The sequence below is a fragment of the Vulpes lagopus genome, chromosome 6 (genome assembly GCF_018345385.1).
Source record: "Vulpes lagopus strain Blue_001 chromosome 6, ASM1834538v1, whole genome shotgun sequence".
Classification (NCBI taxonomy): domain Eukaryota; kingdom Metazoa; phylum Chordata; class Mammalia; order Carnivora; family Canidae; genus Vulpes; species Vulpes lagopus.
In genome coordinates this window covers 52,440,495-52,728,852 of record NC_054829.1, presented here as the reverse complement: position 1 = coordinate 52,728,852, position 288,358 = coordinate 52,440,495, and the positions used below count along the sequence as shown (strand labels likewise).

The following is a 288,358-nucleotide window of genomic DNA, read 5'->3' as shown; positions in this document are numbered from 1 at the left end:
TCTTCCCCAATGTCAGAAAGCAATTGTTTTTATATTTTGTCCAGGTTTTTAGTCTTTTAAATGGTGAGAAGTTAAGTAACTTCTAGTTGTTCATTCATGTACATAAGTAGAATTCCTTATTTACTCTTTTTTAAAAAAATGTTTACAGATGTAGTGTTTTTATCTTATTTCTCATATTAAGAATTTCAATTTTTTTAATCTTCTCCTGCTCAGTCTTACAAGGAGTCATAAAGCTTGTGTTTTTGAGGAACCCACTTTTAACTTTGCTGATTTTCCATATCAATCAACGGTTTCCTAATTACATTAATTTATTCTCTTTATTATTTCTTTCCTTCTCTTTCCTTTGGTTTGACATTATTCCATTATCATGATATTATCATTTTATCATTAATGATAAGTTTTATTTTCTCTAACATATGCATTGGAAGCTATGAAATGTCTTCTAAACTTTGTTCTGCCTGTACCTTAAAGGTTTAATATTCTGTATATTATATTTCAACACATTTAAAAATACATTTTTATAATTTTTATTGTGACATTTTGAGCCATTAATTAGAAGTGTAATATCCTTTTACAAATAATTGGGAAATTTTCTAGTTTAGTTTATGTTATTGACTACTATCTTAGTAACATTATAAAATGAAAAACAGACATTTCTATTGCTGTTTGGAGGAAGGCAGTAAAGCTTTCACCTTCATTTATTTTTCACATATTATTTCACATCATTTTTTGTTTCTGTCTAGGATCAATTTTATGTTCTTGTCTGGAATTATTTTCCTTCTCTAAAATTAATGCCCTTAAAGACTTGTTTTGGAGATTTTTGCATGCAAAATATTTAAGTATTTATTGAAAATCTCTTAATTTTAATGATAGGATACTGTCTTAGGGAATAGAATTGTAGATACTACATTTGATTTTAGCCAAAAGATTGAGAAATCAATGGGAATAGAATTGGAGAATGGTAGTTATTTCTTTTCAGCACTTTAAAGGTGTCATTTTTTTGCTTAGTAACATTCATCACTTATGTTGAGAAACAGTAGGCTTTGCTTTGCTGTCGCTTTTCCAAAGTAATGTTTTTATTTTTTTGTCTTGTCCTATCTGGCTGTTCATAAGATTTTCTGGTTGTCTTTGGTTTTCAGCAATTGAACTTTAATGTCCCTGAATGTTATTTTCTGTGAATTTATCTTGATCATTGCTTGCATAGTCTCTTAAATATCTGGCTTCTGGTGTTGCTTTTTCCCCATTTCTCTTTACTTTCTCTTGAGGAGGACTTCATTTATACTGAGGTGTTTGTTTTTCACCTTATTCTTAAATCTACTGTATTTCCTTGTTCTTTTTTTTTTTTCTTTTTATTCTTTAGGCTCTAACTTGTTTATGTGTCAATCTGTTTTCTTACTTAGTAGTCTTAACTTTTGTGGGGTGAATCTTCATTTAAATCCATGTAGAATATTACAAATTCAGGTAACCTTTTTTTTTTTTTGGATTTCTATGGAAGTTCTACACATTGATGCAGTGTTCTTCATCAGCTATTTTGTCTGTTTTATATATTACCATATGTAAAATCTTAGTCATTAGACCTTTCAAATGTCTATCAGTGAGTCATATGTTTGGGGGATGATTGCCAATGCGTTTCTTGAGGATTTTAGAGATAAAGGAATTTCTAAAGGAATTTTTATATGTTAAAATAGACTTATGGGACCCTCGGGGTCAGGTCAGGCTAAGACTGCCTTTTGCCTTTAGCAAAGTGTCAACAGAGACAGTTGAGTCCCTAGAGGAATGTCACTTTGCCTGTTTCAAAGACTTGTGAGTGGGCTGTGAGTAGTAGGGAAATTTAATAATTTTTCTTCTGCCTTTGTTTCCCGTATCAATATGGCTGTATTCCTATTTCTTCTGTTTTCTCCTGCTTTTCAGTATTGTGTTGCTTAGCATGTTTGGTCTATATTGATAGAATATTGCTGATTGTGAATTAAAATAAAAATATCTATATGATATTTTCTTCTATTACAATAGCTCTCCTTCCTGAGACAATAAAATAATGGCTGGTCATATTAATGAAGTAGAGATTTAATTCTGGGTTGGTGCTCAGCTGACATTCAGGGGGCCTTTGGTTCATCTCTGTACTATTATTTTCAAATGAGAAAATTTCATATTTTCTGGGAATCGTTCTAAACTCCAACACTTAGATCTCAAGATTGCTAAAACTTCTCCTTTGTTTAACAGAAATGTTCTGCTAGGTTATGCTAAATGAATTAAATAAGCAGGGCATTAGACCTAGATAGGTCTAGTGCCTGGCTAAGTAAGTAAACCAAAACCTAAGCCTATAAATGCTTCAAGATTATAAAATCAAAAGGTTAAGGATAGCCAATCACAAACAACCAACTGGGCTTTAAGCTATAGCCAATGAAATCATTTCGTGTCTTTGCTTCTGTACTTTCTGTTTAATTTCCCCCCCTGGTTCCTGTCAGCAGAATCCTAACTACTTGCAGTTTGTAGCTGCCATATTCAAGCAGATTTTTGCTCAAACTCTTAAATTTTTTACTAGACCATAGGTGATCTAACAGTTCTTAGCTTCTTAGCCTGCAAAGTCACAGATGTCTTCAGGATAAAAATACAGTATTTGAGGTTCTCCCGAGTTTCCAAAAGCTTTGCTGCCAAAAACTCCAAAAGATTTTAATCCAAAAGCTTTCTTTTTGAGTAAGAGTCTTTCTCAGATGTAATGCCCATATCTCTAGCTTTTTACCATTCCAGAAAATGAGAACTGTCACCAAAATAAAAACAGCAGCAGATGTAAATTCACTTTTCTGAGACTGCCTTTTCTCTGAAGTTTTAGCACCTCTAGTTCTCATTTTTTTCAAGTTTCCACCGCCATCACACAGATGAGTTACATATTTTATCTCGATTTTTCCAGTTGTTCTCAGAAAAGCCTAGTTTCTCTACTCACCCTTCTCCAGTTTAAAAATGTGAAATGATTTTCCCACAAATAGCAAGAGAAAAGTCTTAACACTAATTGAACACTGATATTTATCTTATGAGGCCTATAGAAAGTTGGGGTCACTTACTACTTTCCAGAAAATGTAGAGCCAAGATAGTATATGCTTAATTTCTTCCTTTCTTTTTTATCATTTTAAGGTATGCATTTCAAGTATAATACAAAACTAACATCTGTCTTCTTCCTGAATATAAAAATTCAGAATAGAAAAAAAATTTTTTACTTCTCACTTTCTGACATATATAAAGGATAATTAATTTTTGCTAATTAGTATGTGCTCTGGTTTATATGGCACACCTGTTTTCAGAATTAAAGCAGGTAATTAATTTTTTTTCATTCTAAGAATGCCCCTTGGTATATTAGATTTATACATTGTTCTAGAAAAAAATTTCCCTCATGGTCAAAAAAATTTTTTAAGATTTTATTTATTTATTTATTTGAGAGAGAGAGAGTGAGCGGGAAGAAAAGAGAGAGAGAAAATGAAGCAGACTCTCCACTGAGCTCAGAGCCAGACAAAGGACTTAATCTCCTGACCAGGGGATCATGACCTCGATTGAACCAAGAGTTGGACACTTAAAAGACTGAGCCACTCAGGTGCCCCTCATAGTCAAAATTTTTAAGGCATATACAATTTGCGGGTATTTAGTCATTTATCAATTAATAGGTATTACAAGTACACTACTAGTTATTGGCTATACAATAGTGAACCAAATAATCTTAGTCTAGCTCATTTGAAGTCTGATAAACAAAATGGGGACAGATTTTGAACAAAACAAACTTGCAGATATAAACTAAAAATCAAGCTAAGAAAAATAAAAGACACTATGGTATATGGGGAGGGGATGTAATTTTATTTTAGGGATAGAAAAGACCATGCTAAGGATATGACACACCAACTGATGAATAAAAGATGATTAAGAAGTAATCACTTGATTTTTTTTTTCCTTAGGAAAGGGTATGGATAGGAAAAAATGGCATAAGTCAACATCCATATACAAACAAAAGTTTGGCATTTTAAAGCAACCCAAATATGGCCTAAATGAAGTAGCATAGAATGGAATAACTGGCATATGAAAAAATTAAAGAATCTACTAGCTATCTTACTAGAAACTAATACATTTGAAGGTAAATAATTTGTATTTAGAAAATGATTTGACTTAGATCTAATTTTTTTAAATCAAGTCTAAGAATATCCCAAGAATGTAGTGCTCATCCAAATGTAGTCTACAAAGTGTTTTTATAATTGCACCTTGCGGAAGTTATAAACAATAGAAAAATAAATATTTGTAAGTCCTTAAACATTAAATTATTAGGTGTCATGCATACAATGAAGTCTATATTATACAAATTGCTTGATTTGGACTGTATTTGATGAAATGTCACATAAAAGTTTAGCTTTTATAAGAATATAGTTATGTTTTGATAATGAAAATAATGGATAAAAATGTTTCCAAAAATCCTGCTAAGTTGTCATAAAACACTTTGAGTATAAATTAATTGGTGAAAGAGTATCTTTCTAAATCAGCATTATTCAGGGAAATATCCTATAAATTTTGTGAAATAAAAACTGCAGAGGCATTTTCTCAAAAAATCTCCAAAAGCATTTTCTAGATAAAAAGCATTTATTTTCATTTTAGGAAAATATTTCACATTTTGTGTTCTTGATAAAAAGCTTTGAAATTTCACATATGAATTAATTAATAATGTATTCATAAAACATTTTCCAAATGATTTTTCCATTCACCTTAGTGTATTAACTGTATCAAATATTATAAAAGGAAGTAGCAGTTTCTTGTCATATAGTAATTTCCTTGTGTTCTCATGTTAAGAGAAAATGAAGATTTCTTTTGAAATAAATCAAAAGTAGTACTGCAGAGATGAAACATAGTGATAATGAAGAATATTTTACCATGACGCATTTTTTTAGATCTTTACATTATATAATACTAAAACATTACTTCTTATAGTACAGATTCTTTTTTTTTTAAGATTTTATTTATTTATTCATGAGAGACACACACAGAGAGAGAGAGAGAGAGAGAGAGAGGCACAGGCACAGGCAGAGGGAGAAGCAGGCTCCATGCAGGAAGCCTGATGTGGGTCTTGATCCCGGAACTCCAGGATCATGCTCTGAGCATGATCAAAGGCAGACACTCAACCACTGAGCCACCCAGGAGTCCCTCATAGTACAGATTCTTAATATCAAACTTCAGTAAATAAAAATTTTAAAACTTTTATTCATGTTTTTCATATTTTCCCAATATGAGAATAAATTTGAAAGATCAATTACTACAAGGAAACAAGTGACATAAAACAAGAAAAATGGGGAGATGAATATCCCAGGCTGGAGCTATATTTGACTATGAAATGTTTGTGTTTGGTTTTACTATTAATGGATTAGTAGAATTAATGACCCATGATTAACACATACTTGCAGACACATATGCACACCATCCATGTATAACTACCAACTTTAAATTACCTAGGATCTTTGCTTTGCTCTGCTTAGCTTGTTGATAGTATTTGTATTCTGACCTACTAGATTATGGATATTGCAAAAAATTGAATTTTAAAAATTAAACAGACATGGTTTTAAAATTCTAATGCTGTTACTTGATAGTTTTGGCTTCCAAATACTTCAAATATTTCATTTGTATGGTAAGAAAAAAAAGCATTTTTCTCATAAACTTTTGAGCATAAGCAAGATAGAAAACCAATAATAATATTAGTTTGTACTAAAGTAATGCCTATATAGCAGGAATTATTCTACTTATTTAATAACTAAACAGTTTAATAAGATAATACAATTATCTATAAGATAATACAATTATCTTATAGATAAGTAAGATAATACAATTATCTATATGAAAACTATAATAATATTAGTTTGTACTAAAGTAATGCCTATATAATAGGAATTATTCTACTTATTTAATAACTAAACAGTTTAGGGATCCCTGGGTGGCGCAGCGGTTTGGCGCCTGCCTTTGACCCAGGGCGCGATCCTGGAGACCCAGGATCGAATCCCACGTCGGGCTCCCGGTGCATGGAGCCTGCTTCTCCCTCTGCCTATGTCTCTGCCTCTCTCTCTCTCTCTCTCTCTGTGTGACTATAATAAATAAATAAAAAATTAAAAATAAAATAAAATTTAAAAAAATCTGTTAAAAAAAAGATTTTAATAACTAAACAGTTTAGTAAGATAATTGTATTATTACTATGTTATACATAAACAAACTAAGAATTTGCTAAAGGTGTCTTAGTAAATGCTTAATGAAGACAGTCTTTCAGGTTCAAGTTCTTAATAACATACATTTACCTTTACTAAACACAGGATTATCGATGCAGAGGTAAATCCTATAGATTCTAGAGGTAGGGAATGATGATTATACATAAAAGATATATTTGTGCCCGTACGTTTTTGCTACAATGTCACACAGTTGCCTGAACATTTCCTTCCACTCTTTTCCTTACTTGGTAGGCCCAGTTAGATAGCCACTGATTCTCTTTCATAAATATGGATTTTGAGCTAATTATAGGCCTAAAATAAGCATAATTCTGGTTTTATTTCTAGCAAGCTGCAGATTTCCTTTATATAGTTTTGTTTATTTTTGTATATATATATATTTATATATATATTATATAAATATAATCAATATTTACTGATATATAAAATGCAGTCAATTAAATAAACATAGAAAAAATCCTCACAACTAATACCTCTTTCCAAATACAATACTCTCCTTTTTTCCTAATTTTTACAGCGAATGGAGTTGTCTGCATAGTCTGAAGCTCTGTCTCCAACTGTCAATCTACTATAATATGCTTATTGGCTTTATTATTTTCTGAAAAGATCCTTAGATAAATAATGAACAAAATTCTATACAGACCCTTACTTCTTGTCTTGCTCTTTTCCTTCACAGCATTTGAAACTATTCAGCTAGATATGAGCAAATTTAACTAGGAAAAAAGGGGGCATATGGAAAGGTACAGGGCCAACATTAGGGAATTATAGGAGCTCTAGACCACAGTGCATGCTTAGTCTGAAGTAACCATAGGTAAGCTGATCCAATTCATTACATCTTTAATTTCCATACATGTGAGCCTACAGCAGTATTTTGCAGAAGAGCTATAGCAGCAATTTGTCTAAACTAGTGGTTTCTAAGCCTGACAAATCACATCTAGATACTTAGCTGTAATAGCTTTTTAGCCTCTGCCGACCAGGAATGGGCTTAGAATAAGTGTTGAACAAGACAATTAGCAGCATCAGCCAAAGGAGAAAATCAAGAAAGACACTTAATTATTTGGCAGAAGCATCTGGATGGATAGATAGAAGCACCATTAATTCTAATCAGGAAGACAAAAAATGTAATAAAGTACATACACACACACACACACAAATAGTATTCATTTTGAACTTGTTAAAGATATGATTCCTATAAGACAACTAAATTGGAATTTTGACACATGGCATACAACATGACTTAGACAATTGGACATATTAATTTAGTTTTGAGAAATAGATATTGGCAAGAGAAATAAACTTTAGATATGTGAATAAAGGCGTTGTATGGCAAAATATCACTGCAATAAAGTGTCTATACAGAGACAGGAGAGTATATAAGGGATATATACATGTTAATCCAGTATATACCCAAAGTAACTACAGTTATAAAGAGAAAAACAAGCATTATGAAACATGGTGGAAATCTAGACAAAAAAAAAAACTTATTTTTTGTTTTGTTTTTTTTTAACAACTTGTTTTTTTAATTGACAAGCTAATTGAAAAATTTATATGGAAATACAAATTACCAAGAATAACAAAAATATTGGAAATAAGGAACAAACAGTACTTGATTTCAAGTCTTATCAAAAGACAACCAATAAAGACAATGACATATTGGTATAAAAAATGACGTATAGAGATAATGGGGAAAAAAGAGAAAGGCAATATACAAACCTTCAAACATTTGGTTTTAAACAAATATGCAAAAGGAATAATACAAAAACAAAAGGAAACATTGCAACTAGTGATGCTAGAAAACTGAATATCCATCTATAAGAAAAATGAAGCTCCACCTTTGCCTAACATCACATATAAAAATTTAACTAAAAATAAAAAATAAAAATTTAACTAAAATAACTCACAGACCTAGTTGTGAGCACTAAACTTATAAAACTTTTAGAACAAAATCTGAGAGAAGTCTTCAAGAACTTGAGTTTCACAAAGATTTCTTAAATAGTACACACCAGTAATATAGTATAAATATAAAAAATAAACTGGTCTTCATCAAAATTCAAAAAGAATTCAAAACATACTCATTGGAAAATAAAAATATGACACAAAATAATAAAAATATTTGTTAAACATATATTTGATAAAGAATTTTATGCAAAATGTTTTAAAATGTTACAGTAACAAGATAACCTAATAAACATAATATCTAATTTAAGAAAGGGCAAAAGTGTTAATTAGATACCTAACAAAAGAATGTGTACAAATGAAAAGAATATCAACCTAGTCACCAGAGTAACAAAAAGAAAGACTACTGCACAGCTACTCAATAGGTAAAATTTATGAAGCTAACAAAGCATCAGTGCAGAACATGCACTGCGTTGGTACAGTCCTCATTCATTGTTTGTGGAAATGCAAAGTGATAAAAAAAAAAGTTTGGAATGCAATTTTTCAGTTTTTTATACAGTGAAACGTGAAGTTGCCATTGACCCAACAATTTCGCTTTTAGATGCTAACCCAAGAAAAGTGAAATACACGTTCCAGGTGAAGAGATTGTTCTCAGATGCATTAGCTATAATTTCAAAAAAAGTGGAAATAGCAGGGAATATATGAAAAATCTCTGTACCACTCTCTAAATATTGTTTTAAACCCAAAACTCCTCTAAAAATAATCTTTAAAAGAGAGTAGAATCCTGAAGTAAAGATAAGCTATTTATTATTAGGCTGGTCTCTCGTGATATTATTGAAAGTGTAACTTAAAGTATCAAAACTTGAAGACACTGGTAATCTAAAAGTCATTCTTTTGACTTATTAGTAATAATGATGTATTTAAATTTGCCCATGAGGCTTTAAATATTCATAATTCTTATGGGATATACACTTTAGTCACTCTACAATGCAAATGAGGCAATGGTAACAGAATCTCTCTGCCCCCCTTTTTGAAAAAAATCCTAATTAGAATTATACAGTTATGAGTAGGAGAAAAAAACAGATAAAACCAAGAATATTTAAGAGTTTAGAACCACTAAAATGATGATTTGGCAGGTGGATGATTTTATTCATTTTTACTACATTTAAAAAGGTAAAGGGCTTTAACTGAATGATTTCAAATTATCTTGTTCAAATTCTTGGTTATTATAAAATATTCAACATAATTGAATTTTCCAGGTCGTTAAAAGTCAAATCTTAAAACAGAAAAAAAAAGTCAGGAAAATTTATTTCAGAACTTCTAGGCACTTTTGAAAATGTGAAATGACATTTGGGTCAACAGACACATGCTGCTTTTCTGAGATACTTAATATAAATCCTTTCTAGTTCCCATAGGCTTTAAAATGCTCTAATTTAAAATTGAATAAAACTAACAGTGTTCTAAAAAGAAGTGGAAACAACACAAATGTTAGTGCATTAACAAATAATAGAATACCATTCAATAATAAAAAGGAATTACGGATACAAGCAGTGCATTACTAATTATAATAGCAAAATGTTTAGCAAAAAACCCACAAAATATGGCATATTATACAAGTATATTTATGAAAGTATCACTAATCATCAGTTAATAAAAATTAGTGTCACTAATCATCAGGTAAAAAAATAATATCTCATTACAGTGAGGTATTACTTCCCACTTGTTGGGATGGCTATTATTTAAAAAAAAAGATAACAAGTGTTGGCAAGGATGTGAAGAAATTAATACTATTTATACTAGTGGGAATGTTAAATGGTATGGCTATTATGGAAAACAGTACAGAGATTCCTTAAAAAATAAAAAAAAATAGAAATAACATATGATCCAGCAATCCCATGTTTGGATTTATATCCAAAAGGGTTGAAGTCAGGCTCTTGAAGAGGTATCTTCACTCTGATGTTTATTGCAGCATTATTCACAATAGCCAAGATATAGAAACAATCTAAGTATTCATCAATAGATGAATGGATAAAGAAAATGTGGTATTTACATACAATGGAATATTATTCAGCAGTAAAAAATAAAAAAATATTGCCATTTGCGATAACATGGATGAACCTGGAGGACTTATGCCATGCAAAATAAGCCAGATACAAAAAGACAAATATTCTATGACCTCACTTACATGTAGAATCTAAAATAGCCAAACTCATAGAAACAGAGACCAGAAGTTTTGTTAGTAGGGCTTGGAGGAGGGCAAAATGGAGGGGAGTGATGGTTAAATGGTACAAAGTTTCAGTTATGTATGATAAATAAGTTCTGGCAATCTACTATACAACAGATACAGTATACAGTATGACTAACAATACTGTATTTTACACTGAAAGTTTGCTAAGAGGGCAAATCTCAAGTGTTCTTATCATTACTAATACTACTAATAATGACAGAGGTTAGGGGCTCCTGAGTGGCTCAGGTGGTTAAGAGTCTAATGCTCGAATTTGGCTCAAGTCATAATCTCAGGTTTGTGAGGCTGTGCCCCAATTTGGCCTCTGCCCTGAGTGTGGAGTCTGCTTAAGACTCTCTCTCTCCATCTCTCACTGCCCTTCCTCTGTCTCTTAAAAAAAAATAATAATAATACTAATGGAAGTGGAAGGAAACTTTGGGAGATAATAGATAAGTTTATGGCCTTGATGGAAGTGATGGTTTCACAGGTGTACACTTAACACCAAACTCACTGAGCTGTAAATCTTAAATATGTACAGGTTTTTGTATGTCAATTTTACCTCAATGCAGTTGTTAAAATAAAAAAAGAAATGATATAAAATGGAAACTGCAGCAACAAAAACCATATCAGTATTTGCCATGGGTCATGTAGCAAGAAGAGCTATCTGTGAAGAGGCAAAAGAGAAGTTTGGAAGTGCATGAAAATTAGCTATGTAATGATTATATTGTGGTTATATGTTTTAATATTTCTGTTAAAACCCATCAAATTGGGCAGCACAGGTGGCTCAGTGGTTTAGTGCCGCCTTCAGTCCAGGGTGTAATCCCAGAGACTGGGGATTGAGTTCCATATTGGGCTCCCTGCATGGAGTCTGCTTCTCCCTCTGCCTGTGTCTCTACCTCTCTTTCTGTGTCTTTATGAATAAATAAATAAAATCTTAAAAAAAACTCATCAAATTGTACACATAATATTTTTGACAAAACTAAGAATAAAAGATATATGTAAAGAATTGGTGAAACCATTAATGACAACATATACTGGAAACTATATAAAATCAATCAAAATATATAGCATCAACTGGAAAAACTAATAAAAAACTATTTTAATAAATAGAAATGCAAACCTAATCCTAGTGAATAAGTACTTTGCTTAGGATAATAAAATGATTTTTGGTAAGATTACTGAAATAACATCCATTTAATTGTTCTCTGGATCATTCAGAGACAATTATTACATTAAACAACACAATACTCCACAATGAGCAAAAAGACAACACTGAGGAAATAAATTTCATAAAATTCATGACTATTACAACAAATTTTGTCTTGAAAAACCATAGAATGTCACTTATAAAACTATTAATCAGTGTGTACTCGAAGCCTTGAATAGAGAATTTTTAACTGTTAAAAGCTTCCCAAAAAGGATTTTCAACTTTTCTCTTAAACTCTGCTGTAAACAGTATTTAAAAAGTTACACCATTGGGGCACCTAGGTGAGTCAGTCATTTCAGCATCCAACTGTTGATTTTGACTCAGGTCATGATCTCAGGGTTGTGGGATCAAGCCCTGTATTGGACTCCAAGCTCAGCCCTAAGTCTGCCTAAGGTTCTCCCCTCTGGCCCACCCCATGCTCTAGCTCTTTCTCTCTCTCTCCCTCCTCCCTCCCTCCCTCCCTTCCTCCCTCCCTCCCTCTCTCTCTCATAAATAAATAAATAAATAAATAAACGATAGATAAAAATTTTTTTTTAAGTTACAGCATCTGTTTAGAAGGCAATCTGAAACACTGAGGTCAAAAGAATTTGGAATTCTAAATTTTTGATCTGAAAAATGTATTATATGTATATACCATCTATTATGGAACCCTCCCCACATGATCTAGGAGAGCTATCTATAATTAAACAGACTATTATTTTCTGTATCAAAGTTTAGGAATATTCACCTTAAATGGATAAATAAAGGTTACAAGTGGTATCTTGGCAGGTGAAATTATATTTAGTCACCAAAAAATAAAAAACATGGAAAAATATAATTTTTCAGAGGTTTTGTATTTCTGAAGTTTGGACAAGATAACATAGAATAGTGGAAGACACATTTATCTTTATTTCAAGCATAGAGCAAGATACTTTAAATTATGTTGAATTAAAAAAATAAAAAATAAGTAAATAAATTATGTTGAATTAGCATGATCTGTATGTAAAGTGATTTCATGATTGAATGATGTGATGTGATTATAATTGTATGTAAATCAGAAAAAAATATTCCAAGAAATAAATCTGAGAGTATATGGTCTAAATAGGATATCACATGTGCTTACTTCATTATAATGTTTATCTTAGTGTTTTCTTTTTTCACTATTTAATGCTGGAAAATATTTGACTAGATTTATTTACTCAGCCAATTTAGAGACTATTTAATGAAGAAAATATCTCTAAGATAAAAACTTTATGAGGTGATTTTAACCATTATAAATCAGTGACCTTTTCAATATTCTTTGTCTTGATTGAGTAGCCATTCAGTTCATTCCCTTAATGCTAGTATAAACATGAAGAATGAGTTAATTTAGAATATATTGATTCAAAGGTCACCAAGCATTTTTTAACATATTACTTTATACAATTAAAAAATACATAAAAATAAAATGCTAATACCTGTCCTGCTTCGATATAAGAGTAGCAAGGAAATGTATATATACATATATATACCATAGACTAGCTAATTATTGACAGATTCTACTGCTAAGAAAAAGCTTCCAAAATATAAACTGTTTTAATTGGCTGGTTTTATTTCATAATAATCTACATGGTCTGTATTATTAATGTTTCATCAAGTACATGTTAATTTATTGATTATTTTATATTACAGATTTTCCATATTTACATTCATACTGAATCCAGGTTACAACCAAGAAAATTAAAATATATCACAAAGAAAAATTCTAGCAGTAGTATATTTTTTTAAATGTCATGTAATTGTAATGATCTGTTTGTTATCATTGTGCTATATAAGGAATGTTAATGTTTTGGATATTTAAATTACACAAATATTTCATGTGTTTACAAGAGGTTATTTGAATATTTATACATTCTTTATATATCTATTGTTTTCCTTCAGGAGTTTTAAAGTCTAATAAAACTGTCAGAGAATTTTCAGCTGAAATGAATAAATAAGGGGTAGTTGGGTTCTTTTTCATTCTATAAATAAGTTAAAAGCATTATAACTTAAAAATATATTTTCTTCACAACAAAACAAACTGAAATTAATTGTAACCCTAATATTATGATCCAGTTCGCTATGTCAAACTCATTAAGACCTATCTCAGAACTATATGCCCATAATTTGTTTTATGTAAGAGAAAAAATAAATGGGTAAATTAACCCCTTATGCTTTTCCTTCTGCTTAAATATAAGATATTGAAATGAATTCAGTATTTTCATCTCTTCTTAACACCTTAAATATATCCAAACATACTCAACTGAGAATCACTTTGGGAATGGAAGAGTGAAAACTTCTGAAAATCTGTTCTTTCACAAAAGCAAGAACACAGGGGAAATCTGTCAAAATTAACATATTCAGAAATCAAAAAAAATATCTGAAATCTGAAATTTGATCAAAGCTTGCAACAATCCAAGAATTATTTTACTGCAAGAAGCTACTGATTCTCAGACCAGTGAGCTTGGTAGTATTAAATGAGCCCTATCTCTTATCCACCCTGTCCCCAAGTACACAATAGTGTATAATCAGCAACATACACTGGAGTAGGGATGATATTTTGGAACTTCCCCCAAAACTCCAACTCCAGAGTACTGTCAATCTATGATAGGTCTTGAAACTTTCTGGAAAAACCTCATTCACTGGGTTTATTATTATTTGATCTCAGAGTTACATTTGATAGCAAATATCTATCCTTAGAACATTTATTAACAACCATCAGTGGCAGATGTTTACCATTGCAGCTGCCTAAGAAAACAATACCAATTAGGAAAAACAAGAGGGTGATCAAGAAGCTTAAAAGAAAATTGAGAAATAAGACATCAATAGAGTCCTTAAAAAAGCTCTGATATATTCTTTAGACTTTGGAAGAGTTGCAATTGCCACTCTATCAACAGAAGGGTAATTTATCATCCTTGTAAGTACAGAGAAAAAACCCAAGCTGTTTTGACTTTCACGTTCAAATTGACTAAGTAATGCTATAATTACAAGAAGACTTAGTAATAATTGAATTTGAATGCTCAATAACCAAATGAAATTTCTTGAGAAATTACTACTTCATGAAATTAAAAAAAAAAATCACCTGCTGCTCAGAGATATAGGAAATCATTTATTGGTAGTCTTTCAATCTCCAGTACTTTCCATGACTGTCCAGTATTTAATAACATTCTTTAACATCTAACAATCTGGAAACTCTCAGAAAAAAACATGGGGGAAAAGTTCCATGACACTAGCCTTAGCAATGATTTCATGGACAAGACACCAAAAGAATAGACAAGAAATGAAAAATAGACAAGTGGAACTATAGCAAATGAAAAATTTCTGACAGCAAAGAAACATTAAATGAAACATAATAGCAACCTATGGGATGGAAGAAAATACTTGTAAACCATATATTTGATAAGAGGTTACTATCTAAAATATGTAAAGAATTCCAACTCAAAAATAATTTAAAAAATAATCCAATTAAAAATGGACAAAATACTTGCATGGACTCTCTCCAAAGACACACAAATGGTGAACAAGTACATGAAAAGATATTCAACATCACCAATCATCAAGGAAATCAGGGAAATGGAAATCAAAGCCACAATGAGATGTTATCTTAAATCTGTTAGGGTAGTTATAAAAAAAAGAAAAAGGTAAGTGCTGGCAAGGATGTGGAGAAATTAGAACCTTTGTACACTGTTGCTAGGAATGGTAAATGGTACAGTTATTATGGAAAACAGATGCAAGTTCCTGAAAAAAAGGAAAAATAGAAATACCATATGATCCAGCCATCCCATTTCTGGTTATTTACTCATGGGGATTGAAAATAGAATCTTGAGGAGATGTCTATAGTCTTATGTTCACTGTAGCATTATTCCATAATAGCTAAGATGTGGAAACAACTCAAATGTCCATCATGGGATAAATGGATAAAGAAAATGTGATATATATGTGGAAGACTTTATATATATATATATATATGATATTATATTTTATATATAAGATATTATATATAATTTAATATATTATCTCTTATTGTCTATATCTTATAGGTTATATTATATCTTAATTATTAAATTATATATAATACAGAAAATTATTATAATAATATGGGATATTATTTAGCCTTTAAAAGAAGGGGAATAATGTTATTTGTAACAACATGGATGAACTTGGAGGGCATTATAGTAAGTGAAATAAGTCAGACCCACAAAGATAAATATTGCATGATCTCACTTACACAATATGTTAAATCTAAAATAATAATAAGCAATAGAATTGGAGAATAGTATGGTGGTCAGGGGCTAGGGAAAGGAGAGGAGGGGCTAATGTTGACCAAAGTGTACAAAGTTTCAGTTACACAAGATGAATGAATTTTGAGATACAATGTATGACTGTGGCTTCTACAGCTAACAATATTGTATTCTATACTTGAAATATGCTGAGAGGGTAGATATTGTATTAAGTTTTTTTCATCACAAAATAAGGAGATAAAAAGAAAATGGAATCTATGTGGTTAAGGTAGATATATTAATTAGCTTAATTATGTGATCATTTCACAATGTATACGATATCAAAACATCAAGTGGTATAACATTTAAACTTTTTTAAAATTTTACTATTTAGTTGACAACTTCATTACAGGTTACTCTCTGGATGAGGCATATGTGAATGCTTGATGACTCCATATATTGTTTTTCTTATGCTTTATTTATTATCTTTAAATATATAATTAGAAATACTATAGAAAAGTAAATGTTATCATTAATATGGAATTCACAGATATTTTAGAAATTATCCCAACACTATGGATATCCTCCTTTTTCTAATATAAAATTTAGCTGGTAACCCAGAAAATCAAAGCTCAAACTGAAATTTTAATTAGTTTAACTCTGAGAACTTTAAGGGTATCATTTAGTGCCACCTAATAATAAATTCATAAATTATGTGTGCTGGATAATAGTTTTATTTTTATGAAAGAAAATAAGTTTAAGTTACTTATGTTTAATTAAGTTAGAAGAAAAAAATCACTTTAAAACAGCAAATGGGGAGGTGGGGCAAGATGGTAGAAGAGTAGGGTCCCCCTGTCACCTGTCCCCACCAACTTACCCAGGTAACATTCAAATCATCCTGAAAACCTACGAATTTGGTCTGAGATTTAAAGACAGAACAGCTGGAATGCTACAGTGAGAAGAATTTGCGCTTTTATCAAGTACAACTTGTTTTTGGCCACTCTGCATTGAGCAAAATGATTAGAAGGAAAAACTCACCACAACAGAAAGAATCAGAAGCAGTACTGTTTCCCACAGAGTTACAAAATTTGGATTACAATTCAATGTCAGAAAGCCAATTCAGAAGCACAATTATATAGCTACTGTGGCTCTAGAAAAAAGCATAAAGGATTCAAGAGATTTCATGACTGAAGAATTTAGATCTAATCAGGCCAAAATTAAAAACCAATTAAATGAGATGCAATCCAAACTGGAGGTCCTAACAACGAGGGTTAACAAGGAAGAAGAACAACTGAGTGACATAGAGGACAAGTTGATGGCAAGGAAGGAAACAGGAAAAAAGAAAAACAATTAAAGATCATGAGGATAGGTTAAGGGAAATAAATTACAGCCTCAGAAGGAAAAAATCTAAGTTTAATTGGGATTCCAGAGGGCACCAAAGGGTACAGAGGTCCAGAAAATATATTTGAACATATCATAGCTGAGAACTCCCCTAACTGGGAGGGGAAACAGGCATTCAGATCCAGGAGATAGAAAGATCCACCCCCTAAAATCAATAAAACCCACTCAACACCTCGACGTTTAATAGTGAAACTTGCTAATTCCAAAGATAAAGAGAGAAGATCCTTAAAGCGGCAAGAGACAAGAGATCCCTAACCTTTATGGGGATAAATTTTAGGTTAACAGCAGACCTCACTACACAGACCTGGCAGGCCAGAAAGGGTGGGCAGGATATATTCAGGGCCCTACATGAGAAGAACCTGTAGCCAAGAATACTTTATCCAGCAAGGCTCTCATTCAGAATGGAAGGAGAGATAAAGAGCTTCCAAGATAGGCAGAAACTGAAAGAATATGTGACCACCAAACCAGCTCTGCCAGAAATATTAAGGGGGATTCTGTAAAAGAAAGAGAAGTCCAAAGAAACAATCCACAAAAACAGGGACTGAATAGGTATTATGATGGCACTAAATTCATATATGTCAATAGTAACTCTGAACGTGAATGGGCTTAATTATCCCATCAAAAGGCACAGGGTTTCAGACTGGATAAAAAGTAAGTCCCATCTATTTGCTGTCTACAAGAGACTAATTTTAAACATAAGAACACCTACAGCCTGAAAATAAAAGGTTGGAGAACCATTTACCATTCAAATGGTCATCAAAAGAAAGCAGGGGTAGCCATCCTTATATCAGATAAATTAAAGTTTATCCCAAAGACTGTAGTAAGAGATGAAGAGGGACACTATATCATACTTAAAGGATCTATCCAAGAAGAGGACCTAACAATCATCAATATTTATGCCCCTAATGTGGGAGCTGCCAAGTATATCAATCAATTAATAACCAAAGTTAAGACATACTTAGATAATACAGTTATACTTGCTGACTTGAACACATCGCTTTCTACAATTGACAGATTTCCTAAGCACAACATCTCAAAAGAAACAGGAGCTTTAAATGATACTCTGGAACAGATGAATTTCACAGATACTTACAGAACTTTACATCCAAATGCAACTGAATACACATTCTTCTCAACTGCACATGGAACTTTCTTCAGAATAGACCACATACTGGGTCACAAATCAGGTCTTAACCTATATCAAAAGATAGGGATCATCCCCTGCATATTTTCAGACCATAATGCTTTGAAACTAGAACTAAATTACAAGAAGAAGTTTGGAAGGAGTTCAAACATGTGGAGGTTAAGGACCATCCTGCTAAAAGATGAAAGGGTCAAAAAAAAAAAAAAAGATGAAAGGGTCAACCAGGAAACTAGAGAATAATTAAAAAGATTCATGGAAACTAATGAGAATGAAGATACAACCATTCAAAATCTTTGGAATACAGCAAAAGCAGTCCTGAGGGGGGAAATACATCAAAATACAAGCATCCATTCAAAAACTGGAAAGAACCCAAATACTAAAGCTAACCTTGCACCTAAAGGAGCTGGAGAAAAAACAGCAAATAGATCCTACACCCAGCAGAAGAAGAAAGTTAATAAGATTCGAGCAGATCTCAATGAAATAGATGCCAGAAGAACTGTGGCAGATCAACAAAGCCAGGAGTTGGTTCTTTGAAAAAAATAATTAATAAACCATTAGCCAGCCTTATTAAAAAGGAGAAAAGACTCAAATTAATAAAATCATGAATGAGAAAGGAGGGATCACCACCAATACCAAGGAAATACAAACGATCTTAAAAACTTATTATGAGCTCTATACACCAATAAATTAGACAACCTAGAAGAAATGGATGCATTTCTGGAAAGCCCCAAACAACCAAAACTGGAACAGGAAAAAAACAGAAAACCTGAACAGGCCGATAACCAGGGAGGAAACTGAAGCAGTCATCAAAAACCTCCCAAGACACAAAAGTTCAGGGCCAGAAGGCTTCCCAGGAGAATTCTATCAAAAGTTAAAAGAAGAAACAATACTGATTCTACTAAAGCTGTTTGGAAAGATAGAAAGAGGTGGAATATTTCCAAACTCATTCTATGAAGCCAGTATCACCTTAATTCCAAAACCAGACAAAGACCCCACCAAAAAGGAGAATGATAGACCAATATCCCTGATGAACATGGATGCAAAAATTCTCAACAAGATACTAGCCAATAGGATCCAACAACACATTAAGAAGATTATTCACCATGACCAAGTGGGATTTATCCCCAGGATGCAAGGCTGGTTCAACACTCATAAAGCAATCTATGTGATTGATCATATCAGCAAGAGAAAAACCAAGAACCATATGATCCTCTCAATGCATGCAGAGAAAACATTTGACAAAATACAGCATCCATTCCTGATCAAAACTCTTCAGAGTGTAGGGATAGAGGGAACATTGCTCAGCATCTTAAAAGCCATCTAGGAAAACAACAAATATCATTCTCAATGGGGAAACACTGGGAGCCTTTCCCCTGAGATCAGGAACACCACAGGGATGTCCACTTTCACCACTGCTATTCAACATAGTACTAGAAGTCCTAGACTCAGCAATCAGGCAACAAAATAAATAAATAAATAAATAAAAGGCATTCAAATTGGCAAAGAAGAGGTCAAACTCTCCCTCTTGTCAGATGACATGATACTGTACCTAGAAAGCCCAAAAGCCTCCACCCCAAGATTGCTAGAACTCATACAGCAATTTGGTAGCATGGCAGGATACAAAATCAATGCCCAGAAATCAGTGGCATTTCTATACACTAATAATGAGACTGAAGAAAGAAATTAAGGATTCAGTCCCAGTTAGAATTGCACCCAAAAGCATAAGATACCTAGGAATAAACTTAACCAAAGAGGTAAAGGATCTAGACCCTAAAAACTACAGAAGACTTCTGAAAGAAATTGAGGAAGACACAAATAAATGGAAAAATATTCCATGCTCATGGGTTGAAAGAACTAATATTGTGAAAATGTCAATGCTACCCAGGGCAATTTGCACATTTAATGCAATCCCTATCAAAATACCATGGACTTTCTTCAGAGAGTTGGAACAAATCATCTTAGGATTTGTGTGGAATCAGAAAGACCCTGAATAGCCAGGGGAATATTAAAAAAAAGAAAACCATAGCTGGGGGCATCACAATGCCAGATTTCAGGTTGTACTACAAAGCTGTGGTCATCAAGACAGTGTGGTACTGGCACAAAAACAGACACATAGATCAATGGAACAGAATAGAGAATCCAGAAGTGGATCCTCAACTTTATGGTCAACTAATATTCAACAAAGCAGGAAAGACTCTCCATTGGAAAAAAGACAGTCTCTTCAATAAATGGTGCTGGGAAAATTGGACATCTACATGCAGAAGAATGAAACTAGACCATTCTCTTACACCAGACATAAAGATAAACTCAAAATGGATGAAAATCTAAATGTGAGACAACATTCCATCAAAACCCTGGAGAGAAACACAGGCAACACCCTTTTTGAACTCGGCCACAGCAACTTCTTGCAAGATACATCATGAAGGCAAGGCAAACAAAAGCAAAAATTAATTATTGGGACTTAATCAAGGAAAGAAGCTTCTGCACAGCAAAAGAAACAGTCAATAAAACTAAAAGACAACCTACAGAATGGGAGAAGATATTTGCAAATGACCTATCAGATAAAGGGCTAGTATCTAAGATCTATAAAGAACTCAACAACAAAGAAACAAACAATCCAATCATGAAATAGGCAAAAGAAATGAATAGAAATTTCACAGATGAAGACACAGACATGGCCAACAAGCACATGAGAAAATGCTCCGCATCACTGGCCATCAGTGCAATAAAAATCAAAACCACAATGAGATACCACCTCACACCAGTGAGAATGGGGAAAATTAACAAGGCAGGAATCAACAAATGTTGGAGAGGATGCGGAGAAAAGGGAACCCTCTTGCACTGTTGGTGGGAATGTAAACTGGTGCAGCCACTCTGGAAAACTGTGTGGAGGTTCCTCAAAGAGTTAAAAATAGACCTGCCCTATGACCCAGCAATTGGACTGATGGGGATTTACCCCAAGGATACAGATGCAGTGAAACGCCAGGACACCTGCACCCCGATGTTTCTAGCAGCAATGTCCACAATAGCCAAACTGTGGAAGGAGCCTCGGTGTCCATCGAAAGATGAATGGATAAAGAAGATGTGGTCTATGTATACAATGGAATATTACTCAGCCATTAGAAACGACAAATACCCACCATTTGCTTCGACATGGAGGGACTTGGAGGGTATTATGCTGAGTGAAATAAGCCAGTCGGAAAGGATAAACATTATATGGTCTCATTCATTTGGGGAATATAAAAATTAGTGAAAGGGAATAAAGGGAAAGGAGAGAAAATGAGTGAAAATATCAGTGAGGTTGACAACATGAGAGACACCTAACTCTGGGAAATGAACAAGGCGTAGTGGAAGGGGAAGTGGGCGGGGGTTTGGAGTGACTGGGTGATGGGTACTGAGGGGGGCACTTGGCAGGATGAGCCCTGGGTGTTATGCTATATGCTGGCAAATTGAACTCCAATAAAAAAATTGAAAAATAAAATAAAATAAAATCTAAAAAAAAACCCCAGCACATTAATGAAATTAAGAATTTTTTTTTTTAAGATTTTATATACTCATTTGAGAGAGAGAGACACAAGAGGAAGAGTGGGAGGGAGTGGAAGGAGAGGCAAAGGGGAAACAGACTCCCTGCTGAGTGGCAAATCCAGGTAGGATGTGATCCCAGGATCCCAGGATCATGATCTGAGGTAAAGTCAGACCTTAACTAAAACACTCAGGAACCCCAATAACTGTTTTTAAAGTTTTTTAAGATTGTGAAAAGAGAAGAGAAAAAAATCCATAGGTGCTTCATTCTCCGCATGTACAGAAAAAATAAATTATATCATAGAGCTAAATTTTTGATGATTTGGGATATGTAGTCAAATAATGACAGCCACTGAAACCAAAAGTATACATCACTGAAACCAAAGCAAAGACAACATGTTGACAAACACAGCAGTGTTTTTATGTCTATCCCAGAAAGAACCACTTTATCTTTGTTATCTTTTTTTTTTTTTTTTTAAGTAATCTTTCCATCCAACCTGGGGCTCGAACTCAAGACCAAGAATTGCATGCTACACTGACCCTGTTTCCTTAATCAAACCTATGCTTATAAAAGTTTTCTTATAAATCAAATATTTTTGAGGGAAGAAAAAAAGTGGTTTATTAAATGTAACCTAGGTATTGAACTCAAAATTTGCAAACTGAATGTATGCACAATTTCATTATTTCATTTATACTGTTTAAATAAAAGTGAAAATAGGTTATAACTATAATTTATAGTTAAACTATAACCCACATCAGAATCTTAGTGTATTTTATATTATTCCATTATAAATAAAATTTTGCATTAAATTTTCCAAAGAAGTTATTTTTTAAATTATTAATCAGAACAAACCTCTAAATTTGCTCTTTCGGCTTTGTGTTATATTTTAGATAATATATATTGTAGACTATACTATTTCTGCATAGTATGCTGCATTTATACAGCCATCCAATGAAATGAATATTTTATAATAGTTTAATACTATTTGCGAAAGCAATGATGCTGAAGAGGCATTTCATTGATTCAATTTCATATCTTATTTTTAAAACTCTAAAAAGATACACATTAGGGGCACCTGTGTGGTGCAAACACCGACTCTTGATTTCTACTCAGATCATGATCTCAGACTCAAGATATCCAGCCCAGCATGGGCTCCATGCTCAGCAGGGAGTCTGCTTGAGATTCTTTCTCTTCCTGTCCCTCTGCCCCTCCCACTTGTACATACTGTTTCTCTCTCTCTCTCTCAAATAAATAAATAAATCTTTAAAAGACACACTAATAAAAATCCATTAAATGATAAAGCAAAAGACAGTACCATATTTAATATTCCCTTTAGAGAATGAGAAAAGAGTGTCTCCATTATCAAAACAATTTAACAGATTTTTGGGCCTTCTGTTCAATGTATAGGTTTTGAACAACTACTGAAGCAACATTTAAGTGTACATAAATAGTTGACAAAATATTTGGGTAAAATAAACAGTCATAAAAAAGCAACCATTTTCCTTTGAGGACTGTACAATCATTAAAAGTGCATTGAAGGAGGCACCCAAGTGGCTCAGTGGTTGAGCATCTGCCTTTGGCTCCTGGGATCCAGTCCCAGATCATATGCCCAGCAGGGAGTCTATTTCTCCCTCTGCCTATGTCTCTGTGTCTCTGTATCTCAAATAAATAAATAAATAAATAAATAAATAAATAAATAAATAAATAACTTTTTTTAAAAGGTGCATTGAAATAGATTGTTTAAATGTAAAGCATAACATTGCAATGCTAATCAACAGAGTAACAGTTGGATATTTAGTGATGATGGTTTATTAAAATATATACATATACACATACATATATCTATAGTTATTTAGATATATTGGAAACTTGATTATTAAATTATTAAAGAGAACGAACCTCTATATCTACAGCTGTTTTTACTCCATACGTTGGAGGCAACGATGTCTCATTTTTAGGTATCGTTACTACTATGATAAATTCTAACAGAAATTAGTATCCAGATTCAAACTGAAAGCCCAACCACTGATGAGCTTTTACGGATGTGTTCAATTAACCACCAGATTAGTATTTTGATAGCAGAATAGCAAAAGTGCTCAAAGCATGTCCACCGCACTGCCTAGCTATCCTCCAGCAAAGACAACCTGTCCTGTTCCGAAGTATACCCTAGAAGGATGCATACTCCGACCTGCTCGGAGTTCGCAGCTCATTACGCAGGGGAAGGAAACACAGGTATGAAAGCCGAAGGCGGAAAGACGTGCGGAAGCACAGGTGCGAGCCCACGCACGCCGGCCCTCCGCGGGGAGCTGAAAGGACTCAGGCAGGAGAAATGCCAGGAGGCCCGCAGCCCAGGGCGTCCGGGCCACTGGTGGCCGCTGCGTTCCACACGGGGCCAGCGACCGGCCCTGCCCCCCCACCCTCGGCAACCAGGGCTCTTGGGAGGCGCCGCGGCGCTGGGCCGGCCGCTGGGCTGCGGCAGCGTGGGTGACCCGGCGCCCCTGGCACCCCCACCTGCCGACAGCCGCAGAGCCTCACACGCGCGAGCTCACCCGCAGGCCCACGCGCCGGCCGCGACTCCCCACGTCCCGCCAGAGCCTAGAGCCTCGCTCGCAGTACCCGTGCACCTGGACGTGCTGCCCCCCCGCCCCCCGCCCCCCGCCCCCCGAGGGTGGGAGCAGTGCCCGAGCGAGCGCCGGGGGCAGCTCAGGGAAAGGGTGGGGGAGCCGGGCTCGGCTTCACACCCTTCTGTCGGGGAGTTCCTACGCTTTGGGCAATGAGGGCTTCTGTATTATCCAGGATCTATGCCCAGCAGTTGCATTTTGGAAAATCATTTTAAAGAAATGATTTTTAAATGAACCAGTATTTATGTAAGAAGGCATGAACACGGAGCCTTACCTGGGACTGCTCTTATAAATACGGAATAGTCAAATATTGCGCTGCTACTGTCTTAATAAAAAGTCACGCTTGTGAACTGTGATTAATACAATGGAATTATGTTAAAAATGTTTAAAATATATATATTTACATGGAACTTGTAATGCCATCAGAATATTCTAATTTTATAGTGTTCCTTGGGAAAATTAGAACAGGAATTTATAAATACGATGAGACAGCAAAAAAATGGCACATATTTATACACATGAATACATGATCAAATATATTACATATTCTCCATTTAATATTATCAAAAAAGTTAATAAGTTATCATTAAGATGCTCTAGTGCATAGAGAACATACTATTTCTCAAATGACACCAAAGAACTTGCATAAGAAATGTTAATATTTGGGGCAGCCCGGGTGGCTCAACGGTTTAGCACTGCCTTCAGCCCAGGGCCTGATCCTGGAGACCCGGGATCGAGTCTAACGTCAGGCTTCCTGCATGGAGCCTGCTTCTCCCTCTGCCTGTGTCTCTGCCTCTAGCTCTCTGTCTCTCATGAATAAATAAAATCTTAAAAAAAAAAAAAAAAGGAATGTTAATATTTAAACTGATCTCCCTACGAATGAAATCAATAAACTTTTAACAAACAATAAAGTATATAAAGTAAAATATGTGAAAACAATTTAGAGTGACAGGAAGCTGAAAAAATGTTACTTCAATCATTTATTCCAATTGATGTTATGATTTCAACAATTCAATGCTAAGTATTTACTTAGAGATATACACACATGCACACAAATATATAATTTTTAAATAAACACAAAGCTATTTCTTCATTTATTATATGACAATTTCTTCTTAGAAACAAAGCATGATTTCCATTTCTTTCTGTTCTGAACAGGTGAAAATGACAGCAAAATCAATAAAGAGAATTGTAAGGTCAGGATAAAGAACATTCTCAGTTCAGATCTTAATTTCAGGAACAATTTGCCATGACATCTGTGTAGTCTCTTCATGAAAGTTTAGCAGATCTGACAGCTAATTAATTATAAAGCAAGATTGGAGACTGGACAGAAGTGCTGGCAGAGGAGAATTCATCTTTTGTGTCAACATGTTTCAGTATATTCATTTTCTTAGGCCTGAAACACATACCCTTAGTAAATCATTGTTTATCTTTAAGCTCAAAAAGGAAATTGAACATGACATGAACGATTGCTAAGATATTCTCAGAAAACTGCATTTTCAAAAAGAAAAAAGAAAACAAATTAGAATTATGTGACATCTGAGATTTCCCTTTGTTTTTTGTTTAAATTATATGCAATGCACAAATTTACTTGATTTTAAAATCATAACAGACAGAAATATGGAACTATCAATAGAAACAAAGTACATATAAAAGATCACAAATTAAACATAGTTACAGAAATTATAGATTGTGATTTAAGAATACAGAGTTCAAGGTAACAATATTAGTTCAAGGTAATAAGTTAAATAAGAAAACTTTGCTGGTAGGAAAATAATATTCTCCATTGTCAGTAATTCAGAAATATGTATGGAGCTAATCAAAATCCTACTTTTATATTTCACTGAGTATTTTAAAACAAGCAAAAAAAAAAAAAAAAAAAAAAAAAACTTGTTACTCCCCTGTGAAGTCTTTTCAACATTATATTCTATTAAAACTAAATTCAGAGACTTCTGGTTTCCAGTTCAGTATGTAAGAGCTTGAAGGTTGCCACTCTGTCCTAACTACAAATAAACACTTACAGAAACTGAAAAATCAATGCTTCTTAGATCTGGAGTGAAGTTAGGTCATAAGACAAACAGCTGCCTCCAAAATTGAAGGGACAAACAAAAAGTCACAACTAGTAGGCAGAAACCCACTAGAAGAAACCTTAGCAGGAACCAGTGTCATGCTAAAAAAATCTAATCTTTAATTAATGAATTGCAAGAAGCTCAAGGTACAAGAAACTGAGAGTTAAAAATTCTGGGCAATATAAAAAATAGTGAAAGGAGGATTATAGGGGAAAGGAGGGAAAATGAGTGGGAAAAATTAGAGAGTGTGACAGAACATGAGAGACTTTTAACTGGGAAAGGAACAAGGGGTAGTGGAAGGGGAGGCAGGCGGGGGGGATGGGGTGACTGGGTGATGGGCACTGAGGAGGGCATCTGACGAGATGAGCACTGGGTATCATACTATATGATGCAAAAATCGAACTTCAATAAAAAATATTTTTAAAAATTCCTAGCAGACCCAGTCATAGGAGGACCCCGTGCTTTAGTGAGTTTAAAAACACCAATAATTCAACCAGATTATAGAGTAAGTAGCAGAAAAAAAAAATCCTCTTAGGCTTCCATGCTTTATCAGGAAAAGGAACCATTTTGAAAATGCCAGACCCCTCTATTCTTAATAATATCTACTTTCAGAAGAAACAATTGACCCAGAATCTAACCTAATGTAGTTTAATTAGAGTCTAACTGACCTAGGGAAATGGAAAGACCCAACTCTTACTGGCTCTAGCTTTTCGTGTGCAGAAAGGAAATACCCAACTCTAGTCAACTTCGGCCATACTGTCCCACCTAAGGAGGTAGGGACTGAGAAGCATTTGTGAAGTACATACTACAGAGGCACCGTCTCATTAAAAGACTGAGACCAGGGGCAGCCTTGGTGGCTCAGTGGTTTAGCACTGCCTTTAGCCCAGGGCCTGATCCTGGAGACCTGGAATCGAGTCCCATGTGAGGCTCCCTGCATGGAGCCTGCTTCGCCCTCTGCCTGTGTCTCTGGCTCTCTCTCTCTCTCTCTCTCTCACGAATAAATAAAATCTTGAAAAAAAAAAAAAAAAGACTGAGACCTAATCATAGGACTGTAAAACACTTTTTATGTCCCAACATCTTATTACCACGTTACTAAAGGCCTATTTAAGCAGTTCCTTTTACCTACACAAAACATCTGGCTATCAAGAAAAAAGTTCAAGACCTACTTAAAGACTGAAAATAGTAGAAAGAAACAGAGTAAGCATCAGAACAAGAATCACAAATGGCAGAGAGATTGATGTTATCAGATGGAATTCAAAACAGCTATTACTAATATACTAAGAACTGTAATAGGTAACATAGAAGCATGAAAGAACATTTAGGCAAAAACAGAGACTGTAAATGCTAAGAGAAAGTCAAAAAGAAATACTAGAGATCAAAAGCACTTAACAAAAATGAAAAATGCCTTTGATGAGCTTACTAGTAAGGCTAATTGGACAGGTTAAGAAAGAATCTTTGTACTTGGGAATATCTAAATATAAACTGTTAAAAGTGAAAAGCAAAAAGAAGAAAGACTGGTTGTAGGGCTTGGGGGAGAGGAAAAATCCAGAACACTATTAAGAATACTGGGACATGGGCAGCCCCAGTGGCTCAGGGGTTTAGTGCCGCCTTCAGCCCAAGGCATGATCCTGGAGACTCGGGATTGAGTCCCACGTCGGGCTCCCTGCATGGAGCCTACTTCTCACTCTGCCTATCTCTCTCTCTCTCTCTCTCTCTCTCTCTCTCTATGTCTCTCATGAATAAATAAATAAAATCTTAAAAAAAAAAAAAACACAGTGGGGCAGTCACAAAGGATGTGACATCTGTCTAATGGCAATGCCAGAGAAGGAAGAGGGACTAAAAGAAATACTTAAAGCAATAATGATTGAGAATTCCTTATGTTAACATCAGACACCATATCATAGATCCAGGAAGCTCAAGAACACTAGTAGGATAAATGCCCCCAAAATCTAAATCGGTCTATATATATATATTTTAAAGTGTAATCTTTTGATAACCGACTGAAAAATCACCAGGCCAACATTGGTTCACTGAGAATTCTACGAAACAAGAAGGAAAGTAATTGTACTAATTATTTATAGTCTACTTGGAAAGGAAGTAGCCAGAAGAAATATTTCCTAACTCATTCTATCAGGTCAGCATTACTGTAATACCAAACCCAGACAAAGACATTACAAGAAAAGAAACTACAGGCAATATGGTTCATGAACACAGATGCAAAAATCTTCATCAAGGTAGTCTCAAATCCAGAAATGTATAAATTATTTACCATGATCAAAAGGTATTTATCTCAAATATGCAGACTTCTTCAAAATTCCAAAATCAGTAGGGTAAATACATCACATCAACAGGATAAAGAAGAAAAAAACACATAATCATAACAATAGATGCATAAAAAAGTATTGTCAAATTCAACACCCATTCATAAGAAAAACTCTCAGCAAACTAGGAATAGAAGAGAGATTCTTCACCTTGATAAAGAACATCTATAGGGCAGCCTGGGTGGCTCAGCGGTTTAGCGCTGCCTTCAGCCCAGGACCTGATTCTGGAGACGTGGGATCGAGTCCCACGTCGGGCTCCCTGCATGGAGCCTGCTTCTCCCTCTGCCTGTGCCTCTGCCTTTCTCTCTCTGTGTCTCTCATGAATAAATAAATAAAATCTTTTAAAAAAAAGAACGTCTACAATAAACCTACAGCTAACATATTAATGGTAAGAAGCTTGTAGTTTTCCCATTAAAATCAAGAATAAAGCAAAGATGTCCTTTATTACCATTCTTTAGCAACATTGCACTAGAAGTCTGACCTAATTCAATAAGAAAAGGAAATAAGGAGTACACAAATTGGGAAGGAAGAATTAATACTGCCGTTTTAATCAGATAGTATAATTGGGTAGAAAATCTGAAATAATACACACACACAAACAGGGAAAACAAACAAAAAACAAACAAAACCTTGAAACTAATAAGTCATTATAATAAGGATGAAGTATACAAGGTTGGTATACAGAAGTCTACAGACCAACAATGAACAAGTAGAATTTGAAATTAAAAACAAAAAAACATTTACATGAGGAAACAACAGAAAAATGAAATAATTAGGTAAAAACCTAAACCTAATAAAATACATGCAGGATATATATTAAGCAAACTACAAAACTCTGATGAAATAAGTAAATAAAGGAAGAGATATTCCAGGACTCCTGGGTTGCTCAGTGGTTGAGTGAGCATCTGCCTTCTGCTCAGGGTGTGATCCGGGGTCCCAGGATTGAGTCCTGCATTGACCTCCCCTCAGGGAGTCCACTTCTCCTTCTGCCTATGTCTCTGCCTCTCTCTCTCTGTGTCTCTCATGAATAAATAAATAAATAAATAAATAAATAAATAAATAAATAATTTTTTTTTAAAAAAGAGATTCAATTTTCAGAGATAAGAAGACTCAATATTGTGTTAGGTCTTTGCACTCTGATCTATAAATTCAGTGCCATACCAACAAAAATCCTGGCTGGTTAATTTATTATAGCTACTAACAGATTGTATACTATCTGTGGAGAAGCAAAAGACCCAAAAAACAGCCATTTTGATATTTTACTGTGTGTTTTAATTTCAATGGTGGTTACCATCTTATCACTATCAAACATAAAATTATATTTCGTATGTCTTATAAATTCTCATTTATTCATTTTTCTAGTTTTATTGATATATAATTGACACATAACATTGTATTAGTTTAAGGGGTACAACATGATATATACATTACATTTATATAGAGAGGAATGATTACTGTAAGATATTTAATTAACACCCATTACCCCACATAGTTGCAATATTTTTTCTATCGATAAATTACAACTCACACATAATTAAATACATTTTAACATAAAATTTAATAGGCATGCACCATCATCAGAAGAAAATTTAGAATGTTTTTACTGAAAACCGTTTCCCCCAAATTATATTTTCATGAGTTAGAATCAACGTTGCTGTTGTTGTTGTTATATTTCAATAATAAACAAAAATTTCACACAAACTTCCAGGCACAATAAAATCCATTTCAACTTGAATAAACATGTCAAATTAATTTCTTTTTGTTTTCTATTCTTTTAATCTTTTCTGTGTCTTTCATGACTCCTTTTTCTCTGATTAAATTGCCATTTGGTCAGGTACATTGCTACAGGTGGTTTCATTTTTTTTTTCTCCTTCAGATATTATTTACAGAACTGTCTAGTGCCTTTTATAAAACTGTAAAATAAAAGAAAACTATTTATTTTTCCCTAAGAAAAAGACAACACAACTGTTATGTGGTTGGTCAGAGAGTTCTTAAGGATATTTCTTTTCTCAGCAAAGCACATAGGTGCTGCTCTTCTGTGTGTTGTGTGTGTTGACCTCCTGTTGCACATGATAGGCCTGAACCTTTGACCTATAAGTAAACTGTACTTTCCCACTGGAAGCGTGTACCCTTATACACTGTTGGTAGGAATATAAATTGGGAGAGCCAGTATGGAGGTTCAAAGAAAAATTTAAAAAGTTTGCACTTCCATGTTTATTGCAGCATTATTTACAATAGCCAAGATATGGAAACAACCTAAATGTCTGTCAATGGATGAATGGATAAAGAAGATAGGACATACATATACATACACTCTGGAATATTATTAATCTATGAGAAAGACAGAAATTCTGCCATTTGCAACAACATGGATGGACATTGAGAACATTGTGCTAAGTGTAATAAATCACACAGAGAAAGGCAAATATTGTTTAATATCACTTGTATGTAGAAACTAAAAAAGCCAAATTTGTAGAGCAGAGTAGAATCATAGTTTACAGGGGCTGAGGGGAGTGAGGGGGAAGGATGAGTAGATGTTGATCAAAGAGTACAAATTTCCAGTTAGAAGATGGTTAAGTTCTGGGGATCTAATGTATATTATAGTGATTATTGTTAATAATACTTCATTATATATGTGAGCGTTCCTAAGATTAATTAAATATTCTCATCATAAGAAAGGGTAATTATGTGACTTGATGGAGGTGTCAGTTAACTCTATGATGGTAATCATTTTGCAATAAATAAGTATATCAAATTAATATGTTGTACAATTTAAACTTACACAATGTTATATATCATATCTCAATATAGCAGAAAAAACATATGGAAAGATAACAAAGAAAAATATATATTATTTATTATCTATATTTATCTATTATCTGGGTGTTAATCATGAATAGCTAGGGTAAAAAGTAGTTTTGGGTTTTTTTAATATAAAAAGTAGTTTTCATTTTTTTTAAGATTTTATTTATTTATTCATGACAGACACAGAGACAGAGAGAGGCAGAGACACAGGCAGAGGGAGAAGCAGGCTCCATGCAGGGAGCTCGACGTGGGACTCGATCCCGGGTCTCCAGGATCACACCCTGGGCTGAAGGTGCTAAACTGCTGAGCCACCCAGGCTGCCCAGTTTTCATTTCTTTATCTGTATTCATAAATTAACTTTTAAAAAATATTTTTATCCAAGTATAATTAACAGTGTTATGTTGGTGTTGAGCAATATATAGAATTGTTCATTATATTGTATACATGAAAGTAACATAAACCTGTTAATCTCATTTATCTATTTCACGCATTGCCCCACTAACCTTCCCTCTGGTAACCACAAGTTTGCTCTCTGTGTTTAAGTGTTTTTGCTTATCTAATTTTTTCTCTATTTTCTTTCTTAAATTCCACATCCGAGTGAAATTATATGCTATTTGTCTTTATCTGACTTATTTCCTTTAGCATTATACCCTCTAGGTCCATCCATATTATTACAAATTATAAGATCTCATTATCTTTTATGGCTGAGGAATATTCCTGTATGTGGTGGTGGTGTGTGTGTGTGTATCACTTCTTTATCCATTCAACTATTGATAGATAGACACTTGGATTGCTTCCATATCTTCACTATCATAAATAATGCTGCAAAAACCATAGGTGTATGTATCCTTTTAAATCATTTTTGTTTTGTAAGGGTAAATACCCAGTGATGGAATTATTGGATCATGTGATAATTCCATTTTTAATTTTTTAAGGAAACTCTATACTGCTTTCTTTAGTGGCTGCACCAAATTGCATTCCTACAAACAGTGCACAAGTGTTCCTTTTTCTCCATATCTTCATCAACCTTATTATGCCTTGTCTTACTGATTCTAGCCATTCTGACAGCTGTAAGATGATATCTTACTATGTTTTTGATTTGCATTTCCATAATGATTAGTGATGTTCAGTATCTTTTCATGTGTCTTTTGGCCATCTTTATGTCTTTTTTGGAAAAAAAAATCTATTCAGGTCTTCTGTTCATTTTTAATCAGATTATTTGCTTTTTTGCATGTTGATTTATACAAGTTCTTTATATATTTGGAAGCTAACCCATTTTTAGGCATATCATTTGCAAATATTCTTTCATTGAGTAGTTTGCCTTTTTGTTTTGTTGATGGTTCCTTTATTGTACAAAGTTTTTTTTTTTTTTTTTTTTTGGTATAGGTATAATAGTTTATTTTTGTTTTTGTTTCCCTTGCCTGGGAGACATATATAGAAAAATGTTTCTACAGCCAGTGTCAAAGAAATTACTGCCTATATTTTCTTCTAGGAGTTTTACAGTTTTAGGTCTCACATTTGGGTCATTAATATATTTGTTAAATTAACTTTGTGAGTAATTGTAATAACAAACATAACCAACACAAAGCTTTTAAATAATTCATGTAAAGTAAAATATCATTGTAATCAAAATGGTTGACTGGAAAAGCACTTAAGAAATTAAGATATTTTTTTTAAATTAATTTTTATTGGTGTTCAATTTACCAACATACAGAAAAACACCCAGTGCTCATCCCGTCAACTGTCCACCTCAGTGCCCGTCACCCATTCCCCTCCAACACCCGCCCTCCTCCCCTTCCACCACCCCTAGTTCGTTTCCCCAAATTAGGCGTCTTTATGTTCTGTCTCCCTTCCTGATATTTCCCAACATTTCTTTTCCCTTCCTTTATATTCCCTTTCACTATTATTTATATTCCCCAAATGAATGAGAACATACACTGTTTGTCCTTCTCCGATTGACTTACTTCACTCAGCATAATACCCTCCAGTTCCATCCACGTTGAAGCAAATGGTGGGTATTTGTCGTTTCTAATGGCTGAGGAATATTCCATTGTATACATAAACCACATCTTCTTTATCCATTCATCTTTCGATGGACACCGAGGCTCCTTCCCAGTTTGGCTATTGTGGCCATTGCTGATAGAAACATCGGGGTGCAGGTGTCCCGACGTTTCATTGCATCTGAATCTTTGGGGTAAATCCCCAACAGTGCAATTGCTGGGTCGTAGGGCAGATCTATTTTTAACTCTTTGAGGAACCTCCACACAGTTTTCCAGAGTGGCTGCACCAGTTCACATTCCCACCAACAGTGTAAGAGGGTTCCCTTTTCTCCGCATCCTCTCCAACATTTGTGGTTTCCTGCCTTGTTAATTTTCCCCATTCTCACTGGTGTGAGGTGGTATCTCATTGTGGTTTTGATTTGTATTTCCTGATGGCAAGTGATGCAGAGCATTTTCTCATGTGCATGTTGGCCATGTCCATGTCTTCCTCTGTGAGATTTCTCTTCATGTCTTTTGCCCATTTCATGATTGGATTGTTTGCTTCTTTGTTGTTGAGTTTAATAAGTTCTTTATAGATCTTGGAAACTAGCCCTTTATCTGATAGGTCATTTGCAAATATCTTCTCCCATTCTGTAGGTTGTCTTTTAGTTTTGTTGACTGTATCCTTTGCTGTGCAAAAGCTTCTTATCTTGATGAAGTCCCAATAGTTCATTTTTGCTTTTGTTTCTTTTGCCTTTGTGGATGTATCTTGCAAGAAGTTACTGTGGCCGAGCTCACTCTCTTTAAATCTCAGGCCGAATTCATAGATTTTCAGGATGATTGGATGGTTTTCTAGGTAATTTGTTGAGGACAGGTGACTTGGAGACCCTACTCTGCCGCCATCTTGCTCCTCCCCCAAGAAATTAAGATCTTATTTGTGATTCAATTAAAATATTCACTTTGAAGCAACAGGCTTTTTTTATATTTGGGATATTTAATTTGATTATTGTTTTTGTTGTTATTTACTAATCTTGGTTTCTTTTCTATATTTTTTCTTCATTCCAAAAAGGTCCATTTTTTCATATTGTAGGTTATAAAGATTATTTGACCCAAACTTTAGTCCTGCTTTCCTGAGCCATTCTTTGAGCTAGATCTAGGTCTTAGCCCCTTTTGCTCAGCTTATTTTGCCCAGATGCAATACAAATATTGTTAATTCAGTTTAGGGAGAATACCCCTGTCCTTGGTATATAGTCACCCTGGCCTGCCTTCATCAGGAATCCTGTTCAACTGGTTTGGCAAAAATCTCCTAACTTTTATGTCTTCTCTTAGCAACTTCCTGTCACTTATCCTCTTAATTCTTTTTTTTTTTTTTTTTTTTTTTTATGATAGTCATACAGAGAGAAAGAGAGAGGCAGAGACACAGACAGTGAGAAAAGCAGGCTCCATGCAGGGAGCCTGATGTGGGACTTGATCCTGGGTCGCCAGGATCACGCCTTGGGCGGAAGGCAGGCACTAAATCATTGAGCAACCCAGGGATCCCCTCAATAATCCTTAATAAGGCCTTCTTCACCATTTTAACGGATGTAAAAATATTTTTTAAAGATTTGTTTATTTATTTTTATTTATGATAGACAGAGAGAGAGAGAGAGAGAGAGAGAGAAAGAGGCAGAGACACAGGAGGAGGAGAAGCAGGCTCCATGCAGGGAGCCCGACGTGGGACTCAATCCCGGGTCTCCAGGATCGCGCCCTGGGCCAAAGGCAGGCGCCAAACCGCTGAGCCACCAAGGGATCCACGGATGTAAAAATATTTTATTTCTTTATTATAAGATTCCTTTGTCTTCCATGTGTCTTACTCTGTCACTTATATTTACCATCAGTTTCTTTATAACCTTCGTGTATGAAATTTTCATTTGGTCTTCTAGAACTTAAGTATTGATCATATTATCTTTTGTTGATCTGTTGTCATTTTTAATTATATTATTTTTAAATGGTACATTTATAATTCAGAAAGTTTTCTATTGCATTCATGATGTCTCCAGAAGATTGTCACTTTTTTCAAATTTCTCTTCTAAGTTTTAATTTAATTAAGAAAGGGTTTTTTAGGTTGCTAGATTTACGTAAAAATAATTGCAACTTTTCTTTCATATTCATAGTCGTCAATTCTCTCAGTAGTAACCATTAGCAGAATATTAGTTTCTTTTGAATAACAGGAAGACAAAAACTATTTGAGAGTCTTATATATCTGTATCGAGGGGAAAGAACATGGCACACAATTACAAGCCTAGTGAATTGTTGAAATACCTAGAGCAGGCGTGGCAGGAATGGTTCTCTATTCCAGATCTCTCCAGTTACAAGAAGCAATTTTCTACGATTTGTAATGACTAGGAGAAATTCACCTTGTACTGCAAATACCTGGATACTTTCAATATCTGAAAAATGTGGAAGGCTCTGCCAAGGCTCACTGACAAAAGCGATGGGTGCCTCAATGCTCGTTTTAAGTGAGAAATATATGTAAAGCTATTAGAACTATATCTGGCATTCAACAAATGTTAGCTACTATTTGTTATTAGGAGAATCCATAGTCATGCTTCCCCTGGGAGTTGGATAACCATCTGTCTTCCACACAGCTGATTAGAAGTTCATTTCCTCCAAAAGACTTAAGAATTTATATGTTAAAGACACCCACCAGGAAGAATCGGCATGTTCTTTATTTCTGTATTACTTAGGACTAGGAGTAGTTAAGGGAAGGGCATGTAACTTCCCAGAATTTCCCTTCTTTTTTTGTCTTCCTTTTTAAGAATTTCTAAAGCGAATATTGCACATAAACAAAAAGCTGTTAAGCATTACCTTAAGAGTCTTCCTCAACCTTCCTAGTTAATACATCTCCCCAAAGATTAGCATTACTCTCACTTCTATCCCCAAAGATGGTGTGTCTTTTGTTTTTAACTCTATATGAATAAAATCAGTGTGATTTTTGTCTGGATTTTTTGTTGTAGTTGTTAACATTGCATATGTGATATTCTTTATCCACATTGTTTTGTTTATCCAGACATCATTTATTTTTATTTCTGTGCAATCTTACCTTTTTAATGAATATGCCACAATGTATTTTCTGTGTCCATGTCAAATTACTTTCAATGTAAATTACTATAGATTATATTGCTATGAATACACTTGTCTCTTTAGTGCAAATATATGTATTTTGTTGATTATACTTTTTGTTTGGTGATAGGGCATGCATATGTTCAACTTAGTAGATTTCAATAATTTTGCAAAGTACCAGTTTAACTTCCCCCACCTCACAGGACTATTCAAGGACTATCATTGTTTTACATCCTTGTCAAACTTTAGTAAGTTTATTATTTTTCATGAGATTTATTCCAGTGGATATATAGTTACCTCACATTGTTATTGAAGGAGTTTAGAACATGCTATCCCAAAATATGCCATTCTGGCACATTAACTATTTTGATAAAGGCACTTGAAAAACAGCAGATGCAAGAAATACACTCTGGCCTTGTTCCTTTTTCTTGTAAGCAGGAGATGAAATTCCCATGTGAAAGATACTCTCCTATACCAGACGGAAAGTGACATTCTTGTCACTGACTGGGAAGTTGAGATGGAGAGAATTTTGTACGGACTCTGTTGAAATAATTCTTATTTTCCTTTAGCCTCCTCACATAGTTTAGTTACTTTTCCACAATTGTCTCTCTTTATTCAACCGGGTATAAAAGCATTTAGGTTTTGCCCCTTCTTTTGTTCTTCATTCTCTACGAAGTCTCCCATTTCACATAAAACTTATATGAAATAATTTCAATGCCTTTTTTCCTGTTGATCTGTCTTATTTTAATAAAGCCCAATGGGGGGAAAAAAAACTAACAGCATAGAGATTAAATTTTGGCTCCCTATACTATTTTAATGTGTTTCCCCTATCATTAGGGAAGGTGAGTCATGTTTTCGTGTTTTACCAGTCAATTGCATATCTTTTATGTCCATTTTAAGTTGACTTTTTTCCATTAATTTTAGGAGTTATTTATATTGTCAATAGGTAAGGAAAAACAATGTTCCAATAAGATTCTAAAATCAAGCCTAACTTATCATTGCCTGGCAAGTACAGTGCCATTGACATGTGAATTCAGGGGCCTTCAAGCAGCAATTTGAAAGGGCAATGGAGTGAGGTGGTATCTCATTGTGGTTTTGATTTGTATTTCCCTGATGGCAAGTGATGCAGAGCATTTTCTCATGTGCATGTTGGCCATGTCCATGTCTTCCTCTGTGAGATTTCTCTTCATGTCTTTTGCCCATTTCACGATTGGATTGTTTGTTTCTTTGGTGTTGAGTTTAATAAGTTCTTTATAGATCTTGGAAACTAGCCCTTTATCTGATATGTCGTTTGCAAATATCTTCTCCCATTCTGTAGGTTGTCTTTTAGTTTTGTTGACTGTATCCTTTGCTGTGCAAAAGCTTCTTATCTTGATGAAGTCCCAATAGTTCATTTTTGCTTTTGTTTCTTTTGCCTTTGTGGATGTATCTTGCAAGAAGTTACTGTGGCCAAGTTCAAAAAGGGTGTTGCCTGTGTTCTCCTCTAGGATTTTGATGGAATCTTGTCTCACATTTAGATCTCTCATCCATTTTGAGTTTATCTTTGTGTATGGTGAAAGAGAGTGGTCCAGTTTCATTCTTCTGCAAGTGGATGTCCAATTTTCCCAACACCATTTATTAAAGAGACTGTCTTGGGATCCCTGGGTGGCGCAGCGGTTTGGCGCCTGCCTTTGGCCCAGGGCGCGATCCTGGAGACCCGGGATCGAATCCCACATCAGGCTCCCGGTGCATGGAGCCTGCTTCTCCCTCTGCCTGTGTCTCTGCCTCTCTCTCTCTCTCTGTATGACTATCATAAATAAATAAAAATTAAAAAAAAAATTAAAGAGACTGTCTTTCTTCCAATGGATAGTCTTTCCTCCTTTATCGAATATTAGATGACCGTACATTTCAGGGTCTACTTCTGGGTTCTCTATTCTGTTCCACTGATCTATGTGTCTGTTTTTGTGCCAGTACCACACTGTCTTGATGACCACAGCTTTGTAGTACAACCTGAAATCTGGCATTGTGATGCCCCCAGCTATGGTTTTCTTTTTTAAAATTCCCCTGGCTATTCGGGGTCTTTTCTGATTCCACACAAATCTTAAAATAATTTGTTCTAACTCTCTGAAGAAAGTCCATGGTATTTTGATAGGGATTGCATTAAACGTATAAATTGCCCTGGGTAACATTGACATTTTTACAATATTAATTCTGCCAATCCATGAGCATGGAATAGTGAGAATGGGGAAAATTAACAAGGCAGGAAACAACAAATGTTGGAGAGGATGCGGAGAAAAGGGAACCCTCTTACACTGTTGGTGGGAATGTGAACTGGTGCAGCCACTCTGGAAAACTGTGTGGAGGTTCCTCAAAGAGTTAAAAATAGACCTGCCCTACGACCCAGCAATTGCACTGTTGGGGATTTACCCCAAAGATTCAGATGCAATGAAACGTCGGGACACCTGCACCCCGATGTTTCTATCAGCAATGGCCACAATAGCCAAACTGTGGAAGGAGCCTCGGTGTCCATCGAAAGATGAATGGATAAAGAAGATGTGGTCTATGTATACAATGGAATATTACTCAGCAATTAGAAACGACAAATACCCACCATTTGCTTCAACGTGGATGGAACTGGAGGGTATTATGCTGAGTGAAATAAGTCAATCGGAGAAGGACAAACAGTGTATGTTCTCATTCATTTGGGGAATATGAATAATAGTGAAAGGGAACATAAAGGAAGGGAAAAGAAATGTTGGGAAATATCAGGAAGGGAGACAGAACATAAAGACTCCTAACTCGGGGAAACGAACTAGGGGTGGTGGAAGGGGAGGAGGGCGGGTGTTGGAGGGGAATGGGTGACGGGCACTGAGGTGGACACTTGACGGGATGAGCACTGGGTGTTTTTCTGTATGTTGGTAAATTGAACACCAATAAAAGTTAATTAAAAAAAAAAAAAAGAAAGGGCAATGGAAAACATATTTTTCCAAATGAGGCAAGATTATAAATGCAAATCTCTGCTCACAAGGTGGACTGCGGTAAATTCTTTGTAATTGATTGGACATGTTCAGTTTTCATATCACAGATGCTGGGAAATCTGGTTTTAAAATAAGCCTGATATAAGTTACATAAGAGCCAACAGGCCTGAGATTCCTTAGGGAGATATACATTGCTGAAGCATAACAGAATAACAGAGTTTTTGTTATCAATATGCTTTGGATACAGGAACTTTGCCAGTTATGAGTATTGCTATTATATCACCATTCTGATATGCCTTTACACACAGTTAAATATGTGGGGCTTTTCTGTTGTTTTAACTAACAAAACCCTCTAACTTTAAGGTAGCCCAAATTCATTAACAGCCTTTTTCTGAATGATTAGGGCTTTCTTGTTTTGTTTGTTTGTTTGTTTTGGTACTGATGAAAAAATACTTACTTAACCCAAAGTTAAGAAAATTTTATATGGGGGCACCTGGGTGGCTTAGTGGTTGAGCGGCTTTGACTCAGGTCATGATCCCAGTGTCTGGGGATCAAGACCCACATCGGGTTCCCTGTAGGGAGCCTGCTTCTCCCTCTGCCTGTTTCTCTGCCTCTTTCTCTGTGTTTCTCATGAATAAATAAATAAAATCTTTTAAAAAATGTATATGTTTCATTTTCTCATTAGATTGGCAGTTTACCTAGAGTTGAATTTTATATAAAGGGCGAGGTAGAATAACATTACCCTTATCCATTTGGATATTTACTGGACCTAGCACCTTTTGTTGAAAAATTCCTCAGTGTTCTGCAGTGCCACATTTGTCAAAAATCAAGTATCCTTTCATTCATTAGTCTTGCTCTGAAGTTTTTAAGTCTATTTTTATTATTTATTATTGCTTCAAAATCAAATGTTTTCCGCACCTTAGCTTTATATTTCCCTATGATACAATTATGAAGATCCTAATGGGTTAGCAGACTTTATAAAGGACTGTAAATGTGTTGGATTGGATTAAAAAACCCTAAATTAGGGCAGCCTGGGTGACTCAGCGATTTAAGCGCCTGCCTTCAGCCCAGGCGTGGACCTGGAGTCCGGATCGAGTCCTGTGTTCGGCATCCTGCATGGAGCCTGCTTCTCCCTCTGCCTGTGTCTCTGCCTTTCTCTCTCTATGTGTGTCTATCATGAATAAATAAATAAAATCTTTTAAAAAACCACCCTAAATTAGTATAATGCCACCTAAATTCCAAAGCATTTGGGCAGACATCATTTTATTTTTGTTTTATTTGATACAGAAGCGTTCTGATCTAGTCTGACCTACATCCCTATCCATTGTTCACAGTGATTATAAACCTGTGACCGCTAATAATGGTCACCCAGCGGGTTTTCCCCGATCCTTGTCTGAGTACCTTAGTTGTAATCAGAAGTATAATCTGTAGGAAGGAAAAGTTTTTTGAAACAAGGATTTAGCCAAATTTTAAATATGCATAGAGAGATTTCATGAAATTTCTGTTTTAGTATTACCTTAAATTCTCTGAGAAAGCCAGAGAATTTATAAATTTGTGTATCATTTATCTAATTTTGTTTTTGACTCTTAGTTTCATTTTATTTGTTTTGTTTTGCCTAAATTGGGGAAGTTAAAGTATGTACACACATGGTTTTCTGATACTAGAAATACCTGTATTCAGATCTCAACTCAATAATCAGTAGATATGTAACACTGAGCAAACTGAAACTACATTTATTAAACGGGAACAAAATACCATGGTTATCTCTGAATTCCCAGAAACAAAGATGCTTTCTTCATATGGTGGAAACTCAACAAATGTTTGACAAGGATTAAGTTATTATAGAATTCTCATTAAAGAGCCATGAGACAGCTTTTGTTAAATTCCTCTAAGGGGCAGTTTAGGGGTTACCTTTTCAAGAGCAGACTGTAACAAAGCTTAGAAAATATTTAAAGAATACCCAAAATATCAGAGATGCACTTTTAAGCATAACCTGAAATGAACTTGATCTCACTAATTTATTCCCAGTTTACAAATAAAATTGAGTAATGGAAATGCTTAGATATTCAGAATGATTTATTTGTGTTAACTTCATTAATTTATAGGTAGATTTTTGCAGTCTTCCTGTAGATAAATTGAGCACCATTTAACACAAACACTGGGAAAAGAAGTATAGACTCTGATCTTCCCAAGGCAACAATTTTTATTCTGGTGTTTGGTTAAAGACTCTCAGCACGTATATCCTTAGAATGGAAGGCTTGTGGTACTTAGATTTAACTCTTATCCTGGACCATAGGTGCATATGGCTCCATCTCTCTAGTCCTAGGAGAGCTCTAGCAACAAGGTTAGGACTTAGAATATTGTTAATAGAGCGCATTTAATGCCAGTGCAGCAATCCAAATTCGGAGACTAGACACAGGCATTTGAATAACTGTCCATGTTGCTCAAACTGCTTTTAGTCTGTCTTCCTAAGTTGTACACATTTTTCACTAATGTTCTTGTTTTTTCCCTGAGAATATGGGTCAGAGGAATAGTTCTTCTCCTTGTCTTATTTGCTTTCAAGAATTCAGGGGAAGAGGGACAGATCTAAGTATGTGTAGCCCCACTATTTAATATTACTCGGGGAGATCAGTTTTACAAATAAAAAGCATTCCTCTATCTGGGTCATCTTGACTAGCATAAAATTATTTTTAATTTGTGATACATATTGAGCTAAAATATACTTGCCATGAAAATGATAAACATGAAAATGACCTTGACTCTTCTCTTACTAAGGAAACCATCTGTAGAGGAAAATTGCCATATGCAGACTGAAACTTCGACACCTTTTCCTTTCCCAAAACAAATTTAGATAATCACAAATAAGCTTTACAGAAAAATATTTTATACTCCCAAAGTTCCTTAAAAATACCATTCACTCGAGGCATCTTTAAGTTGTTTCTATGTGCCAGCCTAAATATTTTCCACAGAGCATTAAGCCATTTTGTTTTATTTCAAATTTTATTGAATATGAAGAACCAAAGAAAAAAAAATGCCCAAATAGCAAAATAGATAGAGTCCATTTGTACATTAGCTAAATTAACTTTGGTTAGGAATAACTTCCCAGTGTGAAAGACTATAAGCCTTAAATGAGCATGGTATGTTAATTTGAGTTTAACATAGCCATGAAAATATTGCTATCAAATCCTAGAGCCCCTGGCTTCTTTCCTCATAATCCCTTTGATTCTTACAGTGAGATTCTTGTGTAAAATTCTAGCAAATGGCTCAGAGGCAGTCAAATACATGTTATGCTTATGGTTTCCTGCTGAATGTTTTGGAAAACAATAGTGTATTTTGCAATGTGAGACCATATGTAGGTATGATATAAGGTATAGTTGCAAAAATGTGGATGAATCTTTTTTATTCTCAAACGGGGAAGCATATCTCCTAGTTTTAAGTAACACTTTGAAAAACCATTTATACTCTAACACATACCTCTTGTTAAAATATTGAAAATGTAAGGGAATCTTGAAGAAAAATACTGAAATATGTCTAAAATACAATTTTTTTCTTAGCAAGAGATTCAAAATGATTTAAAGAATTGTCAGATATCATTTGGTCTTATAATTAAGCTAATTCTAAGGAATTATGCTGCAGTAGTTAGTATGATTGCTTTGAGACTAAGTTTTCACAATGACTTTTATTTTATTTATTTATTTATTTATTTATTTATTTATTTATTTATTTATTTTTCACAATGACTTTTAATAGAAGCTGTACCAGTCAGGATCCAATGAGTTTTTGGTTTTGTTTTGTTTTGTTTTTAAGATTTTATTCACTTACTTGAGAGGGAACATGCAAGCAAGAGAGCTCAGAGGGAAGAGAAGTAGACTGCCTACTGAGCAGGGAATTTCCAATTTGGCACTCAATCTCAGGATCATGACCTGAGCTGAAGTCAGAGCCTTTACTGACTGAACCACCCAGGCACACCCAACCTCTTTTTAATGTCACCATCTTAATTCACTTCATGCAGTAGTTTTGGGGGGTTTTCCTCCCTAATCTTTGCACCCAAAATAGGGATCAAACTCATGATCTTGAGATCAAGAGTTTAATACTCTACCAACTGAGCCAGCCAGGTTCCCCCCATCCCCCCACCCCCCACACTGAACTTTTTTGAAGACATCCTTCATCATATTGAGGAATTTATCTGCTATTCTTAATTTAGCGAAACTTAGGAATGGTTGTTAGAATTTGTGCAGTAGTTTTTCTGCAACAATAGGGATGATCATACATTTCTACTTTTTCAGTCTGTTAATATAGTGAGTTACTTCTATTGATTTCAAAACGTTAAATCATCATTGCATTCTTGTAATAAACCCAGCCTGGCTGTATTTACAGTTACATTATTGGATTCAATTTGGTGAAATTCATTAAGAATTTTGAATCTAGACTCAAGGTCTATCAGTTTTCTTTTCATAAAAATACAGTGAGTTGGATTGTTTAGTCCCTTTGCATCTACTTTCAATGCATATGTTAATATATTTCATTTTAGATATGTCATCTCAATAATTGTCTTCCTGTTTGTTTCATCTGTTCTTTTATTTTCCTCTTCTGTATTGAGCTCATTGTATTATTTTATTTTAAATCTTTATTTTAAATCTTTATTGGCTTCTTGAATATAGCTGTTTGTTATTTATTGATTGTCATAAGGTTCATATGATACATTCTTAACACCAGGTATTTTTAAAATTGTTTTAGTGTTTCTCATGTATTATAAGAACTTTCTTGCTACCCTTTACTGTTATATATTAGTTTTCTTGGTTCTTATTTCGGAACAATGGTGGAATCATAAGATAAATTGGATAGTATTCATGTCTCTTCAGTTTTCTAGAAAAATCTATAAATAGCATTGATAAAATCTCTCCTGCAAATTGATCTGTATCTGAAGTTTTCTCTGTAGGAGGATTTTTACTGTGAATTTAATTACTTTAATAAATAAAGGAATATATATATATATTCTTGAGTGAATTTTTTTTTTTTATTCATGAGAGACAAAGAGAGAGAGAGAGACAGAGACACAGGCAGGTTCTATGCAGGGAGCCTGCCGTGGGACTCGATCCCAGGTCTCCAGGATCAGGCCCTGGGCTGAAGGTGGTGCTAAACCACTGAGCCACCCAGGCTGCCCTCTTGAGTGAATCTTGATGGCTTGTGTCTTTCAAGGAATTTATCCATTTCATCTATGTTGTTCAACTATTTGACATTACATTATTAGTGATATTGACATATTATCATTTCACTATCTGTTGATAGTCTATCGAGACTTTATTATGGTATATATTCATATATTTATTATGGTGTATATATTATGGCACATATTTAATTGTGGTAAATATTCAATATATTTTCTGTCTTGATAAAGGTTCATGTGCACTTGAAAAGAATATACATATTGCCACCCTACCTAATATATATTCTTTTTATAGTGTATGTTCTAGAAATGTCAATTACATTTATTTGGTTGGTAATATTCTTTTTTTTAACATTTTTAATTTTTTATTATTATTATTCATGACAGAGAGAGAGTAGCAGAGACACAGGCAGAGGGAGAAGCAGGCTCCATGCCGGGTGCCAAATGTGGGACTCGAACCTGGGAATCCAGGATCACGCCCTGAGCCAAAGACAGGTGCTCAACCACTGTCTCTGGTTGGTAATATTCAAATCTTCCGTATCCTTAAAGATTTTCTATCTGTTCTATCAATTATTGAGAAAAGGGAATTTAATTCTATAACCATAATCGTGGATTGTGAATTTGTCTTTTTTTCATTGTATTCCTACCAGTTTTTGCTTTATGTGTATTGAAGCACAGAGGATTGTTATGCCCTCCTAATAATTGACACCTTTATCACTAATGAATGAACCTCTTTTCCTGTTAATAGTCTTTGTTCTGATCTACTTCGTTATCAGTTCAGCTAATGCAGCTTTCTTTTGGTTAGTATTCACATGATCTGTCTTTTTTCTTTCTTTGAGTTACAGTTACTTTGTGCTTTTATATTAAAATGAGGTTTCTTTTATATATCATACAGTTGGATTTTGCATTTTTATCTATTTTGACAAAATCTATCTTTTAATTGAGTACTTAAAACATTTAGGATTTATGTGATTTTTCTTACACGTTTAGATTTGGTGGGTTAAGCTCCATCTTATATCATGAAGATAAAGGCCAAACTTCAGTGTGAAGGGGAAAGCCAGAAGCAGTGTGGAACAAAGACACAGTTTAACTGCCATATCTGCCCTGGACTTCTATGTGAGTGTGATTTTTTTTTTAATTTTACTTCTTTTATTATATTTACCTGTTACAACTGAGTATAAATATATATATATATATTTGTATTCATATAAAATTAGATGTATATTTATATCTATATCTATATCTATCTATCTATCTATCATCTATCTATCTATCATCTATCTAATCTGTCATCTATCATCTATCTATCTATATAGCATTAACTCCTAGACTCTGGAGCTAAGGAAAATTTCTCTATTTTATGTCTTAGAATTTTAGTAAAAATTAAGTTGGAGAGAGTCAGACAGAACTATCATAAATTATCAAAAATGTAATATAAAAATAGAAAGTAGATATCATAGACCTTTTTCTGTAAGTCAGGTACTGAAAGCAATTTATTTAAACACATACTATGTATGCTACTTAGGGAATTCTATGTTGTTTTTATATAAATAGGCAATGGATATTACCTATAAGAAGTATATTAACATTAGTCATCTTGTACTAAGATTTAAGATTAGAAATATAATTTATAAGTCGTTTTCTCTAAGGTAATTTCCATGCATTTTTGGACACATTCTTAAATTTCAGCCTTACACTTTATAGAATACTGCCATTTGAATGAAAAATACGACTTTTTTTTAAAGATTTTTTATTTATTTATTCATGAGAGACAGAGAGAGAGAGAGAGAGAGAGAGAGAGAGAGAGAGAGGCAGAGAGAGAAGCAGGCTCCATGCAGGGAGCTGGACATGGGACTCGATCCTGGGTCTCCAGGATCAGGCCCTGGGCTGAAGGCTGTGCTGAACTGCTGAGCCACCCGGGCTGCCCCCCAAATTAGACTTTTAATTACAAAACAAGATATTATTACTCAATTTGTAGTTTTTAGTAATATCCATATATCACTTAAGTGATGCCACAATAAGGCATTTCTGATTTTAAATAAATATATAATTTAAGACTTGCCTTTTTTTCACTTTTCATTTTTGGCTGCATTATTTTTAAAATCTCGGTAATTCAAAATACTACTTACATCTTCAAATATATTTTTTAAATACTTGAGGGAACTTCAATGGATACTAACTAAAAATGCCAAAATAATAGCAAATAAGTTTTACTATCTTTCCAAGATAGAACACTCCCAAAATGAGCACACCATTACTTATTACTTATTAAATTCTTTTTTAAAATAACATCTCTAATACATTGGACAAATTTTGTCCATCTTTGAGTATAAATTTATATTATGTATATTGTATTATTAACAATAGCAGTGAACATTAAAAACATATTTGAACTCTATTTTATTACAGTATGTGTGTTACAGTATGTGTGTTAATCTACTTGGTTGTAAATTAACATAGTATTACATTCAAAGTGTTATTTAGGATATTTCCCACATGTTTCATGAAGTCAGCTTTCTGAACACGTGTGCTAAAGGAAATATTATTAGGCATTTAGTACATTGGTAAAGATGTGAAAAACTAAAAGTTGAGTTAATTTCAATAGGACAAACTTATTTAATTCTATTAATTTCAATAATAACACTATTTCCAACATGGATTTGAGCATACAGATATATATGCAGCTTATATAACTTTAAATAAAATATAAACTTGAAAAATGAGCTTTGAAATACAAAACTGTACCATCTGTATTCTCTGACATTATTATACGACCTTAACCTCACGGCCATATAGGATATGTTTTTATAAGATTAAATACTGATAGTAAAAAGGAGGAAAATAGAATTCTGAGTTCACAGAGTCTTATGTTGAAATAGATTAAGCATTATTCTTATATTTGTTTAGCACAACACATATCTTTGATATGAAATCAAATACTCCTTGTGCTTGCTTAGAGATTATTTAAGTAGTTTATTCTTTGTTGGCATGCTTTATTTTACCCTATATTTCTTTTTTTTTTACCTACACACTTAGATTTCCAACATCTTTTCTTACAGAAATAAACCAAATATGTTAAATATGTCCCTTAAAAATATTTTTGCTTGTTTCTTTGCAATGACCTCGCTCATAAATAAATAATTGCTGACTTCACTATTTTAGTTTTGACAGCCAAAGTATGAATCTTTCTGAGAATATTTGCTTTATGAGGGAACAAAATCTGCTGTTTTAGGATATTCTCTGTTGGTAAGATTCATGTTGTTTCTCCCTTTGTGACCTTTTTATAGTTGATCACATCTTTCAAGTTACCTCTTTTTTTGAAGGTTTGCTTTTCTGAAATATTCTCTGTTTTCTAAGACATAATTCATTATAGATACCTCAGGTGAAGTTGAAATTACGTAACTAAGTGTATTGGAAAACTTGTTTTTCTGCTGCCTTTTATCACCATCTGCATGGTTACTTTTTCTGTGGCTTTACTTTACATAAAACTTACACAGAAAAATTCATGTCATGTTTACTTTCATTTTGGATATCTGTTTTTCTGAAAATAGCACATGAAAAAACATCATCTTTTAGCTTTCTTACATCTAACCACAGTATGAATGGTTCTGCCTTGGCCTTTCTGGAACTCAGTGTATTATTCACACTATAAAATGAATTTTATTTGGAAAGGTTGTATTAATTCAATTACTGATGACTTACTCAGTTTACTCAGTCATGTTTCCCTGTAGTTTATAATGTTAAGTACATTATCACTGGCATTGAGGTATGTCTAACTTTGCTCTGGACTCTCATATCCCTTTGCACTATTATTGTAAGAATAATCTTTATTGTATGTCTTTTTAATGGACATCATATTCTTAATTATAAACTTAAATGTATTTAAAATGTAAATGCTTTTATAGTACTGTCATGTTTGAAACAGTCATCAGTGAGATGTCTTTATTTCCATATTCAGTGAGTGTTTGTTAAAGATTGATATTTCATGAAGCTACTTGGGAAGTTACATTGTCTCATTTATATGTTTTTTCACACTCTTATTATGATATTAATTCATGAAATTTAAAAAAATAATTTATGAAATTATTTTTTATTTAAAATACATATTTTGAGAACTGTGATAGGCAATAGGAAAACATCATTCTCTTAACATAACTGATAGTCTGTTCTTTTCTGAAGACACCAATATCTCTGAAGTCATCAACTGTAGGATCATAACATAATAACTATATTTCTCCAGAAATATAGAAAAACTGGATTTCTTTTCTATAACATCTTTTACATAATTATTGCAAACTCTAAAATGATGTGATTTTCACAAGTGTTGGTTTCATATTTATTTTAGTTGGCAATAGCATCTTGGCAATTATTCAATTAATTTTGCTTCTAAAAGCCTGAGACAATTATGCTTGGAGCAACCATATATTCCAGACAATTGTCAGTGAGAGAAACTTTTATGTCATATCCCTATAGTAGAAGACAAATTTATCATATTGTCCTCTTTCCTCATCTTTGTAAACCTTGAAATAATTTTGTTCTTCCCTTTAAACTTCAAATGTAGGGATCCCTGGGTGGCGCAGCGGTTTGGCGCCTGCCTTTGGCCCAGGGCGCGATCCTGGAGACCCGGGATCGAATCCCACGTCGGGCTCCCGGTGCATGGAGCCTGCTTCTCCCTCTGCCTATGTCTCTGCCTCTCTCTCTCTCTCTGTATGACTATCATAAATAAATAATAAAAAAAAATTAAAAAAAATAAATAAACTTCAAATGTATCTAAAATACCGTGTTTTCAGGAAAAAAAAATGAAAAAATATTGAAGAAAATTTTCAGCAATTCTCAAAAGTTATGATATGTCATGTTAGATAAATGTGTATAAAGTAAGTCTACAAAGGAGAAGAAAGAAATTTAACAAGCATTTATTGAAAGCCTACTGGAATCTTATATAATGTAATTTAATTGTATTTAATTTGATCCTCAAAATCCTATGAAGCAAGTTGATATCTTATTCATTGGATGTTCTAATGTCTAGAATGTTCTTCTCTTCAGACCTCAGTTAGTTAATTTCTTTTCATCTTTCACATCTCACCTCAAGTTAAAATAAAAATATGAAAGTGGTCTTCTTCATTGATCTCACAAGCTAAATAAAGTAACTTTCTGTCCTGCTTTTCGGAACCTATTTTGTCCTTCCCATGAAATAGTAGATTTTTAAAAAAATATCTTCGTATTCTAAGGAATAATGAAGATACCTAGAATAAATACTTTGATTTCCCCATTCCTGCCATAATAGTCAATCAGAGCAATCAGACAATGCTAGACTCTTTCCTTCAATAGGTATCTCATTCCAGGTGAATTTAAGAACTCATTAAGTAACTACATTGTCACGATGTGACATAGATTAATAGCATTCCATTTTCCTTTGGCCATCTGATTTGATTATTCTTGGCTTCCAATCCTACAGTTTACACAATTAAACTCAGATTTTATTAGTATCTTTTACCAATATTAGTATCTTTTGATACTACTTCCAATATCAAATACTGAATCAGTTTTTATTTATCATAAAGATAAAGTTTTTATCTGGGTATTTTAACAAAATAAAGTTTATTCAATATGGAAAATCAATGCTTACAGAAAATTTTAGTGAGTTGAAAGAATAGTTTCGAGGCCAGATCTCCAGAAATTTCTCCTCAAATTGACATTGGTGTTCTCTCCTCTGAAGTCTCTACTGGAACTAATGAGAACAAAAGCATACCCATTACACCACTGCTACTGTGACTGACCTCTTTATCCCATGAACAGGTGGAGTGAGTCTTTCTGACATTTTCATAAAAGGTCTCAAAACACTCACAAAACTGAAGAACAGACACTGCAACATGGAGTATAACCCATTTGACTCCAATTGTCTCTGCACACCAAGAAACATGGAGAATATGCAATAAAATGTTGCTGCAGAAAAGCCTTACATCTCCATAATTTTTCTAGCCGACAAATAACTACTGAAATGTAGGACATTAGCCTTGGCTCTTTAGGCTCATTTCTCCCTTCTAAACCATATGTCACTTGGTAGTACTTGTATTTTAACATTTATTTTAAAGGTTTACTTGGCGTAACATATTTTATCTACTGGTAAAAGGAGAAACTAGATGCACTCTTTCACGATTACTTCTCACAATTAGAAAATATAATATTCAATGTCAACAAACATTCTAAAGCACTTAGGAATAAATTTAAGAACCATTTTATAATGTTATTTTGGAAAAATGCATTACATAAAAGAAGATATATATATATATATAATTGGAATAACATATTAGAGCATGAAAAATATAAAGAGGTAAATTCTATATGTACATTTTTAAATAGTAATCATCAAAACTCACAGTTTTTAATATAATCTAGAAAAAATTAAGACTCATATAAAAGTATAAAAATTAAAGAATAACTAAGAGTGTTTTACCAAGAAAAAGAAGGAGGAAGAATTGCCATAGCAACATTTATGGCAAAGCCTAGCAAATCAAACATTGTATATTTATTTACTCAGGGGTAAAAATGAATTTATGATTGGAACAAAGAATCCAGAAACTGATGCATGATGATAAAGATATTTATTATATTATAGAGATGATATTGCAAATCAGTATGTAAAGCTCTACTATTCCAAATAAAACAAAAACAAACATTTTTTAAAACTAAGAATGACTAGACTTCCATAATAAAAATAATAAGATTAGATACTAATCTCACATTGTACACAAAATGAAATCCCACCTGAATAAAAACCTAAGATAAAAACATGTTGATACGTTTTCATTTTATTTATGAATATTGATTCATTAAACAAGATATCAAAAGCTCAAAATATAAAAAAGATTGTGTGTAGTTAATAGAAAATTATATATATATATATATATATATATATATATATATATATATATAGAGAGAGAGAGAGAGAGAGAGAGAGAGAGATGGATGTATCCCAATATTTATTTTACCTCTGCTTGGGGGTTTGTGTTGCCTTCCCCACCCTCTGACTCCTCTTCCAAAGCCAGTGTCCTCTTGAACAATTTCCAGATTTTTGTAGCCATACCAAAGCTAGGATGTTTTCATTCATTTGAATACCAGTATTTACGGATATCTAACTACCTAACTGAATTTTTTTTTAAACTTTGAACTGGGGCCAGTGTAAGATCCCAGAGGCTGATCTGCAAATGAAGCTACTTGTATTTGTGTGTGAGACCCTGTGTTCAGGATTGGGTGACTTTTCTAGGAGAAATATTGGGGATGGGTTGGGGTTGGTTGCATTTTTTTTTTCTTAACCTAACTTGGGGGTGAGGGAAAATCCTATTTTTTACAGTATTTTTTTTTTCTATTAACATTTCCTTTTAAGGCCTTGAATTTTTACTAAATTTCCTCCTGACTTAAAAATCTTCTAATCTGGGAATTTGAAATCTCGGTACTTAATGTTACACCAATTTTTCCAAAGAGTTCAAACCACTTTAATACCAGTACATGGTAAAAATTTGAAGCCATTTCAAGCAGCTGGTGGGCTTTTTATATAACATCATTAACTGGTATCATTAAATGTTCTGAGAGGTGAATGTAAAATGTAAAAAGTATAGGGTTGTTTTTTTTTAATAACAATAAACTTTCAAAGAGAAAACGAAACAACAACAACAAGTATATATATATATATATATATATATATATATATATATATAGAGAGAGAGAGAGAGAGAGAGAGAGAGAGAGAGAGAGAGCATGGGTGGCTCGGTTGAGTCAGTCTCTTGATTTTCAGCTTAGGTCATGATCCCAGGATTGTTAGGTAGAGACTCATGTTGGGCTCCACACCTAGTGTGCTTAAGATTATCACGTTTTCTGGGGCACCTGGGCGGCTCAGTTGGTTGATTTCAGTTCAGGTCATGATCTCAGGTCTTGGGATCAGGCACGACTTGAAGCCCACCTAGGGCTCCTCTGTGCTCAGAAGGGAGACTGTTTGAGGATTCTCGCTCTCCCTCTGCCCCTCCCTTCCTTTTTATTTATTTTTTAAGATTTTGTTTATTTATTCATGAGACACAGAGAGAGAGAGAGGCAGAGACACAGGCAGAGGTAGAAGCAGGCTCCATACAGGAAGCCCAACACGGGACTCGATCCTGGGTCCCCAGGATCACACCTCAGGCTGCCGGCGGCACCAAACCGCTGCGCCACTGGGGCTGCCCTGCCCCTCCCTTCCTAATAAAAAGACACTATATATATTTTTTAAAAGACAAAAGGCATATTAATGGAGGACATGTACAATATACATATAACTATTTGTTACAATAGAGATGTTTTTAGTTTAACAGTTAAGTGCCAAATGTGCTCACATCCCAAACTGAGAGTCTAGACTATCTATATGAAAAAGGCTAAGAACTGTTTTTTTCCCCCCATGGTTCATTGGTTAACCTATGTTATATGAAGAGCCATGCTTTTCTGAAGGTATTGTCCTAGTTCTCATAAGAGAGGAACATAGGTGGCTCCCCATGACCTTGAATCTAGGGAGAGATCATTGGAAAGTGTAAAAATTTCCTCCTAGACTTTGAGAAACACAATATACTGGGAATCTGGCTTATACCTGAAAGAAAAAATGGAAAAATGGATAGTCAACTGAATTACCCTACCACCACAGAACAACCTGGAATTTTAGGAGACTGCATACAAATGGATGATGGATGAGAAATATTTTCTGAAGACCAGGAGTATGGTAATAAGCTTTGGAGAACCCAGAACAAACTGAATTCATAAATGGTCAGCAAGAGTCAGAAAATTCCAGTTCAGAAATCCTTAATGGGAGGAAATCTATGAAAAACTTACAGAGCACACCAAAAGAGAGTCAGTTTTAGACATCTACAAAGGATGAAAGAACCAAAAACATTCATACTGATGTCAGCAGAGAAAGACACTTCCATTTTTTTTTTATGCTTCTCTTTTCCTCTCTTCAGCATTAAAGTTGCTAGAAGTATTCTAGTGAGTAGTAAAAGTGCTAGTCCAAGACATAGGGAGAAAAAGTGTATAGCCTGGACTAAATTCAGGAAAGAGAGGAACTCTAAATAATTTAGAGTTTTTAATATTTTATGAAACCACACATATTAATAAGTAGTCTAAGACTATTTAGGGGAGCTAAATGATCAGAGAATTTACAATTCACTTATTTTTATCATCAGAAAATGAACAAAGAAGTAATAGAACTCATTTTAGATTTGATTGAAGGAGAGTGAAAAAATAAGACCTCACTTATGTAGATGATTTGAATGGTTATCGTGGGTAAAATATAGTGTGGAATACTATAAGTCCCACTTTTTCAGTTGATTGGTTCAGTTATATTATTCATTTGCCAAAGATTACTATTCAGATGAGGTAAATAACATACCCATTAATGATAACAAAGCAAACAATATAATAGAATTAAACAAATGAATAACAGTATGCTAATGAAATTTACTAAACTGGGAAGGAAAGGGACTTTAATATATATAAATGTGTCAAAGAAGTAAGCATGGTGGGTTGAGTTACCTCTTTTGTTCATAGCTACCATATTTTCAGACTCATAATAAATTTTGAACCATAAAAATTTTCCAGAAGACAATAGTGATGAATTTCTATATAATTTTAACATAAGAATGGATTTTTCTTTTGTACATGGATTTCAGAAATGTCATCAAGAAGGTTTCAAAAACATTGATTCAACAGGATTTTATTCAGCATCTACTATGCTGAAGGAACTGTGCTACGTACTTGAATAAAACGGTGAATAAAAAGACATCTTTTCTGTACTCATGGAAAAGAATAGCCTGTTAAAAAAAAAAATGATCCAAGAAAAAATCACACAAGGAGATGGCTGTAAAAGATCTGGTCTCTATGGGATGGTACTTGGAACAATGTAGCAATAATGAGATTTAACCTAAATAAGAAATTCAGAGATGGATTTCTTTATAAAATGATGCTTGAGCTGAGAGGAAGGAGGAATATAGGAGAAGAGGGAAAAGCAAAAGAGCTTATATAAAAGTGAAAAGGAAGGAAAAAGTGAGTTAAGAATGAGGTAATTGAGAGCAGTGTGCAGAGTTTAAGAGGTCTGATATGAAATGAAATGAAAAACTGGGTAATGACTTAATATGGAGGCTTTTCCAGGCCATGTTAATGAGTGTTAACTTTATGCTACATGTGGCAGGAAGTTGGCGAAGGGGTTAAAGTTTGATTTGGATGACAATTTGATGTTTATATACACAATTTTAAAATATCACTCTGGTTATTGTATGAATAATATAAGATGTATTTGGGGGGGTGATTTTACATTATCGCTAATAGACTTTCATGGGCAGGCAGTCTCTGATACACTGTTGATGGTGGCTAGGGAAGAGATTAGGAAATATGCACGACTTTGAGAGTCCTGCAAAGAAATGAGGAAATAAGGTAATAAACTTTTAGTCAGAAAAGACAATCAGACTTTGCCCCTTTTGTAGCAGCTGTGATTTTTATTGCCAAAGTAAACAAAAATACAAGATGTCAGAGGCCCCCGAGCTGTGGAAAGGCAGAACCTAAACTATTGACCTAAGGCTAACAAGAGAATCTAGATATAGAATAAGAAACTGGCTTAAACAGAGCCGGTGATTAAAACTGGCAGCCTCTCCACAATCAGAGGAATGGTTCAGAAGGGCAGTTAACTGTAGTTAACTATAGTTAAACTGTAGCCTTCAGAGACAAATCCATTTTCAAAAAGAGAATCATTGTAGAGGAAAAGAAAGAAATCTCTAACTGTGTAGGACATATTTTCAGTTTAGTTCCTGTGTAGGACAGCACCTGAATCAATAGCAGTGCGAACAGTTTGGTTTTTGTTTGTTTTTAAAAATTTATTTTTTTATTTGAGAGAAAGCAAGCACAAGCAGGTGGTGGGGAGGGGCAGAGGGAGAGAATCTTCAAGCAAACTTTCTGCTGAGCCAGGGAGCCTGAGAATGCTCATCTCACAACATGAGCATGAGATTAAGTCCCTGAGCCTATGCTTAACCATCTGAGCCACCCAGGCACCCTTGTTTGTTTTTACATGTAAACTGTTGAAACCCTTTTAGATTGTCTTTGCCTATTTTGGATACAGGACTGATAAATTTAGATTAGGTTGGCATAATTTAAGATTATGGGGTCAGATGTCTTAACAATGGAGAAGAGAAAACTCAAGTCTAAAATACTGAAGTATTCACTAATTTGTTCATTTGATGATGTGAGTTATTAAATTAAAAATATATTTAAAAAAACTTTAATATATAATTAACTCCATGGTAACAGAGCGGATACATTTTCATAGTGAATAGGTCAGTGTGATTTAATTTTAGGTGCTTTCAATTTCATTTTTATATACCTATAGTTTCTTTTTTTAGCTTCTAAAATTTTTATAATAAATGTATATTACTGGCTTTTGTTAAATATATAATCATTGATTCTCCTTCAGACAACAACTGCTTATGTTGCTTGAAGCTAATCTCCTTCTGAGAACAACCAGAAAACCTGGGGGAATAAGTAGAAACATCTGTCTGAAGGCATTGGAGAGCTACCAAGGCAGTGAGGTTTCCTAGAATGAGATAAAGAGGCAAACCAAGAGAGTTAAATCCAATAGTTAGATGTTTTTCTCCTTGAGGCTATTATCAATTCTAAAGTAAAAGTGTCAGTGTAAAGGCTAAGAGGCAAGCTGACTTGCATAAACTATAGAAAAAATGGAATTTACAGGACACCAAAGAGAGGGGTCCGATAAATATACAAGGCTCTAGTTGGGGCACTCCACTATTGCTGTATCCTAGAAGGAAGGAAGGAGAGGAAAGAATCAGACTTCAAAAGGAAGGAAGCCTCACTTTGACTCAGTTCTGCCTCTAGCAAAATTATCTGCCAAAAGTTAAACAAATTACTTCTGGAGGAAGATAAAATTACCCAGAGCATTATTTTCAACAAAATTTGATACTGTGGTTGTCACCTTATAAAAGTTAGCTAAATATAAAAATAGCTAGGCATTAAAAAAAGAAAAGAATTGTCCAAAGAACTATGAAAGACAAAATATAAATAGACGCACGGAAGATCCAGATTGAGAAGTTGCCAATACAAAATTTAAAGTAATTTGAAATATATTCAAGAAATTAAATGTCATGGTGGAAAAATGACAGAGAAGTGGGGATTGTAGAAAAATAAAATTGAAGTTTTAGAATTGTAGAATAAAATAACTGCACTTATTAACTTAAGTAATATATTTAATGATTCATTAGAAATTGCTGAAGAATTAATATGCTAACTAAAATACAGGTTTAAAAATGTGCAAAGTAAAAAAAAAATAAAAAAAAATGTGCAAAGTGAAACATGAAGGAAATATGATGAAAAGTACTGAAAAGAATTCAAGACAAATTCAAAAAATATGTTTAAGGAATTGAATATATCTTTAGTTGAAGTAGCAGAAAGGACAAAAACAAATAAAGCCACATGTAAATTTAAAAGAAGAAAATGACTGAAAACTAAAAACTGCAAAGTAAAATAAAAAAATAAAAACTGCAGAGTAGAATCTTAAAAATAACCAGAGAAAAGTCAAGATCACCTTTGAAGGAGTAGCAATGAGACTGGAAGTTGACTTCTCAAAAGAATTTGGAATGACATCTCTAAAGAAAGGAAATAGCATTATACATATATAATTTCCTAATAAAAATTCTGTTCAATTCACTTGAACCTTGCTTTCTTTTCTAATAAAAATATTTACAGTTGCCTGCAGTTCATTTTTCAGAAAGTATGGTGTTTAAAAAAATTATATTCTGAACTTAATTTCTACTTTAACACTTTTTTTTTTACATTGTCATTTCACACTTGTTCATGGATACTAAGAATGGGCATATACTAAGATATAGTTGGCATACTGTCCACTTTTTTATGCCAGTACCTCATAAGGTTTGTCAGTGTTAGGTAGATTCTAAATATAGTGCTCACTCATTTAGGAAAAGCTAAAAGAAAACCTCAATCAGCAACCGCCCCTTGTCACTCATGTCCTAGTTGGCGATGGGGAGATAATATACGTACGGAAGATTTTATGCATAATTGGGCATTTGAAGTCAGCCAATACAAAAATATTACATTTTAAATCTATAAAAAATGTGTATGCATGATTTAAAAAGTTATAAAAAGGAAATATCTTCTCCCCCAACACATACATTAATAATACTATCCTATTCAATTTAGGACCAATGTAACCCGCAGTAGACAAAATGGCTTCCCCCAAAACATCCATGCTCTAATTTCTAGAAGGTGTGAACATCTTATGTTACATGGAAAAGATGTATCAGGTCACAGACACAATTAGGCTACTAGTCAGCTGACCTTGAGAAGATAAACTTATTTTTGAAATATTCTTAAAATGATGAGATTATTTAGGTGTTCTCAATATAATCACAACAGCTCTTACATGTAGAAGAAGGAGGCAAAGAGAGAACCAGAGGGATGGTAGCATAGGAAGGACTTGATCTACTGTTACTAGCTTTAAATATGAACGGAAAAGGCTATAAGCTAAAAAAAAAAAAAAAAAAATAGAGGCTGGAAAAGGCAGGGAAATGGCTCTCTCATAGAGACTCCAGAAGCACTGCAATTTAGCCCACTAAGACTGATTTACAATTCTCACCTCCACAACTATAAGGTACTAAACATGTGTTGTTTTAAGCCACTGTTTTTTTTTTTTTTTTGTAATTTTTGGCAATTTGTTATAGCAGCAATAGGACAGTAATCCAATATGTTAATAAAAGTGTATTTTATTTACACAGAGAGAACTCCATGCAGGAACAATGCCACTTACATGGAGTACCCTGTACCCTGTACAGTATACAACCTGAGAAACTACATGTGCTGATACCCATGGTTCTGTACTTCACTATCTTTGCTTACGTGATAGAGATTTCTGTATCAGCATATACAGAACTTTCTTCATTAATGATTATGCATGATACTCTGTTTTATGACACCATAATTTAACTATACTTTAGCCATAAATTAAAACCATTGAATTAGAAAGCCAATCATCTATATTTATAATTAATGAAACCATAATTTAATACATATTGAAGATATTTAAATTGTTCCCAGTATTAGTTACTGCAAATAATACAGTTACTCTCTAATACAATTACTCTCTGTAATATGTTGGCTTACTTTTAAAAGTATATCTGTAGGCTACATTCCTAAGGTACAGGCTTCAGTCTTCATTTCATAGATAGCCAAATGAACCTGTGCCAGATATTGTAAAAATCATCCCACATATGTGTGTGTGTGTGTGTTTAATTTAATCCCAAGAGTAGCCCATGAAATCTACATACTTTTTTCATTTTACATCAAGAGAAGCTAAAACTAAAATACTTTAATATGTCCTAAGAGTTTGAACAAAGTTAATTGCTCTTAAACACAGTGCCCTCTAATGATGTGGCACTTTTGCAACCAAGTTTTCAATTTTGAAAACTCAGTTAAATGTCAAAGCAAGTTGAACAAATAATTTGATTGATAACTGGTTATAACTTAGCTTGTTTAAAATATTTTCAGGTCATTATGGGCAAATTTAAAAAAACAGCAAAGGTCATTTAACATAGTGGTAAAACAATTTTAATGCTATTTTTCTTAATGCAAATAAAAAAACAAAAATGGTTTTCAATAAAGATAGCTACGGCTAGATATATACTGTATATTAAATATATATGCATATATATATACACTTTAACTCAAGGAATATTAAAAGGAATAACATAAATTTATTATGTATACAATAACAGTTTTTTCAGACAAAAAAGTTGGGTGCTGATACTACCACAAACTCATTAAATAATTTCCTCTGTACTTTTGTTTATGTCAGTGCAATTAAGGTGACTTTTATGTCTCTGCATAGATTTACATGATTCCATGTTTTAGTTTTCCTACATTAGGACCAAACACTAAACCATTCTCTTCAAAACCATTTTAGACTTGTTTTTAATGTACATTTCATTTTTTAACACAAAAAGAGAAATGCATATATTAAAAATGTGGATAATGTTACTGTTTTATAATGGATCAAATTTCAGTGGCACAGTTATAGTTTCTGTTTTCTATTTATAGTTTTAAGTCAATACTAGTTTTTCAGATTTAATTTTAATCTTAGTTGAAAATTTGGCTTATAAGCAATTTACATCTAAATGAATCATTAGCTATAAACATTAATATCTACCTTCTTTATATGTAAAGCATATCAGATATATTGGAAATTCACAATAAGGAAAGTCAATACATTGGTGGGAGATGGTGGAAGACGAAGGAATAGCAGAGACTACAATTCTAAGGGATAAAGCAGAAATAAATGAGTGTGAAATGACGTAGAAAATAATTGGAAATAGGAATAAAAAGGAGGATGAACATCAGAGATAAAGGAGAAGAAGAAAAGAATTACAAGAACCAAACCTTTCTTCTCGATTTGTAAATATGCTAATATAATATCCACAATTCTTAATTTAAATTTTTGGACCAAAATACCTTATGTTTCATATATTGGCTTTATGCAAATCTTCTAGTTACTTCTTAATTCCATTCAGCTTTATATGCATGTAACCTCATTTAAATATGTTCAGAAAAAAAGAAAAGTTTCCTTCTTCCACCTGGAGCAGATTTTCTTTTCTTTCCTCTTGTTTCATTTCTTTCTTTCTTTCTTTCTCCCTTTCTTTTCTTTCTTTCTTTCTTTCTCTTCTTTCTTTCTTTCTCTCTTCTTTCTTTCTTTCTCTCTTTCTTTCTTTCTTTCCTTTAACTTCCTTCCTTCTCTCTCTCTCTCTCTCTCTCTCTCTTTTTGGCTGTGCTATAAGTTATACTGAGAGACTTAGTTTTATTCTATTTGTTTCCCTTATTCCATTCTGATCAACTCAGCTTTGGGCTCTGGCTTGTCTTCAGAGTTCTTCATATTTTTTAAAAGATTTTATTTATTTATTTGAGACAGAGTGGGGGAGAGAGACAGCACAGTTTGGGGGAAGAGCAGAGGGAGAAAGAGAAGCAAACTCCTTGCTGAGCAAGGAGCCAGATGCAGATGCTAGGCTCCATTCCAGGACCCAGGGATCATGACCAGAGCCAAAGGTAGAGGTTCAACTGACTGAGTCACCAGGTGCTCCCCCAGAATTCTCCATATGTTTTTTTTTCTATATGTTTTATATAACCTAGCCCTAGGACATAAAAAGTGTATAGCTACACAGAAAGAATTTTTCTTTATTTATTTTTTAGGATTTTATTTGTTTGACAGAGAGAAAGAGAGCACAAGCAGAGGGAGTGTCAGAGGGAGAGAGAGAAGCAGGCTCTCCCTAGAACAGGGAGCCCAACATGGGCCTGCGGTGATTTGAGCCCAAGGCAGATGCCTAACCTGACTGAGCCACCCAGATGCCCCAGAAAGAATGTTTTAAATATATATTATATAATAATAGTTCTAATATATAAAAAATTCAAACTTGTTATGTTTAAATTAGTTATTAAAATTCAGTTATACTAGTAAGACATTTCAGTCTGAAAGATTCTCCCTCACTGGATTCACACTGTCACTATAAATGTTAAGGTGAAACTGATCCTTTATGTGAGTAAATAGCCCCTTTGTTGTTTTCCTTTCTCTCAGGAATAAAACAGCTTTTGGAATTATTCTTTATTGATGTGAATGAACACAAGATGGGAAAATCACATGTATTTACAGATAATGAGACTCTTGTAATCCTCAGGGAGATTGATCTGTCAATTTAAATAAAGGGACCCTGAGAAAGATTCTAGTGCAAAGCCAAACGAGGCATAGGATGACACTAAACTCAAATCCAAGGAGACAGTTGCCATTCTGAGAATGATACTGCAGTGGGGAAACTTGGGCTTCAGTATCTAAAATACTGATATTCTGGCCATTTGTTGAAATTTCAGTTTCAAAACAGTACGAACAGCACAAAAACATTAAATCTTGGAAATGATAGATGTCACAGATTAAGTAATTTATTTGGGGGGAATTTCAATAAATTGTTAATTTCCTGCTAAGAAGTAGATTTACTAAAGAAAATAGTTTTGTATTGTATTACGATCATTCTGATTTTATTACACATTTATCATTGTGTTTTTGAAATACACCATGTAGAGGCTCCCAGATGGCTCAGTTGATTAAGCATGGGACTCTTAGTTTCAGCTCAGGTCATGTCTCAGCATCCTGAGATCATTGGGCTCCCTGCTGGGTATAGCCTGCTTAAGATTCTCTGTCTCCCTATGCTCCTCCCCTACCCCACTTATGCATGCTCTCTCTCTGAAAAATATATAATGTAAATGCATAATCCCATAAAATCACATGATGAATTTTGAGTTTAAAAATTATTTGTGACTAAATGAAATGAATCATTTATTCGACAACACTGTGATCTGGAACCTCAAAGGCACCTAAGATATATATATTTACAGATCAATGATAGGTAAGGTGGATATAGGTGTAAGTAAAATGGTTCTTAGACTCACTGAACTTGAATTAACAATTTTTCCCAAAGCAAAAGAACAATTCTGTATTTATAATCCCTCTCAAATGTATAAGAAAAGTGAAATGTAACAAAAGGTAACAAGGCACAATTACACATGAAGAATCTGAAATATCAATAACATGAAAGTCTTGATTAAAGCATGTTTTGAGGAAGTAAGGACTTGTTAAAAGAACTTTCCAAATTTTTGAGCAGTGTACAACTTAGTTTTATTAGTCTAAACTTTTGTATGACTTTTGTTTGAACATTTGAGGTCTTACTCCTTACTAAAATCTCTTCTATATCATTAACTTTGAGTTGCCAAGAATTTTTAAAAATATTTTAAAAATGATTGCAGTTAGTAAATATCAATGCAGTTAACTTTACTATGATAGCATTGAAGCCTCTTAAATGATTTTCCTTTAAATCTTAAGTCCTCTTAATTGTTTCTATGTCCATTCTATTTATTCACTAGATTGTTATTCTAATGTTTTGATATCTTTTCCTATTTTTGATAACCTGACATTGCTAAACTTGAGAGTGAATTTCTTTTGTCTTTGGCATAGGCTAGAGGAAGCCTATGCCAAAGGTATTTTTTTTATTCCAATAAAGTATTTTGAAGAGATTCACTGTTTAAATAGATTTTAATTACCTTTCCAGGTATTTATTATTTTTTACAGTTAATGGCATTTTGTGATAATTTATTTTTGAGCTCTTAAGATAATTATAATTCTGATATTGTTTGCAATTATTTTATTCCACTTAGAGATTAAACTCCAAGAGTAAAGACTTGGTCTTTTCTTTATTTGTCATTATACCCCAAATACCTACCATATTCCTTGTCACTTAATAACATATATGGAAGAAATGTACTGATTAAGAATTCTTTACTAATATTGTCACAGTGTGAGCAAGAAATTGCATGACTTTCATATCCTCCATGATGCCCTCATATCCTCAACTTAGATAAGCAGCATTGCATAACAGTTGAGAACAAGGACTCTGGAGCTAGACAATCTCATTCTGCACTCAAGCTATTCTGTGTGACAAATTAAAACACTATGTACTGGGATCCCTGGGTGGCGCAGCGGTTCGGCGCCTGCCTTTGGCCCAGGGCGCGATCCTGGAGACCCGGGATCGAATCCCACGTCGGGCTCCCGGTGCATGGAGCCTGCTTCTCCCTCTGCCTGTGTCTCTGCCTCTCTCTCTCTGTGTGACTATCATAAATGAATTTAAAAAAAAATTAAAAAAAAATTTAAAAAAAAAAAAAAGATAAAACACTATGTACTTTGGTTCATCATATGTAAAATAGAGATGATAATAGTACTTACTTTCTAAAGTTGTTCTAAGAATTTTATATGTTAATATTTGTTAAACGTACAATAGTACCTAACACCTAATAAGTACTATGTAAGTGCTTACTTAATAAATTAATTTTCTCCAACTTATTTTATTAATGTTATGGATGAATTATATCTCTCCTAAAATTCATATGTTGAAATCTGTTGCACAGAAACACCATACACCAGTTATCTATGTCAGAAGAGAACAACATTACATAAAGGCTAGCAAAGATCATCATTATGCCAGCCACCAAGCGGCCCGCTGCATCTTGGTATCAGAGTTGCTAAGGGACATACAAAACAAGTAAGCAGTGGATAAAACAATACTCAGAGAAGAGACAGAACAAAGTCAATTCCAGTAGTGTACATAGGTTTTCATGGCTAGCAGACACTCCTAGCAGCTGTCACAGAGCAGTTGGCCTATAACATCCCTCTTGTGCTATAGTAGAAAGATCCCACTCCTTCCCCCATGGAGTCAGAAATACTAAATGCTGGGAATGAATCAGAACAAAACAGAATAAAGAAATGTATGCTGAATCTGAATTAGGGAAAGATAGTCTCACACAAGGTGATAAGCCCAGATAGGCTTTGTAAGCTCTTTTTTTCTTAGCAAGGGAAGTATTATGGACTCAGGGCAGCTTCATAGGTGGCTTAATAAGTGTTCTCTTTCCCAACAAAGCCCTAACCTCCAAAGTGACTGTCTGGAGACAGAACCTTCAGGAAGATAATTAGGTTTAATTGAGATTGTAGAGGTGGGTCCTAACACACTAGCACTGACATCTGTGTAAGAAGCAGAAACACCAGGGATGGAAATGCACAATGAAACTGACATAGCAAGCAAGCGGCCATCTGTTAGCCAAGGAAGAGAAGTTTATGGAGTTATCAAAGCTGCCAACAACTTGATTTTGGACTTCCAGCTTCTAGAACTGAGAAAATAAATTTCTGTTGTTTAAGCCTCCAAGTCTGTGATATTTTGCTATAGTGGCCCCAGCCAATTAAGACACTCAACAAGTGAATATTCATGAAAAAGTGTCCCCTTCCCACCATTTCCACATATATAAGGTATTATGGTACTTTATGTGTTTTATTCCAACTCACAAACAGGGGACATTATTTTTTTTTCTTTTAAAGAATGTGAAGATATGTGACATTTTCGTTATCTTTCCATTTGAAAATAAACTTACAATAAGAAATGCAGAAATAGATTAGATTATGCTGTTTTGGATAAGACTGTCATAAATTTTGGCCTGTAATATCTTTTAACTCAGAGACTACAATTTTCTAATTTTGACATCTCACAAATTAGCACAATTACTAACATACATCAACTGCACAAAGACATATTTGGTGAAACTCCAAACAAAGATAATTGGGAAGGAAAAAAGATGGTCAATGTTTTGTAAAAAGAGATTCCATATCCATGGTATTTTGATAGCCTAACTCTCCAAAATGTCTCTGAACAAAGTGTATGATTATAATTAACGTAAAAGAAAAACTATTGAGTGATATTCATTAAAAGAAATCTAAATGATTCAAGACAAAAGCAAAATAATAAAATAGTAATTTTAAAGTTATAACTGCACATTAAATAAGTAAATTGGTGTACCATTGATATATTTAACATCTAAACAAGTCTAAGTTTCCTAAACTTGGCAAATTGGTCAAATTTTATAAATGTAATAAAATAAATTTTAAGAAGAACTAATATTTTGAGGATTAACTTTTTTTTAAAAGATTTTATTTATTTATTTGCGAAAGAGAGAGAGAGAGAGAGAGAGAGAGAGAATGAAGGGGGAAGGGCAGAGGGAGAAGCAAACTCTAGGCCAAGCAGGGAGCCAGACTTGGTATTCAATCTCAGAACTGTGGGATCATGATCCGAGCCAAAGAGCAAAAGGCAGACCACTCAACCAACTAAGCCACTCAGGCACCCTGGAGATAAATTGCTACAGAGCTACAAAACAAAGTAACTGAGCCCATAAGTGAACTATTCTGAAATATTGCTACTTACATTAGAGCACAAAGGAATTTTTTAAGCTCCAAAGGGCATTTAAAGTAGGAATGTTTAATGCATTTTGATTCTAATTATTTCTTGGGTAAAATATTGTGGGACCCAAATAAATCTTTTTTTTTTTTAAGTAAAGGTGTTGTTGTTTTTTTTTTTTTTTAATAAAATATGTTCCATATATAGCTACTTCATCAGTGTCACACTCTATTTTTTTCTTTTTTTTTTAATTTTTATTTATTTATGATAGTCACAGAGAGATAGAGAGAGAGGCAGAGACACAGGCAGAGGGAGAAGCAGGCTCCATGCACCGGGAGCCCGATGTGGGATTCGATCCCGGGTCTCCAGGATCGCGCCCTGGGCCAAAGGCAGGCGCCAAACCGCTGCGCCACCCAGGGATCCCTTTTTTTTCTTTTTTCTTTTTTTTTTTTTTTAATTTTTATTTATTTATGATAGTCACAGAGAGAGAGAGAGAGGCAGAGACACAGGCAGAGGGAGAAGCAAGTGTCACACTCTAAATCAATATTGTACCAATGTTTGAAGCATGGATGAGTGGTAGATATTTTATAATTTTAAAATTTTAAAAATAATTTAAGGTTATTTGATTATCCAATTAATGTAACAATGCATTTGCATGTTTTCACTACTTATGCTAAGTAAACAGTCTGAGGATAAAGAAGAAAATCAAAATTCCTTACATTTGTTACTCACTGTTTAGAATTTCTTTAGTATTGATTGACACATGAAAATGTTGAAATGTCTGAAATTTTGCTGTTATTATTTTAGATATGTTCAGAAGAAATTCTATTCCTGACACTGACTTATTTCAAGACAAAATCATCTTTTTTTTCTGATATATTGAAGATTTGTAGCTGGTTCCACTTTTATGGCTCTGTAGAGACTATAAATGCCATACAAGAAATAATCTGCATCATTTCAGGAAAAAATTTTAAAAATATAAAAAATGAATATTTAAAGTTTAGTATAATGACAAGAAATAATAAGAGAGGAAGATACCATATTCATGAATGAAGGGAACCAAGGGGAAAATGACAAATTTGTTGACCAGTAAGAAGTAAGAGAGAAAGTAGAAAAAAGTCACAGTAATTTTTCATATTTTAAGCTTCTATAACCATATTTTAGTTTTAAAAAAATGTAGCTGACATACGTTTTGTAGGCTTTCTGTCCTAAAGAAAAGATAGAATCCTTAAGACCAGTCTTTTTGAAGTAATGTTCTACTTATAAGCATTTAAGGTAGACTCTGATTTTTGTTGAATATATCATAAATATACCTAAAATCATCTAAATATTTATACAAAATATTCTTAATAGTGGTTGCTTATCTCTTTATATCCCATATGGTAGAATTTTAAGTGATTTCAATTTCTTTGCTTGTATACACATTTTTTTTTTCTGTCAGATTCTTCAAAAGGACCACATTTAATTTTTCAGTCATGGATCAAAGCAGAAAATCAACACTTTTAAAAAAGAAACTTTTTTTTAACTCCCTAAATGCATAAAATCTTTACAAGGGCAGAGAGAACAGGTTTTCAATTGGAATTTCAGAAATATTCCTTTCAGCAACAGAAAAATTGACACGTCAAGACACATACTACTTCTTAGGCAACTGACATAATTGTGTGCCCCAATCTCATAGCTATGAGAAAATAATTAGAAAATGGGAATGAAGAAACTTCAAAACAACTCTCACTGAAAGATACTAGAGAATTTCAGTAATAGATTAGTTGTGCTCATTTATGTTCTACGCCTATCACAGTCTAGTACAATCTGATTTCCTGTAACCCAGGAACTAAATATTCACAATCACTACTACCACCAACACCTACAAAATAAGAAGGGTATGCATGTGTGTGTGTGTCATACATACAAAAAGACAGGCAACAATATGAGTAACATCTTGTTCTTGGGTAGCCATAACAAAATACCATAATTTAGTTGGTTTAAAAAACAGAATTATTTTTTTTCTCACAGTTCTCAAGTCTTCAAGTGTGAAATCAGGGAAGCCAGCTTGGTCAGTTTCTGGTCATAGCTCCCTTCCTGGCTTATAAATCCTTGCCTTCTTGCTGTGGACTCACATGGCAAAGGAAGAGAGCAAGCTAGCTCCGGCATCTGTCTGTTTATTTTAAAGGCCCTGAATGTATCATGAGGACCCCACCCTCATGACTCTTCTAAGTTTAATTATCCTCCAAAAGCCAATCTCCAAATGCCATCAAATTAGGGCTTAGAGTTTCAGCATGAATTTTGGGGAGACACAATCCAGTTCACCACATCTGGAAACTAAAACTCCTAATTAAAAAAAAAAATTGAGGGACCTCCAAATTATTTTCCATAGCTACTATGCCATTTTGCATTATTACCAACATTATCCAAGAATATAAGTTTCTTCACATCCTCAACAAAACTTGTGATTTTTTTTTTTTTTGGTAATAGTCATCATAACTGATGTGAGGTGATATCTCATAGTAGTTTTGATTAGCATTTTCTTGATAATGATGCTTGAGTATCTTTTCATATACCTGTTATGATTCAGCAATCCCACTTCTTTGCATATATACAAGATAATTAAAATCAAGATCTTGAAGATATACCTGTACTCCCATGTTCATTGTAGTATTATTTACAATAGCCAAGATATATAACTTTCAAGTGTTCATCAACTTGAATAGAGAAAAAGTATTATATATATACCATGGAATATTATTCAGCCTTTAGAAAGGGAGAAATGCTGTCATTTGAAGATAGATTGGATTAACTTGGAGGACTTTATGCTAACTGAAAAGCTGATCATAGAAGGACAAATAATTATGATTCCATTTATATGAGATACCTAAAATAGCAAAACCACTGGAAGAAAATACAGTTGTGGTTGCCATGAGCTGAGCTAGAGGCAAGGGTTGGGGGAACAAGTGGAGCCATTGTTCAAAGGGTATAAATCTTCATTTATACTGAATAAATTCTGGAAATCTGCTGTACAACATAGTGTTTATAATTAATACAGTATTGTGCATCTTAAAATTTGTAAATAGAGGGTAGATCTCATGTTAGGTGTTATTACCACATACACAAAAGATAACTAAGGAAACTGGGTAGTGTTGGATATGTCTATTACCTTAATTGTGGTTATAGTGTCATGGGTGTTTGCATATGTCCAAACTTATCAACTTGTACACATTAAATATGTGCAATTATTTTTATATCAATTATACCTCAGTAAAGCTGTTAACAAAATAAAAGAAAGACTTCTAAACTGTGTCCAATGTCTTCCAGAAGGGAATAAAAGCAGTTTATAAATTGGTCGGTATGAAAAAAATGTCATGCCTATCTCTGTTTCCTTGTTACCTGGACCCTGCATTTTTTAGAAGTCATCCTAACATTTCAAAAATCCAGATGCTACTGATAACTGGGAAACAGAGTAAATGGAATAAAAAGCCATACCCATTAGCCCATTGCTTCTCCTTTCTCACTAAAAATTTACTTATTTACACTCATAAACAAGATATAAATTCTATAGAGTTCCACCTCCAGCTGGTGCCAGCTTATTACGCAGAATCATCAGTAAAGCAGATTGTAGCAAACTCCTCATTGAAACAATGGTGATAGATTGAGGGTATGAGGCAATGCAGCAGAAATTAGGTGTTTGCGAACTTGATCTACAAGTTTGGGCAATTTACTTGTGCTTTCAGACAGACTGGAGGCCATTGTCCTATATAATATGTTCACTTGTCAGTACAAGGATGCTGCTCACACATTTACAACTTGGATTAGCTAATATCCATTTATTTTGCATGCTCACTTGTTTGGTCTGTTCTAAAGACCAAAAGGGGTTTCCTTCCAATGCTAAAGGCCTACACTGCAATTTTCCTTGAGGACTTCCAACAAACTCCGTGTATTTCCTGTGTTACAGGAAATTCAAGTGTCATTAGCCCTGCTAAATCATGTGATAGAGATTCATTCACTCCAACTTGGGCTGGCGTTAGAGCCTTTGAAAGGTCTACCCCCCCAATTCAAAATCTTGTAGCCTTAAAAATTTGTTGGCAAAAGAGAGCACATTCAATTTGTCATATGTTATCTCTCAAGGAAAAAGAGGCCAAATGAGTCTTGTGCCCCTTTCTCAGTCCTAGAGAAATGCAGAGGGAATCAGTTTCACTCTTCACTTTGAAGGAGGAATCCTTATATGATCCTGACCAGGAACGGCAAAAATTGTGAAGGAGAAATTTGATAGGATTTATTTCCCTTTAGTAAGCATGTTTCTTGCCAAATGTTGGAGGGTATCAACTATATCTGTCCTGTTGACATGTAGACATCTGTGTGTGGTGGAACAACATAATGTCTTTTGAGATGTTGAGTTAATCTAGATTTCTCAAACTAAATTATGAGAGTGAACTATATAAAGAGAAAGACAATAGAGATTTACTACTGTCATTACAAGTTGAAATGTACTGCTGCTGGTGTTTTCTATTTATTGGTAAAGAGCAAAATCTTTTGGCAATTTGATAGCTGCATAATAGGTGCCATGGGTGATGTTAATTGCTTCTATAAAGAGACTACATCTGGAACAACAATTGGAGTCTTCATCAGATTTTATTGGTCATCTCTCATCCCTGCCATCTTTCATCTGCACAGGCCAAACAGACATGTTAAATAGAGTTGTGATAGGAATAACCACCCTGAACTGTGCTTTCCCCAGGAATATAGCATTGGTTTTATTATTCTCTTTTGGTAGGGAGAGGCAAGTTTCAGGGCTAATCTTTGGCTCCTCCTACCTACTGAATTCATTCTGAAAATGACTCAGGCCAAAACTCTCTTTATCACCCAATCATAAGTCCTAACTTTGGTTGAATCCAGTGGTATTCTAGATCTGCAAGGATAAGTGTGATTTCAGAGCTAGTGACCAGTTACACCTGTAAATTATACCAATAAATGTTGGTGTTTCATATTAGTGTGGGCTACCTGTAAGAATGAGTTTTGATCAAACAACTAAAATGTTTGAACTCCTCCTGACTGCTCTGGGTAGCACATTACAAAACATATCAATTATGTTGCCCTAATCCAATCTATTATTTCCTTCCCTTTCTGGCTGGCATATTGAGAATATATTTCCACATCAATTGCTCACGTTGGGGAATATAAAAAATAGTGAAAGGGAATAAAGAGGAAAAGAGAGAAAATGAGTGAAAATATCAGTAAGGGTGACAGAACATGAGAGACTCCTAACTCTGGGAAACAAACAAGGGGTAGTGGAAAGGGAGGTGGGCGGGGGGTTGGGGTGACTGGGTGATGGGCACTTGATGGGATGAGCACTGGGTGATATGCTATATGTTGGCAAATTTAACTCCAATAAAATAATTAATTAATTAATTGCTCAGGTTTAGCCAATATAAAAGGTAAAAATAATGCAGTATTCGTCATCTAATATATTTATATTGATCTTACTTTTACTTCACCCCTGGAACAAACTGCTGTCAGAATGTACTTATCTGGGGATGCCTGGCAGGCTCAGTCAGAAAAGTATGTGACTCTTGATCTTAGAATCATGAGTTCAAGCCCCGTGTGGGGTGTAAAGATTATTTAAATAAATAAAACTTTTTTAAAGATTTATTTATTTTATTCATAGAGACACACACACACACAGAGGAGAGAGAGAGAGAGAGAGAGAGAGAGAGGCAGAAACACAGGCAGAGGGAGAAGCAGGCTCCATGCAGGGAGCCCAACGTGGGACTCGATCCAGAGTCTCCAGGATTAGGCCCTGGGCTAAAGCTGGCGCTAAACCACTGAGCCACCTGGGCTGCCCTAAATAAGTAAAACTTTTTAAAAAATTACTTATCCTCCTGGAGACTATATGGTAGTAGGAATGATGACTATATAGAGACTATAATGGTAGTAGGAATAGTAAGAGGAATCGATACTCCATTCCAAAGCAGGTATCTCAGGTGAATGATTAAAAAGTCTCCATCAAAGCATGAACAACAATCAGGAAAGACTTGGATTAGAGATACACAAAACTCATATCCAGATAAATCCACCTACATGACCTCATTACAATTCTCAATCTCCACTTTTTACCAGTCAATGCCCCAGCGTTCACATAAGAGACCAACAGATTTATTAATCCAATAACAGAATAAAACTCTTCATCTGATTTTGGCCTTTATTAGCCCCGATACTAATAAAATGGAAAGTCTACTCTGAGCTTTCAATGGTCTTTCTTTAAACTTTCCAGTGTTGTCAGAAGCAGCCCAGCCCATCTCCCAGATCATATATTCTTCATCTTCACTGTAATACTCTATTGTAGCAGTCACTGTACTCATTGAAGCCATTTCTTACTTTCTTACTTTTTTCACCATTGTTTTTCATGGACTATAGAACTGTCATCCTCCACTTGTAACTACTGGACCATTTCATATCAAAGCAGGCTAGGTTAAAAAAAAATCCAGATTCCCATCATTGTGCATCTGATCTTTCAGCCACTTCTGGTACCAATCAAGTACAGGAAACACAAACAACTCTACCCAGGTGATTTTAAGTAGATACTATCACAAATCATAAGCACTGAAGGTTCTTGATACCAGCAAGGAATAATTCTCAGATACTGCAGTATTTTCTTACTACCACTGAAAACAGGAGCCATGACATCAAGCACTGATGCCACTGCTGATTTTCAACACTCTGGAAGCTGGTTGAGGAGATGTGAATGGTGGCTACAAAAAATCTTCAAATATCTGCAACCTTGTTGCCACCAGAAACCCCCAAAATAACTAGGATATTAGCCTCTGATTCATTTTTGTCATTCAAAACCCATGCATGGGTTCCTAACTTGTGATTGGTTTGTTTCTATATATGTATTTATTTATGCACCCAGAATCAATGCTCCAAGGGAATATGGAAAGTAAAGTTGTAACTTTCCAACCTAAGAAAGAAGAAGGGAATAGAAATATAGAAATTGAGAAGGACAATCCACATTTATCTGCTTCACAGTTCAATAATAAAAACTTCATATTAAATGTAAACAAGTAAATAAGCAAAAATGCAGAGGTACATTTTCTATATTAAAATTAAAACTTAAAATTCAACTATTTTAATAGAGTTTTCAAGATAATTGAATAAATTTTCTACAATAATATCTTAGAGATTTATTTTTCTATTTGTTTAACTTGTGCTGGAAGAAACTAATCCAATTAATAATGTTGTTAGACTTTGAATTTAGAATTATATGCTACAATGGGGATTCTGGTATACATTTCCATGTCTTGTTCTCTGCATCATCTGTTTACATTCTTCATTACTGTTCTTGAGCTCTGAGCATAAACTTATAAACAGCTTATACACAGTGTCAGAAATCAAATCCTATCCTGATGTTTTCAAATAAGTGTTTTCCCACTAGACTGAAAATAGTTACTTAATTATAGCCTTAAGTTGTAATTTTACAGTACTATTTTAGTATGCTTTAGTTGGGTCTTCTACCATATACTTTCCTTCCCCTAGATATGTTTTTCCCTTTTGCCTTACTATTCATACTTTTAATCATAATACAGACTGCTTATTGAAAAGAGTATAGACTTTAAAGTTAGATGTAACTCGGTTTTAAACCCAGATCCACCCTTCTGGATATTCTGAGCTTAGTGAAGTGATTTCTTCTCTCTAAGTCTGCTTCTACAGTCTGCTAAAAAAAGAATAGAACCATTGTGAGAAGTAAATGAGAGGGATAATGTCTGTAACTTACTCAGAATATTGTCTGTCTTGGAACAAATGCTTAATCTGGAAGTTATTTATATTAGTCATTATTAATTGAAATAGTGCTTCTCAAATTTTGTACAGTCTCATTTATATTAATTGGGTATTCACTTATCTCCCTACAAATTACATGAATGGAAAACATTTTTAGTCATTCATGAATTCCAAAACTTAGCAAAGATGTATTGACTACATAATACCTGTTACTGTGTACCAGGAATTGTGTGAAATTAATGAAAAACATAGTTAGAGAAGTTTTCTCTGATAATAATATCTAAGATAGACCTCCTTCTAAACAATATAACTGTTCAATTGCCTTCTAAACAATATCACTATCTGAAAATATCTTCTGTTGCTTCCTTTTTTTTTCTCTTTTTTATAAAATGTAAAGCTTCTGAGATCAAGAACATTATGACCCTATCTCATCATTTATATTTGAGGCTGAGAAAGGTCCCTAGTAAACCAGGAGTGCCCAATAAATATATGCTAAATGAATAAACTGAACAAAGAAAGCACTTTACTTGTGGATTTAGATACTTGTGAGTCATACCTAGAGATGGAAAGCATCTCTAGAGATGAAACCATCTTAGAGATGAAACCTCTGAAATACAATGGAATAAGTACCATTAGAGTTGAAGTATAGGCCACTGAGAGCACATGGAGTAAGTACCAACTATACAGAGAAAAATTGCATTCCTATCTAAAAACTAAATAATGATTGTCACAAGCCTTGAACCAGCAGAAAGAGAACATGATGAGTTGGAAATGGAAAGCAGTTCAATGTGACTAGATTGCAAACTTTATGATTTGAGATAGAGAATGCTGCAAGTATAAGCCAAGCAAAAAAGATTTCATGCTATAAATTTTAAGAAACATTTTAATTAGGAGGCTTATAAAATAAGCTTTTAATTTTGGAGGAAAGAAAACTACTCAGTCTGAAATGCTGAGAATGAATTGGAATGAGGACAATAGTAGATTTAGGAAGAATATATAAGGGGCTATTGCAATAACCCAGTGTGATATTATAATGATAGATTGGAGTAATATAATGACGGTAGCAATGGAGAATACTTGATAGATCTAATGGATGTTTAGGAGGTACAGTTCATAATCCTCAATGACTGACTGGAGATTAGGATAGGAGAAAATTAGTCAAACATGATGCTTCTTGTTTGGATACTTAGGTCAGTAGTAATTGCAATAAAAGAGACCAAAAGCAGTTTGGACATATTTGATGTCATGTTTGCATTTGCACATGTTAGGTTTAAGGTGTTTGTGGGACATATAATGAAGATATCTAATGACAACTCATGCCTAGGAAAAGAGATATATGTCATCTTGATAAGATAGCCACTGTTCCTTGTTTTATACCTGACACTTTATAAAATTTTGTTTGTCATATATGTATTTCAAACATAGTATACTTAAGTATGGCATTAATTTGCCATATATTCAGTAGATTTGTACACACTAATGTAAAGCTTATAGAAAGTATTGGAGAGGGCCCAATACTGGGCCACTGCCCAGGTGGCTCAGTGGGGTATCTGCCTTCAGCTGAGATCATGATCCCAGGGTCCTGGGACAAGCCCAGCATTTGGTTCACTGTTCATTGAAGAGACTGCTTCTCCCTCTACTCTCTGCTCCTGCTTTCTGTTGCTATCTCTGTCTCTCTCTCAAATAAAATCTTTAAAAAAATAAAATTGAAAGTATTGCAGAAAAAGTAAAAACAATTACCTCCTTCCAACCCGGTAAACCTCTCCAAAAAAATAGTAGAAAAAGAAAATAGTATTATTACTGAAGAAGCATTCTACCAGAAGATGATGAGTATCACAGACATATATGTAGCTCAATATATTATATATATATATGTAAATTAGAGTGTGAAACCAGCCTTGATTTCCTGGGATAAATCCCAACAGTCATGGTATGTAATCATTTTTACATGTTGTTATATTTGTCTTGGTAATATTTTGTTAAGGATTTTGTATCTTATGTCCACAATGGGTATTAGTCCTTACTTTTCTTAACATGAATTTATCTGATATTAGTATCAGGGTAATCCTGGCCTCATAAAATAGTTAAGAAGTGTTCCTCTTTTATATTCTAAAAGAGTAAGTGGTATTATATTTCTTGTTAATTCAGTTTCAGTATTTTGCTTCTTTCTGAAAACTCTGCATGTCATCTACAGTGACTATTTTATTGGCAAAAAGTGTTTATATAACATTCCCTTTAATTCTTTACATTTTTATAATTCTTAATGATTCTACTTTTATTCTTGATTTTGTCAATATATATTTTCTCTTTAATTTTCTTTTCTTGATCATTCTGGGTAAAGTTTGTCAACTGCATTGGTATTTTCAAAGAAACAACTTTTATTTCTATTGATTTCCGTATTGTATTTGTATTGTATTTGTTATCTATTTCGTTGATTTCTCCTTCAGTCTTTATTATTTTCTTCTTTTGATTGATTTGGTTTACTTTGCTCTTCCCCTTTCAGTTTCTTAAGATGAAACTTAGGTTTAAATCAATAAACAAAATTTTTTATAAAGGCATTGAAAGCTATACATTTTCTATTTGCAGCCTTAGGTAGAATGTTTATAAAAATGGCTGCAATAATGCTTCTTTCCCTAGTTGCATGTGCCCTTGTAATGTGGCCCTACAGTGAGGTATGTTTTCTGTTATGTATGGATTTTCACTTTGATTTGCTTTGAACAATAGAATACAGAGTGTGTGGTGTTGCTCAAGTTGTAGAGCCTAGGCCTTAAGAAGACTTGTAGTTCTTTTTCTCATTCTCTAGAAACACTTCCATGAGACCACCTTGGAAAAAAGATAGAGCTAGCTTGCTAGGGATGAGTGCTCTGCAGAGAACAAAGGAGCTGCAGCTGATAGTCACGATCAATCGACAGTTATGTATGTGTAACCATCTGAGACCATCCAGCTCCAGTAGAGTTGCCAGGTGTCTGAAGTTGCATAAGTGACCCCAGATGAAACCAACAGAAGAACTAACTACCCCATTGAACTCAGACAAAAGTGCTAATCCACAGGATTATAGACAAACAGTTGTCTTTTTTTTTTTAATCTCCGTTTTTTTATTTTATTTATTTATTCATAGACACAGAGAGGGAGAGAAAGAGAGGCAGAGGGAGAAACAGGCTACATGCAGGGAGCCCAATGTGGGACTGATCCCTGGTCTCCAGGATCACACCCCAGGCTGCAGGCGGCGCCAAACCGCTGCGCCACAGGGGCTGCCCAACAGTTGTCTTTTTAAAGTTTTGGGGGGTCTATTATGCAGCAATAGATTACTGAAAAAGACAGATTAAACTTAAACTCTCTAACACTTAGTTATCTGTAATATTGGAGAAATAAATTGTTCTTGAGTCATAATTACAAAATGCTTTGATCAATGCCTGATAGCATATATTCTATACATAAATAAAACAGAGAGCAATGGGAAAATTTAAACAAAATAGAAAACCGTTGTCCCACATCAAAGACTGAGTGCATCAGAAGCTAAGAGATAGATAGACACAAAAAAACTAAAGCCTCCATGACTCCCTCTATTTCCTATATCTGCTTCTTGGCATCATATTCCCCCAACAGCTTGTTTTACATAGCTACAAATATGGTTGCCAGCATGATTTGAATGGAACAGAAATTTCAGCTATGTAAAGAAGGTATTTCTTGAGTATTCCCTTCATCTAGCATCTTAAGGCACTACAAATCATTTTAGAAACTATGAATAAACAAAAGATCAAATGTCAGTCTTCAAGAATGATCAACAGTGTATATCAATGCATTATTTTAGTGCTTTATATACAACATGAGATATTTTATAATCAATATACTTAGATAAATCTTAGTTATAAGCTTTGTGTTTAGTCAAAGTTTAATTCAAATATATAACCATCAAATTATTATATTGGATTTCTAACTAGAATGGTTACATAAGGCAAGAACACAGTTCAAAACCACAAAACAAAGATTTGAATATGACTATACAGCACAGAAATAATTTATAATTTTCTTGTTTTTAGTCTTCTTTCTCTTTCTGGATAAAATCCTATCAAGAAAAACCTATGCGAGGAAATCTTGATCAAATACTTCACAAAGGAAGGTGCTCAAATGGCCAATAAACATGTAAGAAATTATAAACATCATTAGTTACCAAAAATGAAAAGAAAACCCATGATAATTTAATACTATGCATACACTAGAATTGTAATTCAAAAAGATTGACATGAGATGATGATAAGTTTGTAGAGCAACTGAGACTCATAAATTGTCAACAGAAGCATACAACTACTTTAAAAAACATTTTTACACTTTCTTAAAACTGTGACTCATAAATTTCACTTCTAGTTATTTATCCAAAAAAGAAAAAAAAAGCCTTAGACAAGACTTTTTGTAGAAGTTTTATTTGCAATAGGCAAAATTCTGGAAATAACCAACAGTAGGTATTTATCAACTGTAATAGTTTTATCTTTAATAGTCAAAATCTAGAAATAGCCAGCAGTAGGTATTCATCAACAGAAGAATGGGGAAAACAAACTGGCATATATATTCATAAAATAGAATACTTCTCAGCAAAAAAAGGACCAAACTATTGATATATGCAACAAGATAGTCCCAGAAATGTTGCTGAAAGCCATTTTAGTGAAAAATAGAAGTGGAACACAAGGAAGTAAAAGACTGTCTGATCCCATTTATGAAGCTTTAGTGTAGACAATACAAATCTGATATAAATTATATCTGGGAGTCAGAGGTATGGACGATTGACTAGAAGGGACAGACAGGTACAAGAGAGTCTACATTTTGATAAGGGTATGTGTTACATGACTGTGTGCATTTTCCAAAACTCATTGAACTGTAGATTTATCTATGTATTTGATCCTTTTTATACCTTATGAAAATTATTGAGGATAAAACAAGGCAACAGCATCAAAACCTATGAAAATAAACTAATAGAACTAGTACTAGATTAATTTGCCTCTAAATTGTTAATTTTTGGAGACTTTATTGGCCTTTGTCAAAATAACTAGCATGACCATAAACATGAATTGTGATGCATTGCCTCCTCATTCCTGTTAGGTACAAACCTAACCATTCCTGTTAGGTTTTTTTGTTTTGTTTTTTTTGTTTTTGTTTTTTTTCTGTTTCTGCAGCATCTTTATGATGGAAGGGACACAGGTCTCACCGGGGGACGCAGGCAGCCGTACCAGGACAGCGTGGAGGCCGGGCCAACCCCCTCCCACTCAGAAGAGTTCCAGGGCCGCAGCCACCGTGCTCTGCCCGAAGATGAAGGTGAAGAAGGAACTGATGCCCCCGATGATGCAGTTATTAGATGGAAGTCCTCAAGAAAGGATAAGAGAGTAGACACTTTCCATGTCTACAAATAAATCAATACCAATGCTAGTTCACTGGCATTATGCTTTTCTATATTCAGAATGTTCATACAATTAAATATTGGAAAGACTTATAAATGATTATTTAAATCATTACAATGGAAGAATTATCTAGAAAAACTATGAGGTGACCTTTGCAATTAAGGCTTATCTATGATGTTATAAAATTATATACTCATCAGTTTGCTCTACTTAGTGTGTCACTTAGTCACTATAATTGGTAATTTATAATACTTCTCATAATTTATCTTATCATTGCATTTCATTGGTTTTCAATTTTATATGGTAATTATATTATCCCATAAAATGTTAAGCTTCTAAATATCTCATAGCATTGATCAAATGTTATCAATATAAGGATATTCAGTAATTATTGAATTATTAGTTTGCATGTAATTGATTGGTCCACAGACATAGATGTGTGACAGCTGACTACCGAAAGAGATGCAATTAATATACTTTATATACATTGCTTGAAATGTTGAAATATGTTTTGCTTATGATACCTGGGAACCAGCCATAAGGTTTTAGACTTCGTTATGTGGGAGATAAACTTACAGATGATAATCTGCTGTATTTTAAGTGGTTCATTAAGCCCACCACTAGACTGCAAATTGAAAATAGCATCAGTGAGCAACCCCCTGAAGTAAAATAATCTTAAATCCATGATAGCAAAGATAACAGGTTTCTGTCATCAATAAATGTGCAACAAAGAGATATAAAAATAAACCCACAGCAGCAGAGGTAAACTACAAGAAAATTTGTTCTTGTAGGTACTTGATTTAACATTATATCATTTTACAAAGAGCATGATTCAAAGTGATCATATTTCACATTCTAGAAGAGTCCATAAGACACTACTTTTGTTTCTTAAAATGTACAGTTATATAAGTTGTTTCTTTGTCATTATTATTTTTATTTCTGTCTATAAATAGAGTACTTGTATCCAAAAGAGTGCTATCAGTACAGAACAGGAAAAATAAAACTCTTGCTTTTATCTGCTCTCCAAGTTTTTCCTGTTGGCAGTTGTATTTTAATATGTTTTCAGGGGATCCCTGGGTGGTGCAGCAGTTTAGCGCCTGCCTTTGGCCCAGGGTGTGATCCTGGAGACCCGGGATCGAGTCCCACGTCAGGCTCCCAGTGCATGGGGCCTGCTTCTCCCTCTGCCTATGTCTCTGCCTCTGTGTGTGTGTGTGACTATCATAAATAAATTTTAAAAAACATTAATATGTTTTCAGTTTATACCTAGAATTTTTAAAGAAGGATGTGGTACGAAAAACAACTATACACACACACATGCTCACACACTAATTCAGGTACACTTCCATATGAATGTTTTCAGATAGGTATCAGTTTGTCTGCTGAGGAGGGGCTTATTTTTTTTCCACATGAAAAATATATTCACATACTTAGTGATTGCTAATGAGCAGAGGAGACAAGTATTTATAAAGAGCCAAGGTGCCTTCCTAGACCACAAGAACAAAAACTTCATTACCTTTATCCTAAAATGTATAGTTCTTTCAATATGCAGGGGTGAACCACACTGCTTAATAGAGCAATGAGTCCCTGATATAAAAATTATGATATGAAAGTAAAAGAAATGAAATCTGTGAACTTGATCTTGCAGAAACAGACTAGCAGTTGTGAATATGAATCTACATTTACAACACAGTTGACACTGGAATCTAGGATGGTCCACGCTTCCTGTGGGGATTTAAACTTAAATAGCAATGAGGGTGAAATGATTGGCTAGGTTATATATGAAATATTCTCACCTAATCATAGCACTATATGGCTGATGAGAAAAGTATTTTTCTTTCCCTTACACTTTGGAAGACTGTAGAAGTGGTGATCATTTATAGCAGTTGTTTGTAAGCAAAAGAGACTGCTGCAATAGCCTCATTGCCTGGAAGAGAAGTAGTGTGTCCAAGAGGTGACAGAGGTGGCACAAGCCACCAGTGAAGAATTTCTTGAGACCTCTGGTCAGCTGTTTCCAAGTCAGGTGACATAGCACAACCGATAATTGTAAAATACTCCAGGTTCAAACAGAGGAGCCGGTCTGACTAATTTTTTGAAGAGGAATCAAAATTCAGGTGTTTTATTGAATTGGTATAGGAAGAGGAAACCAGGCAGGAGAAGAGAACATTATAGGATAAGTAAGACAAAACCATTTGTAAACATGCTTTGGAGCTCAAACTGGTATTGTAGAATACATCCATTAATGGTAAGTTAATAGAAGCTTCCTATGTTCCTACAGTATATATTCGATGCATGTGAACTATCTTCTCTAACAACTGGCTAGAAAGACTTGTCTGATTTTTTCATAATTCAAAAAATCTACTGATTAGAGAGCACGGTAAACATTGTACATTCAACAAAGCACTTAGTTTAATGAAGATCAAGCCATAACCAAAGATAAGCTAGTTGCCTCTCTAGATCAAAACAGTTTCTGTGGTATAGAGTGGTAATAATATTTACCACTAGGGCCATAGGGCCAATTGGGTGCCTCAGTCAGCTAAGTGTCTGACTATTTTGGTTCAAGTTCATGATCTCAGACTCTTGAAACTGAGCACCGGGCCAGGCTCTGCCCTGAGATTCATTCTCTCTGTCTGTCTGTCTCTGTCTGTCTGTCTCTGTCTCTCTCTCTCTCTCTCTCTTTAAAAAATAAAATAATATTTACCACGAGTCACAGCTAAAATCACAGAAGTCTATGTCCTACAACTAAGAAAAATGATGAAGGAGTTAAAATGATTTTTAAAAGTTAACCTCAAAGTCATTGGAAATGAATAAGCTGTTATACTTAATTAGGAGAAAAACCTTGCCATAAAATGCCTATCTTCTTTTAGCTACATGATATGTGTGCTAATTAATAATCAAAGTACTGCCTGAAGGAAGTTTGGTACAGTAATTTGTTAAAGTAAAAGTGGAATTTGAAATGTGCTGTCAGTTCTAATTGAGTTATGACAAAATCCCCAGGATGAAGATTTTTTGAAAATAATAGTTCAAATTTAAAGGAAATCTTTAAACAAGAAAGTAAAACTGACTGGAGAAAAGTGTTGTAAAATATATTCTAGAACTTTATTTTTTTAAGTCATTGCTATCAACAGAAGATGATTCTTTTCAGGAAAATCATCACGAATTAATGGCAGATAATCGAACAAGGTAAAGCCACAGCAGCAGTAGTCACTCATCAGAAGAGTCTCTCTCTCTCTCTCTCTCTCTCTCTCTCTCTCAAGGGGCAGATAAGCTGAAGTATTTCTGGCACTTTTCTGAGTATTGTCTGAGATGCTGTCAACAGGTATCTTTGTATAGATAATTCAACTGCATAAATATTATTTGTGCTTAGGATTATCCTGAGTGATATAAGGAATTTTTAAAAAGTATAAAATGTTATTCATTGAAGAAAATTGTATTCTTTTTGAGAAAAACACCTCACAAATATAAATATATAAACCATTTGCTGATGATTAAAAAAAATGTCACATGTCCGAATTGTTGGTTAGAATTGTTAGAGTAGGTTACAATTCGTGGTGGTCTCATAGTCAATAAGGTAAAATATTAATGAGACCTCGAGAGATGGAAATTACTTGAATATTGAAACAGTGGAGCATATGCAAAATATTGGACAAAAACATTCACCATAAAAAGAAAATCAGTAGAATGTGTGAGATAACTCTCTTGACCTGATGAACACTTTTAAAATTAGGAAAAATTAAAAATAACATTTGAAAAGTTATTTTGAAATTCTTTAAAAGCCATTCTCAGCAACTTCCTAATGGTAGAGCTTCAAAAAAAATACATATATATAAAATAGCAATCTTATTTCCAACCTTCCTCGTTATTAGTTTAAAACTAAATAGTGAGCACAGTCTCTAATATGGACCTTGAAGAAACTCATCTCCTGGTATTCATATTCCTCTATAATCCTCTCCCACATCAAATACAGCTGACCTGTGTAATCAACAAGAGTATTGCAAAAATGACAATGTATGACTCTGAGACTGCATAATCAAGACATTATGGTCATTTTGTGGTCAAAGAAATCACTCACTCTGGGGGATATCATGAGGACACTCAAGCATCCCTATGGATAGGCCTATGTATTGTGCAACTGTGACTATGTGCTAAGAGCCACTGAGGAATTGAGGCTTGCTCTTGTTGTTGTTTTTTTTTTCTCTTTCTTTCTTTGTTTCTTTCTTTTTTAGAGAGCATGTGCACACGATAGTGGGGGTGAGATAGCAGAGGGGCAGAGGGAGAAAGAGAGAATTTATTTTTTTAAATCTTGAGCAGGTTCCATGCTGGGCATGGACATGGGACTCAGTGTGGGGCTCAATTTCAAGACCCTGGAATCATGACCTGAGCAAAAGTCAGATGCTCAACCAACTGAGCCACCCAGGCACCCCAAAGCTTAATCCTAACAGCCATATATGAAAGTTCTCTTGCAAATGGATTTCCCAGCCCAGTCAAGCCAAGTGCAAACCAAGTGACATGGAGACTGCAACTTAAGAGATCCCGAGATAGAATCACCCAGCTAAACCACTCTGAAACACTTGATCCACAGAAATGGTAAGATAATAAATGTTGCTTAATCTGCTAAATTTGGAGTAATTTGTTACACAGGAATAGGTAACAAATGAAAAAGCCTTTATCTTAAACATTAGTGGCAAATGAATGTAAAAAGGAAATAAGGAAAGGTCAACTCTCTATGTTTAGTGTACTAAATATTCTGCTTTCTGGAAATCAATTACCTTTTCCTCATTAAAATATTTATTCTGAGGGCTAATTAATTTAGTTAAGTACATATGTACATAAGAGTACATATGTTAAATTATACATCTTCTCTGGATTAGCACAAATGTTCCTGTTGTATAGATTGAAGAGAAGAAATTAAAGGGGTTATTAAGAAAAGTTATCTAATATCAAAATCAGAGATACTAATAATCCATTATTAACATGGTCAACGTATTCCCAGAGCACCTGAGCCACTCCTTTATGTTATCTTGGCTATATTGGCTAAGTTAAGGTTGGTTGATCTTAGGCAAATGCTAACCTCATGCTTTAAATAACTCTAATACTGAATTAGCTTAATTCTCACCTTTGGAGAAATATATTCTTTATTCTGAGACAGAATAATGTGCTGCTTGAGCAGGTGGCAAAATTCTGGAGGGGATGAAAATATGCTTAACTCAGAAACTATTTTACTTATTAAAATTCTCCTTCACTGACATTTATTGTAATTTCATCAGAATAACTGCAGTGCTGACAAGTTTTAAATAGCATAGAATCCACTATTAAAGGTTTTGAAATTCTGAATAGAAAATTAAAACATTGCAAGTTTTACAGGAGTTTTCATGTTTTACTTCAAAGTCTTATTCATTTAATCAACCTGATTCTTAGTTGTGAGGGAGGAGAGCTGCTTTCAATTATACATTAGTTTTGATTATGTGCTTTCACATAGAAGAATGATAAGAAAAGAAGTAAAATAATCTCTCTCCAAATTTAGAGAACAGCCATTCTTCATGACCTGCAGAGAAAAAAAAAAAAAATTTTCCCCAGGAGAAATTAAGAGTGCCATCGCATGCCTTTTTCTACTTCACAGCTTCTCACATTCCATATCAAAATAAGTGTTTTGCTACTGTTATTGTTTGAGTAGGCTCAATAATATTCCGTTATTTCATATCATTTGTATAAGTAAAGCTAGAAGTTTTATAGAAGCTAGTATTTTAGGGATCCCTGGGTAGCAAAGCGGCTCAGCGCCTGCCTTTGGCCCAGGGCGCGATCCTGGAGACGCGGGATCGAATCCCACGTCGGGCTCCCGGTGCATGGAGCCTGCTTCTCCCTCTGCCTATGTCTCTGCCTCTCGCTCTCTCTGTGTGACTATCATAAATAAATAATAAAAAATTAAAAATTAAAAAAAAAAGAAGCTAGTATTTTAGACTCCACAATATTCCATCTTCCAAGTGTAAGAATGAAATTTGGTGATAGGAAATGACTCCTAGTCCATCCTTTTCTAATCTGAAAGCATTTACTTCAAGAGGTTCTGAGTTATGTGCCTGGTTGCATGAAGGTATATAAATTTAACAATTAATGCTCAAGTAGAAACGGACATATTTATGCTTATAACCAGTTCATGAAAAACAACTGGTTTATGCATATTTATGCATGTTTAGCATAACTTTGAGTGAGATATTTTTGTGAATAGATGAGTTAGTATATACACATCCCATTTGGAATTCAGTACACATTTCAAATTTTTCATTCAATTTATGTGTATTATAGGTAAATGCACTAAAATAAGAGTCCATAATATCTTTTATAAAAAATTAAGGAATATAAGCAACATTAAATTAATAATTGAATATGTTCAAATTTTCTCTTAGCAAGTATCTTGGATGATGCAAACAACAATGGATTGGACTAAGAGAATATAGAACTTATATATGCACTAAATAATAGTCTTATAAAAACAGCTAATTGAATCAAGTCACTGTCCTGCTGACAAGACAAGGAGAGAATGCCTTTGAAAAGAAAATGTAGAAATACCTGGGTGGCTCAGCAGTTTAGGGCCTGCCTTCATTGAGCCACATCAGGCTCCCTGCATGGAGCCTGCTTCTCCCTCTGCCTGTGTCTCTGCCTCTCTCTCTGTGTCTCTCATGGATAAATAAATGAAATCTCTAAAAAAAAAAAAAGAAAGAAAAGAAAATATAAGTTATACTAGAAAACAACAGAATTTATTAATCAGAAATATTATGAAAATCCCATCATCATTATACATTTTAGGTTATTCTGCATTCTTGCTCAACATATCTTTATTTTTAGTAAATCATTACTGTAATTGTAATTTAATGTAATCATATCTTACAACAATTAGAAAATATGTGCAAATTTCTTAAATTTTTGTGTATTAAGTACATGCATTTGTATTTTTAAACAAGAAATTGTAAGCTGGCATCAATAGTAATTAAATATTCTGAGCTCCCCAAAATGAATACAAATACCATCTATTTGACTATACCTTAAAAAGAAGAAGAAATACATGAGGGAGCAATATAAGTGATATATTTTAAAAGCAAATAATCACAGGGGGTAGTAAATTGCTTTATTGGTTACACTTACACTAAATCCTGAGATAGATGCCATATCACTTATTTAAATTGGTCAGTTCACAGAATATTTAGATAAATGTGTGTATATTATTAAAAAATTAACGTGGAGAGTACTAAACTTTTTATAATGGAAATAAACTCAGTCATTATTTAAAGGCAATTTCATTTCATAAAGCCAATTGGGATCACAAAAGGACACAGAGAAGAAAGAATGCTATTATTAAATAAATAACAATATTGTAGTAGGTTCCAAACTCACAGATTATCTTAAATATTTGGGACTATCATTCAGTTATATGATATGCTAGCTATACAAAAAAGTAACCTATTACTATTGCATTTATTCCAAAGCCAAATTTCACTTGAGGCAAGAAAGTCGAAAACTAAAATTTTGGGCTGAGAGTTCAGGAAATTGGTATTTATTACATATAATTGGCGTAAAGTGATAAATTGTTAGACATTTTTCATCTATGATACTTCTAGAAATTAAAAGAAAAGGGTTACCACATAAAATGTTATTAAAGTTTATTTGTTATCTACTCAATTAGGAAGCAAATACATATTAGGTTATTTCAGTTATAAGAGGTGAAATATAATTGCTGATATATCCATAAGGCACATATTTTTTCATAAGCAATTTTTATTTAGAAGTACTTTTAAGTTGCTAACTCATTTTTACAGAAAGAAGATAAAGCAAAGAACAATAAAAATTATAATTTCACTGATTCACAATATTGCTTATTTTTCAGTTAAAAAGATGAAACATTCTTTGATACAAACAATCCTTGTATCATATTTCAAGAATGGCAAGTTTCTTTGAAGTAAATTATTTTTAAGTTATATAGTTTCATGAAAAACTTAGGAATATTCATTATTTGACCAAAACTAACCTCTGAGATTACATCTGGAAAATAATTATGTGAGCAATTCAACCTTTGATTTATAATATTTGTCGAGGAAAACCATATAACTGTAAAATTTTTCATTTAGATTCCACCCTAATAGAGGATTTCTATTCTATTTAATGTCACAACATAAAGAATATTCCCTACCCTACAATTGGGAAGAGGGCCATCTACCTATTTAGTCTTAATTATTCTTTCTAGAACAATATTAAGTCTACTACCTTCTCTGTACACCATTTCTTTTAGTTGTTGAGTATACCTATCTTTCTTCATTAAATTACCTAGCTCATGAATTATTTTTAAAAGAACTTCTGACTGCCCTCACTTGTTCTTATGTTTAAATTTATTCTAGGGGCTTGGGTGGCTCAGCAGTTGAGCATCTGCCTTTAGCTCAGGGCGTGATCTCGGAGTCCCAGGATAGAGGCTTCCTGCATGGAGCCTTCTTCTCCATCTGCCTTGTCTGCCTCTCTCTCTGTGTCTCTCATGAATAAATAAATAATAATCTTTAAAAAATAAAATAAATAATAAATTTATTCTAGTTTGTAAATGTATTTTTAAGTGAGATATTTTAAAATATTTATTTCACCTAAGAAGATTTTAATATATTACTATGCTTTACAAGAGGATATTATATCTCAGATATTGCAACCCAAACTTGTCTTAAATTTTATTCAATTTTTTAACAATTATTAATAACTAGAAAGGCATAGATTTATTAAGTAACACAATAATTCAAATCTTCAAAATTGCCACCACACAATTAAAGTATTATTATAATACTTGTGTAATGCTTGATTCTATTATGGAATGGCAAAACTTGAAATTGTTGGTATTTAATAATTTCTCATTGTTATCAGTTCATGAGGATACATTCTAAGAAATATAAATTTAAGTCTGGTGACATGAGCAAAATGGATGAATAAGACTTCCTTTGCAGCTATCCCGATACCCCACAATAATAATTTGGCATTCATTTATGTACAAAAGTACATAAATGGGAGCTTTGGGATCCAGGTAGGACTGTGAAAAACCCTGGTGCAATCCCAGATGGAGAGGTGTTTTGAGAAGTTAGGCTTGCAGCCAAATGGCTAACATACCCACTGTGGTCCCAGCTGCAGAAATAGAAAGAGCTCTGTACCCTTGAGAACTCTGCTACAGCTCTGGCTTTGTCTGTCACCAGCATCATATGCCAAGGGACCTAGAAGAAATCATGCTCACCAGTGCTTTGAGTAATAAACATGCAGAACTCAATCCTGGCTATGGACCTGGAAGTGTCCCTTAAGCTGGCTCTAGCCCCTCAGCCTCTGTCCAGAGCTCCTGGCTTACCGCCTGCCAAACTTGCCAGACTGTAGATTCTGAAAGGATCCTATAACTGAACCAGGTCATCCCATTTGTAGTCATGGATAGTCCTGCTGGCACAGGGACCTAGGAAGAAGGACCTCCATCTGTGCCCCTTAGAGATTCTAAAAGGGCCCTAGACTATGCATTAGCCTCCTCTGGCCACAGTTTGTCAGTAGGACTACTGGCATAGGGACCAGGCAAGAGAAACTTCTGTCTGTACCTCCAGATGCTGAAAGAGCCCTAGGGCTCCATCTTCCATACAGCCAGAGTTTGTCTGTCTGCTGGCAGTTCTGAGGTTCTGGGATCTCCGGGGGAGCCACTCCTGTCTGCAGTCCCAGATATCTTGAAAAGGCCCTATTCTCAGGCCCAGCCTCTCCCAGTCACACTCCACAAGAAGTCCTGTTGGCACAGGTGCCACGTAAAAAACACATCTGCACCTCAGAAGACCTTGAAAGTGCCCTACCCTCAATTCCAACACCTCTAGCCAGTCAGGGAGTAGTCTAGCCTACCGAGGGACTGAGCTACCCAGGGAGATACTCTGTGTCACCAATGCCAGGTCTACAGACCTCAGTCTTGGTTGTAGAACCTAAGACAGCCCTGAAGCTTGATTCCAACCCCTCCCAGCTGTGGTCCAGGTCCAGTCCTGCCCACTTAGGAATTCCTCCAGTGACCAGACAATAGCCTTCCCAGGGACCTGGTCAGAGCCACACCTGCCTCATATGTGATGACAGGCCCACTGTCTGAGAACCTAAATGAAGACCCTGAGGTGGACCCTTGTCCCAGCGCCACTTGCAGAACATGGTATTTGAGGCTGTGCCATCTAGGAATCAGACAAGATCCACAACTGCCTGAGCCCCTAGACACAAGCCTGTAAAGATCCTATTGCTCACCCAGCCACTATAGTGTCTGGCTCTAACTCAGCAGGATTGCAATTCCACAGGTAATCTCATCAGCTTGGGAAATAGACACGAAAAGGCCTAAACCTGCTAAAACCAGTCTGTAAAGACTGAAAGAGATACTTGCTAATTCAAATACACAAATACCAGAAGGCTACACAGAGCACAAAGAATCAGGCAAAAATGATACCATTAAAGGAACTAATTAAGTTCTAGTAATTGAAGCAAAAAAATGGAGATCTCCAATTTGCCTGACAAAAATTCAAAATAATAATCTCAAAGAACCTGAATAAAATACAAGTGAACAGAGACAACTAAATGGAATCAGGAAAACAATTCATGAACAAAAGGAGTTTAATTGAAACCATAAGAAAACAAAAAAATCCTGGAGCTGAAGGATGGAACTGAAAAATCCAATAGAGAACTTCAAGAACAGACCTGATTATTTAGAAGAATCAACAAACTTGAAGACAAATTATTTGAAATTAACCAATTAGAAGAACAAAAAAGAAAAAGAAAAAAGGCTATGTGAATTACGGAACAATATCAAGTGAATGAATAATAATTCAGGTAGATTCTTTAGTCACATTCTGCATTCCATCCTGAAATCCCCAAACTCCTAAATGATTTTTTTAAATTGCATATGTTAGGGTTGTATCTTTGTAAAGTTCTATGAGTCCCAGACACATGCTTAGTGCCTTTTATTCACCATTATACTGTTGTATGGAATAGTTTTGTTGTGCTCCTTCCATCCAATTCTCTACATCACTCCCACCCAAATCCTTGGTAAATGTCAATCTTTTTTTTTTTTTTTTTTTGCATTGGTGTAGATTTGCCTTTTACAGAATACCATGCAATTGGAAGCATACAATATATAGCCTTTTAGGACTGCCTTCTCACACTTGCCGATATATGCATTTTAAGATTCATCCATTTCTTCTGTAGCTTGTCAGCATTTTTTTAAAATTATAGAAACGTATTCCATTGAATAAATGTATCACTGTTTGTATTTATAGTCACCTATTTTTTTTAGAGGTGGGGGGCAGAAGGAGAGGGAGAGAGAGAATCCTAAGCAGGCTCCATGCCCAGTGCTGAAACCAACACAAAGCTTGATCTCAAGACTCTGAGATCATGACCTGAGCTGAAATTGGGTGCTTAACTAAGCCACCCAGACACCCCATGTAGTCACCTATTGAAGGGTTGATTCCAATTTGGATGATTATGAATAAAGCTGCTATGGGCATTTTCATATATATTTTATGTGGTTACAAGTTAGAATCAATTGAGTATATACTTTGATGTGTAATTGTAAATCATATGGTGACTGGTTTTTGTTTTGTTTTGTTTTGTTTTAAGATTTTATTAGAGAGAAAGAGAAAAACAGAGAGAGTAGGAGAGTGAGGGGCAGAAGGAGAAAGAGAAGCAGACACCCGCTGAGCAAGGAGCCTGATGTGGGGCTAGATCCCAGGACCCCGAGAGATCATGACCTGAGCCAAAGGCAGACCCTTAACCGACTGAGCCACCTAAGTCCCCCTATTCTAAAATCTTTCTTAGATCTTCATCCCATGTTCAAAATACATTCACTCCATCCTAATATCCCCCAAATTCCCAAAATGTCACATTAACTCTAAGTTGAAAATCTTGTATAAATAGCATCACTTCAAAAAGCCTAAATCTCAACTCTTAAGTTATCTTAAATAATATAAATGAAGTGCAGATGAAACTCTGGATATGATCCATCCTGAGGCAAAATTTCTTTTCTCATCTGTGGAAACCAAAAAACTAATAAGGTTACTTTCTCTCAAAATACAATAATGGGGCAGGCACAACATGCTAAACCTTCTTATTCCAAGAGGGACACGGTGCACATATTGTTTCTAGTGTGGAAGAGGCACGAAACAAAGATTGAAAGTAAAGTAATTGAGGGAAAGAATAAAAGAGTAAAGGAGGGACTCAGGAAAGTAAGACAGCAACAACAGAACAGGCAACCAGATGAAAATGGGACAAGGAGTTTATTGTGGTGAATAATCGTAACTTACAACAAAATAAAACTCAAAACAATCTACACATAAGCCAGTATAGATAAAATCAAATATACTTGGTTATATTTCCCAGTGGTAAGTTGTTCAGAAAGATTATATCAGTGTAAGTCTAACTTCAGTACATGTAGTAGCACAAGCAGGTCTGAAGGCATTCAATTTAATTGTAGCTTGTGCGTAAATTTCAGTGTCTACTTACTGAAAGATGTCATTTTTTTAAAGATTTTATTTATTTATTCATGAGACACACACACAGAGAGAGAGAGAGAGAGAGAGGCAGAGACACAGGCAGAGGGAGAAGCAGACTCCAAGCAGGGAGCCCAATGTGGGACTCGATCCTGGTCTCCAGGATCACACCCTGGGCTGAAGGCGGCGCTATACTGCTGAGCCACCCGGGCTACCCAAAGATGCCAATTTTAACTAACAATTGCCATGGATTTTTTTTTTAATGCTAAATCTTCCCACAGAGAAAAGTTGAACAGGTGCCTATGTGATGTACACATTGCTATGTCTTTTTTAGGTGAACATCTTTTTCTTCATGATGAAATTTTAAACAGTCTCAATATTATGGATTAAGAGTAGAGGTTCTGGCTGCTTAAAATGGAGAAAAATCTCAGAAGAAATTAGGGCTGTCATTTGGTTTTTATATATTGGAAGAGTGGGAAAGAAACCAGGTGCTTATGTGATAAGAATATCTTACCCATCAAGCAAGAACAGTTGTCTTCTGAAATTAGTAGAGTACAACATGCCCATGTGACATTCAAACACATTTTCCTAAAACTGGGAGCTAAATTGTGTGATAGTCTTAATAATGTTATATAAGAAGCACTTATTTTCTTTATTCCTTTTTATCCTTGTACCTTTTTGGTAGTAGTTTCTTTTTTTATATATAAACTGTATCAGAATTATTAGGAAATAAGCAACTTATTCTCTATCAAAGGATGAATAATCACTAACAATCAACACAGTTGGTATCTATGTTATTTTTATATAGCTTTGCCAATGAAATTTGCTTTAATGTCTCGTAATACAACAAATATGATACTCTGGCACTGCTGATATGCTTCTGCACATAGGTACCTGATGATGCATGTTTTAGAACATAAAGAAGGAGCAAATGTATGAAAAGCAAACTGTTTTGTACCTTGTTTAAAATACTCTCAAAATATGTAGAATTGAAGTTTGAAGTATATATTAACATGTCTTCCTATAAATTTCAACAAGAGAAGAAAAAACACAATATTCTGGTTTAAAGCAATCAAAACAAAACAATAACAGACAAATTGCTCACAATATTTCTACATATGAATGCTTTTTACAAAGAAAATATTGAAATACCCAGATTAAAATTATCTTGATTTAAATTGGGTAAAAAGGTAAGCAAATTTTTGATATATTTTGATACCCTGATTATTGCTTCTCCTTTCTAAGTTCTTCTAACTCTAATGCTTTGAGTTTGGTTTTACTCCTCCCTCTGCTACTTGTACAGGGAGAGAATAGTAGCTTTTCATAATTTTGTCACAGCAGAGGAGAGAAGCATCCACGATGGATGTTTTTATGCACTGGTCCTTTATACTATCCTCTGTGGAGTGGCTAGTTTGAGCTGTTCCCAGGATAGAAAAAGCTGAAGCGAGACTGAGCTTTTCCTGGATGAGAGCCTGGAACTGCTGCTGAGCCTTTGGCTCCTTTTCTCATGAACTGGCCATTCACTTGATTTGCTTAGGGCCCAATAGCCTTTCATAAAGGTTTGTGTAACATTTTACATCTCCTTTTCCCCAAGCCCTGGAAGCCTCCTTTATATTCCCTCTGTAGCTCCTGGCCCAGAATTTCTATGCCACATTCTCAGCCATAGAATCACCTCCTCTCCTGCTAGGATTGGTGTTGGTGACTTAAGGACTTTTTCATCTTACTCTGACAGGCTTTTGATAAAGCTGACCTCTGTAGCCATCAAAGAGCTGTAAGAAATCATGCATGCTGATACTACAAGCAAATTTAGTGAAATTTGGTGATATTGAATAATCCCTCTCTGTGCATATTCACTCTGTTCCACCCTCTTTCCTTGCTGAGACCACGTCATGTCAGTGCAATGCCTCCCCATTGAGAGGTTTCCTCCCATGGTCCCAAATGGAAGGCAAGGCAGTAAGAGCTTGTTCTGGCATATCCCTCCACTTATCAATATACCAAACACCTTCCTGGGTTTATCAGCATAAGGAGGTTTCCATATTAATCAATTCTTTCCTTTCCCACCTCAGAGGTTGTTGGGGTTATTCTTCCTTCCACCAGCCCTGGGTCAGCAAAATTCTTAATTTACTATGAATCTATGAATATCTTCTTACACAATGAAGTAGTTTGTAATCTGGTAATCCAAGTCTTACTCTTGATTTTGTTAATACATAGTAAATGATAAATTTATATTTTTCTTATAAAAAAACTGACCAGGCTCTCCAAACTATTGTGTTGCTGCAAAATTAAGGAATCCAAATTTTATATTATTCTTTACGTATTTTGCTATAGGAATTCTGATTTTTTGCCATGTCTGCCCCATCCCTAAAAGAGCATATTCCATTGTCAAGAGAGATAGAAACTTAACCAAATAGAACCTCACTCTCTTTGAATCTTCAAATAGAATGTTATGAACAAAAAGCTGCAAAAAGAGAGAATATATTAAGATACTTCACATCTTACCTCTTTTATACATATGTCTACACAGATAGAATGATCTTGCCAAGAGGATTACTAATGTTAAGAATGACAATATAGGTCACAACTAGTTTTCCAGGAAACCAAAATGAATCTGGAAGGTTATTTCTATTATGCATTTGAAATAGCTAGCTTATAGTTCAGTGAATTTCAGAGAAAAGAGTAGTCCCTCTTTTTTTTTTCTAACATTTTTTTAAGATACAAGACACAAAACATTAAATATGTGGAAGTTAAGGTGCTAAAACTCACTCTTGCCACTAATATTCCTCTAGGGTCATTTGTTTTTCATATCAGAAAAGTTATTATGACTTTCTTTTTTTCTGAGCATCTTCAACCATTGTTCTTTTGACATCTTTACAAGTATTCACCCACACAGTACACATTTCTCTGTGTGTACTGAAATTCTCTAAATGTCCTACAAAAGTATTAAACAATCATAAATAATACAATTCGGCTTTGTCCAAGTATGTGACACAAAAACAGTTAGTTTTTCTAAAAAGTTGTTATTGCTTAGCAGGCTTATATGACATAGATTCAAATATTTGTTCTAATACTATCTATTTGACTTTGAACCACAAAAGTTAACCTCCTGGGTCCTCAGTTACTTTACAATAAAATAACAATAATTATACTGCTATATCTTATATGCAGTTGTTTAAAAATTGTATAAAATGGTAGTTGCAGAGGACATTTTACTGTAACTGAGGATGTTTTGATAATCTGTTGAATGGGACTTTCTTACCTTTCACTGTTAGTAACTGTCACTTGGATGGAAAACAATGTAGGACATTCCAGTTAAATTTATTTTTGTTACCTTACACTTATCCTTTTCTGTCTAGATATTTTGTGGTACAAATTTGGCATAGATATGCTAGAATAATTTCTTGTTTACTTACACTTGGCAAATATTATCAGCATTTACCCATGTAATTAATGGCACTGCAGAGTATTATTAAAGAGAGGATTGTGTGACTAAAGACCTTCCTATAGTTTGATGATAATACATTTCTGGTAGCACTACTGATAATAAATTTGGTTTTCTTGATCATATTTAATTGACTTTTTGCACAGGCATTATTATTTAAACCAGAGAAATAGAAAGGTGAGTAATATGAAAGAAGAAAGAGAAACAAGAAAATTAATTTATTCTTGTTTTTCTTCAATCCTGCAACAGTAGAAAAGTTAAAGTTGGAATGGAAAGTATAATCAATCTGTAATTTACAGAAACCATTGGGGGAATGATAATATTTAATAATTTGTAAGGATTAAGATACTATTTTTTTTAATTGTGTGTGGGGAGGTGTGCAGGGAAGTTTCTGGTTTTCAGCTCCAAAATGTGAAGAGTTTAGAAGTTATCACGTTTATCTTAACAATTAGAAAAAGCTAGAAACATTTAAAAATCAATGACTTTTCTTATATCCTTCAAGTACTGAGATTGCAGGGCAAACTGTCACCTAAAATTGAGAGATATAGTTGAACATAGAAAATTAAAGCTGAAATCTTCTTAGTAAATTAATTTAAAGAAACAAAGTATAAAAAGTGTCATATAACACAAGAAAGTAAGATCTATTCCATTAATGCAATTGCTTCAACATTAAAATGTAAGAAATGTAACCTATGATATCAACTGGCTAAAAAATAAAACCTATATGAATATACTAACTGAGGCAGAAAAGCATTTGACAAAATCTAATCTTGATTCATGATAAACACTCTCTGCAAAGTAAGAATAGAGATTAACTTCCTCAGTTTGACAAAGTCCATTTACCATAATGCTACAGATACTGTTATAGTTTGAGTTGACATACTGGAAAATTTTTATTAAATTCAGAAAAAAATGCAAGTATGCTTTCTCTAACCAATCCTTATCAACATCATACTGAAAGTTCTAGGAATTACACAGATTAGAAAAATAAATAATTGTTTTGGAGATGACATGATTGTCTATGTAGAAAACTCCCAAAGAATCTACCCACCACCGAAAGAAAGACAGACGAAAGAAAGAAAGAAAGAAAGAAAGAAAGAAAGAAAGAAAGAAAGAAAGAAAGAAAGAAAGAAATCCTGAAACTAAGAAGTCAGTATAGTAAATTACAGCACACAAAATCAACGTATAAAGTCATTACTTCTTATATATATCAATATTGAACAATAGAAAATTTAAAACGTCATATGAAATGCTAATAAAATACTGAGGCATAAATCTGAAAGAGATATGTACATAATATATATGAACAAATCTTCAAAACACATGAAAGTATTAAAGAATTCTAAATAAATTGAGAAATAGCCCATGTTCATGCATTAGGACTCAATATTGTAAAATATTGGTCTTACCTAATTTGATTAGTACATTGAACGCTATACCAATCAAGTCCAAGTGATTTATTTTGTAGACCTCTACAAATTCAATCTAAAACATACATAGAGGGCTCAGTATGGGTGGCTCAGTCAGTTAAGCAACTGACTCTTGATTTTTGCTTAGCTCATGATCTCAGGGTAGTGCAATTGAGCCTTGCCTTGGCTCTGCATGGAGTGTGGAGTTCTCTCCCCCTCTCCCTCTTGCCCCTACCCCCTCAAGAAAAAGACCTAAGATAGCTAAGATAATAGTAAACAACAAAATTGAAGAACTCATGATACCAGATTTCAATATTTACTATAAAGCTACAACATACAATGTGGTATTAGCAAAATAAGAGACACCTAGAGCAATGGAACAGAATAGAAAGCCAAGAAATAAGATTGTAATAACAGACAAGTGACACTATGAAATTATCACAATTCATAAGATGGTACAGTACAAAGAATGAACATTAATATATGCGAATTTAAACATTTATTTAGGAGACTGAGATATCACAGGATGAAATGCATTCTTAACAAATGAGCCAAACAATTTTACAAATGGATGAAACCACTTCATTGAAGGCATGATAGAAGAAGATGTTGATCTAAGTAACTTTGGAAATGAAGAGTCTGTAGGACTAAAGGAAACATGAACTGAATATAAGCACTGTACTGTAGTTGGCAAAATTGCTTCCCATAGGGATATTGATTAACAATTCTGAAAACACTGTTCATGTATACTGGAATTGAACGATTAAGTAAAAGAGTCATAGATAAGGAAGGCCATTTTTTTCCTATTGGAGTCTGAGGTTACAAATAAGGGGATAATCCACAGATGATCCATGTGCTAAAGGATTAGAAGTCAAGACATCATTATGAATCTATGTTTAATTTATTATCAATACAGGTAAAGACAAATGCACATGTTTCATATATATATATGTGTGTGTGTATATATACCTACTCATGGGTTAGTGTACACATATATATTTCTTTTACTTGTCAATTGAGAGGACCTAGAACCATGGTCCCTAGTAGTAATGAACATATCTGTTTTGCAGACTTTGGTTTCTAATAATTGTTTTCAATTAAAAGAGTCACAGCCATTTGAAGAAATATCTGATTCTCATAATAAAATAATAAATATGCCAGATAAGCCTGAGGCACCTTGTAGTATCAAAAAATAATAACACAATGAAAAACAAAATACACACGCACAATGATGAGGTCATATAAAAGATACCAATTAAACTCCCAATTACCAAAACTAAAACAATCATTAAAACAGGTATTATGTGGCTATAACCTAAAATAATAAATCGATATCTATAGGCTGAGAAAACATCAGACAATAGGAAACCAAAGACATACAACTAAATGTAAAAAGGTATCCTGCATGGTATTGGGATCTTAGAACAAAAACAAACAAACAAACAAATAAAAAGAACATTAGGTTAAAAATTAAGGAAATCTGATTAAAGAATGGACTTTAGTTAATAATAATGTATCGATACTGATTCATTTTTTGTGTCAGATATACTAAACAAATATAAAACGTTAACAGGAAGGAGAAACTGGGTATGGGTATGTGAGAACTTTCTGTATGTCTTCATTACTTTCCTAGAAATATAAATCTATTCTAAGTAAGATATTTACTTAAAACTTAAATTAAAAAAAAAAAAAACATTTCAACTTCTCCTTTCAGGGAGAGATACTGGACACATACAACTTTCACTCCTAAAAACATCAAAACAAAAATGTAAAAATAGACAAGAATTGTGTATAACAATAAATTCCTTCAAATGATAAATTAGCTGGAGAATATTTATTGGATGGAATTTATAGAAAACTACTGTTTCATGTAAATGATGAGAGTGTGTAATAGAAGTTGTAATGCAGTCCTCACCTCTACCCTAAAGTTCTCCTGGCTCTGATTCAGCAAGTGTAAAATGGTTTAAGGGTAAAAGTTAGGATTGAAAACAGCTCACCCCTAATTCCTTTCTTCCATTGATTCATTTTGAAGAATTGAGGCAAAAATAGCAACCTATTTTTCTTTAATAAAATTGTCTAAAGTGTCTGGAGAAATCTAACCAAGCTGGTGTCTATTTTGTATCCTAGGAAAAAACCTTTCCCTTTCTTGCCCACTTCCTTACAGAAGCTTCTCAACTAAGGCGTCACAAATTGAAGTCTAGGAATGAACATATCCCATTCTATCATGCATTGAGATCCCTGGCAAATTCTTACCTATAATAATTAATGACTATTGTAAATTTCTGTCTTTATTCTCCAATTTTCTTTTTTTTTTTAGATTTTATTTATTTATTTATTTAACAGAGAGAGAGAGAGAGAGCACAAATAGGCAGAGCTCCAGGCAGAGGGAAAGAAAGAAGCAGGCTCCCCCCTGAGCAGAAAGCCCAATGCAGGGCTTGATCCCAGGACCCCAAGATCATGACCTGAGCCAAAAGGAGACACTTAACCAACTGAGCCACTCAGGTGCCCCTATTCTCCAGTTTTTCCAGAACCAAATGATGAGACTGCAATTTGTCAACTTCCTTTGGTTGAATGTCCTACCTTTAACTAGTTGTAGACAATGAGCAGCCACTTCCAGGTTAGGGCATTTAATTGTTGAAAGAAGAGTCTTCAGTACTCTTTTTGCCATAAGGACTAATAAAAATCCAAATAGTGACTGCTGTGGCAATATAGGTCCCAAAGTGGGGGTAATTATAACACAGCATAGGCCTAAATCCTAGATGGAAATTCAAAACATGAGACAGAAATAAACCTGTGTGTCAAGCCATTATAATTAAAGGGTTGTTTGTTAGCACAGAATAATTTAGCTTATTTCTTGAAGCAACATCTACTGGAAAAATATATCAAGAAACAAATCTACTGATCAGACAGAACAGGAAACCCAACCAATTATTCATTCATCTTTTCTTTTCTTTTTTTTTTTAAGATTTATTTGTTTGAGAGAGTGCGAGACTGTGCACATTAGAGAAGGGGCAGAAGGAGAGAGGCTCAAGCAGATTCCCTAGTGAGCACGGAACCCAGACTCTGGGCTCCATCTTGCAACCCTGAGATCATGACCTGTACTGAAATCAAGATTTGGACACTCAACTGATTAAGCCACCTGGTTCCCTCATTCCTTCTTTCTTAAATATAAATTGTCAATGACAATAATTTGGCATATGTAAGAAAATTAAAAAAAAAAAACATCTAAAGGAAGATAATTATAGGACGCCTGGGTGGCTCAGTGGTTGAGCATCTGCCTTTGGCTCAGAGGATGATTCTGGGATCTGGGTTCGAGTCCCACACTGGGATCCTTGCAGGGAGACTGCTTCTCCATCTGCTGCCTCTGCCTCTGTGTGTGTGTGTGTGTGTGTCTCATGAATAAATAAATAAATAAAAGGTTTAGAAAAAGGAAGATAATTTCAACAGTTAATAAAGAACACAAATAATTAATAAGCATTGAAAGAAATGGAGAAAAAACAATACAAATAAAAACCCCTAAAATATACTAAAAATAGAGAACTTGCATCTTTAAAATAATAAAAATACTATTAAAAAGAACATAAAAAATATGAAAGAGCTCTTTGAGGTTAAAACTATAATCACCACCCCTCACCACCTACAAAAAATATTGGAAGCTTTAAAAATCTGTTCAGATCATCTTACAGCTTATCTAGCAAACACAGCAAAGGAATTAAAAATATGAGATAGGTTAAGAGGCAAAGATGTTCAATCTACATTTGATCATTATAATAATATTCAGAAGTCTCAGAGTCTATTTTTACATTAAAATTGCATTTCAAATCTAAGTGTTTGACTCTCTTCAACTTTAATAACTCTTACTTTGCTCAGTACTATTTTTTGACATTGGGAGATTTTTCTTTCTTTTTTTATTTTTAATAATACATGTCCACTTGGTTTGAAAAAGATGTTTATAAACATGGGCAAATATGTCCTCCATGTAATGCAACATAACAACACCCCAAGTTTCTTTCTTTCTTTCTTTCTTTCTTTCTTTCTTTCTTTCTTTCTTTCTTTCTTTCTTTCCTTTCTTTCTTTCTTTCTTTCTTTCTTTCTTTCTTTCTTCTTTCTTTCTTTTCTTTCTTTCTTTTCTTTCTTTCTTCTTTCTTCTTTCTTCTTTCTTTCTCTTTCTTTTTCACCAGTTTGAAAATAATGCCAAATTTTAAAAAATAGTAAAAGGTAAAGAAAAACGAAGGACACGTGAAATAAAAATCCTGTTCTCCTTAAATTACAATATTACAACTACATGAAACTTACTTGACTAATAAAATTTACCAAATACATTGAGTTGGAAAATTCAGAACAAACACTATTTATAGGAAGGAATATGTATATATACCTGAACAATGGGCCCCAAACAATTACATCTTTATTACCTTTATCTAAATTAAGTCCTTTATGCTCAAATGTGTGGTTGTAACTCCAAATTTATTTTCCGCATATGAATCTTCTCTGAGAATGTTATGCCTGATCTAAATTCTACTTCTAGGAATCAGGAAAATGGTGACATAATTGTAACAATAGTGGCCATAATATGGATGTTATACTGTACACATTTTAATATTGAAAGAGATATTTACCTGCCATTTGTTGCCATGCTAACTTTCCATCCTTCTGTTTCTTTAATACTAGTCTTGGCAGGTACTAGAAGGTTTATTGAGATTTCCTGTGGTTTATGACCCAAGCTGACAACTCTGACTTCTTCTTTGTGGTGTTCTGATGGTTCTGTCATATAAGAATCACCTTATATCATTTGAGGAGATGCTGACACAGAGCACCGGTATGATGGATGACCTGAGCTGCCGCTGTTCCCTCAGACGTAAGCAGCAAGTTTTACAGGAAATTATTGGAGGAAGATAGAACAAGGGAGAGAAAGAGAAAGTCATGTGCATTACATGAAGACTGACAAAATGATTTGCTTACAGTTCCAAGCTAGCATAGCTAAGAACAGCAGTGAGAAAAAAAGTCTCATCAATATGTAAATAACTGATCATATAACCAGCCTGACACCATTTGCAAGTACAAATTATAAAACAGAACTGTAAGCTATGGGGGCCATTCTGACCTAACTTACACTATTCATGTTTTAGATTTACATAAATACAAAATAAAGGGAGAAAAATCACACAGCTCTTTCTTTATGGCAGTGATTCTCCAAGCGTGGTCCCCAGAAGTGGCATTAGTGTAGTGTGAACTTGCTAGAAGTGCAAATTTTCAGGCCCCACTCAAGACTTACTGAATCAGAAACTAGGGTGGGCCTAGAATTTGTGTTTTAGATTAAAGCCCTTAGAGTGGTTTTCATTCTTATCCATTCTCCTAAACCACAGTTTTATGACATCATACTTCTGCCTTTAAAGAGGTTATTATGCCTCTTACAAATGAAGACACATTCACCTTTTCCCCAGAAAGAATGGCACATAGTTTTTTATTAATCCCCCCAGGTGATTGTGATGCAAGTTTGCTATCCTGAAATTCCCAAACATGTAATAGCTGCGTGTACACATCTTAATTTCTGTTAAAGGATTTGTATAACATAATTAATTTATAAGGAGAAAAAATAACACTGGCAAGATTAAATTAATCCAGCTCTACTGTATGTATATGCACCAGCATATACATGATATACAATGCTGCTAGTAATTGTTTTAGCAATATAGTTATCACATTGGAAATATGATCATAGAGCCACAGATTGGAAAATTACTTAGAAAACACATACTGTGTTTAGAGTAGATTAATTTCTCCATAATCAAGATGATAATCCATTCAATAAAATACCTTTCATGTATTTATCCAATTTGCAATTTCGCATTCCAGTAATAGAAAGTTCACTGCTTTGTAAGACAACTCAGTTGATTGTTAGCCAATGCTCCAGTGGCAGGGAAAACAAGTCAGCTACATTACAAAATACAGACAGAGCTTTAAAGGCATCTGAGAACTACGGAAGGAATGGGAACCAGATAAATAAAAATTCCAGAAGCAGAACCATTCTTAGGTGAGCAAAGAATTACCAGCGAAAACTTTCCTTTAGGGCATTTGCTGATTCAGGTGAAGAATTCTGGGCCTCTGGTAGAGAAAAGAAAGAGCAGTAGAGCTTTCAGTAGTTCTAGACTGAAAAACTGGAAAGTGCCTGAAATGTATGGCCGGTTTTCCCACAGAATAATTCTAAGTTCTGAGCAATGTAGAGAATGGACAACTAGGCCAGAAGCTTCTACAAGGCCAGGTAAACTTTTCTGCAGTCTTTCAGTGTCCAGTAAACAAAATTTGGTGGAGGTGGGAGATAGTAGAGGGGAACAGAATAGGCAGGAAGTTGTCCTCAAGCATTATACTGGCTTTCCAGTATTACTGTGTTTTCTTCAGGAAAACAGAAAATAATTCAGGAATAATGAGGAGAAGGAGATTTCATTTAGTGAATTAGAGGCTCATAAAATTGTTAAGAGCTGGAGGAATAAAGGTTAGATACACACTCATTAGTGTTTAGGAAGTCAAAAGTATGGAATTGCTGGGAGCTGCCTCTAGTGATCCCAGTGGCCTATAGCACAATAATGTGTGATTCACGGGAAGATGATACAGAGGCTGCTGGCAAAACCTTACTTCTCTCACATGCCAAAACTCCATTACCAGAGTGCCACTGCTAGAGCTATAATGGCTTCTCTTTATCCAATATATTCCACATCCAACATATGCTTCTTTTTGGTAAGTCCTTGTAAATACACTGGCAAAACTGGCAAAGAGGGCTTGAAAATTAGTTTCTAATCTTCCAGCCACTATGATACTGGAGAGGGCCAAGAAAGGAACAAGAATTGTGTTGGATGTAAAGAGACTTTCTAGTACTATCCACCTTTTAAACTGGTTTTCATTCTTATCCACAATTAGATAGCATCATACTTCTGCCTTAGAAGATGTGAGTATCCCTTTTGCAAGTGAAGACACACTCACCTTTTCCCAAAGAGGAAAAGGTACATAGCTCCACCCACCGATGTTTTGCCTCGCTATCCCTGTAACTTGTACCCATTTTGGGATGGTGTAATTTCTCTTCTATTGCAGCCATAATTTTACTGGAATATTATGTAATCTACTGACCAAATAAACACAATAAAATGAATTATAGATAGTATTATTTTTATTATAGCATAATATATAGTAAGATATAAATGCAACTGTAACCGATAACCTTTATATAAGATAGTAGAGATAAAAGATAGAGGAAAAACAGTTGATGAATTCAAACATATATATAACCAAGCAAGGAAAATGATGTTTATTTGCTATAGTCCTCATTTCTATAGTTCATAGGATATTTATATCTTCTACTATTTTTACTACCCATTCCATATTCTCTTTCTCCTCAACCAGAAATGCCTGGGTGTGTTTCTAACTTAGCAGGACATTCCAAGGTCATCTTTGAATAGTATGAATAAGACCTTAGTGCTCCTGCTTGTGTTTTTGGTTTTTGTTTTTACCAATGGACAGAGATATAGCTATTGAGAATGGATACATGGCAAGTGAAATTTTGGAACTTCTCCATTATCCTGGTCCTTGATATCACCTGCTCTCCAGGAAGCTGAGAGGCTTCTGAAATATCAAGAAGCCAATGATCTCTCAATTATATAATCAAACTGCTTCAACTCTAGCAAGATCTACCCGTTGTTGGATGAGGACTGACCAGGTGTGTTGTAGGGATCTGGAAGCAATATTCCTCCCTGCCCCCATCCATGATTGTGCCCTCATTGTGCTCTTGTCTGAACACCTAGCTAAAGGTACTGAAAGTCTTAAAAATCCAATTATTTGGAATCTTGCATGTCTGCAAATGTTGTTCAGATGTAATTGTTGGAGAACCTGGAAAAGTCATAACTGTTCTATGATCAGTCTCTTTTTGAAGCATCTAGAAACTTACCCCCTGATTCTTTGTGACTTTGCAACCTCACCAACATTGAAAACTCAGTCCACCTATCCATTTACTTCTTAACTTTGGTGACGCGGAATTATAGACACACTCAAGAAAGAACAATGCAGGTTTCACAATAGTTAGTATTTACATATTTTAAGTCCAGATTCTTTAAAACTAGTTTCCAGATTGACCCTATCCTTTAGGAAGCTATCCCCATACTCCTATTTCCACCTGGATTTCATCAGGTCACGCAGCTTTGTTTGGACCGTATATAATGTGCCCAGCTGCTGGTTGGGTCAGTAGTGGTTGGTTAACTGGAGGCAGTAGTGGATGGTAAGAAGATCACATTGATGTGGACATTGTCCTAAAACTTCTTATTGTAATGAAGTCAGATTTCTATATGTTTTAAATATTTGTTAAAAATAAAATTATATGCATGTAATTGACTACCTAAAAAGTGTTTCAAATAATTCAGTGAGAAAACAAGCCATGCAGTGATTTTAAAAAATAATAATATCTTAATTAATTCAAAATATTGTTTAGCTGACATATACTGGGATTTTAAAACTTTATAAATCCTTATAGTAATAACTAAATTTAACTTCCTTAACTAAGGACAATTATGTTCTATGTCTTTTTCTTATTGTGAATTTCAAAATAAGCTATTATAAAATATATTGATAGATATACATCCAAATTCTATGTTTCACTCCATTGTAATTCTTTTATTCTACAATAAACAAGTAGTATCGGGCAGCCCGGGTGGCTCAGCAGTTTAGCGCCTCCTTCAGCCCAGGGCCTGATCCTGGAGACCCGGGATCGAGTCCCACATGGGCTCCCTGCATAGAGCCTGCTTCTCCCTCTGCCTGTGTCTCTGTCTCTGTCTCTCTCTCTCTCTCTCTGTGTCTCTGATGAATAAATAAATAAAAATCTTTAAAAAATAAATAAATAAACAAGTAGTATCTTAAAAATCAAGACATTTAAATCTTAGCATAAATGCAAACTTCAAAATTAAATATATTGGTCTAGTGAATAAAATAATGGTTGGAAACTAAGAAAAACTAAACTTCAAGAATGACAGTATGATTGCTGTATTTCCATTTAAATGTTAATGCACATTATTAAACTGAAAAGTGCTTAGTATTAAAATGATAGTTACTCTGATTATGGGACAAATTTTACAATTATATATTTCATTGCTATTGATGCTATGTTATCTTCTTAGTGAATGGAAGAACATATCTTTGTAAAAAGAGATGTGCCTTTACTGAAGCTCATTTTTTTTCTTTCTTTTCCTCCTTCAAAATATTGCTGTTTGATAAAAAAAAAGACTTCTCCTCTGTATGTGGAGTGAAGCACTGGTTCTCAGTGGAAATAACATCAATTGGGATGCCTGGGTGGCTCAATACCTGTCTTTGGCTCAGGGCGTGATCCCAGATTCCCAGGACGGAGTCCCACATTGGACTCCTTGCATGGAGCCTGCTTCTCCAGCCTCTGCCGTATCTCTGCCTCTCTTTCTGTGTCTCTCATGAATAAATAAATAAAATCTTAAAAAAGAAAAAAGAAATAGCATCAATTCTGCTTGCTAAAGAAGTCATAAGAAGCCAAAGGTGTATGGTAGGTAGAAATGAAAAGGGGGGGGAAAAAGTAATGCCTAGTAGTTTGGAAGGAGATTTGGAACCTGCAATTACCATTTTCTGCTGAAACGTTTGTTGCATGTAATAAGACTTCTCCTATGAATCATCATCCTTAATCTTCTAAATTTCTTCCTAAAGTATGGCTTTCAGTTTGTATTTCTTTTGGAAAATGATGTTGAGGCTGTTTTCTATCAAGTTTGCATTAGATTTTACAAAGGCTACATACTGTATATCGAGTCACAAATTTGTTTTTTTAGCAAAGTGAAAAATTACATTTCAAAATAAATAATAAATAAGCAAGAAAACAAACAAATATAAATAGACTTTTGATATATAAGAAACACAGAGAAAAGATAGAGCATTAGCACAAATATATGATGGTCAATTTAATAATGAGAATCAATACATTTGTCAAAATAAGCACGTTACACCTATCTGATGATAGAAAATAACTGACAGTTGTGAAAATTTAATTTTTCTTGATATTAAAGGTTCTGGGTTCAAATTCTGAACACAGACTAGCTCTGTGATGTGGGCCTACAGCACATTTCTAAGTTTCTTCACAAAATTGCAATAATTATACAAACTGTATATTCCTGTCAAGGTTGTTTTGAGAAATAAATGATAAAATGATATCTGAAATTACTTGGCAAAACTAAAAACACCTTTGGTATGAAATTCTTAGAGCGAGTGATATTGTATAGCATATGTGATATGTAACAATTAGGAAATATTACACTATGCTTTAGACTATGCTTATTACACTATGCTTTATAAACCCTCTGTTCCATTTTTTTCTTATAATTTTTGTTTTATATGTTTTACAGGCCATGTTATTGGATATACACAAATTTAGAACTACTTGTTGACAAAATCAATCTTCTTTCTAGCTTTGTTTCTTGCCTTATTGTCTATTTTGTTTGATAGTAATTTAACCATACCAACTTTGTTATGATCAGTATTTGTCTGGCATGCTTTTTACTGTTATTCATCCTTTTACTGCTAACCTTTTTTTTTTTTTTTTTGGTCTGATGTTTAAAATATGTATCTTGGGATCCCTGGGTGGCACAGCAGTTTAGCGCCTGCCTTTGGCCCAGGGCGCGATCCTGGAGACCCGGGATTGAATCCCACGTCGGGCTCCCGGTGCGTGGAGCCTGCTTCTCCCTCTGCCTGTGTCTCTGCCTCTCTCTCTCTCTGTGTTTCTGACTATCATAAATAAATAAAATTTTTAAAAAAATAAAAAAATAAAAATAAAATAAAATAAAATATGTATCTTGGAGATAGCATACAGCATAGGTTTCTAAAAACATTTAATTGCTTAGTCTTTGCCCTTTTCCTGTTTACTTTTGTCCACTAATGTTTATTGTGATTGCTCTGTGTTTGGATTTTTGTAAACATTTTGTGCCTTTGTCATTTTTTTCTTTAAAAAATCCCTCCCTTTTTTACCTTCTTTTGAAAAAAATTAAATGATTTTTCCATATTTTTTGTGCTTTTTATTTAGAAGAGACTAATGAGGTACAAGAGAAGGGAGAATTTAAGGTAGTGATTCTCAATCTTGACTGCATATTTAATTCATCTAGAAACATTAAAAAATATGAATGCCTTGGCTCTTCCCCCCAGAAATTCAAATTAATTGGTCTGAGATATAACCTGGCATGGGGAATTTTTAAGGCTTACCAGGTGCTGTCAATATTGAAAGTTCCTGCTTCTGGAGAAACTCTTAAATATATGACACTAAATGTAGACATAAGCTTAAAAAGCTAGGTGATTATGACCAACGTCCTTTTCTCCCCCTAGCTCTTTTGCCTCTACCAACTAGGAGAATTCATTAGCTAGTTCATTTTTTTCCTGTTATGTTCTACTATGCACATATTTACATTGTGTCACGTGTTGAGAATTACTTATTAAAATTTGTTTTTTAAATTAAAATGAGCTGAGAAGCACCTGGCTGGCTCAGTGGAGCATGTGACTCTTGCCCAATCTTGGGATCAAGCCCTACATTGGGTGTAGAGATTACTTAAAAATAAAATCTTAAGAAATAAAATTTAAAAAATCCATGTATTTTAGCTTCATTAGTAAAATTTGTGCTTTTTTATAAAGTGAAAAGTACCTGCCAATAAAAAATGGTGAAAAAATCCCATGGAATTTGAAATAGTTCTAGAATGGACATTTTTTCCTTAACAGTAATTTAATAGCTAAGCTTGCATTTTCTTATATGTGAAATATGAGGGGGAGGAGCACCTGAAACTCATGATGGATAGCATTAAAATGCATAAAGAACCAGTAGAACTTCGAGCCCATTGGATGGATTCAACAGATTTCAGTTATTATTATTTGCCTAGTGAATAAAATTTGTAAAGGCCATCCTAAGAAAATTAGTAATAAAAATAAGATCATGAAAAATGATACATAGCATTAAAATTATTATTGAGCGTCTTATAAATTAAAATTTATCTAACAAAAACTTGCCATGACAACTATATTTTGATCTAATTTTAAAAGAAATGTTAATAGAAACTTTATAGACATAGTAGTTACAAGTTCCATCAGTACTAGCAGTAATAAAATTCTCATTCAACAAAATTCATAAAAAAAAATATTTTTGTTCCTAATTCAGAGTGGTCTTTCTCTAAGGTAGTCTGATTTAGAGAATTGTCCTTTCTAAAGGATCAATCAGCATCTTCACTATGAAACTGTAAAACAAATACTCTCCAGTAGTCTAATTTTGTCAAACCTTAACTAGTTCTCAATTACATTTCTTGGCTATGATTACAACCTTAGGATCAAGCAACATGCCCCACCCTCTGCTACAATGTGCTTTCATTATCAAAGAAGGTTGTCGAGCAATTTGTTTGAAGTTCAAAGTGTCATAAAGTGCAGTGCCTTTCAGTTTTTTTCAAAAAATATTCCTGAAAAAAAATTCTTTCTTCTTATTCTCTTTTATCACCTTTTTGTTTAAAATGTGCTATTGAATATTGAGTAAATAGAGAAGAGTTTATAGAAGTTATGTGTAGAATGTAAAGAACAATGAGTGGAATGCATGCAAAATGTTTAGCACAGTGTTTACCAGTAATGTTTAGCACAGTTTAGCACAGTGAAAGCTGGGAAAAAGTGACTATTAGCAATTTTTCAGGCTTAAAAATATAGTATTTTCAGACTTAAAAAATAGATTATAAATATAGGATGATACAGATATATTCTTTTATCCTATTTAAGCTTGCCTATTCCAAGGAAACCGCTTTCCTGAAATAAGTATGATTTATCCATATGCAGGTTTGTATATTAAGGGAGTCAATTTTTAATTCCTGTGCATGCTTTATTAAACCTAGAATAAAAAAAAAATCTTAGTTCAGAAAAAAAGAGAATAATCTTGAGGCACAGATTCAGGATTTGATCATAGTACTCAATAGTAGTAAGTAATACTAGTAGAAATAACTAAGATCGCATTTGCCTGTGTGGCTGTGTTTGGATTACTTCTCTGTGCTTTGACACAACTCTGTGGCGGAAGTTCTATTATTGTACACATTTTACTGATACTGTAACACAAATCCCAAGATGTTGAATACTTCAGCCAAGGTTGTAGTCTTAACTGGAAACCTGAATCTAATATCAGAGCCCCTACTCCAGTCTATACTCTAGATTGCTTCTCAACAAACAAGTATATAGAAATGGTTTCTTCAGTTCATCTTCACTATTTTCTCCTCAATTCCATGTTCCATGATTCTGATGGAAAAATATTATAAAACAATGATTCCGAGATGCTCTCTGTTTGATGATAATTCATTACTACTATTTATCCCAAATTCTAACAGCTATCCTCAAGGACTGTCTGGCAGCTGTCAGAGGTTAGTTATGCATCCTGCTTCCCAAGAAACCGAGGCTTTCAGTTACAGATTCTGTCACCTTCTTTTCCAGAATTAATAACATTTTTAGTTTTCTCTATATTTTTCCCTTGGTTCTTATATGAAGTGGCCCTAGTTCTTGCCAAAAACAAAGTTTTAATTAGGATCAATGTATAATCACCTTCCAACTTTTAGTGGACGGCCATAGTCTTCTTTCTTTCATGAACTGTCTACTGTCTCACCCAGGTCTTTCTGCCTTTATACAGAATCGGCAGTAGTATTCCTAGATTAACCACTCCTTTCTTTTTTTCATAGCCAGATTCTTGGATAAAATGGATACTTGTTTTTTCTTTTGTTTATTAAATTGTTTTTGGCCATATAACTGCTTTAAACTCATTATGATAATATCTCAAATAATATATATGAATTATTAAATTAATAGCCATTTACACATTACCCATCTTGTTGATTTTACCTTATTTCTCAAACATCAATATCAGGTTGTTATGTCCTAAGCACTTTACAACTGTTAACTCATATAATCTTCATAAAACTTTATGAGGCAAAAAAAAAAAAACTTTATGAGGCATACAATACTACCATTCCCCTCTATAAATGAAGAAATAGCCACAGAGTATTTAAGTAACTTATCTAAGATCACACAGCCAGCAAGTGGCAAAGCCAGGACTGGAATGCAGTCAACTAATTCCAAAGGATGAACGTCTGCTTTCATTTGCTTCTTAAAGCTTAACATTTTATATTTGTTTCATAATATTTTAAATACAATCAAGAGGATATACAGATAAACTAAATATCTTCTTTACTCCTCCCCCATATCCCAGATATAAGTAGACACTCCCCTGAATATGGCATCAATCATTCCTTTCATGGTTTATATCGTTACCAATTATGTAAGTTTCTATAAAATGTACTTTATATGAATATTATTATATATTTTGTAATTTCTTTTTATTAACTTGTTTTCATGATTTACACATCATGACTCCTGTCTAATATATTCACTTTCATTGCTATATTTTTTCTTTAGTACCATAATTTATTTTTCTATTTTACTAATTTAAGTTGTGCCAATAGTTTTTATTGTTATCACAAGACAGTGCTACAATAAATATTCTTCTACATCTCTTCTTACACATATTCAAGTAATTATTTTAGGATGAATAGGGAGAAATGAAATTGTTGGATCAAATAGAATACATCATCTATTTAAAAGATATTGTTAAATTTATTTACAAATGTTGATACCAATTTATGCTATCATTAGTAGAGTCTGCATTACTTTTGCCAAGATTTGGCATTGCCAGACTTATAAATTTTTATGAGGCTATTGGGTATAAAATGTAAAATTTTAATGTGTTTTCACAATTATTTATAAGGTTGAGCATCTTTTCTATGGGTTTATGAGGCACATGCGACTCCTTTCCTGTAAAATGCTTATTCACCACTTTCGGCAATTTTTCCCTTGACCTCTTTGTCCTTTCACCAGTTGAAATGGTGGAGATGTTTATATATTTTGCATAAAAATGCATAATAACTTGTTTGTCTCACAATATCCTTTTGTGCCTTGTCCACTTTATCTTATGATGTTTTATTTTTATTTTTTTTTAATTTTTATTTATTTATGATAGTCACACAGAGAGAGAGAGGCAGAGACACAGGCAGAGGGAGGAGCAGGCTCCATGCACCGGGAGCCCGATGTGGGATTCGATCCTGGCAGGATCGGGCCCTGGGCCAAAGGCAGGCGCTAAACTGCTGCGCCACCCAGGGATCCCTCTTATGATGTTTTAAAATTAGTATGATAATTGTAATATTAATACTCTCAAAATCATTAACTTTTCTTTTGGTTTCTGATGCGACTCGGTTAAAAGTATTTTCCTACCCCACAATGGATAAATACAGCTTTCTATAAATTCTTCTAATGACTGAAGTTTGACTTTTCACAGTTTTATCTTTAAATCTTATTAACATTTTTTATAAGTAGTAAATTTATTTCCTATAGGTACAATAATTTGCCTCAGCACCATTTACTTGTCTGTACAGTGCCCAATTGTCTGAACAGGTTTAAGTAGTTTGTAAACTTTAGTAGGATAGATACTATAGACTTAGAAAAAAGTATTCGAAAGTTTATTTAAATGTATTTTCTGGCAGCCCAGGTGGCTCAGCGGTTTAGCGCCACCTTCAGCCCAGGGCCTGATCCTGGAGACCCAGGATGGAATCTCACATCAGTGTCCCTGCATGGAGCCTGCTTCTCACTCTGCCTATGTCTCTGCCTCTCTCTCTCTGTGTCTCTTATAAATAAATAGATAAAATCTTTTTTTAAAATGTATTTTCTAATACATTTAAATATAAATTTTGAATCAGAATTTAAAAAAATATTTTAATCTTAATCTGATTTATAGTTGCTGAATTTAGCATATAGAAATATAAGATGTTCAGATAAATTTGAATTTCAGATAAACAACGAACAGATCTACACCAAAAGCATGTCCCAAATACTGCATGGAACATACTTATACTAAAAAGCATTCATTGTTTATCTGAAATTCAAATTTACCTGAGTATTCTGTATTTTATCTAAAAATATTATCTGATTTAAGCAATAGCATGAAACTAAAAATTTAGTGCTTGTAAATGAAAGAAAAATAAAATTAGAAGTTAATTATAGAAAATTTCACAAAGCTAAAACTTTCTAAATAAATTGAAATAGTCAAACTTTCATATTTATTTTATTGTGTTTTATTTTATTTGTAGCATTTATTACTTACTTTTGCACTGTTCTTTTGAGATATCTTGTATAAATGCAGTTCTCTGTATGTTTAGTTTATTTCTGTTCTACAAAATCTTGATCTTGTATCTTAATTACATTTTAAATGATTAGTATCTTATGTCTAGTATTGCTGCACACTTGAAGCACAAGGGGTACAGTCATTCTTAAGCTTCTAAATATATTAACCATAAATTTACTCATGAATTTCTAATTGCCAGATCTAGTAACAATTTGACCCCCTATGTTTTTGTGTTTAGGGAAATATTTGATATTTTTGGACAATCCTATTCTATAAAGCACTCTCTTCCTTTTGCTTTCTTCTGTTTTCCAGTACCTTCCACTTTCTGTCCCTTTATCCATTTAGCATTTGTATTCTTTCCATTCAGACCTTCCAAATTTATGGTCTCAAGGATTTTGTCCATAAAAAATTTTTTCAAACGTATATTTTCCATCCTCTGTAAGTGAACTCATCCTAGATTTATAGTATAAACTATACTTCTACACTAGCACCTTAAATATATGGTTCAGTTCAGTTGTTTCTCTTAGTATAATCTTGACACACATAGCTCTAACAGCCTTCTGCACATCTTCTATTAGATTATACGTACTCAGCCTGTTATCAATGAGAGTGTACAGTTTCCCACTTCATTTTTTATTTGATTTTTCTGACTCCTGTATCTTAACGAAGAATAACCAGTGCTCCTAAAAGCCCAAGTCAAATATATGAAAGTTAAGTTCTTTGCTCTTTTGTCATTGCTGTCAACTTAGCTACAATTTCCTATCAATTCAGGCTCCTAATTATTTACCCAAACTATCATTTCCTTTCCAATGTTTCTTATATGATTTTATTTCAATATTCGTTTTTAAATTGTGTTACTTACTGTGATGATTCCTAACACACACCTTTGTTCCTAATCCTGCCTTTTATTAATAAGTTCTTCTGTGTCAGACTATTTTTAATAAAAACTAGATCAAACATATAATCCTTCAGTGAAACTTTATGGTGTGTCACACAAAACCTGTCATAGTTTGACCCATATTAACTTTTCCAAATACATCTACCACTTCCCAAATATATAGTATGTCCCAAGCCTAACAAATTTTATGTGCAACCATCAAAATACTCTGTGGTGTTAGCTGTCATTGTTCAAATTATTTGCTGTCCCTATCTTCCAAGGCTGCCTCTGTAACAAAATTATACTTCCTGGGACACCTGGGTGGCGTCCTTCAGCCCAGGGCATGATCCTGGAGACCCAGGATTGAGTCCCGTGTTAGGCTCTCTACATGGAGCCTTCTCTCTCTCTGCCTGTGTCTCTGCCTGTGTCTCTGCCTCTCTCTCTGTATTTATCATTAATAAAAAATAAATAAAATCTTTTAAAAAATTATACTTCCTTGCCCCAATGATATCTGACTTGGCCTGTGATCCCCTTTGAACACTAATAAATAGCAGATGTGATATATGCCACTTTAGAGCAAGAGCTATAAAAGAGCTAGGTCCTGAGGCTGCCATATGTATTTTTCTTTTGCCACAAGGTTGTTCCATTCACCATGAAAATAACTTTTGTTGTTATAAATTACTGAGATGGAAGGATCATTATTTAGCATAACAGCTCAATTTGATAAATTGTGCATGGTCTCTCATGACTTTGCCTTTGAATGAACTGTCTCCTTTGCTTAAAGGTTATATTTATGCTTGCTTTCTAATACTACTCATAATTGATATATCAAATAAGGCATTATATCTTGCAATCTAATTTGGTGGTTGTTCTTGTCTTCTTAGAGTAACCTTCTAATATAACTATTTTAGGACATATTAGAGTAGCTCATAGATTCTGGATTACTTATCTATGCTCCCCTTTTAAGTCCCTTCAGAGCAAGAATCTTTCATGTCTGTACATCAGTAATTATTGTTGTATTTAGCACAAGTGTATACTCAGTATGTATTTGTTGAAATGATATAGAACTAACAAAATAAAAGAATAATTCTTGCATATGTTGATCCTTGTTTAAGAGAGATTATCTAGCTTTCCTAAGGTTGTAAGAGAAGTGAGACAGGCAGAAACTTGAATCTTAATCTATTTTCAAATCTTGTGATTTTTTCCTCCATGCTCAAAGCTATATATTTGGCTCAACACTCAAAGAAATAATCTCCACAAACACCAAACTTCCTTCTGCAGAAACAATAGTCACTGAGGAGCATGCTAGAACTTGGGGTTGATTTCCATATTTATTGGAATATACAGATATGGAAAAGCTCCTATGGCCATAAATATATGAAAATAACTCTTAGTGATGAATTCAAACTCAGTACAGAATTATAGGTTTTCCCTGCTATTCAAAAGTAGAGTGTTTTTATGAAAACTTTTGTCAGACCAAAACAGTGTAAAGCAAAGAACCAATCACTATTAATTTATGTGGAAAATTTTTTAGTGTTCCAGGACACACCCCTGCCCCACCACCACCCCTAGAAAACCTTTCCTAGGGTTTTCTGATGCCATAGAACTCCTCTTCTAATGGATGCACAAAATAAATGAATATAAAGCAAAAATGCTCACAGACACAGTTCAATGCTATGGTGGCTTGATGTGAAATGTTGTGTGTAGTTCCAAGGGAAGGGGCTTGGCAGGGCCACTATCACTGCTGCTCATGTGCATATCTCCTTTATAAAGCCTTGCTGCAAAACAATGGCTAAGTGTTCTTTTCATTTTTCACCTTTTCTTATAAAAGCGAAAATCTCCATATTTCTTTTGGTTAGGGAAAACAGGCACTAATGTAGGTCTTTTGTGAAAACAAAGAAAGTGGAGAACAAAAATTTTTGAAAAGCAGATACCTGCAATTATCAGTAATGAAATCATGATGCAGTTTATATTTATTGTTTGGTGAACATAATTTAAGCTGAATCTTCTGCTGGGCAGCAAATAAAATGTACTGAATGTGGTCCATTAGAGTTTGTTTCCCATTGCCTTCTCTATTCTTTACATGTCAATAGCATCCATCCTGCTTAATCTAATTTAATTATTCTATTGCATATATCAAAATTTTAAGTCCCCAAACCATGCCATTTTTAATTTTAAGTAAATGATATAAATTTCCTTACCTTTATATTCTCACCAACATCATCTTAAGGCAAGACTTCCGCTTTGTCTATAAAAGTTGTCTCTGCTTCAAAGTTATCCATCTCTTTTCAGCAAATCAATGTTCTATAAATATCACTTTTACAAACTTTGCCATTTGCTACAACTTACTGAACACAAATTGCTGTGCACTATGTGTAGATAAAATACAATTTTTCTGGAGGACAGTTAGTAGAAATTGAATCAACCTGGTATACTTACCACATGATTCAGGATTCCATCTCCATCCCAGATTAGTAGAAGCTGAAGGAATAATATAGTAATAAAATATTAAGTGATGTAAATTAAAAGGAGTGACATGTTTGGATAGAGATCATAGATCTCATTCTTTGTAGTAGAATGGACCAGTATAGACTTCATCTTTACTTTCCTAAAGTAAATAAGTAAATTCAGGATTATCTACAGAATTGAAAATAAGAGTTGAATTTGTGCTTTCTAAAACGGGGAGGAAAGAGATAAAGAGAGAAACAACTTTGTGTATCATCAAAAACAAGGCAAATTAAAACAAGCATTATGGGTGTTCCAGTGTTGCCACGGTCTGTATGTCCCATCCTTACTCTTTGTTTTCAATGTTTTTGAGTATAGTTGATGCACAATGCTACATTAGTGTCAGGTATACAACACAGTGATTCAACCATCCAAATTTCAATCTTTGTCAACTACTGATCTCATATTTCTATAGATTTGCCTATTTTTTCAAATAAATGGAAACATATAATTTGTGGCCCTTGATGACTGGTTTCTTTCATACACCATAAATGTCTTCAAGGTTTACTCACATGACATGTACCAGTACTACAGTTTTGTTACTGATGAATGGCATTCTAGTGTATGGGAATATCATATTTGTAACCCATTTATCAATTGTTGGAAATTTGTGTTGTTTACATTTTTGGTCTATTATGAATTATGCTGCTATTAAAATTCAGGTACAAGTTTTTAAGTGCATGTGTTTTCATTTTTCTTGCATATATACCTAGGAGTGGAATTGCTAGATTATATGAAAACTGTACATGTAACCTTTGGAAGAATTTGCCAGATTATTTATTTATTTATTTATTTATTTATTTATTTATTTTTATTTCATTTATTTTTTTTACAGCAGCTGAACCATTTGACTTTCACGAGTAATGAAAGTAGTTTCAGTTCTCATATTTATGTCTATTGCCCACTTTTAAGTATTATTAGTAGATGTGAAATAGGAGTAGAATTTTATATTTTTATATGTGAATAATCAACCACAGCACTATTTGTTGAAAAAACTGTTTATATCCCACAAATTGATTTTAGGATTTTTTTTAGGATTATTTTGACTATTCTGGGTCACTTGCTTGCCATTCCATATGAATTTTAGAATCAGTTTGTCAATTTCTCCAAGGAAATTGGCTGGGATTCCAGTAGGGATTGCATTGAATCTGTAGATAAATTAGAGGAATATTGTCACTTTATCCATATTAAGCCTTTTAATCCATGACCATTTATTTAGGTCTTCTTTAATTTCTTTCAACAAAGTCTTCTAGTTTTCAGAGTATAGGTTTTGTATTTCTGTCGTTAAATGTATTCCTTAGTAGTTTATATTTTTTTTTATTTTTTAGTAGTTTATTATTTTTAATGCTACTACAAATTAAATAGTTTTTAAGTTCATTTTCAATTTGTTCATTGCACTGTATCCAACTTTATTTTCGTATATAATGTTCTTATATCCTGAAACCTTTCTGAACTAATATATTAGTTCTAAGTATTTCTTAGTGGATTCTTTATGATTTTCCATATATTATGCCATCTGTGAATAGGTGTAGTTTTAATTCTTCCTTTCCAATCCACATACATTTTATTCAATTTTCTTGCTGAATTTACCTGGCTAATATAATGTATAATGTTAAATACAACTTGAGAGTGACATACTTGTCTTTATCTTAGGGAGAAAACATTCAGTCCTTCTTCATTAAATATGATGTTAAAAGAGGGATTTTTATACATGTACTTTATAAGGTTGAGAGAGTGTAAAACCTGTGAAAATATTATAAGGTTGAGAGAGTGTAAAAACTGTGTAAATTTTTTTTTTAATAAATCTATTGAGATGATCATGTATTTTTGTCTTTAATTACATTAATTGATTTTTACATGTTAAACTTTGCATTTGTGTGGTAAATCCTGCTAGGTTGTGTTGTATAATTGATTCTTATATAGTGCCAGATTTCATTTCCTAAAATGTTTTCAAGAATTTTTGTGTATTCAATTATAAGAAATATTAGTCTGTAGTTCACATTTCTTGTGATGGCTTTCTCTGGTTACCTGGTAATTGACTTCTGTGATATATTTACATCTTAATCCTGATTAGATAGATGGATAGGAATATATAGACATACATACATACACATTGACTTTCAATATGTGTATGAATATATAATTTTCAGGAAATCAACACAAGTTACTTAATATAATTTTGGGTTTTAAGCATAAGCAATTATGATGAAAATAATTGATTTTAGAAATGCACAGATTAAACTTGCTATATCCATTGAAAGGTGGAAAAAGAGAATAAAAAGAAACATGAACATATACCGTAAGTGGCAACTATGAAGTATATCGGAAGTTAAGTGTGAATTAAACAGTCAGGCATTTGATTCGTTAAATCACTTTATGTAAGAACTTAACCCTCAGAATGGGGAGAACAAACAAATATCATGATGCTTACAGAAGAGTCAATCAATAAAAAAATACACAGAAATGTTACAAATAAAGTAATAGACAAAGTTATGCAGGGATCTCTGGGTGGCTCAGTGGTTTAGTACCTGCCTTCAGCCCAGGGCGTGATCCTGGAGTCCGGGATCGAGTCCCACATCAGGCTCCCTGCATGGAGCTTGCTTCTCCCTCTGTCTGGGTCTCTGTTTCTCTCTCTCTCTGTATCTCTCATGAATAAATAAATAAAATCTTTTAAAAAAAAGAGAGAGAGAGAGAGAAAGTTATGCAAATCAAAGATAAGTCAAAATAAAGTTAGGGTAGAAATTTCATATTTGACAAAATTGAATTCAAGACAAAAATAGGGAAAATATATATACTGTATATACTGTAGAAAAATATATATTTTTATATTTAATATATATACTATAGAAAAATATACTGTAGAAAATATATACTGTAGAAAAATAACAATAGAAAAGATATAACCATTAAGAAAATATATGTTTCTGACACTAAAACTTTGCATTATGTTAGCAATAATTGGCAAAAGTGAAAAAAAAAAGACATATAATTTTTAAAAATTTAGAGAGAAGAATTATAAACACTGGGTGAGGGGCAAAGGGAGAGGAAGAGAGAGAATCTCAAGCAGGCTCCACTGCCCAGCATGGAGCCCAACATGGGGCTGAATCTTATGACCTTGATATCATGACCTAAGATGAAATCAAGAGCCAGACACAACTAACTGAGTCACCCAGGTACCTCAATAAAAGAAAGATACGTAAAAAATTACTGCTTGAGATCTTTAACTCTACCATCTCACTGAGAGTTGAAAGATAGAAAAAGAATTAAGATATGAAGATTTAAATGCTTCTACTAATACTATTATAAAAATAAAATCTGTATAAAAAGATACAGTCCTAGAAAAGTATAAAATATTAGAATTTACTAAGAAGAAATTAAGAAGATTGAATATGGCAATTTTAAAAAAATTCTACAGAGCTTTTATCACAGTCTAAATAATTTCTCAGTTGATTACTGCCAAATTATGACATTTCCTTGATGCCCATAAAATACCTAGTTCCCACATCAAGATTCTCCAGAACTATGATTGTTTTTTTCTAAACTCCATCCTTCATCCATGAGAATTAATGTGCCTCTGGGGAAGATGGCAACTTTCATTTTCTCAGAGTCTTGATTAGTGAAAGTACAATAATCCCTTGCCAGTGACTAGTTTAGAAATGAGTATTTTAATCTGTATGTAAAAATATAACATGATGATTTGTTTGCTAGTAACTGTTAGGTAATGTTTCCTTTCTCTTAACAGAAAGCTTTCTCACAAATTGCATTGCTTGATATAAAGTACAGGCATGAATCTGGAACTACAGCAACTATTTCAGTAAGAGTGACTTTGAAGCAATCATATGAAAAAGAACTGAAATGAGATAATTCCAGGGACATAAGCAGGTCAAAATCAAGGCTTATTCATTCTCCTGTCTTGCACTAGTTGGAGACAGTATGTTTTCATACTATTTAAGTAATTTCAGTTGGAAAGTCTTAAGTACTTTCTCTTACTGTTTCTTTACAAATTCAAAATCAGTTGTTTCATGCTAACTTTACTAAAATGGTTCCCAAACTACATCCATGTTCTCTTCTACACCCTGGAAATGTCTGGCATTTTAATCAGGTACAGGAATATCACCCAACCACACTAGTTCTCAAAGTGGCTGTTTTTATTTTTATTTTTTTTATAATAAATTTATTTTTTATTGGTGTTCAATTTGCCAACATACAGAATAACACCCAGTGCTCATCCCATCAGGTGCCCCCCTCAGTGCCCATCACCCATTCACCCTCACCCCCCACCTTCCTCCCCTTCCACCACCCCTAGTTCAATTCCCAGAGTTAGGAGTCTTTATGTTCTGTCTCCCTTTCTGACATTTCCCACACATTTCCTCTCCCTTCCTTTATATTCCCTTTCACTATTATTTATATTCCCCAAATGAATGAGAACATACACTGTTTGTCCTTCTCCAATTGACTTACTTCACTCAGCATAACACCCTCCAGTTCCATCCACGTTGAAGCAAATGGTGGGTATTTGTCGTTTCTAATGGCTGAGTAATATTCCATTGTATACATAAACCACATCTTCTTTATCCATCATCTTTCGATGGACACCGAGGCTCCTTCCACAGTTTGGCTATTGTGGACATTGCTGCTACAAACATCGGGGTGCAGGTGTCCCGGCGTTTCATTGTATCTGAATCTTTGGGGTAAATCCCCAGCAGTGCAATTGCTGGGTCGTAGGGCAGATCTACTTTTAATTCTTTGAGGAACCTCCACACAGTTTTCCAGAGTGGCTGCACCAGTTCACATTCCCACCAACAGTGTAAGAGGGTTCCCTTTTCTCCACATCCTCTCCAAAATCTGTGGTTTCAAAGTGGCTGTTTTTAATACATTAAAGTACTCCCTCTCTTTGTCTTGTGGTCCATATGAACAGCCCTAATAGAACCAGGAATAAAGCACAAAATGACAATAACAACTTTCAAAGCCGGACTTAAATCCCTTTTCCTTGTTCAACATTTTAATTCAAAGTGACTTCTCTTTCCTCTCAATTATAGCACTTCACTAAAAAATACCATGTTGTTATGTCCTTTTTCTTTTCTTACATGTCTCTTTGACTTCCTAAACACTCTTCTGTTATATTGCTTATATTCCCAAACACACAACGAATAATAATATATTGTATTAATGAATACTGTGTTTACTGCTAAAATATTTGAGTTTCTAGGAAACTTGCAGTTCAGCATTATAAGAGTTGGTTATGTAAAATCAATTGGTGAAACTTTACTGCCAAAGTAATTGTCAAGTGAACACAAAGAGGGCAATTACGCTCTTGGTAGGCAACATAAATGAGACTCGAGTACTTATTGAAACACTTTTGTAAGCACAATACCATAGTGACATCCATGGCTAGCAGAAGATCAACAGATGTATCAACAGTGAGAATAGGCTGATGTCTTTGAATAAAACTAGTGCATGCAAGGAAGTTACAAGATACAAATACCATTAGACTATGTAGGCAGCTGACAATGAAGGCACTGTGGAAGAAATTACTAGTTAGATATCCGTCACTTCACCAACACATGTACACACGTAATCGGTATCTACTAATTCAAAGCGGATTGTAAAAAATGTTCAATAACATGGTCTTTTAGTGCTAGAAAGATAATATTCTGTTAAATTATAGAGATTTAACAGTGAACATCACCTGATTTCGACAGCTATTCTGTTATGTGATTTGCTCTAAACACAGAAATTAGAAACTCTCTTTTCTCTTGTTAAACTTGTACATTTTACTCTTACAATTTTTTGAGATGAGCAAAATAATAATGAACTTACTAAATGTAGAGATAAGAACTTATCTCTCAAGAATGGTTAGATAATAGTCTTCATCATAAAGCTTAATTAGAGGAAGCTGAGAAAATTTGTATCTAGATAATTCAGTGACTTGGCAATGACAGCATTAGCATTCCTTCACCAATACTCCCAATGAGGCTGACAAATTCTCAGAGATACCACCTTGCCACCATCTCTACTTTGTCCTTTACATATATCACTAATGAGAAAAACATGGTTTTCATTACACTCTATCAAGAATAATTTCTTTAAAAATTGGATAATCCTGATATCCTGTTAAACTATGATAAATATTATAGAATGAATTGTTCCTAGAATACAGCTATATCAGTAATTTAGATTAATCATCAATGTTTACTGATTGATTTATAGGACATGTGGATGAGATTATTCTATAATGGAAGAAAGAATAACACATAAAAATATAGTGTATATATATATATATATATATATATATATATATATATATACATTTAACTGTAACTAGCCCATCATAGGAAAGTTTCAAATCTTTATTGAGGGATGTAAAAACATAAATAATAAAAAAGGTTTCATCTTCTTGAATAAGAATCCTCTATGTTGAAAATCGTCATTCTTGGAGCACCTGAGTGGCTCAGTCAGTTAAGCATCTGCCTTGGGCTCAGGTTATGATCCCAGGGCCCTGGGGTTAAACCCCATATCAGGTTCTCTGCTTAGTGGGGAGCCTGCTTCTCCTTCTTCCTCTGCCTGCTGTCCAACCTGCTTGTGCTCTCTCTCTGTGTCAAATAAATAAATAAAATATTTTTAAAAAATTGGTCATTCTTTCCAACTTAAAATATACTGATGCAATTCAATCAAACTCTTGGTTTTGTGAAATATAACAAAATAATCATGATGTGTCTGATAAAATCAACTAAAATAATTTGCAAAGACAATGAATTAGATATTATAATACATATTAAGTTATATATTAGTCTAGTACAGTCAGTATAATTGATAGGCAGATCAAAGCAATTGACCATAGTCTTAAAACAGATCCAAGTATTTATAAAATTTGTATCTGATACATGTGACATTTCAAATACGTGGACAAAAGTTTGTTTCCACTATAAATTGTAGGATAAGAAATTGACAATACAGAAAGAGGGAGGGATCAGACATTCCCTCCTACTTCCTGCTCCTAGTTATTGTAAAACCAAAGTTCTAGGCCCTGAAAGATTGGCGATTGCTCAGGGCAGACTCCTGCTACAGTTCTGACTCACTTCTTTGGAACAAAGAAAAAAAATCTTTTTTTTTTTTTTTTTTTTTTTTTAGTCTTTTGAGTATTCTCCTTTTTTGTCAGCTTAAGCTATATGTTTAAATAATTTTATCCAACATTTTAAAGTGTCTTGTATCAGAAAATGGCTTTCAGGCTAGTAAACCACTAGATGATAAGAAACAAAAAATGTCAAACACATTTTCCTTCATATCCAAGAGGTCATTGGATAAAAAAGATACTCAAGAAGGTTTTTTTTTTTTTTTTAACTGCTACCTGTATCTTTTTTGTTTAAATCAGAAGTGGGGGAGGATGAAAAATAACCTAAAACTCAGCTCTGAGTTTCATCATTTATTGAAAATCCACAAGTTACATCATGGAGGCTGATTTGCAGGAATGAGAAAGGAAAACTAGAGAATGTAGTTTAAGGCTTCAGATAATTTACAGTTTTCTTATAGTGATAGAACAAACACCTAAATTTAATTGGTCTTCCCTATTCTGAAACAGATGTTTTACTTCACATATACTGTTTCTTTTAAAGCTAACTTAAAATACAACTAATCTTTGGCTTTTTTTCAATATCACGTAAACCTTAAATTCAATTTTGCAATAATAAAGACAAAATAAATAATCGAGCTTACAGTTCTTAAAGTTCTTAGAGTAGAATTTATTTTCTACTAATTGTGCATATAAAATAAAGATAATTATTTTATTTATTTATGTTATTAATGTTTAGTAATTTATTTAAAGACAATGAATAATAGATATTTTCAAATAATCCTGAGAAAGTATTGAAACAATTATTTTATCATTGAAAGTATTAAAGTATCAGACATTAAAATACAATCAATAAATATATCCATAACTATATCTTTATATTTTTACATGACAAAAAGACATATGTTTTTTATTTCTAGTTGTCCTACTGTTACCTAGATAAGATTCAGAGTGGTTAAATAACTTGTTAAAGATACTTGATTGAATTTATATTTAAACCTAGACTCCGGATGCTTGGTGGCTCAGCAGTTGAGCGCGCCTGCCTTCTGCTCAAGGTGTGATCCCGGAATTCTGGGATTGAGTCCCACATCTACCTCCTTGCATGAAGCCTGCTTCTCTCTCTGCCTATGTCTCTGCCTCTCTCTCTCTGTGTCTCTCATGAATAAATAAAATCTTTTTAAAAATAAATCAATAAATAAATCTAGACTCTAACTTCTCTAACTTAGGTTTTCCCAAAGCTATGCCCTTGCAACTATATATAATGATTAATAACATGCCTCAGAGACATCCTAAAGTAACACTTACATATTGAAGAGTATTATCTAAACACTAAGCAACTTAAGATGAAACTTCTGGAATGTTTATTTTCATGTTTTTGGCATATTATGATAGTTTAAATAAAAAATTCTATTTAAATTGTAAAAAACAAAAATCTAAGCCAGTTAAACTCACTATAAACAAAGCAAATGTGGAGACTTGCTAGCTTTTCATCCTTGGCAAAGAGATGTATGTATCTGCTCACCTGACTATGGAACTAAGTTTTATAATTTGATAATAGATTAAATTCTAGCCTGGGGAATAGTTAATAGTACTGGAATAGTGTTGTATGGTAACAGCGGCTACACTTCTGATGAGCATAGCATAATGTACACAGTTATCAAATCACTATGTTGTACACCTAAAACTAGTATAATATTGTGTGTCAACTATTCTTTATTAAAAAGAATAATTTAAAAAATTTTAAAGATAAAAATAAAAAAATCCCATAGACAGCAATAAAGTAACACACACATACACACACACACATTCTTAGAATGATTGTCATTAAATATAAATATAAACTATGTAATATTAATTCCATAAGTAATTAATGGAAGATAGTAGCAGAGTATATTTGGGTTTGAATGCTAGCTAGATATGCCTTTGCGCAAATTACACTCACACACACACACACACACACACACACACACACACACACTGGGATTAACAATGTCAGCCTGCATCTTAAGGAGATTATGACTAAATGTACAAAAAATACCAACATAATGTTTCTCATATTGTATAACCATAATTAATATTTTGTCTTGCCTCTAAATAAAATTTAAAAAGAAAAAAAACTAAGGAATTCACTTTAGATGTCTTTTATAATATTAATTGGCTTCTGTATGAAGGAAAAAAAGATTTATTTTGCCTTTCTTTGATATTTATTTGGTTTTATATAAAGCATATTTTGTTTTTTTTTCTTTCTTCACTCCTCCATCTGCAACATGTAGAAGCATATATAATGCCTATTACTTCCAGAAAATGTGAAAACTATTAGATTGACATGCTTAACTCCAAAATATTCAATAGTTGTTTTAAAAGCTACAGCTGAAAAATAGTAATGTTTTAAATTCCACTTGTGAATTATATCAATTCTGACAATTATTTACATGTGTATTTCTTCTAATGTTTTCAGGAACCATTAAGTTGATTATGTTTGGCCAAAATAAAATTAGTTTATAACATTATAAATCAGTATTTATGTAAATTGTGTGTGAAATAATTTTATTAAATATAAAAATTAAAAGATCATTTTAATAGACAAAGCAGTTTTTTATTTTTTTTTTATTTATTTTTTTTTTTGACAAAGCAGTTTTTTAAAAGACCACAGAAGATTAAAATAATGAATAATTTTTATTTATATCCTATATAAATTTTGATCATATACATTATATATTAAAATCATCAAAGAAATTAATATATTATCCTATTAATAATTAAATAGATGCTATTTCTAAAATAATAGGATATATAAATAGAATTCTAAAAAGTTAAGTGTGCAGTAATTTTAAAATAAATAAACATGGGTAAGCAGTTTGGAATGAAAAACATTTTAAAACACTGGGTTTTATGGGTATGTAGGGTATGCTATTTTTATCCTATGAGAAAAATACATCCAGTTTGCTTTCTTTTTAGTGCCCTCTTATGGACTTCTATTTTTCATGAATCAAGCCTATATGTCTACATTTCATAGATGATTTGATACAGCAGTTTTCAAATGACAAATACAGAACATATTTTTACATAGTAAACATTTTTCAAATAAATATAGAACATATTTTTATATATTAACTAGCATTTAGCTTTATAGTGTTACAATGGTTGACTGATTATAATATTGTGATTTATAAGAGATATATATTTGGTCAGCCAAATGGCTAAAATGTATTTCTCATATACATTTGGTCTTCCTTCACAGTTTCTGGTTCATAGCTTCCCAAACCCTGAGTATTTCCAGTTGTTGAGAGTGATCACGGTGTCTCTTGTTATGTTAATGAGGTAACCTTTGGAAAGCACCTGAAGATGGGGGCTGGTCACCAGGAGACCCAACCCTGTGATTAGAGAATTAGAACTTTCAGTTGGAACCCCAGAAGTCAGGGAGGGGAGAGGAGCTGGAAATTGAATCAATTGCTAAAGACCAATGATTTAACCAATCATGATTATGTAATGAAGCCGCTATAAAACAACCAAAAGAACTGGATTTAGAAAGCTTCTGGTTGGTGAACACATTGAGATTTAGGGATAATGGCATACTAGGAGAGGGCACAGAAGCTCCTTGCCCTTTCCCCATACCTTATCCAATGCATCTCTTCCATCTGGCTTTCTGAGTTATATTCTTTTATTATAAACCAGTAATCTAGTAAGTAATGTTTCTCTCAGTTCTGGAAACCACTCTAGAAAGTTAGTCAAACTCAAGGAGGGAGTCAAGGGATCCTCTGATTTACAGTTAGTTATTCAGTCAACGCACAGGTAAGAGCCAGGACTTGTGACTGGTGTCTACAACTGAGGGGCAGGTGTGCAGTAGAACTGGGCCCTCAACCTATGGAATCTGAATACTATCTCCAGATAGATAGTGTCAGAATTGAGTTGAACTCTCAGACTTACAACTGGTGTTTTGAAAATCTTTTTCGAGGTGGGAAACCCCTCTCCCATTTTGGCAATTGAGTCTCAGAACGCCATTTACTGATTAATTTGAACTTTCTTCAAGTATTATAATACATTTTGCATTGTAATTTAGAAATATGTCAATTTAGAATTCCTCATATAAACTAAATTAAGGCAAATACAAGTCACATTGCCATTATAGTGATAAAATAAAGCTATATAACATCATTTCCAGGAGATTTTTAAAGGAAAGTGGAATTGCTCACATAATGTAATGCTTGATGGCTGTCTGCAGAATATGAAGCTCTCTGTGGTACTGAAATATTCCATTTCCTTTCAAGCACTTGATATAAATGTGCATGACAACTGCTTTCATGAAGGTGAACAATGGAATAACATTTTAATCCTCACTCTAAAAGAAAGATTGGTCACAGAGAAAAGTGGCTTCAATTATTTTCTAAAAAATAAAAGGTGAAGGAAATTGTACTACTTATAGAATGGTCATTTCCTACACAGTGACATTTCATGCAACATACATCATTCTAAAAAATAAAATAAAGTAAAATAAAATTGACAAACTCTTATGCTCCACATATCCTTAGAGTCCTCTCAATTCCAAAAGGAAGCCTGTTTCTATTGATTTTTTTTTGGTATAAGGCTAATTCCATATCCTTCAGAGTTTAGTCATTATAGATGACAATAGGATATGAGGAATGACACAAGATGCCCATTTTCAATGTATTTTTCTACTTCAAATGAAACTCTTTCAGAATCATTACTAGTACAATATAATACCTGGGGAAAGCAAAATAACAAATTCAAAAATAACCAACATGTTACTAAGTCCAAAATATATCATTTCTTCTAATTCTCTCAAAAACATATGAAATAGAAAGGCAAACAATGATAAATGAGAACATCACATTTCAGAATGACATTCCCAGAGCAGCATTAAATCTTGTTAGAACTCTATTTTTTCCTTTTTTGTACTGTACCAATTAATTATTCTTTATCTCTCTTTCCTTCTACCTGAGGTTAAGCTAGTTTAAGTATTAAAGTAGAATATTTCTGGATGATCTATATAATGACTTTTATTTTTATATAAAACTGGCATTAGATATTGTAAAATAATAGAAAACATATAATGGTCTTTGCCCCAATTCCTGACATAGAGCTCCTAAAACTCTTATAATTTCCTAAGTAAAGCACTAGGAACATCTTTTGTTCTAATATTTGGCCTTTGACCCTAGTTCCTGACAGACTTCCTAAAACCCTTGGAATTTCCTGAGTGATAGCTGTGCCTTTTGTTCTTTTTTTTTTTTTTAAGATTTTTTTATTTATTTATGAGAGACAGACACAGAGAGAGGCAGAGACACAGGCAGAGGGAGAAGCAGGCTCCATGCAGGGAGCCCGACGTGGGACTCGATTCCGGGTCCCCGGGGTCGCACCCTGGGCTGAAGGCTGCGCTAACCGGCTAGCCACCCGGGCTGCCTGCCTTTTCTTCTAATGAGATGACTCATGGTGGGCTTCTGGATAGGGGCTACTTACCAGAGAGGCCAAACCATGATTAGAGGCTTGGAATTTTTAGCCTCATCCCCATTTTCCAGAAATGGGAGGGGTCTTAAAAATAAAGTTAATGATAAATCATACCTACATTATGAAGCTTTTATTAAAATCTCAAAAGTATGGGATTGGGATTCTGAGAGCCTCCAGATTGGTGAACACATCCATACATCAGGAGGATGGCACACTCCAAACTGCCAAGACAGAAGTTTTTACACTCAGTATTCTCTCAGACCTTCCCCTGTGTTATCTCTTCATCTGGCTGTTCATCTGTACCCTTTATCGTATCCTTTATTATATAAAAAACTGGTAAACATTAGTAAGTATTTCTTGGAATTCTATGACCTGTTCTACCAAATAATTGAATCCAGGTAGTGGTGGAAATTGATGTGGGAAACAAAGGCAAAAGAAAAACTAAATTTCCTTTCTACATAGAGCCCATTGACAAGTCCTTGAAACAGGAAGAGTGACCTTTCTCTGGGACCTCAGCTGCTTCAATATTGACACTTGGTTAAAGGCAAAAGGCAATTTTAGCCTGACATCCCAGGATCCTGTGAATATTCCTTTGGAAACTTCCTTTATCTCTATCCCTCAAGATATAGGTTGGCAATTATCCTTCAAGCGTATGGACCACTGATATACATCTGAAGGGTCTTTTGATGAGTTCTTACTGAACAGTAATGAATAACCCTTTCCCAACAATAGCTAGCACCTTCAGGATCCTGGAAACCTTGCTTCCAGAATACCTTGGAGGTTTGTGTTGTCCCTAACATGCTCCCACTGTGAAAGGATATAATTGGAGATTCCAGTGCAGCACTTTCTGACCAAGGATCCTGTCCCTGGGGCTTCAATAAAACCACCTTTTTGCACTGAACACATCTCAAGAATTTTTCTTAGCTGTTTACTCTGAACTCCAACATTTCCACATCAGAAGTCATGGAAACTTCAAATTTGTTGTCAAGTTGAAAAAAAGTTGTGGATAACCTAGGGATCTAGTACTTGAGATAAGCATCTGAAGTGGGGGGCAATCTTGTAGGACTGAGTTCTTAACCTGAGAGATCTAACATCTACAGGTAGATAGTGTTGGAATTTAGTAAAATTATAGAACCCTCAGCTGGTGTCACACAGAATTGCTTATTGTGGGAAAAAAAAAAAACCACATATCTGGTGTCAGAAGTGTTGTGAGTGTGGTAGTAGTATGAGAGTAAAGGAGACACAAGTAGGAGAAGTGGATTTTTCTTACTGATGTGGTTAAGGAACATTAGTTCTATACAATAATTAAATAATTACTAAAAATTCAAAAATCCATGTTAGAGTAAAATGAAAAATACATGTATCTTCTGTGTCTCTCTAAATCTCACCTTCTCAAAGCCATCTTTTATTGCACTACTCAAGTTTTCCCATCTCTAGGGTTCCATATTAACTTATTTTCAGTTTCTTTATGTCAGATTAGATGATGTTCACAGAATTGTGGAAGTAACCTGCTCTTTGGTTTTAGAAGATTTCCTTATTATTTACACATTTTATTTCTCAACCAAGACAAAACAGGATCTGTTTTGATATCAGTCTCAGTTTCAATTGCTGTTTGTATTTCCTGGAACACATCTAATCAGGACATAGTTCTTGATAGGATAAATATAGAAATAAATTTTTAAAATTATAGGTAGATAGAATGAAAGAAATTGATTAGTACCAGTTTTTAAGCCATAAATTTTATGAGAAGAAGGCATGTAGGATTCTCCTTGGAGTGAGGCAATCTGTGTGAATAATAAGCTTTGTCAAGAGTCTCTAAGACCCCTGTAACTGAAACCACTATGGAAAGATAAGAACGAGGGCAAGAAGTAGAGCTTATTAATTATTTAGTACCCAGTATTTATCATGGCATATAATGGGCACATAAAAGATGTACTTTTTATGATTTCCTAAAAGAAAAATGACAGTATAACTTAATCATAAATTTTCTTAATCACATAGTTTTTGAACAAAAATCTCCGCTCAGCTTCATAGGTTACTACATATTATATATATATACAGAAAATAATACATGTAATATTTTGAGATATGTGGGAAAGGAAAAATATTAGAGAAATGCCAACTCCCAGTGATAATATCACCAATGTTTTTTCATTGCTTGAATTCAAGTCACTAATAGTTAAGAGGAAAAAGTACCATCAACAAAAATATTAGTATTTAATTCACATTAATATTTATAAAGGTATTTTCATATACCTAATTGGATATGAATCCTAAAATATCTTATCATCATCATCATTAATTTAGAAAGAAGGGAATTAATATTCAAATGGTCAAGACTGGAGACCCTGTACTACAAATGTCAAATTATATAATTTTCCTTTCTTCATATACTGATAATTAGGACTTTAGTAAGTGATAGATTGTGTTGACTTGATTGACTTCTCCTGATGTGGATTATACATATTTGTATTTTTAATAACCAAAAATTGAATAATCATTTATATATTGTTATTTATATATTGTATGAGCCCTTATCCCTATCAAATATCTTTACATTTTTGAGGTGATCATATTATTAAGAAATATAATAATTAATCATTAATATTTAATAAATTAATTAATAATTATAATAATTTATAATTAATGAATTGATTATTAAGAAATATATAATTATTCTGGGGAAGCAATAGTATTAATGCTAGGGAAAATGGATCAAACATAAATTTCAAAGCAACAAATATGAGGCAATCAATTTATGAATTTTTTAAAATAGGTTAAATTTGTATTTATTTCCCAGAAGAGTCAAATTGTCAGTTGTTAATATGCAGCCTTCAATATTTCATAAACAATAAAAAATCTAACAACCAAATCAATTTAACATTTTACTACATTTTTAAATATTAGGATCAATATGAGTTGAAACATTTATTTTAATAGGAAAGGTACTTATTAAGACAATACATTACTTTTCGGTTTTCAGAGAGCCTAAATTTGGACCCTATATATTGGCAGTGGTGTGGAAGTAATAAAATAGTATGCTAATTAATAGGCCAGAATCTAATAGTAGTAATAAATTATAAAAAGAAAATAATTAAAAATGTTGGTTTTCAAGAATGGTGACATTTAGAGCCCCTGAGTATACATATATTTCAGTTGAGGCATTTGTTAAAATGTAAAGTATTAATTTTAAAAGCTTACATCTGTAAATTGAATTTTCTGACAAATAAATCATGCCTTTCACTAATGAAGATGTCACTTTATCAAAAGTTCAAGAAAAAAAAAACAGAAATAAAACCAATGAATCATTAGAGTGGTAATTAGTAAAAAAAAAATAAAAATATATATATATATATATATATATAAAATGAACATACCAAAAAAAAAAAAAGACAATTTGGAAACCAAAATTTCCATTTTGGTCACAGACCAAAACATGGAAAGAGGCTCAGAGGTATATTGTTAATAAAGCAACTTATATGTGTGAGGATTGTGACTGTTTATTCTTCACAGTGACTAGTTACAATATTAGATTTTTTTTTAATGAAAAGGAATTGGTTAGTGGTTACTTCATATCAATTTTGGGGATCAATTTAAGTTTCACTCATGATTTCAAAAGGCATAAACAAAAAGTGACCCAGATCAAGTTAGTCTCCTTTGTCTTGAAAAATAATCCAAATTAACGTTTGCCTATAACACTAAACTGGTTTTATCTGCTTAGGAAATTTTCAAGTCAGTCTCTGTGTTGGATTTTACAACTTTATTCCTGATGAAAAGAAAGTTATGATGAAAGAGCACTGAACAAATTCTTCATGTTCATGGTCATATTGTTATTAGAATCTCATGTCTATCAGATCATTCTTTAGTTCATGCCAGATCCTCATTGTTACACTTCCCAAATAACTTAATTTGACCATCATAGACACCAATTTCAAAACTGCAGAAAACACCCATCTTAAGGAATGGATTCAAATGAAATATTAAATCTAGCAGGTGACAATGGTCATTATGTTTGCATGCCAGTAACACCCTTAGAGGCATCACAGAGGCTTTGAGTTAAATAAAGGTAGAAGAAAACCACGGTTACCTCTTCAGCAGTAAGCAGTGCACATAATTTACATTGCTGGCAAACTGCTATTATATTTTAAATATACTCAGGATTATTAGTTCTGATGGTTGAGAAATCAACCCTATTTCAAAAGCACTACAATCAATTAACAAATAAAATAATAACATCATTTATATGGAAAAACAAACCTCTATTGCTTTTAGGTAATTTCTACCTACATGCCTGAAATTACTCTTTAAAAAACTGCTATTTAGAATGCTTTTGTCATTTGAATTATTTGACAAAATAATCCATATTCATGCTGAAAAACTGAAAAAAGTAGAAAACTGAATAATTAATTTAAAAAACCAACTCTCATCAAGCAATTGATTTATATCCTTATAAATATTACTCAATAAAGATAATTTCTCATCAATTCCTAATGTCTGTTGGATTTGTGCTACCCAGAATAAATTACAGGTTTTGTCTTTATAACTAGTAAAATAATTTTTTGGAATTGAAATGTGATTGTAGGACTTACAGTTTTAGCTACAACATGCAAATTACTTCTGTTGAAGATCTGAGAGAAATGCTATCACACATTCAAAATAAGCAAAATACTCCCAAAGCATTCTCCATAACAAAGACCAAAACACCAAGTTTTATTAGAGGAGTTTATCAGAAAAAGAGTAATCACTCAACCCCAAACTCCTCTAGCATTACTGCTAATTACTGTTGAGTAATCACTCAACCCCAAACTCCTCTAGCATTACTGTTATGTAAAGGGAGGGGAAACGTCTAAAAAAACACTTGTGAAAGTTTCTTGTGAAGGACACCAGCCCAGGAAAATCACCTCCACATGTCCTATCCCCATCCATTTCAACAGGCTGGAGTATAATAGAGAATTAGAACTGCAAGAGCTGCAGAAATAAAATCTATTTAAGAAAGAGTTCTTAAGAAAATCAAAAACAACAATTGGGTGGAGGACAAGAACGCTAAAGGAAATTGAAACTTCTGACACAACAGCTACAATAAATACCAAACAGAACAAATACCAAAACATCAATAATTTGGCATATCAAACTGCAGCAAAACAAAGATGAAAAGAAAATCTCAAAGGAAGCTAGAAGCCTACCTAGAAGGAACAAGGTTAAGAATTATACCAGATCCTGAACACCAGCCATGTAAACAAGAGAGTAGAGTGAAATATTTTAAGTGTTGAAAAAAAAAATCACCAACCTCGAATTTTCTATCCAGTGAAATTATACTTTGGAAGTGAGGAAGAAATAAAGATGTTCTCAGACAAATAAAATCTAGGGAGTTTGTTACCAGTAGACCTGTGTGGGGTCCTATTGCAGGATGCCCAAAGATGGGCTCCTTTGCCATGAACATTTGAGTTAAAAATAATCAAAACCCAGCTCTCTCATTGGTCCTCAACTGCCTAAATTTACATTGAAAAGGACAGACCTATCAGGAAGAGAGAGCTATTAACAGAGATTCTAAGAAATTTATCTACTTAATAGGGCAACCTTTGTTTTTCAAAACATGTCCTCTCACTTTCCTCCTAATGGCCTTTCTCCCCTAAGTATCCTCTGACCCTACTCCTCTCCTTAACTTACATAAACTTTGTTGCTTTATTGTCTTTGCAATTTCATGTCAGTAGAGATTCCCCATATATACACTATTAAATCTGATTTTCTCCTGTTAATCTGTCTTGTCAATTGGATTCTAAGTCTAGCTAGGAGGACCATAGGGCAGAGGAAGTTCTTCCTCCCAAACACCTGGCTTGCAAAAAAATGTTAAAAATTCTTCAAAGTGAGAGAAAATTATATCAATTAAAAACATAGATCTACATAAGGTAGAATGTCAGAGAAGGAATAAGTGAAGGTAAAGTAAATTTTTTTTATTCTTAATTAATCTGATAGATAACTGTCTGTCCAAAATAATAATACTAACAATGTTTGAGTGATTATAACATGCAGAAAAGTGAATCAACTGACAGGAATTTTATAATGGGAAGGAGGAAGGAATTGGAAATTCTCTTATAAAAACTACTTGCTCTGCCTGTGAAGATGTATAATGTTATTTGAAAGTGGACTTCAATATTTTAAAAAGAAATATAATTGATTCACTAATGAATGAGAGAAAATAGATAAATTTAAATGCTTACTTAAAACCCTAGAAATTAGAAAAGTGAGAAGACTAAAAAAAAACAGAAGACTGGGGTGCTCCATCAGTTAAGCAGCTGGCTTTTCATTTCAGCTCATGATCACAGGGTCCTGGGAATGCCCTAAATTAGGCTCCACACTCAATGGGGAGTCAGCTTGAGGATTCTTTCTCTCTCTCTCTCCCTCTCTCTCTCTCTCTCTCTCTCTCTACTCCTCCTCTCACTCATGTGCTCTCTCTCTCTAAAATAAGTAAATACATCTTTTAAAAATTAAAAAAATGAAGAAACAAAAAGCAAGAAAATGGAAGGAATCTTGAGAAAGAAGGACAAAACTGGAGGAATACTACTCCCTGACTGCCAACTATAATACAATCTAGAGTAATCAAAATATAATGGTATTGAGACACCTGGGTGGCTCAGCTGTTGAACATCTGCCTTTGGCTCAGGGTCTGGGAATGAGTCCTGCATTGGGCTCCCTGCATGGATCCTGCTTCTCCCTCTGCCTATGTCTCTACCTCTCTCTTTCTATGTCTTTCATGAATAAATAAATAAAACCTAAAAATATAGAATGGTATTGGTATAAAAACAGACACACTGATCAATAGAACAAAATAGGGAGTTCAGAAGTAAGCACAGACATGCAATGTCAATTTATGGCAAAAGAAGCAGGAGTATATCAATGAGGAAAGTATAGTTTCTTCAACAAATGGTGTTGAGAAAACTGGATGGCTACATTCAAAAGAATAAAGGTATACTCCTTTTTTATACCATATACAAAAATCAACTCAAAATGGATTAAAGATTTGAATGTAAGACATGAAACTACAAAATTCTTGGAAGAAAACATAATCAGTAAGCTTCTTGACATTGGTCTTAGTGATGATTTTGGACCTGACTCCAAGGTAAAGACAATAAAAGCAAAATAAACAAATGAGACTATATCAAACTAAAAAAACTTCTGCATGGTGAAGGAAATAATGAACAAAACAAAATAGCAACTTACTGAATGAGAAAACACATTTGTATGTCAAATATATGACAAAGGTTAATAACCAAAATAAAGAACTCATATAACTCAATAACAAAACAAATGAAATTTCAGATTAAAAAATATGCTGGGGTGCCTAGGTGGCTCAGTGGGTGAGCATCTGCCTTTGGCTCAGGTTGTGATCTGGGGGCCCTGGGATCAAGCCCCGCATCAGGCTCCCCATAGGAGCCTGCTACTTCCTCTGCTTCTCTCTGCCTCTCTCTGTGTTTCTCATTAATAAAATCTTTAAAAAATAAAAAATAAGGGCAGCCCAGGTGGCTCAGTGGTTTAGAGCTACCTTCAGCCCAGGGCGTGATCCTGAAGACCCAGGATCGAGTCCCCCATAAGACTCCCTGCATGGAGCCTGCTTCTCCCTCTGCCTGTGTCTCTGCCTCTCTCTCTCTCTCTCTCTCTCTCTCTTTCTCTCTCTCTCTCTCTCTCTCTCTCTCTGTCTCCCATGAATAAATAAATAAAATCTTTAAAATAAACATAAAAAATAAAAATAAATACAAAATAGAAGATCTGAAAAATACATTTCTCTACTAAGACATGCATATGGCCAATAAGCACATGAAAAGTGTTCAACTTCACTAATCATTAGGGAAATGTGAATCAAACAATGAGGTATATCATCTTATACCTGTCAGAATGGCTATTATCAAAAAGAACACAAAATAACAAGTTTGGTAAGGATGTGGAGAAAAGGGAACTCTCATGCACTATTAGTAAGATTAAAAATTGTTGTAGCCACAATGAAAAACAGTATGGATGTTTCTCAGAAAGCTAAAATTAGAGCTACCAGGTGATCTAGCAATTCCACTATTGGGTATCTGAAGAAAGCAAAAACAATAATTTGAAAAAAAAAAAAAGCACTTTCATGCTCATTGCAGCATTATTTACAATAGCCAAGATATGAAAACAACCCAAGTGTCCATTGATGGATAAATGGATAAAGAATATATGATATATGTGTACCATAAAAAAATAATGACATTTTACCATTTGCAACATGGATGAAACTTAGTATTATGCTAAATGAAATCAGTCAGACAAAGATAAATAGTGTGTGATTTTACTTATATGTAGAATCTAAAAAACAAAACAAACCCCGGACTCGATGCAGAGAACAGATTAGTTTCCAGGGAGGGGGGATTAGGGGGAAGGAAATATAAAGTACAAATTTCCAGTTTAAATAAATAAGTAGTGGGCTGTAATGTGCAGCATTAGGATGTAGTCAGTAACATTATATTACCTTTGTAAGGTGACAGATGGTAACAAGACTTATTGTGGTGACCACTTTGCAATGTATACAAATGTCAAAACTTATGATGTACACCTCAGACTAACGGGGAAAGGATATAAAGTTTCATGCTCTCTCTGGAACATCACTCTCCCAAGCATCTCCATGAGTTCACCAACTAAGAAGCTCTCTGAAATGCTTTGGTTAAGGTTTTTAATGGAGGCTTCATTACATAGGTATAATTAGTAAAATCATTAGCAGTTGATGATTAATTCAACCTCCAATCCATCTCCCTCAACTCCTGGCCAGAGTTCCCAAAACCATTATAATTTCCTAAATGATAAGGATGGTAGGAGCATCTTTTGTTATATTTTTTTCATCTACAGCTCCTAAAACAACTCCAGAGCAAGAAAGGTGAAAAAAGAATCTTTTGTTAATCATAACAAATCCCTTTCAATCACACCTGAATTTATGTTAATGAGATGACTTCTGGAAAGCCCCTAAGGATGGAGGCTGGTTGTTAGGGACTACTTCATCCCTCAGCCCTGGAACACACATTCTTCTCAAGCTCACATAGATAGATCATATTCTGAGCCATAAAACACACCTAAATAAATTTTAAAGAATAAGAATTATATGAATATACGTTCTCAGACAACAATGGAATAGAAAATAAAATAAAATTCAATAACAGAAAGCTATAAAATTCCACAATACTTAGAGTCTAAAAAACACACTTCTAAACAATGTATGTGCCAGCAAAGAAATCACAAGAGTTTTTCAAATGTTTTGAAAAAAAAAACTGAATATACAATGTATTAAACTGTGCAGAATGCAATGAGGGCAGTACTTAGAGATTCATAACATTGCATGCATTATTAGAAAAAGAAAGGTCTTGGGTACCTGGATGGCTCAGTTTGTTGGGCGTCTGCCTTCAGCTCTGGTCATTACCCCAGGGTCCTGGAATCAAGCCCCACATATATCTCCCTGCTCAAGGGAGCCTGCTTCTCCCTCTCCCTCTGCCTGCTGTCCCCCCCTGCTTGTGCTCTTTATCTCTCTCAGTAAAATAAATAAATAAAATCTTAAGAAAAAAAAAAAAAGAAAAGAAAAAGAAAGATCTAAAATCTATAATCTTAGCTTCTGTATTAGCAAGATAGAGAAAGAAGAGCAAGTTAAGCTTAATGCAAGCAGAAAAATGAAATAATCAAATTTAGAGCAGAGTAAATCAAATAGAAAACCAAAAATCAATGAGGTTCAAAGCGGGTTATTTTTGCAAGATCAATGAGATTAAAACAAAATGCTAGAGAGGCAAAAAAAAAAAAAAAAAGTGAAAACACAAAAGACAAAAATTATCAATCCCCAAATGAGAAAGGGTCCATTATGAACGATCCCAGGTATATTTATAAATAAATATAACAAACAACTCTATACCCACAAATTTATTATTAAATTTGAAAACTAAAATTTTAACACTTTTGGAAGATAATATAGGAGAAATCTTTGTGACTTTGACGTAGGCAAAATTTCGCAAATGTGATAGCAAAAGCACAGTACATTTACAAAGTAATAAATTAGACATAACAAAAGTTTTAAATGTTTCTCAGAATGTACCATTAAGAAGGTTAGAAAACAAAAGCTATAGACTGAAAGAAAAAAATTTTGCGAACCATACATCTAAAAATGGACTTCTTATCTTTAATTTATTAAGAATTCTTACAATCCATTAAAATCTGCAAAAAGATAAATGACATTTAGCCAAATAAGATACATACAAGTCTTATAAAATGTATAGTTTGTGCTTCTTATAAAACAAAGACACTCAACAATAATTGTTTCGTCTAGAATATAAAAGATTGATAACATATAATTCTGGCAAAGATGTGGAGAAACTGGAACTTTCATACATTAATAACTGCAGTGTAAAATGGTACATCTGCTTTAGAATAGAGTTTGAGAGTTCCTTAAAAATGTATACATATAACTATTAAATGATTAAAAAAAAATGATTCAACTTTCTTACTCTTAGATATCTAGCCCTAAAATATGTAAAATTATATTCATACAATGACTTGTACATGAATGTTCATTGTAGCATTATTCATACAAGCTAAAAATAGGAAATAATCTATATATCAATTAACTAGTAAATAGATAAAATATTTTTATTCATATAAATTTTTCAGCAGTAAAAATGAATGAATTACTAACATATGCAACAACAGGGACAAACCTTAAAAGCATGCTAAGTGAAAGAAGTTAGATAAAAAAGGACTACATTATTAGAAATTTCCACTAATATAAGTGGTGTGAAATAAAACTTATTGATGTTTTTACAAGCAATATTTTATCGAGATCTTTTCATGAATGTACTTAAAATCAACTTCTTTGTTTATACCTCTGTGACTTTTAAGAGAATTGATTATGTTACCCTCTGAAATGTCTAACAATTGTTCAATGGCTTCTGGGTTTCAGAAATAAGAAAATTCTCCATTTTCTCTGGCTAAAAACTATTGACTGTCTAATAATTTGCTGAATCAAACACTAAGAAGTATTATTTTGGTAGCAGTAAGTAAATGATATGTGATTGCTTAATATCTATCTAACCAAGCTAAACTCTTAGTATAAATGTATAATTGTATCATTTATTTGACAATATGTAATGAAATCACCAATGCCATTTTTAAATATTCTGCAAATATCCTAATTTTAATATAAATATAAAGTAATAGAACAGGCCATATAAAGACCAGAAGATTCCCAGCTGATTTATTTAGAAAGTAAAGGAACAGATAGTTGAACAGCTTAGTATTTCTGAGGAGAAAAATCATTTTACACAATGTTGAACTTAGATCAGAGTAAAAGTGAATAGGATAAATTCCTGAGGATAAATTCTAGAGATAAGATAAGCACCACAGATTGTCTTCTTTTGAGACAAGAATATTGGGGTGAGAAGGTCATAGTGATCAAGCCCCATCAGGTGATTGACTATTAAATTCAATAGCCTCTGCAGTTTTCTTATAGACTTACCAGTTCTCTATTAAGGAAATGTCTCAAGGGAGAGAGACAAATAAACCATAAGGAAAGTGAATTGAAATAAAGCCAGCTCCAAAAATAAGTTTTTGGTTACTACTGAATCTGAAAATTAAAACAAAATAGGTGATACAACATAAAAACAGATTATACAAAATATGAGCAGATTTAGTGTTGCTTAAATCATTATAAATGCATATATATGTGTATATATATGTATACATATATACATATACATGTATATGTATGCATATACATATATGCATACACACGCAAATCCAGGCATATAAATTTAACATCAATGGAAATGTGTTTGTGTGAGAGAAAACTATGTTTCAAAGAGTCACAATCTAATTTCCCTCCCACTGAATAATTTACAGTGGTACAGAAACAGCCTAGTGATGGGAAAATAATCTACACAGAGATTCCTGGTCCTTTCACTTTGTAACCCTTATATCCCTAAATTTTATTTGAAAAAACATAAGCACACTATTCAATATGGCATGAACGTTACATTATTCACATTTTCAACATCATGGAATATCTGAAAGCAGGATTCCAGTGTCCTAGGAAACAAAATAACTAAATTGTTCTATTCTAGCTCATCTCCACAATACAGATTACACAGTACTGAAAAAGCCCTCTCAAATGAGAAAAAAGGTTTTGGTTTTAACCATTTTGTATATTTAAGAGTTATTGTCATATAATCTAAAAATCTAAAAATTGGTACATTTAATAATGCATCATTATAATTAAAGTGTGTAAGTTGGATATTGATACATTATTATCGGTGGCTAAATTTCTAAAGGGAGCTATTTGATAAGTTCAGTACTCTTCCTTAAAATAATCTAAGAAACTATACTAAAATATGATCAACAGTCAGATTTGCAGCTAATATTATCATAGCTTCATATTTTAAAAGATGTATGGTGTATAGTATAGCTCTTGGTTCCCTCTAGCTTCTCCACAGGTCACTTTACAGAATTGATTATAATGATGACTTTTCATTTATAATTACAGTCCAAGTGCATATAGTCATCCAATTGCAAATATTTTGATATAACATTTTGAAATTCAGATTTTCTCTTTGAGTAAATAGTTGTAAATATAGGTTCCTATAATGAAAAACACTTTTGATAATCATTTTAAACAATGAAATTAATACAACAGTGTGATTAGAACATTTACAATTACTGGAAAATGTGAATGACTATGACACTCATAATTTTGAGCAAAAGTTGCTGGATTAAAATAATATATCACATTTATGCCTATAGAAAAATGCCTGTGTTGTTTAGTGAAGTCTTATAATTTTGTCAAGTCTTTGAGGATTCATCTTTGATCCCTGCAAGCTTGGAAGCCCTAGAGGCCTCTTAGCCACACAGTGGTCCTGGTGGTGGAGTTGTACAGATACAGCAGTGTGAAGATCCAGGCAGGCAGCACCTTGATTCAAAAGCCTTAGCTTTTGACTTCAAAGGGGTTTACAAAGTTGTCTACTTCAAGGGAAGCTACTCTACCTCTCTTGGGTAGAAGTCATCATCATCACCTTAGGCTCACTTATTTCCTCTATCTTGTGCCACCACCTTTTGCCACTAGCTGTCTTTCCAGTTGTTTTGTGCCATTCTCATTCTTTTTAGGAAGGTTAGTGACAAATATTCATGGGGTATGTTCAAAGTGTCAAAATTCAGACAGCCCTGCATTTATGATGCATGCTCTTATATGCATGCATACTTGATAAAGTGACCAAGAATAAATCTGTTTAATGACTTGCAAGATCTCTACACCAAAAATTAGAAATTATTTTGAGAGAAATTTAAAAATGCCAAAGTAAATTGAGGGTCATACAATGAGCATGGCTTGAAAGACAATAATGAAAAGATGCCAATTCTCTCCAAATTGACATTCTTAGCAGATTTTTCTATTGAAAGTGACAAGCTGATTTGTGTGGAAATGCAAAAGTCTCAGCATAGACAAGCCAATAAAACTAAGTAATATTAGATGTTAGAAAACTATAATAATGAAAAGGGTGGATTTGACACAAAAATAGAAAAACAGACAAATGGAACAGAATAGACATCATAGAAAAAGATATAGATACATACTCAGTTTTGATATGTTGCAATGCTAGCAATAGATCAGAAAAAAAAATAAAACATTTGCTGAACAATAAAAACAATTTTTAGGGGCGCCTGGGTGGTTTATTCAGTTAAGCATCTGCCTTTGGCTCCGGTTGTGATCTCCAGGTCCTGGGATCTAGCCTGCATTGAGTTCCCTGCTAAGGGGGAGTCTGCTGTTCCCTCTCTCTCCCTCTGTCCCTCCCTACTGCTTGTTCTCTAAATTACTCCAGTATTTGTATTTTTTAAATAGTTTTTTAGTCCTTTACAGCAAACAGTTGTTTCTTCGAATCAGAATAACCCAGATTATGACTTTAAATTCTTACTCCACTGAATCAGAGAAAGTAACTTTAATTTCATGAGATGAATGAAGGATGATAAAAATAAAAACACAAATCAGGTTTATCAATTATTTGATACTCCATTATATCTGAAGTTTATAGTTTTAAGGAGTGTCATAGATTACATAGCCAATTATACCCTAGTAATTTTTATTGTATATTGTTGTATAAAACCTGGGAAATTCTCTCCCTTGTGTCCTCAATATTCCTTAATGCTACTTTTGACTTCTCTGTTACCAGAAATTGTGTGTTCAATTAAAGAAAGAATACTTTCCAATACTTACTTAGGCCCTTTGATATGAGCAAGATTAAGTTGGTGTTTGTATCAAGTTTTGCTTTGAAGCAAGCCTAGAAAGTCTTTCCAGGAAAATGATCTCATTTTCAGTGTGGGTTGTGACAATATGTGACAATTTTCCAACTTCTAAATGAATCGATTTCCTGTATTTTCATTTTCCCCAACTGGCTAGGTTTTTTTTTCTTCTCTTTAACAGATTTGTTCTTTTCAGTATTCTTACTGCAGACCAGGTGTTTATTTTATTTAAAGCGATAACTACTAAAATGTTAAGCCAACAGAACTATATTTTCAGCATGGAATAGCATGGAATAGCTATTGCTTTTAATTTATGGCTAGTAAGGAGACATCTGTAAAACAGAAAGAATAAATGACTTGATTAGTCTACATTTTTCAAACTTAAAATACAATTAAAAATTTATGTGTATTATGGGTTTTCATTATGAAAGTGATACTAAAAAGATGGTGTTACAGTGACCTCCTCAATACTGACCTTAAATTGATGGAAATTTCTAAGTGTATTTATTTATGGTTTTATGCTTTTCTAATGGTTTTGCTGAAGTCAGACACACCAGAAATAGCCAATTTGCCTGCCAGATGCCTAAAATATAGGTAACTGACCTTACTAAACAGAAATGTCTACCACATCCTAGTTAAAGAAATAACATGTGAAATGATGTAATGCTTTGGAAGAAAGTCTGATAATTAGAGTAATAAGTTTGGTGCAATATATACAAATGTATGGGGAGAGTGACAGAGAACAACAAAAGAGAAAAAGGAACTTTTTCCAAATCATTAAGGAACTTCTTGATGTGTCATTCTAAGAAATGTAGACATCTTTTATAGGCAGTAGATACCTATATAAGACTCCTACTAGAGAAATAAATTCACCTGATTATAATTTCCAAGAGATAATTCATGGAGTTGTAAAGAATGGAAGTCAGCTCTTCACAAAGAAATTTGTGTACTGAAAGAGTGCTGATTACTATCTATACCCTGTTCATCTAATTTTTTTCCAGGAAATAACTAGAGTATGTGCATAATCATTTACCACTTTTGCTTGCCTAAATAAAATTAAAATGCCTAAGTCCCTTAAGAACTTCATTTCATCTATAAAATATATCCCAATGGCATTGCAACATTTGATAGAATTATCACCCCTTGCAACCATGTTGTGGAATCTTCCTCTATCATCTCAAGGTTAATTCTCTTTTAAACAAATTTTTCCACTTAGCTGAACTAATCCCTTTTATTCCCTTCATAAAGGGGGACAAAACGTCTATATATTTTCCTACTAAAAGGTAGTAGTTGGCTCTGCTGTGCCTCAGCAAGGATATACTAGAACTGCCCTATCCTGGCAATGTTTGTAAATCAGCAGCTATAGAAACACACAGCTGCAATAAGTTATCAAAGAAAAGCAGTGACATTTTATTTGGTCCCATACACTCCAATGTGTCTGAAAGTTCTTTTATTATGTGTGGCATAACAGATTAAAAATATAAATAGCCTAATATAATAACCTTGTAAGCATAATGCTTTTGTTTTAGAAAATAATTTTATAAAATAAATAAATAAATAAATAAATAATATCCATTCATCAAAGATATTTTGGCAATGGAAGATGAGTGACAAGAATCATGATAAAGGTCAGAAAAAGAAATCCTATTTTTGATATGAAAATTTATGTCAGTTATTCCCAGCTATTTAGCAATGAAGGTCTCATTTCAGCGCATACACTGCTCCACTGTGTCCATGTGTTTTCATTAAATAATTTCACTTAATAAGGTTTTGAAGTGTACACCTTAAAGGTAATATTATCTGCTGTAATCCCTGGAGTGTCTAAGTGATAATAGCTAATTATTACGGCTGTAACAATTAGAATGTGGGTAGTCCTGTAAATTTTTTTAATTATAGTAAAATATATATATATAAGATTTACCATATAGCTACTTTTAAGTATACATTTTATCGTCAGTAAGTACCTTCATACTGTTGTGTAATCATTACCACTATCTCCAAAACCCTTTCATTATCTCAAATGGAAACTCATTAACCCATTAACTAATAAGTTCCCATTCCTCATTTCCCTTCCTTCAAGGTAACCACCACTTTGCCTTCTGTCTCTACAAATTTGATTATTTCAGGTATCAATACCTATATCTATTTAAGTCTCTGCTTTCAGTCCTTTTGGGTACATAACAAGGAGTGGAATTGCTGAATCTTACGGAAATTCTATGTTCAATTATTTTTGGAATTGTCATACTGCTTTCCATAGTGGCTGCACTATTTTACAATCCCATCAGCAGTGCACATGGGTTCTAATTTCTTCACATCCTTGCCAACACATTTTATTTCCTGTTGTTTTATAGTAGCTGTCTAATGGATGTTTAGTGGTTTATTTTGGCTGCTTTAAAGTTTTAATAGATGTATTTTCCCAAAACAAAAGCAATAAGTATTGAATATTTCCACAAAAGACCCTTTACAAGCCAAGTAGTCCAAAAGATTAGTTTTCTATGAGCTAGCTACCACTCTGGGACTGTCATATCACCATTTCTTATAATCTCATTATAATACTCTTATGAAAGAAAAAAGTAAAGAGAGAAACTTTATTGATTCTAATTTTGTTAATATTTCTTCAAAAGAAAATATTTTACCATCAGTATTTCCCTAGATGTTAGCACTAGTGAGATAAATGCCATAGATATTATCATAAGTGATTGTATCTTTATATATTTTTATCTCACCTGTAAGCACAGGTAACTGGGGTATAGCAATGGTAGGAATTGGAGATGAATGATAAACATTGAGACTTCCAAGTAATAAAAATAACCATCTATGGCCTAGCAAGAGAATAAAAGTGTTAACAAGAAGACTTCTTGGAGTGTCTTCTACTCAACATAACATACTATATAGAATTAAATATCTATGTTCTAATAATAACACATAATGCATATAAAACCCAGTATATATCAAAATATAGTGAGAATAAAATTTTTGGTGACAGGTGAATGGATGTAATTTATCAGTACCTATTTTGATAAAGAATGCTATGAAGCCAATAAATCTAATATAGTTAGCACAGTAGTATCTTAAATTGAAAGCATAAGAACCTAAACAATACTTTGTCAAAAGTATATATAAAGGTAAACATCGTTTTATTTTTTAATTTACTTTTTAAAATTTGGCCATAGTTGTCACATGATGTTACACTAGTTTCAAATGTACAACATTATGATTCATCATCTCTACATGTTATGATATACTCACCACAGGTAGAGCTACCTTCTGTTACCATACAACACTATTACAATATTATTGACTATATTCCCTACGCTGTACCCTTTACTCTCATGATTTATTTATTCCATAACTGGAAGCCTGTGTCTCCTACTCCTCTTCATCCATTTTGCCCATCCACCACTCTCTTAAAAACAGATATTACATTTCTAAGTGAAAGACTCCAGGTGTGTATGACAAGAATAATGCCACAAGCACATCAGGAGTCACTGATACTTATAAAGGAGATTCAGAAATAAGAAATCTTGAGTATATATTTTTATTGACTTCTATTAACTTTAGAGCCCTGAGATATTCACCTTTCAATTTTCAGTTTCTAGATTTCTCAGTATCAAGCATAATCTTTTTATGATAGTAAATCTAATTTATCATTAACTTTTAAAAAGCCACAGGGAAAATTATTTGCAGTAGAAATTTTTTAAATCTTTCTGAATCTTGGACTACAGTTTTGAAAAGTGATTCATTTAAATAGCTCAGATATTACTGCCTTCAAGATTGAGTAAAATGTAATCAGTCTATTTTGTCTACAATGAAACATATACAATATATTTATATATAGTGAATTATAAATATAATGAAATATATAGATATATCTACATATAGATACAGCTATATACTCTTACAAAGACCCTAGGTAGACATGTCAAAACATTGTGAAGTACTTTTCTCAATAAATAGATATTTTGAAACTCAATTTAATATTTTACAAGATAAATTATCAAACTTTATACTTTTTTATCTTTTTGAGGACTTTTATATTCTTTTTCTTTAATTACAAATACAATTATATCATGGGTACATTCTATACAAAGTATTGGCCTACTGACATTTTCTGAATCTAGACAGACTTTGCCAGTAGAGTAAATACTTTATATGATCTTAATGAAAATTCTTTTTTAAAAATTTTTATTTATTTTTAAGAGAGACAGTGTGTGAATGCACGTGTGAGCACGGGGAGGGGCAGAGGGAAAAGGAGAGAGAGAGTCTCAGAGTCCATGCAGAGCTCAGAGCGCTGCTGGCCTGATCATAGGATCCTGAGATTTTAACCAGAGCTGAAACGGAGAGTCTTGATGCTCAACCACCTGAGCCAACCAGGTGCTGCTTAATGGAAATACTTAAAAGAATACCACCTGGTGAAGCAAAGCAGAGAGAGCCAGCAAAAATCACTCTTAAAAAAAAAAAGATTTTTATTTATTTGAGAGAGAGTGAACGCGAAAGAGCACGAATGGGTAGAAAGGAAGAGAGAGAGAGAGACAAGGAGACTCCTGGCTGAGGGTGGAACCCCACATGGGGCTTGGCTTGAATTCTAGGATCCTGAGATCATGCTCTGACCAAAGTCAGATGCTTAACTGACTGAGCCACCCAGGTGTCCCAAAGATCACTCTTATATGTTATCATTGACATTCCATTATTTTATATTGTCAGCCCATATAAGAAACATAAGACAGATTCATCTTTTGTCTGAAATAACTGAATATTCAGACAAAATATCTGAAACAATGATTTCCAAGACATTGAATAGCAAACAATGAAAAATAGTGATTCCTAAGAGACAGGACACAAACAAGGTGAGCTTTATAATTACCTAAGCTTACTGTCTTGACTTTCCAGATCGCAGTGGGGATTGGGAGATAAATCTAGTCAGAGCAAGGGCACTTTTTCATTTAAGAAAGTGGAGTTGAGATTCTAGGAGATGAAGTTGTCTAGAATTTGTGGGATATGTATTAGGGAATAGAGATCTTCACAGAAAGAGCTCTAGAGATCTGCAAAGGATCCTCTTCAAGTATTCAATAGGATATTGATCAGCACATGGGCTTAAAAAACTACTTAATGTTTGAGAAAGAATTATTAGGAAGAATTAAAAGGAATAGTATCTGGCACTCACATAGAGCTAGAATCTAAAAGACTAAATTATTTCAAGCACAAGAAATAAGACAAATTATAATAAAATTGATCAAAGTCAATGATAAAGTCTTAAAAAGCAACAGAGGGTGGGGGCAGCCATGTACACACAAAATTTAAATAAGTGTGACAACAGGTTTCTTATTGGAAATAATGTGAGAAAACAGTGGAACAACATCTTTAAAACAATAGATATATTGTTTTATTATTTATTTATTTTTTAAATAAATAATTTTTATTATTTATTTATTATTATTATTATTTATTGTTTATTTATTGTTTTATATTGTCACCTATATATAATAAATGAAAAAACAATTTTTAAAACAAAAAAAGAAATATTGTTCCAACTATACAAAAGCTAAAATAATTAATAGATTAGTAGACTCACACTATAAGGAGTGTTAAACATTCTTCTGCACAAGGAAAATATTGCCAAATGGAAATATGGATCTATAAAAGAAATGAAGAATTGCAATAATATTTTCATTGATGTCAGAGTATGACAATTACAAAATAACCAAAAAACCAACACTAGTTAGCTGCTGATACTAATACATTAAATTTCTTATACATAAATAAAACCAAACAACCAAACATCACATTAATTTTGAGTATGTTATGGTATTAGAAGGATCAGGGTGAAATGCTAATCATCTGAGTTGATTTGAAGGTAAAAAGAGAAACCAGAGAATTTAAAAAAAAAAAAGATTTCTTCAACATTAAATAAACATGATCAAATAACAAAATGAAATAGGTTTAATAATAGAGTGGTTTGTTACAACAAGCAGTTAACTAAAAGTATTAATGAAAAATAATATATTTTTATCTTATCCAAATAAACCATTGTGTGAATAAATGTTATTTTTGGATGTAAAAGAACATACAAAGTTTACTATTTATAAAGATTATCTTAAGAGAAATATATATTATTTGAGGAGATACTCCACAAAGTAAGGCCATGAAAAAGAAAACAGCAGACAAAAGAAACATTAGCTAATATGCACTCTGGTTTCTTCTTTGAATGTTGTCCCTCATAGGACATGAATTGATGAAAAGAATACATTTATTTTTCTATTGGTGCCATCACATACATGATTCCATGGGTAATACTGCTTTTATAAATATAACCAGTAAACACAGCTACTAAAGACATAAATTTCTAGAACCAATCATCAAATTGCAGATTTCCATATCATTTCAGAAGGGAATGTGAATATGATATAAACTGACTAGTAATAAAAATGGGATGAAGAGGTAGAGAAACAAGAAAGAGAAAAATTTAGGGAAAATATATTAGACATTTATAATTAAGATTTTATTTATTTATTTGAGAGAGAGAGTGAGTGAGAGAGCGAGAGTGTGAACAGCCAGGGAAGAGGCAGAGGGAGAAGGAGAAGTAGGCTCCCAGCTGAGTAGAGAGCCTTCCATGGGCCTCGATCCCAGGACCCCAGGATCATGACCCGAGCCAAAGACAGATGCTTAACTGAGCCACCCAGGTGCCCCTATATTAGACATTTAAAGGAAAAAAAAAAAAAGAGCCACATCTTTCAGAATTGCAACATATTAAAATCCCATCATAAATTCCTCAACTTTTATGGTTAGAAGGCAACAAACCTCTTTTCGTGGTGAGTTCTTTCTTCTATTTCTAAATAACAGTCCTCTTTATATTGCTACATCAGCTTAATGTAACCTGCTATCTGTCTGGTACTCTTTTCCCATCCCTTTTTTTCATCCTTTTTTTGTTTCTGTGTCACTGTTTTAGGATTTGTTTTGTTTGTTGTTTGTTTGTTTGTTTAGGGTCTTTAAAAACAGTATTTAGCTGAAATATTTTGCATTAATTTAATCATATATACGGACTGGTAAAAGCATATGCAAGCTAAGAAAATTTCCAGTTAATTAATATTTATGTACTCCTCTTAGTCTCCCTCCCGTCTATATTCCAAGTCAATTTTCTACCAAATTGCTCCTGCCCTATATTTACCCAATGTCCTCAGACTAATTAGTAATGCTGGGAAAACACTTCTTACCATGATGAAATTTATAAGATTGTTGCATAATGTTGTTAGCAGAAAAAAAGAAAAAAAGAATGAAAATAGTCCTAGTTTCTAGTTCAAGTTTGACAATATTGAAATTTATTCAAATATATATTTATAAATTTTTCTTTTATTTTTTTATAGATTAAGGATATGAGTTGGACTTTAAAAGTAAAATGACTTTATTTATTTATTTATTTATTTATTATTTATTTATTTAGGGTTTTATTTATTTATTCATGACAGAGAGAGAGAGAGAGAGGCAGAGACACAGGCAGAGGGAGAAGAAGGCTCCATGCAAGGGAGCCTGACGTGGCCCTTGATTCCTCGATCCAGGATCACGCCCTGGGCTGAAGACAGGCGCTAAATCGCTGAGCCACCCAGGGATCCCCCATAAAATGACTTTAAATTTAAAGTCATTTTAATTTTATTTTGTAGAATGTTAAAAACATAAAGGAAAGCATGTTTTAATCAGGTTCCTAATTTTGAGAAAATCTGAGCAGTTCTTTTATACAGGTGGAATTCAGGAGAACTATAATAAGGGCTCAATAACTTAATGATCTGAATTAATTCGCTAAATCTTACATGTAGATAATCATAGAATTTTAGGTAGAAAAGCATACTCTACAATTTTAAGTGAACAAATACATTTTCTCCATAAATATTTTAACAAATGTATTTTTATTTACTAGGTATATTAATAATGAAAATATAAATCCACGTTATTAGGGTTCTTAAAACAAATCTTTCAAAATTAAAGTGCTTCCATTGCTAGCAAACAGATTTTGATGGTTACCATATCTTTAATGTATTATTAAATATTATTGTTCTTTATATTACTTTTCCTAATTCTAGGTCTAATTTGTTAGAGACGATTCTTCCAAAAATCTCTCAGCAGTGGCCTGGTATGGTTAAATTCTAATACTGTTCATTAGTTAAAACTTTTCTAAAACCCTTATTTATCCCTCATTCTTCAGGCATAGTTAAGGTTGACAGTTGTTTGCCCTGCACCCCCTTGGCAGTTTGAATATGTTTTAACACTGATTTATTGCATGTGTGTAACTGATATGAAACAGTGTGAATGAAAATCTTATTTTTATAGGCAATTTGTAATTTCTTTTGTGTACAGTTTAAGACTTTAAGATTGGGTTTCTCATTTTATAATTTATAATTTTCAAAATGTTTATATGTAATTATTATATCTAAAGACTATTATTTTTTGACATTTCTAGAAATTTTTATACCATTGTATTTTGAAAAATAATTCCCCTAAATATCTCAGATATTTAATTCCCTGTAAGATTTAAGCCAGTTTATTATGCTTTTACTTTAACATCTATTGTTTCCCATGAAATATAGCATCCACCTTGTAAGGTTTGGAAGTTAGATAAATAGATGATGCAAATGATATGAAGAATGAGAATATAGTCAGTGATCTTATAAGAGCATTGTATGGTGACAGATGGTAGCTACACTTGTGGTAAGCGTAGCATAACATATAGAGATGTTGAATCACTATGCGGTATACCTGAAACTAATGTAACACTATGTGTCAACTACCTAAATAAAAGCAAGAAAAAAAAAGAATGAGAATTAAGCCAAGCACAGAATGGGGAAAGGAATGACAACTTTTAATATTGAGAAGAGAAAGGGTGCAATATTGTGAATTATAATAAGAAATGTATATTTGGAACTTCATCCTTTTTTCTGACACAGAGTTCCTAAAACCCTTGGGATTTCCTAAATGGTGACAGCACTAAATATATCTTTTGTTATGTTAATGAGATGACATTTGGGAAGATCTCTAGGTAATCTAAGAATGGGAGCTGTTTACCAGTATAGAGGGTTAGAAAATTTAGTCCCACCCCAGACTTCCTGGAGATCGAGTGCAATCACTAATGGCCAATGATTTAATCAGCTTAACTACTGAGGTGTCCCTGAGTTATATCCTTATAATAAACTAGTGATCTATCATGTAAAATGTTTCTCTGAGTTATATGAACTGCTCTAACAAATTAATGGAACCTAGGAAGAGGTTACAGGAATCTCAGTTCTATAGCTGGTCTATGAGAAGCACAGGTGACAGTGACAACTTGGATTTAGAATTGGCATCTGAAGTAGTGGTGGTGGTGGTGGCAGGGCTAGCAGTCTTGTAGGACCAAGCCTTTGAAGTCTGTAATCTGATGCTATCTCCAGGTAGATAGTGTCAGGATTGAGTTGAAGTCTAGAACACTCAGCTAGCCAAAGAGTTGATTGGTAGGATGAAGAAGCCCCCTATCACTCAATGTAATTGATGATCAAAATCAATAAAGGGAAACCTATAAAAAGAAAAGTAGTAGCTCAAGAATTGAAACGGAAATCAAAATGTGCAGTATTCCTGAAGCTAAAAAGTAAGAGTGCTTTTTAGGGAGATTATTGTCACTTAAAAGACTAATTCAAATATAGTATGAATGGAAAAGTGTGTATAGGATTTAGAAGTAAGACTATATTGTGAATCTTAACAAGAGCAGTTTTAGTGGAATGACATATTTGCAAACATATGGCAGGGCATTAAGGAGGCCGAGAGAATAAAATAAATAATGAAGGTAGATAATGTGGACAACCACTCAAACATTTCACTGTATCTGGCCAAAATTAAGAGATTATTATGGCTTGATACTGAGATATATATATATATATATTTAAGATTTTATTTATTCATTCATGAGAGACACAGAGAGAAAGAGAGAGACAGAGGCAGAGACACAGGCAGAAGGAGAAGAAGGCTCCATGCAATGAGCCCGACGTGGGACTTGATCCTGGGTCTCCAGGATCACCCCCTGGGCTGAAGTCAGCGCTAAACCGCTGAGCCACCCGGGCTGTCCCTGAGAGAAATTTTTATCATTGTTATCATTGGAATATAGAATTTACTTGAATACATATAAATACTAATAGAAGAAAACTATAAAAAAGAAGACTTCAAAGTCCAGGAAAGACCTAAGATAATGAACTAATAGTGTAGGATAAGTTTCCCCATTAAACAGCCTCTAAGATAAAACTTAGCATGAAGGCTATTTATTGAGTGGAACCCATGAGACAGACACCAATGGAAAGAAGATGGATTGGACAGGAAACATCAACTATGATACAGACCCAACAACAGCCTAGAACAACTCCATAAGAAGCTGGTATCTATACCGGCTTTTCACAATGATTCCAAATTATGCCATAATGGCCAGAGCAACATACTCTTGTGCAGATCAGTTATTAGATGTGAGCTGTGTCTGTAAATGGCTATGTTTTTAGGCAAGGTGGATGTCTAGAACTGAACTACTAGCAGTAGTAGCAGTTGAAAGCTATCTGCCATTAACAGTCCCTTGAGTCCTATGAAAACAAGAATGGTTGTGATCCTAAGAACAGGTGAAATAACAGCTTTGGATAGGTCAAGAGAAAACTTTACCACTAACATAAAAGCTAGTCTTATGGATGACATGGGAAGATGTAACTAACTCTTGGTATATATATCCCGAACTGGAGGCAAATCTCCAAGAGCTAGACAGATAATTAGGAAATATTAATTTGGGAAGAAACGATAATCCAAAATCCAAAACAGCGGTGAAGGGTCTGATATCAAATGCAGAGTAGAAGTCAAGTCAGGTAATCAAGCAACAGGAAGGTTAAATGTAGATTAGCAACCCTAGAAAGACCACAGCTAGTGTACAAGAAACTTAATAGATATGGAATGGGAAAAGGGTAATTACACTCATTTAGCACATAAGTACTTGGACTCTGGTCAGTATTTTATAAATAGCAGTATAACATAGTGCTTAAGAGTAAGGGCACTGAAGCCAGAAAGCCAACATTGACAATCCCATATTGTCATGTACAGTCTGGTGAGTTCAAACAACTTACTTAGCCTTTCTGTGTATCAATTTTCTCTTCTGTGCATTAGAGTTGAAAACATATTATTAAATTTACATGGATTGCTAAAGGAATTTGTGAAGTTTATATGTAGGCACTTTCAATGAATAGGTCATTGATATTATCATCACAATGATTAAAAACATGGAGGAAAGCAGAAACTCCAAATCTCAATTGTAGGATGAGGCACAGAAATCGAAAGAAATGAATGCTTACTTACTGACAATAAGATGGAAGACAAAATTGGGAGTTGAATAAGGGAAAGTTCAATGCTGAGCTATTGAACTTTTAGTCTAAAGTTCTTTATATTAAACCTCGAACTGCCGAGATGAGTTCCAGAATGTACAATAGATTTGAAATATATATGTGGATTTTGGTTGACTCTAATGCAAAAAGCAGAAAAGTAGTTTGCAGAAAAGTCTCAGGAACATAAGTGCTAAGACCTAACATTCATCAAGTACTTGATATAGCCTTACCATTGTTAAAATCACTATGTGTATTATTTCATTTCTCTCACAAATATATAAATTATTTTTAAAAACGTAAAGAGAATAATTAAGTCATTGAAATATTGAATGGTGATGACTGGTGATAATTATCATACTCTTAGAAATCAATTATTGGATGTGAGCTTGGCCAGGAAGGATTATATATGGTGATAATATAATAGTTCAAATTATTGAAATTTGAATTTAGGTAGAGATTTGTCTCGTTTCAAAGCTTGTATGCAAAGCATTCAAAGCATTGTATGTTATGCTGTATATGTGTTAATATCACTGCAAGTAGCCTCATGTAACTGGAAAGGAGGACATATCTGAAAAGGGAGGTATAAGAAAGGTAAATGAGGGCTAAACAGGAATGTGATTTTATTGATTCCTCAAAAGTAATTTATATATATAAAGTCATATGTAGACGTAGTAGTTATGAGAAATAAAAATAAAATTCGCATATTTTCTGGGATTTTTTTGCATTTCTATTAATTGTTAATAGAGTGTAGTCACTGTAGTTCTAAAAAATTAAAAATAACACAAGAACCAAAACCAAGGCATGAGGTAGTCAACAGTGTAGCTTATATGCACATCACCCCATCTCACCCTTCCCAGAGGCAAAGTCAGGTTATCATAGTCCAGTAGTCAAGTTTGAAATAGCAACCTAAACCAAGACCAAGCTGCGTTGTTCTATCCAAAGGAAGCCCAAGTGTATTTTGCAATAGAATTTCTGTGTAAGTCAGCTCCAGATGACAGGACAGTGGATGTACTTTACAGTACATTTCTCAAAGTTCCTTAGACCTTACCTCACTGGATAGAAATGATGGGAAATTTTCACCTACTTGAGCCCCAACCTATAAAGGGCAGGATCTTAGCTCCACAAAAAAGTCTACTAAAAGCATGTCTGGGACTTCTTGGAGGATGTGTTTATGCCTCATATGAATGGACCTTGAGAATTGCTATTATTATAACTTTTCCTACTGAGTGTGGTTGCAGCCTTGTAGCAAAAAATCTAAGCCAGTGTCACTTCTTCACTGGGTACCTCATTGCTGCCAGACTCTGCTAGGCTTGACAAGGCTGCTTTGTCTCCACTGTTTTCAAAGCTCTGCTTGATCACTCTCCTGCTCTACTGTGTGGCAAGGTTCACTTGGAGCTGCTGCTGACATTCCATTAAAGACCAGGGTGAGGGGATAAGATGAATGCCTTCTTACCTTTGGCTTCGGTTTTATCCTCTATGGATTCTCAAAGTAGGGTAACATGTGTCCCAGTTCCTTGTGAATTACTTTTGTAGGACTCTCTTGTCCTAGGACACACATGCATACCCCAAAGGTCCTGACTCTGGAAACAACTAATGTGACAGCAAAACACTCTATGATAAATTATTACTTGTAATATGATTAAGGGTTCACATTGGGTTAAGCCTATTATGCCTGGATACTTCTCTCAGAATGATGTAAATCCTGTCTTCATATAAAAGGTCTCATAGCCTTAAGTCTCCCTGATACAGCAAGAAATATGTCTTAATCCCAGTGTTTGATATGTCTGTGCTTTTGTGTGTGCATATGTATATAGTATAGTCTGCTGTCTTGTGATAGTCTTTTAATGAAAATAAAGAGATGCTCTGATGTGGTTAAATTATGGAGATTCAACACTGCTATAAGTCTTTACCAGTCAAAAGTCATTTAAATTCTCCTGGATTCGGAACAGAGATTACAATTAGCAGTACATTTTGGGTAATGGCATCCATAATGCCATAGTCACAGACATCCTGCCAGAATGTGGGTGGCTTGATTGGAGCCATTCATTGCCTGGCTCCATCTACACCCTGCAGAGCAATTTAGCTCCTTAAATAACCATCCCCTACTGCTAAAGCAACAATGTGCCACGCAAAGTAAATCAATATATAAATCATTTGCTTATATCAACAAATCCTTAATTTGCCTCATCACAAGAAATGTCTAAGAAATCTTAATTGAGATATTCTTATTAAGACAGAATTTGATCTACCTTAAGATGAGGATAGTCCCAAGGAAGATTTCATAAATAGCATATGTACTAGCATCATAAAGTAAAAGTGCTAATTAAATTTTTTTCTAAAAGCTGTCTTTTAATCCATTTTAGGAGGGAAAAAAGACTTAAATCAGGATTTAATTTATAAGGGTTTCCTGAGGAAGTCAGTCAGTGAATAATTTATTTTTCTAGCATACTCATGGAAACTTCAAATTGTTATAATTTATAAGGTATTGAGATTTATCCACCATTTTTTAATGTTCAGGCCTGAATTCAAGTATTTAGATATGAAAATTTGACTATTAATTTATTATCCATTCAAACATAAAGTCCTCATTTGAATTTTTTAATTTTGTATTTCTTTTACCCTTCATTTTCTCATGTTACAAAATCAAATGACATCATCATTCTTTATGTAAAGTAGCGTGGAAGACATGCACATGGCTCTGTACTAAGGTAATCTTCATAATTTTTTTAGTTTAAATTGTGCCACAAATACAATATTAAAAATAATTTAATTCTCTTAGTAATGAGTTTCCAAAGAAGATAATTGTATAAAAATAACATGTATATTATGTTCTTCAACAAGATTCAATAGATAGCATCTCTCACACAGGATCCGAAAAAATTCAAAACGATGCAAAGGAATGGTAAAAAGAGATCAACAAATTCAACATTATTTATACTAAATCTTAGGTCAGAAGATGTTGTAGTTTTAATATCAAGCTCCAGAATCACCGACCCAGTTACCTGTGGCAATGATTAAGGCAGACACCCCTCCCCCCTCTCCCCGCCAATACTGGACAAGCAATTGCAAAGAAAAAGAAGCAGCTCTGTAAAAGTCTAGTGATTTTTTTTTCTAGATTTAACAACTAGGTATGTCATTCTACCATGGAATGAATGGAAAAATTAAGGTGTCATAATTGTCTTGGGGGTAAAAAAAACCTCTTTTTGATAACCAAAAAAAGAGAAAAAGAGCAACTCTTCTAAAAATTTCATTCCTTAGTCATGTTTTTCTCTTTAACAAAATAAAAATTACAATAAAGAATCATAACATTCACCATAGTGAAATTTCTCTGTTATTTTGCAATCTAATTACATGTAACATTACTGAAATTCTTTTAAAAATTGATCAAATAATCATTTCTCAAAATTTCTTCATGTCTGTCTAGAATCATTAATTTATTAAAAATATACACCTTTAATAATGATATTATTAATGGCCAACACTTATTTTTCAAGCTTGAAAATTCCAGTAGCTTATCTTATAGATAGAAACTATAATTCCTACAATAGGAACAGTATTAGCACCCATCTCAGAATGATTTTTGAGAAAGAATAGAGTTCATCCATATAAAATGCTTAAAAAGGTAAGCTACATAATAATGTGGCCTTTATGTTTTCTATAATTATTGATGTGCCTGGGTGGCTGTCAATTAGGCATCCAACTCTTGATTTCAGCTCAGGTCATGATATCAGGGTTGTGAGATTGAGCCCAAACCGGGCTCCCTGCTGGGTGTGGGGCATGTTTAAAACTTTCTCTCCGAATCTCCATCTGCCTCTCCCCCACTTAAAAACAGTTTTCTGTAATTTCTAAAGTAATAATAATAATAATAATAATAACAATATTGTATTTAGGATCTATTTTAAAAATAGGATACAGACCAGTATAATGTGACATAACACTAAAAAGCATGACTTTTTTAAAAAAATTATTCTGTGAACTTTCAATTATTCACTCAAAAATAATCATTCAGGACATATTTATATTTTTCTTAAAAATATTCTTGCAATAAATTTATTCGCTGTTTTTGTCATAAAACTTAACACATTTGACAAATAATTTTAAAACTGTCTTCTTCGGGAGACCAGAAACTCCATGAGAACAGATCCTGTTCATCCCTATGACCCAGAATTATATAGTGCAAAAGAAGAGGATACATCTAATAATTATCTGTTGAATAAATGAATGTAATACTGAAAAGAGAAGTAAAATCAATTTTCTTTAGGTGAATTAAACAAAGCACATTATCTAAAAGAAGGCACAATCCTTTTAACGATCCTATCCATTTATATAATCTTTGGAATATAGGTGCCTGGATTACAAATGCAGATATACATAAGAACATGGCCAGCAAGAGAGGGTGCTTGGTACTTGACTATAGTTCCCTACAGTAGCAGTGTGTCAACTACATATATGGATTCTGCTGTGGGGAGTGCAGCTTTCTCACTAGAGGTTTGCCAGGTAAACCTTTCTAATTGTCTATGATTTAGCCTGAAAAATCACACAAAAGTTTTTGGCCAGAGTTGAACTCCTCATCACTAGCACTGTATTTGAATCTGCATTTCTCTAACAACTAATAGTGCTAAATGCTTCTTTATATACTTATTGTTAAAATGTATAACTTCCTTTCTGCAGTCTGAATTAAAATAATTTGCTGATTTTCTCATTTATCCATTGTTGATTTGTAGGAAGTCTTCATATATTTTGGAAACAAACCTTTTGTCAAACATATTTATAATATTTTCTTCCACCTCTGTGGCTCTCCTATTCATTTTCATACCTGTGTTTTTTTATTAATTCTTTATTTTGGGGGTGGGGTAGCAGAGGGAGGAAAAGAATCCTAAGTAGGCTCCATGCCCAGAGCGCTGACAACCCTGAGATCACAGTCAGAGTCCAAATCAAGAGTAGGCCACTCAACCTCCTGAGTCACCCAGGTGACCCAAACTTTTTTTTAATAATGATCTTTGTTATTAATACTTCTTAATTTCTCTCTAGGAAATCTTGACTATGCCCAGTTTTATTGTACTATGTGGTTTTATAGAAGATGTGTAGTTTTAGCTTTGAGATTAATGACACTGATTAATCTCAAATAGTGTTTGGAGTTAAAGAGTTGTTTGTTTATTTTACATATGAATAACTTGTTGTACCACAACAATTTGTTGAAAACACTTTCTCCTTTAAATGGATTTGGTGCATTAAAAAAAAAATCCTTTGGCCATATAAATATATATCTATATTTCTGGACACTTTATTTGGTTCAATTGACCTACTAATCTGTAATTATATCAACACCATAATATGTCTTGATTATGAAATAAATTGGTGTGATTTCTCAAAATGTTTAAAATATTTCTTCAAAAAATTTTAAAAATAAAATAGTTCTTCAAAATTACTTGAACTATTTTTGATCCTCTAAATTTCTACATGAATTTTAAGAATCATTTGTATTGAGCCCTGGGCATTATATGTAAGTGATGAATCATTAAGTTCTACTTCTGAAAGCAATATTACACTCTATGTTAACTAGCTAGAATTTAAATTGAAAAAAAAATCATTTTGTCAACTTCCAAAAACAATTCTTCTAGAAACTTGTTAAGATTTGTATTATTTATAATAATAATTTCTGGGATAATAATATTATAACAATATTAAGACTTTGAAACCATAAACAGTGTGTAAATCTCAATTTACATCTTCTTTGACTTCTATTTTTATTTATTTATTTTTTAAAGTATTTTATTTATTTATTCATTAGAATACACAGAGAAGAGAGAGAGAGAGAGAGAGCCAGAGACACAGGCAGAGGGAGAAGCAGGCTCCATGCAGGGAGCCTGACATGGGACTCAATCCTAGGGTCTCTAGGATCATGCCCTGGGCTGAAGGCGGTGCTAAAGTGCTCAGTCACCCGGGATGCCCTGACTTCTATCTTTAAAGTGTTATGGGTATTACTATAAAGGTCCTACACTTATTTTGTTACATACATCCAGAGATGTTTCATATTCTTTAGTGCTTTCTTAAATGATATTTTCATCTTAGTTTTATTTTATAGTTGTTGATTGATAGTATAGGGAAATACAATTGCATTTTAGATAGTGATATTGTAATAAGTAAACTTACCAAATTAATTCCATTAGTATTTCCATATATTCCTAGGCTTTCACAAGTAGAATATTATATTTATTGTGAATAAAACTCCTTTATTTTTTCCTTTCTGAACTATACACATTTTATTTCATTTTTTCTATTACTGAACTTGCGAGGAACTCAAACATAATGTTGAATAAAAAAGGATAAAAGTAAACGTGCTCACATTATTCTCAATCTTGTGGGAAAAGCATTCATGTTTTCACCAACAAGATCATAAACTGTTGTTAACTATAGAATTTACATAAATGGTATTTATAGGAAGAGAAGTTTTCCTTCTACTTCTAGTTTACTTCAAATCCATTCATAACTACTTTATTTTTGAGGACTTTATTTCTAAAACCAAATAAGTATTCAGACGATTTGGCTAATCAAGAACATATCAGATGAAGTAGAAATGTGAGTAGATGAAAATAGTATAGATGGTAAAACAAAAGATGACTACCATGGAACATTGAGAATCTTCTTTTAAGAGTATATCTGTACATCCAATGTGGAAAAGGAGACACACTGCCCTAAAATTGGTTTCTATCATCTCCCCAACTGAGATCTGTATAGAATCAAATATTCTAGAATCAGATGCTACTTACATTCTTTGCATAACTGCTCAGTCACATTTTCTTCATAAAATATATTACCTAGAATATAATACCTAGAGTTGTGATAAATGATACAAAAAGAATGTATTTTGAAAATAAAGACAATAAAATGGAATAAACATTGCTAAGAAAGTTATTTAAAATGGAGCCAGGAAAATATTGAGGAGGTCAGGTTAATGCACATTTTCTGTCTCAAATTCTCAGAAATTTTGCTGAACTCAGCTAAAAGCCCAGGCATCTGGTGTATGTTAAGATGGACATAAATGGACTTTCTGCCTAACACTAGCCCTAGCAACTAATCACGCATACATTAGTGTAACTGTAGCTATACTAACACCAATCACCTTTTCTCCAAAACAGCTTATGTAAATCCCCTCTTTACCCTTTAAAAACACTGATATCCTTTTTCTTTCCAGCATGTTTTCAATTTCTGTCGAATCTGTGTCTCCCAGAGTATAATTCCTAAGACTCCAAATGAACATACAAATGTTATTTTGCAGCTTGCAATTTTTGTCTTTCATTGGTTAACAGTTTATATTCTTAATTCATCCACTGGCACATAGTAACTTTTTTTTTTTAATTAATTGCTCTAGGGGTGATGTTTCAGATGATGAAGATCATACTCGTGGTCATCATGAAGCTGATGGTGTTGGCAAAAAAAACTATTATTAAAACATTGGATACGCAATTGTGTTGAAAGCCAATGGTAGAGTAGTAAAAGGAGAACTTCTGAACTTAATAGAAGGTATACATAACTACTTAAAAGTAAAATACATTGCCCTGGTGGAAAAGTAGCAGCAAGATCCAAGCTACTTTCCATACAAGATGTCTCAAGGTAAAAATAACTGACATTTAAAAAAATCAACATAAACCTCGAGTCTGCAATGAAAAATGGTTAAGCAGTTCCTATAATTTTTCTTCACAGTTATGTAAACTGCCAGCCCTATCAATCTAGTATTTTTGATTCTATTTTTTCATTTATTCCCTGCTTCAATTCCAAACAGGTGATTTATTACACACAAAATCTCATGTTGAAATGATTTAAATTGGAAGAACATGAAAGCAAAACTAAAATAAATTAAGATTCATGCACACCGTGTGTACTTTTGCTGGAAGAGGTCCACTTTCACTCAAAGTGAACTTGGTAACTAAGAGCCAAACAATTAGGTAGTTCAATGAATTTACAAGATAAAACACAAACCAGGATTTTTTTTTTTTAAACCTTGAAAAACATTGTGAAAGCTACTAATATCTAACATAGATAATAGTAACATAAGATGAACCTATATGAAAAGCAAAGCTGAATTGAGACATTGAATTTATTCAATGCGAAGAGATTCAACTACATGATTCTGTTTGATTTTATAAAAGTTAAGCCTAGTTAAATATCTCCTGATGTCCTGAAATTTTTCTCATGCATGTCCTGTTAGAGATTTGATCACATTCAAAATCCAGTATTTGCATTTTGTCCTCAAAAAATAGCTTCTTTTTATTAAGGATGACTATTTTCTTCCAAGAACATCAACTGACTTATGTTTTTTGACAAACACAAATCGTAATTTACACAATTGTAATACATTTTTCCTCTGAGTAATTGGTTTAGGACATAACTGTTCATCCTACCTGTGATAAAATCCATCAAAGTTGCTCGTGATTTGAAAAAAAAAATGACATCAAACTTTTGAGCTGATATGACTATAAAAAATTGATGCCAAAATTTGTTCAGGAATGATATTTAATTGAAAGAAAATGTTCTATGAAACTGTAAGAAGTGACAAATAATGGAATTACTGAGTTATTTTTCAATAAAAATCTAATTCATTGTTAAACAGTATGTGAATCAGCAATTAGTTTGATTCGTGGAAGAATCAGTAAAAAAAAAAAAAAATACTGCCTAGAAAGTATTTTCCAGGATGCCATTCTTTTGGCATGTGAAATAGTAATTTATTCTTTCCTATGCAGACTCTTGTGAATTTAACTGTCCATTTCTCATTCTTGAAGGATTCTAACTGATGAATTATCTTCAGTAACCTTGATTATTCAGCAATGCCTAACTTATAAAAATAAATCAACTCTAAATCTTTTCTCAAATTTGCATCCATATCATTGCCTTCGCAACTTCAGTTTGTCTAAAGCATATTTATTATTCCACTGCATACTGACCATTCAAAATCCACATCGCATAAGAGCTGAAACAAAAACTCCTAAGTTCTCTTTGTTTTATGTATAAAATAATGGTATTGGTAGCAATTAGAGAACTATTAACAAAATAATTTTGTTAATATTGGAGAGAGTGCATACATGTTAGTTTCATTTCAGACACAAAATCCCTTACCTTTCATTTCAATATTGGTGTTTTACTTTCATGGTATACATGAAGATGGTGTATGGAATGTTTTTAGAAGAGACTTGTTTCTTTCGTATATTTTTTTTATTGGAGTTCTATTTGCCAACTATAGTATAACGCGAGTGCTCATCCTGTCAAGTGCCCCCCTCAGTGCCCATCACCCAGTCACTCCATCCCCCCACCCATCTCCCCTTCCACTAACCCCTTGGTCATTTCCCATAGTTAGGAGTCTCTCATGTTTTGTCACCATCTGATTTCTCCCACTCATCTTCTTTCCTTTCCCCTAAAAGTCCTTTCACTATTTTTTATATTCCCTGTATGAGTGAAACCAGATGATTGTCCTTCTCTGATTGAGTTACTGCACTCAGCATAATACCCTCTAGTTCCATCCACGTTGAAGCAAATGGCGGATATTTGTCGTTTCTAATGGCTGAGTAATATTCCATTGTATACATAGACCACATCTTCTTTATCCATTCATCTTTCGTTGGACACCGAGGCTCCTTCCACAGTTTGGCTATTGTGGACATTGCTGCTAGGAACATCGGGGTGTAGGTGTCCTGGCGTTTCACTACATCGGTATCTTTGGGGTAAATCCTCAGTAGTGCAATTGCTGGGTTGTAGGATAGCTCTATTTTTAACTCTTTGAGGAACCTCCACATAGTTTTCCAGAGTGGCTGCAGCAGTTCATATTCGCACCAACAGTGCAAGAGGGTTCCCCTTTCTCCACATCCTCTCCAACATTTGCTGTTTCCTGTCTTGTTCATTTTCCCCATTCTCACTGGTGTGAGGTGGTATCTCATGGCAGTTTTGATTTATATTTCCCTGATGGCAAGTGATGTGGAGCATTTTCTCATGTGCATGTTGGCCATGTCTATGTCTTCCTCTGTGAGATTTCTCTTCATGTCTTTTGCCCATTTCACGATTGGATTGTTTGTTTCTTTGCTGTTGAGTTTATTTATTTATTTATTTATTTTTTATTTAAAGTTTTTTTTTTAAATTTTTTATTTATTTATGATAGTCACAGAGAGAGAGAGAGAGGCAGAGACACAGGCGGAGGGAGAAGCAGGCTCCATGCACCGGGAGCCTGATGTGGGATTCGATCCTGGGTCTCCAGGATCGCGCCCTGGGCCAAAGGCAGGCGCCAAACCGCTGCGCCACCCAGGGATCCCTGCTGTTGAGTTTAATAAGTTCCTTATAGATCTTGGATACTAGCCCTTTATCTGATAGGTCATTTGCAAATATCTTCTCCCATTCTGTAGGTTGTCTTTTAGTTCTGTTGACTGTTTCTTTTGCTGTGCAGAAGCTTTTTATATTGACAAAGTCCCAATAATTCATTTTTGCTTTTGTTTCTCTTGCCTTCATGGATGTATCTTGCAAGAAGTTGCTGTGGCCAAGTTCAAAAAGGGTGTTGCCTGTGTTCTCCTCTAGGATTTTGATGGATTCTTGTCTCCCATTTAGATCTTTCATCCATTTTGAGTTTATCTTTGTGTATGGTGAAAGAGAGTGGTCCGGTTTCATTCTTCTTCATGTGGATGTCCAATTTTCCCAGCACCATTTATTGAAGAGACTGTCTTTTTTCCAGTGGAAAGTCTTTCCTGGTTTATCAAATATTAGTTGACCATAGAGTTGAGGGGCCATTTCTGGGTCCTCTATTCTGTTCCATTGATCTATGTGTCTGTTTTTGTGCCAATACCACACAGTCTTGATGATCACAGCTTTGTAATACAACTTGAAATCTGGTGTTGTGATCCCCCAGGTCTGGTTTTCCTTTTCAATATTCCCCTGGCTATTCTGGGTCTTTTCTGATTACTCACACAAATCTTAAGATGATTTGTTCCAACTTTCTGAAGAAAGTCCGTGGTATTTTGACAGGGATTTCAGTGAACGTGTAAATTGCCCCAGGTAGCATTGACATTTTCACAATGTTGATTCTTCCAATCCATGAGCATGGAATATTTTTTCATCTCTTTGTGTCTTCCTCAATTTCTTTCAGAAGTGTTTAGTAGTTTTTAGTGTATAGATACTTTACCTCTTTGTTTAGGTTTATTCCTAGGTATCTTATGCTTTTGGGTGCAATTGTAAATGGGATTGACCCCTTAATTTCTCTGTCTTCAGTCTCATTGTTAGTGTATAGAAATGCCACTGATTTCTAGGCATTGATTTTGTATCCTGCCACACTGACGAATAGCTGTATGAGTTCTAGCAATCTTGGGGTGGAGCCTTTTGGGTTTTCTGAGTACAGTATCATGTCATCTATAGAGAGGGAGAGTTTGACCTCTTTGCCAATTTGAATGCTGTTTATTTCTTTTTGTTGCCTGATTGCTGAGGCGAGGACTTCTAGTACTATGTTGAATAGCAGTGGTGAGAGTGGACATCGCTGTCGTGTTCCTCATCTTAGGGGAAAGGCTCCCAGTGTTTCCCCATTGAGAATGATATTTGCTGTGGGCTTTTTTTAGATGGCTTCTAAGATTCTGAGGAATGTTCCCTCTATCCCTACACTCGGACGAGTTTTGATCAGGAATGGATGCTGTATTTTGTCAAATGCTTTCTTTGCATCTAATGAGAGGATCATATGGTTCTTGTTATTCTTCTTGTTGATATGATCTATCATATTGATTGCTTTACGAGTGTTGAACCAGCTTTGCATCCCCAGGATAAATCCCACTTGGTCATGGTGAATAATCTTCTTAATGTATTGTTGGATCCTATTGGCTAGTATCTTGTTGAGAATTTTTGCATCCATGTTCATCAGGGATATTGGTCTATCATTCACCTTTTTGGTGGGGTTTTTGTCTGGTTTTGGAATTAAGGTGATGCTGGCCTCATAGAACAAGTTTGGAAGTATTCCATCTCTTTCTATCTTTCCGAACAGCTTTAGTGAAATAGGTACTGTTTCTTCTTTAAAGGTTTGATAGAATTCCCCTGGGAAGCCGTCTGGCCCTGGACTTTTGTGTCTTGGGAGGTTTTTGATGACTGTTTCAATTTCTTCCCTGGTTATCGGCCTGTTCAGGTTTTCTGTTTCTTCCTGTTCCAGTTTTGGTAGTTTGTGGTTTTCCAGAAATGTGTCCATTTCTTCTAGATTGTCTAATTTATTGGCATATGGTTGCTCATATTACATTCTTAAAATCGTTTTATTTCCTTGGTATTCGTGGTGATCTCTCCTTTTTTATTCATTAATTTATTAATTTGAGTCTTTTATCTTTTGTTTTTAATAAGACTGGCTAATGGTTTATCTATCTTATTAATTCTTTCAAAGAACCAACTCCTGGTTTTGTTGATCTGTTCCACAGTTCTTCTGGTCTCTATTTCATTGAGTTTTGCTCGAATCTTTATTAACTCTCTTCTTCTGCTGGGTGTAGATTTTATTTGCTCTTCTTTCTCCAGTTCCTTTAGGTGCAAGGTTAGCTTTTGTATTTGAGTCCTTTCCAGTTTTTTTTAGATGCTTGTATTGCAATGTATTTCCCTCTCAGGATGCTTTTGCTGTATCCCAAAGATTTTGAACCATTGTATCTTCATTTTCATTACTTTCCATGAATATTTTGAATTCTTCTCTAATTTCCTGGTTGACTCATCTTTTAGCAGGATGCTCTTTAACCTCCACGAGTCTGAATTACTTCCAGATTTCTTCTTGTGATTGAGTTCAAGTTTCAAAGCATTGTGGTCTGAAAATATGCAGGCGGGCAATCCCAATCTTTGGTATCAGTTAAGACCTGATTTGTGACCCAGTATGTGGTTTATTCTGGACAAAGTTCCTTATGCACTTGAGAAGAATGCGTATTCAGTTGTGTTTGGATGTAAAGTTCTGTAAATATCTGTGAATCCATCTGGTCCAGTGTATCATTTAAAGCTCTTGTTTCCTTGGAGATGTTGTGCTTAGAAGATCTGTCATTTACAGAAAGTGCCGTGTTGAAGTCTCCCAGTATAAGTGTATTATTATCTATGTGTGTCTTAACTTTGGTTATTAATTGATTGATATACTTGGCAGCTTCCACATTCGGGGCATAACTATTGATGATTGTTAGGTCCCCTTGTTGGATAGATTCTTCACGTATGATACAGTGTCCCTCTTCATCTCTTACTGCAGTCTTTGGGATAAACTTTAATTTATCTGATATAAGGATGGCTACCCCTGCTTTCTTTTGAGGACCATTTGAATGGTAAATGGTTCTCCGACCTTTTATATTGAGGCTGTAGGTGTACTTAGGTCTAAAATGAGTCTCTCGTAGACAGCAAATAGATGGGTCTTGCTGGGGAAGCTGCCCCGCCCCTGGCCAGGTGCCAGGCTCAGTGGGAGCTGTTATCTGTTAGGCCTCTGTTCCCTGGGTCCCCGCCCCTCCCAGACACAGGGTGACACCAGGAGGAACACCACCACTGCCAGTGGGTAGCTCTCCAGCCCTGGAATCGGCTCCCACAGTAACTACCGCAGCTCCCAGTCCGCACTGGCCTGGATGCTCCCCGGACGGCAGGGGGCGCTGACCTGCACAGCTCAGGGCTGCCCAGCGGCAGGAGCATCCTCACTGTCCTGTGCCCTCCCCGCCTCCGCCTGTCCCAAGGGGAGTACAGGATCATGAGCTGTGTCCCCTGACTCCCTGGGCTCCGGGGCCTGCGCCGCTGGAATCGTGCCCCTGGCCGCGCAGCCCCCTCTGCCCGGAGCCCCTGCCTGACCCACCGGCTTCTCCCTGAGGCCCCGCCGGGTGCTCTCCAGCCCTTTACCGCGCTGGGCTTGCAGGATGTGGTGAGCTCTCCCCCGGGCGCACCTCCTCTGTTACTGACCCTGGGAACCTGGGGGCTCCACTGCCCTTCCTAGGATCCTGCCCAAGTTCCTTAGAGCACCTTTCTTTCTGGAAAGATTGGTAAAGTTCCTGCTTCCTTGGGGCTGGGCTTTCCTGTCCTGGAGGCTCTAGCTGCCCAGGCTTAACCTGGCTCTTCGTGGGGTCCCCTCTCCCACTGGATTATTTTTTATTTATTTATTTTACATTTTCCTACCTTGTTAGAAGTACAAACTCTTCTCTCTGTAGCGTTCCATCTGTTCTCTCTTTAAATCTCAGGTCGATTTCGTAGGTTTTCAGGATGATTTGAAAGTTATCTAGGTAAGTTGGTGGGGACAGGTGACTTGGGGTCCGCTATCTTCTGTTAACTCCCCCAGTATGATTTTTTAATTCTCTTTCTGCTGCCTCATTATTGGTGTATAGAAATACAACAGATCTCCATACTTTGATTTTATATCTTGTGAGTTTACTGAACTCGTTTATCAGTTGTAGCAGTTTTTTGGAGAAGTCTTTCAGGTTTTTTTATATATAGTATCATAACATCTGCAAATAGTAAAAGTTTGTCTTCTTTACTGATTTGGATGCCTTATATGTCTTAGTGTTGTCTGATTGTCTGAGTCCTGTGACTAAGGCTTTCACTACTCTATTAAATAAAAATGGTCAGAATGGACATCCCTGTCTTGTTCTTGGCCATAGAGGTAAAGCTCTCAGGTTTTGTTTTTGTTTCCATTTAGCACGATATTAACTGTGGGTTTTTCATATCTGGCTTTTATCATGTTAAGGCATGTTCTGTCTAAACCTACTTTGTTGAAGATTTTTATCATGAAAGGATGTTGTTCTTTGTCGAATGCTTTTTCTGCATCTATTGAAATGAACATATGGATCTTCTTTCTTGTATTAATGTAATGCATTAGATTGATTGATTTGCTAATATTGCCCCACTTTTGTAGCCTAGGAATAAATCCCACTTGATTGTGGTGAGTGATTGTCTATTTATTTATTTATTTATTTATTTATTTATTTATTTATTTTTTGGTGATTTTTTTGATGTATTGTTAAATTTGGAAGAAATTCATTTTAAATATGGAATAGATGAGTCAAAACTAAAAAAGACAGAAAATATGTCATAATAATACTAATTTAAAAAACTAAAGAATCTTCCAGTTCAAATGCCTTTAATATTTAAGGTTTGATGCTACAATTTCTCTATTATCTCTATAGATTACACAGTCAGAAGTTAAAATTACTACATAGTAAACTTCTACTGCTATAGAACATCTGTCTTGAGGTTTTGTACATTTTAATTAAAAATTTTGGAAACTTTGAGTAAACACATCCAATATCACTTTTAGCATTTGTACCATACTTTAAAAAATCATGTACCTTAATAATAGCTTCAGCTTTCATTTAAACCCTAAAAGATACAAAATGTTTCTTAAGAATATATTTTAAAGAACATTCAATTATTTTTAGATTTAACTCACAAGTTAATTCTTCTAATGGTATTTTGATTTAACAATGAAGATGATATTACAGGAATATTAAGAAGGCAAAAGAAAACCTGTGAATAAAAGTAACTGTAAAAGCTGTATATTCACATTCTATTTAGATATATTTTAAATCAGTTTTATGTGATGACAGATTACATGCCTGGGGCGAGGTATAATTTTGTTTTATTCAAATGGTGAATTAAAATGCACATCAGAGAAACATTCTTTTTCAATTTTAGAGATTGCTTTCAGAAAGGAAGTTTGTAAATAAAAAAAAAAAAAAAGAAAGGAAGTTTGTGAGGAAAGAGTGAAGGACAGCAAAGTAACTTTTATTGGAATTGTTTAATAATACTTCTCTATTTTGTAATCTTTACATCTTTATTCATTTTTATATATTTTTGCACAATCAATAATGATTATATTATTAGGTCATATCGATTGAGCACTTACCACATACTGGGCTTTATATGAAGTGCTGAATATAGATTTTTAATTGTAAAATTTAAGCCATAATCTACATAAGAGTACAATTCCCCTTATTAAGTGTTCAGTTGTGTCAATCCTTACCAGTCTTATAGCTAAGCAATATAATCAGAATTAGAGAGGTGCATCACTCTAAAATATTTCTCATATCTCCTTATAGTCAATCCCTCCACTTTCTTCCAGATTCTGGCAAACATTGATCTGTTACCTGTTTCTAAAGCTTGTCTTTGATGGGGCTCCTAGGTGGCTCAGTGGATGAAGTGTCTGCCTTCAGCTCAGGACGTGGTCCCCAGGATTAAGCCCCACATCTAGCTCCCTGCTCAGTGGGGAGTTTGCTTCTCCTCTACTCCTCCACCAACTTGTGCTCTCAAATAAATAAGTAAATAAGTAAATAAATATTTTTTTTAAAGTAAAGTCTGTCTTTGAAAGAATGTTATATAAATGAAATTATACAATATGTAGCTTTTTGAATCTGGATTCTTTTGTTTAGCAAAATATAGTTGAGATTCATCCTATTGTCACAATCCATAGCCCATAGTCTATAGTCCATTCCTTATTTTGGAAGACTAGTATTCCATTATTGGGATTTGGATGTATTGTAATTGAGGGATATGTAGTTTGATCCCAAATTTTTTAGTAATTATTAATAAAGCCTCTCTACACATTCATTTACAGGTCTGTGTGAACACAGGTTTTTATACTACTTGGTCACATTTCTGGAAGTGTGATTACTGGATCATAAGATGAGTGTATGTTTCACTTTATCAGCAACTGCAGAACTATTACAAAAGGGATGTACAATTTTGCATTTCCTCAATAATATGAGAGTTCCAATTGCCCCCAAATCCTTTACCAGTACTTAGTATTGCCTGTATTTTTAGTCATTTTAATAAGTGTGTTTAGTTTGAATTTCATTAATGCATAATGATGTTGAACATCTTTTAATATGATTATTTGCCATGTATATTTCTTCTCTAGTAAAGTATCTGATTAATTTTTAATTGGATTAGTTTTTTATTTAATCCTGAGTTTTTAGTGTTCTTTATATATTCTGTACATAAGTTACTTATAATGTAGTTCATTTAAATATATTTCCTTCCAGTCTGTGCTTGCACTTGCATTGTCTTACATTTTTAATGTCAATAAAGGCTAATTTATCAATTTTATATTTTATGACTTATGCTATAAATAAACTAACAACATGCAAATTTTTTCATATCATCCTCTAGAAGTTTTTGTAGTTTTAGTTCTTACTTTTAGGTCTAAAATACAATTTGTATTCATTTTCTAAATTTCTAAAAAATATTTTATTTATTTATTTGTTTGTTTATTTATTTATTTATTTATTTATTTGAAAGAGAGACCAGAGAGAGAGAGAGAGTATGAACAAGGATGAAGGATAGAAGGAGTGGGAGAAGCAGACTCCCCTCTAAGCAGGGAGCCTGATGCAGGACTTAATCCCAGGACCCTGGGATCATGACCTGAGTTGAAGGCAGATGCTTAACTGACTGAGCCACCCAGATGCCTCCTGAGTTCATTTTTAAATGTATTGATCTGTAAGTGTGCCTCTGTGGGTGTCTATTCAAAATATATCATTGGTTAGTTTGTTGTAGAAACAGTAAGGAAAGCCAAATTTTTCATATATTCTATGGCAGTATCAACAAATTTTACCAATTTTTAAATTCAATATAATGTAATCTTGCATATTTTCTGAATGTATATTAATTAAAACAATAAAAGGAATTATAAATATTATATGGATACTGAGTTGAAGACTCATAAATGAAAATATAATTTCTATTAATTGTATATTTTTACAATCTTCTAATTGAAAATATGATTTATATTAGTTATAAGTGCATCAAAGTTTAAAAATGAGAACTACAGTGGAGCTAATAATGTAAATAATTGGATACAGGTATTATAATTTTTAAAGAGCACATTAAATATGATATAAATAATAGTTAAAATGCATATACAAACTAAATTCTGTTTAATTGTAATTTTGAATAAATTCACAAGGATGGTTGAACCCTTTGCACAGCACGTGCATTTGATGACTGAAATGTTCTATACTGGATATTCTAGCGAAAAGTATTCATTATATTTTATATAATAATCACTTATTTTCTCACTTGACTTTATTAATATATAAGAACACGTTAGAAATAATTTTTCTCAATGAAGCCCACAATCATTTGGGAAAGTTTTTGTTTGGTTGCTTTAGCTACACATGGAATACCTCCCAGTTGCCTTCTTTGAGAAAAATTATTGCCAAATAAGCATTATATAAGTGATATTATATAGGAAAAGTGAAAAAAAAAGCAGTAACAGAGGTGGATTATTAAAACGGTATTTGACATTTGCCTTTGATATTTTTGTATAAGATTTTTATTGATTTACTTAATTACCTTGAGTAAAATGATTATAAATTTGTATATTTATAGCGAATAACAACTTTATGAAATTGTATTTATTCTTAAATTATCCAACCAAGTAAATGATAAAATGTCTCTTTTCTTTCTGAAGATTTCAAAAGTGTTATTCTCTAACACACTTACATATCCATTATCATGATAAAGATAGACTCATATAACAACTTAGCTATCAGGATGTTTCCAGAGTGCACCAGCAGTTTTATAAATGTCAACTCATGAGTATTACTTGTGAAAGTGCAGCAGCGCAGTAAAACATCGAACTGGCCTTTTGGCAATCACTGGAGTATTACATTTTAAAGGTCAGATGTACATGATTATTTTACCTGAGCCACCTTGTTGGGAGGAGAGGGGCTGAGTCACTCACAGCTTGTTGAAATTTCCTTAGTGGTTCAAAAGTTAACAGAAAGAAACCTGGAAATATGCAGTGAAAAATTCAGACATCAAAAGTGTAAAATAAATTATTTATCACAAGACTGTACTTTGTACACATGAGAACTTGATGTTAAAATTTGGGGATGATATAAACAATTTATTTTTAATTAGAGTATAAATGTGATGTAAAATTTTATACAATCAGTAGACAAATCAGTTACATTTCTATACACTGGCAATGAGCAATCTGAAAATAAATTTATAAAAGCAACTCTGTCCAGTAACATTAAAAAGAGTAAAATAATTAGGAATAGGTTTCACAAAGAAAATTTAAGAGTTTTACAAAGAAGATATCCAGATAAAATAAACTAGACTTCTACCTTAGACCTTATGCAAGAATTATGCCAAGTGGATCAAATTTCTAAATGTAAGAGCTAATCTTAAAAGAAAACTTAGGAGTAAATTTTTCAAGACCTCATATTTGACAGTGTTTTATTAGATATGACAACAAAAGTAAAAGCAACAAAAGAAAACACATATAAATTGTAATTAATCGTAATTAAGTAGGATCTAAAACTTTTGTGCTTGAAAGAACATTATCAAAAAAGAGGGAAAAAATAACTCAAAAATGAAAGAAAATTTTTGCAAATCTGATTAGGATATAGTTCCAAAGTATATAAAGAACTCTTACAACTCAACAATAAGAAGGCAAAAATATAGGTAAACAAAAATGGGAAATAATTTAAATATTCAAAGAAGAAATGTAAATGGCAAAAAAAAAAAGCCCATGGAAAGATACTTACCATTATTAGTCACTAGAACAATAAAAATCAAAACCATAATGACATATTACTTCATACTCACCAGAGTAGCTAATCTCTAAAAGGTAAATAATAAGTGTTGGCAAGGATGTAGAGAAATTAGAACTCTCATATATTGGCTTTGAAGTTTCAAAATAACAGTCACTTTGGAAAACAATTTGGCAGTACCTCAAAATGTTAAATAGGCAATAGCCATATGATCCAGGAATTATACTCCTAGGTATGTATATATTCAAGATAATTAAAAGCATATTCACACAAAAGAGTGCATATAAATGCCCATACAATTATTATTCATAGTAGTCAAAAAATGTAAACCAATTGTCCATAAATTAAAAACAGTTAAAAAATAGCGAAAAAAAAAAAACAGTTAAAAAAAATGTGGCATATCCATGCATGGGAATACTATTTGGTAATAAAAAGGAATTAAGTACTGATACATGACACATCATGGATGAATCTTGAAAACATTATGCTAATTGAAAGCCAGTCACAAAGTCCACATATTGTATGATCCCATTAATATGAAATATCCAGAATAGGAAAATTCATAGAAAAAGAGAATACATTGGCAGTTGCCAGCAGCTAAAAATGGGAAGAATGTGAGGGACTACTAATGAGCCTGGTGCTTCTTTCTGAGGAGAAAAAAATATCAGAAATTAGATGGTAGTGATTGCATAACCCTGTGAATACACTAAAATCCACTCTAATTGTATAATATAAATGGATGAATCATACTTTTTGTGAATTATATCTTAATAAGGCAGTATTTGAAAGTGAAAAAATTAAAAGTCTGAGCAGATCCTCATTTTGGGAACTGTATCAATGACTCTCCTTCATGTTAAAAAATGTCTAAATAAAATGAAAAAAAGTATCTGACAAGTTAAATTTAGAAATAATACATAGGAAATAATGGGAGTAGTTCTGTAACACAATTATCCTGCTATTCCATGTCCTGAAGTATTTATTTATTTATTTATTTATTTATTTATTTATTTATTTATTCATGTCCTGAAGTATTAAAAAATATAGTGGCACTGTGCTCAGATTTAAAAGAGAATAAAGAAAACCACCAGCCAGTGCCAAACAAAAACGTTCCATTCAAATTACATGTGTCTTATTAGCCTATTCATTTTTCTCAATGTTTCAAAACTTTAAAGAAATAAAAGTGAAAATATTCGTGATCTACCATATATTTTAAAAAGGATACACAAATAACAAAACATTACACACAATCATTATATATGGTAAAAAAAAAAAATACATGCCACTCACCTGAGGGAAATAGAATTATTTTATGTGATAATAAAAGAATTATGTTTTCTGTACCCCCAGCATAAAATTAAATCTGTTTATATATGAACACAGATGGGAAATAATTACCTAGAGTCTCAAAAAACAATGCATAGATATAGCTGCTATAACTTAAGCAGTCAAGGGGTGCTTGAGTGGCTCAGTCAGTTAAGAGTCTGCCTTCCTCAGCTCAGGTCATAATCCTGGGGTGCTGGTTCCCTGTTCAGTGGGGAGTCTGCATCTTCCTCTGCCTGTGCCACTTTCCCCCACTCATTCTCTCTCTCTCTCTCTCAAGTAAATAAATAAAATAAAATAAAAATTTTAAAAGTTTCACACTGTCAAAACTTCACATCATCAAGTGACATGATGTGTCGCTTGTCAATGTCATAGTCATTTCATTATTCTTTAGAAGATTCACCATGCACTCACCTGGTAGCCAAGCATGTTCGGTTATTCTCTCTGTCTGGTAATTAACAATTAAGCAGCAAATTACAAGTATGCATTGCAAGCAAAAGCAGCACACCGTTTTATTAGATGAGCATTGCTATTTTATAGTCATGTTTGCTACTTTTATACAATACTCCTTTCTCACCCAAAACTACCACTTCTCCTTCTTCATGAATGCTTACAAATGCAGTATTTGATTTCCAAGAAAATAAGGCAAGTAAAGAAAGCATTTCCTCTGTCTGAGGTAGAAACTTCAAAGAATGAAGAATGAAAGAGATGAAATCCATCCTTCCACCGTTATTCCAATTCGTATAGTTACAATCTTCCGTGGTTAGAGAATCTGTGATTCCACAAATTAGAAATAGTTTGAATATCAAGAGTCCATAGGTTTGGCAGAATGGTTGGAATTCTCATGTTTTCTAAGTATAATGTCAGAAGTCATAACAAAACTTATTGAATTTTAATAAAATTCTTCAATTTTTAAAAAGAAAACATTTGGAGAATAACATAACTATAGTCATGGCTTTACATAACACTAACCTTTCGACAGTTTTCATTATATCCTCAAAAAAAAAAAAAAGCTGTGGGACACCTGGGTGGCTCAGTGGTTGAGTCTCTGCCTTCGCTCTGCCTTCCCAGAGTTCTGGGATCAAGTCCCAATCAGGCTCCCCACAGGGATCCTGCTTCTCTCTCTGACTGTGTCTCTGCCTCTCTCTATGTGTCTCTCATGAATAAATAAATAAAATCTTAAAAAATAATAATAACCGGTCACTTAAAACTGTTACCTAAAAGGTTGAAACTCTCTTTGATACTTTTCAGTTTCTTTCCTTCTCATATTACATATATGTTCCTACTATAGCACCACACACGTATACATGCACATGCACACAGGCATATTTGTTTTCTAATAGCCACTAAATAAACTAATGACAAATGTGTACTTAAAATCACTCAAAACATTTATAACCAAAGGCAAAAAATAATAAGCTTACTATAATATTAACATATTTAGAAAGACATATTAAATACCTATAGATATTGCTGTAAGACTTAGAGAAGCATGTGTTGTAGCAAAAGAATATGTCTTTTTAAATTTTTTAAAAAATTTTATGTATGTATTTATGAGAGACACACACAGAGAGGCAGAGACACAGGCAGAGGGAGAAGCAGGCTCCATGCAAGGAGCCTGATGTGGGACTCAATCCCGGAACTCTAGGATCACACCCTGAGTCTAAAGCAGACACTCAACTGCTGAGCTACCCAAGCATCCCACAAAAGAATACGTCTTATCCTGAATTTGGTACATTTATTTTAGGAATAGTTTGGCTGAAAATATCAGAAAATCCAATTAACAATGGCTTATAGATCAATATTGTTCATTTTCTTTATAAGACAAGAAGATTAAAAGGATCACTTCCTCACTTTGGTTCAGCTATTCAAAGATTCAGACTTTTTGAGTTTTCCTGCCTAGTATAAAATCAATAATGAATATTTCACGTGTGTTTTATAAAATATGAATATAGGTTCAGGTTTCTATTTATGTGACTTTTCGATAATATAGTTCAATTCCTCAATATTTTGCTAATTATCTGTCTTTTATATTCATTTATCAAAAATAAAAATTACACCAAACTCAATTTTCAATAATGTATTACCTTATCCAAAGTTGTATAATTTGGTATAGGAGCTTGCCTATGTTATTCTTACTAAGAGCATGCAGCAGCTGGATTTTTTTTTTAAGATTTTATTTATTTATTCATGAGAGACACAGAGAGGAAGAGGGAGAAGCAGGCTCCATGCAGGGAGCCTGATGTGGGACTTGATCCCGGGACTTCAGAATCACGCCCTGGGCCAAAAGCAGGCGCTCAACTGCTGAGCCACCCAGGGATCCCCGGCAGCTGGATTTTATACTTAATTATTACATGTTTTATCCAAACTGAGACCGTATTCACTGATAAAAATTGTGAATAGGATCCTATATTGAATTTTTTCAAGTTTATTTTGTTGTTTCTTCATCCTTTTCTTTACTCTTTGGATTCATCCCTTTTACTGCATTTCTTTTAACATTTTCATGGTTATCTTGGAGAATTTTTAACCTGCATTTATAATATGACTAAGTCTCATGTCAATCAAAATTTATATTTTCCTGGTAAATGATGTAACTACAATTACCTCAATCAGAGGTAGCTGCTATTGCAGAGATTCAAAAAAAAAGTTTTTAAAACATAACTATTCATAATATGTGACCATTTCTTCTTTATTAATTTTTAAAGATTTTATTTATTCATAAGAGACAGGGAGAGACAGAGAGGCAGTGACACAGGCAGAGGGAAAAGCAGGCTCTCTGCAGGATTCCAATGTGGGACCCAATCCTGGACCTCAGGATAACGCCCTGAGTCAAAGGCAGACGCTCAATCTCTGAGCCACCCAGGTATTCCACATGTGATCATTTCTAAATGGTTAGAATGATACTCTATCATGCACACTTACCAACTTATGAGTTCGCAGAAGAATGTGCATAGGTGCTAGCGGTAACAGGAGCATCACGAGTATACATCCTCACCTCTGCAACAACAATTTCTGGGAGATTTGTGTCACTTATTACGACAACAAATACACACACATACACACACAAAAAAAAAAACATATATAGCATGATGAAGAGCTATGGAGTTGAAAGAATACTGAGAATTCAGCTGGGACTTCTCATTTTGGAAATATTTATATAAGCTTACCTCAAACCACAACCTCTGTGTTTACTTTCTTTGTTCTTCCTCCGCTTACCTCTTTCTGTACATACCCTCTTGGCTTCACTCCATAACACCTGAACTCAAGCCCTAACTTGTCATATTTATTCACACACACCACGTAAGGGCTTAAATGAGTTAGTAACCATCTTGAAGATTTCAAAGTCTATTTAGTCATAAAATATTCACATTGGATAATATTTGATGAAAATAAAAGCAGATCATTGAGCTAATTTCACATTATCATAATTGCTCAGTAATTTTGTTCTGTTTTAATTTGATCATCCACCTGAGCACAAGGGCTTAAAACATAAAATTATTTTGTATAACATAGACATTTAATCCAGAATGTATTCCTTACATGGTTGACTACTTTTATCACTGTGTACAGCTGTAGAATTGTTTTGAGGTAGTTTCAAGAATACTAAACTGTTTCAGTTTTTATATGGAGTTTTCATTATTTCAAATTGCATTTTTATAAGATGTCTAAAGTAAAGCAAATGTCTTGTAATCAAATGGTATCATACTTTTGTGCAGCTTAAATACTATTTGAAACTAGAAGTTAAACCTTAAGAATCTCCAGAATAATAAATCATTATACAGAGATTAAGTTTATAAATTATTAATATGAGCTTCTATTACTTTAAAGTAGTTCCTCTACTTACTGCAATCAATTGTAGTTCTTTAGTTAAATATATATATATGTTTATATATATTATAAAATTAGATAGTTTCAATAGTTTCTTGACTTATGCAAAATAAGAACATAATTCTGAAATTTTGCTTAAACCTATTTTTAATCTGAGTTAAATTTGCTTCTTTTAGAGAATGAGATGATTTCATGATATTCAGACTGTGAATTAATGAAGAAAAGGTGTAGCCTTTAGTCTTAAATATAATATCCAGCCAAAAGGTAAGAGGAAAAAATAATTGTGGGTCCTTGAGTTTTTACTATGAATATATAAACTATCTTTCATAGGATAATATGGTGTGGCATGATACTTCAGTATTTCGTTCAAGTGGTTAACATATCACTATTGTAAACAAGTGGTAGTCTTTTAGAAGTTCCAGCATTAATGATGTATTTCATATTTAAGTAGTATGGAGTATTCAATAGGCAATCATTCTATCTTTTACTTTTTCGGGTATACTTAATTGCTTTTAAAACTCATGACTTTGTCTCTAGCTAATTAATTGTTCCAATCTATCCATAAGTGGACAAATACTAGATACACTAAAATATCTGGTTTTCATTACTAAAATATTACAATCTTTATGTATTAAGCTAAAATATACTTGACTATGTATTATTTCTGGGTCACTATATTAGTAATGTAAATATAAATTACTACCAATTGAAATCACTTAATCAAATGATTGTTTAACATTTGCAATGTAATCAAAGGACTTCAGGGTCACACTGCAAAGGCTGGCTGTGGTAGCAATGATAAAGCAACTAGTGAATGTGAGAATGGTTTATACAAACTTTGGAAAAAATCATAGGTATCAAAGATTTGGCTAGATTATTGAATATTTCTATGAAAGGTCTCAAAAAATGTAGTGCCTATTTATTGAGTAAAGTAATAAACATTTGCTTTGGCATTTTAGCGTAATTCTGAAAAGTGATTAATTATTAGTCCTTTCTTTTTTTAAGACTTTATTTATTTATTCATGAGAGACAGAGTCAGAGGCAGAGACATAGGCAGAGGGAGAAGCAGGCTTCATGCAAGGAGCCCACCGTGGGACTCGATTCCGGGTCTCCAGTATCACGCCCTGGGCTGAAGGTGACGCTAAACCGCTGAGCCACCCCGGCTGCCCAATTATTAGTTCTAATAGTGTTACAATTATGCTAAGCCTAATATGATTAGTAAAAGCATTTGGCTAAAATTCAGCCTATTATGTACTTCCAAGCAATAATATTTAGAATTTTGCTTAAACACTACTGATATCCACAAACTTCATCACTTAAATTTTAACAAGATCTTTTTTCTTTTCTTTTTTTTTTTTTAAGACTATTTATCCATGAAAGACACAGAAAGAGGCAGAGACATAGGCAGAGGGAGAAGCTCCATGCAGAATCCTGACATGGACCCGATCCCGGAACTCCAGGATCACGTCCTGAGCGGAAGGAAGATGCTCAACCACTGAGCCACCAGGAGTCCCAGCAAGATTATTTTTTCTTAAACAAAATCTGATTAACTGCTCAGTCTAAAACATTTTAATGTGTTTCTATCAACAAACACATAAAATGCAAATGCATTAAAATGATACATGAAGCTTTTCATGGTCTGATCCTATCTCATCCCCAGTTTCAACTCCTGTCATTTTCATAATAAAGCTTCCATGCTAGTCATATTGAAGAGGGCTCCGAATGCTTGATGAGCTCAGCACATGTAAGATTGGTATATTCTGTCCCTTCTATTTATATTATTCTTCCAATACTTGTTTTTATAGCTGGAGAATATTTGTGCAATGTTCAGATTTCAGCTCAATCCCCCCATTCTTTCTATGCATCTTCCCCAAATCCTGATAAGAATTACTTAGAATACCTTTGTCACAGGAACATTTTATAATGACAGTGCTGATAAAATACATTACTCGGCTCTAAAATTGTGAATTTACTGTGGTAAAAATGTTATATACATTATTTGAATAAATAATCATAAAAATTCCATTTTTCAGATGATAGAATTTTGGTTTCTGGATAATATAGAGATCAAACTTACAAGACTAGCATGTGATATCATTAGTGCCAAAATCAGATATTTCTGAAGTCAAATCTCTATGCTAGAAACCACAAACCATATTGGGTTTTTTGCCAATCAACACATATCCCACCGCACACACTTAATGTAAATATGTTTACATTTATGTATTTCTCACATTGTGCCCCTTTAAGGCAGTGTTCACTCATACTTGTTTTCAGATTCTGGAAAATAGCATATACATAACAGATAAGATATTTGTGGCATATTTTTATGACTTTTTCTCAATCTAAACAAAAATATATTAAGTATTTATGTATTAGTATGCTATCTTTTTTTTCTCATAAAATACATCAGTTAAAATTACCACTGCTAAAGACATATACAAACCACTATAGAAACTACAGCTTGGACTTCTAGAATGATGGCTGCTTAATTGCACTTATTACTACCTGGAAGTTAACAAAAGCAGGGGAAAAAAATACATTCCATTTTCAGGACCTCTAAGAGAAAAATATGATCCTAAGATGCCAAAATATATCTAAAGGTATCAAGTGCAGCTCAAATTAAAGCAATGATGATAGGAAGTAGTGGAGAGAATAGACCCAATGAGAAAGCTCATGGATGAATAGTTCAACAATAGCAGAATCATATATATACACCAGCGATAAGGCAAAGCTCTGGCTATTAGTTACAAACCTTTATCAGATATACTATCCACAAAGAAAAAAGACTAGAGTAAACACAGAAAAAAGCATCTCTCTGAAGCCATTTGAGAATCACCAAGAAGGTAGGACTTAATTGACCAAAGGAACTGAAGAAAAAGAAAGCACACAGTGTTTGTTGGGTCCTACAAAGTGCTAAGCCTTTTTTTCCCTATATTTTCTGATTCAAAGACAGCTGCCTAGAAGCTGAGAAGCTAAGCAAAAATCTGGCTAAAGGTCTGGAAGCTATGGTGATTTTGGTCAGCTCATGGAGGTAGAGACACAGAAATCAAAACTGGTAGATCTCAAGCCATGCAAGGTCAATACTGAGGAAGGAGAAGAAGCAGAAAGAAGTGATCTCAACAATCAGTGTAGGTTTTTCCCCTGAGACATCTGATTACTTGCAAGCAATTAAATGTTGATCTGATTAAATGTTGTGAAGCCAACCAGAGCTTTTGATGGTCTCCTAATAGTGGAGTGGCAGAACTTGGGTTTTAAGGTATCCAGAAAGAGAGTGTCAATGACTCTCATAGAACTCAGGCTTTCAGTTAGGATTCCTCAAATACCGTACTACAGGAGTAATGGCTAATTGGTACTAAAATAACTTTTATAAAGAAGTTTAGTTCTAAAAATAAATAAATAAATAAATAAATAAATAAATAATAAAAAATAAAAATAGCAAAAAAGAAGTTTAGTTTAAAAGCATCTCAAATCTCATGCTAAATTTATTTTATCTTCCCTTACTCTGAATGCCTAAGGTAGAAGAACAACACACAGTGTGGGAAGAAAACATCAAGCAGAGCTTTTACAAATTTTAATACAGTGTCTAGCATTCAATGAGAAATTGTAAAACATGTATGGAGGCAAGTATAAGAGATATAAATAGAAACGGAATTAAAGGTGATATAGATAATAAGATTTTTAACATGGACTTTAAAATAATAGAATAGATAGCAAGTTTTTCCATTTCATCTGATAAGTAGAATTTAACATATCAAATGGAAATTATAGAACTAAGAAAACATGGTATCTCAATAAGAATTTAAGAAATGAGAATAATAAGCAACTTCAGCTCAGAGAAAGAGTTCACAAACTGAAATATAGCCACTGCCAGATTGAAGCAGAAAGGGAAAAATGGATAAAAATACAAGACAGAGAAAACGAGTCATATAGGGCAAAATTTAAAATTTTTCATAAACTAGGGAAGCCTCAGAATAGGTGAAAGAGAATAGGAAAAAAAGCAATTCTTGAAGAAATAATGACCAAGGATTTTGAAACACTGAAACCAGACTTCAAGATGCAGATGCAAGAATTACCATAAACATCGAGAAAGATAAACAGAAAGAAAGCCTCACCTCTAAGTATCATAGTAGGAAACCTAAAGTGAAAAATATCAAGTCATGCAGAGAATAAAGACACATTATCTTCAAAGGAACAACAGTAAAACTGAAAGGTACCTCACCAAAGAAATGACTCAGTCCAGAAAGGAATGGGATGGAATATTTATGGAATATATGGAAATTAATAAATGGATAAATAAGTGAAATATCTTTATCAGTCCAAAGGAACTGATTCTTTTTCTTTCTTAAAGGAGTACAAATTAGTTGGTCCAAATAGGAAACCTGAAAATGTGGACACAAAATAAACTCTGTCAACTATTACTCTAAGGGCAAATATAACAAATATACATGTAAAATGATAAGATTAATAAACTGAATTAGAAAAACAAACAAAACTCATGCTTAAAAAAACCTATCCTTATGCCCAGGAAAGTAGTAGTTTCAATAGATACAGAGCAAGTTGCAAAAGGAAGAGTAAAAAAGGAAAATCCTGCAACAGAGATGGTAATTTTTAACAAATTTCTCTCAATAGGTAATAGAGAAGTAGAGACAAAAATATATGTAACATGGAACCTTCTTTATATATTCCTGAATTTAATTACTTTTGTCTAAAATAATTTGGAGAGTTCATTGGTGAGGCCATCTGCACCTAGATTTTCTCTAAAATAGGTTACCCAGGGATGCCTGGCTAGGTCAGTCAGTAAAGCGTATGACTCTTGATCTTGGGTTGTGACTTAGAGCCCCACATTGCATATAAGGATTACTTAAAAATAAAATCTTAAAAAAAAAATAAAATAGCTATCCAAGTATCCAGGTTATCAGTTTTTTGTCCTTTTCTAACTCTTCACTTGTATACTTAAGTATTTTTTAAATTTTATACAAAAGTGTTTAACTTATTGGTGAAAAGGTTTTAAGAATATCATTATCTCCTTTTTGACATCTATAGTACTTGTAGTAATATATCCTTTTAAAATTTTAAATACTGGCAATTAATGTGTATTTTTCTGATTATTATTACTACATGTTTACAATTTCATTAATTTTTGTCTTTGTAGATTTTAACTAGGTAGCTTGATTTTTCTATTTTAAATTTTTCTGCTTTTTTTTCTTTTTTGAGAGATAGTACTGGAAGGGGATGAGGGAGAAGAGAATCTTTAACAGCCCAATGCCCAGCACAGAGCCCAATGCAGGGCTCAATGTGGGGTTCCACCTCACAACCCTGAGATCATGACGTGAGGCCAAATCAAAAGGTGAATTCTTAAGCAACTGAGCCATGTAGGTGCCCCTGCCATTTTGTTTTGTTTGTTTGTTTCTTTTACTTTCTTTAAGCTTTTCTTGTTGTGCCCAAGATTGCACATCGATGCAAGCGCACAGGGTTTATTTGCAAGCTCCAGCTTGAGTCCAAGTATATCCCACAGCGGAGCAGGGACTTGGACCCCGAGGTTAAGAGGTGTAGCAGTTTTATAGGGCCAGTGGCCAATGAGATTGTGACACACGCAGAAAGTTGCATAGTCATATGGGTCCACACGCAGGTGGCCAATTGAATTATAATTTACGCTTTAGTCTGAATCTTTGGGGTAAATCCCCAACAGGGCAATTGCTGGGTCGTAGGGCAGGTCTATTTTTAACTCTTTGAGGAACCTCCACACAGTTTTCCAGAGTGGCTGCTTTAGTGACCATTTGAACTAGCCTATCACTCTGGTCAGAATTGGCGCACAGGTTTGGCGGGCACAAGGCGGGGTTTACATTCTTTGGTGGTTAGGGGTTCCACATTCCTATATGGGCCGGTTTCCGGTAAGGGTGTGCTCAGCAGCTTGACTAGGGTGGCGGAGGGCCTTAAGCAATAAGCAGGTCATGTGGGGGTTATACATGAGATGGCAGGAATAGCACAGAATGGAGTTAGTCCTGCTCTGCTTGTAGGGGGTTTTTGTTAAATTCTTTGGGTCCCACATTCTGTTCTTTTACTAATATTATTAGAAGGAAAATTAAATCACTGATTTTAGCTTTCAGATTTTCTACTCTTCTAACATAGGATTTATGTTTAAACATTTCTATCTAGATATTATTTTAGCATCTTCCTAAAGATTCTGACATGTAATTTCTATAGTTACTTAATGACATTTTTTTTAATTTTTTTTAAGATTTTATTTATTTATTCTTGAGAGATAGAAGGAGAGACAGAGCCAGAGACACAGGCAGAGACAGAGCCAGAGACACAGGCAGAGGGAGAAGCAGGCTCCATGCACCGGGAGCCCGACGTGGGATTCGATCCCGGGTCTCCAGGATCGCGCCCTGGGCCAAAGGCAGGCGCCAAACCGCTGCGCCACCCAGGGATCCCTACTTAATGACATTTTTAAATTTATGCACGAATATCCTCCTTGAAATGTGGATTTTTTAGAACTGATTTGTTTCTATACAGTTAGGGATTTCCTTTTTATTTTTAAAAAATGTGTTTCTAGGTTCATTTAATTATGGTCAGAGAACATTCTCTGGATAATTTCAAAGTTATTAAATTTATAGAAATCTCCTCTTACAGACTACCGTATAGGTATTTCAGTGACTGTTCTATATGCATTTGAAAAGAATCTAGATTCTGTTGTTAGATGCAATTATATGTATAATATATATGTGCTATATATTGTATATTTATTATATATATACATATTATATATTTGTAAGAAAATTAGTTGATTTACCTACACATTGAACTTAGCCTTTTTCTTCTGTCATCAATTTGTCATAAAGCACCACCTTTGCAATTATATGCATGGCCTGAGGGAAGTGTCCCAAGGAGCACTAGTGGTTCTAAGCCAACAATTCATATTGCTTAATTGTACCATAGTGATGGGGATAAAGGCTATATACATCTCAACAAAATGAACGTCCTTTTACCAATGCTGACCTTGCTAATCTTATACTGTTAAGTGGCTATGCTATCAAAAGCAGAGATCAGCACTAAGCTCTAATATGGAACCATTCACTTGGGAGACTATCACCTCCCTGGGGCCTTCATCAGGCCTATTTCATCACAGAGGGGAACAAATTCTTCTTCATGTGGATTGGCACATATTATGTATATGGATTTGTCTTCCCTGCCTGTATTGCTCCTGTTAATCTATCATCATGGTAACTGCCATACCAATACCATCTGAGAAGGAGCTCATTTCACAGCAAAGTCATTAAAGCAGTTAGACCCTGATCTAGTTAAAATATGGCTTACTAAAGATTCTGGTATGTTGGCAGAGAAAACATCCTTAAAAGAGATATATTTTATAAGATAGAGTATATGCTTTGAATCAGTGACTATTACATAATATATCTCCCTAATAACCATAACATATGGGTCCAGGAATTAAGGAATGAAAGTAGAAGCAGCTCCTCTCACTATTAAAATCAATTACTCACAGAAATTTTGTTTCTCATTCTACCAAAATTGAACTCTAATGGTTTGGAGTTCTTAATCTCCGAGGTGGTAATGTTTTAACAAGTGAGCAGACCATCAGTTCCATTGAATCAGAAGATGAGACTACCCCCACCTGGCCATTTATGCTTTTTGTGCCACTAAACCAATAGGCAGTAACAGGGGTTATTCTATAGGTTTGACTGATCTCAGCTATCAAAGGAAATTAGGTTACTCTTACAAAGTGGGAGCATGCAGGACTATTTCTGAATCTCAGAGAATTCTGTGAGGCAACCTTTAGTATTTTCATAGCCAAAAGCCAATGGGAAACTAAATCAAGAAGAAGAAGAAGAAGAAGAAGAAGAAGAAGAAGAAGAAGAAGAAGAAGAAGAAGAAGAAGAAGAAAAGAAGAAGAAGAAGAAGAAGAAGAAGAAGAAGAAGAAGAAGAAGAAGAAGAAGAAGAAGAAGAAGAAGAAGAAGAAGAAGAAGAAGGAGGAGGAGAAGAAGAAGGAGAATTGAGGAATCAATGGCTTTGGGTCACTCTAACAAGTAAAAGAATTGACCATTGGAGGTGTTGGCTGAGAGTAGAGAAATATCAAATAACTGGTAGAAGGAAGCTATATACATCAATTACACCCTGTGACACTTTATTCTTCTCTATTCTTTTTCCCCCTTTATAAATATATAAGTTGTTGGAAGTTTAGTCTTTAGGTAACACAATATTTGGGATTATAATGAATGCAGGATAAGTATAAACAGCAATGGCTACAATGGCTGTTGGAATTGTGAATCTCCTCATTTGGGACAGATATTGAGAACTTCTTCACTCATTAGAAGGATGAAATATAAAGATTGTTGTGTGTTGTATTAATGTACAGAAGCTCAAAAGTATGTAGAGAAGTACATGGCATAAACTGAATATCCAAATAGGTGGACAGTGTCATTTATCAACTTATTGATCTTCAAATTCAAATTCTTCTTACATTGCTCAATCTGAAAAAAAAAAGATGAATGGAGCTATAAATATTTCTACTTGGCTAGTTGGCAAGATGTTAAAATTTTATCAACAGAGGACACTGAAGGACAACTATAGGAAACAAGATTCCTCTCCCTTGTTATGATGGGCTCCTCCTATCAGGTAGTGGTTTTGTTTGTTTTCTTCAGAAACCTGCAGCTGAGAGAATGTGTCACTTTAAGAAAAATGTGGTCTCTTTCAACACCCACTAAGATAGCATTGTAGTAGAGTGTGATAGAACAGTTCTCTATGACTGATATCTCTCAGTATGGCCTACCTAGGTGACTTTGTAGCAGTATCACTGGTGAGGAACTTCCCTGTGACAGGCTTCTCCAGGAAACTTCTCAGGCAATTTTATAGCAAAGTGCTACCACAAGAACACATGACTGTGATAGCTACTCTGAACAATCCATTAAGAAAATTTCCAATGACTTCTACCAAGATAGAACCTCAGGAAATATCTTTGCTATACATTGAGCTATGGATGTGCCTTTTCCAATTAGGTCTTTATTTCAACCCTGGGGTCTTTAGTGTGTGTATGTGTTCTCTTTCTCAGTCCTAGGGTGGTGACTGCTGCCTATATCTACTACACTTGTATTCTTTAGACTTTTCTTTTTCTCTTATGAGTCAATATCTTCCAGGTAATAGTTGTGGTAAATTGAATAAAAGACCCCAAAGATAGTTGCATTCTAATCCCTGCAATCTGTGAGTGTAGTATCTCAGACATCAAAAGGGACTCAGCAGATGTCATTAAGTTAAGAACCTTGAGAGAGGGATTATCCTGGATTATTCTAGTGGGTCCTAAATGTAATCACGAGCATCCTTATAAGAAGTAGGCAAAGGATATTTGATTACTATTTGATTACAGAACAGGATAAGACCAGGGAATGAGATTAGGGAGGCAGAGATTGGAATAATGCAATCACAATTCAAGTAATGCTGATAGCCTCCAGAAACTAAGAGAGGCCAGGAATGGGCTCTCGTCTGGATCATCCAGAAGGAACTAGCCTTGTCAGTACCTTGACTTTAGCCCAGTGAAATTGAATTCTAAACTTCCAGAACTTAAAAAGAGCATTTTTCTGTTGTTTAAGACACAAAAATTGTGATAATATGTTATAGAAGAAATCAGAAGCTAATATAATACTTAATATTAAACTTTTCTAATCATTTGGCTCTAGTACATTATGGAATTAAGTGAGGTTATAATGGAACTACCATGCTTGCATCCTTTAATGGTGGCAACGTTATCTGCCATAACCTGGGATGTGACATTTATGGATTTACTATCTTGGTCAGAATGAAGATCAAAATCAGAAGCTTCTATTTGACTTTCTCCACTACACTAGTTTTAATTCCAGATGCCAAGAACAAATATGAAGTTTTTACCAACTAATATATATGTACATTCTAATATTAAATTTCCAAACCAAAGAAATTACCAATGTGTGAGTCTATGAACTGTGCCAAGGCTCCAACTATCTTTTGATCTCCATATCATATACCCTCATTGTTAAGGAGGGAAGGATGTTATGATACTTTAGATTCATGGGTATTAGTGTCAACTAAAAACCTATCTCTGGTAATTCTCAGAATTTCAGAGTATTCTTTTGGGAGTATTCTCTCCCAAATAAATGGCTTTAAATAATTAGAGATATCATAATCATATACAAAGGCTTTTATAATATAAATAGGACTTCCTCTTCAGTCAAAGATTTGCAGGTCCATAAACTGGTTAAACCACAAAGTATAGGATGATAACTTTAATGGTATGACTGTCCTAAGTTGGCTAATCATCCATTTTTTAATTTTTAATTTTATAAATTAAATAATAGCCCTGTTGGAAGCCAATCTATTATTTTCCAAAATTTATCATGTATATTAACCATCTTCATAATTCTCTGAGCTCAGCCTCCTTTGACAGCCACTTTGAACTTGAAACCCATTATAATAATTACTCCTTCATACCTTCTGATGATTGAGCACCATGTTTTGACCCCTATTACTTCGGGATCTCATTATCCCTATTACTAAAAGGGAGTCTAGTTGGATAATAGCATCACCCCTGATCATCTTCCTTGGCCTACACAGCACAGTTACTACTGAGATTCTTACCGGTCCCAGAGCCCCCTCATTTGCATATTCCTTATCTTTGATAAATAGTGAGTCCTCTGTGCCCTTCCAAAGACATTTTCTAGTGGTGGTTTCCAGTTCTAAGTAATGTAGTCATACTAATAGGCTTGATTACCTAAGTCTTTTTTTTAATCTCTTCCTCTAATTCTCTGCTATTGCAGTTATGGTATTTCTATATCTTTTAATGAGCTACCTTTCTTGCTCCATTTCTTTCTTCTTTTTTTTTTTTTTGGCTCCATTTCTTTCTTCCCCACCTCCTTCTTCCTTTTCTTCATTTAGTGTGGACCATTACAAGGTTATCCAGAGAAAAAGACCTAGTAGAAGATTTTATGTATGTATGCATGTTTGTTTATTTCAAGGAATTGTCTCAGACTATTATGGAGGTTGAAAAGTCTCATTTCTGTAATCTATAGGCTGGAGACTCAAGAGAGTTGATGTTATAGTTTTCTCTAGTCCCAAGTCTGAAGGCCTCAGAAGCAGGAGAGCCAATAGTATAAGTTCTAATCTGAATCCAAAAGCAGAAGATTGATGTCCCAATTCAAAGAGAGTCTGGTAGTGAAAGACAATGAATTCTTTCTTCCTTAGTGTTTTTTATTTTATACAGGCCTTTAATAGATTGAAGGAGGCCCTGATAGTGGGCAGGGGTAGTGCGACCTTTACTCCGTCTACTAACTTGAATGTTAATCTCATCCAGAAATACCCTCACAGAAATCCAGAATAATGTTTAACATCTGGACACCTTGTAGCTCAATGAAACTGATACATAAAATTAACCATCACAACACTCTTTTTAAAGATATTGCTAAGATATTAAAACAAGAGAGTATTTCCATTCTGATAAATATTCCTTGATTCAACTTTATATTTTACCCCTCTGACTTAGCACCTTAAACCCATGCATACTCTCTTAGCTCCTGGTAGACCTTTTGGCTAGTCCTACACAGATGAATGGATAAAGAATATATATATATATTCTCTATTCTCTATTACTCAGTCATTGGAAAAGATGAATACCTGCCATTTACATTGATGTGGATGGAACTGAAGGGTATATGCTCAGTGAAATAAATCAACCAGAGAAAGACAATTATCATATAGTTTTACCCTTATGTGGAATATAAGAAAAAGTGCAAAGAACTATAAGCAAAGAATGGAAAATTAAATGGGAAAAATCAGAAAGGAAGACCAACCATGAAAGACTCTTAACTCTTGGAACAAACTGAGGGTTACTGAAGGGGAGTTGGGGGATGGGGTAACTGGATGACAGGCATCCATTAAGAAGGGCATGTGATGTGATAAGCACTGGATGTTATACTATATGTTGGCAAATTGAATTAAAATTTTAAAAAAGGATACTTCAAAACTTATAGCTTCTTTTTTCTCCTTAGTAAGCAGAGATCTTCCATAGTTGTGTTATGTCATGACCTGGCTTAAATAAGGGTTTCAGAGCTGGGAGGTGAGAATGTAGACTAGATTCTTGGAGGAGGATACTTGGGGTTACAAAGATGAAGTTTCTATATCATCTTCAAGCATGGAGGGCTAGCATATAAAAGAAGGGGAGAGAAACTTGTGTAGGCTCAGAGAATACAGAAATATCTGGAGTTTCAAAGATATTAAATGCATTGATCCATATTTCTGTATCCCATGTCTTAGGATCTAATTCCTTCCAATCCAGGCTAGACCTAGCTCCAGGAAATTTCCCAGATTTAGAATATAAACTTATATGGTTCTCTGATACCCTAATGATTAAATCTTGGACCATGTCCTTAGTTTTCTCTGTCCTCTAACTAAAGCAGAGAAGAGATTTTTTTTTTTAATAGGCTTCTAAGGAGAGCCTTTAACTTTCATTCTTGTTATATTGGTGGGTTATCACCCTCAGCCTTTGCCTGCCATTGGCCATTGGCTTTCTTTAGTACATTGTTACAGAGTACACCATATAACTCAAAAGTATTCATATTTACTTCCAAAGCACCTCAAAAATGTTGAGATACAGTTCTACCAGTGCATTTTTCCCATTGGTATCTCATTGTTGAACTCCGGTGAAAGCTTTAACAATTGCCCCACTACAGCTTTATTGCTACTATTAGTATTCCACCAACACCAGTTATGTGGTCCTTATTGATAGCTAACCAATAGGTGACCTGTTCTAAAATCTAAAATAAAATTTAAGTCTGCTTCCAAGGGTCATTCATGGCACCAACTAGTAATAGGTTGGGGATCTTGTAAAAGAGGGTCTGAGATAAAACTTTCATGTAGACAGTATATTGAGAAATACTCTTAAAGACAACTACAAGAGATTGAGAAAAAGGAGATTAGTCAGAGATAGAAATTAAACCAGGAAGCAACTGCAACATAGGCCTTTTTCAATCTTATGGAGCGTTCTGGGACTGTAATATCTTCTCAGAGTTGTCTCTGATTTGAGATAGTGAAGTTACATATTAGCCAGTCATTGGATATAGGATTTCCCTGTAGAAGGGATATGTCACTAAAAGAATATTAAGCATGAATAGGTGCTCAACTTTATTAGTCATAGGGTAAGTGCAATTAAACTTACAATGAGATACCAGTATACCAGTACACATAAGACTGCCTAAAATGTAAAACGCTGACAGACTAAGTGTTTTTACGTATGTAGAGTAATTGAAAAATCATACATTGTGGATGTGAGAGTAAATTTGTAGAACTACTTTGAAATATTATCTGACAAAAAAAAAAAAAGAAATAATATCTGACAATATCTACTAATGTTGGGTAAATGCACATATACTGAATAACTCCACAGTTCCAATCTAACATATATACCCAATAGAACTGTCATCATATATTTACCAGGAGACTGTTATCATATATTTACCAGAAGACAGATAATAAAATGTGCCTAGCTACACCACTTATAATAACACCAAACTTCCAGGTACCTTTAAAACATTCAGCATTTGAATGGTTAAATAGATAACTGGAACATTCATGTTGTTTAGATAAATGAGATTCAATGATCTACAGCCGTACACACAATATGGATGATTCTCACAAATATTATGTTGAACAAAATAAGTCAGACATAAATGTGTGCATAAGGTATAATTCCATTTATATTAAGCACAAATAAATCTATGCCATTACTGACAAATATATGGTCAAATAATCTTTGACAAAACAGGAAAGAATATACAATGAAAAGAAAAAGACAGTCTCTTCAACAAATGGTGCTGGGAAAACTGAACAGCAGCATACAGAAGAATGAAACTGGACCACTTTCTACACCATAAACAAAAATAAATTCAAAATGGATTAAAGAACTAAATGTGAGACAGGAAACTATTAAAATCCCAGAGGAGAACACAGGCAGTAATCTCTTTGACATCTGCCATAGCAACTTCTTTTTAGATATGTCTCCTGAGGCAAAGGAAACAAAAGCAAAAATAACTATTGGGACTTCATCAAAATAAAAAGCTTCTGCACAGTGAAGGAAACAATCAATCAACAAAACTAAAAGGCAACCTACAGAATGGGAAAATATATTTGCAAATGTTGTGTCTGATAAAGAGTTAGTATCCAACATCTATAGAGAACGTATAAACCTCAACACCCAGAAAACAATCCAGTTAAAAATGAACAGGAGACATGAACAGTATTTTTCCAAAGAAGACATACAGATCGACAACAGACTTGTAAAAAGATGCTTATCACTGATCGCCAAGGGAATACAAATGAAAACTACAATGAGATATCACCTCACACCAGTCAGAAGGCCTAAAATTAACAACACAGGAATGATAGGTGTTGGTGAGGATGCAGAAAAAAAGGAACACTTTTGCACTGTTGGTGGGAGTGAAAATTGGTGAAGCCACCATGGAACACAGTATGGAAGTTCCTCAAAAAGTTAAAAATAGAACTACTCTACAATCCAGCAATTGCACTAGTAGATATTTACCCCAAAGATGCAAAAATACAGGTTTGAAGGGGTACATGCAGCTGATGTTCATAGCAGCATTATCAAAAATAGCCAAATAATGGAAAGAGCCTGTGTCGATGGACTCATGAATGGATAAAGATGTGGTATGTATATACAATGGGATATTATTCAGTCATAAAAAAAGAATGAAATCTTGCCATTTGCAAAAACATGGATAGAACTAGAGATCATTGTGAAATAAGTTAGCAAGAGAAAGACAAAATACCATATGATTGCACCTAACATGTTCATTAAGAAACAAAACAAATGAATATAGAGGGGAAAAAAGAGAGGAAAACCAAGAAACAAATTCTTAATTATAGAGAACAAACTGATGATTTACCAAAGGGGAGATGTGGCAGGGGGTGGGGGGGATAGGTGAAACAGATGATGAGGATTAAGGAATGCACTTGTGATGAGCACAGGATATGTATGGAAGTGTTGAATCATAATACTATACACTTATGTGTATATTATACACATATATGTGTGATTCAACTAATATAACACTGCATATTAACCATACTGGAATTTAAATAAAAACTTGAAAAAATAAATAAAGCAAAAAACAAGCAAATGAATCTATGCTGTTAGAATACAGAAAGAAAAATAAGTGTCTTTTAAAGATATGAAAAGATGCCCACCCTCAATATAGTAAATATAAAAGTTAAAATGATACTATGACACTATATTCCACTTATCAACTTGGTAAAAATCCCAAAGTTTGATAACACCTCGAATTATGTGGGGAATATATTACTGAAAAATTGTAAATTGGTACCATCCTTAAAGAATAAGATTTGCCCATTATGTATGAATATGTTTTCTTTGGCCACGGTGCATAAATATCACTCATAGAGCTCGTCAAATACAGATCCTAAATCCCACCTCTAGAAATTTGGATTCCGTAATTCTGGGGTGAAGAATAGTCACTTTCATTTCCAAGAACTTCCCAGATGTTACTAATGTTGCCTTTCTGCAAACTATCTTTTAAATACTACTGCCTCAGACTCCATTTCACAAGAGTATTTATTGTAACTTTTATAATTATTTCCTGATCTTCAAAATGTACCACAAATTTATCAAAGCATCTTTTTGCTCAGTTAGCCAGATGTTACTTTTTGATATGTGATAATATCTACTACAGGAAAATAAATTTTTGATGTTTATCACACAGATTTGGTTTCTAGTAGGATTCTAGTTCTTCCTAATCAATGAAAGGTATTCACAAAAGATTTTGAAATGAGGAAGCCATTATTCTCCTAAGCATCTAAGGTAAGAGCATGGATTTCAGCAAATAGTCAATGAGAAATAATAAACCCAAATCCTAAGAGTTGCTAGATACCTAGATCCCATCTGTCTTTGTTCTCCAAAATTAGAAGGAAGTTTAAATTTTTACTCCAATTTGCTCCATCATTTGTTTTCCTATGTCCTGTCATTTTTCCATAGTGTAGTGTGGGGAGGGATGTGGTTAAAAATAGAATGAAATTTTGCAGTGGTAAAAGTCATGCAAGGATATTTCACAAAAGCTAAAGGATTTTTTTCCTATGATTTCATTACTCTTGCAACATAAGGTGAAAGCATTTTGCACTAAGTATTGCCAAGCTTTGGACTTGTCTCATTATTCAAATCATACAACAAGGATTACTAATTGAAAAAATGGAAGAATTGAACTTTTAAGAAAGATTATTTTTTAACCAGTCCCTCAATTTTAATAAATTACACAGTAGCCCCATCACATGGGAAATCAGTAAGCTTTTCTAGAGAATTGAAATAAACAGTAGTGTCTGGAGAAATTATAAATGATTATCCTAAAATAAAAGTTATTAATTATATTTTTATGCATCTATGCTATACCTGAGCCTCTCTAGATATGTGTGATAAACCTGGATTTTTTTTAAAGTAGCGAGTATTTATTTCTAAAAATATTGGGTTGTTACTTCTATCCCACCACAAATATGCACTTTGTGTCTAGGAGTTTTGTTGAGGTCATAGAGAACATGATTGAAAATTAAATAATACTACAATACAGACCATATGTCAAGCAACACAAACCAGCTAAGTATAAATAGCCACAAAAAATAAAGAGTATTAAAAAGGGAATTTTCAAATTCATATTCACCTTGTTTAAATCTTGACTTTCACTAGAGCCCATATTACCTGAGTCTTTCAGAATATTATCGTCATTTCATTAATACTGAAGGACAATATCTTCAGCCCTTTTAGAACATCCTATTGGTGAGAGAGAACCATTCTGCATCTTATATACACAGATCCTAAGAAAATTTGTTTCCCACAGACCTATTACACCCCATGCCCTGTTTCCACAGAATTCTACATCTCCATTTTAGTCTCGCTTCTTATAAATGCATCATTTTCCCAGTTTTACCTCTTGTCTCCTTCTGCTTTATTTAATCAATAAATTTAATTTATGTTTGTTGTTCATGTTTTGAGAAACTCCAGAGAATCAAAGCATTTTATAATACAGGTTCCAACTCAAAACTGAATATTACATATCTATGTCTTACAAGTTCTCACCATGAAGACCTTTCAACTGGCTGTGTATGTCTAACTTCTGTCACTTTCAGTCTGTCACTTTCTCTTTGTCTCTTACAGACTCTCTTTATCATCTCAGCTCTGTTCCACTCCCTGCCCCAAATACCTCACAAGATCCTTTGTTTCCTCTCTCATTCATCAAGGCTTCAACTCTCACACATTTTTTTTTCTGTTTAGCTATATTTATTCTTGCTTTTTGAAAATGAAATTCTATAGCAGGAATTCTTAACTTTGTATCATAAATCCCCTAGAGAGATTGTGAATGCCATAAAATTCAATGAAAAATGTTATATGTCTATGTGTGTGTTCTCCTTACTTTGAAAGGTATCAGTGGCACCCATAAGATTTTCAAAAGGATTTATGACCAACCAAATTTAAGATTTTCAATATAAACTATTGGTATGGCTCACACTCATTTCAAGTTGTGCACACAGTGCAGCATCACAATACCAGATAATTGACATGCTTGATGACCAAGGACAAGCCACCAGCTGAGCCAGACATTTTATGTATAAAAGAATTTCAGTTTCTTCCCTAAGCCCCAGACTATTTCCTGGCTCATCCAAACATTGTAAACACCATTAAGATGGTCTTCTAAACCAAGGAAAATCTACTTGGAACCATTTTTATTTTGCACTAAGATGTTCTAATTTCTAGCCTATTTGCTGTGCCCCCAAATGAACTATAAGGCAGGGCCTCAATCACTGACTCACCAGGGTAAATTCATAAGCTATGTGGAAATTCTACTTTTTGCTTTGTGAATGTAGGACAGATCCTAAGCAAGGTTATTTAGGATAATCAATTCTCATCCAAAGGTCTTCAAATGTTAACATCACAAGTGTCTTCACCATATTTCTTTCATTCCAAGTGTTGGAATTCTTACCATGACTGTTATTTCTCCTGAAGGCACTCTATAAAATATAAAATGTTCCCTATGAGAATTTGAACTTAAACCATTATCACTTTCCAAACTGAAGTATTCTAAGACCCATCCAGGGAGAAAGGAGAAATAAAGGGAATACCGCATTACTTCAAAATACTTTGACTCTGGGCAGCCCTGGTGGCTCAGCGGTTTAGCGCCACCTTCGGCCGAGGGTGTGATCCTAGAGACCCAGGATCAGGTCCCACGTCGGGCTCCCATACAGGGAGTCTGCTTCTCCCTCTGCCTGTGTCTCTGCCTCTCTCTCTCTCTGTGTGTCTCTCATGAATAAATAAATAAAATCTTAGAAAAAATAAAATACTTTGACTCTACTTATATATACATCTGTAGATCATTTAAGAAGAATGCATGCTTATGGTTGCATACAATCAGGGCAATCATCTAAATGAGTATTAATCAAAGTACATTTGATCTGAGAAGAGTAAAAAAAAACAACAAAAAAAAAAAACAAAACAATAAGCCAAAAGCAAGATATATCCATCTAAGACTCCTGCTAATTTCTACAAATGGGGACAAATAATTCAGATTTTGTAGAATTTTAAAGACCACAATCATCAGATTTTGCATCATCTGAATATTATAGCATATGCTGAACCACACAAAGGAAAGGCCTTTCCCCTTTCTGTTCTTACCTTTATCTTTTTTTTTTTAAGATTGTATTTATTTATTCATAAGAGACACACACAGAGAGAGAGGTAGAGACACAGGCAGAGGGAGAAGCAGGCTTCATGCAGGGAGCCTGACGTGGGACTGGATCTGGGGACTCCAGGATCATGCCCTGGACCGAAAGCAGGCACTAAACTGCTGAGCCACCCAACTCTTTTATATATCAATATTTTCTTTGCTATGTCCTCTCTGTCAGTAGGATGATTTAGGACATATGTGTGATTTTAAAAGAATGTGTTTTTTTTGTTTGTTTGTTTGTTTTTAAGATTTTATTTATTTATTCGAGAGAGAGAGAGAGAGAGAGAGAGAGAGAGAGGCAGAGACACAGGCAGAAGGAGAAGCAGGCTCCATGCAGGGAACCCAATGTGGGACTGGATCCCTGGTCTCCGGTATCAGGCCCTGGGATGAAGGCGACACTAAACCACTCAGCCACCCGGCTGCCCTGGTTTTGGTTTTAATTGATTACTTGATCACTTAAAAGGATATTGGAAAATTTTTCTCCAATTATGGTCATGAAGATTTTGTCACTCATGTGACTTTTTTTTGCTCTAACATTTTAGAGTACACTGAAAATTTTTTCACAAAATAAACATTAAGAAAAAAGTTAAAAAAAAAACCCTAAAACATGTTTAAATGTAAGTAATAGTCCTGGCAGCCTCTTTCAAGCAATCTAGTGATTTTAATAGGCGATCATTTTCAACTTCAATTTGCCTCATTAGTACTTAAAAGTACTTAAAAGTTTAAATATAACTATTTGTCTTTGTTGGTGTCATTATCACTGTCACCATCTTTTGGAATTTAACTTTTAATTTCATTGTATTTTTATTTCTATAGTTTTATTTTTTACTTTATTCCTTTATATTTCCATTTTCCAATGATTCATTTTGCCGTGTTCTTGCTTATTTCTGTAGGTCTATAAAATACATTCTGCTTTTGTTTCTTTTTGAGTTACTTTTGGTTTATTGTTTCCCACTTGAGATCACTTTCTTTTCTTTTAGTTAAAAGAATACTTATCAACATTTTTCTGTTTCTTCCCTATAGAATATGTTTTCTATTTGAATATTTTTTAACCAGCTTCTGTAATATGATTTCAGAACTTGATATTAAAATTTATTACTTCAGCCTCAAAGGCATGTTATAAACTATTCTGAAACAAACAAAAAATTAGAAGTTTCTTTGTTCTTTGTGATTTATATATAATAGCTAAACTGAGTGTAAAGTTTAAGTAACAAAGTACACACTTGATTGTGTGTGTGTGTGTGTGTGTGTGTGTGTGTGTTTTGTTTTGTTTACCATTAAGTAGCCTGGGTTCAATCAGATTTTATATAATTCTGTTTTCAAATTTTTCTAACCTGCAATTTAAAAGTCAATCCATTCAGAACTTGTTCAATGTTATCAAGAGAGATAGTAACAAATTTCTACTCAAAAATAAAGAATAGCTAAGGCATTGTCTTAGACTTATTTCAGGTTGGGTATCTGTGAATTTTAGAGGCATTTCTTTTGAATTTATTCCACATCCAAATACTTGTTCAGCTATCTATTACTAAAATATTTTTTAAGATTTTATTTATTTATTCATTTGAGAGACAGAAAGAGAGAGAGAGGGAGAGAGTAGGCAGGAGGGAGAAGGAGAGAGAATTTGAAGTAGACTCTATTGAGAGCAGACCTGGATGCAGGGCTCAATCTCATGACCCTGAGATCTTGACCTGAGCCCAAACCAAAAGTCCAATGCTGAACTGACTAAGCCAGCCCGTGCCCCACTAAAACATTTTATTTTCCCACTTGCAAACCATTTTGGCCTGTCTTTGAATGATTGTCAATATTTCCCTGTTCTTTTTTTTGGTGTTTTCCCATTAGGCATTGGTCCTGTATCTCACTCAGTATAGTACCAGCTACTGTGTTTCAGTTTAGCTTTGTTCTCTCTTTTGAGCTTAGTATTTTATTAGTTTAGGGTACAAATTAATTACATTTCTTTCAAAGTATAATTTCTAGTGAAGATAATGATAAAACAAATAGATAATGGAAAGGTATCAAAGATTTCTTTATCTCATGAATGTGAAAACTATTGAAGTGGTAAAACTGGTTCAGTAAGTATTTGAGAAACCATATTTATTGATGCTGACAAAGAATGTTGGAATGAGTTTAGTTATAAGACAAGCTCATATATGGACACCTGGGTGGCTCAGTGGTTGAGTGTCTGCCTTCCACTCCAGGCATGATCCCAGGGTCCTGGGATTGAGTCCTGCATTGGGTTCCCTGTGGAGAACCTGCTTCTCCCTCTGCCTATGTATCTGCCTCTCTCTCTATGTCTCTCATGAATAAATAAATAAACTATTTTAAAAAGACAAGCTCATATAAATTAAATCATAAGCATTGTGATTATCTTTTCTACTGGATGAAAATCTATGTTAACATCTAACCTCATGGAGACTAGGCCTTAATAAATATAAATATCAAGTAAAACAGTGATGTATCTCCTAAAGGATTAAAATCTCTTTGGGTATGCTTATTAGAAAATGCTGCAGCATGGGATTCAAAAGACAATCGTCAAAAAAAAAAAAAAAACCAAAACAAAACAAAACAAAAGACAATCATCCTTTTTTTTGTATGTCTAAGTATTTGATATTTTTTTTTGTAATCTTTCTCCTCTCTAGATTCTAAACCAATTGAGAAGACATAAGAATATAAAGCAAACTAGTTATATTAGCCAATGCCAATAATAATTCCTGTTCCTATCTCATTCTTGCCTCAAAACATTTAAGCTCACTCAGTGATAACAGCAGAGCTGGATAGCTACAGGTTGTGCCCCAAATGACAAAGCTTGCTGTGGTGGTGTTAATATGGAGGAGACAAGTACATGGAGCTTGAGATAAAGAGTATCTACAAATGTCTCAGTTATAGGTAAATAGCAATGCTTCTCCATTCATGCCAGTACAGAACAAGATTTACCATTCTTAATTCACTGATGTGCTGATGAAAGGCATTAGATAAAGCGAGTCAAAGAATGGGGGAAATGTTCTGTTCAAATATTATGGAGCAAATCATAATAAAACATAATCATTAGAGTTATCTTTTCTCCTAAATGAAAACTGCAACATCACATGTAATTTTATAAAAACCGGACCCTAATAAATAATAAATAGCAAGCAAAACAGTGATATATATCTCTCAGATAATTAAAATCTCTTTGATCACTCTTACAAGTCACATATTCTACTTTCAATGCATGCAAGATTTACCTCTTGAGGATTACTACCTCCACACATAAAATAATCTAATTTAACTTCATAAGGCCAATTCTAAACCTCCTGCTGTATTACCACACCGTCCCATACCCATGACACTCAGGTCAAAAGTCATAAACAGATTCTCATTCTGTTTTTTTCTTTCTTTCTTATTTCTCATTCTGTCATAATGTCATCACTTTTTCCTATTTGGAAATGGAGAAATAAAATACACTTTTTGGAAATATTAAGAAATATGATAAAGGCAAAAAAAAAGATTTATCTTTTTATATTTATCTCTGTGAACATTTCCTTTTTTTTTTTTTTTATTTAAACCCTTACTAGATCCAAGAAGCAGGCTTGAGTGGTTTGAGATTAGGTACACTATACAATTAGAATGAAATAAAAGCCAAAAAAAAAAAAAAAGAAAAGAAAAGAAATGAAGTACTCAACCAAGTGGCCTGTAATGATGCAGTTTCAAGTATAAGAATATATATTACAGTTATTGTATAAACAGTCAAGATCAGTGAAAGATCTGAGACTTCCTAACAATTTGCTGAGATTCCTAATATTGTAGTTTGCCATAGCTCCATGGATGCTGATAGAAGACATTAGACTCTTGGGTCAGAGGAGGACAGTTTATTAGCATAGTAATATCACTGGCCAGAGTATCATAATCTTGGTTCTTCCAGATGCTATTCCCACAGGCAATGGAAAGACATTCCAGGTTTTGATGCCATATAGCTGCACCAAACTGAATAAGTGGACCAACCAAGTTGGCCTTGTTTCCTTGTTTCTTAAAATGAGATAGTTTATTTAGTTCATTTCTAGTGCCAATTGCAGCATTAAAACTCACACTAATAACACTTTCCTTTATCTTCAAGTATATTGAATAACTATGTTTTATGTTATTAATTAACAATATCACAGCTTATGATCATGTTTGCCTGTGTTCAGTAGGGTGACATAGTTATGGAGAAAACAAAAATTGTCAGTTCCAGTTACTCTCATATGGACAAAGTATCAAATGTGCAAAATGTTTTTCTTTTTTTTTTACCAAAGGATAAGTGAATGAAAAGGAAATAACATAAATTACTTTAATTATACATTAGGGTAGGGATCCCTGGGTGGCGCAGTGGTTTGGCGCCTGCCTTTGGCCCAGGGCGTGGTCCTGGAGGCCCGGGATCGAATCCCACGTCGGGCTCCCGGTGCATGGAGCCTTCTTCTCCCTCTGCCTGTGTCTCTGCCTCTCTCTCTCCCTCTCTCTGCGTGACTATCATAAATAAATTTAAAAAAATAAAAAAAATCTTTAAAAAAAATTATACATTAGGGTAGTGTAGCCTTGGAATTAAAACTCTAGCCCAGAAAATACATTGGATCATGTGGTCCATTTTAAGGGTAATAAAAAGGATAACAAAATAAATGTTAAAACGTGAATATGTGATTCCCATAAAAAGCAAACATGCAAAACAACCCACAGTTGCTCTTCTTACATTTATATGATTACAAATTCTTAAATAAAATGTGATTTGTGTCCCACTGGTATAATATTTTAAATATAATTAATGTTTTATAAATTTGGAGATATATTCTCATATTTAGTCTTCCCTAACGAAATTTTAAAGCAAGATATTTTGAAATATCCAAAATGTCATTCTTTTATTTAAAAATTTCGCTTTTTTTTTTTTAAGATTTTATTCATTCAGGAGAGACACAGAGAGAAAGGCAGAGACATAGGCAGAGGGAGATGCGGAACTCTATCTCAGGATAGAGATCCGCGGGATCATGACCTGAGCCAAAGGCAGATGCTTAACCAGTGAGCCACCCAGGTGCTCATATTTTCAAATTTCTAAGTCTTTTTTTTTTTTTTTTTTGAGACAGAGAGTGAGAGAGCATGGGGGAGGGGCATAGCTGCATTTTTTAAAAGATTTTATTTGTTGGAGAGAGAGAGCAGGGTGGGGAGTGGCAGAGGGAAAATTAGATCCCCTGATGAGGAGGGAGCCTGACTTGGGGTTCCATTCAAGGACCCCCTCCTTTTCCCCCAACCCCCTCTCAAGATCATTATCTGAGCCAAAGGCAGCCCCTTAACAACTGAGCCACCCAGGTGCCCTTGTATTTTTTTTTTCTATGTTGATTTTATTATATTCTCTCCCTGTGCCTGTCTTTTTCTTTCTCTTAGTGAAAAGGTTTCATAACTTTTCTCCCATATAATATTAACTTGTTTTTCTTGATTACTCTGCACATTTAAGATTAATCTGAATTTTAATTTTATAGTGAATTTTATATATTTTCTCCTTCCTCATCCAGTTTCTGCTTAATTTTCTCTGTCTCAGCCAGATTTTTAGAAATTATCATTTCTTGTCATGTAATCTCACTTTTCATGATTTATTAGTTTACATATTTTTAGATTTTATTGAGAAAGCAAAAATGATGTTCTTCTTCATTTTATTCTGTTTCCTAGAGTAAATTGTTTTCAAAGAAATACTTTCTCTTTCTGAATATAGCAAATGGCTTTAGAAGACCAATCTAGTGTCTTCCTCTGAAACAAAGGGCAGGAATGCTTTGTTCCCATTTTAAAATATCAGGTTTCCTAAGCTCACACTTACTCTCTTCAAACACAAGACTGTGTGTGCAAGTGCTACCTGGCCCTCTTTTTGTAAGTTTATGGGAAGTAAGACTTGGGGAACCAGCACAAGAAAATGCTGAATTTCTGGCTATTGCTATAGCTGTCAGTAATAAATTCTTTGGCCTGTGACCCAAGGTTCTTGCTCTACCAGCATTCCTGGAGGCTTTCTGGAAAAAGGAAGAGAAAAGATGTTAATCCAGCCAATTAACAGGATTTTGTGAACTGACTAAATTGCATAGTCCACTAGGCAATGAATGATTGTACACGTTATTGTTAATATGGATGCATAGGGGAAAGGGTTGCTTGCTGACTATTAAGAAGTATGTTCAGAAAGTATCCTATTTTTTGCTCTCTCTCTCCTCTGCATAGGGAAAACTTCATTGTTTATCTGGTGATCAGCTTCTGGTACACTTTATTGTAACACCTAGTACTAAGATTTACCCTGGATGGGCAGAAGATCCTGGCCCACAAGCCAGCAAGTGTTGATTGTAGAAAATAAATGGTATGTGTGACAGATATGGCAGCTTGATCCCAATGGTATCTTGACTATACATGAGAAAGTAAGCAAAGTGACAACTATCCTTTGACATATCTTTATCCCCCACTTTGACATCTGGAGCAAAGTCAGTTGCTCATTGAGATCTTCCAGTCACAGATATTCCCAAAAGTGCTTAACCTTGGTCTAGTGATGGTTCAGCTAAACTGAAACCAGATGCTATCTATTGTACTGGTATGACAGTTCAAATGCAATGTCAGCCTTGCAGAACTGAAAAATGGATGTAAATGCTCTGCTTATTGAGCAAAACTCAAGGGATCATTGCTCTGGCCAATGTTCCTTGATAAACCTTGTTTAATTTTACTAATTCTTGAGTTATTACCCATGGCTTAGTTTGCCACTTGGAAAACTGCAGATTAGCATATTAAAGATACTCTTGTTTGGGGCCACACACTGGGGAAGCAAGTCACAGCTGTTGATATAATCATTTGGGTCACTCATGTAGAGATCTGGTTCAGGCCCACTCTCTGATGAGGCCATCTGGATTCTATCTGCTGATTGAGTCTGTACGTGGCAGATTATAAGAATTTCTGCCTGAATCCATCATCACCCAAATCTGGCAATGCATCCACTGTCATAAACTGGACATAAAATAAAGGACTCAGTTTCTGATTCAGAGGCTTCAACTGTATGAAAGTCTTATGACCAATGTCAAATGTCACTTTTTTTCCCCTGGTGGTGAAGAAGCATGATACCTGCTCCGGGCAGACTACATTGAAACCTTAAACCAGTCTTGGGGTTATCAAAGAGGCATACTGTTCCTAATACTTGTTCAAGTTATTGTGTGGCTATTATCATCCAATTAGTTGATTCTAGCCACATACTGTTGGTTCTTGAAATTATCCTATATATGTTTCCAGCTTTCCAGACAATCTTGACTTTGTTCATAGTGTGACTTTTATAACAAATACCACTCATTACTAGGCTGAAAGTCAAGGTATTTGGTAGACTTTCCTGCTTCCTACCATCTATAGCCTTCTGCTATTGTCGAGTGTTAGAACAGCCTCCTAAATATTTGACACAATAAATTTTGTCAACATAGCTTCCTCACCTCCTCCATTTGGAGGAGTCACCCGTTTGGTCACCAAATGCAGCTGTCCTAAAAAAGAGATAATTTCTTCTTGACCAATTCCTGGATAAAGATTGAGATGGAAGGAGTGTGAAATGACATAGACCTATTTTGAAAATTTGAGATTGCACTCAAATTGGCATAATTCTGATTTTATTCTGTTTGCAACTCAATTCTACCTGAATTATATAATATTATGAGTGACAGTCAGTACAAAAAGGATCTTAGATTCAAACCTAATTCTGGTTTGCAGTCACCTTGGTCCCCTTGTTGGAATGACATAGCCCTATATAGAAAAGACAATGATGTAGAGTACACTGGTGAGCCACCTCACAGTGGCTCATTGGCTCGCATAGACCAAGTAGAGAGCACATTATTTCTCTGTAAATTTTCTGAAACTTTTCTTCTCCCTCAAATAGATAATGCTTCTGGAAAAGAAAAAAAAAACATCTATTCAAGTAGAGTATGATTGGAAAAGTAGTGAATTTTTAGCTATCAGAATGGAAACTCTATAGTGCGGAAGAAAGAGCAATAATCCAAACACCTAGGAGAGCCAGGGGCAGAGGGGATATTAATGTTGTCTGTATTTTTCAGATATATGGAATACATTGGTGTACATAGACTGATGTAAGTCCTACATGGGAGGCCCCAACATTTATATACAACACTTTCTTCAAGACACAACACTTGTACCCCAAACTGTACTTACTGAGTAGAAGCTAGGCATGAACTTGACTCCCTCTTAAATATAATACTTGCACTTTAGGGGTGATTGTAAGAGAGCTCCAAATGTTTAAGAACATACCACCAGCAGATCACACACCCTTCCAAAGCCTGGTGATGCCTTCAAATTGAGTCTACCCTTGCTTACTTACAGAAACTCCTTAGAAGAATATGTAACTTTTTTTATACACAAGCAGTGGCCAATTATCCTAATAAAGGGAGTCACCCAGTTAGAAACTGTAATTTGAAATTTGTTCTTGACTTTAGCAAAAGTGATCAGTGAAGTGACATCAACTCTGCCCTGAAAGACACTCAGGTAAGCTTCAACCCACAGGCCAATATTATAATGGATGACAGAACTCTCCTTGATTTCCTCCATGTGGACAAAGCAGAGTCTGTACAATCACTAGGAAATCCAGCTTTACCTGAATTAATGCCTTGGACTCAGAGGAAGAGTCAAATAGGAGAAAGTGTCAGGGCATTATATGATAACTCTCTGATGGCTTATGAAAAAAATTTTCAGCTAATAGGTCCTGTTCTCTTGGAAGCATTATTGATGTCAATACTGCAATGTTCACTCAGCCAGAATGAAGGGACTTCCTCCCAGCCTTTATTGATCAGAGTGCCGGTGAAATGGCAGGCTCATAGGAAACTATACTAGAAACCAAGATTCTGTAAGACTGAGGAGTATGTATTGTTAGGAAATGAGTCTCAATGGATATCTTCTTGCATTTCTGCACATCTGGCAAGCAAAGACACTGTCTTTGTTCTGAATATTTTTTTAGGAATGTTTGCTTAGCAAACATTGTTGGAGAAGGAGATTGTGTATAGGTGGAGGAAGGCCAGAAATAATTACAGACTTGAAAGAGAGGCGGTATCTCCCTTTGAAGCAAAGAACAGGAATACATAATATCCATTGTAAATTTTTTTTTTGGAATAAATATAGACCACTCATACTATATGTTTATTATCTCTTCTACTATAGTATATAGTTAAATATTTTGTTGAGATTTATTTATTAAAATATAAACCATTATAATTCATACCTAATTCAGTTGACTTGACTATTCATATTGCAAACTACTAAATCCTGAAGCAAATCTAGCACTTCCTATAATTCTCACTCATTTTTTGGCATCATATACAGTCTGGATATTACATCTGTATGAAAAATTATTATAAAGTTAAAATTACAAGTATGAATTTTCATTCAATCTTCATATCTAAACATAGAAGAATATATAATTAGAAAGTTAAATTCTCTTTTGATCTTGAATGAAACAAATTATTAGGAAATGTTAAACAAAAAGACATTTTTACTCTCTGAAACCTGTTACGTTGTTTTGTCTTCTGTTTATCATCAACTCTTAGGCCTCAAATTAGCCTTAAAAAATATAATTTATGGTATCAATTCACCCTAAAATTATTTTTACAGATTATCAAAAGGAGTGGAATATGATATTTTATTGATATGGCTTTCTGAATTGTGTTTCTTATCTACATATATTTTATGTTTTTTAATTACTAGATTTATTACATGGAAATAATTGAATGGAAAACTTCATGCTATTTGAAGTAATCACAGATATTTTCCTCTCAACAATAACTGCACTTCAATTATTTGTATTTTTTGTGAAGGGGGTAGGTGGAGAGACAGGGAGAGAGAGAGAGAATCTTAGGCAGGCTCCATGTCCAGTCTGGAGCCAATGCAGAGCTCAGTCTCATGACTCTGAGATCATGACCTGAGCCAAATTCCAGAGTCAAATGCTTAACTGACTTAGCCACTCAGATGCCTCACAAATTTCTGTTTTTAATTCTCTTTTCTTAATAAGAAATCCTTTGAATGTTCATCCTACTATTTTGTTTTTTCTAACTTTTTTTAAAAGTATAGCTTTCACAAAGTAAAACCCATTATTTATGTGGTTTTATGAGTTTTGATATTCACCTTATTCAAAACAAAACTCAGTTCTATTATCACTAAAAATTCCTTTTGGTATCTTGGTAGCCTCTTCTCCCTAGACTCTGGTAACTATTGATCTGGTTTTTTATTTTTTTTATTTTTATTTTTTATTTTTTGTCACAATAGTTTTGCTTGATTGAAATGTCAAATAAATGGAATAATTCACTTTGTAGATTTTTGAGTCTGTCATCTTTCATTTAGCACTTGAGACTCAAAAATCTTGATGCATAGTTTCTTCCTTATTATTGCTGAGTATTATTCCATTATATAGATATCTCCAAGTTGAAAAAAAAAGTTTTTGTGATTATAATCACACAAAATAAATTTATTTATTTATAAATAAATATTTGTATATAGGATTTTATTTTATTTTTAATTTTTTTAAATTTGAGTACAGTTGACATGGAAATTTACATTAGTTTCAGGTGTACATTATGATTCAACTTCTCTATACCTTATGCTATGCTTGCCACAAGGGTAGCTACCATCTGTCACTATACAATATTATTACAATATCATTGACACTATTCCCTATGTTGTGCATTTTATTCCCACAATTTATTCATTCTGTAACTGCAAGCCTGTATCTCCTACTCTTTTTCACCCAAGTTGCCCATTCCCCAACCTCCTTCCCTCTGCAACCATCTGTTTGTTCTCTGTATTTTTTTTTTAAGATTTTATTTATTTATTTGAGACAGAGAGAGAGAGCACTGAGGAGGAAGGAGAGGCAGAGGGATAAGCAGACTCTCCACTGAGCAGGGAGCCTGACATGGGGCTGGATACCAGGACCTTGGGATCATGACCTGAGCCTAAGGCAGATGCTCAAGCAACTGAGTCATCCAGATGCCCCCTATTCTCTGTATTTATATAAGTTTTTATATGAACATGTTTTTATTTCCTTTGAGTAAATACTTAGGAGGGTAACTGCTGAGTCATGTGGTAAGTATATGTTTAACTTTATAAGAAAGTGCCATGCCATTTTCCCAAGTGGCTACTGATTAGTAATGTTTGAGATTTCAAGTAGCTCCATATCCTCACTGCACTTGGCAATTTTGACACAATAGCATTGGTGTATTGTATCTTATTTTGTTTTAAATTTTATTCCCTTAATAGATATTCATGTTGAGACACCTTCAAGAACTAAGTGGCCCTCTGTTCTTTCATAGTGTGGTCAGACCTTTTGCTTTCTTTTTATGTAGAGTATTTTCTTATAAGCTTATGATTTCTTTTTATATTCTAGACTCAAATCATTTATCAGATATATGATTTGTAAATAATTTCTCCCAGGCCATAGCCTGCCAAATATTCTCTTAACAGTATCTTTGTGTTTTTGGAGAGCAATTTTAAATTTTGATAAAGTTTATTTTTCTAATAGATTGTGCTTTCAATACCAAACCAGCTCTTTCTCAACTCATGATTAGGATAGCCACGTGGTTTATTGTCAGAGTTTTGGAGTACAATGATTTACTATTAATAATTACATACGAAAAAAAATTTAAAAAAAAATAATAATTACATACGACAAGGGTGCAAAACAAGATGGCCTTAAGCAAACTCAGGCAACCCTAACCATAGTTTAAGGTTACTACATGGAAGGTCCAAGGTTCTGTCACTTGGCTCTACTGTGTTGGCTTAGGAAATCATATTCCATATCCAGAAGTATGATATTTCATCCCAATATAGAAGTGGAAAAGTGAACTGGAATGCTGGCATGGGTAATGTGGCAGCCCTGAAGAGCTAAAACTTCAACTCTAACTCCAGGTAGTATGAGGAGGTTGGCAAGTACACCAGCAAAGCCACAGTCACACTGGCCAAAAGGTGGGCAGTGCCAGTGAAAAGAAGGAAATGATCAAGGGAATATAAATCAGTGCACAAGGTTTGTGCCTAATATAGCTATGTTACCCAAGGTATTGAAAATATGATAATTTATGTAATTATAACTCTACTAGTTGACATTTACTTAATTATGGATAAGCATGAGCTAAGCACTATTGTAAATATTATATGTTATTTATTTACTTAGTTCTCAAGCAAACTATGACATAAACGCTATTTTAATTGACATTTTATAGAAAAAAAGGTCATAATTTAAACGCATAAAGTTGGATTTAAGAGCATGTAGTCTTAATTATGATATTGTCAGGCTCTCACTATGTTCCACCATCTATAAAGGACCTTTATTAATTATAAAATATTGCATAAATTTTAATTATTCTGGTTGTTAGCATAATTATTATCAACCCTGAAATCCTTGGATTGTTTTTAATGTTTTTCACACACATTTTTCTACTAAGAAAACCCCAATATTTTTAATTTTAACTTATGTTTCTTAAACATCTATATCAATTGTATATCCTTCCATTACTATGATGCTCAGGTCTTGGAACATTTCATAACTTCTTGGTTATCTCCGTTTTTAATGTGTAAACTAGTTTTAAATGAGATATTTTACTGGTGAAACCTAGTAGTGTAACAAACATTTTATTTTATTTTTTAAAAATATTTTATTTATTTATTTATTTATTTATTTATTTATTTATTTATTTATTCATGAGAGACACAGAGAGAGAGAGAGAGAGAGAGAATAGGCAGAGGGAGAAGCAGGCTCCTTGTAGGGAGCCCGATGCAGGACTCGATCCCCAGAACCTAGGATCATGCCCTGAGCCAAAGGCAGATGCTCAACCGCTGAGCCACACAGGTGCCCCAACGAACACATTTTAATCCTCAATTAATTGCTGTTGCTATTTTCTCCTTTTGTGACTATTAACAGTAACTTATTTGGCTATGGATAAAATAAAAATGTTTCAAATACAGCTTTGGATAATGTTTATCATTAAAGTAATAGATCTTAAATCAATACTAATAAATCTTAAAACAAAAACAACTTTTAGATAAAGTGCATTCATTGTTTTATTGCTTGATTTCCCCCTTTTTTCCATTTTACTAGCTATTCCATAGGTATAATCTTGATCTTAAGGTTTTCATTAAATTGAAAAACAAAGTTAAGTATTATACAGTATAATTTTTTTAAAGATTTTATTTATTTATTCATGATAGACATAGAGAGAGAGGGGCAGAGACACAGGCAGAAGGAGAAGCAGGCCCAACGCGGACTCGATTCAGGACTACAGGATCACACCCTGGGACGAAGGCAGGTGCTAAACCGCTGAGCCACCCAGGGATCCCCACGGTATAATATTTTAATGTGCATTTTAACTGAAAAATATACAAGATTTATGAGAATTCTTCTATTAGACTAAAACAGAAAACTTAAGTAAGTTAAAATATTACCTTTATTATTAATTACAAACTATAATTACAAACTATATTATAAACTTATTGTTCAATTTTCTCAGCATTTGAAAATAATGGAAGTATCTGTATCTGGGATAGACTATACTACAATATGTTTAAACATATTGAATCATTCAATCATTGAATCATATTGAACTTGAATCATTACAAGCAAATTCTCACTCTCTTTTAATTATTTTGCAATCTGAGATTGTTTTACAGACTTGTTATAACTGGGATTGTTTTTCACTTCCGTAAGATTCATGCCCTTGATGAAATCCAAAAGCAGCACATGTGCTGTATCTTACCATAAAAATAAAACTAAGTAGATAATTATTTTGAGTTTTTCTTTTAGCATTGTTTCATACTGTTTTTTAGTTTCTACTCTAGATCAAAACTTGGGGGGAATAGGGTGGCTTACTATTAAATCATAGTTTTTATGATTCAGAGCAGAATATTATATCAAAGGTGCCCATTGATATTTCTCACTAATATGATGATATTTCAAAGTCTTTAACATAATATAATCCCAAAGAAACAGACAAGGAATGAGAGAAAGAGACAGAGAGAGATCAATACGACTAATAATTGACAAGTGAAGTACACCAACAATTCAGGAGGTAGAAGGTAATTGGACAGACAGGAAAAAATGCTTCTTAGAGAACTTAGATCCAGTCCATTTGGGATTGGCTAAATTGAAACTTTTATCAACTCAATTGGCATACCTGTGACATGGGCCATGTAGCACGGACATTTACAGATGGTTGTTTTGTATATTATTTCTTGTCTTATCATGCTCTACCAAGAATGAGTTTGTCCTTTTCCATCCATCTCATTGGGTCACTTCACTAACTCTTATCTTTTTTTTTTTAAGATTTGATTTATTTATTCATGAGAGACAAAGAGAGAGGCAGAGACACAGGCAGAGGGAGAAGCAGAGTTCCTACAGGGAACCTGATGTGGGACTCAATCCCAGGACCCTGGGATCATGCCCTGGGCTAAAGGCAGATGCTCAAACACTGAGCCACCCAGGCATCCCTAACTCTCCCTAAATCTTATCTTATATAGAGATATCTTATTTATATAAAGAGTATTAGAATTAGTATATTATATATATATAGAATATATATATTATATATATAGAATATTATATATATCTAGAATATATATATAGAATTAGTATAGAAGTATATTATATTAGTATATTACATATATATTTTATTAGTATATTACATATATATTAGTATATTAGTATATTTTATATATATATATATTGTTTTTGTTTGCCTCCTGGGTTGATGTAAGATATTATATATATATTATATTATATATTATATATATAATATATATTTATATATATATTTATATATATATTATGTATATATTATATATATATATATAATATCCTTACATCAACCCAGGAGGCAAACAAAAACAATTTTCATCTCAATCTCAAACCTGGAGGAAGCCAAAACAGAAATATAAAGTAATAAGCTTAAAGTCATATGGCCAATAATAAAAATTAAAAGTAAAATTCAAACTCAGGTAATCTTTCCTCAATATATTCTTTAATTTCATAATTATAGAAGAAGAATCCTGCCCTACTTTAATTAGGCAGATTAGAATGTGTATTTTAATTCTCATCATACATTTTGCCTAATTCAAATAAATTCCCATATTGTAAATTTTCTCATGTAAAAATCCATAGCCATGGCATATTCATTTCAACCCTGAAGTTTTGGTCATCGCATTATATCATGAAAATTTTCCAAACTCATTATTATTGTTGAAAATAAAACTATTTAGAAAATATTTATATTACTTACATTCTATTCTGAAATATGTACCTTTCTATTTGAAAAATAAAAATTATCACCAAGCTCAATGCTTCCCAGGGTTCTTTTTAGCTTTGAAGAACAATTCAGTATAATTTCTAAACAAAAGTCATAAAATTCAGGACTGTTTGGTGGCAAATGCTTTTGACCGATCTTAAGGCTAAAGAGTGCCAACATGTTGAATAAGTGTGTGAACAACCAACTAGAATTTTAAGAGCAGAACACCAGATATTCACAGCAACCATTTTGCTAATACTTTTGGATTTTGAAAGTACAATTAGAGAATTTACTAAAAACACTATTGTGTGGGAGCATCTGAGTGGCTCCATTAGTTAAGCGTGTGCCTTTGGCTCCAGTCAGGATCCCAGAGCCCTGAGATTTAGCCCTGCACAGGGCTCCATGCTCAGTGGGGAATCTTCTTCTTCCACTCCTGTTGCCCCCCACCCCCCCGCTCATGCTCTCTTTCTCTCAAATAAATAAATAAAATCTTAAAAAAAAAACACAACGCACTACTGCATGAACGTTTAAGCTTAATAGAACCAACAATCTTTTATCCCTTCACTGTTTACATCTGCCTCCTTTATCACGTCTTTTGTTCTTACAACTTGATTGAGTCAAAAAATAAGTTTTGGAGTGCTTGTGTGGCTCAGTCAGTTAAGCATTCTTCTTAGACTCAGGTCGTGATCTCGGGGTCCTGGAACTGGGCCCTGCCTCAAGCTCCCTGCTCAGTCCGGAGTCTGCTTCTCCCATTCCCCTCTGCTTCTCTACCCAATTTTACTCTCTCTCTCTCTCTCTCTCTTTCTCCTCTCTCAAATAAAGAAATATTTTTTAAGTAAGTGTTTTTTTTTTAAAGTTTATTTATGTCACATCCATTTATATAATAACACCTTTTCTAAGTCTCACCTTGGGCTATGTAAGTATCTGCAGTTATAAAACTGAATATTTTCTAAAGGCAAATTTTCATAGAATAAGATAGAAAGCATTTCCATGATAGTGCTTTTGAGTATGGGACAAGGCTGGTATTTTCAGGTCAGTGCCACAGTCAGGGTGTGGACTGGTTCAAGTGCAGAAGGGATACCATCCACTTATCTTATTCATCTGCTATTAGAAAAAGGAGAGAAGCAGATAGTTGGATCACAGTTCAAAGAGTGTCTGGTTATCAGCCTTTGTTATAAATGAAGAATGAGAAAAATGGTGAGGTGCCTTGTCAGTATCTGAATTAAAGAATTTAGTGTATCTTAGAAAGGATGAGCAGTAATGCAGTATAAGGTAGCAGAGACACCAAGTTTAAGGGAAGTAGGATTTTTTTTATACTGAAGGAGTCAGGGAGGGGAAAAATAACTCTATTGATTCTGGGCTAAAGTTGCACTAAATCTAGTGCAAACTGCAAATAGAAAAGCCCTTTTCCAGAAAGGAAAAATAATATTTGTGACAAGCACAGACATTAGCTACAAAACTAATCATGAGATGAATTAGAGTTTTGTTTTGTTTTGCTTCCCCCCCCAAAAAAAAACTAGTGTTAAAAATGGTATTGGTTGCTACTATCAAGGAAGCCTTTACAAATTCATAGAAAACTCGAAGCGCTTTGGAGTATGTCAGTTCACAAAACTGGGAAATTGAAACCATTTCTAGGTCTCATGCATTATTGGAGGTCATAAAAGCCATTAGGGGTATATACAAGTAGTCTCCATTACATATACCAGATTTATAAAGTGCATGTTATATTTCCTCTCTCAGAATTGTTTTAAATTAAAAAAAACATAAATGCAATTTATCATCTTTGATCCTTTTAATTTAATCTTCCTTCAAATTTACATAAGGGATATATTTATAAAATAAATGATTCAGTGGCCAGCTTGGAACAGCTTATTATTGCTGATCCCTTATGTCACTGTACTATTTTTATAAGACTATGAAGTTAAAGGCTTGTTCAACACTATGTATGTATTTATTTATTCATTTTTCTCTTCAGCCTTCTGTCTGCTTAAATAATAGATTGTGAGTGAACTAAGGAGGAACTCAGGTAAACTATGCTTCAGTGAAAGTATTCCAACTTTATTCCATATTGCACAGGGACTCTTTTACTACTAGAGAAGAAATATCTTTCAATTCTTTGTGGCTACTTCATAGTTTTGTTGTTAGGATGTACATATTATTGGACAAAGAGGAGGGTAGGATTGGAGATAATCTAGTAGACAGAAGCCCAACATTTCTAAAAGACATGAAGTCTTTTCTCACAAGCAGTTTTCAAAAGTGACATTCATTCTCTATAAAGAATCTGATGCTTGACCTAGAATAGTAAAGAAAACCCCATAGGACTTGCAAACCTACTTTCTAAAACTTGAAAAAAGAAAGTATGCTTTGAGCTCTACTGCTTAGAAAATTAATGAGCGATTCATCCCAGTCAAGAAAGAGTTAGTTGCTGCAACCCACTTTTCAGACCCTGGTGGGTGTGTTATATATAAATAGGAGGTAAGAAGACCATTATGTTAATTATAACATTTAGCCTCTTAGCCTGAATTAAAATAAATAAGTAAGTGTGTCACTGTAGCCATTTAAGATAGTGAATTTTTTCTTAAGACTTTTTTTTTCTTGGGGTGCCTGGGTGGCTCAGTGGTTGAGCATCTGCATTCAACTCAGGGCAAGATCTCAGTGTTCTGGGATGGAGTCCCACCTTGGGCTCTCCGTTGGGAGCCTGCTTCTCCCTCTGCCTATGTCTCTGCCTCTCTCTTGTTTCTCTCATGAACAAATAAATAAAATCTTTAAAAAAAAGATTTTTTTCTTATGATAGTGAATATAGTCTTGATAAATACAACTTTACCTAAGGGAATTTGTTTTCTGCCATGTGGACAGATGCCCTATAAAAAGACAATCCTTGACTTTAATGGAAAGTCAAATTGCTCAGTTTTCTTATACACATAGCCTTTTCACCTCTACCTTATTTAGCCAATAATCTAAGGCAGAAATGAAAGTCATTAGCTATGTACTAAGATGATGAAGGATTAGAGTTTTAATCAATCTGATCATTTATATCAGGCTCATTGATTTACATTTTATGTATTGAAATGCCCAGAACACATATATTTAGAAAGTAAAGCCAATTCAGTTTGATGAATAATTTGAAATAATTATGAACATTTGAATAGTACATTGAATAGAACAATGAATATTTGAATAGTACAATTGATATCTGAAAGTTGAATTTGATATTGTAATAGCACGATAATAGTAGTGCCAGTTAAATGCATTTCTTCCGTGGTTATTTACAATACATTTCCATTACTCTTGGCTTCTGCTCCTTGTAAATTATTGTATAGTTTGGGAAGAACCCACACCATTCCCATGAATGTCAGCTAACAGATGAATTAATGAGCAAAATAATAATTATTGTTTTAAATTTTATTATTAACAAATTACAAATGTGAAAGTGGGATTAGTTGCTTTAGGGATTTCACTTTGCTCTGGATACCTAATTACTAGACTATCTTTGTCATTGGATTCAGATTTGAATCTTCTCCAATTCCCTTCGCTTCTTTTCATTTCTTGAAAAAAGATTAGTAGGAAACCATTCTTAGATACACGATAGAGACAAAAATCTGTAGGATTCAGATTTTGTCAGTTTATTCTTCCAGACTAGTGGTTTTTAACTTTTTTTTAAAACATATATCCTACCACCAATCCCAAAATCCTGGTATATATTACCTGTATAGAAGAAAATCCATTTCCCCCATCCTTAAACTGTGAATTATTGAGCTACAGTACTAGCCTCAAGAGTTACGAGAGGGGGGGAAAGTATTCCAAAGGATGTAGACTTCTCTGTATATTTATTTTTAGAATATTCTTTGAAGACGTTCACTTTTTACAATTTATATTTTGTATATATTAGTAAATATGTGCATGGAGGGGATCCCTGGGTGGCGCAGCGGTTTGGCGCCTGCCTTTGGCCCAGGGCGCGATCCTGGAGACCCGGGATCGAGTCCCACATCGGGCTCCTGGTACATGGAGCCTGCTTCTCCCCCTGCCTGTGTCTCTGCCTCTCTCTCTCTCTCTCTCTCTCTGTGACTATCATAAAAAAAAAAAAAATATGTGCATGGATATTAGTAAATATATATAGCCATTAGAAACAACAAATACCCACCATTTGCTTCAACGTGGATGAACTGGAGGGTATTATGCTGAGTGAAATAAGTCAATCGGAGAAGGACAAACAGTGTATGTTCTCATTCATTTGGGGAATATAAATAATAGTGAAAGGGAATAGAAGGGAAGGGAGAAGAAATGTGTGGGAAATATCAGGAAGGGAGACAGAACATAACGACTCCTAACTCTGGGAAATGAACTAGGGGTGGTACAGGGGAGGAGGGCGGGGGGTGGGGGTGAATGGGTGACGGGCACTGATGGGGACACTTGACGGGATGAGCACTGGGTGTTATTCTGTATGTTGGTAAATTGAACACCAATAAAATTAATTTATTAAAAAAAAAAAAAAAAAAAAAAAAAAAAAAAGAAAATGTCATTTATTATAATACAAAGTTTCAAAGTTTCTTATAAATTCTTTGCTAATGTCATGGATGCATCAGTAGTAATAGGTTATTAAAGTTATTAAAGTTATTAAAATTCATGTATATTCAATTGTTAATTGTCACTATATGTCAATCTTTATAAACAATTTGTGAAAACTAAGATATGTTTGTATTCAAATTACATAGCAGATTTGGAAAAGTATTCATTGGTAGATATACCCATAAGCAGAACACACTCACCTATGATCAAAAGCAATTTCTATTGATACACCTATAAGGTACATGGACTTTATAACATATAAAACTTATAGAGAAAGATGAATTAACATGAAAGGAATTTATGTAAAAATATATGGGACTCCTAGGTGGCTCAGTGGTTGAGCATCTGCCTTGGGCTTAGGGCGTGATCCTGGGGTTTGAGAGCGAGTCCCACATCGGGCTCCCTGAGAGGAACCTGCTTCTCCCTCAGCCTGTGTCTCTGCCTCTCTCTCTCTGTGTGTGTCTCTCATGAATAAATAAATAAAATCTTTAAAAATATATATAAAGGAAAAACCCTTAAAAATATATACTAAATATCTGTATAATTCATAATAATCTGATATATTAACCATTATTTTATTGTACCATTTAAAATAAAATTATATTTTATTAATCTAAAATTTAATTATTCTCAGCCCTATGAATTTTAAGTCATATATTTCTTTAATCCTGGCATTTATAAATATTTAAAACAAAAAATTAGAATTATTAGTTTTAATATTATTTGTACTCAATTGTTCTACTTTAACATGTTTTGTTATTAAAATGTAGGTTTACTTATATGACATGGCTTTACCAATACTCCAAAGATTTTAATATAAATTATTTCCAATATAATAAGCACAAGAAAATGCTTACTTTGTATTATAATAAATGACATTTTCTATGATTCCATCTTCCTTTTATCTCTTGACCTGTCCTTTAACATTAATTGTTGAACATTTGATTATAATCTCTCCATTCAAAAGTAGTCTCCCCATCTGTCTCTCTTCCTTTGTTATAAGAAATGAACAAACAAGAAGTTTTTATATAGTACAGTTTTTTAAACATGGGAGGTACATAATGAATATGAGTCTTGAAGGGACTTAAACCAAGTGAAGATGCAATTAACAGGAGCTGCCGTAATCAGGGAAGGTCTGTTATTTTTACACTAACTGCTTTATAGTAATATGTGTTAAACATTTTCCTACTCTACTTATCATTTTTATTAAGTTTACCTTTCTCTGCTATATGTGACATACAATAATTTAAAAAGTAAAAGAAAAAGAAAGGTTTTGCATTCATTTTATATTTCCACAAAGAGTAAGGCCATTAAACTTTTATGCAGAGTAGGCCACTTTTATTTAACTGAGCATTGGTTTAGTTAAATAGATAAGAGAGAAGAGAAAGGTAATTTGGAGAAAAAATGCCTTTGAATAACAAACTTCTGAAGCAAACTTTTACTTTCAATAAATATTTAGATTATTTAAGTCATTCCTTTCTGTCCCTAAGCACTTAGCAACGGAACTCTTAGAAGCCATTCAAAAGGTAACTTTCAGGAACGACAGGGTGGCTCAGTGGTTGAGTGTCTTCCTTGGGCTGGGGGCATGATCCTGGGGTCCTCGGGTCTAGTCCCACATCAGGCTCCCTGCATGGAGCCTGCTTCTCCCTCTGCCTGTGTCTCTGCCTCTCTCCCTCTCTCTCTCTCTCTCTCTCTCTGTCTCTCATGAATAAATAAAATAAAATCTTAAAAACAAAAACACAAGGGTAACTTTCATATAGGCTACTTATCTCCTTCTATGAAGCAATGTGATAAAAAGAGATAAAAATATCTTGTCAACTATCACAGTACAGAATCTTCTATGCTAGTGTCACCAAACTGGTTAACAGTAATGAAATTGAATATTTCCTTTTTCTTTTTAATAGAGATCATTTCTACATTTAAGAAACAAACTTATCCATGACCTCAAAATCCATTTCTTCTTTGGAATATGTATAATTCTAAAGAGTTTCAGATGGCAGAATTGGCCATAAGTGCCATTTTTAATGCCTCAAATGTGTTTGATTTGTTTGTTTATAATTTTTATATTAAACTCTAATTGATCTAGCTTCTCCTCTTTGAAATAATCTTGCTTATGAAATTTTTATAGAACTAGGATTTATTTTGAATAGCTCATTTAGACTTGAATGCCTTTTTCCTTCTTACTAGGGATTCAACATCCAGAATTCTGTAATAAAATGGTAATTGCCAATATTTCACACAACTTTGTTTTGATTGTACTTTTCTCCCAATACTTCTTAGTTTTCAAAATGCTTCTAGGGCTCATATTCCTGTTGGTCTGAATTCACATGAAGAGAAACATGTGTCACTCTTAAGCAAATCCCTTTACACACTAAACTCTATAAAATGTGGATAATGTTGACATTTGTTTGAAGCTGAGAATACAAGTCTCACTTGACATGAATTTCTAAGTGTGAAAAATATGTAGAGAAAATGTTTCAAATAATTTTCATCTGTTTTAGGTTTACCTGCACCTATGGTCTTATACTTAAGAATAATCTTAGAAATAATTTAGCCCAAGTATATCTGGGATATGACAGGCCCAAAAAATCTAAGTCACATATCTGTCTAAGATTATATAAGCTTTAAACTAGAAAAACTATTTTTTAATGTGCATCATAATCCATTGTGTTTCTGGTTAAGGTCCAATATCCTTTAATTATTTTATTTTATTTTATTTTATTTTATTTTATTATTTTATTTTATTTTATTTTTTAAAGATTTTATTTATTTATTTATTCATAAGAAAGAGAGAGGGAGAGAGGCAGAGACATTGGCAGAGGGAGAAGTAGGCTCCATGCAGGGAACCCGATGTGGACTCCATCCTGGGACTCCATCCTTTGGCCCCATGTTCTGGCCAAAGTCAGGTGCTAAACCATTGAGCCACCCAGGCGTCCCAACCTTAAATTATTTTAAACTGAGAACATCCAGTTGTAGTAAAACAGATGTGAAAAGATTCAACTCAATGATGTATAAACACGTATTAAGAAAACTAGAAAATAAAGTAAGACTGCTGTTCTTTGAAAGTCATAGACTGTGTAACACAAGGAGTCAGCAATGTGTAGCCTGCAGTCCAAATTTGGCCTACCATCAGTTTTCTTTAAGACAAGCAGGCGAAGATTGTTTTTTAAATTTTTTAAATAATTGAAAAAAATTGTGATACACAAAAAATACATGAAATTCAGATTGCAGCATCCATCAACAAAATTGTATTAAATATAGTATGCTCCTTTTTTCCGTATTGTCTGTTTCTACTTTTGCACTACAATGATGGACTTAAATAGCTACCTACATTAGAGACTGTATGGATCAAAAATTCTAAATATATTTATCTACCCTTTCACACACACACACACACAGACACATGCACATGGAGATGCACACATTCTCACACACAAATGTAAAAAGCCTCTTTAAGTATTATTTAATTTTCTGTGGGATGTGCCTTTGTTTGATTTACTATTGACTATTGATTACAGGGTAATCTCTTCAAGTTATAGGTTAGGATGTAGTTTTTGTCAGGAGAGATGTGAATGATTTCTACTGAAATAGTGAAGGCATCCCCAAAGATTGTGGTTTTACTGCCCCGTAGGACAATAACCAATTTGTTTTCTGACTTAGCAAGTTTTCCTTAGATGACTATGAAAATGTTCTTAAATGATATTTTAAAAGCTTCACATCTTTCAAGTTCTTTCTTTAATGAGTTATATAAAACTTTGACTACTGTTCTAGTGTATAATTTATAAAAAACATGTTTTTAACTTTTGAAAATCTTACTTTGACAAATGAAATTATTTTGCTTTCCTAGTAAATCTAACAGATGCACGCTGTTAAAACAACTTTCTAAGTTGAGTTCCCTAAATAGCAAATTTTTATTTCAGTCAATATTTATTATTAAGGAACCTATATATCTTAACATTTCAACTTTATTTGATTTAAACTGCTACCCTCACTTACTAAGAAATGGCATTGGTCCATTCCTTTAGAGAGGTGAAATTCTGTAATATGCTTTCCCACACTCCCCCTGTCTTTCTTTAGTATCTTATGTTATCTGGCATTAAAGAATGGAAAAGAGAATAGTAAAGAGGTAATACAGCTTACATGTGCTCCATGTGAGTTGGCAGTGCTAGCCTTTTAAATATAAGTTCGAATATGAAGAGCTCCTAGTAAGTAGAAGCAAGGTTGCTGTCCTTATCCTATTGGCCAGCAACAACAGAATGCATGGCTGATGTGAACTTCATTTTACACATATCCTCAAGTTATAAGCGGACCTCACTATCATCTTCAGCCAATTTGTTTGTTTCCTTTCTCCTCATACACCGTACTTTTGTCCCATCCAAGTCATTACCACAGAATTTCTTGTACAGTTGAGTCCCATCAGCAGGGATATATCTCATACCTTCATCTCACATATTTCTCTAGAAACAAGACTATGAGCAAGTAAGAATTATCTGCCCAATATCCATTTATCAGTTCTCCGTGGAACATTTTCTACACCAGTTGGATAGCATGTCTGATGGCTAAGCTGTCAGTAATCTAAAGCACAGAATAATAGTTTTCTCCTTGCAGATCCCACACCAAAATTTTTGTCTTTCCTTCTTTGGCTTCAGGAAGAAAAACAAGTTGACTAATGCACCCATATCTCATCACAGACAAGGAAATAAGGAAAAAATAGTATGTTATGGCAAATAGTGAATGCTACTACCAAGAGAAAAACCTATTCTATTCATGTTTGCCCTCCTCCTCCATACCCACACCTCCCATTCCCGCAAATCTCTCTTCTACAATGTTTCCAAACCAGTTTGGAATCTTTAATTACCTGGATTTGTGGGAGTGGGCATAAAAATAACCAGGCCTTCTTTGAATTTAACATGTGAAGTGTTAATGATATTATTCTTAATACTGTGCATTCTCCATTCTTAAAATCTCAACCAGTACTTTGCCTTAACCTCTTACCTATTGTGTGGTGTGATTACATTGTGTGAGTTTATTGGGAGTCTCACTGAAGTGGCAGAGGTCGACATTCTCAAATGTAGCAAAATATGTTAAGGCTTTGTAAGAAAATATCTTGAAATATATATGTCTCCAGTTCTCTGAGCTTTGCTTGTACGTTTTAAGCAAGAGGGACTGACAGGAAAAGCTTTTATGTTCTTAAATTAAAGGAAATGGGAAATTTTAATTATATGAGAATAATTTAAAATCCACAGATAATTTTATATATTAAATATATTAATTAGGCAAAACAAAAGCTACACGATTAGAGGAAGCCCTGTAGGTCTAGGTGGTGATTTGTCTCCTCCCTTTGAGATAGTTAGAAATGCAACTGGCCCAGAAGATGCTGTTAAGCTTCAGAGTCTAAATGACTTGAATTTATAGCCTGCCAAACCCACTCAAAGTAAAATGATTACAGATTCTAGATTTCTAAGTCATCTGAACATGCTTGATAGTATATATATTTTTTATTTCAAATTGAGGAGTTGAAATAGTACTTGTGTCCATAATTTCAAGTAATGTTATGGTTATAAAGATATATTTTCATAGCTAAAAAATAATACTCAAGCATATATATGTCTGGAAAGTTTGCAATCTTTTAATCTATCAGCAAATGTCACCATTCTCAAAAATCAGACTCTTAAATTATTAGATTTAAAGAATGTAATTCATATTTAAAATCACATATTTACAAAAGTCAGCCCTTTGTGACTGATCATTATGTCATGTAGATATTAAATTAAAAAAAATAAATGTACATGTTTTGCAACCACTAATCTTTTCAAGTAAACTTTATTTTTTTTAAGATTTTTTATTTATTCATAGAGACACACACACACACACAGAGGCAGAGACACAGGTTGAGGGAGAAGCAAGCTCCATGCAGAGAACCCAACACAGGACTCCATCCTGGGTCTCCAGGATCACGCCCTGGGCTGCAGGCGGCGCCAAACCGCTGCGCCACCGGGGCTGCCCCTCAAGTAAACTTTAAATAAAAAGAATGGCATGAATAGAATTTAAATAGTCCAGATTTATTCAACAAATACAGAATAACTAAGGTATGCTAACAATAGTTAAATTTTTAATATTTTCTTTTAAGCATGCATACAGCATGCAGTACATGAGACACAATTTTGAGTAATCTTTTGAACAGAACAATAATTCTTGATTTGGAAATTTCACTCAGTAAAATTTTTAGAAAGATTATTAGCAAATTATAAGTTCTTGAAAAATAATGTATATATGTCTTAGTTGAGATATTATGTCCTTGATAATTTGCTGCAGTACATAATGAAATACATGTTTTTTTCTATTAAAAAAAGATCATTTCAGACTTTTTTAGTTCACCCTGTCTTCTAAAGCATCCCTCAAATATAATAATTAGGTTAGACTATGAGGCAATTTAGTTAAAATAAGTTTTATTAAAATGTATAATTAAGTTAAATTATATAGCAAGTGAAGCTTATTCCACTTCCCAGCCTGAAGCATTATCTACTTATTTATGGTTTTCTCTTTCAAATCTGTTGTGTAAAATTAAATTATAGAGAAGTTTAACAAACACGAGAGCTTTCAATGGCCAGGACACTTATGTTTTTCCAGTAACTTTACATCTTGTCTTGACCACAATAAAGCATCTGTTACCTTTAATTGATTTCATACACCAGAATCGCCATTAGAAAGCTTTTTTACCTTTAGTACATGCAGAATTTTGAAACTAGCTTGGTGAAATGCAACTGAACAAAATAATTCAAATGAGCAAATTCCTATGTATCCCCAGCAGAAGTAGTAAACAAAGATTTCACTCTGAACCAGTTTATTGATTTCTAGGAATTAACTGCACCAAGAATTAAAAATACTTCTGTCCTAAAGATATAAAGCAGTTCCTCACAGTGTATTTTTATGTGTTTCACCAAGTTATTTTTACAGAAAGATCTTCAGCTTAACTGTTTAGGGTATTTAAATGTATTTCTGTGTAATTAATACATTGTTGAAAACACCATTGTCTTATAATGATATATTCAAGTAGTATATTTTAATGAGCATTAGTCTCTAGTGTTCTAATATTTTCATCTGAAATATAAGCCAAAAATCTCTCTCAGAGGCCTCAATTAAAATAATTCCCACTCTTCTGGCATAGTAAATACATTCAAGTCTTTTTGCTAACTCCCTCATGTCAGCCACATTGATTTTCTAAGTTTATTTTGACTTTAAGTAATTTTTTCTCCTTGTCTTTTATTTTTTAGTCCTTTATCTTACTAAAAATCTTTATTTTTTTTCACCTAGCCTTAGTGCAGAGAGTAGTCTGGAAGTGTTGGCATGGAACCAAAATAAATATTTGAAATAGACTTTTTATTCCGATCAATTTGCTATCATGTAATTCACAGTCCTTGCTAATTTGTGTGAGGGGTCTTTTTTCCCACTGACTGGAGGGCATGTTGGCCTTGTGGTGGTATTATGGAGGGTGGACATAGCATATGTCATACTGCAGCTCTCTCTCCCTGGTGGAGAATCAAATCTCTGCAGACTACCTAGAAATGGATAGCAGCAATATTAGAAATGTATTAGAGATGAGCCAATGAGTTAGTATCAAAATCAGAAAACCATGTTCACAGAAAGAAGCCAACAGACATGTTCAAAGGACATGGTAACGTCCCTAGATATTCTCAAAGCAGGAAAAACCACAATAAATGCATCATCTAAAATGCCAGATGTTTAGAACTTTCCAAATTCTCATTGGGATGCACATCAGCTGATGTGGTAGCATGTGTGAAACATAATTGTGTCACAAACACATGCAAAATAGTCTCATTCTCTGAATTCTTTCATTAATGTCCTCCAGACTCTTCCTGCCTTCTTTAATCTGGCCTGCTTTCCATACGTAATTCTGTATCAACTCTGAGTTTTTAATGAAAGGCAGAGAGAATTTTTTGAACAATTCCATGGTGTTTATATGGATTTACAATTCTTTAGCAGAACCTAGCTTCAGTGTTGCTGGAAGCTATATAAAACTTTAAAAAACACCGACATATTTTCACCTACTGAATAGGGTTCTTTGATGTAAACCATAAAAATATTGTCTGGATGGAATAATATTTTTAAGCCGAATTTGATAAAATCAAGATGACATGGGTACACTTGTTTTTCTAAGGATTTTATTCATTTATTCATTCATGAGAAACACAGAGAGAGGCAGAGCCATAGTCAGAGAGAGAAGCAGGCTACTCGCAGGGAGCGGGATGTGGAAATTGATCACAGAACCAGGATCACGCCCTGAGCCAAAGGCAGAAGCTCAACCACTGAGCCACCCAGGGGTCCCATGGAGTGGGTACAATTTTAATTGGAATTTAACTCATACAAATGCTATCTCCTTTAAAAAAAATGTTTTAGTTGCATTCTTTCTATACTACAACTTCTAGGCACAGCCTAATCTGTGCATAAACACTTAATATTGAGGAGTAAATGAAAGGAAGGAGTATTATTGTCAGTCTGTCATTATGTACTTTTTACCAAACTTTTATAGTTTTTGCCCTTTCTTTGCCTAAGGAAGATAATAAGTACATCAAGCAACCAGGCATGACTATGGGTTTTGAGATGAGAGAAGGGATTTTGTGTCTATGTTCAAAATTCACTTAAGTGACTTAAGGAGCAATATTATGAAATTATGAACATCGTCCCTTCAAAATCTGATCCATACTCCTAGAAGCTTGAGCTTTGTTTCATTCCCTAATGTAACATAAATTAGAGCTTTTTCCTCCCTTCAAACAAGCAGGGATGGAAAACGTAAAAAATAGGAAAAGGGAACACAGATTTAAAGATTGTGTTCAGGTGGCATTTAAAAGGAGGAAGCCAGATGACACAGAATGTGATAGTATCTTAGGACATGTGCTTTGGCATGAGGCTTTATTAGACAGAAATAAGCCCATAAAAACCTGGGTCCTGGGGAAGTGGCAACCAAAGCTTTAATCTCCTTCAAATTTTCACTTATTTGTTTAGTTTCAAATATTCATGCTAACCTGCAACTATGGGGATTTTGCAAAGTTAAAAAGACAAGATATGTGAGTCAAAACTTTGGTTCCTAATATTAAATTTTATTTGTATGGAACACCAGGTACAAACACAAAAATCAGTTCCTATAGCAAAACAAAATTTAGCATTGTATGTCTTACAAAAATGTAGTGGAAGTAGATGCTGACAATTTTCTATAGATTAAGGCAGGGTACCCAGAAATTATATAGAGAGGTGTTATTATTTTTTGTCTAAAGTATATTTTCATTAAATTGGGTGTGACATTTGTGTTATTTTATTGACCACCAGAAACCTTCTAAGATCTGTCATAGTTTCACTTCCACCCTGGTTTTGCAAACCTTGTCTTAGTAAGGAAGATCTCCAATATGTCCACTGTGATTTCTGCTAACACATTAGGTATTGTGGAACCTCAGGAATTGTACTGAGAACGCATTTCTCAGTGAAAGGACTGGAGCTTTCTAGATTCAAAGAAGGAGGGTGTCAGGATTTACTATTGTTTTTCTCTTTGTAGGAAATAACTGGACAACTAGGTTAAAGGAAGTACAGAGAGAGAAATGAAATGCAACTGGTTAAAGAAGTCCAGGTAGAAAGAAAAAAAGGGATATTAAGGCTGAGAAGATACAAAAAAAATCTGATCTTTTTTATTTTCTTTCAAAATTTGCTAAGGCCAATTCTGACCTTAGGGAGTGCTTACAACCTAAAAAGAAAAAAAAAGAAACAAAGAAAACTTTGTCATTATTTTATCATAATAATATTCTCACTTTTAGCTTTCTTCGGGAAATGTCTTTATGAAAAAGCCTATAGGAAATGCTATTAGTGTACAGACAAGCAGATTTCTTTTTAGTTTAGCTTTGTTTCTGCAGCAGTGCCATTATGTGTCAGCAGAAATCCATAGACTGAGCAAGGTTAAATTTTAGAAACCTGCTAATGCAGAAATATGAGTAAAAGAAAACCGGATGCAATACAACTTTATTTTCCAATGTGGAGAGAGCTCCGGAATTGAGAAGCATAAGCCTCATGCAATGAAAACACAGCATGGGAAACATAAAATAGATTAATAAAGGAAATAAAAGAAAAATATTCAAAATATATTATAACAGTTTTGCTTTCAATATGAGAAACAAAATTACACAAAAGTTAAATTTGACATAGCATAAATTGGCAATACCTTTTAGTTTTCACATATATTCCTAAAAAACATTACATTATCAAAACAATTCTTCTTATAATAGGCAAAATACCTTGGTGTCTAGAAATATTTAGTCTGATAATAATAAAATTATTTTCCTGAAGGTATGTTAAAATGATAATTTTTGCTAAAAACTCTTAACTGCAATATCTAAGCTCTAATATACAAACTCAGGTTATGTTTACTTGCAATTTGGGATGAGATAAAGAGATTTCTTATTTTTATTCTCATAATTATCCAGCATTTCTTGAAGAATCTTTTTATCTTCCATATTATTGTGATTTACAGAGTTCATGACTATTCAAAGTAACACACTAACTTGCAAGTACAATTTTTATTTTTTCTCTGTTTTGCTATTTCAAAATCACCATCATAGCAAATAATAATTAATACTTCTCTATCAAATATGTTCCATAATTAATGTATTGTCACCATTAGACTCATTTTTATAGTGAAAATGTACTTTTCATATGTAGAAATTATGATACAAAAAAAAATTCTCTTGCTCTCTTCCACAGGAACTACAGTAGCCCAAATCTTGATTTCCTTGCCCCTCTTTGAGCACTCTGTGACCAATAAAGTTGACTGCAAGAGGTAATGATTACAGGAGAGGTTATTTTTCAATGGGCTAAGCATAATAATTATAAGTAGAATAGAGGCAGAAAGAAAGACAAACAAAGGAACAAATGAAAGAACAAAAGCAAGGAGGAGAATGAGAAAGAGAGAGAGAAAAAAAGAAGAAAGAAAAGGGGGAGGTGGGGAGGAAGTTAGAAAGAAAGGAAGGGAGGAAGAAAAGATGGACAGGAAGGAAAGGGATAGAGGAAGACTATGAGCAGGAAATAAAGTCAGGGTAGGAAAGATGAGAAAGTACCCCAAGCGCTTTTCTGCTCTACTACTTTTCTCTTTCCAAAGCTCAGTATATAATAAACAGTATGATAATGTATTTGGTCCAATTTCATGAAGTAGTCTGACCCAGAATATAAACAAGGAATAGTGACCACTAAGTTATTCTTTAAAATTAAAATACAAATGACATGTATTTTAAAATAATAACATAATTTCATTGATTTTAGAAGAAAAAGAAAGCATACTCCCCAAATACTATTTTTTGTGATGATAAATTAAATAAAACAAAATATTATTGTATTATTTAAATCTATATTATGTGTTACAAAATTATGATATTGTTTTGAAGTTTTTTAGTTATTTTAAGTAAAATATTTTATATACAACTGACATTAGAAAACTCCACTGAGCATGAAAATCAGTTTCTTCAACAAATAGTGTGGGGAAAATTGGACAGACACATGCAGAAGAATGAAACTGGACCTCTTTCTTACACCAGAAAGAGCTACATATGAGACAAGAATCCATCAGAATCCTAGAAGAGAACACAGGCAGCAACTTCTTTGACCTTAGCTGCAGCAAATTCTTGCTGGACATGTCTCCAGAGGCAAGGGAAACAAAAGCAAAAATGGACTATTGGGACTTCATCAGGATAAAAAGCATTTGTACAGTAAAGGAAACAATCAATAAAACTAAAAGGCAACCTAGAATGGGAGAAAATATTCATAAATGCCAAATCAGATAAAGGGCTAGTATCCAATATCTGTAAAGGAGTTCTCAAACGTAACACTCAAAAACCAAAAAATCCAGTTGAGAAATGGGCAGAAGAAGTGAACAGGCACTTTTCCAAAGAAGGCATAGAAATGGTTAACACAGTTGAAATAATGCAAAGAATAAAGCAGAAAGAGAGAGACCAGAGGGAGAAAAAGCCTTTGAAATTCCACTGTTTGCTTTTGTTTTGTTTTTTATGTAAATTGCATATTTATTAGAATTAATACCTTTTTTATTAAGCTAGTTTCAGCAGATACCCATTTTTTTGCAATGAAAATTGCTATATACTAAAATAAGTGAAGAGTATGAAAAAGTATGTAGAAAGTTTCCCTTCCAATCTTAGAAGAAAAAAGAAAAAGATGTGTTAGAAAATTAGTAACTATAAATGCAATATACATACCCAAATCAATCTTTGGTTATCAAGAATAAGAAATGTTGAGATTGTTGCATAATTTTATGTCGTAAAAGCATGTTTACTTTTCAGATCAACCAGATGAAACCCAGGACTTCATTGTTTGCCCTTTGTTTTTGGTTTATTTACTTTCTTGTCACTCTAGATTTGAGAATTCTGTCTCTCCCATCCACATTTTGGAAAATATGATGATTAACAGCTCTCAAGTTTGTATGTACTATGTCCATTTATATGCTGAAAGAATGTTCTCTCTTCAGGTCTTCCAATTTCTCAGGGAGGGGAATCATAGTAGCCCTGTCTCATCCAACTGGTAGCCAATAAAAGTCCTACCAGGATTGTGGAAGGAGGTGGAATTACAGAATTGTTCATGGCAGCACAATGGAGCTCTCCCATTCCCAGTACATTTAATATAACATCTTGAGAAATAAGTTTCTTCACTTACAAAATTTCAGAATACCAAAACTCTAAGCTCAACACACTACCGGTGAAAAATGTATACTTTCGTTTCTTATTTCACGTTCCTGGAAGAAAAATATTGAAATTTTAAAAAACTTTAAATACATATGATACATTGCATGCTAAAAAGCAGCCATTAGTAAATCATTTAATCCTGGGTAGTTCCTGTGCAGTTTTGAGTTCTCTAACCATAACCAAACATATTATTTCTCTTCAAGCTTTGGATTATTATATTTTAGCATAAATAAAAAAAACTTTTTTGAATCTTAAAAACGGAAGTTCTAATATTTATGGAATATGCACACCATTTCTTTATTTTCTATTCATGATTTTTTACAGGACATTTGAAAATTATTAAATAAAATAAGGGCTTTTACTAGAAAATATAAATGGTAGTATTATTGGAGTCTGCTTTGTGAAAATAAATGATTCCCAAATGAAACTCCTTCCAAAATTGTTATTAATGTATTCCTAACCAAATATCCCTAATAAACAATAACTGATATCTAATGAATCATTATTTATCTAGAAGCCTATTCAAAAAGAAAATATTAACTTTTTGCTTTAACCATCACAAACTAAAATTTACCTACACTTAATAATGTGCTTGTCTTTGAAGCTTGGTAAAGCTTTATCATGTTTGCTAAAATCAGAATCATTCACAAAATGGAATAAATGAATAGATCACTAGTAGTATTTAAGTGTTCTGCATCTTCTGAAAAATACCTAAGCTGTCACAAGGAGTTAATTAATATTATAAACAGCTTGCCTGAACCAATAATTCTAATAACTCACCTAAGAATATTAGTTAAAAAATGTGAATGTCATTTGAAATAGGAATGGTAATATGGAAAAGAAAAATGTATTTTTTTCATACAATGTAATAGGAGTGAATACCAATAATATTTACAAAACAATATTGGAAGTATTAAATACCAGAGTTAAGAATGATTTATATAGTTTCATATAAATATTGTCAATTGATCTTTGACAAAGTAGCAAAGGCATTTGCGATCAGGAAAAGATAGTCTTTTCAAAAAATAATGCTGAAACAATGGGACATTCATGCAAAATAATAAATCTATGTATAGTCTTTATATCCTTTACAAATATTAACTTGAAATGAATCAGATGTAAATGTAAAACACAACACTGTAAAATTCTTAGAGGATAACATAGAAAAAAAATCTAGATGACCTTGGGTATGGCAATGATTCTTTAGATAAAATAACAAAAACTCAACCCATGAAAGAAATAATTGATAAGCTGGACTTCATTAAAATTAAAAACTTCTGTTTGTGAAAGATACTGTCTAGAGAGTAAGACAAGCTACAGACCAGGAGAAAATATTTTCAAAAGACATATCCAATAAAGGACTGCTATCCAAAACATGCAAAAAATAATTATCTTAAAATTCAAAAATAAGAAAATGGACAACCAAATTAAGGCCCAGTTAAAAAGGGCAAAGGAAAAAATAAATAAATAAATAAATAAATAAATAAATAAATAAATAAATAAATAAATAAAATGGGAAAGGATGTGAAAAATACCTCATCAAAGAAATATATAGATGGAGAATAAGCATATAAAAAGATGCTCATTAGGAAAATGCAAATTAAAACAAAAATGAGTTATCACTATACACCTATTAGAATTGAAAACACTGACAACACCAAATACTGGAGAGGCTATGAAGCAACATGAATTCTCTCTCATGAATTCAATGCTGGTGGGAATGCAAAGTGGTACAACTACTCTGGAAGACAATCTAGCAGTTTCAAAATTAAACATTCTCTTTTCCTATGATCCAGCAGCAATCACTTGGTATTTGTTTAGTTAATGGGTTGAAAACATTTATACAATAACTTGCACAAGCATGTTTATAGCAACTCCATTCATAACTGCCAAAACTTAGAGGCAACCAGGATATCCTTGAGTAGGTGAATGTATACATAAAATGTGGTACACCCAGACAGTGAAATATTATTCAGCACTAAACAGAAATGAGTTATCAAGGCATGAAAAGACACAAAGGGACTTTAAATGCATATTATTACGTGAAGAAGCTAACATGACAGGGCTACATACTGTATGATTACGACAGGGCTACATACTGTATGATTCCAATTGTTTGATATTCTGAAAAAGGCAAAACTATGGACACAGTAAAAAAAAATTAAAAAGGTGGCAAGGGCAGAGAGAGAGGAAAGGAAGAATAAACAAAGCACAAAGGATTTGTAGGATGATGAAACTATTCTGTGTCATACTGTAATGGTGGATATATGTCATTATACATTTATCCAAATCCATAGGTTGTACAACACCAACAGTGAATCCTAATGTAAAGAATGGACTTTGAGTGATAATGATGTGTCAGTATATGTTACAACAAGTGTACTACTCTGGTGCAGATGTTAATAGTGGAGAGGTTGTGCAAGTACAAGACCGGGGGAATATGACACTTGCTCCTCAATTTTGCTATAAACCTAAATAAAGGTGCTCTAAAAAATAAAGTCTTAAAAAGTTTTAAGAAAAGGAAAAAATGATTGACAAAACTCATTTAAGTCAAATTTTAAATATGTATTAGAATATTTAAATATTTATTTATTAAAACAAGGAACTTTTGAGTCTCAGCATATAAGTACCAATATAAAAATTTTCAGCTAACATTTTTTGTCTAAATAAAGCATTCAGATATAAGAAATATATTGGATTAATTAATATATATTTCTCCTATGACTGCATTCATTCTTATATTTTCAATATGTTAGCTGTGAAGCAAAGAAACACTATTTTCTTCATTAGTTCTTATTCATATTCCCCAAATGAATGAGAACATACACTGTTTGTCCTTCTCCGATTGACTTATTTCACTCAGCATTAGTTCTTATTTAAATATAAAATTATATGTTATAATTATTAGATCCAGTTAGTAAAATCAAATTTCAAAACTTTTAATTTGATTTATTTTTAAGATTTTATTTATTAAATCATGAGAGAGACAGAGAGGCAGAGACACAGGCTGTGGAAGAAGAAGGCTCCCTTCAGGGACCCTAGTGCAGAACTCCATCCCAAGACCCCAGGATCATGACCTGAGCCAAAGGCAGATGCTCAACCACTGAGCCACCCAGGTGTCCTTAATTAAATTATTTTTAAAACAATGTCTTTCTTTCTTAAGAATTAGGCAGGTCTACTTCAAGATTCTTTTTTTCAAGATTTTATTTATTTATTCATGAGAGACAGAGAGAGAGAGGCAGAGACATAGGCAAAGGGAGAAGCAGACTCCCTGCATGGAGCCCAATGTGGGACTCGATCTTAGGACTCCAGGATCACTCCCTGAGCAGAAGGCAGAGGCTTAACTGCTGAGCTTCCCAGCATCCCATCTATTTCAAAATTCAAAGAAGTAAATATCCCAGGCTAAATGACACTGAGATAATTTCAACATAAAGCCAAATGATGTCAATATTGACAATTAAATGTTTTTATTGTTAAAAATAGAGTGGTATCTACACTCATTATTTATGTTTTATTATTTAAAATTAATTTTTGAAAGAAAATCTATTCAGTATTGATTTTCATACTATAATAATATATATAGTAATATTTTAAATAGATCATATAACAATAAATTATCACCTACCGGAAATAAAATCATGAATAAATGAGAACAATTTTAGTGTTTTAGCTGAAATAATGATAAAGTTTTTTTCTGCATGTTTTAAATTAAGTCTCAAAATGTTCTTTTTTAAAATTTTTTTTATTTATTATTTATGATAGTCACAGAGAGAGAGGGAGAGAGAGAGAGAGAGGCAGAGACACAGGCAGAGGGAGAAGCAGGCTCCATGCACCGGGAGCCCGATGTGAGATTTGATCCCGGGTCTCCAGGATCGCGCCCTGGGCAAAAGGCAGGCGCTAAACCGCTGTGCCACCCAGGGATCCCAAGTCTCAAAATGTTCTATTCTGCATTGAAAATATGATTCCAAACAGCATGTAGTCAGATATACACATAGTATCACTAGCATGGCAGTTAAACAGGATAACTTTGTTGTTCATCTATTTTATACATTATTGCACATCCCACAATTACAATCAGGCTGAATACATGGTAGATACCAAATTAATGCATAAGCGAGTATTTAAATACATAAATGAGTATTTATATTTCCGGCCAACATTGACTCTTATATCTGTCCAACTTTCAGATTAAAAACTTCAAATAAATTGAATTCACATTTAAACCTGGACTTTCTAGCAAGACTATTTAATTCAAACATTAGCAATATGACACTGTACAACAAAGGAAAACTCTTTTGTTACCATATACCTAGAAACACTGATGATAAAAAATATATATATCCTTTTATTGCATGAGTAAGTTCCCTACAAAATAAAGATGATCTCAGAGGCCAACATGTGAAGTCACAGAGAGTATAGCTAAAGAAGTTAAAGCTGTTCTCAGGGCATTTGCCTATCCCAGATTATACTTTGTAAAGCCAGCTGATGCTGTAAATTGTGTACATGTATAACTCTGACAAAATAAATAAAATTCAATATATTTAGAGTCAATCATTATTATAAGAAAATAAAAATAACAGAAAAAGAAAAGAAAAGAAGGTGCGAGTGAAGAAACAATGCACATGACACATATTGTCTCTATTTCAGATGTAGAGTGAGGTAACAAAATTGAACACTTTATAAAATATTTCATAGATGAACATTTTATAAAATAGGTTCCAATGACACAGCTATCTCCAGCGATGGTAAATTGTTTTTTTCTGATTTGTCAGTGTCTATTCATACTGACGATTTTTAAAAAATCACCTGAGCTTGTCTTACAGACTATAGGGCTTCTCCTTCAGAGAAGAGAACTATCCTGGTACCTTCATCCTGTATTAAATGTGTTGGAAATAAATGCATCCTCATCATGTCTCTATCTAGATTTGCCTTATGAGTTTGGGACTGTCAGAATTTGGAGAAAAATAAGAGTGAGGGTAAAAGTACAGGGTGAGAGTCACACAGATCTGATATCCTGTCAGGACTCTTCTTCAGATAAGTGAGATGCTGCTTGGTTGACCTGGGAAACTACACGTACGTTCGATGATGGAACAAAACACAAGTGAGGAAACTATTCTTGCTTTATTGAGGATGACTAGTCAGTAAATGGGTACTTAACATTAGATGATAACTAAAACTTGCTAAATCATGGTGAGAGATTAGATCACATTGTATCACATTGCTCTGATTTCAGATAATATGATTCAAAGGATGAAACAGTGCAGATAATAGATAATGGACTCACTGAAGTCCAGTAATTGAAAAGTAGGAAGTATGAGAAAAAGAAAAGAAAAATATCTACAGTTATGTGTACCTTACTGTGAAAGACTATGATTAGGTTGGATAAAGTATGAAGGAAGCTACAACAAAGCTGAGGATTACTAACACGTCTGTGACAGATAAAGTTAAGCAGGAGTCACTATGAGTAAAATTAATTGGAAAGAGAGGGGTAGAAAGACATGTGTAAGTAGTGAGGAAAATTATTTCAGAATTGAAGAATAAATAGGGCATTTCTGATAAATACACATTTTAATGTTGTTTGTTGATTGTCTAAAATACAGTGAAGATTATTGTAACAAAAATTTTTCAAAAATGGTGAAACCAAAATATGAGAAGAATCTGTGCATTTTTAAGATTTCAAAATGATGATAAAGGATGAGTTCAAATAAGAAGATTGTGAACCATGAGCACAAATCATTGAAGGAAGTGGATGAGTGTCTTGGAGTTTAGTAGACAGCCCCTGTGAGAAAGATGGTAAAAGTGTTATCAGGACCCAAATGGCATGGAAAAGGATTATTGGAAGATAGAGGAATTTGATGGAAGAGAGAACCAAAGCATATTCAGTTCCTTTGCCAAAGTCATTAAGTATTAAAAAGATATTAGAAGAAAACGTGGCTTACTTTGGAGAACATCTCAAAATGTATAATACAACTACCAAAAATATTCAATTAATGAGCAATTGTATATGAATAGAAAAGTCAAAGTGATGAGGGAGTTTGTTCGTGATAAAGATATTATCAGAGAATTATTCCAAAACTTAAGTATAAGAGTATCATGTTTTAATACACTTTATATTTAGACTTTGATTTTGTACCTCAAAACAAAGAGAGAGCGGTTAAAATTTAGCAATTTTCTGTGCAACACAACATGTATTTATTTTTTTCATTCAAAGTTAATAAGGACATAGTATTCTATCATGATTTTATAATGTCTAGCAATTATTTGAACCTTGCCACTGGCATAATAAAAATTCAAACACACTCAAATAAATTCAAGGATCTGCAAAAAGTAATACATGATTGTTATTGAGGTTTGTGGATAAAACCTGCCTGGAATCACAAAGATCTAAATCTTGTTTTTATGAGGTATTTACATTCAAGTCCATGTGAGTCATTAACAGAAGTAATCACATTCAGTATACTGTTACATAAACTTCAAATGCCATTCAACTGGAACTTGTGGTTCACTGTCAAAATGACAAAAATAAAATATTACTGTGATTGTTAATTATGAATCCTAATACAATACTTAGTATGCTAGAAAAAAGGCTTAATTAAAAATGGAATGTACTTCTTTAATTCTGAAAGTAGTAGGTTATAGTAGAATCTTAAGTAACCTTGTTATATATTTACTTATGAGAATGAAAAAAGAATTATCATAAGTAGTACAAACTTTTATTTAAAAACATAGATACATTTAGTATTATTCAGTAATAAATTATTATGTTCTCAAAATAAAAGGCGAATTCATTAATTTATGTCTGTATTTCATACAATATTTACTCTGTATTTCATACAATTCTACACATATTTAACTGCTAACCTTATTCCAATCCTATGCTAGTTGTCAGAGATATAAGGATAAATAAGAAATGGTAAAGATGACTTATTTTAAATTATAAAGATCTCTAACCCTGTTTATATTTAATATATTTGCCAATATTAATACACTTAGAAAAGTTTAAATAATGTCAATTAACTTGTCTTGGTGGGATTATTCAGCTCTTGAATAAAATAGTGAATATTAGCCCCTAAATATGCTATCCCAGACACATACATTGGTTATTTCTGGCCATTATCATGCTGCATAATGAACCATACAAAAATCTCAGTAGTGTACAACAGTGCTTCTGTGCACCTTCATGGCACTGTGTGTTGACTAGAGTGGCTCTGCTTTACATGTCATTCTAGGGCCTGGACTGAAGAAGCAGAATCTGCTAGGATTATCATCTTCTCATGGAAGAGACAGAAGTGCACCTATAACAGGTGAAACACACAATGTCTCTAAAAAGGCCCAGGCTGGATATTGGCCTGCCATCGCTTCTGACCACATTCTATCTGCTCAAGTAAATCACATGACCAAGTCCCAAATTAGTAAAGCCGAGAAATGTATACTACCCCCAGTGAAAGGAACCACAAAAGTCACATGGCAAATACTACAGATTTAGGGAGAGGGAAAAAAAATGGGGATGATAACACTTCCAATATTATTCCAATGAAGGAAAAAGTGGTATACATCATTTCTACCTAACTGCAGTTTTAAAAAATATTTCATTTATTTTTTCATGAGACACAGAGAGAGAGAGAGAGAGAGAGAGAGAGAGAGAAAGAGAGAGAGAGAAAGAGACATAGGCAGAGGGAGTAGCAGGCTCTCCTGCAAGGAGCCTGATGTGGGACTTGATCCCAGACCCTGATATCATGCCCTGAGCCAAAGGCAGACACTCAACTGCTGAGCCACCCAAATGTCCTATCTAACTGCATTTTCTGAAGAAGCTCGGTTTAAAGAGGGAAAGTATGAAACCTAAGGCTGAGCTATCATGAAAAAAAGATAACTTGCATGCAGTTTAGCTATTTGAATAATACTATTGGCAAGCTTCAGTATAGTCCTAAATCCATGCAGGATAAATATATTTTCAAATTATACTGGGTATTAGAATGGAATGGATCTAAATTAGATCCATTAGATTCCATTAGAATGGAATTTGTATTACATAAAATATTGGTGTACTGGACTTTTGTTTGGAGGTATTTAACAGGTGTTAGAGAACTTAGATTTTTTAACCGAGTCCTCAAATTATTCTGATGCTTAACAATATTTCAAAACTATGGGTATATCAGTATACTTTACTGGTATTGTTGTAAAATTTTGTTAAATTCAACCACTTTTCAATTATTTGCAAGGAGAGTTCCCATGAAATCTTCTTTTAAATAAAAGATGATAATTTGACAACAGGTTATATAATCATTTTAGAATTATTTCTTGAGTATAGTTGACACACAATGTTACATTAGTTTCAGGTGCACAACATTGTGATTCAACTTCTTTATACATTGTGTTATGTCACTACAAGCATAGCTACCATCTGTCACCATACAACACTGTTATAATTGCCTATATTCCCTATTCTATGCCTTTTAATCCTGTGACATTCATTCCATACTGGATTCTTGAATCTCACTTTCCCTTTCACCCTTTTTGCCATTTCCCCTCCCCTACCCCACCCTGGCAACACCAGTTTCCTCTCTGTATTTATTGATCTCATTCTGCCTTTTGCTTATTCGTTTATTTTTTAGATTCCATACGTGAGTGAAATCATATGGTATTTATTTTCCTCAGCCTGACTTATTTCACTTAGCACAATGCCTTCTGTCCATCCATATTGTTGCAACGTCAAGATCCCATCCTTTTTGGTGGTTTAGTAGTATTCTATTATATATAAGGGTAATACATATATACACATATTACATCTTCCTTATTCATTCATCAATGGATAGACTTAGGTTGTTTCCATATCTTGGCTATTATAAGTAATCCTGTAATAAACATAAGGATGCATATATTTTTTCAAATTAGTGTTTTTATTCTCTTTGGGTAAATAACAATAGTGGAATTACTGGATCTAGAGTATTTTGATTATTTCAAAAGATTTTATGTATCTATTCATGAGAGACAGAGAGAGAGAGAGAGAGAGAGAGAGAGAGAGGCAGAGACAAAGGCAGAGGGAGAAGCAGGCTCCATGCAGGGAGCCTGATGCAGTACTCAGTCCCAGAACTCCAGGATCACGCCCTGAGCCAAAGGCAGATACTTAACCACTGAGCTACCCAGGTGTTCCTATTTTGATTTTTTAAAAGAACTTCCATACTCTTTTCCACAATGGCTGCACCAACTTATATTTTCACCAAAGTGCATGAAGGTTCCTTTTTCTATACAACCTTGCTAGTAATTATTCATCTTTTTTTTTTTTATTTTAGTCATCTGACAGGTGTGAGGTCGTATCCTATTGTGGTTTTGACTTGCATTTCTTACATTTCTTTGATGATTAGTGATATTGGGCATCTTCTCACGTGTCTGTTGGCCTTATGTATGTCTTCAGTGGAAAAGTGTCTATTCAAGTCTTCCACCTGTTTTTTTTTCCTTAAAGATTTTTATTTATTCATGAGAGACATGGAGAGAGAAGCAGAGACATAGACAGAGGAAGAAGGAGGCTCCTTACGGGAAGCCTGATGTGGGACTCTATCCTAGGATCCCGGGATCATGCCCTGAGCCAAAGGCAGATGCTCAACCACTAAGCCACCTGGATGTCCTCTCTGCCTGTTTTTAAACGGAAATATTTTTTTCGTGTTGAATTGTGCAATTCTTTATATAGTTTAGATATTAATCCCTTATGAAATATATCATTTGCAAATATCTTCTCCCATTGAATAGGTTGCTTTTCTGTTTTGTTGATGTTTTTGTTAGCTGTACAACTCCTTTTATTTTGATGTAGTTTCAAGTATTTTTTTTCCCTTGCCTTAGAAAACTGACCTAGAAAAATGTTACCACAGCAAATGTCAGATAAATTAGTGTGTTCTCTTAGGATTTGTATGTCTTTAATCACATTTTGGTCTTTAATCCATTTTAGATATTTACTCATTTGGATTTTATTTTTGTGAGTAGTATGAGAAAGTTACATTTCAATTTTGTACATGTAGATATCCAATTTTCCTAACATCTTTTATTTATATTGCAGAGACCATCTTTTCCCCATTGTATATTCTTGCCTTCTTTGTCATAGGTTTTTGAAAAGATTTTATTTATTTATTTGAGACAAAGAAAGAGTGTGAAAGAGAGAGTACAAGTTGGGGGTGAGGCAGGGGAAGACAGGGAAGCAGACTCCCGCTGAGCCGGAAACCTGATGTGGGGCTCAATCCTAGGGCCCTGGATCATGACTGAGCCCAAGGCACACGCTTAACTTACTGAGCCACCCAGGCACCCTTATTTGTCATAGATGAATTAACTGTATAAGCAGGGGTTTATTTCTGGTCTCCCTCTAGTCTGTTCTTTTGATTTATGTGTCTATTTTTATGTCAGTACCATACTGCTTTAAGTACAAGAGCTTCGCAGTGTATATTGAAACCTGGAGTTGTGATACTTCTACCTTTGTTCTTTTTTCTCATCATTCTTCTGGTTATTCAGGGTCTTTTGTGGTTCCATACAAACTTTAGTATTATTTGTTCCAGGTCTGTGAAAAATGCTATTGGAATTTTGATAGAGGTTGCATTAAATCTGTAGATGGCTTTGGGTAGTATGGGAATTTTAACAATATTAATTCTACCAATCCATAAGCATAAAATATCTTTCATCTTCAATTTCTTACTATATATATATATATATATATATCTTTAGTTAAATTTATTCGTAGGTATTTATTCTTTTTGATGTGATTATAAATGAATTATTTTCTTAATTTCTCTTTCTGCTACTTGTTTGTTAGTATATAGAAATGTGACCAATTTCTGTATATTAATTTTGTATCTTGCAACTTCACTGAACTAATTCATTTTAATAGTTTTTTTGTGTGTGTGTGTGTGAAGTCTTTAGGGTTTTTATATATGGCATAATGTCATTTGCAAATAGCAATACTTTTACTTCTTCTTTATCAGTATAGATGCCTCTTATTCCTTTTTCTTGTATTATTACTGTGGCTAGGACTTCCAGTACTATGTTGAATAAAAGTGGTGAGAGTGGATATTCTTGTCTTATTCCTGATCTTAGGGGGAAAGCTTTCAGTTTTTAACCAAAAATGATGTTAGTGATGGATGTTTCATATATGGCTTTTATTATGTTGATGTATATTCCCTCTAAATCAACTTTATAGTGAGTTTTGATCATGAATGGATGTTGAATTTTGTCAAGTGCTTTTTCTGAATCTACTGAGATGATCATGTGATTTCTATCCTTCATTTTGTTGATGTGATGTACCACACTGATTGATTTGTGAATATTGAAACATCTTTGCATCCCCAAAATAAATTCCACTTGATCATGGTGAGTGATCCTTTTAATGTGTTGTATAATGTTATTTGCTAATATTTTGTTGAGGATTTTTGCATCTATATTCATTAGGGATACTGATTTGTAGTTTTCTTTTTTCTTTATTTCATGTCTTTTTTATATGATTTTTTTACAGGTTAGAGATTTGTAATTTACCTCTCTCTAGATAGATAATAGATGATAGATGATAGATAGATAGATAGATAGATAGATAGATAGATAGATAGATAGATGATAGATAGAGTCAAAATCTAGATGGGGTCAATTTAGAACCTTTAATGTGTTAGAATCAAAGTGGAAAGTATCCTGTATCTCAATCAAGCTATGCCAACACAATTATTCCTATTGACTAAGGATTTTTATTTTGTCCCTTAGGGCAATGAAAAGCCTTTCTTAGTATGTCAGGAAAATTTCATGATTGAATGGTAGAGATGAGTATGTTTGAATGATGCAGACACAATCAATACAAATAGTCAAACAGGTTATTCCATGGAGGCTAAAGAAAGTCAAATAGTGTATTTGGCATTGTAACAAAACTTTTCTTCAATTTTCAGGGATTTATCTATGGACTTTGGCAAAGGTGATCTAGGTAATTCAGGCAGTTATTACTTGGCTGTATTCAAATACTCTCTTAGGAAATCTTAGATTTTTACATGAATAAAAATTAAGTGGCTTTTCTTCTGCTATGAAAGTGATATTTTCTTAACCCACATTCAATCTCTATTTTCATTAAAATGATTTATTCTTTATGTTAATATTCCAAATCAGTAATTTATTATAATAATATTTTCAAAATTAATGATATAAGAAGTAGTATTTACAAAAAACACCCTTAACACATAGGTAGTTTCAGGTTCTCAGCATAATGTTGTAATTTGCAGATTAAAAAACTGAGGCTCTGATAGGTTAATTACATTACGTAGGATTAAGCCTCAAACTCATGTTTGTCTGCTACAAAATCATGCTGTTTTCCTCTTCTATGTTGCTCTAGTGACATTAAGACAGAAATTTTATCTGTCTTTACACCTGCCGAAGGCAGTCATAACTCTCTGTTTAAGCGATCTGGTTTGGGAGTGAAATAATTGTCTGACCCTGAGAAAGTAATTTACCCTTTCTTTCCCATTTTCCTCATCGGAAAAATGGAAACAACAGTAGTACCGACCTCATAGTAGGTGTATTGTGGTGAATTAAATGAGGTTATATATTCAAAAGCAAATAGAATAATAGAGATTGGCATATAATAATTGACAACATTTATTCAGTATTTACTATAACCTCACAAATTTGGGGGGAGGATTCAAGTGAGTAAATATAGGTAAAAAGAGTCAAACTGTCTGGAACATTATAAAGGTTAGTAAATGTAGTTTTACACTGAGTCCCAAGATTATTTGGATATTTTTTCATTCTTCCCTACAAACTACACGTATTATAAATTAAGCAATGATTATTAAGGAATCAAATTATATATACAAATTTGACTTCATAAATCTAGGGAGATATTTTTAAGATTATTCAAATTTCCTTGAATTTCAATAAAACTTAAAAATTATCAATAAATGTTTAAGTGGAGACTATCAATTGACCTTAAATATAGATATTTTCCCAAAAGTGAGGTTGTATATACATCAAGAAAAGAAACATCATATTAGTACTGGAAAATACATAAATACATATAAAATGGATAACAAAATATGTAATTAATAAAATTTAGAGCAGTGATTAACAAGCCAGTAAATAACATTTAAATCCAAAATTAATGTATAATAGTAGTATATGTCATAAGAAAATTTCTATATCTGCAGTGAATATATTTAGATGAATTAAATTCAATGGAAGTAACCATGGCTTTAACCTTATTCCAGTTTTCAGAATTTAATCTGTTTCTTTAAGAAATCATTTATTAAGAAACTAAGCACTGGAAAAAAAAGTCTCTTCAACAAATGATCTTGGAAACTGGACAGTGACATCCAGAAAACTGATATTGAACCTCTTTTTTGCACCATATACAAAAATAAATCCAAAATGAATGAAAAACCTAAATGTAAGACAAGTAACTATCAAAATCCTAGAGGAGAAAACAGGCAGCAACCTCTTGGACCTCAGACACAGCAACTTTTTACTAGATACAGGAAAGGAGGCATGGGAAACAGAAGCAAAAATGAACTATTGGACTTCATCAAGATATAAAGCTTCTGCACAGGGAAAGAAACAATCAACAAAACTAAAAGACAACTGCCAGGATGGGAGAAGATATTTGCAAATGGCATATCTGATAAAGTGCTAGTACTCAGTCTATAAAGAACATCTTGGGATGCCTGGGTGGCTTAGTGGTTGAGCATCTTACTTTGGCTCAGGGTGTGATCCTGGAGTCCTTGGGATCGAGTCCCACATTAGGCTCCCTGTGAGAACCTGCTTCTCCCTCTGCCTGTGTCTTTGCCTATCCTCTCTCTGTGTCTCTCATGACTAAATAAATAAAATCTTAAAAAAAAAGAACTTCTCAAACCTAACAACCAAAAAATAAGTTATCCAGTTAAGAAATGGGCAGAAGACATACAACAGACATTTTTCAAAAGAAGACATCCAGATAGGTAACAGACCCATGAAAAGATACTCAATATCACTCTGCATCGGGGAAATACAAATGAAAATCACAATGTGATACCACTTTACACTGGTCAGAATGGCTAAAATTAACACAGGAGACAACAGTTGTTGCTTAAAAATCAGAGAAAGGAGAACAGTCTTGCACTGTTGGTGGGAATACAACCCGGTGCAGCCACTCTGGAAAACAGTATGGAGGTTCCTCAAAAAGTTAAAAATAAAACTACCCTATATCCCTCCAATTGCACTACTAGGTATTTATCCAAAAGATACAAAAAAGCTGATCTGAAGGGGCACATGCATCTGGATGTTTATAGCAACACTATCAACAATAGCCAAATTATGGAAAAAGCCCTGAAGTCCATCAACAGGTAAATATATATATATATATATATATATATATATATATATATATATGTTGTATATATATTTATATTTATATTCATATATACAAAATGGAATATTACTCAGCCATCAGAAAGAATGAAACCTTGCCATTTGCAACAACATAGATGGAACTAGAGTATGAGTGTATTATGCTAAGCAAAATCAATCAGAGAAAGACAAATATCATATGATTTCACTCATGCAGAATTTAAGAAACAAAATAAGGGGACATAAGCAAAGGGAAGGAAAAATAAGGAAAACAAAGAGGGAGACAAATCATAAGAGGCTCTTAACTATAGAGAACAAACTGAGGGTTACTGGAGGGAAGTTGGGTCAGGGATGGGCTAAATGGGTGATGGTATTAAGGAGGGCACTTGTTGGGATGAGCACTGGGTATTTCGTATGTGGGGTTCTGATCCTGAAACCAGTGCTGCACTGTATGCTAACTTGAATTAAAAACAAAACAACAACAAAACAAAAACCTAAGCACTAATAATGGCTTCAAACTCCACCAGTGTCATATCAAAGAGAAACAATTTAATTAATCAGTTTGGTGATTAAGTAAATAAGGTGGCAAATACAGTGCTAAGACTATTAAACAAACTACTATACTTCTTCATGTATTATATGGTATGTAGTCCTGAACTGACTAGTTACAAAGGCATTTGAGATTAGATGAAAAAAAAAAGTGCTCCATTTCAGAGCTATGAGTTTATATCAAAATAAAACATGTGAAGAAAATATAAAAATTAAAATAAGATTAGTGTCATACCCTCATTTATGTATTTGTTCATTTATTGGATAATTATATCTGTTATGGGTTCTACATTAAGAGAAGTCTAGGAAATTTACAGTGAGTAAAACAGACATGGCAAATGTATTGAATTTTTACTCCTTTACCAACCACAACAAAACTGAATTGGTTAATAGTTTAGTTACATTTTCCTCTAAATCTTTACATTTTAATTTTGGATAATGGATCAAACTTCATTAAATAGCATTTATTCATTTCCAATGGTATGCGAAATGCCCTTTTCATCTTTCTCTTTATCTTTCTTTCTTTCTTTCTTTCTTTCTTTCTTTCTTTCTTTCTTTTCTTTGTTTCTTCTTTCTTTTCTTCTTTCTTCTTTCTTTCTTTTTCTTTATTTCAGGGAGAGAGAGAATGCATGGAGTAGGGGGTGGTGAAGGGAGAGGGAGAGAGAGAATCTTGAGAGATTCTCCCCTGAGCTTGGAGCCCGGCACAGAGCTCAATCTCACGACCCTGAGATCATGGCCTGAACTAAAATCAAGATTCCATAGGTTAACCAATGGAGCCACCCACGTGTTCCATCCCTTTTCATCTTTAAATTTCATTTTGATGGTTACATTCACTTTTGAAGTATTGTATTGTGTCATTGATGTACATTTCCAAGGGTATCAATTATTAACTGATAATTTTCACTGTTGCTAATAAGCTGAAAGATTGAATTGGGAATTTTAATCTTCACCAAACACTATTGAGAAAATAGAATATACAAATTTGGTAATAATATAAAAAGCTATGGGGAGATATAACACTTTCCTGGGAAAAATAGCTATTGAAGTCTATTTTGTGCAAATATTCCAACTGGCATCTATGAAATAATCCAGCTGAAGGATATCAGACTACTGGACAGAGCATACAATTGGAAGATAAGTGAACCAACTTTTACTCCTGGAAGTCTATTATATTATAGGGCAATGCATGGCAGACAACTTATTTATTTATTCTTAAGTAAAATGGTAGAGTACTTATCTATTTTTACTTATTTGCTTATTTATTTTTTACTTCAGGGTGAAAAATAATATTTTTATTTTTAGTTAATTTGTTCTCAGGGAATATAACAAAACTTATTATTAAACACAATTTTGTCAATGCAAAATGCTTTATAAATAACACATTACTGCTTTTGAATTGTGACTTGAATATTCTGAGTGTGCACTTTAAAATTTTATTGTCTTTATGACTTTTAAAAATTAAATTCTATATTTTTAATTTTAAGGAATGCTTTAGAAGAAGTTAAACATGAAGTTTAATTGTCCAGAAATAATTTTATTATATTTTATGCAAAAAAATATTATTATGCCAATAGCTTTCCATTGACTTTCTCAATCCTCAACAGTGAAAAGAACAAATGCAAAGAACTAAAAGCCATAGACAGGTTGCATCTGGAGCTATACATTTGAAAAACTATGAATACTCATATATAATTGTTTCTTTTTATTATGTTTACATCCACTCACACAATAAAGGTAACTATTTGAGATATGCATAAAGCTAATGTCCACCCCACTACTACCATTCACCACAACTGTACTCAGAGTACTCTTCTCCCAAATAGATCTTTCAAAATATTTTTGGATGCCATGATCAACTAGGACAAATTGATGGTGGGAATAAGTATTGAGATTGTATTTATAGGTAGGGCTTAACTAGCTTAACTCTGCCATATGTGGTCATATAACATTATCACTACCTGAAGACTCAAGTTACATAATTGGGTAATAAAAATTTACTTGTCTTTTTTCCTAAAGATCTATTTTAGTGACAACTAATTTGAACAGAAGATGTTTTATTTTTACCAACATCATAGGGGGTTTTGAAGATTTGATCCACCTGAAGTACTTAGAACACTGTTTGAAAAAGTTCATTGTTATTATTATTACTATAATTATTTTTTTTTTTCATTTTTGGCTCATATTGAACAGTTATTACCTAGTTATTTCTAGTTACTTTGGTCCTGGGGTATTATATCAATGTATGGGTATAATAGAACTGTATTTTATATTGAGTAGTAGAGAATACATATATGAGGCCTTATATTTCTTTTAAAAAGATCATCAACATATCTCTTTTTTTATTTTTATTTTTATTTTTTATTTTTTTCTCTCTTTTTTTAATTCTGTTTTTGTATAAAAAGGATAGCAAAGCAGGGAAGAACTTGTATTTATAGAAACTGTCAAAGAACGAGTTCTCTTCTTCCAGGTCATTGCTTATGATCACAGAAAAAATAGCTATTAAGAAAGAAATAAAAAACATATCTCTAGAGAAATGTGTGCCACATGTTTGGAAAGAGACTCAATGACTGATTCACAAGAGCTAATAAAACTGTGAAAGAAAATATTTATAGAACAGCTGCTTTATCATAGAAAGAGTAACAGTGAGTGGATTACTTTAAACAAAATGAAGACAAATCACAGGGAAGTGAAAAGCAGTAGTTTTGATCTCATGGAGCCATAGGTCAAAATTGGATTTGAATAGAATCCAAAGGGACTGAAACATTTTAACATAAGGATGTAAATATAATCTTAAATAATACTAAATATGACAGGATAAGATTTATAATTGAAATATTCCATAGTAAGTCCATACATTATAACAAAAAATGGCCTTGATAAGAGTAACTTGTTATGAAGGTATATATTTTTATGAGAAAGCATAAATCTGGGACTGAAGAAAGTTAAATACACTAAATAAAGTGAAGTCTCTCCTTCCATTCTTCTGTCTAGAATATCTCCCCAGACAATCCATGTACCTTTAAAAACAGAATTACTCCCCATACTCTGATCATGGTGTAGGATTTCACAATTCCAGAAACTGCTATTGTATTCTTCTACTGGAATGCACTACAATCAGTAACTAAATGTTCACTCCACTTTTACTTTTAAGGGTTAATGCTCTGAAGGTTTCCTAATGCCCTTCTTCTCTTCAAAAACAACACAACACCACACAAAGTTCCACATGGTATTATGTAGATTTTATACCAATCTTTGACATATCCATATATCTGCTTCACCTGTTCATGGAGCTTCTGAAGAGCAATATTGTAGTCATTTACCTCATGACTATTTGTATAGATATGTGTCAGGCACTCTGCTAGGCACCAAGCATACAGGAATGAAAAACATCTTGGCACCTGAGGGAAACAGTAAGCCATCGAGGTTAGGGCTAAGAGAAAACATAGGCTGGTGCTAGAAAATCTTGGTAGGTTGAGGATTGGAATTTTTATCCTAAATGAATGGAAATGCATTGAAATATCTTAAGATTTGAAATGCCACAACCAGATTTGCATTGGAGGATGAACAGTGGATCTATGAAAGGGAAGAGATATATATGGACAGAACAATTAAACAGTGATTTTTAAAAGGCTACAAATTAATAAGCTACTAATTTAAACATCTGGAGAAGGATTGTGGCTGTTTCAAAGAGAAATCTAGATGGATTCAGGAGTAATATATATAGCCATAATCATATATCATCATGCACTTTCTCATTATGTTTCCTCTAGTGGGACCTACATTTTCCTTTGTCAGTTTGGTGAACATCTAGTTACTTTTCAAGACTAATGTCAAGCAGCATGTCCAAGATTCAGTTTATGGATCAGTCCAGATCTGTACACTTGAACTCTGGCCTGGTTAGATCTTTCCTAGCATAGGCTTGTGTAGTACAGTAATAGGAGTTGCTGCTGTGGATACTGCCACAACTATTGCTACCAGCAGAGGGGGCTCTGAAGCCACCACTCTTGATCCCTCTCCTTGCTTCCATTCATACCCTACAGAGTCACACCTCACACAAATGTTCCTGCCACCTCTTGTCTCCAAATCTGAGGAATCCTTATTACTCCTCCAGCATGAAAACTAGCAAAATTCAACAGGTATTCAGAAAAGTATGGCTATTTTTCTCCTTCCTCTGCTTCATAAGCCATCCATAAGGCCTTTGTGAAGATTTCTGGGGAAATAGGGGAAAAAAGAGCTTGTCAGGAAGTTATGGCCAGCTTTTATTTGTTCTTATTCAAGTCTATCTCCTTCATGCTTTCCCAGGCATTGTACTCCCTAATAAAGTTTTATAATAAAAAGTTTTCATAATAAGCTTCTGTCTTTCTGTCTTTGTTTTCTAATGATCCTAGTCTAAGTCTCCACCTCCTCTTTAATGAAGTTCATCATAGTTTAACTCTAGATATCATGGGACACTTCTCTGTTCTTCCTTCTATAGAACCCATATAACTATCCACACAATACCTATAAAATAGTAGTTTTCTGCTTTTTAATTAATTTAGTCAGCTGTTTCTACTAAACCTTAAGATCTTTGAAGAAGGTGATCCCTCTGACATCTATCACAGGACACACCTCCCTCAATGCAGTAAAAATACTTAACCAATATTTGCAGAATGAAGGAAAAAATGCAGAAAGTAATACAGTAATAGAAAATGTTACTCTAAAAATGTTTGTATTCCATAAATAATTGTTATGCTTCTTAATATTAGAATCTCAAAACTATAATCATCCCTTCCTTTTTGCTTTTGCTTCTTTTAATTTTTATCACACACATACACACACACACACACACACACACAATGCTTTCTTAAATTTCTGAACTTTCTTCAAATTTATAGCACCTTTGTTCTTATTTTGCCTTATTTATCACTTCTATTTTCTCCACTGCGCTTCTTACTTAGGGAAATATAAATTATTAACATTGATAGTGACATTGACAAAATGGAGTCTCCAGGGATCATTAAATGTTGAAAAACCCTGTAAAATAGGTCACAAAATGGATTTTCAGAAGCAATGAATATTTTTACAACAATTGCTAAGATATGATAATGTTTTTTGCTGAGGAAAATAAAGAAACCCATGTAATTTTCAAATAACAGAAACATATATAGATAACTATTTTTAACTATAGGAAAAAATACCAAAGAAGATATTAAAAACAATGTTGAGTTATATAAGGCCATCCTACCCAGTATGAAATCACTTTTCATTCCATTTATAACATTGATGTTATTTTTTTCCTTTATAATTTTGGCAATAGAGAATCTTCCACTATAACTAGACCAAAAAGAAAAAAAAGAAAAAGAAAAAAAGAAACTGAAGCTTTTAAATAACTACAATTACTATCATTTAATTTGTTTTCTCTTAAAAACAGCTTTAAAAAGAACTTTGGGCTGATTTATATATTTAATTTCTATTTCATAGTTTCAGTATTTTTCTTATCTTAACGTGATGTGAAACTGAGATTATGGACACTGTGAAGAGAATTAGTTACATTCTTAGAGGCCTCTTTTCAGAGAATTTACTACTATCATAATTAAAACTGATGGGTATGACTTATGCATGGTAATAGACTTTCAAAGAAAGGTTAAGAATTAAAATAATGCTGCATTTTAAATGAGAGAACAGACTATAGAATCATTTCCAATATTTCAATAAAGACGAGGAAGTGTATCTTTGCCATTGTGTTGCTCTAATCATGAGAAGTCTCCACATAGTTCAAATAGTGTTAAAAAATTAGCATTATCCAAGCTGATAATTCATAATTAGGTCTGAGTCACTAACTTCTTTCTTCCCCAGTTTCTGTGTTTGAGAATAAATATGGTTATTATAATTTAACACTTCAGGATTAACGAGAGAATTGCTTGAAGATTATTTTGTGTAATGGTTGTTCTTATGGTTCCACTGAAAATTATTGGCAAGGAATTGTTAAACTAGTAAAAATAGCTCTATGTTTTCTGGCATTTCCCCCATCACCTTTACAAATAAATTTGCCAGTCATTGAATCATTTCAGACTGAGGAAAGAATAAATAAATCAGTGAACCATTGATGCCATTTAACTTGTTCAGTCTTAACTGGCTTTATTTTGACAAAATTTGATAACTTCAGGGCAACTAAACTTTTCCTTTGCCTCTGGACTTGACTTCTTATTTTTTATCTTCTTAGCTAGCACATGATAATATGACTACAAGTGGCTATATTGAAATGTCCACTGAAGAACAGTCACTGGTGGGTGTATTCAGAAACCAAGACATTATACTTTGCTAGTTCAGAGGTTGATGCTCTAGTGAAATCATGTTCCCTCTATCTTCTAATTAGTGCAGGTTAAATGGATTTTCTCTTTTTTTATTTTTTTTATTTTATTTATTTATGATAGTCACAGAGAGACAGAGAGGCAGAGACACAGGCAGAGGGAGAAGCAGGCTCCATGCACCAGGAGCCCGAAGTGGGATTAGATCCCGGGTCTCCAAGATCGCGCCCTGGGCCAAAGGCAGGGGCCAAACCGCTGCGCCACCCAGGGATCCCTAAATGGATTTTCTTATTTTGAAATTTGTTTGTTGCTACCTGGCACTCCAGTTATTACTGTTCATTTTATCAATTTAAATAAAATCAGAATGTACTTGATTGCATGATTAGACTTCTGAAAATGATAATTAAACCTTGGTAATGGGGATCCCTGGGTGGCGCAGCGGTTTGGCGCCTGCCTTTGGCCCAGGGCGCGATCCTGGAGACCCAGGATCGAATCCCACATCGGGCTCCCGGTGCATGGAGCCTGCTTCTCCCTCCGCCTGTGTCTCTGCCTCTCTCTCTCTCTCTGTGACTATCATAAATAAATAAAAAATTAAAAAAAAAAAAAAAAAAAAAAAAAAAACCTTGGTAATGGATCATGCCTCTATAAATTTAGAAAACATTAATTATCATTTGGGTAATTATAATTCAATATAACTTCTATCTCTTTTAATAATCTTTTATCCTTTCTGGTATCCTTTATTCTTGATTTTTTTAATGGCATATAAAGGCAAATTGTAATGATTTCAATTCTAGTAAACATGTACTTACAGATCTTTTCCCAAAAAAGTTCTCCCCTCTCACTTTTCTGCCACTTCCACAGTGTTCGATCAGTTATTGATGTAAACAATTTTTAAAATTTACTATTTATAAACAGATTGCTGTTTAATGGTCACATAAAATTAATTTTGGTGAAGGCCTTTAGATAAAAGGAGAATGCTCAACCATTCCAAAAAAATGTCCATCGAGAGTTATTATTGGTCAGATCAATATCTTGTCCAGAGAACTATTCTAGGACAGCACTACCCAGGAAAATTGTGACTGTAGCTCAAAACATTCTCTTTCAGAGCAGCACCACCATTTAACTTAAAAACACGTAGCCTGCCAAAGTTACTAAGTAATTACTTCCCATAACCATAGAAATTCTTAATACAAAACCCAACAAAAATAACAAATATATAATTTTAGGTAATATAATTATATCAATTGCACACAGTTTCAAAACTGCATGAATTCTTTCTTCTTGGCCCTAAATCCCACTAGCCTGCCTAAATGCAAGAAAAAAAATCTTGATTTAGTCCTAGTCTTTCTCATTCAAAGATTTTTATAGACCAGCACTTACATTAAAAATTGCTAACCATCTAGTCTATAATCACAATATCAGGAATTCTGCATCCAGTTGAAAGCAGCTTGAGAGCTTCTCAGAATGCATACAATTGTGTATGAAGCAGAGAGTTCAGGTTTGGCCCATGACAACTCTTTGTAATTCAGATGTCGTTTGATTTTGTACTTTCTTGCAGCACATTGTGTGACTTGGGGTCACCAGCGATATGTTTCCAGAATTTCTTTGATTAAATCATGTTGGCAAGACATGTCCTTTTCGTAGTCATTACTCCAAAAATGAGTGTTTTTAAAATAATATGTTATTTACTTATTCATGTGAGACACAGAGAGGCAGACACACAAGCAGAGGGAGAAGCAGCTCCATGCAGGGAGCCTGATGTGGGACTCAATCTCTGGACCCTGGGATCATGCCCTGAGCTGAAGGCAGACACTCCACTGCTGAGCCACCTAGGTGTACCAACAGTGAGGCTTATACCATGTCTTCTTGCTATGTTGGGTCTTTTGTTTATATGATACACTATGTTCAGCTCTGGCTATTGAAGAAAGACAACTAAGCTCAACTACTCTTTGAACCTATTGCAACAGAAGAAACTTCATCATTTTCAGCTTAAACAATAAAGGCAGAGGTTGCCTCCCCTTCCCTCTGTCAGTTTTGCCACATCTGCTCTATTTTTACATTCTGGAATTATTGTGTCCATTTATCATTAACTGCTCAGCAAATTCCAAGCAAAGATGATCATCTTCCTCCTTTGGGAAGGGAAATACTTAGCCATTCATAATGAAAGAGATGGACCTACCATCATCATTATCATTGCAAGCAAAGGAGGAGGAAAAGCAGAAAAGCTAAACTTTTTGCTTGTTTGTTTGTATCAAATATCATGAAACCTCATAAGGGAAAATATGTTAGGGTTATATTTAGCAAAAGTGGGAATATTCTGTATTCTGTCTTACGCAGCAGGTCTCTAGAGGCAAATCTGCTCTGGTTAATGGTCTTCTCATTATTTACCCAATTAAATAATGTTGTACACCCACCATGGAGTGCAGATCTTCACGATTTTATGTCATGAATTCTATTTATGTTTTTTACAGTTGATATTTAAGAATGATAAGATTTGAAGATTTTGTCTGAAGTTTGACAGGGGTAAAGGATGCAGACATCATGTGGTCAATCGAAATATTACAGAATCTGAACATTTCTCAAAATACAATATCTAGAGACAAAGCAGGACAAATATCTTTTAAACAGGGGCCAAGTTTGTAGTAATACTTCAACTCTTTCTTGATAATAGTATGATTGCCATGTTATTTGGAGGGATTTAAACTGGAAAGAGAATAAACAGCTACAGTGAGAGAGAGGAGTCACACTGAGTTATATGACCCTGTTCAAAATAAACAACTTACAGTTTTAGTAGGAAATCATACATAGGCTTTAAAAGAGGCAAAGATGACAGACACAAAAATCTAATTTCAAAGATATTCTGTTTTCTTTTTGCACATGTTGTAGCATAGTGTACACTATGCAACATTTTTTAAATAATGATATATATTGGAGATAATGTTATACATGTATGTCATTTTCAAATTTTAGGTATTATATCAATGTTATAATGAGTAGAGAACATATAAAAGTTCCAATAGGAAGTTCTGGTCAAAGAAATGTATAATTATAATTTGGGTTGATTTTCTAAAATGCCATAACAAAGAAATTATATTAACTTGTACTCCCATCAATAATATTTGAGAGTGATTTTTTCCTCTACAAACTGATAAAGAGGAATATTATATCCCAGTAAAATTTTGATATATACTTATTACTTAAATTAAAATATTGAATACTTTTATTATACACTTAGAAATTTTCCTCTTGATTCTTTCTTAATATTCTTCAACATGTTTCTATTTGGTGGCTAGATTTTTTTTATTTGATGAAATGTTTCATAGATTGGGGAAACTGTCCATTTTTTTCTGTGATATAAATTGCAAAATCTTTTACTCCGTGATGATTCATCTGCTTTGCAGAATGTGTGTGTTCATGTAGTTTAAGATTCAAATCTTTGTGTTTCTGGGATTGCATTTAAAATATAAAGACTTTATATACTAAATAAATACTTAAAATAATTAAAGAATAATTTTCCTATATACCTTTTAAATGCTCTTATAATTTTAGTTTTCACATTCAAAAATATTTAATATGGTACGTAGCCCAATATGAGAGCTATAAGTCCAAATACATTTATTCTTCAAAAAAACAACCCAGCTGTCATAAAACTACCTTATTTGAAAAATAAGATTAACTTTAAAATAATAGTTCTCACATATTAAAAACTAACATGTATTTGTATATTACCACAGGAACTCCAAAGATAACATTAAAAAGAAACAAGTGAATTCTTTAATGAAGACAGCTATGTGTTTCTTTTCTTTTCTTTTTTTTTTTTTAAGATTTTATTTATGTATACAATGGAATATTACTCAGCCATTAGAAACGACAAATACCCACCATTTGCTTCAGCATGGATGGAACTGGAGGGTATTATCCTGAGTGAAATAAATCAATTGGAGAAGGACAAACATTATCATTCATTTGGGGAATATAAAAAATAGTGAAAGGGAATAAAGGGGAAAGGAGAAAAAATGAGTGGGAAATACCAGAAAGGGAGACAGAACATGAGAGACTCCTAACTCTGGGAAACGAACTAGAGGTGGTGGAAGGGGAGGTGGGCGGGGGGTGGGGGTGACTGGGTGACGAGGCACTGAGGGGGGCACTTGATGGGATGGGCATTGGGTGTTATTCTATATGTTGACAAATTGAACACCAATAAAAAATAAATTTATGGAAAAAAATATATTATTTATTTATTTATGAGAGACAGAGAGAGGCAGAGACACAGGCAGAGGGAGAAGCAGACTCCATGCAGGGAGCCTGACCTGGGACAATCCTGGTCTCCAGGATCATGGCCTGGACTGAAAGCTGTGCTAAACCGCTGAGCACCCCCGGCTGCCCCAGCTATGTGTTCTAAGTGTATAAGATGACATGATTAAATAAGTTGTTGAGGTGTACCATGTTCTGGATAAACATTTAAAAACATGTTAATTTCAAACAAAGCAATACTAGGAAATAAACATAATCTCAAGAAAATTAACTCCAGAATTTTTTTTACCACTAAATGAATTTCTGTAGGAAGATAAACAAGCAAACATAGCCAGAATAAAAATCTGAAAAGAAAAGTGATAAGACTAACCAAGATAACAAAGCATGCTGAGCTATGCTATGGAGCAGAAATGAAAGTGTGGTAAAGTCATATAGTTCAATGGAACAAATTCAGAAAATAGATAAGTCTCATAATCCCAATGGAATTTATCATATGAGAAAAGTGACAGCTTGATTTGTGAGGAAAAATATGGATTATTTAATAAAAGAGGTTCCATTTCAGGGGCATATCATTTCAGAATTTTTATAATAGTATATTTTTGGGAATTGTAAAACTCCTTTTTCTCTGTTGGTGGTTATCAATTCCATAAAGAATTTTGAGATCCACCTATACATTGTGTTGTGCTAGAAATTACTGGGGACACAAAGAATTAGATATTCTATCTCTCCAATGAAAATATTTTGGGTAGCTAAGAATTACACCATTTAAATTCTTACACTGAGTAATTAAAATATAAATTTCTATGTATATATACAATGTCATAGAAATATATTAAACATAGTATTGGCAGCATTCCAAAGGCCTTCATTTTGCTAAATTCAATGGTAATTTATGTGTTTTCACAGTACCCATTGTCTGAGCTGCATTTGATGCAATTGAACACCCCTTCCCTCTTTTTCTTTTTCTTTCTTTTTTTTTTTTTTAATTGCACAAAATGGGAAAAGGAGAATGAGAGGCATAGGCTTCCAGTAATGGAATGAAGAAGTCATGGAAATAAAAGGCACAGACAGCATAAGGAATATAGCCAAAGATATTGGAATAGTATTGTGTGGTAACAGATGGTAGCTACACTTGTGGTGAGCACAGCATAATGCATAAATTAGTGGAACTGCTACATTGTACACCTGAAATGTAATGCTGTGTGTCAACTGTACTCAGAAAAACTAAATAGTGAGTAAATGTTCATAACATAAAATTCACAATTTAAATTCTTTTTAAGTGTCCAGTTCTGGGGCATTAAGTACATTCATGTTATCATGCAACTATCACCATCATCCATCTACAGAACTTTTCCATCTTTCCAAACTGAAACTCTTTACTTATTAGACCTTAACTTTCCATTCACCAGTACTTCCAGTTCCCGGCAATCAGAATTCTACTTGTTGTTTCTATGAATTTGACTACCCTAAACATCTAAATGAGTAGAATTACATAATATTTATCTTTTTGTGTCTGGCTTATTTCCCTTAGCATAATGTCTTCAAGATTCATCCTTGTAACATGTGTTAGAATTATCTTCCTTTTTAAGCCTGAAACATATTCTATTGTATGTATATACCACATTTTGTTTATTCATTATCAGTCAATAGGCACTTGGGCTACTTCCACACTTTGACTCTTGTGAATAATACTATGAAAATATATGTACAAATATATCATTGAGTCCTTGCTTTCAATTATTTTGTGTATATATCTAGAAGTTGGATTTCTGAATCATATGATATGTGAACACATCTTTGTGTGATTGTGTGTGCGTGTGAGACAGAGAGAGAGAGAGAGAGATTCAGTAGAAAACAGGGAGAAAGAATGGGGAGGGAAGTGATTGACAAAGCCATAGTCTGTGCAGAATGTTCAATTATCTCAAGTTCCTAGGTTTTGGGTTTTATCAACCTTTTTTCTAGATCAGTTTAATTTCCCTCATGTGTTTCCTTACCTGAAAATTATTTTTATTGTATACACATACTTAAGCCCAAGGTTTTCCATTTATAGAAGTCTTTGGCATCTCCAATTCTAGAAGTATTTCTGAGGATGGTAAGGTTTTGCTATTAGTAAGGTCCTAGAGAAGTGTAAATATCATTTCAGACTTGCAAACTTAGGAAGCAAATTCCTTGGGTATATCTTGTCTCCCTTTCTGAGCTCTAGGAAGAAGTAAGATAACTTGCTGCTTTCTTGGAACAGTCAGTACAGCTTTTCTATCCTCTTACTAAGTGGATGAAGAAGATAAAACTTACTTTATAAAGAGGGAAAATTATGCTTATGATAGGTATTCTGATAGGTATAAACTGGTGCCTGTCCTGAGAGAACCACTCTATATGGTCACTTTGAGTTTCCCTTAAAGCCCTAGATTTATAAAGGTTCTCAGTTCCAATTCCCTGTTTCACATATACTCAAGCATTCCAAAATTGTATTTGAAGGCACAAGGGGTGGCCCTGAGATCAGCAGTGCATGGACAAGGGGAAAGAAGGACCAGAGGCTCTAACATAATGCTTGTATGTAATGCCTATGTCTAGTGTCAGACTGTCTGGTTTTTAAAAAGCCTAGATTGGACTCAGGAGTACTCTGAGCAACACCTTCTTCACACAAACTCTGTGCTTCTTGGCATCCACACATATTTTTTTTTTAGTATCATATTTATTGCATCACATTATAAAACATTTTCCATAATTTTCTCACTGAGACTCCCAGGGCTTTAATATATCTAGAATATATTTTTCCTTTTTCCCATAAGACTAAAAAGCAATGTAAGTTTTAAAAATATGCACTAAAAAGATTCTGCAAAAAGTAGATGAAGAGGACTGATGGAGAGAATCATCAAAAGGAGATGAATGAGCAGGAAGAGGAAGATGAAGTTTAGTATGACCCTAGTGTGGTCAAAGACATAAAAACTTGAAAAAAAATAGTGCAGTCTTTTCTGTACCAGGTTCCCTAAAGATAGGCCTAGATATTGGAAGAAAATTTAAAAAGTAATTTCCAAATGAGTCAAGTGACTACCTGCAATTAGCATGTGTCACATTTCCTTGATTGTAAGACACAATTAATGTAAGATGAACCATTGATCTAACAAATCTCTTGAAGAGAAAAGGAATATATATATATATATATTTATACACACACACACACACACACACACACACACACACAAACACAATGTACCTGATTTCACAAATGATACTGTGTAAGAAGCAAAATGGAAGTTGCATTCTACAAAGATGAGATCAGGACCCATGAGAAGACATTATGGAGAAAGGCAGAATGGCAAGCATGGGAGATCCATTGGATCTTCACACTGGAGAGGATGAAAAAGTTCAAAGTGTAACACACAGTTTACAACACATTTTTTGCCTGCAGAAAATTCTTGTAATCTCTCTTGAATAATTCCAGATAAAGTTTGAAGTCACTATCTTGTCTTTTTAAAAGAAGTAAAAGCAAAGATAATGATGTGGATTAGCCTGAAAATTTTTTTAAAAAATGTTTGGAAATAATGTATTTGTATCTAGCAATGACCATACAATACTCAGAAGGCACAGAATAATTTAAGTTATTCTTTTAAATAACAAAAATCTTACAATTCAAGGATATTGAAATATAACTGTGCCTGCATGTAAAATATTTTAAAACAATGAAAGTTTATTAATTTCAGATGCATACAGTACAATAACTTTTTAACAAAATAAAAATAATATATGTAATAACTTCAGCACATGAACCAACAAAAAGCCTACAAAGAGAAAAACCCCAACATTATCACTTGTATTAGTGCAAGGTGAGGTAAAGAATTCCAATTACTCTGAGAAAATATACAAGAAGACAGCTAATGAATGTTCAGGCTTGAAGATATAAAATCTGCCTAATTATATTTCCAGGCTGTTTTTGAACAATACCAGATGCTTTCAGTAATCTGTGTCTTATGCATAGTATTCATCTTGGTATGATATATTACTCAGAATTTATGAAAATTAGGAAAAAAATTAAAAGAGTTTGTCCTCAGATCTTTCAAGCATGAACCAGAAAGATAAATTTTTGTTTCAACTTATGTTAATTTGAAATTAGGCAGCCTTTTTTTTCCCTTTCATACTTATCTAATTTTACTTTATTGTTCTAGTCTGGTGAAAGGGTAACCCTGAACCTGTACAGCACTTTCCCTTAATTAATTCTGAGGCTCATGCAGAATGTGATGAGATATATGTTTCCTCTCAAACATTTTATTTATAAGGGAACATGATAAAAAGCACCATATTTCTCAATAAAAATAATCAATGTCAATGTTATTTTAAAATTTATCTTGAGGAAATATGTGTTAGTTTGTTGTAAACTATGTGTTGCACTTTGAACTTTTGCCTGCAGAAAAATTCTTGTAATCTCTCTTAAATAAGAGTAATTCCAGATAAAGTGTATGATACTACCTTGACTTTTTAAAATAAATAGCAATATAAAATATATGGATAAGCAGTTTCCATTCTACTTCCCCTACCTCTTGATTCAGCTGCCACCCAGATATTGTATTCACTCATCTCCCGGAGAATATTTGACTCACAAACTTATAGGATCCCCAGTATGTTCCTTTTCTTCCATGCACTGTGCACTACAATTTAAGCCATGTCATGTGTCCTCTATTCTCCCAGTACTGCTAACACTTTCATTGCAAAGAAGCTGACCCTAGGCCATGGGAGAGGGTATCTGTATGTGAGTGTGAGTGTGTGTACAGGTTATCTCTGTGTATGTGCTGTGGGTTTGTGTGCGTACGTGTGTGTACTTAAATAATAGACAGGGTCAGTGTTGAGATTCACTGAGTACTTAATGCTGTAGAAAGTTGTGTATTTCTAGGTCACTACTTGGTGGCATAGCTGTGCAATTGAAATATGATACATAGGCACTGCTGACTTTTTAAATGTAAGCATATTTGGCTTTGTTGATTTAGACATTAGCCTGGGAATATGTACGAGAGGCAGATAATAAGAGAGGATAGAAATGTAGTGACAGTGAAGAAATATGAAGAGAGAAACTTTAAGAGAAAAGTTATTTAAAAAGATAATGTGTCTATGAGAGTGTGAGTGACAAGGAATTGTGTGTCAGAGAGAATTAGAGTATGGCAGACAAGGTGCATAAGAAAATCAGACAGCAGATGTCAGAAAAAGAGTATATGTGCACGGCAGAGAGTGCTGGCCAAACATTAGAGTTCCTGGATACAAAATTCTCATCCCTGAATGCAAATCTACCTTGTTTACTGTGGCTTTGAGAGTTGTTTATTCCTTCGAACCAATCCTCTCTGTTCACAAGAACACAGAAATGTGGTCTATGGAAGGCTTTCCCCTTGCATAACTTTAGTTGTTATATTTTAACAATATTTAGTCCATAATCTTCTGGGATTTATAAATAAATTTATTTACAATAAAAAATAAGTAAAAAATAAGCAGAGTGAATTTAATCCTATTAGTGAGTTGTGAACTCTCCATTTTCTCCATGATTTTTACAATAGATAAATAGATAAAAGAAAATGTATGCTTATTTATTAATGTGGAGCCACTAAAAATATTATATATCATATTCAAAAATAATCTTGACAACATATTAAGTGCCACATAATCTTCTAGTAGATTTGGGCATATCGCAGTGAAAAAGATTAGTTTCTTTTCTGTAGAGCAAAGAAAATGATAGATATCTAGCAGACAGTCATATTTTTTAATTACAGACTTGTAATATTTATTTTCTTTATATGCAATAACAAAAAAATAGAGTTTTAAAACAAGTTGTTTTTCTTTTTGCAAGTATCACAATACTTAAACAGAGTCTTCAGAGAACCAGGTCATGATTTTTAAATGACATTGTCAAAAAAAGGGTAATTCAAGAGGTACCTAGGAGATACAAAGCTAGGTCACTATGCTCCACTGATACCAGGAAAACAATGACAACATCAAAACCTTTTTCATTATATAGCATAATGTCTCAAGTTGAAACACTGCACAAACAATTACAGATCACTAAGAAAGGCAAAAGGCAAGACAAGAAAAATAATTTGGTCATAGCGATAAATTTTTCACAGTAATTATTATATTTAAAATATGGTATCCTAAGGCAATAATACCAAACCAAATCACTACTAAAAGCATCTTTAGTATCTCAAAATAGAATCTCAGCTCAATTTTAAATTTATATGTAGCACAATGACTGCAGGATGGATTTCCTTGTGTTGTGCGGTGTAGCAATTGCCCAAGCTGTGCATTAAATAATGCACTAATCAATTTCATATGGATGCCACTACTTTGCTTCATTTTGTGTTTCCTTCTTGATATTACTTTTCTAAGCTTATTCTGGAATGTGGTCATGTCATTAATATTTGATGGCATAAGTTCATTTCATTATTTTTTTAAAGAAGTGTCCCTTTTAAAGACAAGCATATTCTTTTTTTCTGTAAGATTTTATTTATTTATTTGACAGTGAGAGAGAGAGCATAAGCAGGGGGGAGTGGCAAGGAGAGGGAGAGGGAGAAGCAGACTCCCCACTGAGCAGGGAGTCCCATATGGGGCTTGATTCCCAGGACCCTGGGATCATGACCTGAGCTGAAGGCAGACACTTAACCAACTGAACCACCCAGGTGCCCCAACAATAAGCATATTTTTATGAAACTATCATTTGATTTTAGATATCCTCTTTTCCTTTCACCTTATTTTTTTTCTTCTTTTAATTTTCTTTCCTTTCTTTGTTCTTTCTTTTCTCTCTTTTTTATCTTTTTCCTCTTGAATTCTTACCTCTTTTCCCTCTCTTTTCTTTTTCTTTCTTTTAATTAATATTTTCAATATCATTCTCACTAATGATATCACTCTGTTTTTGTTTCGTATCACTCTATATTGAATACCTACCTCACTTGTGGTGTAAGTTTATCATAACAGGCTTCTTGCCCTTATTTTGTTCACTGATATATTACTATGCTCCCTCTCTATGTGTGTATCTAATAATTTTTCACTTTATCTTTTTTCACTCCATCTACCACAGGAAACAAAGCATACTTATGCCTCCATCATTCTTTGCAATAAATAAAATATTAGCTCCCAGAGAAAAGAACTAACACATGCAGACGGAAATAATTTTGGAAGTATGTATGTCATTAATATGATATAAGAATAAATACAATAAGAATAAATCATCTACTCCAGGATAGCTTCCTTCTCCTCTATGTATAGCAGAAGCCAGTCAAGGACAAAAATCTCTGAAAGTAATAAGAAGAGAGGGGAGGAAAAGAGAGGAAATTTAAAAAAAAAAAATGCTGAAAATTTTCTGTTCACATATTTTTCTTCCTAGAACAATAACTAAGCCTTATTGTTCTAAAGTCAAGGTCTTCTGACCACCCTAGGTTAATGGACCATGGAGGACATCTCCTAATATCACCTTTTGCCTTTGTGATTTTTTTAAAGATTTTATTTATTCATTTGAGAGAGAGAGAGAGAAAATGAGAGAATGAGTTGGAGGAAGGGCAGGAGAGAGAGAAGGAGATTCGTCACTGAGCTGGGAGTCAGATGGGGGGGCTCTATCACAAGGCTCCATCGTAGGACCCCTGAGATCACCACCTGAGCCCAAGGCAGACACTTAACCGACTGAGCCACCCAGGTGCCCTGCCTTTGAGTTTTAAGATGAACTCTATTAAAGAATTAAGCTTGTGTGGCAGGATAAGGACAAAGAGAGGAGAGGCTGGTGACCTGGGTAGAAGAAGAGGAATGATCAGCTCCTAGAAGATGATTCCTTAGACCAGACACTAGAAGACAAGACAACTCCAAGACTGGGGCAAACGGCTCATGATTCTTCATTGGCAGTAACTGATACCCTATCACAAAGTGTCCCAAAGGTGGGGCCCCTCACATGGGAAAAGGATGTGTGCATGCACATGAAAGCAGATCATAGAGCCTAGTGACCTGGGGTGCATCTGTGAAGGAGCAAGTGGAGAACATAGTGCCTGACAGATGGAAAACATTCTCAAATGGCAGAAGCAATATTGGTAGTAACAGCAACCACATAAGCCTAAATACTAGGCCTGTCTAGCTTGAGTAAGATTCTGAGAGTCCACATGCTTTTTGTAGGCAGAAACATGCCTTCATCTCCAAAAATCCCCATGTCCAATTTCCAGTAACTTTGAATATTTAGCTTTATATGGCATAAGGGAATTAAGTTGTAGATAGAACTAAAGATTTCTAAACAATTGAATTTAAAATAAGGAGATTATCATGGACTATCCAGCTTGGGCCAATGAAATCACAGTCTCCTTAAAAGGCAAAGAGGGAGGTGGAGAAAGTCAGAATTAAGGTATATGAAAAAGAACTCAACCTTCCATTTGTTTTGGACATGGAAGAGAAGGATTATGGGCCAAAGAATGCCTGTAGTCTCCAGAATCTTGGAAAGGCATGGAAAAGGCTTTTCTCCTACAGCCGCCAGAGAGGAATGAAGCCCTGTCCACACCTGATTTTAGACCCATGAAACCTGTCTTGGGAATCTGACCACTAGAAGTGTAAAGTAATAATTTTTGTTGTTATAAATTGCCTAGTTTAGGGATCCCTGGGTGGCGCAGCGGTTCAGCGCCTGCCTTTGGCCCAGGGCGCGATCCTGGAGACCCGAGATTGAATCCCACGTCGGGCTCCCGGTGCATGGAGCCTGCTTCTCCCTCTGCCTGTGTCTCTGCCTCTCTCTCTCTCTCTCTCTCTCTGTGTGTGTGACTATCATAAATAAATAAAAATTGAAAAAAAATTTAAAAAAAATAAATTGCCTAGTTTGTGGTAATTTGTTACAGCAGAAATAGAAAACTAATACCTAAAAGAAAAAGAGAAATCCTGAAAATTTACTATTAGCTTTCACCATCAAGTTGAGATTCCTAATTTTTTTTTTAAGTATTATTTCAAGTGTGTAAATATTATGGAGCAAACTCACACTGATTTTATAAATTCTTGTCAAAAAGAGTCACCCATATTCAAAGCCTCACTTAATGTTGAATCACCTTCTCAGGACCATCAACTCAGAAGTTTAAACTATGTGTGCATGCCTTTCTAAGAAAAACTGCTAAGAGCAAATAAGTGACATTGCACATATGTATCCTGAAAGAGTCTCATTGGAAAGTTGAACTCCTGAAGCTGAGGCCGTTTATAATGGAGCACAAGAGAGTGCTCAGCCTGACTCAGCGCACCGGGGTCAGCTCGTGACTGACCCTGGTCAAGTCTGCAAACCATCCTTGGGGAACCATTTTATTGCTCATCTATCAACTGCAGAGAGCTGAACAATATCCTATAAGTGCACTATAATGAGGAGATTTTGTTCTAGAGTGTAACTAATACATAGACAACAACTACAGAAATCCTGTGTTTATATCCTAGGTCAAATTCTCAGCAAGTTTGTAGTCACCAGCCTCCTAAGCATAAAAGTAAAATACTCTGCATTTCCCCACAATCTGTTTTCCCTTCCTGTCAGGTTTCTGCCTAAAATACAATCTAGTGACTTAAGTTAAACTGCATCCAGGTGCTAATTCTGGCAGAAGGCTAAAGGTAATAAAGTTCTACCTGGAGCAGAGCTGCTGGGCAGCAGATGGAGAGTGATTCCACGCAGTGATTCCTGGCACATGCTCCTTTATATACAGCATAGCACATCTCATAGGTCTGAGCCAGAAGTGTGAGTAATATTTGCTCAGATCTGAGTGCCTTTGCCCATAAACTGATGCTTAAGAAGAAAAAATAATCTCTCTCTGAAAAGAGAAAAAGAGGCTGTGATATAATTCTATCACATACATGGTGAAATATTTATAATGCACACACTACACAAAATTTTCCTCATTTCATTTTTGTATGAAAAAAAATTAACTTTTACCTCATCCAAATCCATTTTGTACTTCCCTTTAATCAAACTCAGTGGCTGATAGAATCACATCCTTAAGACTTCAAAAGGCTTCTCAATGTCAAGAGGTCTCACTCTGCTGATCCTCTCCAGCAAAATACAGTTGAACTATTTTTTTCAAAAATAGATAAAGGCCATAGACAATGTTTTCCTTTGAAAGGATGAAATAGAAGCTTTCCTCTCCTGGGGTAAACTAATATTATTAATCTCTCTCACATAAGAACACAGACTTTATTCTTTGACGAGAATACAAAAAATGGCTTAAGTTTAGGTACTCATTATATACCATTTATGAGTCCAGATGGGGCCTTGAAGGCCAATTCCAATTACACAGGAAGAAGGTCTAACTTTGCAGTCTCTGTTAACTCAGCAGCCTTTCTAAGTGGACCCACTGGTTCACCAATCTATGCACTCTTCATATCAAAGCTTGCATCAACATAACAGTTATTACTCTACACCAACAGGGGCAATTTCTTCTTATTTGAAAGAAAAAATAGGTGACTAGAGAATGAAAAATTCGTTGATACATTCTCAAGGAAAATTATATATATATAAATTACCTCTTATGCTACCTGTACTTCTTAATTCCCTTCTGGAGGGCTCTCAGCGTGAATCCGGGGGACTATCCTGCATGTCACTCACCATCTTTGTCCCTCTCTATAAAAATATTCCTCTTTCCCATTTTTATGACAGACAGAACTTTTAGAAGAATTTTATGAAAGACTCAGCTAAAAAGGTATTCACACTTTTTTGGGGTCATTTTACTAGTTTGGAAATAAAAAGAAAAGTTATTCATGGTAGGAATGACACATTTGGAATGTTTAAAAAATATGAAAAGAGTCTACTGTCTATTTTCCCAGCTCATGAAATCTAAGAGCGATTGCATGATTTGCAGGGTAGGGTAGACTATCTGACAAGGAGACAAATGAAAATTGACATATGGAAAATACGTGATCTGAGAAGAAATAGAAAAGACATCATGTCCTTACAATCTGTCTCACCCCTCTGTGATAGTTAATTTTGTGTGTCAACTTTACTAGCTTAAGGTATGCTGAGATAGCTGGTAAAACATGATTTCTGGGTTTGTCTGTGAGAAGTGTCTCTGGAAGAGATTAACATTTAAATCAGTAGACTGAGTAAAGATTGACTTCACCTATGAGTGAGCACTGCTCAATACACAGAGGGCCTGGATAAAACAAAAAGATGGAGGACAGTGAATTCACTCTCTCTGCTTGAGCTGAGATACATGTCTTCTCCTGCCTTTGGACATTAGTACATCTGGTTCTCAAGCCTTCCATTCAGACCAGAACTTACACCATTGGTGCCCCAATCTTGGGTCTTTAGACTTGCATTTACATCTTTGGCTACCCTGGTTCTTAGGCCTTTGGACTCAGACCGAATTATATCACTTACTTTCCTGTTTTTCTAGCTTTCTGGGAGCAGACTGTGGAGACTTCTCAGGTTATATGTGTATGTAGCCTATATCCTATTATTTCTGTATTTCTGGAGAATCTTGATTAATGTGCTCTCAATGTGACTTTATTTTGTTCTTCTCCACCTCCAGTTATATACAAGAAAAAAGAGGAAGCTCTAATTAGGAAACAGGGGAATTTGGTACTACCTAGGAACACTAGATTGAATCATGGGATGAAAGGAGAGTAGCTCTGTGTGATTTATAGCTATCATGAGAAAATCAAGTCTAGCCTAAATACAGACATTTATTAGGCCATCCTGCCTAAGTCATTAAAAATAGTATTCAAGTTTTTCTATAAATTATTGAAATAATATAATAATAATATTAACTATTAATATATTAACCATATAAGACTTAATATTCAAAAGAATCAGAATAAACTATAGTAAGAAATAAAAGCATTTAAAAACTCCACTCTATTCCTCCTTTAATTTCTAACAATAAATTTGTACTAAAATCAATTGGAATGTTATTCAAGGTAGAGTAATTCATTCTGCCAGTTAAAATAGATAAAATAGTGGCACCTGGGTGGCTCAGTCAGTTAAGCATCTGCATTCAGCTCAGGTCATGCTCCAGCGTCCTGGAATGGAGCCCCACGTCAGACTCCCTCCTCAGCAGGGATCTGCTCTTCCCTCTCCCCATCTCTCTGCTTGTGCTCTCTTCCTCTCTCCCTCAAATAAATAAATAAATAAATACAAACTTTAAAAATAGATAAAATATATATTATTTTATATCTATGATGTTTATGACATCAGGGAGTTGTTTTTCCCTGTCATATGTATGAATAAAAACACAAAAAAATAGGCAGTTTGATTTTTTTTAAGATTTTATTTATTTCAGATTTTATTTATTTATTCATGAGCAGGAAAAGGAGAAGCAGGAGCCCTGCTCCCAGTCCTGGGACTCCAGGATCATGACCTGGGCTGAAGGCAGGCACTCAACCAACTGAGCAACCCAGGCATCCTGGCAATTTGAAATTCTAATGTTGGATTTAAAATATTATGTTAAATGCTAGATGAAACCACAAATGTAGGTAGCCATTCAAATTTCTTTATTGAGTATGCTATACTTAATGGAATATTAAAAATAAGACAGTTATAAAGACAAAAATTTTGGAAAATTACAGTTGTATTGTTCATAAAAAATATAAGTTGTTTGGAGATAGGTATTAAGAAGGAGTAGGTAATGGTCCAATAATGGACATTCATTTTTAAAAAGTGAGATAAAAGTTTATTCTTTGAAACAAGCTTGAATGTGATATATCTTTGATTCATCCAGCAGACAAAGTAGAATTTTATAACATGTTTTAACATTCCTCGCCAAGGCCAAATGGAACTTTTTTCCATCAAACCAGAATCTAAATGGATGGAGATTCCTTGTTCTGGTTAATATCTTCTACTGTTCATTCTTTAATAATATGAGTTATGAAAGAAATTAAACAATCTATTGACATTAATAAATGAAAGCCTACAGAATGCTTCAAATTTCTCTTTGACAAAGATAGTAACAACAATAACATCCATTTCTACAAGTTATTTTGTTGAAGAAGAATGGCACAACAATGAACCAGGCAAATTTACATCTTCCTTGTCATTGATGGCATTTATTAGAAGAGGAAATTTATTAGTCTTGGGTTGAAGCCATAGAATGGACCAAAGATCTCTTCTTCTCAGTTAAAACACATCCTTTTTTCTCTCTTTAATAATATTTTATTCAAAATGATTATGAGCTTCTATCAAAATTTTGGAGACATAAATCAAGATAAAAATGTTAAACTCAGGTAACAGCTGTAGCCTGATATATTTTAGAAAGTCATATGTTGGTAGGTCTGGGAGAGAAGTGCAGGGATTGAAGAAGATATGAGTAATGCTTCTCCATACTCAATATTCTTCTTAAGTAGAGGAAGATACCTTAAAGTAACAATAATGAATTAGGTGCATTTATTGACCTACTGCATGGCTGAAAAAAATGAAGTGGATTATGTAATTGGTGGGTTTAGAAAGAAATGGAGGGTATGTGTTGGTCAGATACTTTCTTATCACTCTTATTAGTGAGTTACACATGTACATGATTCTGCTCTTCTCCAAGTGTAGGTTCTGCCCTTCAAAGGATTTGCTTGTATCTGACTAATCCTTAAATAAATGTAAGTCCTAAACCTTTTAGTACTTTTTAGTAGGAAAACCATTCACCAATATCTGCTTTGTTTTTAATATACATTTTTTGTCATTATTTTTCAACTAGTTTAGCATATAGGTGGAGGAAGAGAGTGCTGTTAATTCGGGTCCATTATACCCCAACATGAAGTTTGAGAAATATATAGGGAATAGAATATGGAGGAGCAAATTAACATTATAGAAATATTATTGTTGGAATAAGGGTATATATTTAGTAGCTTTTTAAAATATGGGCAGTGCTTTTTGAATTTGCATTTGTAGTTGCCTATTTCAAGCCATGAGGCTGTTTACCACAATTGTATAAAGGTATAGTTGTTAAAATTTGTCTTTTGCGTGTTGGCCTGGGTGGGATGTATGAAGCCTTAAGCTTCTTAATGTTTTATCTTAATGTTTTTATCTAAAGCTTATAGATGGTTTGTTCCCAGGTAAGAAATGGCTATTTTTATTAATCATGAATAATTTCTTAATATGAATGCTGAATGTGCCAGACCACAAATAAATGGTCATGGGCCTCAGCCATCACAGGAGACCTATAGGATTCAGCAGAGGCAAAAACATTGTAGCAATGTTTCATTGCAGCTAGGGATTGGTTCAATCCAATTTGAAGTTCAAGTGTGACTTCAACAAATGCCAACCATAAGAGGCTTGGCAAGTTAATGCCATCTAGGCAGGCCTCAGGTAAGGGGTGGGATTAAGTAGGCTCAACTAGTTCCAGGATGCCAGCCACTGGTGTTTGACCATGAATTAATTATACAGTTACAGGTTTTCCTGTTTCAATTATAGGGGATAGCATCTTCTAAATATAAGCTTTTCATATATTGGAAGCTAAAAAATATTTGTCCCTTTAAAACTTTAAGGCACCTAAGTTCTGGATGTACTATAGCATACTTAAGAGGTCCTAGCTTTAAATGGTTAATATCATGTCTTGCTAAGCATTTATAGATTGGTTGTCCCCAAAACCCATTCCTATTTAAGCCATGAGGGATTTCTGAGCATAGAGTTTACCCACATACTCAAAAGTTTTAAAAAAAATCAACTCAAAGAATTGAACAGAAGTTCCCATACCACACAGGTATTTTAAATGAATACAGCAATTGCCTGTTCCCTAAGAGAAAAGGCCAAAGCAATTCTTAAAATTAATACTCTAACGGAAAAGAGGAAATGGGGAGCACATGAGAGGATAATCAGGAAGTATCTTATATATTGTTCATTCATTCTGGATTCAATGCTGGTTGAAATTTTGCAACTCAAAAAATTGAAAGTTAGTAAGATTCATTGCCATTAGTGAATATTTTGTGCAGAACCCTTGAGACAAAATCTAGAAGGTTACATTACTAGTATAGGTCAGCAAGAAAAGGGAAAGTAAAATAGAGAATGATTTTGCAAATGTTACTTGCCTTGTATATATCATGTAAGGTAAAGGACAAAATAACGAAACATTAAACCACTATTCAGAAAAGTCTCTGTGAAATGCATTAATGTATAGCAGAAAGAAATAAAATATGACAAGTGTTCTACACTCTGCCAAAAATATGTAACTAATAGAAATGTAGATTTTTGAATTTCATAAAATGAAGAAGCATTTTATATACTACTATAATATAATGGAAGTAGACAAAAGGTACACAGCAATATGAATAATAGCAGGATATATTAATTGCTCATATATCTAAGAAATATCTTTGGGACACTGCATAAGAAATTGATAACCTAGGGAAAAAAAGTGAATGCCTGAAATAAAAAGAAGAAAATGAGTCCTTTCACTGTATACATTCATACCCTTTGATTTGCACGAGTGTTTATTGAAAATAAATTTTAAAAACTATTAGAATTAATCAACTCAGCAAATTTGCAAGATCCAAAGTCAGTACACAAAACTTAGTTGCATTTTTCTATACTAACAATCCCAGAAGGAAATTTTAAGAAAAATTCAATTTCAATAGTATCCAGGATAATAAAATATTTAGGAATAAACTTAACCAATGCAGTGAAATATGTGTAGACTGGAAACGATAAAATGTCGCTGAAAGAAATCAAAGAACAACAAATAAATTAAGATATTCTATGTTCATGCATTGGAAAATTTATATTGTTACAATGTCAATACTACTCAGAGTGACTTACAAATTTAATTTGATCTCTATAGAAATTTCAATGATTTTTTTTAAAGATTTTATTTATTTATTCATGAGAGACAGAGAGAGAGGCAGAAACACAGGCAGAGGGAGAAGCAGGCTCCCTGCAAGGAGCCCGATGTGGGACTCTATCCTGGATCCTGGAGTCACACCCTGAGCCAAAGACTAATGCTCAACCACTGAGCCACCCAGGCGTCCCTCCAATGATGTTTTTTAAAGAAATATAAAAATCCATTCTAAAATTCATATGGAGTCTAAGAGAAACCCTAGTAGCCAAAATAATCTTGAAAGAGAATAATAAAGTGGAAGGACTCAAACTTTCTGATTTCAAAACTTACTACAAAGAGATATTCATCAAAACAGTGTGGTACTGGCATAGACATATAGCCCAGCAAAGTACAATAGGGCTGCCAGAAATAAAAGCTCGTTTTCTTTTATCAAATGCTTTTTGACAGAAGTGTCAAGATCATTTAGTGCAGAAATACCGTCTTTTCAAAAAATGGTGTTGTGGAAATGGAATATCCACATGCAAAAGAATATAGGTAAACACTTAACCTAATAATATTTATGAAAATTAACTTAGACTGGATAAATACCTAGTCATAAAAGCTAAAACTATAAAAGTCTTAGAAAAAAACAGGGGAAAGCTTCAAGATATTGAGTTCAGCACCTGGTAGATGTGACATTAAAAGCACCACTATGAAAAAAAAAAAAGCACCACCAACAAAAGACAAAAATAGTTGACTTAAAATTAAAAACTTTTGTGCATCAAAGCATACTAACAACAGATTGAAAGGGCAACCTAGAGATGGGAGAAATATTTGCAAATAATACATCTGAAAGAGGATTAATATATAAATAGCTCCTAAAATTGAGCAACAAAAATACAAACAACTCAATAAGTTGTCAAAGAACTTAAATAGATATTGCCCAAAAAAGGATGGCCAATAAACACATAAACAGAAGCTTAATATCACCAAATGATTAGGGAAATACAAGTCAATGCCACAGGAAAATACTGCTTTGTATCCATTAGAATGGCTATTATAAAAACAAAAACAAAAAAGAAAATATCAAAAGTTGGAAAGGATATGGAGAAATATGAATTCTTGTGTGTTGCTGGTGGGATTGTAAAATGGTGTGGTCTCTGTGGAAAGTAGTATGGTTCCTCAAAAACAGGGGTGCCTGGGTGGCTCAGTCTGTTAAGTGTCTGCCTTTGACTCAAGTCATGATCCTGGGGTCCTAGGACCAAGTCTGCATGGGGCTTCTTGCTCAGCAGGGAGTCTGCTTCTCCTTCTCATGCTTGCTGCTCCCCAGGCTTCTGCTCTCTCTCTCTCTGTCAAATAGATAAATAAAATCTTTTAAAAAGTTACAGATAGAATTACCATATGATCCAGCATTCTGTTTCTGAGTATTTACACAAAATTATGAAAGCAGAAACTTAGATAGATATTCAATATCCATATTCATAGCAGCTTTATTTATGATGGCCAAAAGATGGAAGCAACCGCAGAGTCCATTGTCAGATGAATGGATAAACAAAATGTGGTATATGCATACAATAATATATTATTCAGCCCTTAAAATAAAGGAAATTCTGACATGCTACAAAAAAGTGAATCTTAAAACATTATCCTAAGCAAAATAGTTCAATCACAAAAAGATAAATAATATATGATTTCACTTATAAAGGGACTTAGAAAAGTCGGATTCATAGAGAAAGTGGAATAATGTATACAAGGGGATTGGAGGAGATAATAATGGGTAGTGACTACTTACTGGGTATAGAGATGAAGTTTGGGATAATAAAAAAAAAGTTCTGGAGATAGTAATGATGATTGCTCAACAATGTAAATGTGCTTAATGCCATTGAGCTGTACATTTAAAGATGGTTAAATGTTAAATTTTATGTTATGTATTTTTTACTATAAAATAAGTAAATAAATAAAAATAAAATAAAGATATGTAAAAAATAAATAAAATAAAATTGACATTTTAAAAAGAAAAACATAATATTTATATATACCTCTGTTTCTAACACAACCCAACTTCACTGTTTTTGAGATAACCATTGCTTTGAGGTAGTATGTTCTTTGATGATTTTCCAGACCTCTTTTTCTGGAAATGCAACTGCGTGTGTGCATACCTGTGGAGAAACAGTGAATGACAGGTATTGCCTAATTCCAAAGACTGAATCTTCTCACATCACTAACGGAGAAGACTAAAATCAACCCTTCAGATATCCATACTCAACACCAATCTATAGAAGAAATTCCTTTAGAAAAATCTCATGATTCTGGAAAGTACTGTGTTGTCTCCTTGTTAGGGAAAAGAAGGATGCTTTTGCATCCTACAGCAAGGAGTGGTCTATAAAAGAATGGGTCCTTGCAGTAGGACAATGTTGGAGAAATATAATTAAAAACAAACTCTCCTTCAAATCCAGCAAACCTATCCAGAGAGGTAGAAGAGAAAGAAAACAATTCTATGTTGAATATTCATTAAATCAGAATGTGATGAGCATCACAGAAAATCTATTCAGAAATTACAAAGGCAATCTTTTATAAGAGGTAGTTTTACACCTTAACGCTAAGCACTGTGAGGAAATTAGTCCTTACCTTCCCACAGAAACTGTAAGATAGGGCACTATTTTCCTTGATGTTTACATTTCAAAGAGATGGTGACCCTGTCCTTAAGGAAGAATTCCAAGGTCATAAAGCTAGTAAGAGACTAATTTACATTTTTTTTAAGTTTAACATACATTTCAAAGATAACTATTACATTTTTTCTTAAGTAAATCCTCAAAAAAATGGGAAGGAAATTCATTCTTTACTTTCCCTTGTTTTCAACAAGTTGAAAGACCACTTATTTTTAGATTATATTTGCCCTTAGAATAGACATCAGAATGTCAGATTGAATTCTTACCAGATTTCAAAATTTGTAGGCCAGATTCATCCTGCTATAGGAACAGAAGACAAGAGATTTCTTGATAAATGAGGTGTTGAACTCTCACCTGGAGGCAGGAGGGTGGAGAAAGCAATCTTAATAACAATGCAAAAGAAAAAAAAAATAAAGGGCAATAGTGGTATAAGGCATGCTTTCATGTGGATGGCATCTTGAAATGCTAAAGGCTAGGAAAGTAGATATCAGGAAGGTAGCAACTAAGGTGAACAGAAGGAGAGACTTTTAAAGAGGTCAACATTCAGGAAAATGGTGTCATTTGGAGCTGATGTGTTGATGGATTCATCATAGGAACCTATTAATGTACCCGCATTGAAATACTTGTATTTAAATGCCTCTCATAAAAGAGAGAATTCAAATGTGAGATAAAATTACTAATAACATGGACTAAATAAAAACTCCTTCCCTGTGGAAATTTTATTTCTCCCAGTTTTATTCTGGGGGTTGAGTTGCAGAAGCAAGGAAAAGGGGAGGTAGAACAAAAACAGTGAAAATAATCAATCCTTCCATCTCTCTGCTATTCTATCCCCTGACTAGGGAAAGTAAAAGAATGTTGAATTGAGTATGAGATTAAAGACTTATTTAGAGTGTGTGAAATACTATTATGCCTGAAAGTGGCTGGAAAGATATAGTGTCTTGCCAAGATGTGGATGAAAAGTAGAAAGAAATGAAACAAAATGTTTAAGGAGAGATGAAGGTGTGGAGGCCGAGAAAAATCAAGGCCATTCCACCTCAAGTTGAGCCTTAGCACAAGTACAGCCATCCCAGGCCCCTGTGAATAAGAGCTGAAATTTAGATTACTTCAGTTACAGGAAGAAAACAGCTTACAGCTTAACGTACTAGAAAGCCCCATATTAGAATGAGAACAGAGCTCAATGCCCTTGAAAGCCCCATATTAAAATGTAAACAGAACTTGAGAAATTCCTCCATGCCTTCTGGAGGTCCCCTAGACCAGCCCTTAAAACTAAGCTGAAACCCACCTCGGGGTCCAAGTCCCTGCTCCGCTGTGTCGGGTGTACTTGGACCCAAGCTCGAGCTTGTAAATAAACCCTCCTGTACTTGCATCGGTGGCGGCTCCTTGGTGGTTTCTCGGATTCGTGATCTTGGGCACAACAAAGGGTTGGTATGTTCTCCAACAATACCATGCCTAGACCAATCCACTTTTTAAACCATGGCCTATGCTATATGTTTATACTCAAAATATATTTACATTTTTTTTTCTGTAGAGGAAATGCCATTATAAACTCTTTCTATATTTCCTTTGTTTGGCTGCATAATCTGTGTTTTCTTTTTTTCTTTTCTTTTTTTTTTTTTTTTTTTTTTGTTTATTTGTTTTGGGATATGTCGGTGGATGTGCTTTACCTTATATAAAGTGTATAGATTTCTTTTAGTTATTTTTAGAGTTATTTTCATAAATCATCATTTAATTACTTTGCACACTACTTCTACCTTCCCTCTCCCACTTTATCACAATGTTTTTGTTATTATATAACAACTTAACATTATCCTGTATTGTCACGGTTTACAACATTTTTGTTCTCTTGTGTACCATAATTCTTGCAGTTGCAGTACTTTTATACATTTAAATGGATTCATTGATGAACAGCAGCTCTTTCTTGACAAGGTCCTCATATTTCTGAATTATTTATTTCACTACATCTATTTGTGGGCAGTATTTCATCTCCAAGTCACACCTTTCCAGAGTCTATGGATCCTATGTTCCCTGAGATCCTGTGTGGTTTATCAAGGTCTTTCTTCTGCATCGATACATAAATGACAGTTTGATTGCATTTAACTTTTGACTCACCTTTTGCATCACTTAGATTTCAGACCATTACATTACTGTAAATTGGAATTAACTGATGCTATTGAGATACCTGAGACAAACTCAAGTTTTTTCTCTTTATTAGTTTACTTACAAGTTTTTCTGCCTCAAAGCTTGGTTGATTCTCTCCTCATGTTTAAAATTCATTACTTTTGCCCCTAACCAGTACCAAAGTCCTGGATGCCCCAGGGTCTTTCCATGGGAGGGGTTCTCCCTTACAATAGTAGCAGCATAAGGGACCTCTAGGGTAAACATTGGGTCTGGGAAGGACAGAAGAAACAGTGAGAGAACTACTGTGGCTACTGTTGTGGCCTTCTGCTTGGGGCTGTTTTTTTCTGGCACTGCTCCGACCCAGGGGTCACAGAATCCAATAATCTGCACATCAGCTCTAACAAATGTTGCCAAAACAGCCTCTAAGCCACAGACTATCAAGAGAGTTGGCAGTTAGAAGTCCAGTGTGACAGGTAAAAAAAAAATCCTTTATCGAACCCACAAATTTCATTTCTTCTAAGTACAGACCATGTTGAAAACCTCAAATTTGGCTAGTATTAGGAGCATACAAAGGCTTTGTATAGATAATTCATACCGATATTTAATCTTCTGAAATTTCATGCACAAGAGTAGAGACAGAAACATTTGAAAATAAGGTATGATTTGCATTTCCCTCATGATTATTGATGTTGAGCATATTTTCATGTGTCTGTTGGTCATCTGCTTGTCTTCTTTGAGAAAAAAAAATGTCTACTAGGTCCTCTGTCCATTTTTAATCAGATTATTTTCTTGAGTTGTGTAAATTCTTTTTACAGTTTGGATATTAACTCTTTATTGGATATATTATCTGCAAATATCTTCTCCTGTTTGGTATGCTGCCTTTTGGTTTTTTGATGACTTCTTTCACTGGGCAAAAGCTTTTTATTTTGGTGTAGTTCCAATAGTTTAATTTTGCTTTTGTTTCCCTTGCATGTAACATATCTAGAAGTATAATGAGTAAATCATGCTTGCAGACTTATAATGTGGGACCAGGAAATCTAACAAAAATCTCCTACCCATGGACAAGCAGAGCAGGACTAACTCCATTTTGTGCTACACCCGCCATCTCATGTAAAACCCCCAACACAACCTGCCTATTGTTTAAGGCACTCCCTCCCCTAGTTTAGCTATTAAGCACAACCTTATCAGAAACTAGCACAGATAGGAATGCAGGACCTCTGACCTTTAACCACCAAGGAATGAAAACCCCTCTTTTGCCCGCCAAACCTGCGCACCAATTCTAACCAGAATAATAGGCTAGTTCAAATGGTCATTATAAGGTGAATCGTGATTCAGTTGGCCACCTGCATGTGGACCGACATGACTGTGCATCTCATATTGGCCACGGACCCATATAATACTACTATGCTTCTTAGTCTCGGGGTCCAAGCCCCTGTTCTGCTGTGTGGAGTATACTTGGACCCAAGCTCGAGCTTGTAAATAAACCCTCCTGTACTTGCATTGGTGTCGGCTCCTTGGTGGTTTCTTGGATTCGCAATCTTGGGCACAACAATAAAGTCAAAGGGCAGACATTTCCATCACACAGTAACCTCAACTAAATCTTAAAATACTTTTTTTAATATTTTACATCTGTTCAATAATTTTCAATTTAAAAAATTGTTCTGAAGTCATATTTGACAGGTTTTGAAATTAAGAGACAATCATTTGAGGAAGCCAAAAATAATGTAAATTAGGTATTCAAAACTGAAGACAAGAAGTTCAAATACATTACATTCACACATACACACACAAAACCTTTTATATTACTTTGTTTATTCATGAATTGAATAGTTTCATTTAAAATAATTTCTGTATCAATCAAAAATTTTAGTTAGAATTTTGTCTTAAGGCCAATGGTGCCTTGATATGGAGGGCTTGATATGGAAAGCAAATCTTTTACAACTTCCTTGATTGCACAGAAAGTTTTAAAAATAGACATTCCATGATTTTTTTCTGGTTAATAGGCCATATGCGGATAGTCAGGTTTTCTAGTATCTAATATGGTTATAGTAATATCAATAAGCAAAGTCAAATTTTTACCAACCTTAGAAACCTCACCAAAGACAATCAGATACAACAGATATCAAGCTACTGTGTGTGAGTATATGTTCCCTTTTGCTTCATATCTGAACATTGTGCATCTGTTTCAGATTATACTTGTATATTTATGCTTTGATTTTTAGTAGCTTCTAATGTTATGGAATTGATTTGCACTGAGCAAAAACTACTAAATGGGAAAAAAGTACAAAAAAATTTATCATATGCTCAATCAAGATATATCTCAGTGTATACCATTGTCTGTGAATTATTCTTGGAATGTGGAACACGGTCTTTACTACCACTATAAGATTCATGTCTTTATTTAGGTAAAGTTTTCTTTTATTATATTTTAAGTAGATCTGCTCCATTTTTTTTTTTTTTCAAAAAAACCCTCTGTACATATTCTGGATCTTTTTTGTTTCTCTTCCATATGTAGAGCACATTTGTTCCATTGGGTGACTTTTACCATCTTGTTCTTTGTGGCATTAGACACATGTTTGTGACATTCTTTAATTCTTGCTGTTTTTAATATGTATCTCATTTATGTAATTGTTCAATTGTTTTCTTAGCTTTGCTCGTCATTCATCTTTTTTTTCTTTTTGATGTGTTAAAGGCAATAGAGGCAAATGTATAAAAAAATACAGACTTTAGGGGTACGTGGGTGGCTCAGTGGTAGAGCATCTGCCTTTGGCTCAGGTCGTTATCCCTGGGTCCTGGGATTGGGTCCTGCATCGGGCTTCCAGTAGGAAGCCTGCTTCTCCCTCTGCCTATGTCTCTCTTCTGTGTCTCTCATGAATAAATAAATAAAATCTTAAAAAAAAAAAAGAATATGGACTTTTGAGCCATTCTTTCTGGGATCCAACTTTTCTATGTAACTTTTTTTTTTTTAATATGCAGGCACATTCCCACATCACTTTTTTTTTTAATTTTTTTTATTTATTTATGATAGTCACACAGAGAGAGAAAGGCAGAGACACAGGCAGAGGGAGAAACAGGCTCCATGCACCGGGAGCCTGACGTGGGATTCGATGCCGGGTCTCCAGGATCACACCCTGGGCCAAAGGCAGGCGCTAAACCGCCACGCCACCCAGGGATCCCCTTCTATGTAACTTTGATCAAGTTACTTACCTACTCTTTAATTCAGTCTTCTTAGATGAAAAATAGGAATAATAATAATGCTATTTACTTATTAAAGTATTGCTGTGAGAATTAAAAGAGTACTTAGTAGAGTATCTGACAAGAAAGGATTGGAACAATTAGTAACTGAGTATATACTAAGCACTATATAAGTATTACTTATGATCTCTTTGAATATTCTTTATTTTGGGGGTGTTATGTAACAGAGGGTTTTGTCTATTTAAAAAAAGTTTTGAGTGGGTCTAATCTTTTCCTAAGAAAATCAGTTACATATGAGATAAGACATCAGCAAGTAAATTATACTAGAAAGCTCTACTATAAGTCAGGAGTGAATCAGTGAAAATGGCTGGACAGAGTTGCTCAAAGGTCTTTGTGATGCCTTATCTATTTCTGAGATGTAGCTGGAAATGGGCCAGTTATCCAATTAAAAGACACAAAGAGGTTCACTGAATAACAAATCAAGATCCAACAACATGCTGTTTACAAGAGAATCACTTTAGGTTTAAGAGCACATAAAGTTTGAAAGTGAAGGTATGGAAGAAGAAATTTCACACAAACAGTAACTAAAAGAGAGTAGAAGTAGCTATACTTAGATAATACACACTTTGAGTAAAAATCAGTCACAGTAGACAAAGAACGTCACTATAGAGTGATAAAGGAGTCAGTTTATCAACTGGATGTAACAACTGCACATGTATGCATGACATTGAAGTACCTAAATATTTTTTAAGATTTTATTTATTTATTTATGACACACACACACACACACAGAGGCAGAGCCACAGGCAGAGGGGGAAGCAGGCTCTATGCAGGAAGCCTGATATGGGACTCAAACCTGGAACTCCAGGATCACTCCCTGAGCCAAAGGCAGATGCTCAACCACTGAGCCATCCAAGAGACACAAAGTACCTAAATATTTCAAGAAAATATTAACAGACCCGAAAGAAGAAATGATAGCAATGTAATATAGTAGGGGACTTCATTACCCTACTGGGTAGATCATCCAGACAGAAAATTAATAAGGAAATAGTGTTTCTGAATAATACTATAGCTCAAATGGACCTAAGAGACATATAAAGAATATTTCATTCAATAGCACCCTAATATATATTCTTCTCAAATGCATATGTAACATTATTCATATGAGGTCACAAAACAACTCAATGAATTTAAGAAGGTTAAAATCATCTCAAATACCTTTTTCTGATCACAACAGTATGAAACTAGAAACCAGCAACAGGAGAAAAGCTGAAAACTTCAAAAGTAAACAAGTGGAGGGCTGCCTGGGTAGCTCAATCAGTTAAGCATCCAACTCTTGGTTTTACCTCAGATCATGATCTCAGGGTCCCAGGATTTAGCCCCACTGCCTGTGTATGCAGCAGGGAGTCTGGTTGAGATTCTCTTTCTCCTTCTGCCCCTTCCCCTTCTGCCCCTTACTTTTAATAATAAAAGTAAACAAGTGGAACTATATTAAAGTAAAAATATTGCTGTGCAGCAAAGAAACCAATGAAGTGAAAGACAATCCATGGAATAGGAAACAATATTTGCAAACCGTATACCTGATAAAAGGCTAATACTTAAAATATATAATGAACTCAATAGCAAAAACAAAAAGTTCGAATTAAAACTTAGGCAAAGGACCTTAATAGACATTTTTCCAAAGAAGACATACAGATGGACAGCAGTCAGTACATGAAAAGATGCTCAACACCACTAATTATAAGAGAAATGCAAATTAAAACCATGATGAACTATTACCTTACACCTATTAGAATAGTGATCATCAAAAAGACAGGGGATAATAAATGTTGGTAAAGGTGTTGAGAAAAGGGAACCCTTGTACACTGTTAGTGAAATGTAAATTTAATGGATAAAGATAACATGGCATGTTATGTACAATGGAATGTTATTCAGCATTAAAAAAGGAAAGAAATATTGCCATTTCTTGAAACATAGATGAAACTGAAGATAATTATGCTAAATGAAATAAGCCAGAAAGATCAAGATAAATACTTATAGTATCATTTATATATGGAGTCTTAGAAAGAAAGAGGGATGCCTGGCTGGCTCAGTGGTTGAGCGTCTACCTTCAGCTCAGGGCATGATTCCAGGGTCAGGGGATCGAGTCCCGCATCAGACTCCCTGCGAGGAACCTGCTTCTCTCCGCACTTGTGTTTCTACTTCTCTCTCTGTGTCTCTCATGAATAAATAAGTAAAATCTTAAAAAAAAAAAAAAAAAGGAATGAAGGAAGAAAGAAAATGTCAAAATTAGAAAGGCAGAGAGGAAAATGGTGATTGTCAGGGGCTAGGGTCTGAGAGAATGGGCGAAAATGATCAAAAGGTCTAAGTTTTCAATTTTCAGATAAAGAAAGTCTGAAAATCTAATGTACAGCATAGTGACTATAGTTAATAGGACGTTGTACTTGACATTTGCTAAAAGTAAATATTAAGTATTCTCACCACGCATACATATTTGCTATGTCCAAATGTGTTTTTGTCTTTAGTAGGTCTTCTAGTTTTTTCTTGATAGCAGAACATGATTTTTAATTTTATTAAGTAAAATGAACTGCTGTAAATAAGCCTTTAGCAATGTGGTAGCAGGATGTTGAGGAAGCATTCTATAGCTGTTTTTGGTGAGCCTGTGTTTTTCTAGACTGTGAACTACCCCAGAGCTTTTTAATGCTGCTCCTGAGTTAGGTGGGATAGGATGGCTAGAGTGGGCTGGATTTGGGTTTTTCTTTCCTTTTTGTGGAAGGCTAGAGTCACCTGAATTGGCTATTTCTCTTTCATTGGTTAATTAGGCTTTGATATAACCCCAGCAGGTCAGGCTTTAGTTAAATACTTTCTCCTCATTGGCATGCCTTGTTAAGAAGAACAAAGTGCTCTAGCGAATTTCACATAATTACTTTTTTTTTTAATTTTTTATTTATTTCTGATAGTCACACACACAGAGAGAGAGAGAGAGAGAGGCAGAGACACAGGCAGAGAAAGAAGCAGGCTCCATGCACCGGGAGCCCGATGTGGGATTCGATCCCGGGTCTCCAGTATTCTAGTGAATTTCAAAATGGTTCCTTTTCTCTTCTTCTTGCAGGAAGCATGAGAGAATTGCCCTCTACTATTCACTATAAGAACCCAGTAAAACTGCAGAAGGTAAAACTCACAAACGTGTGCCTTCCTACCTTGCCAAAACTTGCCACCCTGGAGTTTTTAATTCTCAGAGTTGTCCACACTGATACTCCAGAAATGTATCAATTGTAGCTCAAGGTTTCTTTACTCTGACACTGGTTCCCATGAAGTTTCAGCTTGTGGATTTCTGCTCAGGTAAGCTGTGATTTTCTGCATTCTCTCAGCAGTCTTTCCAATTTGGGGGCAGCCTTTTGCCCTGTCACCTCACTTCTCTTACAGATCTAAGAGTTGAATCTTTAGTGTTTTTTAGCTTTTTTTACTTGCTAGGACAGAGTGATGGTTTTCAAGCTTCTTACATGCCTGACTGGACCAGTTGTCTCAGCTTTCAGTTTTTGAGGTGCTTCTAGAATCTATTACTTCATTTTTGATTGTCATAAATACAATAAAGTAATTAAGGGGTTTTCTCTGAAAACAAATAATAGGCTAAGCCTTTCAAACAGTGCTTTTTCTAATTTTCTAGTATCAAAATGCTACATTTTATGTAAAAAATCTCTTTTCATTGCTCTTCATATCTCCTGGAATCAAGGCAAGTCTTTGGCCATGCAAATATTCATGCAAATTTTGATCAACCCTTCAGACTGCAATGACTCTACATGACCCCTCCACAGCAGCAAAGAACATTCGCCAATCCTATATTACCAGCTGATAACTATTCTGTGTTACTTTGAGCAGTTCCTTGAGGGTGTTCCAAACCACTGAAAACCTTGCACTTTAATACACAGCATGACACCCTTTATCTCTTTGCAACAAGTCTAGCACTATCCGTTGAAAGCCTTTTATGAGTTATGGGTCGAAATTGTTAGCCCAAAGACACAATTTGTGAAAGGAATGAAACACATGATATAAAGAACACAGGTTTTAGAACACGTTGAAATAAAACTAGTAGAGGAGAACACTGAGATCAGTTCCCCACACATACAAAAAAAAAATATATATATATATATAATTGGCAAATACAAATGAATGGTGCATTGGGTAGAGTTGAATTTTATATGTGTATATTTCTGATTTTCCACTGCAGGTGGTATATTCTCCAATGCAGTTACTTAGGTGGGAGACCACTTTTGAAAATTTCCTGGGAACCACCTTTCAGAGCCCTGGTATGAGCACTGGAGCAAAATTCCTCAGGCTCAGGTCATGATCCTCACTTGCTTTTTGATTTGGTAATTCATTAAATTCTGTCTTCCTTAGTTTCCTCATTTATATAATGGGAGTCAAAAATATTTTATGCTGTTTGAATATGGCAAAAGTGTGTATGATCTCTTCCAGGAGGAAAAAAGAATAATCAGGAAATGAAGAATCAGTTAATAATACTGAGAAATGATGAGTAGAGTTGGATCTTAGACCCTGATGGTTGCACTGTGGAATGAAGTAGCAGATGGAGCTGATTATTGAGATTATAATGAGTTTTGTAAACTACATTTTACTAGTAGTATTTCTTTTTGTGGGAGTAAAGGAAGGTTACTGAAGTTATTTTTGAAAGATTGAATCATATATTTAAGTTTAGAAAGGTTTTTGTAACTGAATTCTGTTAAATTTAAAAGGATCAAGAATGCAGGCAGGTAGATGTGGGGGGATAGGTGAAATAAAGGAGAATAAGAGCTACAAACAGCATAGGGAAAATAGATAATATTGTAATAACATTGCATGGTGACAAATGGTGACTACACTTTTGATGTTGAACACTGAGTAATGTATAGAATTGTTGAATCAGTATGGTGTTTACCTGAAACTGATATAAAATTGTATGTTAATTACACTTCAACAACAAAAAAATGCTGTTTAAAAAAGAGAATGGAAGCAGGGAAACCAGTTGAAAGAATAGAGATACTAGTGGGTATGTAAGGAAAGGAAGACAGGTTTTTGATAGATAGCAAAAGCACTATATTTGATAAAATTTAATGATCATAAAAACATGAAATATTTCATAGAAGATTTCATTAATATTCAATTAACTAGCACACTATTGATAGTCTTGAAAATAGTTAAAAAAGTATTTTGCCTAATTAATGCCCTTAGTGTTACCTCATTTTCTGTAGTAAATACAAAATAAATTATTTTGCATAGCTGAGGCAGTCTTCATAATCTGCTCTAATTTAGCTTGTACTTCTTTTTTTTAAGATTTTTTTATTTTATTTATTCATAGAGACACAGAGAGAGAGGCAGAGACACAGGCAGAGGGAGAAGCAGGCTCCATGCAGGGAGCCTCACATGGGACTGGATCCCACGTCTCCAGGATCATGTCCCAGGCTGCAGGCAGCTCTAAACTGCTGCGCCACTGGGGCTGCCCTTAGCTTGTACTTCTTCTGCAACCTTTATACTTAACTACCATGCTTTACTTACAATCCTTAAATCACTGTAAGCTGTAAGTTTTTAGTCCTCCATTGCTTACATTATCATCTGTGCCTAAAGTTAATCTTTTTTCCTTTTCATTTGCAGTCTAAATCCCACTTTCAGTGCCTTCTTTTTATTTCTTTCTTCCTCTATCCCATTTCTTCTTGCTTTCCTTTTAACATTTTATTTTATGTTTGTATTGATGTTTTCATACCTATGCTCCCCATTTTAAGTCATGTCCCTTAATATAGTACTGGTCACAGAGTGACATGCAGTCATTTGTCACTCTTGTTTGTCTAACATATTAAAAGAGTCTCAAGTTTAGGAATTTTACTTGTATTAGTTTATAATTCAGAGTTATTAAAATAGTTTACATCTTCAAACTTGTTATTTTCTATTTGTAAAATATTAAAAATGCAGGCAATGTCAGCATTGACTCTGTTAAGACCTTTTCAGTTTGTGTTTCCGCATTTCTACAGTCTTATCATTATTTCCTGGGAATTTTTTTTAATTAAAAAAAGTAAGTGAAGATTAATACATAAGTATTCTACTAGGTTCAATTGGCTAATGGATAATGATGTAATCAAGCACTTAAAAAGATGTGGACTAGATATACTATACTGTATAGTTAAGAAATTTATAAAGGCTCAAGCAATATTGTTCTAATATGCACCTATAGATCACTGCCTTCTCAGTGAGTTGGTGTCCTTCCCTCTTAGCCCTTAGAGCACTATTCCATAACAACCTCCATTATTTTACAAGCTTTGCAAGCCTTAGCACATTGTAGTGCTTGCCTGGTGAGAGGTCTATCTACTCAGCCACCATCTCAACATCCTGCAAAATCCCATAACATTAAGCTATTGTAATGGACATTTAGCTACAAAAAGTTGGTTAATTCTCAAATCACTAGAACTCAAATAAAATTGATAAATAACATTTGTGACAATGTTAGCTTCAGTGGGAGAGGAAGGAAGGGAGAAAGGAAGAGAGAGAGAAAGATGAGACAGACATACATATACACAGAGTATGAGAGACAGAAAAAAAAACATAAAAAAGTTAAGATAGATTAAGTCTATGACCTGTGTTCAGCATAACTAGATATAGAGTTCACAAATTTATATATTTCGGAGGGTTGTCTCTTGTGCATGTCAATGAAAGTGGAAGACTGGACAAGGATAGCACTGGTATAACAGAAACAGAGATTGCTTTATTGGAAGTGTTACAAACTGAATGTTTAATTGAATTTTTGTAGGCTTCCCAGCATGGGAGCTCAGTCTAACAGATATTAATGTCCAGATATTTCAAATTAGACAAACAACCTACTATAGGACAAGATGAAACTACTCCTCATTAATAGATGTTAAACACAAAAAGACTTTGTATTAGGTTGTGCATTTGTTGATTTATGCATTTTTTTCTCATGACTTAGTCCAAATTCAACTTGCTCTTGAAGACTGTCAGTACCTAAATATCTTTAAAACTTTTATTTCTTTTGCATTTACATCCATAAATGCAAAAAAGTGAAGAACAATCTTTGCTCTTAAATATGAGACCTAAGAAAATTTCCTCTGTTCTTCCCTAAGCAATGAACATTATGATTTTAGTATCAAATGTAGGGCTCTTTCTTAGAATACCTTTAAAGACTTGATGGCATCAATATTGAAATAAACTTCCATGAGTACTACAAGAGGCCAAACTCTGTGCATATATAAGGTAATTAACTTTATAAAAATTAAATGTAAGGTTATAAATTTAAAAGTATTTAGTGCATATTTTAAGTAAAATATCTATAGTATTTATTTAAAATAGTACTTTGATTAAATGGGACAGTAGAGATCCAAGTAGTATTATCCAACAATTCATTGAATTGCAAGAATTATGTGTTAAGATCAAGGGTACTTTGACAATTACCCCACAAGAGTAGAACTAAAATAACTCAATTCACTGTAAAGTAAATTAATTAACCAAACTATTTATTGATTTATTACTTCAGAAAATGATATTGATTGCTCAATCAAAAACTATTGATGTTAGAGTAAAATGATAAACAAGATACTTTCATGCTTAATTCTTAATGATTATCTGCCAGTGTAGGCTCTAATAGTGCCTAGTGAATGGTCCAAAAGATCTCTGGAGTTCTGTATCCTAGAATACGGCTAAAGTTTTTTAATTGAATTTTTCCAGTTTTTGAAGTCCTGTAAATTATTAACATATATTTTGATGTTACATGCACTTTATTAGTTTTTCCATATGAAGACATGCCATCTCAGATCTGAAAGTTTTACAAAATGCATAAACCTTATTCTTTTGTTTCTTTTCTTTTTAAGATTTTATTTATTCATGATAGACACAGAGAGAGAGAGAGAGAGGCAGAGAGAGAAGCAGGCTCCATGCCAGGAGCCCGACGTGGGACTTGATCCCAGGACTCCAGGACGGTGCCCTGGGCCAAAGGCAGGCGCTAAACCGCTGAGCCACCCAGGAATCCCCTATTCTCTTGTTTCTATAATTATCTCATTAATTATCTTAATGCTTACTTTCCCCATGTCATTTTATGTGTTGTTGTTGTTGTTGTTTTTTCATTTCTATAGACTTCATTTCCAACGATTGCAGAGGCATCGTAATGCTTTGTGCATTTTCCAAATTTGTGTATGGTGTTTAAATTTTTTCCACTGCTTGTCAGCTTATATACGTTTTTCTATTACCTCAATATTTCTTCCTTTCCCCATATTTCTACTTTGTACTTTAGCCCCGTGAAGGGTAACATGCTATTGCTCTTTAAAATTTTTAGTAATGTCCAGATCAGGCTCTCTGCCAAGTATTCTCACCTGGAGAGTGTTTTTTGTTTTTTGTTTTTTGTTTTGTTTTGTTTTGTTTTGTTTTGTTTTGTTTGTCTCTGCCTGCCTATCCAATACTTCCTTTCCTCCTTCCCTGTGCTTTCCTTTCTCCCTTCCCTTTCTTTCCTCCCTCTTCCTTTCTTTTTCTAGTATAAAGGTATTTATTTTGACTCCTTGTTAGATTATTTATCTCCTTTGAAAGAGATGAGTATTTTTCAGGGGTAACTGCTGGTAAGAGAGAAGTATACTTGTAAGGGGTGTGGGTGTTTGTGTGTGTGTGAGAGAGAGTGTGTGCGATGGGTAGAGGAGAGTTGGCTATTTTCCTAGCCTAAAACACAAGTATTTTTCTTAAATCCAGTTCTGTTTATGTAAGCCTCCTGAATACATTTAGCCCTCACTCCTCCATCCCTGTCCAGTTACCTGAGTTATGTAGCTGTGGAGCTGTCCAAAATTCAGTCTTTTCCCTTCCAGCTGTAGGAACAAATTTGTCCTATAAATAAATATGGTCTGCCTATAGTATTTTAATTTAGGTCCACTTCTGCTGCGTCTTCAGCCAAAATAGCATTTAAAAAATCTTTTAGGGGTGGCTGGGTGGCTCAGTCAGTTAAAAGTCTGCCTCGGGCTTAGGTCATGATCCTAGAGTCCTAGGATGGAACTCCCTGCTTGGCAGGGAGTCTGCTTCTGCCTCTCCTTCTGCTCTTTTGCCTGTCTGTCTGTCTGTCTCTCTCAAATAAAATCTTAAAGAAAAAAAAAGCTCTTTTAGAGTCAGTGCCCACATTTGTTGCAAACATAGGTATGCCCCTCCCTTCTAGAGATCCTACTCCAAAATTCCTCTCTGCTTCCACAGCCATTTGTCTTGTTTTATCTCCTCTGTTTTGGCAGCTCTGCCACCTAATTTGCGTTTTGTGGCTTTTACTTCCCTTCAT

At 33.8% G+C, this 288,358-nt stretch overlaps 1 pseudogene; it reads left to right on the top strand.

Annotated features, from left to right (window-relative positions):
* The first annotated feature begins 73,963 nt into the window (after positions 1-73,963).
* LOC121492554 lies at positions 73,964-258,757 on the top strand (annotated as a pseudogene).
* Positions 258,758-288,358: the final 29,601 nt, after the last annotated feature.